General features: G+C 50.3%; 2 protein-coding genes and 1 pseudogene across 2 annotated transcripts; 2 read left to right on the top strand and 1 right to left on the bottom strand.

Moving 5' to 3' along the window:
- The first annotated feature begins 95805 nt into the window (after positions 1-95805).
- On the top strand, positions 95806-95920 carry LOC121485906 (annotated as a pseudogene).
- Positions 95921-105308: 9388 nt separating this feature from the next.
- On the top strand, positions 105309-116615 carry S1PR3 (sphingosine-1-phosphate receptor 3). The gene is made up of 2 exons (XM_041745224.1): positions 105309-105481; positions 113397-116615. Exon 2 carries the CDS (start codon positions 113484-113486, stop codon positions 114687-114689), a length of 1206 nt encoding a protein of 401 aa, XP_041601158.1. The 5' UTR covers positions 105309-105481; positions 113397-113483; the 3' UTR covers positions 114690-116615.
- Positions 116616-117361: 746 nt separating this feature from the next.
- On the bottom strand, positions 117362-228854 carry SHC3 (SHC adaptor protein 3). Its single transcript, XM_041745223.1, has 12 exons — positions 228408-228854; positions 201478-201548; positions 171535-171598; positions 169253-169372; positions 166953-167006; positions 161555-161606; positions 157289-157415; positions 148368-148518; positions 147349-147436; positions 143609-143764; positions 139912-140207; positions 117362-124477 (listed from the first exon to the last, which is right to left on the bottom strand). Exons 1-12 carry the CDS (start codon positions 228825-228827, stop codon positions 124349-124351), a joined length of 1728 nt encoding a protein of 575 aa, XP_041601157.1. The 5' UTR covers positions 228828-228854; the 3' UTR covers positions 117362-124348.
- Between the last annotated feature and the right edge of the window lie 59504 nt (positions 228855-288358).

The following is a 288358-nucleotide window of genomic DNA, read 5'->3' as shown; positions in this document are numbered from 1 at the left end:
GTCCCTAGAATCAGTTCCCTCAGGAATCTGATTTAAGGATTTGATCCCATAAAAGCAAAGCAGAGGAAGGAGGGAAACAAGGAGTCCTGCACATCGCCGGCCCAGGCAAAGCTCCTCGCCCTGATGCCCTGGGCTCCAGCCGCGGAGCGGCTGACCACAGTATGCACCATGGAGCTGTCCTCCTGGGGTCTCATCTCTGTTTTATGTCCCTGCTGGGTGAGCCCGACCCAGGGGAGCCACAGAGGACAGGATATCTCCCTGCCCTTGGCTGTGGGGGACGCAGAGCCCTGTCTCCTCTGGGAAGGCCCGAGGTCGGGGCGGCAGCCCGATGACAATGCCACGACAGGTGGCCTGGCAGGGCTTGGCCCTCTCCGGGTTTGGCTGGTAATTAAGCCTGGGAGGTGGTTACACTGGCCTTGTGTCTGCTCTCTGTGGCTTTGCCTGGACCTACAAGAAAGGGAACAGAACCCTCTGCTTTGTGCTACGGTGTAATTTCTTCGTAGGACAGGGCTTTTCGGCCACTCCCAAACCGGCTACCTGCTAGCAGTGGCCACTCATTTCCTTGCACGCAGAGTAGCAATTACACAGCCACAGGGCATCCACCAACGGGCGTGTTCCCCTCCGTGGGGCGCACTTTGTGAAACGGAGGGGAGGTCCTCTGCCTTGGGGAAGCAACTCTTAAAATAAACATGCCAAACGCTTCCCTCGGTTATCTGCCTAGGAATGGGAAGGAGCCTTGGTCACTGGTCCACATGGGAACAGGGAGGAGGAGGAGAGGGGGAGCTTGTGCCCAGGTGAGGGCACTTGGAGCACACTCCCCACACGCCGGCCAGGACCGGCTGTGCCCCCACCCGCCTTTTTAAGCTTAACCAGAAGTTGTTTCCACCTAAGCAACGTGATGGTAAGACCCCAGCTGCAGGCAGCTCTCCCCCGGACAGAGCCAGAATGTGCACCTTGGTGCCAGGTCCAGACACCGCACTGGTCAAGACAGTGAGGGTCCTTGAGAGTCATTGATACCCAGCCCTTAAGTAGCTGGAGGAAGCTGAAGATCACGAGGTCAGCTGGACCGTCCAATGGCGTGGTCCCCAACCTCCTCACGTCCAGCTCCGTCTCCCCCGAGGCAGGAGGTTTCTGCAGCTCAGCCCTGGAGTCTGTGAGGCCTCAGTACAGGAAGATTCCGAAATCTCAGAGCTGGAAGGGCCTTGGCTCCTCCCTTCCTGGTGGGAAGGTGAACACACAGAGGCAGCCTCATCTGGGTGTCAGCCTGGGCACTGACAGCAGGGGCTGGTTGTGTCTGCTTTGTTGTGTGGGGGTGACCAGTGCAGGGCCCGGTTCCCCTGAAACCATGGGGGATCGCTACTTGTCGAGTGATGGGAGGTATAGTGAGGCTGTGGAGGGGCACCTGGGTGCCTGGAGCCCCATCCTAGCTCTGTCTTCCCCCCACGTGGACCTCCTGCTTTTAAAACTGAGGGGTCATGTGCATTCTCATGTCCCACCCTCCAGCCTGGGCTTCACTCCATCTCTGTGAACCCCCAAATCCTCTACACTCACCAGCATTTCTAAATCGTCCAAGGATTTGCCTTCAAAGTAGTGTCAGTGTTTCCTGAATGAACATGGACACCTGCTCTGTGACGAGATGGCCAATTATTTCTCCGAAGGACAGAGGGGCGCTGAGCCCCTGCCACCTGATATGCACCTCCAGTTCTGTAACTGGTTTTGCAGCCAAGGGATTGTTTTGGCGTGCTTTCCACGCATCGTATCCTCAAAAGTCATTTTGACCAGCTCTTAGGACACCTCTTGATTTTGCTGGGCCTCTGTTTCCCCGCTGGTCTGGCTGACATGCCCGTGGGGTATCGGATGGGGATGCTGGGACCTGACTATGTGGAGGCACAGAGACATCACCCCCCAGGCTCGTGAACACACAGCCTGTAGAACAGCCCAGGGAGAGGTGGAGAGGAGATAGAAAAAGCAAGACCAGGCTTGACTCAGAGGCTCCAGCCAGGGAACGTGCTGATGCCCAAGGCCGCCCTGCCCGGGTCTCCCAGGGGTACCTCTCAGCTGCCGTGTTCGTGCAGTGCAGTCCTCACGTTTACTTCATGGCAGTAGTGCTCTCACCACCTGGACACAGCTCAGGATGGGGGATCATGACTCTGTGATTTCATGGCTTGAAACAAGGCTTGGGGGGATCCCTGGGTGGCTCAGTGGTTTGGCCCCTGCCTTTGGTCCAGGGCGCAATCCTGGAGACCTGGGATCGAGTCCCGCGTCGGGCTCCCTGCATGGAGCCTGCTTCTCCCTCTGCCTGTGTCTCTGCCCCCACCCCTCTGTCTATCATGAATAAATAAATAAAATCTTTAAAAAAAAGTGCTTTGAGTTTTATGGAGATGCAATCAGCGCACAGGACTGTGTGAGCTTGTGTTCTGGACCACGCCTGACTTGGGTGTGCTGTGACATGGTTCCCAGTGTAGGTTTAGCTCCCGTGGGTCAGCAATATTTAAAAAGGAGGGTCAAACAACAAAACTGTGGTTTATGAGAACTCCTGGTTCCTGAGAGAGAGGACAGGTTAACACCCCAAAATGTGGGATGTACGAAGTCTCAGAATGATGGACAAGCTTTATGTAGATAAATCTGTCTTTATGGAAAACTAATACATGGTCCGTTTTTGCCTGGTTTTATTGTGGAGTTTCTGTTAATGAGCATCCCTGGTCCTGTAGGGCATCATCGGTCCAGAGCAAGGGTGTAGATGGGCCTCTACTTCAGAGCTAATGTCTGTGGCCAACTGTGCTGTGGATTCTGAAGCATCATCTAGGCTCACACATTATTAATTAGCAACGTTGGACTGGAGCTTATAGTGATTCTGAAATATGCTCACATTCCCCCTGCATGTGGGCGGCCTTAGTGACTTTTGAACCTCAGCTGGGAGTCTGGCCACAGTCTTGTGAGGACCAAACTCAGGGTGCACGAGGAGGTAGCGTGCAGGTGTTTGGACCCATGGCCCCAGCTGGAGTGGCAGCGGACTGCGAGCATCGCCCACCAGGCACAGGGGTGAGAGCCTGCAGGGGATTCCAGCTGCCCCGGCCAAAAACATGGGAGGCCCAGGTGAGCCACCCTCCCAAGACTTCTTTCTTTCTTTCTTCTTTCTTTCTTTCTTTCTTTCTTTCTTTCTTTCTTTCTTTCTTTCTTTCTTTCTTTCTTTCTTTCTTTCTTTTTTCTTTCTTTCTTTCTTTTTTCTTCTTTCTTTCTTTTTTTTTTTTTAAGATTTTATTTATTTATTCATGATAGAGAGAGGGTGGGGGCGTGCAGAGACACAGACAGAGGGAGAAGCAGGCTCCATGCCGACACAGGACTCGAGCCCGGGACTCCAGGATCACGCCCTGGACCAAAGGCAGGCACCAAACCGCTGAGCCACCTTGGGATCCCCGCAAGCCTTGTTTCAAGCTGGTAGTTTCCAGGGTGGTCTGTGCAGCAGCAGCAGAGAACCCGAACCGTCACACCCGGGGAAGTGGCAATGTCTACTGGTTGCATCCTCAAGCATCTGAAATAAAACACACTTGAAGTTAATATTCTCCCACTAATCTATGCCTGTTTTCCTCTGGAAATTTAAGACCTCAGCGTGCCCGATGTAGGTGGAAGAACAGAGGGCGGGGTGGGGTTGGCTCCTTCCTATAGATCTTGCTCAGCTGGAACGAGCCCTCGGCGGACATCTGGCGGCTTTCCACACAGCCTGGGTGCGCTCTGCAGGAAGGACCAGCCAAGAAGCCAAAGCTCCCACTCTGGGGTCTGGCCCCCACCAACAACCCCCGCTGAAGGGCTCGTCCACAGCGATGACGTCAGCTTCCTACAGGATTTGTGACCCCAGAGCCCAGCCTGGGGTGAAATCCTGAAAATTTCAGAATTGAGGAGACCGGGAGCCCTCTATCCAGCACTCAAGCGTGTGCTCCTTCCAGATATGCCGATGGCCCTTCCCTGGGGTCCGGTGCATATTAGAAATGTCCTGTCCCCAGGGACGCGCACCGCAGCTGTGAAGTGCATGGTACTGGACTTGACAGTCTTGTGTGAGGACAAACCCACTGGGATGGACTGAGATGGAGTCCAGGCTTTGAGGGATCAGAGGCATAGTCAGACAAACCCCGCATTTTAGTGCAGCATGGGGACAACAGGCTGTGGCTGGTCAGCATTCAGGGTTCATGTCCTGCTTGCTTCCTTTCTTTCCCTGGAGAGGAGTGAGCCAGATGGGGGTGGGGCAGGGCCCCAGGACAGTGAGGGCTCTGCTGGGCTCCCGCAGCCTGCACCTCTGCAAGCAGGGGCCATGCAGGGGCAAAAGGGCCAGGAGGCTCCTGAGGGCCCAGAACTGGCTAGTGTAGACAGTCTGCAGGCTGGGAGGAGGTTCTTGCCGGGTCTAGGGGGGCCCCAGCTTCTCCTGCTGTAACCCCTCCCAGCCAGGAGCTTCTAAAGCAAAGGGGGCAGTGACTGGCTGCAAAGGAAAACCCTCAAACCCACAGTGTTTGGCTCTGGAGACAAGATGTGTCCTCCTAGTCTGGCTTTCAGAGCTTTGCGCCCCCTCACAGCCCCATTGGGCCCCCTAGGCCCTACCTTGGCCCTAGGGCCCCTGGCCCACCCCTGTGCCATCCAAGTGTCTATGAGGTGCTGTTGCTGTGGGATCCAACCCCGGGGCCAACGAGCAGCAGGACTGGCTGGCTTTCCCCCTGCACCTGGCCCTCATCACTTCTCGCTGAGGTCTGCATCTCTAACTGCACACCTGTCCCCGTCTCCCTCCCTCCCCTCATCCCCCTCCTTGGCTCAGGCCAAGGCCAGAGGACCCCCAGGTGCATGCACAGCACCTGTACCTGGACTCACCCCCATGCACATGGCACTCTCCTGGCACGTGTCTCCTGTACCCTCATGGCCACACCAGAGCACCTGGTCCACATGGCCTGGTAGCTTCATGCACACAGGCCTTCCAAGAACTGACACATCTGCCAGCAGGAGAGGCAGGGCCACCTCTGTCCCATGTCACTTTGTCACTGTGTCCCTGACACCTTCATAGTGTGGCCTGCGAGCTCCCGGCAGATGCCCACTGAGGGCTGTGTCAGTGGTGGCGGCATAGCAGAGCCTCGTGGTTGGACCTACCCTCTGGGCTCCATGGGGCGGGGGGTGGAGTGGGGGAGCTGGTCTAGACTTCTCAGCCTCCTCCAGAGGGAAATGCCTAACATGGTCAGAACAGCCATGTGCCCTGCACTTCCTTGCGCACCATGGCTTCTGGGCTTCAAGTGAGGGGGGTGGGGGAAGGAGGAAGTTAGAAGGAGGGAGGGAGAGGGAAGGAGAGAAGGAGGAGGAGGGAGGGAGAAGGAGGGGGCAGAGAGAAGGAGGGAGAGGGAGGAGGGGAAGGAAGGAGGGGAGAAGGGGAAGTGGGGAGGGATGGAGAGGGAGGCAGGACAGAAGGAGGGAGGGAAGGGGAAGGGAAGGGGCGGGGTTGGGGGGAGCTTTGGGAACCACACAGCCTCACTTCCTCTGCACCCCCCAGAGGCAGCCACCAAGATGTGTGCAGCTTCCAGGACAATAGGGACCAGGGAGGAGGACTAGACTCCACCTCTCTTTGACAAGTCCTGGTAGAGCACACATGACTTAGAAGGCCCCACCGTAGCCTCTTCTAAGTCCCTGCTCAGGGGCAGAAGCACGTTCCCACTGAGGTGCAAACATCCCAGCACGTCTCCAGACCTCCTGCCCCTCCGGCCTCAACCTCCCTTGGAGCTGGAGCAGGGGGTTCTGGGTGCGCGGGGAAATACCACCATGGCTACTTCGGAGAAACGTAGTCTGCCCCCCAGGACGTGGGCTTCCCACCGCCAACAGGAAGCACACGGGAGGTAGTGCGCTGCTTCCCCCCTGGGGGTCCTGCACTCGAGACGCAGTGGGAGTGTCCCTGTACCTGACATGCCCACCCTGGGGTCACCAGATGCTCAGCGTTTTCGTTTTCACAGAAAAACATGACCTGTGCCCTGGCCTCTGAAGCAGAGCCTCTGGGACATGGAGACTAGGGAGGGAAGGGCCCACCGTGTGAGGTCGGGGTGCCCGCATCACTCATGGACCCTGGGGTCGGGAGCACATGGCTCTTTGCTTTCCTGTGGGATGGTCTCTGCAAGGTCGAAATCTGGGAGAAGCCGTGATCTTAGAACCAGCGGGCTGTGCAGCCCTGAAAATCTGAAGAACAGCGTTAGCTGTTAAGGGGGGTGGTCTCTGTCTGAGCCACACAGGCCTGTGCTCTAGAAGCCACAGACGCCGGAGCTGCACCTGCAAGAGCTGCACGGGCAGTGGAAGGTACCAGGCACCTTTTAAAAATGTATTACTTTGGGGTAACTGGGGGGCTCAGGGGTTGAGTGTCTGCCTTTGGCTCAGGGCATGATCCCAGGGTTCTGGGATTGAGTCCTGCATCGGGCTGCCTGCAGGGAGCCTGCTTCTCTCTCTGCCTGTGTCTCTGCCTCTCTCTCCGTGTCTCTCATGAATAAATAAATAAAATCTTAAAAAAAATAAAATTGTATGACTTTAAAAATCATGTGCCAAAGTTTCTGTGGACTGCGCTGGAAAGAGAAAATATTTACATTCTCGGGCAGCCCGGGTGGCTCAGCGGTTTAGCGCCGCCTTCAGCCCAGGGTGTGATCCTGGAGACCCGGGATTGCATCCCATGTCGGGCTCCCTTGCATGGAGCCTGCTTCTCCCTCTGTCTGTGTCTCTGCCTCTCTGTCTCTCTCTCTCTCTCATGAATAAATAAATAAAATCTTTTAAAAAAAAAGAATTTACCATTCTCTGTACTCAGCCTGAGTCCCTGTGACCCAGCATCCTGTTCTGCATTTATTTTTCTAAAGTGAGACCTCTGCGCGTGTGGGAACTCCAGCAGAGCTGAGCTATCGCAGGCTGTGTGGTGGCTGCTGCACCGGGATGTCAAAGGGGAAGGCACGGGCTTCCCAGGTGAGGGATGGGGCTCAGGGGGGCCTCATCCTGGGACCAGAGCCCCCATCCCTCTGCCCGCCGTGGGTGGTGCAAGGTAACGACACAGGTGCTTGCAGGCCTGGGGGCCAGGCTCAAGATTCTGGGACTCTGCAGAGACCTGGGGCGTCAAGAACATGGGGCGGGTGCTAGGGTGGTCAGGGGCCAGCTCAGTGCTGCAGACCCACTGCCCGCCCTCCTGCCAGTGCACCCGCGGCCCGGGGGAAGCAGGCTCTCTGGGGACCTGCCTGGGTCTGCGAGTCTGGGCAAGGCCCCCTCGCGTTCCCAGCACCCACGCCTCCGGTCTCGAATGGCTGGTAAAAGGTCGATGTTCGAAAGGCCCTCCGGATCCTGAAACATAAACACTGCATAATAAGAATGTTGGAAAAAAATAAAAAGATGGTTTCCATCATTTTCCCAGCTGTCTGAGTTAATGGGCTGCTGCTCTGAGAACTGGGGAGATTAGCCTTAAGAGGAGATGCAGATGGCCAAGTGTGACCCCCGGGGGACCCAGCCCCGGGCCTGTCACACAGCTGTTTCCTGGTCCCCTCCCCCCTTCAGTAAACACTCGGTGAGCTGCCCGCCTGGAAGTAGCACTGGACAGTCCCAAACTGGGTCCCAAACCTTTGATGTCCAGGGAGGATGAGCGAGCCAGGCGCGGACTTCAGTGAACTCAGAAACTGGGCGCAGAACCCATGTGACCCTCGGGGCTCGGGAGGGCAGCCTGGGCTGTGCGGGGCGGGCCACGGGCCGTGCGGGAAGACCCAGTGCAGCCTCCAGCCCACCCTGGCCTCAGCCAGGTCCTGTCTGTCTACAAGAGTAGGTGGCTTACTGGGGCGTTCTCGGTCTCTGTAACCACAGGCCTGGGCTTCTCTGCACATTGTGGAAATGTTCCCCCACAGGGACTAAAACCAGGCACTAGGAGGGGGTTCAGGAGCGCCTGGGAGCAAGGACCCCACAAGGGCACGGAGGGCCTGCGCTCAAGATTATGACCCAGCTGAGTGGGCGCCTGGCTCTGCAGGTGTGATCTGGGACGAAACAGCTCATCTCCAGGCTGTGCTGGGGAGAAGCAGGAGGCCAGGCCGGGACCGGAGGGCTCGCTGCCCGTGAGTCTGAGTGTCGGTGGGCGTCTCTAGCACGTTTGGGGTGATACCCCCTAGGAGAGCTGTCTGGAGGGTTGCAGAGGACACGCGGGGCACCCAGTGGGCAAGTGCCACTCAGTGAGCACCCAGTCAATGAGGCCTCTTCTGGCAGTGTGAGTCTGATGTGACAGCACAAACATGCAGGGGGCTGAACACCGTTTCCGGCTCCCCATCTTGCCTTCTTGCTGCACAGATAATCTCAGCATTTTCTTTTTCCTGAAGCTGCTATAAAAGATCCATAAGCCATCCCAGGTCTGGAGAACATAGCCCCACTGCCGGAGCCCAGAGGAATGGAAGTTTTTTTCTGCTTTCCTGAGTCAGGTCCTGGAGAGCTCCTGTAGCAAGAGGCCTAGCATCCGAGTGAGCGCTGGCAGACGCGGGCACAGCTCCCACCGGCCACGAAGCAGAGCCTTCAGAGGCCTGAGGGCCTTCCGGTGGGAAAGATCCTTCCTACCTGCTGATTCTGTGATTCCAACACCTTTCACTTGGCAGAAAGCAAGGTGGAAAGATTTAATTGGAGCCTTGAAAGACAGTGCTAAGGCCCTTCCTGAATGCTCACACTGCCTCTCACCTGTACCCCCACTGCTCCCTCCAAGCTTGGGAGTCGGCGTGAAGGGCCCTGAAGGCAGCCCCATCTGCCCCATCCTTTGCCATGGTTGAGTGGGCCTGGAAGCCAGGAAGGTGGTCTGGTTTCAAGAAATACGGGGGTTGTATTAGTAGAAGGTGAAGGAGGAGGGGAGGGTATTGCCCCAGACTTCCTTGCACAGTCTGTGGTCTTACCTCGTCGTCCCCTCTACCTGAGTGTGATGCCAATGGGGACCTGGGCATCTCAGCAATGCAGTCCACCTGCCCAGATCGGCCAATGGGAGATGGGACAGTAGGACCCTCTGAGGGGCAGCCCTGTGGTTGGTAGAAAGGATAAACCAGATTCACGTGGGAAACCGTATCTACACCAACCTAACACTGGTTCAACCCTTAATTCTGCCAAAATAACTCCAATGAATGAACAAAGAGGAGACTAGGTGCTCCTAAAGATACAGGCTTCCAGTTATGAAGTGAATAAGTCCCAGGATGAAAGGCATAGCACAGGGGACAGAGGTACTGCAATCAGGCTGTACAGTGACATGGCAGCCACACTTGTGCTGAGCACTGCGTAGTGTGTAGACTTGTTGAATCGTTGTGTTGTATGCCTCAAGCTCGTGTAGAATTGTGTGCCAACTACACCAATAAAAAATGTTAAATAATATTTCACCTAACCCGATATATCCAAAATAGCATTTGAACATATTATAATATAAAAATTATTAATGAGATATTTACCCTATTACTGTTTTAGAAATCTGGTATATAAATAACTTACTTAGAACACATGTCAGTCCCTGTGCCACATTTTCAGTGTTTCAAGGGGAAATGTGGGTCTGCCAAAACAATAAAGTCATACTTAATGGAAAAAAACCCAAACTCCAAACTAGGTGCTACTGCCCTCTACCCCAAGCTTCTTGTCTTTGACTAGTAATCAAACACCAAAAGAAGCCTAATTCAACAATTTATAGTCATTTTTAGAACAGATGCAATTCCATTTCAATGAAACTCATGGGATGTAAGTTTTTTGGAAGACTTCTAATTTTGAAATAATTTTGGCTTCACAGGATGTCATAAAAATGGTAAGGAAATGAATGCCCCATGTACCCTTCACCCTATTCCCCTCAAGGGTTATACCTCATGAAACTATAGTTTGTTATGAAGCCAGAAAGCAGACATTAGCGCAGCGCACATGAGGAGTGCCACGTCATTTTATCACCTGGGTGGACGGATCCCCAAAATCACGGTATGTCCCATCACCGTGGTGTTCTTGCTTTCACACCGTCCCTGCCCTGGCCGCTTGGTATCCTAACACCTGACACCCCTTGTCTGCTCTTCGTCTCCACAGTTTTGCCATTTTGAAGTGTATAAAACACTTCAAAATGGAGTGATCTTTGGCTCAGCATGTTGCCCTGAGATCTGTCCACACCAAGTATTGACAGTTCACTTCTTTTTGCTGCCGAGTCCTACTCTGTGAAATGAACCACCACTGTTAGAACATCACTTCTTGAGGTGGTTTCCAGTTTGGGGTTATCACACAGAAAGCTGCTATGAACATTTGTACAAAGGTTCTTGTGTGCCGATTTCTATTTCCCTGGGATTGATACCCAGAAGTGAGGTTGCGGGTTGTACAGTAAGTGTATGTTTTAGGTTTTGAAGAAACAGCCAGACTTGTTTCCTGGGTGGCTGCACCATGCACACTCACAGCAGCAATGGATGTGAGACCTAGTTTCTCCTCAACCTTACCAGGACTTGGCATCGTAACTGTATCAGCTGTTTGACTATGAGGTAGAGAGATAGATAACACATAATATAATCTGGTATCTAATATATATGTACTTGGAATATTATGTATGTAAACTCATGTGGTTGTTGGCCATCTGTGACTCCCTCCATGAAGTACCTGTTCATGACTTTTGCCCATTTTTCCAATGGATTGGTTTTGTTTTTACTCTTGAGTTTTAAGAGCTGTGTAGATGTTCTGTGTGCAAGTCCTGGACCATCCATCCCCATACGTGGCTTATCTTTCAACCCTCTTCACCTTGGCTTTCTGAGACCAAGTCTTTAGAGTGGCTGAGGTCCCAATAGACTGATTTTATTCTATGATGGGTCCTTGTTTTGGTGCCATCAGGTAGTGTATTCATCATCCTGGGCCCTGAAGATTTTATCCTGAAAGTTTTACAGCTTGTTCTTTTACATTTAAACCTATTACCCATTTTGGGTTAATTTTGTACAAAGTGTGAGATTTAGCCTGACCTTCATTTGCCTTGTGCATGTCCAATTGTGCTCACACTGTTGAAAGACTAAGATATGAGACTAAAGAATTGTTTTAATTTGTCATTTTATTTGTGAATACATAAGTGCAATTACATTTCTTTGAGGTAGGTTTTGACAGTGAAACTCCTCATCAGGAACACTTTGGACCTTAAATACCTACAGAGGACCTCGTGTCTATGCCTCCTCAAGGGCAGGGGTCTTACCATGGAGCCTTAGTTTGGTGGGTGGGTCAGTTTCCTGTGGGAGCAACATGTTCGCAGGATGGCTATGTGCCACTGGTTGATGGCAAAATGAAAGCTTTCCCTGTGCTCAATCCTGCCAGCACTCAACCAGCTTCTCCAGTTAACACAGGACCCACAACCTGCTTTCCTGGCATGTGGAACAGGTGCACACAGGGCCATGTGATGCCACTGGGGGCTCTGGGCCTTGTCCCCAGACAGTAAGAATGTCTTACTTGGGTTTTAGTAAACACATAGATTGGGTGACTAGATGGTGAGTAGTTAAATCTAGTAAAATTTGTCAGTATGAATCTCGTCTTAGCACATGGCTTACGTTTATAAGGCAGCAACTTTCACTGCATTCTTTAGAAGGAGATTTAACTTAAATTCAGTTTTTTTCTTTCACCACCAAAACAGGAATGATTTTCTGTTCCTGTTCTGGGCGTGCACTTGGCATTTGGGCTTGGTCTTGATAGAAAGTAATGAGAGCAAGGGTTTTTGTTCTATTGTCCTGTCAGGCTCTCTGGGCACTTCCCTGTGAAGGTGAGGTTCTGTTCACTTGTCAGCCATGCCAAGGGTACGTGCTGATCTGATTACTCCATCTGGTTAGTCTTCATATTTTTGCTGTTTAGGGGGGTGAGCATCAAGGCACAGCTCCAGTGGCAGCAAGACCATCCCCTTGGCTGTGGTCACCCCCAGATCCAGCGTCCTCACATCTGGCCTCCACTTTAGGCCATAGTGGGACACGCAGGGAGGGAAGATGTGCAGCGCTGGACCTGTCCTGGAGCCCAGGCTGGGATATAAGATCCTCAGGTAGGGTCCTGATAGGATCAGGAGGACATTGGCTGCTTTTCAGCGAATTGCTCAGATCTGCTGTCTGCATGACTCCATCACAGGGACACTGGGACCATGTTCGATAAGTGGTCTGAACCCTCACCATATTCTACCCACCACCGTGGTGCCAGCCACAGCTGTTGAATGACCCATGTGCCTACTATTTGTCTGGATTCTGGAACACAAGGACCCTACAAATGGCCTTTTCCATCTTATCCCTCTACTTATCCCCTACTAGGGCACTAAGAAACCAGAGGAGCTTCCATGGGTAATTCTTGACTTTTTAAATACCAAAATGAGTGGCATAAATGAATATGGCAAGACTTCTGAGATGGGAGACATGGTCTTGGTGTGATCTGGGCAGAAAAACCTTCAAAGATCATGGGCACCTAACTCGGGCCTTGAAGGGAGCATGTGAATTAAGTGGCTAGTCTCCCTTTCCCTTGTCACACTCACTAGCCTCTAGAAGCCCCTTCACAGAACCCTGGACTGATTGAATGTGCAAGCCAGCACTCAAGGGTTAAACAGCAGAATGCCTGCTTGTAGACAATGAGATCCAGATTTAGGCCGAAATTTGAGTTGATGCATCCCAGGCCCCACTCCCTGGGAAAATAAAGAGAAAAAGGTGAATCTCATCTGGTGGTGCTAGAGAAAGTCCCCTCGGAGAGAGACCGTCACACAGGAAAGGGCTGGGAGCTGGGCAAGGAAGTCATTACCATGATATTTCAAGCTCACAGCTCCAAATCCAGAGCAGATGGAGAGTGTTAGGTTGCATTTCTGAGCCGGATTATAAATCAGCTCAAGGTAGCCTTGGCATTTCCTGAAAACCACTGCAGCCTCACTGGGGGACGTTCAACATTCCACTGCAGAGAGCTACAGCAGATCCTGCTGTTTAGGGCAATTATAATTAAAAAGTAAGATTGGCCGAGTGGATTTAAAAAATGGCCCAGCTGTGTGCTGTTTATGAATAATTCTTTTTGGGTTCAAGAGCATACATAGGTAGGTTGAAAATAAAAGGATGGAAAAAGATATCCCATGAGACTATCAATGAAAAAAAAGGCATGAGAGGCCATATTAATTTCAAATGATGTAGATTCCAGACCAAAGAAAATAACTGAAAACAAAGAAGGACAATACATAAAGATAAAAAGATCCACCTACCCAGGAAGACATTGCAATTCTAAATGTGATCATAAAAAACAACAAACCCTTAAAATACGTGACACACAACTGGTAGAGTTGAAGGAGGAATAAATAAATCTACAATATGGTTGGGACCTTTGGCACCCACCTCCCATCACCTGGCGAGAAAATCACATGGACAGAATATGAAAACACAATCTACCACCGGCATCTCATTGGCACACGTGTAACCCTTGACTCCAGAGCAGCAAAACACTTTTTTTTTCAAATGCCCATGAACATTCACAAAGAGAGACCCTATCATAGACCAAAAACAAATACCAAGGAATGTAAAAGGTTTGAAGTCATACAGAGATTATTATGTGAGTATAATGGAATCAAGCTTGTAATCAATAACACAGAGACAAAAAAAAAATCTCTAAACATGTGGAAGGTACACAGCATGTTTCTGAGAAACCCATGAATTAAACAATGTGGAAGTATCACAGGAAATGAAAAAATACAGAACTGAATGATGAGAGAAAATGAAAACACAGCACATAAAAGAATGTGGGATGTGGCTAACACTGTGTAGAGAGGAAAATTCATAGTACTAAAAAATTCTTACGTTAAAAAAGAGAAATCTCAGTTCATAAATCTAAGTCCATACCTCCAGAAACTGAAAAAGAAGAGCAAAACAAATGGAAAGGAACAGAAGGAGGGAAATCGTCAAGATCAGAGCAGAAATCAGTGAAATGGAAAACAGGCAAACGGAGAAAATTAATAAAATGACAAGTTGGTTCTTCAAAGAAAAAAAATCAATAAAATTGGTAAGCCTGCAGCAGAGGGTCTCAGCAGCACCAGGATGGAAACAAGATGTTGTAAGGACATCCCTCAACCATTAAAGGATTACAAGGGAAATGAGGAAATGGGACAAATAATGTTATGCTCATAAATTTGAATATTTAGAAGAAATAGGCCTTTGGAAAAAAAAAAAAACTAATGCTGCTAAAATTCAGCCAGGGTGAAATAATCTGAATAGTTCGAGAATCATGAAATAAATTGGATTAATAATTGAAAGTCTCCTGAAAAAGGAGCCTCCAGGCCCTGGTACTTCCACTGGAGAATTCTACTACATACTTGGGCTTTTGGTTCAAGACATTATTTTTATCATAATGATGCAGAAAGGGAATCCCGACTGTTGCAGAGTGTTCTTAAGTACTATTTCTTCTCCTTTTCTTCTTCCTGGAGACGCTGGGGCAAGACCTGCAGTGCCATGTTTGCTCAGCCCTGTGGGGTCCCTACTTTCCTGTCTCCAAGGGCCAAACTCCACCTTCAAGGCTGATGCCCGCCCTCGCCGCCCACGATGTGACCGTGACTGATCTCTTTCCCAGCAAGCCCCAGGCCCTGGTGGGTTTTCACTCTGCTCCTCCTCTAGTATTTGGGACCAGAGCAGAGTCTGACGTGCAGAAGGGCAGGTCCCTGAACAAAAAGTGTTGAGCTCCCAGAGACAAATCCCAGGAGGCACAATTGGAGCCCATGAGTGGGATCAGGGGCAGCCAAGAGGCCAGCCAGTGAGTTCACCGGATGGACCGTCATTTCCTGTTCTCAAAATTTCCTTTAGGATCTGCAGCCTGGCTGCCATGTGGGGAGGAGCACTGGCCCCAGTCCTGTGGGACTGGCTGGTGCTCCTGGTGGGACCCCAAGACCTCACACAGGAGCCTGTCCTGGCTGGTTCTGATCCTGCACACAGAGAGACACGGCTGGATGTGGGGGTCAGCGGAGGGGTGTGTGTGCGTGTGAGGACACATGTGGGAGAGTGTGTGTGAACATGCATGTGCATCCGTGTTTGAGTGTGTGCAGAAATAGGATGGTGTCTGTGTGAGTGTATATGTAAGTGGGCCAGTAAGTGTATGTATAGAGACATATATATGTATCTAAAATGTAAAGACTATTTTTCTTTTTTCAAAGATTTCATTTATTTATTCATGAGAGACACAGAGAGAGGCAGACACAGGTAGAGGGAGAAGCAGGCCCCCTGTGGGGAGCCCGATGCAGAACTTGATCCCAGGACCCCAGGATCATGCTATGAACAAAAGGCAGATGCTCCAGCACTGAGCCATCCAGGTGCCCCTGTAAAGAGTTTTTGAAAACCATAACCAAAGCCCCATTATCACCTGCAGATCCTAACAGAGATCCTCCGTAGCATCGGCATGCAGAGTTCATTCCTCTGGCTGCCTCACAGACCCTACTTTGGCAGCTGAGTCAGTGTCTGAAAGAGGCGGTTCCTGTGCAGGTGCAAGTGTCCCTCACTGTCCCGTGTGTTATTTGCTGTATCAGCTGCTCCCCTGTCCCCCAGAATCTGCTTTTGTTGGGACTTAGCACCCAGAGGCCGTGGTTCAGCAGGTCCCTCTGCCCACGTGTTTCCTGTGAGCTGGCGCTTGGACCTCAGGTTTCACTGCCTCCGGTTGCAAATGTTTGTTGGGCTCGGAGGGGTGTGTCCTCCTGCAAGAGGCTGCTGTGTCTGCCGTGTTCTCGTTTGCTGAGGTCAGCCCCGGAGGGCTGGGGCTCTCTCTGGGTGGCCCTGTGTTTGTGGGGTGCACGTCCGCCCTGCCCTGGCTCGGGGGCTCACACAATGGGGCCCTGGCACTGTTGCTTTTATGGGAATCGGTACTGGGAGGAGGGTCCCCATCCCTAGCCAGCCCTGGACAGGCTCTAGGCCTCGGGAAGGGGCTCCCATGCACCGCTCGGGACTGGATGATGCCGTGGACCCTGGGCCCGCACAGACTGTCCTGACGGCTAGCAGTCGGGTGGCACCTTTGGGTGACTCCTCTTCAAACAAGCGGGGAGCCCCTTACTTCAGCTCTGCTTTATTCCGACGCTGGGCTACAGAGTGCCTTGCAGGCTCCGGGCAGAATCGGGGAGCTCTCCTGGCTGCTGTGAAACCAGCACACCGTGGGCAGAGCCGGCGGCGCTGCCAGATGAGTCTTGGGGACTCACCTGGAGTGTTTCCTGCAGAAAGAGATGAGAGGAGGGCAGATGGGAACTGCGCGGGCCGGGAGAGAGGACGGCTGGGGGCGCGGATGCTGTGATGCACAAGCCCAAGTGGCCGTGGCCTGTTGTCTTGGGTTAACGCCGCCGCCGATGCCACAGGCACACGTGGGTGTCACATGCAGATCATCTGGCACCGCTCACGGCAGCGCCACCCTCCAGGGTCCCGATGCTGCACCTGTCATCACACGATGCTGTTGACAAGCTGCCGTAAATGGGCCCCAGGAGCTGCAACAGGCCCCGCTGCTCCCCATGCAGAGGACACGGGGACACCATGGCTGGGGGACCGCGTTGGGGACAGGAGGGGAATCCTGTCTGATTCTCTGCTCCTGGCCCTTGTATTGGGAGTGACCTGACACGTGGCACCCGCCACTGGACTGTCTCTCAGTCACATGCACCTCTAGCCTGGGCAGAGGACCCCGCACAGCACAGGGAGCCACCTGGGTGTGTGCTTGGGCACAGAGTGAGCCAGAGGGTGGGGCGCCTCCACTTCCAGTGGGAGTTTGTGTCTGGCTTGTCTGGATGGTTCTGCAGGTGGGCAGGAACTAAAATTGTCCACACAGGCATGAGCAGGGTGCCTACAGGAGGGCCGCAGACCCTCTCCCACGAACAGGGAGGAGGAGGAGCAGGCAGGGGAGGGGGCGGGAATAGAGACCCAGGTTGGCATTCAGAGAGAGCCCCGGGCCTGGTCGCTGGAGCTCGGGCCTGAATGGAAGCAAACAAACCAGGAAACTATCAAGGTTTGGAGGGAATCGCATCACCACAGGGACCACAGAAAGAGATGTCGATTTGGGCAACATGTTGACTGTTGGGACCCTCAGACATCACTTGGTGGCATTGCCACAGCAGCCCCGCCACGGCCGGGGTGACACACCTTCTGAGGGCTCCGTGGGACGTTGGCGCTCAGAGCCTGGTTGCTCTGCCTCAAGGAGGCCCCACATCCTGGAGACGCCTGCCCGGGGGCACCCAGGCTCCTGGCCCTGGATGAACTAACTCCCAGCACCTGCTCGCAGTCGCTATGGACATGGGTCCTTCAGCAGCACCCGAGTCATCACAGCGACACCACTGAGCCCGGCCATCACTGCAGATCTGTTAGCTGAGTAAATGAGTTTTGTTTGTGAGCTGCTAACCTTTGGGGGTGTTTGTCCCACAGCAGTAGATACACAAAACTGCCCCACGAGCAAGAGGCTGGCCTTTCTCTCCACCACCTTCCTGGGACAAGAGCTCCTGGCCTGCCAGCACGGTTCACCTGTGACCCATAAGATGGATGAGGAGGAGCCTCCCAGGTGCTGTGTCATTGAAGCCAATGGATCCAGGAGCCCCGCCCCCCACCCCAGAGAGTTTAATTAAGAGTAATCCCTGCACAGGCAGGCGGCTTCCCAGGGACTGCCCAGTGGAATCCAACACACCCTTGAACCAATACTACCGTGTGTCCCCTGTTCTTCTTCTTCTGAGCAAGAGTTTACAGTAGGCCCCTGCCCGGCTCCACTGCTGCCACGGGGCCTGTGGGGAGGAGGGCCGACTTGACCGTCTAGGTTCCCAGAGAGATTTCCTATCTGGTCCTCATGGAGAAGGATGTACATCACCTCTGCATTCCCAGACTCTTGGCGTTAGGTTGGTCATGTGACGAGTTCTGGCCAGCGGGATGCAGCCAGCCCCTTGCCGGCCTGGCTTCTAGAACATTCCATAGCATCATCCTCATTTGTGCTCTCTGTCCCTGCTGCTGAAGGCAGAAGGTCCTAAGATGCTTGAGTCTCGCAGTAGAAACAGCGCAGATGCACATGAGACATGCGGGGAGCAAAATTAACCTTTTTTTAATGTTAAACCACTATGTTTTGGGGTTATCTATCACAATATTTAGAATTAATCAGCTGAAGATGATAAGCAAAGACTATGACTGGGTATGTTAAAGTGGAAAAGACCCAAATGGCCTATAAAAATGAAAAGATGCTCATCACTGTGAAAAGCCAAACAGCGCTTCAATATCATCCCCCCCTCTCTCCCCCGTCAGATTGGCAAGCAGCTGTCTGCAGACAGTAGGGAGATAGAAGCTCTTCAGCATCGATGCCGGCAGGGTGTGGACTCAGAGGTCACGGCAGGACACAGAAATGGATGTAAGTGCTGTAAGCGGAGAGATTTCCTGCAGATAGTGACCTGAGCAGTCAGGGCAAGGGCTGGGAGGCGGGAGGGAGGGGCTGTGGGCTACGTTCCCGGGAACAGACCCCCACCTGCTGCCCCGGAGCATGCAGAGCGCCACCCCTGCCAAGGGATGTGGGGGCTCAGATATTGCCATTGGAACCACTCGATTCAGGGGCACCGTCCTCCTTGTGTCACCGAGGTGGGAGAGCCAAGTGGTGGCCATGACTGACCACCATGCAGACAGATACCACTCAGTGGGGAGGCAGTGAGGGCTGCAAGAGGGGCTCGTCCTTTGATTGTGCCCCGCCGGCACGACCTCACACAGGACACACACGCCCACAGAGCCTGGTACACACAGGGCAACGTAGCTAACTGGATTTTCACTGTTAAATTTTGGACACATGGACTGTCTCTCAGCATAAGACCAATACATGGTTTTTTTCTGTGGTCGTTAATAAGGGGAAATGGTCTGGTGGCTGAGGGGCAGGGCGGGGGGCAGGGTTGGGGGCTGGCATGTCAGTCACAGGAGGAACAGTCCCTTACAGACCCTCGGAGGGGTTGATCTCCATGGACATGGCACCTCCTACCAGGGACCCGTTGCACCTGCCACCCAATGAGAAACCCTCCCCGCCCTGAAATCTTGCCTTTTCTCCAATAAAATTCCATTAAGACAACCCCTCTCCACTGTCTCCTCTTCCTCCAGAAAATTACCTTCCTCTCCCTTGTTTGCTGGATGTGCATTGCTTCTCCAGGAAGGCTATCCTGTGCCATGTCTGCATAAGCCCATTATTGCTGGTAAAAGGATGGGTGGTTTTATGTTTAAGCTTCACAATCCAATCCATGGAATATTACAGAGCAGTTAAAATAGATGGATCAGATCTACATAAATTAACACAAATTAATATATGTATTATATGTATCCCAGTGTCCTGTGATCGAATCCTGCATCAGGTACCCCACAGGGAGCCTGCTTCTCCTTCTGCCTGTGTCTCTTCCTCTCTCTCTCTATGACTCTCATGAATAAATAAAGAAAATCTTTTTAAAAATATGCATCATTGATATGACACTTCATGTGTCTTTCCATCACGTGCCTGTTCGCTGAATCACAATGTTGTATATGGACTTTATGCAGCCATGGGATTTCCAACCAAACTTCTAATGGTCAAAAGCAGCAGAAACAGATGATTAGTATAGAAAGGGGAATTCAGGAGCTAAATGCTTGTTTACTCATAATCAGGAGAAGAGTGAACTCGCTGGACAAAGCTGGACCAGTCAGAAAATAAAATAACCTAGTTTCTTGTCCGTACGGGAAACTGATGGTTCAGATTCCTAGTTCACACCACCGTGTCCTTCTGTCTTCGTTTGAATTGGCTTTTTATTTATTAAGAGATAAACTTCAGTTATTGGATTTGAGAGCTAAATATAAAATCCCAAATATGCAAATATTGAAGACGGTTTAGGAGAATATAAATGACAAAAAGTAATCTTTTGAACTTTATTGTTACTTCCGTGGGTAAAGAGAAATCACAGTGTGATACACGTCACAAAATGCATCAAAGGAGATAGAAAAGATGACAACCAGGGGTGCCTGGGTGGCTCAGTCAGTTGAGTATCTGACCCTTGATTTCAGCTCAGGTTGTGATCTCAGGGTAGTGGGATCCATCCTTGCATCAGGCTCCGCGCTCACAAGGGAAGTCTGCTTCTCTCTCTCTCTCTACCTGTCCCCTGCACATGCACTCTTGTACTCTCTCTCTCAAATAAATAAATCTTCAAAAAAAAAAGAAAATTTGGAAATGTATTCAGCAGAATCATATACTCATAGAGAAAACTAAAAACAACTCAGATTGTTTGTCCCTGGGTGGGGGGAGGGAAGATGAAGTGTGATTATTATTTTGTTTTCATACAATCTTGGGTTTTCCAGGGACGCATGTGTAATTTTTGTGATCTGTGCCCATACCTACTAGCCGAGGAGGGGCGGAAGCATGCCTGCCACCGACGAGGGAGGTTCTCTGTGTGCAGAAGTATGAGGACTGTGCGCCAGGCCGCTGGGTGATGCGTGGGGCTGACACGGAGGGCATGGTGCCTGGGGATGGTGGCAGGATGGCCTAGGCAGGGATGGGCCCAGTTCTGTAGATGTAGGGCCTTGTCAGGAGGGTCCATGGTCCAACCCCGAGAATAGTTGCTCTCATGTGCAGCTACGTCAGGTGGGTTAGTGGTGCCGACCCACCTTCGACAGCGAGAGAATGTTCTGGAGAAGAGCTGAGCTCTGCTCCCACCCACGAGTAGGACCTCGGAGAAGGTGACCACGTAGGTGTGTCTAGTTTCCTCGTGTGGATGGTGGGGCTGTGCTGGATGATCTCCAAAACCGAGAGGCACAGTTACCCTCCGTCCCGAGGCCTCAACGACTTGACCCCTTTCGATGTGCATGCTGCTGGTTGTTGAAACAGCGATTAGCTTGCAGGAGCTTTTGCTTAGAGTCTCTTTCTGTTTTTCCAAGACAAGATAGTTGAGTGGGAGAGGATGCTAGACTTCTCACTTCCTCTTGCTCAGGGCAGGGCATGGCTGACCACACGGTGCTCACGTGTCCCCTTGAGAGGCACGGAATAGACAGCATTGTCATACGTGGCCTGGAAAGCAGGGCCCGTGGAGCGATGGCCGCAGAGCGCAACCTAGGAATGTCCTGTGGTCTGAAGCTGGATTCCCCGGCCCGCCCCGTGGCCACGCGCGGGTCCCTCCTCCTCGCATGGCTAGCTGTGCCACTCCCTGAAAGTCTCCACTGGGGATGCCAAGCTCTGGGGCGGGGGAGGGCTTTGGGTCACTTTATTTATTTATTTATTTATTTATTTATTTATTTATTTATTTATTGGCGAGACAATATGTTTTCAAAACCACCCCTCACCAGGTGGTTCCAGGCACGTTCCCTAGAGAGCTGGCCCTTTCTCTCCAGCGGCTCTGTTGTGTGAGGAGCGTGGCCCCAGGACGCACAGGTGGTTTTCCTGGGGAGCCAGACTCCTGGCCAGAGTTCCAGGGAGAGGCGGCTTTCCCACACGGGGAGCACAGGTGCGGTGAGGAGGGTTACGCGGGGCAGGACACAGGGGCGCACCCACTCTGTGGTCCCGGCCTGGGCCGTCAGCAGGTGCATCCACTCAGCCTCCACCCAATGCCACCAAGTCCTCCTGGCTGGATTCCATTACATCACTGATCACTGAGGCTCAACTGCTGACATGGAGAAACAGCCCTGACCCTGTACGTATAGGAAGGTGGGCTTGGGAGAAGGACAGTGCGTGTGGCCCCTGCTGCACCCCTGCAGAGGGCCTCCTCTTCCTTCCTGGGTGTTGACCCCCACCCACCCTCCCCTCAAGGATGGCAAAAACCCACCCTGATTGGCTCAGGGGGCATCCCAGCACGTTCAAGGCACTCAAGTGTGAGGCGTTTGGTAGCTAGAGAGGCAGACTCTTGCCCAGGTTGGAAGCTGGCAGCAGGAAGCGAAGCTGCAGGTGTGGAGGTGAGGAGGAGAAAGCCGGCCTCAGGAGAGCACACGGGGAAGGGACTGAGGGAGATGTCTGAGTGCCTGGATCCATTATTGCCTGAAGCCTGCCCTGCATTCAGGTCCTTGTGTTCTGCAGCTGGAAGGTTCCCACCGTGTTTTAAGCTGCAAGCAGGCCTCACTGGTCCTGACCCTGGATGTGGCTCTTTGGACTGGCGCCGCTCTGCTCTTGTGACTGTGAGGGAATCACCACGACGCCCGTTCGTGACTTGGTGTCAGGAAGGCTGAGCTGTGATCTCATGCAATTACGGTCACTGGCTCTCTGAGCCTCCGTGGTCATGCACCAGGGCAGTCCTGCCCTGCCTCTTCCATGTAGGCTGGCTGTGAACGTGGAGAGTCCAGGGCAGGGCAGAGGAGGGGTCACTGTGTGCCTGTCGCAACTGTGGGGCACTGCCCAGGGCAACGCCTTCAGAGCCAGCCGCTGGGAGGCCCCAGGGTGCAGCGCCTCTAGAGGAGCCAGATACCCCCCGTCTGGGGGTATAGGGCCCTGCGCCCCTCGTCCATCCACCCTCAGTGTCTGCCTTTCTGTGTCAGGTCAGAAAGCAGCCCAGGGAGTCTGGGTAGAAGCTCCTCAACCTTGCTGTCCTGAGTGTAATGGGGGGCCGTAAGCAAGGACCCCGGCAGGGGTGGGTGTTGACTCCAGAGGAGGCTCCGGATGCGGATCCCGGGGGTGACTTCCTTCACCAGGAGTGCTGCTCAAGGGTTCTCTCCTGGCCCACACACTGTCTCCAAGACAAGTTATTTCCTCTGATTAAAAAGGAATCAAGAGACCTGAGAAAGTCATCTCCTATCGGAGCCCGCCCGTCCTCCCCACCAGCCCTGGACACGGCCCCACCAGGCAGTGTCCCTGTCCCCGTCTCACTGACCCAGCATGGGCTGCGTCAACTGTCCTCATTGGCTTTCTGGGGCTTCCTGCCACTCCCCGAGTTGGCCCGGGTGCAGGCAGTGTGGACTCTCCTGGGAGCACGCTTTTCAAATACAAACCAGCACACACAGAGCCCACACGGCCACCTGCTCTGGGCCCTCACGGCCTGGGCCACTGTCCCATTGACCGTATCACCCCAGGGCCCAAGGCCGGACAGCAGGGACAGTCTCCGGGCTCATGGATGTCATTCAAACCAGCTGATCCAAAGCCTGCTTCCACAGCCCCATCCGTTCCTTGCCACAGAAGCCACAGCAAGGTTGTGGCCCATGCACCCGCTCAGTCCGTCTGCCACCTTCCGCCCCCCACCTCTCCCACGGTGCCTTCTCTGTCTCTGGAGCCACTGCTCTCGCCCTCTCCCTGGTTTCCTCTTAATCCTCCACACTTCTAAGGCCAGAGCACAGTGACTGTGATTCCCAGCCCAGCCAGCCTTCCCGGGAAGGGCTCAGGGTCCTGCATCTTGTGTTTTAAGCTCCAAACGGCAGGATGTCTCAACCAAATGGGAAGACATTGTTTGTTCTTGCAGCCCGGGAGATACACATCAGCCCAGATCTGGGCCTGGAGCTGTTTATTATTCTTGGCGGAAGAGGGAGAGGGGGGCAGATCTTGCATCAGCATGCTTGTCCCGGGAGAGTCGTTACTGTGATGCTAGCCCCGCGAGGAGGCCAGCTCATGGAAGGGGACAGCTGACCCCAAGCCCCGTGGATGTGTCTACTCCAAAGGGGACGGGAGGCCGGCCCCCATGCCTGGATCAGAACCCGCTGGCATGGATGCTCCTGCCCTGGGGGGCCCAACCCCCGTCCCCTCCTGGACTTGCCCCACTTCTGAACGCCAGGATTTAAAACGATGAAGTTCAGACGTGAGGCAGCTGGGCCCATCCACTTCTTCCTGCCGGTACTGCAAATCCCCAGCGTCATCACCTCATCGGCCAGCGGGCAGCAGGGCCCCCGCGAAGCTCCCTGCCTTGTGTCCAGCACCGTAGTTCTCTTTTTTAGCACAGATGTTGCATTTTGCATTTTTATTACCCAGTCTCTGAACAACACCGAAGGGCAAACACGGCCAACTTCCAAAAGATGTCTGAGAGGCTGTTGAGCGGGGAGCAGCCCCAGAACATGAATCACATGGAGACCAGCTGACCCTTGCAGCATCGCTCACGTACCGACCCCGGGGGGGACAGCGTGGATCTTATGGATCCTGATAGAGCGTCCAGCTGAAGTACCTGGGGCCCACGGGCGAGGCGCACGCAGGACACGGTGGGCTGCGGTCCTGGCTCCCCTGTGAGCCTGCTGCGCGGGAACGGCGGGTCCTCCCCGCCCGTCTACACCTCTCTTGAGGCGCCACTGAGAACCACACTGGTTCACACGGAGCCCTTCCTGCCCTTCCAGCTGCAAGGTGGCACGTGTGATGCCCGCCTGCTCACAGCCCACGCGCCTCTCCCACTGCACCCCCCGCCCCCGCAAAGAGCTGGCAGGGGCTCCTGCGTCCCCCTGGGCTCCCTGACCCACTCCTCCCCACCTCCCACCGTGTGCGCTGCAGTGAATGGCTGGTGGCCTGCCCGGCAGCCCCGCTCCTTCTGCAGGCGGAGTCTGACTTTACTCTGGGAGCCAGCTTCTGCCACGGGACACTTTCCGTCCTGCAGGCAGGTGGGTGGAGGCCCTGGATCCGGGTGGTGAGAGGGACATGAACAGCAGGCAGGGCTTCCAGGAAGGTCTTCAAAAGAACTGGATGTCACGTGTCGTCCCTTCCCTGTCCTCTGTTTTTCCTCCTTCATGAACCTGGAGTGTAGACACAGTGGTTGGAGGGGCAGCAGTCATTAGGAATGATGGGAAAAACTTGACGATGGAAGCATGGCCAAGGATGGGCAGACCCTGAGGGTGGAGGCTGTGGCTGAGGACAGGGAGGCTCTGAGGATGGAGGCCGTGACCAAGGATGGGGAGGCCCTGAAGGTGGAGGCTGTGGCCAAGGATGGGGAGGCCCTGAGGTGGGAGTTCATAATACGGCAGATGATAAAGTCAACAATAGACCAGGACACTAAAATACCATGGATCGCATGCCACACTGGGACTGCTTTCCTAAGAATGTCACACTATTTGGGTGAAATAAGCCACTTATACACAATCGCGAGCCACAGTTGGATGATAACCCGGTGCCTTGGCGACACCTCCCCATCGCCCCCAGACACACTGAGACCCTGGATTTCTGCTTCCGAGTGGAGCCAGAGCTTCAGACCTTTGTTCACTCCATTTCCTCTTCCCTCTGTCAGGAAAAGTGACCCCTTCCCCAGGTGGCAACCTCTCCTAAAGAATGTGTTTTGGATAGAAAAGTCTTAGGTGGCTGGTAAACAAGACGAGCTCTGCACCCAGCCCACATTCCCCTTTGTCCCGTGTCCCCATACCTGTTCCTCCCTACACGTCCTCAAGACTCAGTGCGGTCATACTGTCTAGTGAAAAGCTCCCTGACCTGCCCATGTGGCATCAGGAGCCCCTCTTCTGTGCTTTCCAGGTGTGTCCAGGATACTGGGGTAACTGTCTGCTCTCTGTTTCCCTCTTGGGAGCTGGGAATGATCTGGAACACGTCCTTCCCTCCAGCCTCTGCTCAATTCCTGGTGCTCTGATACATGTTTGTTGAATGAACAAATGAGTGGTTGTAGGATTCACTTTAAATGAAGAGGGTTGGATCTGTTCTGACATTATTGGCCGTTTGATTAGATCCCCCAAGGAAGCCCGAAACCCACCCTGGCCCAATGGCGCTCCTCCTTGGGGAGGATCGTGGAATTGGCACTGTTGCCTGCAGCTGAATGCATGAGTCACCCAGCGTGAGACCAGCAGAAAATCTGTGGTCAGCCCACAGAGTTGTGAGAAATAACACTCCATCCTGGAATGGCTTATGACCCCGAGCAGATATGTGATGCAAGATTCTTTCTCCCTAATTCCCTTTCCCGCCATTTGAGAGGTGAGCTGAGCCCTTCGCTGCCCCCCATGGGAGGACGTGGAGGGGGAGAGCGGGTGGGAGGTTAGTGCTGGCTTGGGAACAGTATCTGCAGTGGCACCAGGTGCGGCTCCATCCCTCCTCTGGAGGTGTGTGGGGACCAGCTTCTCTGGACCCCATGTCCTCTGTCCACGGGCAGCCTGAGTTGGCACAGTGAGTTTTTAAAGGTTAAGTGGGGTCTGCAGCCAGGTGCTGGAGGGGCCAGGCCAAGAATATCCTTGGAACTGGGGGTGTGAGACTCTCTCCACCTGTTAGAGAAGCTACTCTTGCATGGGTTTCATATATCAAGCTTCTGTCTAAAATTTTGAGAGAAGCATTGAGCTGCTTTGAACATGTGAAAATCACTGGACTAGATTATTTTTCAGGGCCTTTGGGGACCTAATCTTGAGTAAGCCGGAAGCCCATGGCTCCAGCAGGAGCATGCGCTCATTTGGTGTCTTGCCGCAAACATCCAGAAAAACCTAGTGTCCAAATACCCTGTGGTTTCACATGTAGCTGGAGGACATGGAAGCGTGTGGTGGGATGGAGCACGGAGACATAGCTGGCCTGCAGGGCTGTATGCGGCCCCACCAGTCAGAACAAGTCCCTCTGACATTGCCAGTGAAGCACTCCTCCGTACCAGACGAGCTGGCCCTGGCTCTCCCCTGTGTGTAGTTGGGGTCCATCCCTGCTCAGTCTTCCCGAAGGTTTGCCCAGCCCCCAGTATGGTAGACACATCTGTCGGCCATCTGCACACCCAGGCCTTGGCAGGACAGAGACCAAAGATCTGTACACCGAAATCACTAAGACATTAATACAAGAAATTAAGGAAAAAACAAAAAAAATGGAAAGATATCCCATGATCATGAGTTAGAAGGATCAATATTGTTAAATGTTCAAATTGCCCCAAGTGATGCAATCCATATGAAAATCCCAGTGGCATCTTTCACAGACATAGAACAAACAGTCCTAAAATTTTTATGGGATCATAAAAAAACCCAAATAGCCAAAGCAATCTTGGGAAAGACTAATGAGGCTGGAGGCATTGTATTTCTTGATTTGCTGGGTGGCTCAGTTGGGTAAGTGTCTGCCTTCAGCTCCGGTCATGATCTCAGGGTCCTGGGATTGAACCTCATGTGCGGCTCACTCCCTGCTCAGTGGAGAACCGGCTTCTCCCTCTTCCTCTGCCCCTCCCTCTGCTTGTGCCCTCTCTCATTCTCTTTCTCTAAATAAATACATAAAAACTTGCTTTCCAACTATAGTATAAAGTTATGTAATCAAAACAGTGTTAGCATAAAAACTGACACATAGATCAATAAAATAGAACAGAAATCCCAAAAACAAACTCTCACCCTAGTCTAGGGTAAGAGTGCAGGAAAATGCCCAAGGTGAAGGACAGTTTCTTCAATTAGTGGTGTGGGAAAACCAGACAGCCACATGCAAAAGAATAAAGTTGGACCCTTACCTTACATCATACACAAAAATCAACTCAAAATGGATGAAAGATTTAAATGTAAGACCTGAAACCAAAAATCTCCTGGAAGAAAACATGGAAAAATCCCCTTGACGTTGGTCTCAGCAATGGTTTTTTTTTTAGCTCTGACACCATAAGCACAGGTGACACAGAGAGAAGCCACGTGAGACTGTAATCAAAGCAAATGCTTCTACAAGCAGAGGACTCCATCAAAAAATGAAAAAGCAACCTCTGGAATGAGAGAATATCTTGCTAAGGGATTCATATTAAAAATATATAGGGATTTCTACAACTCGATGGCACCCGCCCACATAATCCTATTAAAAATGGGCAAAGAATCTGAATAGACATTTCTGCAAAGAAGACATACAGATGGGCGATGAGTAGATTAAAGGTGCTCAACAACACTCATCGTCAGGGATATGCGAATCAAAATCACTGTGAGGTGCTATGTCACACCTGTAAGGATGGCTATGGCAGGGACACGGAGAAGAGGGAGCCCTCGTACACTGTTGGCAGGAATGAAAACTGGTGCAGCTGCTGTGGAAACCAGTATGGAGGCTCCCCAAAAAGTGGTAAATAGAATTACCTCATGATCCAGCAACCCCGTGTCTGAGTATTCATCCAAAGGAATTTAAATTAGGATCTTGAAGAGATATCTGAACTCCCATGTTCATTGCAGCATTACTCACAATGCCAAGATACAAAACAACCAGAATGTCTATCCATGGATGAATAGGTACAGAAAATATGATACACACACACACACAAAGTGTGCACGTTGAGATATTATTTGGCCATAAAATGAAGGCAATTCTTTCAATTGGGACAAATGGATGGACCTGGAGTTCATTATACGTAGTGAAATAAGGCAGACACGTAGACAAATGCTGTGTAATCTCACTGTATGTGGAATTTAGTCAAACTCACAGAAGGAGAGATGGAAGGGTGGTCACCAAGTCTGGAGGGAGTGGAAATGCAGTGTGATGGTCCCACGGGACGGAGTTTCAGTTATGTGACACAAATACAGCCTGGAGACCTGCCCCAGTGCTGTGGCTAACAGTGCTGCACTATATTCCCAACATTTCCTAAGAGGGTAGATCTTATGTTGGACGTTACACATGCACCATAGTCACAAAGGGGCAGGGAGAGCATGGGGAGGTGGTGGGTTTGTTATGGCTCCAAGGACCATCTGGGTTCACAGGTATGGGCTTAGCGCCTAACTCATGGAGTTGTGTCCGTTACCTACTACAACTTTTAACATGTTGGTCACACCTCAATAAAGTGGTTTTAAAGGACAAAGAAATCAGCCCTGCATGTGCCTTTATTTCTGGACTATAGCTCCTTCTAATCCCTGTCACAGTCCTTTTCCTCTCTCCATGTCCCGAGAGGCATTATTTCCATAGAAAGCACTAGACAGATGACACGATAAGATTTATAATTTTCTTTACCAAGCAAAACAGTGGGAGTTTGTGAACCTCTTAAAATATGACCCATTCAAGCCCCACACTGAGCCAAGTGCATCTTCAGGACACTGATCATGGTCAGAGCTCCCATGTTTCTTGGGTGCTTTAACTGTTCTTCTATCTACTTATCTATCTATCCATCCATCCATCCATCCATCCAACCAGCCATCCATCTGCATCCATCCATCCATCCATCCATCCATCCATCCATTTATCTATCCATCCATCCACTCATCCATCTATCTTCATATATTTTTAATTTAATTGTAGTTGACACATAACATAACACCAGTGTCAGGTGTACAACAGCTCCCCACAGGTGTAGCTATGTACAGTCTTTTGAGGTTCCTCAAAAAATTGAAAATAGAAATACCATGTGATTCAATAATTCTACTACTGGGCATTTACCTAAAGAAAACAAAACCATGCATTCGGAAAGACACACGCACCCCTCTACTCACTGCAACTTTATCTACGGTTGCCGAGGAATGGAAGCGACCCCAGTGTCCACCCACAGACGAATGCAAAAGGAAGTTGTTCTAATAGTCTCTGCTCTGGGGAATTTTCTGGTGACCTAGTGACCATATTCTTATAAAGGAGGGGCAGCTTTTGGATTTAGATGAAAAAATCGAGAAAACCCAGGATGTTATGAAAGCATTTGTAAATGGCGGCCCAGAGCCCTCTTCCTGCCAGCTCCAAGGAGGCCTGAATGTACCCTTCTCCCCCCACCCCACCCCCGTTGATACTTCCCGCAAATGTGGTTTTAATCCAGAGCAACGAGTTCTGCAAACTTAGGTCTTGGGCCACTCCTAATAATAGACTGCCCCCTGCCCCCAGGCTGGCGGAGAATGTGGGGTCCCGGGAAGGCTGCATCCTGATGCCATTTGCCTGCCAGGCCCAGGCCGGCGGCAGCTGCAGCTGATTACAGCTCAGCAGAGGGCTGTGTGTGATCGATGACCCGCCTCCTCCCTTTCAGAACCCATCAGCACACACTTGTGGAAGTAAAATTAGAGGCTCCTGCCAAGGTTTGGCCTTGGGAAATGCACTTTCCCCTCCTTCTGTTCAGGACAGCCAGCTGTGTCCAAGGAGGCCAAATGGAGGGACTGGGCGAAGCCCTGCTGAGCACCGCCAGCCCCCTGCTTGCTGCCGTCCATGTGTCCAGGCTCTGGAACAACAGTCTCTTCGACTTGCATGGCTTTTTGGGTTCAATTTGCCTGCCTCCTGCGGCTCGTCACCATGCTCCATCCCCCGTGCCCAGGAGGAATTCCAAGACGGGCACTTACCTTCCAACCATTCCTAGTTGGGCCCTTGGAAGTCTCAGACTGTCGCCACCTACTTCCTGCTACCCTTACCCCCTTTTACCTATCACCACAGCCCATCTTTCTCACTAAAGAACCCCCCTCAGACTCCTGCTGGCCCCTCCCTGCTTATTCCCAGGGCCCGTTGTCCCTCGAGTGAGTGAACCAGAGCTGGCCCAGGGTCCCCCTGCACCAGCCATCACCTGGGCTTCTCCGCGTGACATTTCCACATTAAGATAACACTCTGTCTCCTTGAAATCCATATTTACCTCCAAAGCCTCAGCCCTCAGTTAAAACAAAGAGACTACTTGGTGAAGGACTTTCTGGAAAGATCTTGTCAACTGAGGTGCTCTTCCTCCTTGCCCTATGACAGCTGAGAAAGCCTCTCTCAGGTGAAGCTGTGTCTGGAACACTTAGGGTCAAGAGCTGTGCGCAGGGCCCTCACCCCGGGTTAGAAGGGGAGCCAGGCAGGTCAAGAATGAATTAGAGAACATTAAGAAGTAAGAGCATTCAGGGGCGCCTAGGGGGCTCCCTTGGTGAAGCATCTACCTTCGGCTCAGTTCATGACCTCAGGGTCCTGGGATCGAGTCCTGCTTGGGCTCCCTGCTCCGTGGGGAGTCTGCTTCTCCCTCTCCCTCTGCCCCTTCCACTGCTGGTGATCTCTCTCTTTCTGTCTCTCTTTCAAATAAATAAATAAAATCTTTAAAAAAAAAAAAAGTGGGAGCATCCAGATGCAGAGAGAAAAGGTGCTGCCAGAGATGCTCTGCAGCACCCGTGGGCCCGGGCAGGAGAGAGCTCCCCGTCAGCCGGCTGAATCTAAGACACACTTTCCCTGCAGCGCTCAGTAGGACCCAACATACTCTGAGGGACTGGGCTCTGTGTTCCAGATTAATAAGAGTTTGGGGATGGCAGCAGCAGAGCATTGAGGCGGGTGTGGCGCCCCCAAGGATGCGACCCCAAGCTCTGGCTATGCGACTCTGCTCTTTGTGCTCATTTTTCTCCCAAGAGAACCTCACTCCTGCTTCAGCCCCCAGGAGACGCCAACACCAGGCTGCCTGCGAGGGAGGCACTCGCCTGCCCCCTGAAGGCCTGAGGCCATGGGGGGTAGAGGACAGGGCCCCACCCCCCACCCTCACCTTGCCTGCCTTGCGCTTCACATTGAGTCCGTCTCAGGTAACTTGGCTCCTGGCCCCACGAGCTCGACTTCCCGCCCCGGGACCTGGAAGGAGTCCTGAGCATCCGCGGAGGGTCCCCGTGGCGGGCCCTGGGCGGCCTTCCCCGCGATGGGGTCCTGCGCTGTGTGCACATGGGGACTCCGCGGCTGCCTCTGCCAGGCGGCCCCCCAGGCTCTCAGCAGGCTCGCAGCCCCGGGCGCAATGGGCAACTCCAGGCTCCAGCCACCCTGCCTTTCCTCCTCCTGAATGTGGAGATGGCGGGGTGACCTCCAGGGGCAGCTAGGGCACGGCGGGCGGGGGGCAAACCCACAGGTCCAAGCAGGTGCAGGGGAGTGTGAGGGCCGAGAGGCCAGTCCCCGGGAATGGGGCCCCCCGCAGCTTCCTAGAGGCCAGGAGTGGGGAATCAGAGCAGTGCAGTGAGTGGGGGGGGGCTCAGCACGGCAGCTCCGGGGGTGAGGACCAGCTCTCAGAGGCTCTTCCTTGCTGTGCTCTTTGGAAATAGGGATTTGGGGAGGAAAACCTTGCACCGTGTATATAAGTAGAATTATGTGATGACAGAAGGACCAGCTGTCAGGAGCGAGGGGGAGGCAGGTGGGCAGGGGCTGTGAGCTGAATCAGGCCCCCCCAGCTCATGCTGCTGGCCTCCTAAGGAGCAAGTTCAATGCCAGCCCGAGCTCCGACCCTGACCCCACTGAGCCCCCATTCTGTCTCCACATCCCATTAGGTGATCCGCACAAGGAGCACTGGCGTGTCCCCGGCAGGCTCTGCCATTGGCTTTCTAGGAACATATATATCTGCACGAGAGGGATGGGGAGCTGCACCCAAAGAAGGAAAGACCTGGCCTCCCCCACTGCGAGGTTGGCTGGGGCACAGCCCCTGTGTGTGGGAGAAGGCGCCTGGAGGTCCTGGGGACTCCGCCTTGGAGCCTGTCTGCAGGGAGGAGCCCCCTGAGCTGAAACCTCTCTTTTCTCTGTGCGTGGGGCTTCTGCAGGGAGCACCCCACCCCGGGGCTGGAGACGAAAACAAGTCTGGGGTGTAACTGTGAAGTCACATGGCTGTGTTCACTTGTCCCACAGATGCCAAGCCCCTCATGGTTGCAGGCTCAACGGGCCCTGGGGACAGAGGACAAGGCCAGCCCTAGCTGTGATTAGAGTGTAGAGACAGCACACTAGGGCAGAGCGGCTCTGGGGCCAAGACCCTGAGGCCCAGCAGCTCTCCATCACAACAGATGAATGGATAAAGAAGCTGTGGTCTATGTATACCATGGAATATTACTCAGCCATTAGAAATGACGAATACCCACAATTTGCTTCAATGTGGACGGAACTGGAGGGTATTATGCTGAGTGAAGTAAGTCAATTAGAGAAGGACAAACATTATATGGTCTCATTCATTTGGGGAATATAAAAAAATAGTGAAAGAGAATAAAGGGGAAAGGAGAAAAAATGAGTGGGAAATATCAGGAAGGGAGACAGAACATGAGAGACCCCTAACTCTGGGAAACGAACAAGAGGTGGTAGAAAGGGAGGTGGGCGGGGGTTGGGGATGACTGGGTGATGGGCACTGAGGGGGGCACTTGATGGGATGAGCACTGGGTTTTATTCTATATGTTGGCAAATTGAACACCAATAAAAAATAAATTTAGAAAAAAAGAAAGAAAGAAAGGGACCTGAGGTGCTCAGAGCGAGGAGAAGGAAGAGGGAGCCTGGAGGCCCCCAGGAGACAGCCTCTGTGGAGGATGATGGGCTGGGGCACCACAGGTGTGTGGTCACCAGGCAGGCCTGGACGCTCCCTAATTCCCCATTTCAGCACACGGGTGCCTTACGTTTCCTTCCCAGGCAGGAAATTATCTGAGGACCTGAAGGGGTCGGTGCAGGGGCCCCATGTCATGGGTTGGTGATCCTGGACCGGAGTGAGGAGTCTGCGTGGTCCTGACTTGGGCTCCGGTGGACAGCAGCGCTGGCCTTGGGGGCTGAGACGATGTGCACCCCCCCGGAAGTGCCCCCTGGATGCACCCCAAGTAACTGGAACCCCAGAGCAGCGATGCTCAGTGGGGTGAGGGGGGTGAAGGAGGAAGAGCAGGGAGGCAAGGTGGGAGCAGGGCTTGGGAGCCTGTCCTGATGAGATGCAGGGGGAGCGGAGGGGTGTTGGGGATGAGTAGGGCTTCCAGGATGTGTGTGGTAGCAGGGAGGAGACAGGGGCCATTGTTACTGTGGGTAGGGGGGCCAAGGGAGGCAACAATGTGGATGGTTTTAGAGGAGCAGGAAGGGAGGCGGGAGAGGAGGGGAGATGCAGTGCATGAAGAGTCAGGGCGCCTTTTCCAGAGCCAGGCCAGACTTGACCAGCGTCACCCCAATGTTCTGGCTGAGACGGAGGCAAGCTGGGCGGTCATGTCCAATTGTACAGGTTGTGAAGTGCACAAAGCTGCCTTGCATGGTAGGAAGCAACATTCTTGCGGCAGGGGTGTGGCTTTACATCATTTTATGATGAGGTGCCCCCCCCCGCCCCACCTGCCTGTGGGCCCTGAGTAGGGCAGGGACCTAGGGCATCTGCTGAGCAAGAAGGGAAGGGCCAGGTGGGGGTTCCTGGGGAAAACCAGGAAAGGGATGGAGGAAAGAAAGGCTTTCAGCAAGCCCTGAACATTTCTCCCCCTTCTTCTTGCCCAGGTGACCTCAGGCTCTGCCTATGGCTTAGGACCCTGGACTATGACCCAACACCTTCCCCCAGGGAGAGAGTCACAGAAAACCTGGTGAGTGGACCTCTGCCGTCAGAAAACCTGATGTACCTGCTTAATTTTTTCAAAATCAAAATGAAGTATTTGATTCCCTGGGTATTTCAAAATACTCAGCAAAACCGTTTCCTCCCAGACCTCATGTCTGAGTTTTTTTTTGTTGTTTTTTTTTTGTTGTTGTTGTTGTTTTTTTGTTTTTTTAAGTATTGATGAAATGCAGCTCCTGGCATCTTCTATCTATCTAAGCCCAGAAGTGCTCATCGCCTGCCCTCAGCCACCCTGGCATGCAGGACCCACGGGGCCATCAGGACAAGTCTACACCAGCCGTGTCCCCCTCCTAAAAAGGACCCTGTGTGGCCTGCATCCTCTGCTCAGGAGCTCACAGCACCCGTTTCTGTGAATTCTGGGCTCCTTCAGAGGAAGGACACCCCTTCGGGCATTGCTGGTTTCACTGAAACCCACGGCCCAGAATTAAGGCATCGTGGACTCACGGGCATCGGCTCAAATCAAGGCTTCCTCGGACAGTGTGTGGCCTCCAGCAATCGGTGTAACTTCTCTTTGTTGCGAGTAGAGGGGCAGAGAGAGTCCCTCCAGGAGCTGACGCTTGTTTAAATGAGATTGTGCTTTCCCAGCGCAGAGCACACCCTGGCACAGAAGTCAGTAACTACTAGGGGGTCATCATTACTTATTCTTTAGCATTTTTCTAAATGTGTTAACCCATGTGTTATACCGTTATTATTGAAAAGAAAAAAAAAAAAAACCTGTTTACAACCCAAGAGTTGCTGAGTCACAGCTGGGGGGCTGGGGCATGCTCCTGGGGTTCCAGGCGGACCCCAAAGCTCTGCACCAATAAGAGGGCCTAAGAGCACCTGGTCCCCACCCCTTGGGAGGCCGCACAGAGGATGCATGAGACTGTGAGGACAGAGCCCACATCCTGTATCAGGACACACGTTTCTGCATCATGGGCGTGCTCGAGCCACCAGGACTCAGGATTGTCAGCTTCCGTGCCTCTGGTTCTGCCAGAAGGGCCAGGTAATGAGGCGGCAGGACATGGAGTCATCCTGTGATGATGAGAACCCCACACACACTGCGCAGCGCTGGACAGGCCAGAGCCGCAGGGATGCCGACCGTCCCCTCAGAGCAGAAGCGCTTCCTCTGTGCCGGCACTTGTCTCTGTGAACCGAGATCATTCTGATGAGCTCACTGTGGGAGCTGCTACCAGCAGCCTAGATCACTCTTCCCTCCTGCCCATGACCACGGGGAGGGGCTCTGGGGTCCCTGGCCATCTGTCTGCTCAGTACCCCAATCCCCCAGTCAGCAGACGGTTGGCTCCTCCAGGCTTGTCCTCCGAGCAGGCCTCTCACACGGCCTGGCTGCTCCCTGTCTTCACTCCTGTCTCCAGGCCTTGCCCAAACTTTGTCTGCATCCCCATTCCCTCCAACCTACTGGGCCTGGCCTCTGACCCATCAGGCCGTGCAGATGCCCCTGCTGCTGGCTGTCTGTCTGTCATGGTGCCTGCAGGGACTACCCTGTTGCTGCCTGTGGGTCAGGAGGTCCGGCGTCATCTCTCCCTCTGCTCCTTCATTCCTTCTTCCCACCCTGGGAGCTGTGGGGCGGGTGCCAGGGCCCCGGGATGGGGAGTCAGACCTAGACTGAACCCACTCCCACCACTTGCCATGATGTGACCTGAAAATGGTCTAAACTCTCATTTTAGAGCTCGTGGCATACTGAGCTCCTCCTCGCAAAGTCCAGGAGAGCTTTTGTCTTAGTGTGACTGTGGCTCACGGAGAGTCTTCTCAGGCTTGCAGACCCTGTGATGAGCACAGCGGAGCTCCCACCTAGGCTCGGGGCTGGAGCTGGTGCCCTGACTCCTCTGGACGCCGAGGGTGACGTCTGTCGGACCTCCATATATGAAGTGAGGTGGCTGCCCTGCCTCTCGACCTTGTCCTGGGGAGCAAGTGTGTGTCCCTGCTGGATCGTGGGGTGGATGCAGGTGCTTGCGTGGCCGCTGCAGGGGGCCATGCACCCAGAACCAGACCTGATGCCCGAACAGGTGTGATAAGCATGTATTTGAGGGATACTGTATGCAGGCCCCTCGCACGCAACCTGGCAAAGCATGGACCCTCGGCAGCCGGAGGAGGAGGGGTTTGTCCACACACAAAATCCCGTCACTCACCCTCCACCTTCACTGCCCTCGGTCCAAGACCCCAGAGCCCAGGACGGATCCTGGCTCACACTCGTCGCCTGATAAGGCATCTGTGCCCCTGGGGAAGGTGGTGGCTGCAGAGAGGACAGCAGCACCAGCCCTGCCAGCACAGCGATACCCAGCTAACGTCCATGTGGGGAAGTCGGAAGGTCCATCTGGTGCCTGTGGTGTGGTCGGCAATGGAAGCTCACTTTCCTGTGATTCATTTTCTCCCCAAAACCAAAGTGCCTGGTTCTCTTGCTCTTTCCGTCATACAGATGAAACTGGGGCTTCAGTGTCTAAGCTGCCCACAGCATGACAATGCATCACAAAAGAAGTTTCTGTTGGTTTCTGCACAGCAAACACTGAATAAACATTTGGGTCTTGTTTACTTGGAAAGGTTGTGGCCTCACCCCCTGTCCCTGCTGAGGGGGCAAGGTTACAGGGCACCTCCAGCCCCACTGTAGACCCAAGGCTGTGTCCCCTTGCAGGTCCACTGGTGGGGGGGGGTCTCTCTCCCCAACACCGAGCAGCGCCCCAGGACAGCCTGAAGGGGATCGTGCTTGCTGCATCGAAACAGAGAACAAGGAACATCTGGGGGTCCTTTCTCCTTTCCAAGAACAACATAGGCTGCAATTTATTTTTCTTTTCTTTTAAAAAAATTAATAAGGGAAAAAAATGCCCCCTAAACTCCTAGGGGAAATCCAAAGACAGCTATTCCCACCACATTTTGAGGAAGTCTTGAACCTTTCATTGGCAGACATCAGATTCTCAGAAGGCGACTGACCTTCTGCAGAAGCCATTAGAAAGCATCATCTGAGCAGGGGTTCCAGAATCAAAGACTGTAGTCCCACCAGGCTGCACACAAGCCCTGTCGTTGGAACCTGTGCACGCGGCCTGTGGGGAGTCACCTGCAAGTGTGCCACGCTCGTGGCTCAGAGGCTGCCCTGCGCTGTCCAGAAAGGTCCCAAGTGGGGGACACTGCACGCTTCTACCCCAGCTCACCACATTGAAGCTCAAGGGGTCGTCTCCCTTCCTGAATGGGCTGCTCCTTCCAGGAGAGGGGAGGAGGCCCCCACTGGGACGTGTGCCCAAGGCTGCTTCTAGGATTTCCACAACATGTTCCTTACTAAAGGCACCTGGATGCCTCAGTCAGTTGAGCGTCTGACCGTTGATTTTGGCTCAGGTCATGAGGGTCGTGAGATCCAGCCTGGTGTTGGGCTGTATGCTCAGTGGGGAATCTGCTTGAGATTTTCCCTCTCTCTCCCTCTGTCCTTCCCCGCTGCTCACTCTCTCTCTATCTCAACTAAATAAATACATCCTTAAAATAAATAAATAATGGCACAGGGATGAGCTCACATTTGCAGATGATTGCGAGTGACTGTTCTGGGAAATGACAGTCCAAGCCCACATAACTAATGGGTGGGCCAGAACAATAGCCCAGGTTCTGCTCAGAGCATATCCTGTCTGCGGCTGCGCAGGGTCCCTCTAACATGGCTCCCTGCCCTGTCCCCTGCAGGCCATCACCCACCCAAATAACATCTCAGGGCCGGGAAATGCACCTACACTCTCACTGCTCACCCAGACTCCAGGTGCTCACCGGTTTAGATAACATCTGCGCATTCTTGTGTGGCTCATGACTGCAGAGACCATGGCAGGGGGGAAGAATGGTCCATGCATCACATGTCCAGATATGTTACAGCTCTGGTCCCAACCCAAAGGAGACCATGACCCAGGTGCTCATGCACAAGCATGTGGGCAGGTACACTGGTGCCTCTAATCTCTGGGCTGCCCCTCAGGGCCAGAAGGGCTCATTGCAGGCATGGTCAGCTCTTAGGAAGAGGCCAAGTGGAGGTGGGCTTGGGATGTTTTCACAGGGAATTCTGTGGTTTAGGGTACCCCAAGCATGATCTAGAATGAGTGCAGGCCCAAGGTGGGTGCGTCCTCTTACCCTATGAGTGCCTCTGCTGGAAGGGACCCACAGGACAGGTCCAGCATGGGCATTCCGATGGCCAGGCCTGACCACAGGCTCCTCGTGCTGGGCTGAGGGCCATACCAATGTCTCCTGCTCAGCTGTATCTTCTGCTGTGTGATGCCAGCCTTTTAAGCCACATGCCATCCCAGGGAGTAACATCTGCTTCATGTCCCCGTGAACATGTTTGTCATGGCCCACTTGTCATGGCCTAGGATCCCCTCACTGTAGTCACCTGCTGAACCCCCAACCTCCTCAGCTCCAGTGTGACTCTTACCACACTGTCTCATAGTCATTTTATGGTCTGCCTTCTGGCCAGAGGGGGATTCTATCTACATAGGACACCCAACACAGAGTTGGTGTTTAATCGATATTTTGCCTTGCTTCATCTCCAACCTGGAGAAATGAGAAATGAGAGAGATCGGCTTCTGCCCAGGGTCGCAGATGCCCAGGGAAGGAGGTTAGAGCAATGTGTGCTTGGATTGTCTTCTTCCCAGCAGACCTCAGGCCAGGAGCCCAGCTAAATACCATGCTCCTGGGAGAATCCAGGAGAGATTTAGCATCAGGGTCATCTAGCATCACCCAACAAACAGATGTCAGATACTTCCTATGTGTCAGACCCTGGCTGGACATTGACATACAAAGGAGCAGCCAACTGGCACAACTGGCACAACCATTGGCCAGAGAGGATCTCTCCATACTGCCTTCCAGTGACTGTGTCAAATTACATTCTCACTAATAGTGTGCAAAAACTCCCTCTTTGTTCTACGTTCTCACCAATACTTGTTATTTTTCATCTTTCTAATAATAGCATTTCTGCCAGGTGTGAGGTGACATCTCACTGTGGTTTTGACTTGCATTTCCTTGAGTGTTAGTGATTTTGAAAGTCATTTTATATACTTGTCAGCCATTTGTATGTCGCCTTGAAGCAATTAATAGTCTATTGCTCTTTCTAAAATTAGGTTATTTGGCTTTTTTGTTCTTCGGTTGAAGGAGTTCCTTAAATAGCATGGATATTAACCCCTTATCAGTTAGATAGTTTGCAAATATTTTCACTCTCTTGTTCGTTTCCTTTGCTGTGCAAAAGGTTTGATGTAATCCCATTTGTCTCTTCTTTTTTTTTCTTTCTTTCTTTTTTTTTGGTTTGATGTAATCCCATTTGTCTCTTCTTTTTTTTAAACTTTGTTCCCAGTGCTTTGCATGTCAGATCCAAAAAATTATTGCACAAGAAAAGTTTTCTCTATGTTTTATTTTCTCTAGTTTTATGGTTTCAGGTCTTATGTTTAAGTCTTTAATCTATTTTGAGTTTATTTTTGTGTGTGGTGTGAGATAATGTCATTCTTCGGTATGTGGATGCCCAGTAACACCACTTGGTGAGGAGGTATTCTTTTCCTATTTTGTGTTCTTAGCACCCTTGTTGAATATCAAATATCAACAAAACTACAATGATTTTGGACAGGATAAATAAAATCAACACACACTTAGCTAGACTAAAGAGAAAATACTCAAAATCAGGAGCTATTATAACATCCATTACTGTAAAGTGGGGTGTAGAAATTCCTTGCCATTATCGTACTGCTATCTGGCCCTTCAATTCTGTTACTATTCTTAACATATTTAGGTGCTCTGGTGTTGGGTGCATATATATTTATAATTGTTATATTTTCTTGATGAAATGACCCTTTTGTCATTATATAGACTTTGTCTCATGATAGTTTTTTTTTAAGATTTTATTTATTTATTCAAGAGACACAGAGAGAAGCAGAGACACAGGCAGAGGGAGAAGTAGGCTCCCTGAGGGGAGCCCGATGTGGGACTCAATCCCAGGACCCCGGGGTCATGACCTGAGCTGGAGGCAGCCACTCAACCACTAAGCCACTCAGGTGCCCCCCTTTGACAGTTTTTAACTTAAAGACTATTTTGTATGATATAAGCATATAGAAGCATAACCATTCTGCTTTCTTTTGGTTTCCATTTGTGTAAAATATCTCCTTTCACGTATTTAATTTCAACCTTCTGTGTCTTTAAAGCTAAAGTGAGCCTCTTATAGATAATATATAATTGGATCTTTTTTAAAAAATCTACTCAGCCACTCTGTGTCTTTTATTTGGGGGAATTTGACCCATATATATCTAAAGTAATTACTGATAGTTAAAGACTACCACCAATTTGTTAATGTTTTATGTTTGTTTTGTACCTTTTTTGTTCCTCTTTTTCTCCTACTGTCTTATCTTGGTGTTTTACATACATTCTTTTATGTTCTCCGTCAACATATTAGCTTTTTCTTCAATCTTGTCACTTGGTTTCCACAAGATGACTGCCACAGTTCTGACCACTACAACCTCATACAAATATGTCAAAGGCTGAAAAAAGGAAAAGGAGCTCTTCTCATATTCCTTTCTTTTTTTATCAGGGAGGACAAAATTTTCTAGAAATCTTCTGATAGATCTCTCCTTGGATCCCATTCACATGGCTATCTTTAGCTGTAAAGAAAGCTGGGAAAGTGAATATCTGATATTTTCAGCTTGAATTGTGGGGACTGGCCAAAAAAAGAATAGCAACTAACAGAGTCCGACAGACCAACACGCACTATTTGGCAACATCTATTCTGACAGATTTGGGGCAGGGGATTACAGAATGCCAGGAATTCCCCTAAAGACTTTCCCAAATTTCCTCATTAGTGTAATAAGCAAAACCAAATACTGGTTTCCAAATGACACCTTGAATTTAAGGACCCCAGCCAGAACACAACTACAAACATGACCATAAGTCTAATATTGGAGAGGGGAGGGAGGTAATGCGCTCCCCAATTTTCCAGAAGTAGAAAATGTTAAAACTCAAAATAGGACAAATTCTCAAGAGTATGTGGAATCAAACGCACAAAATGTAAAATATTTCACCATGGGTTTATGCATTAGACAACATGAGTTCAAAAAATCACGTTGGCATATGCAGTTAGTTAAAAAGCCCTGTAATCACTTTGAAACTCAAATCAATATTTTCAACTTGGTGCCTCTAAGCAGCTGGTATTTTCAGCACTTACATTTGTGAGCTCATTTGTTTCTATCAATACTCATTCATAGCTATGCACATTAGTAAACAAATTTAGCATCTCAGTAACTGATTAATTGTGTGTGTAAGATAACGTCCATTCTCAGAAACACCTCCAAAATCACAGATTTAGTCTGCAGAATTGACTTTGATTGCAAACGAGATTTAGATTCTAATGTCAAGTATAGTATGAGGAGCCCTAGCCAGAGAAATCGGAAGAAAAAAAATAAAAGCATCCAAATCAGAAGATAAGAAGTAATATTAATCCCTATTTATAGATCATATAATCTTTTATGGTGAAAACCCTACAGACTCCACAAAAAAAATCTGTTAGAACTAATAACCGATTTCAGTAGAGTCACAGCATACAAAATCAACATTCAAAAATCAGTTGCAACAAAACAAATCAAAACAAAACAAAAAAATCTGTTGCATTTCTGTAAATTAACAATGAACTTATTGGAGAAGGAGGGTAAGAAAATTCCGTTTATGATAGCATCAAAAGGAATAAAATATCTAGGAATGAGGGTCCCCTGGGTGACTCAGTGGTTGAGCCTTTGGCTCAGGTCATGCCATCGGGGTCCTGGGATCCAGTTCTGCATTGGGCTCCTCTCAGGGAGCCTGCTTTCTCCCTCTACCTGTGTCTCTGCTTCTCTCTCTATGCCTCTCATGAATAAATAAATAAAATCTTGAAAGAAAGAAGAAAGAAAGAAAGAAAGAAAGAAAGAAAGAAAGAAAGAAAGAAAGAAGAAAGAAAGAAAGAAAGAAAGAAAGAAAGAAAGAAAGAAAGAAAGAAAGAAAGAAAGAAAGGGAAATTTGCCAGGAGAGGCAAATCTGTGGAGACTGGTCTGCTAACTTTCACATTCAGGCTCCCACACAAGCAACTTCCATTGTCTCATGTTTTCCCTGTGTACGGTACACATTTTCCTGTTTCTTTGCATGTTTTATAATTTTTTTGTTAAAAATCTAAAATGAAGATAACATATATCACCATTCTGGATACTGACCACTCCACCTACCGAGCCTTGTTGTCTCTATTTGTTCATGTCTTTGTTGAATGATCTGGAGTATTTCACTGCAATCCGTTTCCACGGTAGTGTGACAGCCGTGATTTCAGTCCTCCGAGGGCGCTGTCCTGGACAGTCACTCTGGGGGCCAGTGTTTTCGCAGGGCTCTCTCGAGTCTCTCTCGTTTCTCTGTTAGGCTCTTTCTCTCTTGGTATCATACCAGTAATTATGCTTCACTAACTGTTAGCTGATTGCTCTGTTGTTCTCAAGAATATTCTGAAAATAATCTGTTGCTCTACTCTCTGATCCATTAAAACAGGCCAGGGGTAATTTGTGAGGCCAGACTTTAAAGTTTGTTCTAGTTTCTTTCCTGTTATTCTCTGTAACTTAGCCAACCTACAGCGTAGCTCACTGCTGCCAGGAAGACACCAGGCTCGGCTTCATGACTTACTGTCCAAACCTTCGCTGTTTCTGAGAGTTCCCTTAGACTTGCACTCCCCCACACTGTTTCACATAAGTCTATTTCTTTGAGGAGAGTGTTGGGACTCTCTGTTCTTTGGCCTTTCTCGCCTGCCTATGAGCAACGTTTTGGAGCCATTGACCTGGAACAGGCACAGGGACAGGACAGTGATCCTCTTTTCCAGAGTGACATCCCTAGTTTATAGGCAGGCCCTGGCCTGGGGATGGCAGCCTCTGGTCCTTTCCACTTGCTCTTCACTGCATGGAAACTGTGCCCTGTGAGCTAAGCTTATGTGAGAGTGACAAGGCCCTCAATATGCTTAGTCTGCATGTCTCGGTAGAGGTTTTACCCTGTAAGAGAGGCTAGGGGATGAAGCTACTGACCTCTCCTCTGTGTTCACCTGGGCTTTAGTCTCTGACACACATACCCAGGGGGGTGAGCAGAGACAGATGTCCCTGTGTTCTTGACACACCTGTTCAAAGTGAAGCTTCCACATGTTCATCTGGGAGAAAGGAGAGAGCCACAAATTCTTGCTGTCTTACCAAAATTAAGTGCTCTTGAGTAAACATTTATTTATTTTCTGTGTGCCTTTTGGAAAATTTCCAGGATTTAAATGATAGAGTTTTTAAAATATTTTTCACCAGTTGCAGTTTTTGTGCTGGGGAGCTGGTATATAGACCTTCTCAAACTACCATCCTGGAACAGAATGTGCTGATTATTTTAAAAGTACACTCCAAGGGTGCCTGTGTGGCTCAGTTGGTTAAGCATCTGCCTAAGGGTCAGGTCATGATCTTGGAGCCTGGGATTGAGCTGTGAGTCTAGCTCCTTGCTCATTGGGCAGCCTGCTTCTCCTTCTCCCTCTGCCTCTCCTCCTCTTCATGCTCTCTCACTCGCGTGTGCATGCTCTCCCTCTCTCAAATCAATAAATAAAATCTTTTTAAAAAACAAAATAAAAGTTCACTCAAGAATGCTGGAAGACAAAGTAAAGGATTCTCTCAGAAAAGAGAAAAAAGGGAAGTAAGAGAGAAGACAAAAGACTTAGTGGGGAAACCTGGTAGTCAAGCTACTGAGTAACAGGATTTCTAGGTGAAAAAAAAAAACAACACACAACAACAGCAACAACAACAACAACAACAACAAAAAAAAACAGAAAAAGATTAAGGGGGACAAATTATCCCAGAAAATACAAGGAAATTTCTCAGAACTGTAAGACATGTATCTACAGATTGAACATACCTTCTTAAGTCTAGCATTTACAATTTAAAATTTAAAATAGTTAATGATATTATAATAGTGTTGCAGGGTGACAGATGATAGCCACACTGTAATGAGCATATGGAACTTATGGAGATGTAGAATCACTATGCACTGAAACTGATGTGACATTTGTATCAATTATACTCAAAAGAAAAAAAAAACAAAGGTACATAATTATGTAATTTTAGAATGCAACACCATAAACAAGATGGTTAAAAGCCATAAACAGGCTCAATGCAGTGATCATTTTTCAATATCTACAAATACAGAGTTGTTATGGTGTACATGTAAAACTATTATAATATTTTATATCACTTATACCTCAATAATCAATAAATGAAAATTCTAAAATGTTAAGGGAGCTTGGGTGGCTCAGTCGGTGAAACATCTGCCTTCGGCTCAGATCATGATCCCAGGCTCCGGGGATTGAGCCCCACATCAGGCTCTCTGTGGGGAGCCTGCTTCTCCTCTGTCTCTCCTCCCACTCATGCTCTCTTCCTCTGTCTCAAATAAATAAATAAAATATTTAAAATAAATAAAAAATAAATAAAAATTCTAAAATGTTAAAAAAAAAACAGAAGATAGACCACCTTCAAAGGAACACAGTTATGAATGGCATTAGCTTGGATTCTAAAGACAATACAAGAATGCCTTCAAAACTCTGAAGGAGAATAAATTTGATGTATATATTAGATTATTAAATTACATTTATATATAATATAATATGTTATATATTTATATATTAATACTATAAATTATTAATAATTTTAAATTAATATAGAAGTATATACTATATATTAGATTAAATAAATTTGATATATATTCTATTAGAATAATATATATATATTCTATCTATACTAAACATTACATGTAATGACTTAATCAAGACATTTTGGACATGCAAGAACTTAAAATTTATTTCCCACATGACCTTTCTTTGGTAGATATTTTTGGGTATATTCATCTGAAATGAAGCGCTTAATCAAGTCAGAGTATCATGGGAGCTGGGAAGCCATGTCCCCACCTGGAAGAGAGTGTTCGAGGACAGCAGAGGCCCAGCGACCCTGGAAAAAGGCCAGCTTGGGAGAATGGAGGGGTTCCAGCGGGGGACCCGACTCCCAAGGTTTGGGGAGGGAACAGGAAGTGAGGGCCATCAAAGGGAAGGCATCTTTGGATGACAAGGCAGGTGAGAAGCAGCCACCCCAAGAGACCAGATGCAGAGACGGGGAACTGTGGTACATCCCGGTTGCTGGGACATGGTGGTGCACCCCTTCCCTGGAAGCCGTACTGAGGCTGCACTTCCACACAGTCCAGGGGAGGCAGGAGGCAGAGCCACCTTCGTGACTGTCAGGAGCTAAGTGGTTTCTAAGAGTGAACAAATCAAAAACCAGTATAAGCAGTTACATAGTTGTAGAGATAACCACAGTTGGAATGTGGTTGCCGCTGAGAATCATGGTGCATTTCTTTCAACAGGATTTCTTTTGGTTTTGCAGGACTTTTGTGTGACTTAATATTTTAATGATATAGGATTTTTATTTTAAAAAATATTTTTACATTAATTTAAAAATATTTATGATTTTGCTTGGCTCTTTACTATCTGTTTTATTTTTTTTAATTTTTTTTTTTTATTTTGGAGATGAATGCAAGGCCCAGCTAGCCAGGAAAGCATGCAGGAGCCACGAGGCCACACACAGAGTTCTGCGCCTTTGCCTGTATTGTGCCCAATAAAACTTTGGTTTATTTTCCAAATGCAATTCTTTCATCTCTGATTCACTCCTTGTCTGTTCCCATTTTCTCACTGTCCCTTAGTATTAATTGCAAATTTACTTTTTCTCCTTCCTTTTGTGGCCTGTTAGCCAAAGCTGCCAGTCCCCTTACCGCTGTCTGTGCTCTTGGGCTTCTGCACAGCCTGCGGGGCAGCGACCTGACGCTTCTCCCTGTAGGTTAGAGGGCCTGAACTCCGCTCAAGGACGTGGCCTTTTCCTGACGTAATTAGGAAGGAAATTAGGCAAATCAGAACCAGAAGGAAAGCATTCCCTGGGAAAACTAGAAAGTGTCAAACATCAAGAAGCTTTCTAAAGCCTACGCATTCTCTACAACCCCTGTTTGTTTATTCATCCTTTTGGGGTCATCCACGTGGTTGGTGCATCTGCTCCTTAACTTGCATTTTAGTGGCATTGGGGCAACTGATGCAAGAGAGGGAGACAGTGATGTTGTGGGCTCTTTCTCAGCTCCCTCTTCACCCCGGCTGGTGGAGAAGCTTACCTGTGTGTGCTCATGGCAGCCTCTCACCCAGCTCACACCCGCCACCGCTGCACATGCCTGCCCAGCTCATACCCGTGACCAAGGCACACACATGAGAGAGAGGGCATTTGCTCTTAGGCTCTGATCATCCAAATTCCCAGGATGGTTTGCCTCCTACTCAAACTTACAGAATTCACAGGAGAAAGGAGTGAAGAGAACGCCCACTAGCAATATGTTTTTCCTCAATTGTCTGTTTCAGATGAAAGAGGTGGAAATTATCGAAGGCCCAAGTTCCAAGTTCCACACAAGCTGCCGAGCAGCCCGTAGTGAGCGTCGTCAGGAACAAAACCATCACTGTGAGTCTTGAGCCCAGTCCCTGACGTCCAAGTCAGAACCAAAGCTTAAAACCTGTTTTGATTTTTTTTAAATTAAATTGTTATGTATTAAAATGTGACTTATCCAAATATTTAAGTTACTGTTACGACTTCTTTCCTTTTTGAACTAGGATCGAGTTTCCTACTGTGTTGATGCTCCTGGGGTCTTTTCACTGCTGCCTCTGAAAGTGTATAGCCACATAGAGACCCCCACCCTGGCACTCTCCGAATTCCAACACGTACCTGCAGGAAGCAGAACGGCGCATCTTGAGATTCACACCAGCCCCGAAATCTTGGGAAGAATGACCTACAGACAACAACAATCGGGTGTATGATATTTATCATTTGAGCAATTACAACCACATATTATGTGGTGTCTGCAGCATGCATCAGCGAAGACTATGCTCCATGCTGCCTACAGAGGCACACATGGCCCGTGACCAAAGGCCCCGCCGCCTGTTTGAAGGTTACACCACAGTGTCCAGCATACAGGCCATTCCAGAGAAGTGTCTCCATGCCAGCCCAAGAAGCTCTGTAAGGACAAAAATCACATTTTTCTCTTTTGCATTTGAAAAGATTTGTCTTGTCATGGAGCGTGTTGGGACTATGAAAAGCTTGACATAGTTCCAGATCCCTTGTCTCTCACTTATTCATTAAACAAAATAGTTACAGAATACAGGGCACATGCCAGGTGAGAGCTGGAGTACCATGAGTGACCAGGACACAGCCATTGCCTCATCCTGCTGCTCTGTGCAGGGCTCTTTCCAGCCACTCACTTAAGCTTCTTGATCTGCAGGATGTGTGATTACACCACGGAGCCCATGGCAAATACTAACAAAATATTCCAAGCACTGGTCTTTGTGAGTTATATTTAAAATGAGAGACGTTCAAGCGATGGACGTTCAAGCGATATGTACACCAGACCTCCAATCTGTTGTTTCTCCAAAACCTTAAGATCCTTTTCACAAGCCAGCTGTTTCCTAGCAGGTTAGAAGATGAATTTATGTTTCTTCTCTTGTTGGAAAGCTGTAGGGGGAGGGAGAAAAAAAAATCTAGAATTTACCATCTGTTTTGGTTGACTATGAGTAATTTAGGATTATAAATTTATCCTAATTCCTGGGAAACCACACCATAGCACCTTACAGAATGCTCAAGGATATAAATCCTCATCTTGAGGTCAAGGCAAAGTCTTGTAGAGGGAAGTCCAGTGGTGCTCCGCGATGGCCAGCATACAGAGAGTCTCTTGGTGGGAATCTTTGCAAAGACACAGCAGCACCTTACAATAGAATGCTCTTCCTGGGGCCTCACCAAGATGTGTGCACTGTAGGAGGATGAAGTGTCAGGACCTGCTCAGTGGGATAAAAACCAACTTTACATAGACCAACAACCAGTTCCCTCTCTTTTTTCTGCCCTGGGGGAGTTCATCTAAGCTGTCAAAGCCAGAAACAGAAACAGAGCAGAACTTTCTACTCCTTAAGGATGGAAAGTGTGTTTTGGGTAACGTTGCCTCCCCAACACTTGCCACATAGCAAATGTTTGAAAAATTAAAACAAGGCAAGAAACTCGACGCTTTCACAGAGGAAAAAATGAAAATTAATGTGTGTATAGCCTTCTCCTTCTCCACCCTCTGCGAGACAGGGTCTGGTAAAGAAGTGAAATGAGCCAACATGCTGCACTGGGGGAGATGAGCAAGGACGGAGCTCCCAGGAAGAACTGGGTAGGGCCATGTGGGGAGAAGGGGGTGCGGAGGCTGAAGGCAGGGTCTAAAATCCAAAAGGGATAGTCACGGGTCCTGTGGGGCTGGAGGAGGCCTGGCTGGAAGGAAGAGAAAGAGAAATGGGGTCTTGAGATGAGAGAGTCAAGAGAGGACTTCTGGGAGCTTTTCCCTTTGTCCAGGGAAGCTCAGGGTAAAGATTCACATGGACGCCTGGGCTCTGGAGCTGGGGGGCCGGGTGCTGCTGGGGGTGGGTGCTTGGGAGACTGTCGAAGAGCAGGAGCAGCTGGCTTGGCTTTGTGTGGTTGTAATATTTTCAACTCCACTGCGTCACAGTTACCAACCCCAGACCTGTGGCCCAGTCACAGCCAAAGTTCATGTGCTCCCAGCAAATAAGTGGAGTTCACAGAAAACATGCAGAGTCCAGTAATACATAATGTACCCATTTACCTGCATGAGCCCGGGGGGTGGTCAGTGAATGCATGAGTGCCACCCGAGACACTGGAGGCTCATTGGGACCAGTTCACTTTGCACAGAATGTGATCGGATCTGTTCTAAATGCCAGACCACTGCTTTGACAAATACGGCAATCCCAAAACATCTGCCCAGTAACAACACTTAGTCTTTACTCAGGGTCCGAACAAAATCACGTTCCAGCAGATCCAACAGCTCCTGTCCTAAACTCCTCCAGAGACCACAAGGACTGCTTTTCCATCTTATTTTTCTTCACAGTGATAACCGAAGGGAAAACACATCGTGATTTCTAACGACGCGGAGAGTCCTCCTGTCTCCTGCACATCTGGGGGCCCGGGCCGCTCCGCCTGAGTGGTCCTGCAGACCAAGTTGCTGAGGCGCGCAGATCGCAGGAGTTCTCCCCAGAGAAGGCCCAGGCTTTGCCGCCAAGCATCCGCCCGTTACTAATCCGCCACCCATGATCTCAAAGAGACGCCCGCCTGCCTCGGACCACACAGCGGCTGCCGGATGCCCACAGCTTCACAAAGGCATTCCTGTGTCTGTGGTCCCTGAGCAAGCAGCTACAAAGTGCTGCGTCATCCTCTTCCCAGAAACCAATTAGTGTCCTCCGCCTGACCAGGCTGCGCCGGTGGCTTTCTCAGTGTGCACAGGAGCAGCGGGCAACCGCGCTCCTGGTGAAGCCATCAGCAGGTGGTACGCAAACAAGGAATTGCCCTCAGCACGCACAGCACCTTTCTTCAGAGAAATGCACACAGCGTGCATTCAATTTCTTTTCAAAGCTCTACCAAAAAGTAGTGTGTGGTGCACAGTGATGCCCATACTGTATTTCTGTAGGATAAACCCCGGGGAGGCAGAGCTGCTAGCTGAAACGCCATGCATATTTAGAATTTTGAAAATTATTACCAAGTGCCTTTCCAAAGAAGGTGACGCCAATTTATTGTCTCATCGAAAAGGTTACCCATGCTCCATCAGCACTGGATAATGTCAAATTTTTCGCCTGATAGAGATGAGATGGTGTCTCACCATTGTTGAAATTTGCATCTTTTCAGTGAGTTATGAAGTTGACCCTCAACTCCTATAAATTGCCATTGCTGTTCTTTGTGTGTGAACCCCGTGTTAAGTCCTCTGCAGGCCTGATCTAAAGGATCATTCATCTTCTTATTGGTTTGGAGGAGCCTTTTATATATTAAGGAGCTCTGTCTTTCTTATGAGTAATGCAATTAATTTTTTACTTCCTGGTGGCACGGCATTCGTCTGGTCTGTTATTCTGTGTAAAGTTTTTACAGAGGCAGGTGTATCCATCTTCCCTGTGTCATGTCTGGAGTTTATATTTAGAAAGTTTTTTCATAATTTGGGAAGATCTATAAAATCCACCTATTTGGTCTATAGTGCTTCCACAGTTTCATTTTTACATTTAATTTTTTAAAAATTTATCTGTTATTTTGGAATGAAGTAGAGAATGAGCATTTTTGTGATTTTCCAATGAAGAAGCTACCTCTCCCCTCACCCTCGACTCACTCCCTTTATCTGGGACGCCAGGAGTTGTATACAGAATTTCCACCTGCCTTTTTTTTTTTTTAAATAATTAATTTATTTTTTATTGGTGTTCAATTTGCCAACATACAGAATAACATCCAGTGCCTTTGGATCTGCTTCTGGGCTCTCGGGGCAGTGGGGCTGTGCTGGAGCAGAGCAAGCTCTGCCTCGGGGTGGTCTGTTCCTAGGCAGCCCTGCACTGTCCTTTCTCAGTGCTGTGACACTGTCACTCACAGATATGGCGAGGCTCACACTGCTCCACTTTCCCCTATGGTGCTCGGCCAGCCCCGCACACCCCTACCACACTTACTACCACCATCTTTGTTTCATTGTCACTAGTTATGCCGAGCTGTTTGGGAAGACGTGGTTACCATCACGTCATGGAGTCACGTCAATTCGTATCTTTGTTTTATCTTCCCCTTTCCCTGGGGTCTTATTTTCACTCTCATTTAACTGCTTGGCAAAGTATTTAGAAACACACAGGACAATGCAGGTTCAAGTGGGTGTCTTTGTCTTCTCTTGATTTTAAAGGTAATGCTTTAGGTTTTGTTTTTTTTTTTAAGATTTTGTTTACTTATTCATGAGAGACACACAGAAAGGCAGAGACTCAGGCAGAGGGAGAAGCAGGCTCCCCGCAGGGAGCCTAATGGGTGACTCAATCCCAGGACCCCTGGGTCATGCCCTGAGCTGAAGGCAGACGTTCAACCACTGAGCCACCCTGGCATCCCAATACTTTAGGTTTTTACTACTAAATGGCACTTCAGAGTTTAGGTTTGGAAGTTACTTGGATTCAAATGCCAGCTCTATTTTTGACCTGATATGTGACTTGGGACAAACTCCTTAACAGTTTTAAACCTGGAGTTCCCCATCTGTTAGATGGGAATGTTAATATTGCAAAACTCCGTGTTTTCTTTTTTTTCCTATTTTTTTTTTGTCAAGTATTACAATCAGTGTTATGTCCATTTCACTGTATAAATTTGGAAGTTTCCTGTCTTGGTACAGGCTCCAAACAATACAAATATCACCAGAGTCACATTTTTTTGAAAGCAGGGAAGAACAGGAGTTGGACAATGTGCATGACAACACTCAAGAACTTTCACAATTTCTTCTCCTTGTGTTTGTCTCTTTAGATTTTGTTTTTACCTCTTATCAAATCAAATTTTGTCATTTCTATTTTCCTGGAAAATCACCCATTTAATTTTTTTCAGTGGCTCTAAATATAGTGCAGAAAGGACATTTGTTCACAGTCCGAGAGCTGGCATGAGACAGAATGCCTCTTCTTGGAACCTTATTTGGAACCTGCTGGTCAGGACATAGACCTTTCGTGCTCTTCCTAAGTGTTGACTTGAAAGTAACAAATACTTTTTAGCAAGTAGGGGAATTCACAAATGTGGAATGCATGAATTATGAGGACGAATTGGATTTCTGGATTGATTTTCTAAAATGTCACAATTTTTACATCTATAATCATGAGGTATATTGGTCTGTAGTTTTTTTTTTATTAAAAGATTTTGTTTATTTATTCATGAGAGACACAGAATGAGAGGCAGAGACACAGGCAGAGGGAGAAGCAGGCTCCACGCAGGGAGCCCAATGTGGGACTCGATCCTGGAACTCCAGGATCATGCCCTGAGCTGAAGGCAGACACTCAACCCCTGAGCCACCCAGGCATTCTGGTCTGCAGTTTCTTGTGATGCCCTTTAACAGGTTGGATATCAGAAGTGGCAGCCTCACCACGAAGTGAAGAAATATATCTTCTTCCTAATCAATTTTCTAGAAGAATCTCTGCACTATTTGCATTGTTTCTTCTCTAAATGTCTGGTAGAGTGCACCATTGAGGTCATCCTGACCTGGACTTAACTTTGTGGGAGGGATTTATGTGTATATACATACGTGGGGCAGGGGGAGTGCTGTACTATTTATCACCTTCTTTTAAAATAAACATTTTGTTTCTGAGCAGTTTTAAATTGACGGGAATCTTGCAAAGATCGTACCAGGAGTTCCCATAAACCTCACACCCAGTTTCCCCTGTTATAACATCTTATATTAATATGGTTCACTTCACTATAATTCATGAACAAGTACTGATCAATCATTAACAATCGAAGTCTGTGCTTTGTTCATATTTCCTTCATTTTTACCTCCTGTCCTTCTTTTAGTGCTCCAGAACCCCTTCTAAGATGTGAAGGAAGTAGGGGAGGATTTTAATTACTACAAAATAAATGTCTGTAACATGTGCAGAGCTATGGTTTTGTTTTTGGTTTTTTGTTTTTTGTTTTTCTTTAAGAGAGAGAGGATGAATAGGGGCAGAGGGAGAGAGAAAATCCCAAGCAGACTCCACACCAGCACAGAGCCTGATTCAGACTTCTTGGAAGACACAAATCCCTGAGGTCACTCAAGGAGAAAGCAGTGACTTGAATAACTCTGCATCGGGGTGCCTGGGTGGCTCAGTTGATTGAACATCTAACTCTTGATCTTGGCTCAGGTCATGATCTCATTTCCATGAATTAGTCCATTCATCTAAGTTGTTGAATTGATCGGGGTACAGTGGTTCCCAGCATTCCCTCACAAGGTGTTATTACCTTTGGACTGTGTGCTGATAGGACATCTTTCCTTCCTGTTATTGGTGACTTGTGTCATCTTTCTTATCTAATCAGCAAGATTTATCAATGTCGATTTTCTCAAAGAAAGAGCTTTTCATTTTGTTGATTTTCTCTCTTATTTTCCCATTTTCCTTGATTTCTGATCGATTTTTATTATTTCTTTTCTTCTGCTTATGTTTTGTTTCTCGTGCCCTACTTTCTGTTTCTTTTATGGTAGGATCGGAGATAATTCATTTGCAACCTTTCCCCCCCTCAATATATGTATTTGATACTATAAATGTCCTACTAACTACAGTTTTAGCATTGTCCTGCAAATTCCGATATGCTGGGTTTTGTTCTCAGATTAAAATACTGCTTGGCTTTCCTTTTGGTCTCTTCTTTGAATCATAGCTTATTTAAAAGTGTGATATTTACTTTTCAAACATTTGCTGATTTTCAAGATGTCTTTCTTTTGTTGATTTTAATTTAGTTCCTTGGTGGTCTAAGAACATATTTTGCATAAGGCTGAATCAATTTTTCCCTTTAATTTCCTTTTTTTCACATAAATGCTTATGTTCTCTTTATTTTATTTTGCTTTATTATTTTTTTAATTTGAGCATAGCTGACACACAGTGTCACCTTAGCATCAGGTGTATTTGACAGGTTTATGCATTATCCTGTGTTCACCACAAATGTAGCTTCCGTCTGTCTGCTACATTGCTGTTATAATGTCACTGACTATATTCCTTATGCTCTGCTTTTTATTCTCATGGCTTAATCATTAGAGGCTGAAAACCTGTACCTCTCACTCCTCTTTACCCATTTTGCCCGAACCTTGAGCCCCCTTCCCCTCTGGAAACCATCAGTTTGTTCTCTGTACTTATAGCACTAATTCTGTGTTTGGTTTATTCATTATTTTATATTCCATATATCAGTGGAATAATGCGGTATTTGTCTTTCTCAGTCTGACTTATCTCATTTAGCATTGCACTGTCTAGGTCCATCCATGTGATCTCAAATGGCAAGATCTCATCCTTTTTTATGGCTGAGTAATATTCCATTGTGTATTTATACCACCTTTCCTATCATAAGTCTATCAGTGGATACTTGGGTTACTTCCATATCATGGCAATTGTAAATACTGTGTGGTAAACACAGGGATGCATGTACCTTTTCAAGTTAGTGTTTCAGTTTTCCCTGGGTGAATATCCAATAGTGGAATTATTAGATCATATGGTATTTCTATTTCTAACTTTTTTTTTCCTTTTTTTTTTTCTAACTTTTTGAGGTGCCTCCATACAGTTCTCCACAGTCGCTGCAGCAGTCTTCATTCCCACCAACAGTGCACGAGGGCTCCCTCTTCTCCACGTCCTTGTCAACACCTGTTATTTGTGTTGCTCATTTTAGCCATCCTGACTAGTGCAAGGTGATAGTTCATTTTGATTTTGATTTGCATTTCCCTGATGATCAGTGATATTGAGCATCTTTTCATGTGTCTGTTGGCCATCTGGATGTCTTCTTTGGAAAAACATCTATTCATGTCTTCTGCTCATTTTTAATAGGATTATCTAGGGGTGTTTTGGTATTGAGTTGTATCTTTACATAGTTTAGATATTAACCCTTTATTGGTTATGTCATCTGCAAATATCTTCTCCCATTCAGTAGGTTGCCTTTTAGTTTTGATGATTGTCTCCCTTGCTGTACAGAAGCTTTATATTTTGATGTAGTCCCCACAGTTTATTTTTCCTTTTATTTCCCTTGCCTCAGGAGGCATATCTAGAAAATACTGCTATGGCTGATGTCAGAGAAGTTACTGCCTGTGCTCTTTTATAAGATTTTTACAGTTTCAGGTCTCACGTTTAGGTCATTGATCCATTTTTAGTTTAGTTTTGTGTATGGTGTAAGAAAGTGGTCCAGTTTCACTCTTCTGCACATGGCTGTCCAGTTTTCCCAGCACCATTTGTTGAAGACACTTTTTCCCACCGGATATTCTAGCCTGCTTTGTCATAGATTAATTGATTGTCTAACAGGGGTTTATTTCTGGTCTATTATGATGCATTGAGCCATGTGTGTATTTTTGTGCTGGTCTCACATTGTTCTGATGGCCACAGCTTTTCATAGACCTTGAGGTCTGGGAGAATGATATCTCCAGCTTCATTCTTCATTGGCTCTTCTGGGGTGGGAGTTCCCTTTGTTACCATGTCCACTTCTCTCTTGCTATTCTGTGTCTCTGGTTGTTCTATGAGCAGGTATGACTTAACAGGTTCCAGGAAGGAGGTGAGTTCATTTTCCCTACATCACCATCTTGAACTAGACTTCCCTTTCCTTTAATTTCTTTGACAGTTTAGATTTGCAAACATCTGAATATTTTTCTCATGCTCAGAACAATTCTTATCTTGAAATATACTTGTACGTATATTAAAAAACACGTAGCTTTTATTCAGCATGTTAGATTTACTTTTCCCAGCTTGAATATACCTCCAGCTGCAGAATGACTGACAATTGAAATGTATCCTTCTATTCCTTATTTTCACCCCCTCTCTCCTCTCCCTCTCCTTCTGCCCCTTTCTCTCTCTATCTCTCAAGAAAAGTAACAATGATAAATGTGAGGCTAATATTTATGTACAGATCTGACTTTGAACATTCTTTCCTTGAAAAAGAATTGGAAGGAGGGAAATTTCCTTCTGTAATTCTTTTCTTGACTATACTTGCCAGATGCTGGTGAGTAAGTGAGGTCAGATCCAATCTTCACTCTGTCTCCATGGAATATGTTTACGATGCATCTGCTGAGTCACCTGTCCTCAGGGCTGTTTTCCCACCTTCTGCAGGTAGACCAGCAGCCCCAGGGAGGGAAGCACATGCTCAGAGTCCTAGCCTGCCTGTGTGTGTGCATGTATGCATCTTCTAGGACAGCATGGTCCTCACTGCACAGACCAGTGCAGCTGGCCTCAGGATGCTTGCGTCCTTTCTGGAATGGTAAGTCAGCAGGGATAAATTTATCCAAACTGTCTTTTATCCTCTGTCTTATCTAATTTTCTCCTTACACCCTTTTCTTTCCATAGCATCTCTGCCCATCATTCTCCTTGTTGGCTTGTTCCTTGGAGTGTGTAACATAGACAGTTATGGGTGAGTACAAACACCAAAGTACAAATCCCCATACCCTCAACTTTCAACTGCACTTCTTTGTATGGACCACGTACACCCCTGTTTTACACAGTTTTCCCGGATTCTGCACCATCGTCCCAAGTTCCCAGACAGATCTGGATATTCACTTTGAAAAATACAGATATTTCTCTGTTTCATCTTCACATCATGACTTAGGTCATGAAATTTTATTTGTTGTCCTTAGGTTCATAGTGTACTCCAAAGAATCTTCAAGTTGTCAAAAATCTACATGTAAAACAATTGCTTCCATAGGGTCAGAGGTAGAGGACAGAATATTTTAGATTTGAAGTTTATAGATACTTCCTCTTGAACAATTTGTATTGACATCTTATATAGAAAGTTTTTGCTATTTTTATAGGTATAAATGTTATCAGAGGTGGGTTTGCAAAATGACAAACACAATTCTCCTTCAAGGACATGGCCAGTGCCTGCCTAACCCATTAATGGGTTAACCAACAGGATGACAAACGTGACTCAGAAGAGAAGTCAGATCTCGAAGAGACAGTTGGTGGAGGAAAGGCTACTGGAAAGAGGATTCCCAGTCAGATGGAGAAAAGAGGTTGATCCTGGGGTCCTGGGATCAAGTCCCGCATCAGTTTCCCTGCATGGAGCCTGCTTCTCTGTCTGCCTGTGTCTCTGCCTCTCTCTCTCTGTGTCTCTCATGAATAAATAAATAAAACCTTACAAAAAAACCCTAACTTTGAAGAGGTATAATTGACATCAAATACATATTTAGACTGTACTGTTAGGACTCTATTGACATAGCACATATGAAACCATCCCCATAGTCAGGATAACGATCATACACATCATCCTCAGATCCTCCGTCATCTTTTAACAGGAAATCTATTGAGACTGAACACAAGGGAGTTGTTTTCTGGGGTGGTTTCAGGTGTGGGAACAGCCCTAGGCTCTGGGCTTCTGCTCCTGAGAGAGCCGCCTTCCTGGAGGGGTCCTACCTCCTCTGGTGCTGGAGCAGCGGGGGTCAACTCTCCTGTCTGAGCCGAGGCCCCCTCATCCCCTGCCCCGGGGCATCCTCGTGGTGCCCAGCTCCAAGAGGGAGTGCACCCTGGACTCCAAGCAGGTGGGAGCAGAGCCCCTCGGGGGGCCCTCAACTCTTCCCATGTCTAGTTCGAGGCTCACAGTGGCCAAGCTCTTCAGAAACCATGATGTTGTTTCAAGGCACTACTTGCTCTCTTTTTGGGGGAAGGAGCTTTCTTCTTTAGAGCAAACTTGGTGTTGAGAACAGTTCTGGCCACTCAGTGGCTGCGCCCCATGAATGACCTGCCCTCCTGGTTGCCTCATCCAAAACGGGGCCGACTTTCCCTCTGCAGCCCTCTCCAGATGCTCACACAGCAGCAGCTCTGAGACTTCTCCTTCTGCAATCTCACCTAAAAGCAACTTGGTTCAGGAGGAGCCGAGAATGACCTCATGCAGGGAGGGACGATGTGCATATGGCCCCCTGCACCCTTTAAAAGCCTCCAGCCCCGTGAGCTGTGATGGCTGGACACCCTGCTGGCAAGACAGGATGCCTCCTTCATCTCCAAATTACCTCCTGCCTCTGCTGCCCACCCGCCCTCCACCGCTGCCCCAGGCCACCCACTGCTGGTCTGCTTCTCGTCGCCAGAAGTCAGTTCACACATCCAGGAATTTCATGTGAAAAAGCAATACACCATGTGGCCTTTGGGGACCCGCTGGTTTCCCTCGGTGCGGCAGAGACACTCAGCCGTGCTTCCACGTCTGCCAATCCCTCGTCCTTCTGACGTTGAACACGACCCGTCACATGGGCACACCTCGTTTCGGCTTCCACGTACCTGTCGATGGACGTCTAGGTGGCCCCCAGATTTGGGCAGATTGTGAATAAAGTTCTCAAGAGGTCGCGCCATCCCAGCTGGAGTGCGGTTCTGCTGGCACCAGGAACGTAGAGTGTCTCTGCTTTCTCCCCGCTGGCTCGGAGCAGGATCCCTTCCTGGCTCTGAGTTATATTTTCCTGGTGACTAGGGATCCTGAGCAGCTCTTCCTCTGCTCGTTGGCCGCTGTAACTGTGCTTCTGAGAATCGCCTATTCAAGCCTTTTGCCTATTTCTAAAACATAGGTTATTTGTCCTCTAATTCCCCTGGACACCCCAGAGAGTTGTGTTTTGTATTTTATACAAATAATAAGGTTACTTGCAAGACTTTCAGTTTGTTGGATGATGACTCTGCCACATTGAAAGCAGAATTCCCCGCTCTCTGAACCACTCGTGCAGTGATTTAAGTATATTCAAGAGATACATTCTGTCATTATAGGAAAACAAATGAAATTATTTAATTTTCTAAGAAGAGCTTCAGACAGAGCATATTTTTTCCTTCTGGTCAATTAAAGCATCAAGTTGATTTTTTTTTTCCAGAAAATACTGGAACACACTTTTCTCCATGTTCTTTCATTATATTTTGAATTTTATTCATATATTAATCGATTAATCACTGGTAATTTAAATAACAACTCATTGTTTGAATCCAATCACTGACATGAGAACAATGCATATTTAGAACTATCCAAATTGACGAAAACAGATTCCTTCTCACAGGATCTTCTTTAACATGTTTACATAAACTTTGCTTTGTTGGGCAAATGATTTAATTTGTTTAGAGATTATTTTAAGTACTTACTACAGTTTAATTCACAAAAGCTAAACACTGTTTCCACAACCCTGGATACATTAATTTGTGTAATAATAACCCTTTCTTTTTCTGCACTAACAGAGTTTTATTATAAGCAAAATCTAAATTATCATCCAGTTCTGAATTAAAGGAATCCAAATTCAAGAGTCAGGCAGACTGCAGCCTCCAAGCTGGCCGTCTTCGCACACCACCTGTGGTTCAGGTTGGGATAGTGTCCGACCCCGTACTGGTCCAGATAGCGCACATATTCACACCTCACTTCCAAGTATTCCTCTTTCTATATGCTACTTTTTTTAAAGATTTTATTTATTTATTCATGAGAGACACAGAGAGAGAGGCAGAGACACAGGCAGAGGGAGAAACAGGCTCCTGCAGGGAGCCTGATGTGGGACTCGATCCCAGGACTCCAGGGTCATGACCTGAGCCGAGGGCAGACGCTCAACCACTGAGCCACCCAGGTACCCCATCGATATGCTATTTTTAAATAAAAGCCTCAAACAAATTTTAGAAAGTCAAGTGTGCCTGTTTGCTCTTTCCGAAGGTGTGGTGTTGCTCATGGGATGCTAGCTTCTTTGATTCCAGTGCCTGTCCAGAAGCTAAACAGAAGGCACATCTGGAAACACACTCTTAACTGTTGCCCATTCCCTCTGTCGTGCAGGGAGTGAGCAGATCCTGCCCCAGATGCACTTTCCCATCCCCGCAGGACAGAACCTCTTCAAACTGTCTTATTAGAGACCTTGGAGGAACTTTGAGAAGCTAGAGCTTGAGCATTCAGCTTAGAAATATTTACAAATATTTCCCAGGAAACATGACTAAATCTGCAGGAAATGTGACCATCTCTGTGCTTGTTATTGTGAAAGACGGCTCCCATGTCTTGGGGTTTGGAGCGTGAGCGGACGCCACAGCAGATCCAGGCAGCTCAGTGAGCAAAGCCCCACCAAGGAGCTGCTGATGGTTTGCAGCCGCCCTCGGGAAGTGGAGGCCTTGTCCTGTGTTTAGGTTCTGGGCACCTTCCCACGCGGAACACTTTCTCTTCAACATCCTCACTACGTGTGCAGCCTGGGCCCTTGCAGATGGCAAGCCGTAGTGTCTGCGATGCTCCAGCCCAGTATCCGCACAGACGGAAATGTTTGGTGGAGCCGTCATCACACAGGTATCACTGGTGAAGGGGCTGGTGGTGAATGTCCTCTGTGTCAGCAAATAGATGTTCAACATGTGACGGGCTAAGAAGGGCCCTGCACAGCTCATCCGTGTCTCGAGACTGCGGCAAGCCAGGCTTTCCACGGCTGGGTAGGTCTGCACACGGGGAGCTGTGTGTGCCACCCGAGGCCCTCGGAACAGGGGCAGAGCAGCAGCAGCCCCGCAGGGTGGTGGCCGGTGTGGGGACACCGTGACTGTCTCCCCCAGAGTCACGAGGAAACCCCAAGTGCTCGAGTCTTCTGGCTGCCCCGTCGCTGGCACTATCACACTGCGGGTCACAAGGTTCGAAGCCTGTGTTGGCAGGGGACTCACCGTGGTGTCGGGGCACCGCCCTGGGCGCTCCGCTGCCCCTGCAGATGATCACGAACAGTGTCACGAGCCGGGATCGAGGCAGAGCATGAGTCTTGTCACGGTGGGGCTGCTGGACCCGACAGCAGGCTGAGCCCACAGTGTTGTGCTGCCAATCGCCCATGGGGCAGGGGCGCCTCCTCGCCCTGGGGGGCGTCCTGAGGTGCCTCAGCGAGAAGTAGTACACCCCCAGCGAGTCACTTCCACAGGGTGGCCGTGACATCTGCCTTCCACGATCACCAGGAAAAGGAGCGCCAGCTCCACGCTGCGATTCGTTCAACCTGGTGAGTTTCCACTTTCCTCATCTGTAAGCTGCAAATCAGGATTTTCCTGACAGGATTGATGGAGGCATCAAGTGCAGAGCCTGCCACGTGGCCAGAGGGCGGTGTGGACAGATCCAGAAGTCTGCTGTGTTGGAGGCCAGGCGTGGGGCAGTGGTTTGCGCAGGTGTCCCACGACACCCTCCCCGGAGACCTCTGCGGGGAGGAATGCACCCCCATCACCCCAAAGACAGCTCCAGGGTCTGAAAGCAGGCACGCTGCCTCCCCTCTTCCATACACAAGAGCCCACTGTCATCACAGGATGTTCATTTTAGACAATTTCTTCTGGGAATGGGTGCAGGCACAGGGGAGTCCCTCTGCGATCCCCCAGGTCTACAGCCTGCACCCCCGCTGCTCACACTGCTGGGGGCCCCTTGGGGGCCGCAGGAACAGAAGTTTGACAAACCTGTTGGTGGAGAGGTCGTGTACGAGCTCCTGACGATGGGACACGGCTCCCAGGGAGAGCTGCATGGACAATGGAAGATTTCTGAAATGCAGACTTTTCGCTGACCATCCCACCAAATAAATGCAGAACACTACGACTTTCTCATTCTTGACTTTCTGTGTGAGGGATTTTTTGTGTTGAAAATGTTGATTACAGAATGTTTGGAAGGTGCCAAGAGATTCAAGGAAGGATGCTGTGGCGAACTGCATCTCAACACCCACACCTGAGGGGCAGGTGCATGACCCTGGGGAGCCGAGCTTTCTCCCCCAACCCCACACAGTCGTTGGATGGTGGCCCCTCCAGACACCCATCTGCAGGGTGACATGCAAGAAGATTCCACTTTGACTGGGGGGGACTCTGGGCCTCTCTTAGGGGCGGGAAATGGTGGGAGGATGGACCCCTCTTGCAGAGAGCCCCCTGCCTCCGCTTTGCAGCTCTACTTTCCAAGATCAGAGGCCACAGCCCCTTCTCTGGGGTGGGGTGGGGAGGGGTTCTTGTCTGGTCCGGGGGCTGTGGGAACTCATTCTTGAAGACAAACCCAAAACAAGTGGGGAAATGAGGCAATCGGAGTCAAGATCTACCCTCCCTCCGCAGGTGGAGTCCCTCAGTCCCCAGTGAAGGGACAGCCTCCGCAGCCCCGTTTTGACCTCCCAGCTGGGGAGGCAGAAGACATAAGTGTCTTCCACGGACTGTTCCATCCTTTGCTTTATCCAGAGATGCAAAATTGTTACAGCTCTTTTACAAAGTTGTAACCCTTTACATATAATTTTGCAGCCATTCTGTTATTTTGAGGTCACGCTTTTGTTTTTATACTGTTTTTTTTCTGTTTTAAATTTTCTACGATACACATGCATTGCTTTTTTTTCAAAAAAATTTTTTTAAGATTTTATTTATTCACTCATTAGAGACACAGAGAGAGAGAGAGAGAGAGAGAGAGAGAGGCAGAGACATAGGCAGAGGGAGTAGCAGGCTCCATGCAGGGAGCCTGATGCGGGACTCGATCCCAGGTCCCCGGGATCACACCCCAGGCTGCAGGCAGCGCTAAACCGCTGCATCACCAGGGCTGCCCCATGCATTGCTTTTTTAATTCAGAAAAATCCATGCTCTTTGTAAAAAGACAAGGTAGATGAGTAGTGGAGTGTCTGGCTACCATAGCACCCGAGGGAGCAGGTAGGTGGTGGGAGGGGGGCAGGGCAGGAGAGGGGGTGGCAGGTGAGCCCTTGGTTCAGGGACCAGGGGATGGTAGCCCGCCTGCAGGAGAGAGCCTACATTTTCATTGCTTTGAAGGAACAACTTCAGGTTTTACCCTATTTTTTCACTCCCTAACTCCTTCAAGGTGTGGCACTGCAAGTGGCAGCCTGCTGCCAGTACCTGGGATGCTCAACGGCCATCAACCAAGCTGAGCGTGGCCTGAAAGGATGACCAGCCTGGCGTTGACAATCTGCCAGGAACTGACAGTTCCTCCCACACTCTTGAAATACCTGCTCTTTCCAAAAGGACAAGCTGATGCCCCGAGGTCTGTAGGTCACGTCGGCAGCATCAGTAGCCCCGGGTCCCTGCCAGCAGTGATTGCCCTGCGGCGGACTGGAGCCTCCCGGGCCCGTCCAGTGTCCCCATCCCTGTGAGGCCCCACCACGGCCCTGCCCTGTGTCCTGCCAATTCTGCAGCCTCCAGCGGTCTCTCTGGGCTGGCACAGTGGCAGCAAGACACCAGGCCAGACCGAGGGGCTTGTGCCCTTCCTGCCTCAGGCTCCTTCTCCCATCCTATTGAGTCATTCTTCACCCAGCAGCGATTCTTAGGCTTTTTCATTCTATCACCAAGCTCAGATACATCGCGAACACTCTTCCCAAGGGAGACAAGTGCACATTAGTCAAGGGTGGAGATACTCAGTCTCGAGAAGACCTCAGTCCTGCACAAATTGATCTATGGAATCGATGCCATCCCAACAGATCGTTCAGCAGGCTTTGGAATGTTTGATAACGGACTCTACAAGTCCCACAATAGCCAAGATCATTTTTTTAAACATAAGAATTCTTCAGTTACGGGGAGCTAACATTATCTGATTTCCAGATTGTAGAGAGTTCTCAGGCACCGAGGCGATGCACGTTTTTTTGATTGAAAAGATCAGTGGAATGGAAAGGGGTCTAGAGCAACCCCCGCACCATGGGGATGGCCAGTTCTGACCAAAGTTCACAAACAATTTCCTAGAGAGAGAATAGCCTTTCCTCTCACAGGTACTGCCACTGTCAGATTCATATGTTAAACGATGGCATTGTTGTATTTTACAAAGTGAAGTCGTGGAGCGAATGCGGGGGCTGCAAGGGGCCCATTGGCTGCACACCCACTCCGGATCCTGAATCGTCCCCAAAAACTTGCCAGTGCGGTTAGCCCTGACACAAGTAAAGGAGAAGCAGAGAATGATGATGGCAAAACACAGCAAACAAGTCTACGGTTTCAAAATGACTTTTCTCAGGAGTTCACATCAGGTGTCATAAATAGTCAAGGAAATGGAGGGGCTGGTGGCTTATCGAGATTCAGAGAAGCTTCTGGAACGGGAGGCAAGGCAGGGAGGCCGAGCTGGGAGCAGCGTGTTGGCGCACTCCCCGAGCCTGGAAGCTCACTCTCCCTGGAGACATCCAGGGGGCCCTGATGCCCTAACCTGGGGGGACTGTCTCCCACACACACATCCAGCCCCCCTTCTCCTAGCTGAGAAATCGTGCAGCAGGGACAGTCTCAGGCTCCTCCCACCCCCAGCACCCACCATGTTCACCAGCAGACTTCAGAAGGAGGTGCTAGCACCCCCATTTTACTTGGGAAACTAGTCTGCTCAGAAAACACATCTCACGCCTCCCAGGCCAGCCTGCCACCCCTGCCATGAACGCTGGTCCAGCTGTTCCTCTGCCAGAGCCCACGGGCACGGGGTGAGGGTGGTTGGTGTGAGCGGAGCCACAAGGACTTGGCACCTGAGGGGCCAGCAGGGGCGCGAGGGCCCTGGGCTCCTGAAGCAGACCCAGACTCGGCTTCGATCTTGAGGAAAGGTCCCCCTCCTCCTAAAGGTCCATAGAGTTATTAAAATGAGAGAGAAGGAGGCTTCAGAGAGGTCCCAGGAGTGAATACAAACTCTGCCCTCAGGAGTAACCCAAACCTGCCTCTACAGAGGAGGTGGAGGGGCGGGGTGGGACGAGCCGGAGAGCAGAAGGACCGAGAGCGAGCTTTATATGGTGACGGAGACAAATAGGAGGTGGAGGGCGTGAATCATTTTATTGGGAGTAATGAGCTGGGTTTATGGGGTGGCTTCCTTCTGAAGATCTAAAGCCATTGCCATACCCTCTATTTTGTTTCTGTTCACAGCAACTTGAGAAAAACAACTGTGTTGTGAAAGAAACGTAGAACGCAGAGATGCCGCCTGGAGGGAAGACACAGGGGCCCACCGAGGCCGGGCAGCATCTGGGCTGGGGGCGGAAGCGCGGCAGCAGGTGCTCCCCACACCCTCGTGCCCCCTCCTCCCCGGTTTCTGCCCAAGGGGCTCCCTGTTCCCAGGGATCTTTCTCCCCGCCCAAAAAAAATAAAACAGGTTTTAGCCTAGAGCAGTGTTAGGTTAATGCAAAACGTGGGAAGGAACAGGATCTCCCACATGCCCCCTGCCCACCCCAGACAGCCTCCCCGCAACCCCCCCCCCCCCCCCGACCCCGTCAGCATCCCCAGCAGAGGGCGGTGTTCATGACACGGGACGAACCTACATGACATGCCGTCCTCACCCAGGGCCCACAGCTCACATCAGGGTTCACTCGGGGATGTGCCTTCTGTGGGTTTGGACCCATGTACAGGGACCTGTGGCCACCATGTGCAGTCCCAGAGCAGTCCCTCCACTGCCCTGAAGGTCCTCGGGCCCCAGCCCTCACCTCCAGGCAGCCCTGGGCTTTCCACTGTCTCCGCAGTGAAGCCTTTTCCCGAGTGGCCCACAGCCGGGATCGTGCAGCCTTTCCAGGTGAGCGTCTCTCTTAGAGCATGTACTTAGGGCTCCTCCACGGCTTGCCGTGGCCTGAGAGCTCATTTCTTTGCAACGCTAAATAATGTCCCATTGTCTAGAGGGACTGAGGCTGGGTTATCCACTCACCTCCATGGGTGAATCTTCGTGAGTTTGGGCAGTTACGATCTGAGCTGCCTTGAACACAGTGTGGGTTGTTGTGTGGACATCAGGGCTCACCTCTGTGGGGTAGATGCCCAGGACTGTGATCGCTGGACCCTGAGGGAAGAGCAGGTTAGCTTTCACTGCCATTTCCATCTCTAGATTCTTTTTTTTTTTTTTAAATTTTATTGTAGAACCATAACACAACACCACGTTAGTTCCAGATGTTTAATGGTGTTTTGACAGTCTGTACATTATTGGAGCAGCTTGGGTGATAAGAAACCACCTGTTCTCCAGCCACAAAGGGGAGTCCCTGTGGCTTCCCTCGCCCCTCAGCAGGCAGATGCGGCCAGAGCACGGCAGAGACTGGAAAAGCCCGGAGCATGGTCCCCACCTGCATCCGGACCTGTGCATGTGTGCAGGGGTCCGGGAGAAGGTATCTGACGTCCAGAGTCGGCAGTGGGATCCAGCGTTGCTTCCAGGGCCATGGGCACAGGTGACCCGTCCTGTCGTTTTGCTCACTGGTTGGAGCATGCAATATGTGCCAGCTGCTCCCATCCTGCAGCTGAACTGCAGAGGTGAAGCGGGTCGTGGTGCCCTGGACACGAGAGGGGTCACGGTGCGGCTCTTTGCCCTCACCTCCCAGAGGGCATAATACTCATCCCGCTTCCACAGAAATACGGGGCACAGGAGTGCAGAGACTTAAAAGCCTGACCATGTGGGACATTGTCTAGGAAAGCTAGCATGTTTCCTCCAAAGCAGCCAATGAACAAGTAGTAAATAAATAAGATGAGAGATGTTTTGGGAATAAAAGAATTAAGTGACCTAATAGTCTGTGTAATGGGTGGGCCTCGTTTGGTTCCAGACTTTTTTTTTTAAGATTTTATTTATTTATTCCTGAGAGACACAGAGAGACAGGCAGACACAAGCAGAGGGAGAAGCAGGCTTCCTGCAGGACTCGATCCCAGGAGCCCAGGATCACGCCCCGAGCCGGAGGCAGATGCTCAACCGCTGAGCCACCCAGGTGTCCCTGATTCCAGATTTTAAAAGCCAAACATAAAATACAACATAGAGATAATCCAGGGAGTTTGGATATCCGCCAGGCGTTTGTCAGAGGTGGTAACGCCATATCCAAGGTATCAAAGATAGTTGTCCTGTGTTTCTGAGAGGCTCAGGGAAGTACATAGCAGTACAAACATATGGAGCCCATTATTTGCTCTAATAATGAAAACAAACCATCCAACAAACAGGGGGGCTCTCAGGCTTCACAATCCTGGCCGGGCCCCCGGCAGGGCCAGAGTGTGGCCTGGAATTCATGTTTCTCATAAGTCCAAGGTGCTGCCCACACGGGGTCACCATCAGAGAGCTGCGGCACAACAGGAATGACAGGATTGAAAAGTGCAGACAGTCCCCGTGGCCAGTGTGGGGTTGGGCTTGGGGTCACCAGGGTGTCCTTGAGAGACTGTGTCTCCATTTCTGTGCTTGACATAGAAGGTATTCGCACATCTTTCAAACAACCTGTTCTCTGCAGCCTTTGAGCGTTGGGAACATGCTGACAGTTCAGAAATCGGCTCCTTGCCGGTAGTATCCTCTACCCAAGTCTCCCTTGACAGAAATCGAGCAGCAGCCCCAGGAGACACTGGACCAATGGGATTGCCCAGTGTCGGGCTCTCTCTTCCCACATCTGGGCAGAGACTGTGGCCACAGCCCCCCGGACACAAGCCCTGGGAGAGAAGGCCGCAGGTGGCGGGCTGCCGCGTGTAGGTGACTTCGTGTGCAGGTGACTCATGCCCCGGTCCATTGGCTGTGGAAGCGTTTGGTGCTGTGTGACTGTCAGAGGCAGAAGCCACCTTCTGAAACCCCATCCCCTTCCCTCTCCAGGGAATAGAGACACAAAACGGTAGTTTAGACCAGAGAAACACGTGCTGCTCCTTCCTCTGGGGCCTCCTGAGCTGCTGAGGGGCCAGTGCTAATGACACTCACCTTGTGGCCCCACGGGGCAGACACGGTGGGTGGGAGTGCACGAATCGGAAGGCTCCCAGGGCTACGAGCCCCCAGCTGACGTCCTCACTGGGGTCTGTCCCCTACTCCTGCCTGACTGGTGGAGATCTGGGGCCATGTGCCATTGGGACAGGGATAGACAGGTTCAGAACAGAAAGGACCACACTGCCGGTCTCCCCCTGGGGACCCAGCAGAGCCCTGGAACCCAGCCTTTCAAACCTGTCCTGGACGTTCCATCGAGTCTCCTCTAAGGTTGTCCACTGGCCTACCTGGAAGAAAACCAGGACACCAAGTACCGCATCCGTCACCCTTTAGCAGAGCGGGCTTTGAATTTGGGCTTCCCAAGCACAATGAAATGAGAAACCCACGGCCTATCCTGTTTTGGTGACAAACGTCCTCAATGCAGGAAAAGCAAGCAGGAGTTTGCATCCTGGCTCCTCCCAGAACAGGTTAAGTAGGCAGTTTCAGGGTGATCTACTTCCTGCCATTCCACCTACCTAAAAATAGCTTACATTTTAGCATAGAAAATCTCCTCTGGGACCTACAAGCCTCAGGGTTGACAAGGCAGGAGTTGTGAGCCTCCATGTGGGGGGCAAGTCCGAAGTTTCCAGAGGGTCCTTCTGCAGGGGGTGGGGGTGGGGGAAGGGTCCTCCCCACTGGGGGGCAGAATACATCGGGGGGGGGGGGGGGGGGGGGGCGGTCCCTGGTCCCTTCCCTCGGACCCTTTAGTACAGATTTTCTACTTTGTTCTGCAAGCAGAATTTAGTCCTAGGGCCTCAGGGGTCTCTGTTTATTTAAAATGAAATAACAAAATTAATACAGATGCCTGTTGAAAAATTATAAGATGTAGCTAAGAAAAAAAAATCTAGGAGCTCCCGGTGGCTCCTCAGACGAAAGGAGCATCTGCCTTTGGCTCAGGGCGTGACCCTGGGGTTCCGGTATCAAGTCCCGCATCAGTCTCCCCACAGGGAACCTGCTTCTCCCTCTGCCTGTGTCTCTGCCTCTCTCTGTGTGTCTCTCATGAATAAATAAGTAACTCTTAAAAAAGAAAAATATCCGTTATTTTCACCACGAGTGCTGCTAACTGTAAGACGCCGCATGTATCACCAGGTATGCTCTGCTTTTTTGCAAACGTGTGACTGATTTTAAAGTAACAACCTGAAGCGATCATTTCTACAACCTTAAAGAAAGATTGAAAGTCATTGAGGTTCAGGAGACAAAGCCTTGGAAATTCAAACTTGGCCTCCACTGGGCGATTAGGGAAGGCACGCTGTGGAGGGGATCTTAGGAGATGCAGCAGTGCTGCGGAGTGGGCACCCCCCCCCCCACCGGCCAGTGGCCCCAGAGGGTCCATGAGACCTAGGGAGTCTGCCCATGGTGGCCTTGGGTGAGGACCCAGGCTCCACTCCCACAGCCCGTGCTCCTGGAGGTGCCCGTCTCCATCCCGGGAGGAGCCTGGCCCGCCAGGCTCTGCGTGTGGGATCCTGCTCTCTCCCCTCTACACAGACGCTGATGCCTGGAAGTTCAAAGGCTTCCAGGGAAAGCGTGGCAGAGGCAATTCAAGCCCACACCTGCCTGTACCCCAGCCCACGCGTGGCCAGAGCGCAGGGAGGAGGGGCCCTGCCGCAGCAGGTGGCCGCACCGCCCCCTTGGGGAAGCCCAGAGGCCCCCCCACCCTTCTCTCTCTCTCTCACCGCTCCCAGGCTCCTGAGTTTTTCTGGAATCACACCACGTTGCGGAAATGACACCACAGTCATGGGTCAATCAGCAACAGGACTGCTGCTGGGCCAACCTAGAAAACTAGCCCCACGTGCAGCCGTGTCTTAGCAAGGTGGGGCCCGAGTTCCAAACAACACACTTGGTAAATGAGCCGTTGACGCCCCACACACTTGGAGATAGAGGCTGGGACGGCAGGAGCACAAAGGGTGTTGGACAGGCTGTCAGCTCACCCCACTCCTGCCCCAGTGCCCCGCCCCTGCTCAGGGTCCACTCCCTCCAGGGGCAAACATGGGGAGAGATGAGTGTGGGGGCCTGGTGGCTGGCTGGGGGTGCCTGAGACCAGCCCTACCAAGATCGAAGTCCTCGGATGGCCCCGTCCCCTCAGACCTGGGCCCAGACCTGCCATATGCAGCAGAATGTCGCAGAAATGCCAGGTCCCACAATAAACCCCAAGAAGGCCTAGCAGCCAGAGCCTTGTGCTTCTGGGCGGTGTGTCAGCCCCTGGAGGTATGGTCGTCTCCTGGGGACACTCCATGGAGCGGCCTGGAATGGCCCAGGGGGAGATGTCACCAGCCCCCTCTGCCCATGCTCAGGGTGGGGGGCACTGGCCTGTGGGGTCCTGGGATGGACCGGGGGGAGATGTCACCAGCCCCCACTGCCCATGCTCAGGATGGGGGGCACTGGCCTGTGTGGTCCTGGGGTGGCCCGGAGGGAGATGTCATCAGCCCTGACTGCCCATGCTCAGGGTGGGGGAGCACTAGCCTGTCCCATCTTGGGATGGCAGCCCCCAGATCTGAAGCCTGCGCCACCTGCTTCCCACCCAGCTGTGGGTCTCTGCCTTTGCTTCCTCAAGCCAGACCCACCTCATGGGTCAGCTCACCTTTTCTGGCTGTGGTCCTTGGCAGGAGCCCCCTCCGTGCCCCCTGCTGCCCCAGAACAGAGTAGGGATCAGGTGTTTTCTATGGAAACAAGACACGCCTGAAAGACGTGACTAACCCTGGGGCCCAGAACCTCAGTCCCTTAAGGTAAAGTTTTATCATTGAAGTGAATTACAAACAAGGCCAACAGAAGAGCCATTGCATAAATATGTTTTTTTTTAAATAATTATTTTTATTTCTTTTTTTAGAAGTACGGTTGACATACAATGTTACATTAAGTTTCAGGTGTGTGACACGGGGATCTCTCTATGATATGAGATGCTCATCCCAAGCATAGGGGCCACCTGTCAACCCACGACAGCATCATGATTCCACCACTTGGACGCCCCACACTGCACTGTCATCCCCGGGAATCACTCACTCCGTAACTGGGAGCCGGGATCCTCTGCTCCTTCTCCCACTGCGCTCAGCCCCCCACCCCTCCCTCTCAACCACCAGTTTGTTCTCTGTCTTTATGGTTTGTTTCCGGTTTTTGTTTGTTCATTTATTCATTTGCTTTGCTTTTTAGATTCCACAAATGAGTGAAATCATATGGTGTCTTTCTCTGACTGGCTTATTTCATTGAGCCTAATACCCTCTAGGTCCATCCACATTGTCTCAAATGTCAAGATCTCACTGTTTGTACGGCTGCTATTGCACTCTGTGTGTGTGTGTGACATACCACACACCACATCTTCTCTGTCCCTTCATCCATCCACGGACATGGGCTGCTCTCATAGCTTAGCAATTGTATATCACATTGTAATAAACATAGGGGTGTGTATATCTTTTTGAACCAGAGCTTGCATTTTTTGAGTAACTACCGAGTAGTGGAATTCCTGGATGCTAGGGTAGCTCTATTTCTAACTTTTTGAGGACCCTCTGTACTGCTGTCCCCAGTGGCTGCACCAGTGTGCATTCCCACCAACAGTGGGCAAGGGCTCCTTTAAATACTTTTAGTGAGGAAGAGCACTGTCTGTGCTTCTGGTGGCTGAGCTTTCTTTTTTAAAAAAGCTGAGGGAAACCATATTGATCTGCAATCCTGGCTGACAGTCAGAATCACCTGGGAAGGTATTTCCAGAACATTTCAGGGCTTTTAACAACACAGGTCCCAGATGCGAGGTTCCGTGAGCGTCTGAGTTTGAGAGCCCTTGACCTCGGAGGCTGGTCAAGATGCGTCCCTCCGCGGCTCCTGCGATTCCTCGCTGTTACTTGTGTTTTTCTCGCTAACTCGAATGAGCCCCTTAAGCACTGCAAGGCATCAGACATACCTTTTCCAGCAGCCAAAGGAAAATTATGGGAACCCTTATTGTTATCATTCACTCTATGTTTGTAACTTGTTTTCATAAAAAAAATTGTTTTGTTCTGTACAAATGCAAGTATCGGTTTTCAAATAATTCAATCTTAATTGTTAAAACTCTTAATGAGAGTGAGAGCAAGAGCTGTTAGCTAAGGGTTTGAATAGGCGAAAGGAAAGCAATACTCATTTATATTTATTACCAGGTACGATTTAAATTCACTTTCGCAGTAAATACAGCTCGTTTTTATTGAGCTGCGGTTGTGACTCACGGCCTGCCTCTGCGCGGGTGGGAAGCGTTTCCTCTGGCTGATAGCCCTGAGCTCGATCCCGCCACGGCGCCCAGCTCACCCGAGAGGAGGCGGCCTCGGCTACCTGGCAGTCTGGGGGAGAACACGTCCCCCCGGAGGGCACACTCTCCCAGGAGCACCCCGGCCACTGCAGCACGTGTGCCAACAAGCCCAGAGCCCAATAAATGGTCGCAGGGCGGGCACTGTGGCGCCACCAGCACCTTGACGTTACACACGGCCGGACCCGCGCTCCAAGTGCCAACAAGCAGCCCTGTCCCCAGCGCTGTGGCCCCAGATGCCCACTGTGCTGACTGAGGTTTGCCTGGTTTCTGAAAGCTGGAAACTCTGCAGTGCCGGCTGTGCTCGTCTGCGTCTGACTCTTCTGCTCGGCATCACGCGCGGCAGGGGTGCTGTGTCCCCGAAGACCGCTGCTCATGCGGGCCTTCCTCCCTGGGCTGGCAGGGGCAGGTCCTTGCGTCTGGCTCAACCTTGTTACCACGACTTCTCTCCTTCAGCCTCCCTCAGGAGTTAAGCGGCTGGCGGTGCCCAGTCGTCCAGCAGGCATGCGTTCAGCTTTCCTGGGCAGTGACAGTTTTCCAAAGTGGCTGCATCTACTTGTCCTCCCACCAGATCCATACCTTTGTCCATCATCACGTGTTATCATTCCTGCTTATTGATTCAAAGGAGTTCGTTACATACTGCAGATGCGAGCCCTTTGTCCAGTATTTGCATAAATAAGAAATCGCCTTTTTATAATCACGTTGTTTTTTGGTGGATGACGAAGCCCATCCTTGCTGGTCTATCAACTTTATCTGTCTTTTTGCAGAACGAGCTGGCGGCTCTGCAGGTTCTCTCTGTCACCGTGTTTCTGTTTTGCTGACCCCTCATCATGATTCCCCTCTGTCCAGTAGACTTAAACTTGCTATTGTTTGTCTGCCTTCTTGAGAGGTGCGCATGAGTCACCAACTTCAAGCTCTATGCTGCCTCACTAGATCCCTCAGGGCTGTGGCGTCAGCCATCCACGCACCATGAGCAAGTGGCCTCTGAACCACGGGCTTCTGCACGCCATCAGCCTCCGTGGCCCCCGGCTCTGCCTTCTGCGGGGGGTGCTCAGCAGCTGAGAGCATCACTCCAGTCCCAGGATGTCGGTGCAGGGACGTCGGAGTGTCCCCACTGCTCAGGAGAAAACCCAAGCTCCCCATGAGCAAGGCGGCTTGTCCAGAAACAGACCGGGACTGAGTGGCTGGGACCCCGACTCACTCTGTGCATCGTCAGCTCATTAGCCGGGAGCACCCATGGCATCTGGGTCTCTGGAGATGCCCCCCCACCTGCCCTCATGTGACAGACCATGAGTTGTTCATAAGAGACGGTGGATATACAACTCCTGAAACTGAAAGCAGGCCCCTGAAGAGATATTTGTGCACCCATGTTCATGGCAACACCATTCACAGTGGCCAAGGGGTGGAAGCAGCCCCAGTGCCTGCGGATGGACAAATAAATACAACGTGGTCCCTACCCAGTTGGATGTCACTCAGCTGCACAGAGGACAGGCACCCTGCACCTGCCACGTTGTGGGTGGACGCTGAGGACACGATGCTGTGCTGGGTAAGCTGGATATAACAGGACAAAGGTTGTGCAACTGTCTTGTAGGAGGTCCCTGAGGACGCCAGTGCCAGGGGCTGGGGACGGGGAACACGGGCTTGTTTCGTGCCAACGGAGCTCCCGTGTGGGGAGACAAATGTTCTCCAGATGGACGGTGCTGGAGACGGTGGCGCAACAGCATGAATGTGCTTAATGCCAGTGAATGGTGCGCTTGAAACTCATTAGGATCACAATGTTCATGTTGTCTGTGTTTTACCACAGGTTTTTAAACATTTTTAAAGATGCTGGAAGAGCTGGCTGGGTTTTCCAGCCTTGAACCTCACGTGGTTGTTCGCGGCCGCCTCCCTAAAGGACCCAGGGGTCGCCGGTGGCAGGGATGGCCTGATGGGTGGCTGCTCCACGGGACTAGGACCCCAAGCGGGCCTTGGGGTGGTTCTGTCTGTGCCCTCAGGCATGGTCGGAGCTCCCGCTGCTGCTGGTGGCCCCGAATGCCATCCACACATCCAGTGCCTGAAGGAGGTTGAAGCTCAGGGCTGCACAGAGGCCACGCACAGCCAAGTGTGTGCAGGGCTGGCCGCCTCTGGGGGCCGTTAGTCCCTCACAAACGGGCACTTGAACTACATTTGTCCCCACACCTTTGCCTCACTGGCTCCAGTCGCTTTGTTCTCCAGCCACGGAGAAGCCTGTGGAGTCTTGGCTGCCCTAGGCCTGGGGGTTTCCTGGAGCTTGCTTGAATCTCTGGGGACCCCTCGGGCCACCCCAGGATGGATATGCTGGGAAAGGTCGGACGCCCTCATCCTAGTTCTTCTACTGACTGCACCCCCCATGGTAGGTGTGGGGCTGCTACCACAGGCCTGGAAAGCAGAGTGCAAGGGGCTGGGTTCTGCCCACATCCCACATGGAGGGGAGGAAGGCCAGCAAGCATGCTGACCCCTCTCGGGGAGCAAACACGGCTCCAGCCAGAAGATCCCGGAGGCGAAGGGCCACTCCTCCCTCACTGGCAGGGAGAAATCAGAGTTTGGAACAGCCCCGACCCAGCCCAAAGCAGGAGGGGGCGAGGCTGCACCCCCCAGCCCCCACTGGTGGTCCCACGTGCACGCCCCTGCCCGCAGAACCCACAGTCCTGCTGCGGGGACCCCAGTCACCTCCTCTGGGTGGCAAGTCCCATAATGAGACCATGTGGATTCCAAGTTGAATGTCTTCTTCTATGTGGAAGCAATCTCCAGAGATCGCCACGTGGCTGCCTCCGAAGAGACCAAAGACCAACACGGGACACTGGCCAATGATATCTGTAAGAGACAGACCAGGGGGTGATTCCAAAGTGTGTCAAGGATCCAGGCCTCGGATGGCACAGCCCAGCTCCCAACTCCACGGCCACAACAGATGCCCATCCTCCCAAGGGTTCAAATCAACTGTGTGCTCCACATCTATCTTAATCTCTCTGTCATGCACATATGCCACATGTATACACATGTACACACCATGCACACCACACGGACATGTGCACAGAAGATTTAGAAATGCCGTGAGCAGCAAAAGGCGAATCCCAATGGAAACATACAAATTCCCAACAAATTCCAGCCAGCTGTGCCCGGACCCCCACACCAATGGAGGACCCACTCTCCTGCCACCTTTTGCTGTATGAATCAGAACAGGCCGGTAAAGCTGCTGCTGGTGTGTACGAAGCAAACTCTGATAATGGTGTCTTATCGAAAACAAAGCAGCTTCAAGACCCCAGGGGTTCTGTGAAATTCAGTTGCTTCATGGAAGAGTCTTTCTCTTGGCTTCACAGTTGACAGTTGCTTTGGACACTGAGTCCCCGTGTGCGGTAAGGATGCACAGGTGAGCTCCCGGACGGTCTCTGCACCCGGGACGGTCCCGCAGCCCTGCACGTGCACACGGAGCTCCCAGATCCACACACCTGCCTTGAGTAATGAAGGTCGAGGCACAGAATTCCCCGAAGTGACCCTGGGCTGGTGGCCTCACGTCATCCAGGCCCACCCAGATGTCCAGCTGAGACCTGACAGGGTAACAGCAGTCTTCCCAGGAGACCCGAGGGGCCACACATGTGATTCCAAGCGGCCACAGGGAGGGCCTGGGGGGAGGGGTTTCTGTTTACAAATCTCCAAAGGTGATGAGCACACAGCAGAAGGACGGGGATGTGGACGCAGGAAAGCTGAGCACCGGGCTCCAGAATTGGACGCCTGTCCCCAGACACCCAGTCCCAGCGTAGGAGTGTGCGAGGTGCCATAACATAGCACCCCAGGCTGCGTGGAGAGGCTGAGACAACAGAGCTGCACCGTCCACCACTGCTCTGGAGGCAGAAGGTCTTGGTCCCTGTCCCGGTCATGGCGTGGAGAGGGCTGACTCCTGCTGAGGTCGGCAGGCAGAGGGGAGGCTGTGGGCCGGGTGCTCCTCTGGCCTGCAGCTGCTGTTGTCATGTCCACACCGCATCCTGCCCGTGTCCTCATTCTCCTTTCCTGTGATCATACTGGATGAGGACCCACCACGATGACCTCTTTTTAACTCAGTTGCTTCTACACAGACCCTGACTCCAAATAATGGCTCATTCCCAAGTCCTGGAGGGTAAGTCTTCAGCATATGAATTTTGGGGTGGGGACAGACACAGCTCAGCCCATATGCACCTAGCAAGGAGGGTTGGGGCAGCTCAGAGATGGCACATGCATGAGCAGTGGAAACCTCTGCAGAGCTTCCACCCAGACCCCCCGAAACTCCTCTGGTGCCCTGTACGACCAAGGTCCCTTCTTTCCCCAGATCTGTGGCTGATCAAAGGAGCCACACATGCTCACCAGAGCAAGAGGCTGCTCAGGACCTTTTTGCAGCAAAGTCTGGGCCGTGAGACTTGATCCTTGAGGTCTACCTGCAGGGTCACAGGCTGGAAAGTTCACGGGCAAGAGCCCCATAAGTTCCTCACCCCCAAGAATGCAGAGGGGCTCCCTGGCCAGCTACCTCGGCAGGTCCCCTTCAGTGTCACGTGCACTTCACAACCTGTGATCTGGGAACAGGTGACAACAAATGAAAACCCCAATCTTCTGACCCGCTGTCTCACTCAAATCCCACCTATCAAACATAATAGAATAGGTGTTTTCAATTTCATCCTAAGATCGTAGGATGGAAGTGCCCGAGAATCCCGGTGGTATCTGAGAAGACTAAGAACCAATGCTTCCTTTCAAGGAAACATGATGAGACGTGGCTCGTTCTGTCTGTTGTCAGTCCCCGTGATACCTCAGGTCTGGATAATCTCCTAGATGAACCCAGAGGGCTCTTTCCCCATGAACTTCCTGGCCGAACGAAGATGTAGGAAAAAAGCCAGTTTCTCTTTTTCATGTTTAGCTCTGCAGAATCGACCTCTGTGTCTCTAGTGCATTTGGTTGTTGTGGTTATTTCCTCTCTGAGTCTCCCTTCTTCCGCATGGGTCTACTCCCTGTCGTCAACATGGTTCATCCTTGTCTTGAGCATCTTCTCTTTGTGGACACTCGTTCTGACAACCTGCTGGTTATTAGAGTTCCCTGGCCCCCAGACATTTCACTCCTTCCTCTTTTTCTCTCCCTCATTATTTGCAGAGGACAGATTTCTTCATCTTCAGGAATGTCCTCACAACCCTGGATCTCTGAAACAGGACATTTCCCATTCATCACGAACAAAAGGCCAGGCTGGGCTCCCCACGTGTGTTTTCCTTACGTCTCCGTTTGCTGGGCCCGCAGGGTTAACCATGTGTGTGCTGGTTGAGCCCTGGGGGAATGCGGGCCCCAGCTGCAGACTCAGAGCCATGGCATCCCGGCGGCACTCGCCATGCTGGAGTGAAGCTCGTGTCACGGTACGTGTGACGACCATGTAGGGGGCAGCGTGGCAGTGCCCAGGCCCATACATGCATGCTGCCTTCGAAGAGCAGGCTTAGTCTTGCCGGGGCCCAGACGAGGTCAGGCGTCCAATAGACAGTATCCCACCTCTGCAAGGCTTTGGGGACCGGGGCGGGGGGGTGCGCATTACTGTCCGTGTGGCCACTGTTTGCTCTGCAATGTGCTGCACGGAAAGCCAGCCACAGCCAGAGGCCACTTGACGGGTTCACCATGTAAGAACAGTATATACAAGGCCAGGAATGGACATGCCATGTGCCTTTTTCATGGACAGAGCTGCTGGCAGTGGACAGGTCAGGAGTTGCCACAGGGCCAAGGGCACACGGTAGCCTGTGCTCTGGCTGGCACCGACCCCGTCTCCTACAGAGCTCCTGTGCTGGTTTTGCACAAACCCTAGGGGTGTGTCTCATATGGTGACACCTGGAAGCATCACCTAAACTCCTGATATCCATTACTTGGAAGGTGTGCCGGCCTCCCTTCAGTTCAGAGGGAAGACCTAGAAGGAATGGCCACAGTGCTATGGATGAATGGACAGCTGCACCAGGCTCTGGCCACCACAGGCCCCGAAAGCCTAGTGACCCCAAGAGCCCTTCACCATGTCACTGGTCAGACGAGAGGGTCAGATGGCCTGGGTCTCCTGGAGCAACGTGGCTGAGTCACAACCGTGTGGGGCTGCAGGGCTTACAGCTTTGAAGGGCCCACCCAGGTGATGCACATTCCTGCCTTCTGACAAACCACAGCCAGGGGCCCTTGATGACTCCCTCCAGGAGTCGGGCTCTTTCCTCCTCTGGTGAGGGAGGCCTCCAGGAAAGCTTGCAGCTGCTATTGGATGCCCCCAGGAACGATGCTCATGCTTGCAGGCCATAGCACTGGGCAGAGTGGCCCTGCAGGGCCCAAGGGACATCTGGGCACAGGCAGGGTTGACGCTGCTGATGAGTGCTGAAGGAGAGACGCCTCCTAGTTAGCACCGTTCCCCTGCCTCTGACCAGGAAGGGAGCTGAACTGTTGGAGTGCACGGGGAACACGTGACCATTTGGGGGGCATTCTATATATTCCTGAGTGTGAGGCCTCTGAGTATTTGACTTGACAAAGAATGTTCACACAAATCTACTTCACGGGGTAACAGAGACCCCAAAGGTCCATGGTTCTTTCCCCAAAGACGTGGAGCCAGTAAATGCCAGGTGGGCTCCAGGTAGGGCCCCCAGGTTCCCAAGCCCAGCAGCCACTTGGCTGCCCCTCCCCCTGAGAGAGGGGCTCCCTGCTGCTTTTCAGGGTCTCCCCTCTCCCTGACCGCAGCCTTCAAACAAACCACGTTCGGAGCATCAACGACCTAGATTTTAATTTTTATTCCAGGTTTAAGCTAGTTCATGTCAAGATCAAGAGCATATTGGTTAATAAATCCCTTTAAACACTTAAGATAAATAAAACCAAGTTCCCTTCAGCAAAAACACGCTTGGGGATGTTCTCAGTGGGGTTTGCCTGGACAGGTGAGCCATACATCCTGTGGGGACGCTCTGTCCCTGGACAGCCCTGGACCAGGGTGAAGGACGCTGGCTTCGGGGATCAGGTCAGGGGCTCATCCTGAGACTGAGCATCCCCACCTGCTGACCGGCTCCAACTTGTGTGTTTAGGGTGAAGATGAGATTGTTGTTTAGCAAACCCCGTCTTCCATGACCCCCTGTGGGAACACATCTACTCCCCACGCATGCTCCCTGCGCACTCCAACAGTTCAGCTCCCTTCCTGGTCAGAGGCAGGGGAACGGCTCTGGAGACTCCTTCAGCAGACACTCACCAGCAGCGTCAACCCTGCCTGTGCCCAGATGTCCCTCGGGCCCTGCAGGGTCACTCTGCCCAGTGCTACAGCCTGCAAGCACGAGCATCATTCCTGGGGCATTCAACAGCAGCTGCAAGCTTTCCCAGAGGCCTCCCTCACCGAGGAGGAAAGAGCCCTGCTGTGTGTGGACAGTGCAGACATGAGCTGAGTGCAGCGTGGTGAGGAACTGCCCATGCCATGTCCCTGTGTCTGCTGGCCCTGGTTCTGCCTCCTGCCGAGCAGGGGGCACAGGAATAGGGGTGCCAGGGGCATCTCCTTCTGTTCAATTCCTGTCCAGCACTGATCTAACTTGCAGAGATTGATGTGCCATCTGTGGACCGGCTCCGAAGGTGATGAATCACATGAGCTCACGCTCAAAAGAAATGTCAGTTGAGCCATCGATAGGAATAAAAACTGTGGGGTGCCTGGGTGGTTCAGGCAGTGAAATGTCTTCTTCAGGCTCTGGTCATGATCCTGGGGTCCTGGGAGCGGGTTCTGCATCAGGCTCCCTGATCAGTGGGGAGCCTGCTTCTCCCTCTGACCCTCCCCTGCTCCTGATCTCATTCTCTGTCTCTGTCTCTCTTTCTCTCTCCCTCTCTAAGATAAATAAATAAAATCTAAAACAAAAAACAAAAAACAAAAAAAAACTCTGCTGATTCAGAGTGTGGCTGAATCACGAGTATGGTTCAGGAGAAAAAGAGTAGAGAGTGATTATGGGGCCTGCAGAGGACAGGTGTGTGCAGAGGACAGGTGTGTACAGGGGTTGTGCAAAGGACAGGTGTGCAGGGGGTGTGCAGAGGACAGGTGTGTGCAGGGCATGTGCAGAGGACAGGTGTGTGCAGGGAGTGTGCAGAGGACAGGTGTGCAGGGGGTGTGTAGAGGACAGGTGTGCAGGGGGTGTGTAGAGGACAGGTGTGTGTGCAGAGGACAGGCGTGTGCAGGGTGGTGATGGGCTGTGGGGTGGGGCAGAGGGCGACGTGCTATAGCATGTTGTGTGCAGCGTTTGATGTGAGACCGGGCGCAGAATGAAGGCTTTCTACGGCTCTTCCGAAACTCACAGTCATTTCATGTCTCCATAAACATGAAAAGCTTCACATAAAAACTTCCCCTAATTAATTACAAGAACCCTCTAACAGGCAGGGGAGGTTTCACTACAGCGACAATGGGAAATGTTATCCCCACGACTGTGAAGACTGTAAACGCACTGGGCTCAGCTGGCTCTTAGGGACGCTTGTCAGGAGTCTACCTCGTCTGAGGTGATGTTGAAAGGGCGAGCCTGGTGGGGGTGGAGAGGCAGGGGACGGGGGAGCCAGAAAGAGAAAGCAGCCCCCTTAAGGAATTTCTGGCAGGGGCGCCTGGGGGGCTCAGTTGGTGAAGCATCTGCCTTCAGCTCAAGTCATGATCAGGGGGTCCTGGGATCGATTCCAGTGTCGAGCTCCCTGCTTGGTGGGGAGTCTGTTCTCCCTCTCCCTCTCCCTGCTCCTTCTCTCTCTCTGTCTCTCAAATAAATAAATAAATCTTTAAAAACATAATTTAAAAAAAGAAGTATCTGGCAGAAAATTCAGTTTAACACTAAGTTGACCCACCAGGGAGAACAGTATCTCTGTGGAGTGGCACCCGTAGGGGGCATGGGGACATGGGTGAGCAGGGGAATTCGGGGACCTGCAGCCCGGGAGTGTGCTCTGTGCCATCCCATACCTGTGCGTGTGAGCCACCTGGGGCCTGCCGCCCCCCCCCAGCGGAGCCCCGCACAGGGGATGGGCTGTCCCTGCCCTGAGGAGGTCACACAGAGCATCTAAGATCACCTCACGCTGCTGCATGGGAGAGACACGCGTGTGCCCTCGATGAAGAAAACTGCCATCCGTGAACTGCCGGAGATGGGCCCCACAGCAGGAAACCCACCAGGCCCCCACCACGATGAGCCAAATCCCACCAACAGCCACGTGAGCTTGGCAGGGGGTCCCAAGGGGCATGGGAACACACGGCCCCACGGGGTCCTCGCTTGCAGCCCTGAGAGACCCTGAGCTTGGAACTCAGTCAAGCCGAGCCAGGACTCCTGACCCACAGGTCCTGTGAGATAATAGATGGTGAGTTTTTTTTGTTTTAAGAATGACTATATTGTGGCATATTTCACATATATACAACTCATCCATTATACATCAACGCATCTTAGTATAGTCACAGGGTTATGGAATCATCCTAGAATGTTCTAGGACATTTTGATTCCTCCTAGAAGAATCCCCATACCCATTAGCTATCACTCCATACTCCCCTCCACTCCCATCGAGCCCTGAGTAACCATCGATCCAGTTTCAATTTCTATTTGTCTATTTGTACACTTGATATAAGTGGAATCATACAGTATGTGGTCTTTAGTGACTGGATATGTTCGTGTACCCTATATCACTTCAATGTTGTAGCGGTTCTTCATATATCCTAGATACAAGTGCCCAGTCAGATACGAGATTTTAGATAACTTCTCCCATTCTAGGTGTTGTCTTTTTGTCTCTTGGATGTATGTTTAGTAGCACAGAAGTTTTTAATTTTAATGAAGTCTAATTTACCTCTTTTTTTTCTTTTGTCACCTGTGCCTTTGGGGTCATCATTTAATTGCCTATTGCCGAGGCTGACATGATGAAAAGTTGCTCCTTTACTTTCTTCTAAGAGTTTTACAAACTTAGCTCTTACATTTAGGTTGACGATTCATTCTGAGTTCATTTTTGTGTGGTGTGAGGTATGGGATCAACACTAGTCTTAAGCATATAGATGCCCACTTGTCCCAGCACCTGTTGGTTGAAAGACTATTCTCTCCCTGCCTTGAATTGTCTTGGCACCCTTGCCGAAAAGCAATTGCCCATAAGTGTAAGTACTTATTTCTTATCTCTTTTTTATTTCTTGTTTTTAAAAATATTTTATTTATTTATTCATGAGAGAGACAGAGAGATAGGCAGAGACACAGTCAGAGGGAGAGGCAGGCTCCCTGTAGAGAGCCCGATGCAGGACTCGATCTCTGAACTCTCATATCACGACCTGAGCTGAAGGCAGATGCTCAACCACTGAGCCATTCAGGTGCCCCACTTTTTAAATTTCTTATCTCTTAATTCTATCCCATTGATCAATATGTCTATCATCATACCTTGATTATAGCAGCTTTAAGTTTTGAAGTTGGGCTGCATGAGTCCTCCACCTTTGTTCTTCATTTTCCAAGATTGTTTTGGCTATTCTGCATTTCTTCCATTTCTATATAAATTATAAAGTCAGCTTGTCAATGTCTGTTAAAAAAAAAAAAAAAAGGCCCGCTGGGATTTTGATAAGGATCACGTCGAATTTGTAGACAATTTGGGGGGAGGGAGTACAACAATCTTCACAAAATTAACTCTCACATCATTATATGGAATGTCTTTCCATGGATTTAGATCTACTTTAATTACTTTCAACAATGTTTTATGGTTTCTAGTGTAAATGTTTTGTACTTACTTTGTTTCTAAGTATCTTATTTTTTGATACTGTTGAAAATTGAAGCTTCCTTTAATTTCTTTGTCAAGATGTCCATTGTCAGTATATAGAAAGACAATTTCCTTTGGATTTGATCTTATATTCTGATACTTCGCTGAACTCCTTTATTAATTCTATGGTAGATTTTTATCATAGATTCCTTAAGATTTGGTATACACAATGTCATGCTATCTGTGAATATTGGTTTTACCTCTTCTCTAATTTGGATGTATTCTTTTCTTTTGTTTTCTTACTTTCTGTTATCTTGGCAAGGACTTTTAGCTCAAGGTTAAATAGAACTAGCAAGAACAGATATCCTTATCTTGTTCCTGATTTTAGAAGGAAAGCTTTTAGTTTTCAGCATTAAGATTATGTTAGTTGCACTTTTTCATAAGTGTCCTTTGTTAGATTTAGGAAGTTCCCTTCTGCTCCTTGCCTGTTGAGTGGCTTTATTATGAAAGAGTTTTGGACTTTTTTCAAGTAATTTTTTGCAACTATTGATATGATCTTCTTTGGTCTTAATTCCATTATGTATTGCATCACACTAAATTTTGGATGGTTAAATCAACTTTGTATTAGTAAGATACATCCTTTATGAGATTTAGAAGATTTGCTTACAAGAATGTCTCACCACTTGCTGGATGGCTTTAGGACAATTTTCAGAGACTTTTAATGATCATTTGTTATAATTTCATGGGTTGAAATAGCAATTTTGTTGGAGAAAGCATCCATGAAGTTCCTTATCAGCCATTCTGGAAGTCCTCTAAGTTGTTTTAAAAAGCTCCCAAACATGGCAGTTGTCTGTTATGTGGTAACAGAAAACTCATACAAGAGTGACTTGGGTTCTGATTGCCAACCGCTGAGAATGAAGAAGCAGCTGTAGAAAAGTGTAGGAAGAATGCTTCTCCAAAAGACTTCTCCCAAGTGGGCCACCCCCGAGGAGCAGGGCGGCTGAGGGCGTGCACTCTTGAGGTCCACCTTTCCCCCTGGCTAGCTCGTGGGTACTGGGATGGAGGACAGGTGCATCATGGGCCCCGGGGAGTGATGGGGGTCCCTCTGCTCCTGCCCACAGCACAGGAGAGCTGAGAGACACCACAGCCCAATTTATGACCTGAAGCACATCTGCTCAGAGCAACTTACCCCAGTTTATCCCCGAATATCAAAAAAAAAAAAAATATATAAATATATATATATATATATATATATATATATATATTCAGGGTGATGTAACTGCTAACCTGAGACATTAAATGCAGATGTGACTTTCACAGACCCTAGATAATAAAAAATTCTTAGCCAATAATCATCCTGTTAGGGATAATGGGTAAATTGTATCAAAGTACAGCTGGATTCCTGTAACAAGTACATAATCATGATATGGTGGAAAACCACCATTAACAATGCTTTTGATATTTTATGTTATATTTTAGTGGCAGAAAGAAAAAAATCCAAGTTACTCTAAAAAGCAGGAGAGAGGCTTTATGTTACACAATCCTCATTGTCCCATACAATACACGGTGGCTCCCCAGAGACTTCATGTATCTGTACCATGTGAACAAACACACAGAGGGACATGGTGTCTCTCTATATGCTCCCATGGATACTGTATGTAAATACATACATGCACAAATACACACGCACACACCATTTGGTGAGGGCCTGTTATGTGCTGTACCACACACAGTGCCAAGTGATTTAGAAACAACATCTCATTTCTTGCTTGCAATAACTCTGCAAGGGCTCTAGGTCCTCTTGGCACCTGTGAATGTGACCTTATTTGGAACCTTATTTGGGTCTTTGCAGATGCCATTGCAGTCATTCTGAATTAGGGTGGTCCTAAATCCAGTAACTGGTGTCCTTATAAGAAGAGGCAATGTGGGCACAGTCATATGGGGGTGGACAGGCCATGCTGGCAGAGAAAGACACTAGAGTGACGTGCTGTAAGCTGAGGAACGCTCAGGATCGCAGACAACCACCAGAAGCTAGAAGAGGCAAGGAAGGATCCTCTGTAGCTACTTCAGAGGGAGCATGATCCTAACAACACCTCGTTTGGAGGCTTCTGGCCTCCAAAACTGAACAGAATAAATGCCTGTTGCTTTAAGCCACCTGGTTTGTGATACTTGTTATGACAGACCTAGAAAATGAACACAAAGTATATTTATCCCCATTCAATACATCAGGACAATGATCAGGACTAAGGGTTTCATGGGAGCTCCCACACTCGTAGTTGGCCACACAAAAGCATGGGTGGCCTGGGCACCCCGTTTACTGCTAGTGTCAGTGGGGCAGTGTTGCTGGCCTAAGCCCTTAACTGTGGGGTCTGTGCTAACTCTGGGTGAATGGCATCAGGAACAAATTGAATTGAATTGTTGGACACTGAGGTGGTGTCAGAAAATTGGAGGTTGTCACCTCTAAAGTGCAAACTAAGCCCAAAATGTAATACTCATATACCATATTTGATTGGCAAAAAAAAAAAAAAAGAATTCTGGGAATGCCAGCAGTGGGGAAGGCTGTGGGTGGAGACAGGGTTTCAGACACAGTCCTGGGGCATGCAGATGAGAGGACCACTTTGGAAGTGAACTAACCATTGTGTCTCAAAGTTGGATCACCATATACATATGATCCAGCAACTCTGCTCTTCAGCACGTGTCTGTGGGAAACTCCCACGCACATGCCCAGAGCATCTGCACCAAGATGTTCATGCCAGCCAAGACCCTGAGACCATGAGAAAATCCATCGGCGGGAGAATACTCTATGGTCGAGTCCAAATGGCCATTGTGCCGCCATCCTAATGACCAAGTATAAGCAGCCCATGGGAGCATGGACGTCAGTCCCAAAGTTGCCTGCAAGAAGCGAGGCCCAAGAGACACTCTCTCTCTCTCCATAAGATGGTGAACTCTCCTTTTCCAAAGTTCAAAAATAAACAAAATGAAACTATATATAGTCCGACATACAAACAATTTGTTACAAAGCAAGGACTGACCCAGACAAATTTCTTCGAGGTAGTAAATACAGCTCTTGAGAAGTAAGCAAAATTGCTGAGGTCTTCAGTCAGGTACCAGGTTTACCCTTCCACCCCCTCCCAGGGACGTCAGATGTGGTTGCAGTTAGCAAAGTACAATCTTAGGCAATGCTCTGCCCCGAGAGGTTTTTTTCCACCAAGAAGACGTGTCCTTTCAGTTTTTATTTACTTGCTAATGAGAGTGAGAGGGTTTCCTCAGCAAATCCTCGGAGAATAGGCTTTCTTGTCGTGCATACATGTTATGAGATTTTTGTGGAGCAATGACGTGAAAACGTTTTGTTTGTACAAAACAATTAAGATTTTTTACAGGGTCATTTAACAGGGGATTTCTTTTTTCTCTTTTCTTGGGAACCCAGCCAAGGGACTCTGTCATCTGTCTGAGTGCCTATCCTGGTGGTGCGGGATTCTGTACGCAGAACCAGCACAGTCAGAAGTGGCTTCGGGCAATGGCAAGATGGCCCCATGGGGACCAAGTGGGGTAAGTGAGGTCGTCAGAGGACAGCCCATCAGCTTTGAGCGCTGGCTGCCCGCAGACACTGGAGCAGTCCAGACGCCAGTACGAGTATCCTTGGGTAGTGGGAGAATTATGCTGAATGGGGCATTTGTCAAAGTCCAAAGATCTACGAAGAAACAAGATGAAAACCATCAATCTCTTTTTTCTAATTATTTTATTTCTAGGAACTTATACCTTCAAAAATATTAAGATTTAAAGGGCACCTGGATGGCTCAGTAGGTTGAGCTTTTGCCTTTGGTTCAGGGCATGACCCTAGGGTCCTGGGATCGAGCCCCACATTGGGCTTCCTTCAGGGAGCCTGCTTCTCCCTCTGCCTGTGTCTCTGCCTCTCTGTGTGTGTCTGTCATGGATAAATGAATAAAATCTTAAAAAAAAAAAAATGAAAAGAAACATTCACCCTGTACTTCCGGCAGTGGCCACAACGTGAGTGAATGCCCGGCCATGGGTGCCCCCATTGGCTCCACCTGCACACGGCCTCATGCTTGGAAGATGAGGCATCTCCGTCGTTCGTCGGGAGACCAGGGTCCCCGATATCTGCAGTGATGGCAGACAAACAGGACTGGCAGGCTATTTGGAACATAAAGTTATTTTTTAATTGCATTTTTAGAAGTGTATATAAATGGATTCCCAAGAGAAATCAAGGTCAGACTTTGTGCTCACAAACCCACCCAGCCAATGTTCCAGCTCTGTGCATGTCGGGGTGCTCATGCTCGAACGCTTACCAGGAAAAGGTGCGTCTGACGCCCTCCGTCCAAAAAGTTACTGCCTTATGAATACTCTCAAAACTGAAGCCACCTGCCTACAGAGCCTGCGTGGCTTAGGGGAGGCACCTAACCTGCCCTTGCAATGTTTCCAAAAGGAAGTTCAGATCATCCGGATGCGTAGGGTTGCCTGCGAAGCACCTCGTCCACATGGAACCTGTCCAGGCCAGGCCAATAAACACCGGGATCCGACTCAGTAACCAGCTTGCCCATTCTGAAAATGTGCTTCCCACCACTGGCTGAATGCTCCATGGCCAGCATTGTGGCATCGGTCCCTGGGGCAGGTTCCGCACTCCACCAGCAGCCCCTGAGCTCACTTTCGACACCATTCCTCCTGACAGCCCTGAAGTCCACCCGCCAGGTTGGGGGTCCCTGGGATGCTGCTGAGAGCCAGGAGAACAAACATTTGTTCAGACGTGGCTTCTGCATCCGCGTCCTCAAGTTGTCAGTGACACCACCCACCCCGGGGGATCTCAGCAGCCAGTGCTTCTCCCCACCCCCTCTGCCCACCCCGTTACCTCTGACTTTGCTCAAGAGCCGCCCTTCCCCTGCCCCTCCGACTCCCCGAGTCCTGCCGCCTGGGGCTGGGCCAGCTCCCTGCTGCCCTCAGCACTTTCTGCACAACTGCAGCCAACCCGACCCGGGGAGCCTATTTCCACCACTCTGGGATGTGTGCATGTCACAATAACGTGTCTGTGAAACAGTCTTGAACAAACACAACTCAGAGGCAAACAACTACACAACAAGTTTCTAAAATGCCACTCACGTCTACTCAGTGCCACTGCCGGTCTACATTGGCTAACAGCTCCATGAACGTGAAGCTTGGGGAGATGCCTGGTCCCCCATCGCTTGCCTGCGAGGAGACGTGCTTCCCGTTCCAGTCGGGAGGAATGCCGCGGCGTAGCTCTTGGGTCACCATGGCTTCCATCTCCATCATCTCTAAGAACGAGAGAACTATCATGGTAGAGGAGGAGGACGGTGGTAGAGGGGGAGGACTGTGGGTGAAAGGAATCCACAGCCTACTGCAGGTCAAACAGAATTTGAACTCTTGAGGTAGTCATACATCAATCACCCAGAAGTACCCCTCCGGAGGGGAGACCCGGAGAAAACAGATGGGTGGCCCTGATCACCGATAGCCAACGCACCACACATCAGCCCTGGGTATGGAAGGCTCGATGCCCTGTAAACTGAGGGGTACTGTCCCATTAGGAGGCCCAAAGCAGAAACCGGCAACATTCAAACCGGGTTTGAATTCCCTGACCTGGCCTGGCTTCCCAGGGGCCTTCTGTTTGGGCGACACAGGGCAGCTTTTGACCTGCTTTGGTGAAGTCACAGTGTATGTGTAGGAGATGGTGCAAATCAAACCCCCAGCATGATGATCCTTTCAGCTCAGGGTGCACTTGGGTGGTCATGGCTACATGCCGTGATCACATGTGTGTGCGCACGTGCGTGCATGCACGCACGAGGTGTTTCTGCGTAGACACGTGCACCCAACCTCACTGAGCAGCCCCTGCCACTGAGCTCTTCTCCACGTGGCTGAAGTGCACTCCAGATGTCCAGAAGTGTCTCTAAGAAGAGCCAGGCCCTCCAGGTGGTGGATGGAGGTGTGTGCATGTCCCATGGCAGCATCCCGGGGTCTGACATGACCTCCATCCACCAAACGTGAGTGGTCTAGCTGGGCACGGATGGCTTCTCTGTGACAGGCTTGCCTGTCTTCTGCACTGACTTCCAACAGCTCCAGGAAGGCGCACTGTTCCCAGTGTGTTCACACCTCACATCACAGTTTACACAGCAAGCCCTCTCCCCACTATGAACACGAGGACCACTTGGGAGAAGCCTCCTGGACAGGGAGTGTCACCATCTATGCAGACACAGTGTCCCCTGGGTCCCCAGGGAAGCTGGGTCTGGGGTCTGTGTCTGCTTGTGAAGAGGGTAGGAAACCCCCTCAGCGGCTTCCGTTCTGAGCCATCTCTGAGCCATCCTGGGAGGCAGCCCAGACCCCAGTGCAGCCACACAGGCCGGTGCTCCCGGGGAACTCAGCCCAGGCCTCGTGGAGGGCTCTCTGGAGTGGTCTGCACGCTGCCCATGGCCCGTGGCTGGGGGAGGGCCCAGCCTGAGGTTTCTGAAACCAGCCACGTGGGTTGGGGGGGCCGCTCCGGCAGGCTCAGCTGTGCTCCTCTCTCCTGGCCCTTGTAAGTGACCCCCACAAACTTGCAGCCTCATGTCTGTGGGGTCAGCGTGCAGCTAAGGAGCTGGGAAGCATTCCCGGAGAGGGAACGTCACACCAGCACCAGTGTACTGGGCGCGTCCTGGAATTTTGATGTTATTTCGAAACTCCTTCGAAGCTCCACGTCCGTGCTTCTCAACCGGATGGGATGTGGTCTCCCAGGGGGACGTTTGGGAATGTCTGCAGATATTGTGGTTGTCATGGCTGGGAGGGCAGGAGCTACCACATGCCAGGAGCAGTGGGGGCAGAGGCCAGGACACCGCCCCACATCCAGCAATCATAGGATGGATTATCCGACTCCACAGGTCAACGGTGCCAAGGATAAAACACCCTGCTCTACGGGCTTCTTAAGAAACACTGGCTTATGTGTAAGAGATCCAGGAGCGAAGCTCTCCCAAACTCGCCGCACCGTGTTGCGTCTCCAGGGGCTGTGTCTGTTCCACGCGGCTCTCCCACCCTCCCCACCCTGACCACTGGATGGAGCCCCACACCTGGACCCACTCTCCCAAGGAGCTTAGGGTTTGTGTGTTCATTTGGGTCCTTCACGAGGCTGATGCTGAGACAGTTTGGTGGCAGTGGTTTGTGTGTGGGTGATTACAGGAAGCTCTTGGGGAGCGGCGAGGGGGTGATGGAGAGCAGGCCCCTGAGCTCCATCTCACTGGGAACCCACCCCAGCACCACCCCCCCTTGGCCAAACTCCTTCTCCTGATCCAGCCCACTCCAGGGCTGTCCATCTGAAGACACGGCAGGTGCCTATGGAGTGGGCCAGGGTCAAGGGCAGGGTGCTCACGGGGTCCACTCCCGCTGACCTCCCCCAACAAATGTGGGCAGTGAGCACCACTGTTTCCCTATCAGCTCCTGAGACTCGGGGATGACCTCATCCCACTGTGTTCCCAGAGCCCGGCCCTTGAAATCCTTGGTGCATGAGGAAGGAGCGGAATGCCCACATATGTGCGAGGGGCTGACGGCGATGGGTGGCTTGGCTTCCGTGGACCCCGCCTGGCTCACCAGCAGAACTCGAGATGCACCGGGAGGGACAATGGACCAATCCAGTCTGAAATCTGAAATGATCTTGGGAAGTACACTCTGTGCTCAGCATCGATCCAGACGGTCGACAAGAGGAGAGGGCTTGGGCTATGATCCCTGCCGGGGAGGACCCCCACTCCTCATGACCTTGGATGAGAAATCCAGCAGCTGCAGTGGCAAGGCCCCGGGATCTCCAGGTGCACCTGCCTGCTCCGCGGCTGCAGCTCGACAGTGGGGAGAAGGTGAACGTCATGAGAGAATTACAGGGTCTGAGCCACTGTCCCACCTCCCTCTGCCCTTCCCCCCCAGGTATTGCTGTGAAATGTTCCCAGTAAGCAGAGGAGCCAAAAGAACTCTACGGTGATGACAGATATGGGCAGCGCCTCTGGTCACTCCACTGCAGCCACCTGCCACCCCAGCCCCCATCCCACAGCTCCACTGCTGCCATCACAAGCTCTAGCTCCACGCTGGCCGGTGGTGGCTGATGGGATGAGGGTGTCCCTCCATGCGGGGCCCCCAACACTGCCTGCCCCTGGCCATTTGAGGGACAGTACCCAGGAAGCCACCCCACCCCACAAACTTACCTGTGTGCACATCAGCTTCCGAGAATCTATTTGCTTAACATCTTGGAAATCAATTTCTCATTTCTACGGGTATTAAGCATGTATTATCGAACCGAGCAAGATGGATGCGATTACATCACAGTGATGATTTCTGAGACAAATACTCACCATTTGCTTCAACGTGGATGGAACTGGAGGGTATTATGCTGAGTGAAATGAGTCAATTGGAGAAGGACAAACATTATATGTTCTCATTCATTTGGGGAATATAAATAATAGTGAAAGGGAATAGAAGGGAAGGGAGAAGAAATGGGTAGGAAATATCAGAAAGGGAGACAGAACATGAAGACTCCTAACTCTGGGAAATGAACTAGGGGTGGTGGAAGGGGAGGAGGGCGGGGGGTGGGGGTGAATGGGTGACGGGCACTGAGGGGGGCACTTGGCGGGATGAGCACTGGGTGTTATTCTGTATGTTGGCAAATTGAACACCAATAAAAAATAAATTTATTATTAAAAAAAAGAGGCTTGCGGATGTTTAGCAATTGTCCACCTTAATCCAATGTATGCAAGAACAGAATGGTGTGACACATGACAGAGGAAACGTTTAGAAGAAAATAGGGAAGTCCAAATAGACCGCAGGCTATCATGACGTTTGAAGTTAATGCAAATGGAGAAATAAAGAAATGGGTAAAAATTGAGGCAGGAGAATGTAGGTCAAAAGCAAAACTAAACCAAAACGCAAATGAACCACAAAGTGTGGAAAATTCGAAGAGTAGGACAAAGAAAGTACATGTGCCGGGCAGGGCAGGAGCAAAGGGTTTTGGTGTTGTTGATGCAGGGCCGGGGGTGTCACCACACCAAGAGGCCGGCTGACCTCCCCCAGCGGGGGCCCTGGCAGGGAGTGGCAGGAACCCAGAATCACAGCGCCCAGAGGCCTGGTCAGCACCTGCCCCGCAGCTGGGCTCACAGGTGGCAGGAACCCCTGCTTGGGGCCTCCCGGGAGCCCCGCCTGCAACGAGGCTCGAGGACCGCCGTCGGCAAACCCACTGCACATGTCATCAGCTCCCCAAGCCAGCAAGCGGGGGCCACCTCTGGTGCCTGGCCTCCTTGCTAGCAGTCCCTCATCACTCCCCGGGGAGGTTCTCCAATGGTGTGACCGCTTTTGCCGAGGGACACCGAGTATGTGCCGAGTGTGAGCTCCTAGAGATTTCCAGGCTTCGGTGAGGGTGATCCTCCCACGAGGACTTTCTCGTCTCATCTGTGAGCTCCTTAACCAGCAGTGACTTACAAAACCAGTTCGCCGCTATCATGGTCATTGCCTGGCACAGCCTGTCGGGGGGTGGGGGGGAGGTGTCCGTAGGCAGCTAACTGGGATGGGCATCTCTGAAGGCCACTGCTGGACAGGAGCATTAGTTCCCTGCCCTGAATGATTAAATAGTTCAGGGAGGACATGGTGACCTCATGTAAAGCTAGGAGACTTGAGGCTGGTGGCCTCTGCGGTGTCAGGGGAAGCAGACTTGTGCCATGTCTGAAGCATTTGGGGTCCTCAGTAGAAGCCCCCCTGCTGCACTCCCAGCCTGGATGGGTGATGTGAAGAAGCTCGGGGAGCGGTGAGGGGTGAGCAGGCTGGAGGAAGCCACACAGTGTCTTGCACTGCTCTCCATCCTGCCCCCCACTCCGAGCCGGTGCACAAGGTGGGCCCCAGGCAGAGTCACACAGCAATGTGTGGGTGTCCCCAGCGCCTCCCCGCCACCTGCAGGGGGAAGAACCCAGGCTGCTTCCCCAGCCCATAGGGACGGCCCCCTGGGGACAGCCACATTCCCCGAGCCTGAGAGCCCACAGGCAGACAGGCTGCAGAAGCAAGTGAGCTCGTCGGCTGAGTCTGGAGAAGGAAGGGCCCAGTGCACCCAGCGTGATCACAGGGGATGGAGGGCCTTGAAAGGAGAGGAAGGAGGACCAGGAAGGCAGCCTGAGAAAGGCCTGGCCTGACGACCCCAGACTCTGAAGACGGAAGGAGGGGCCACCAGCCAAGGAGTGCAGGCAGATGCCAGGAGCTTGGTCCAGTGGGACCCATGTCAGACTTTGCATCTACACTTATCTGTGTGGTTCGAAGCCACCAGGTCTGGGGTCATCTGTTCCAGCAGCTGTAGGAAACCAATACGATGGCTTACAGGGTCTCCCCCTCCGCCCTCGGCTCCTTTCCCCCCCACTCAGCCAGTCTCAGCATGCTCTGCGCAGACTGACTGTATCACTCTTCCCAGCAGGACACACTAGTTACTACCTCAGGACCCTTGCACTGGCTGCTCCATTTACTTGCCCCACTTGGCCACTGCCCGACCTCCCAGCCGAGCAGCTGCCCGCACAGGCAATCTTCTCCTCCTTGCTGACCTAGTGCTTCCATTCTGACCCGCAGTGATTTGGACCAAAGGCCCCTGACACACTCACCCTGATGTCACATGACGTGGGCACACAGCCTTAAATGTCCTCACTCTGTACCTCACTTCTACTTCCACCTTATTCCCACGGTCACTGCTTTTTATCCTCTGCACTATTTTCCTTTCTGTGTCCTCTGAGGATTTGGCCGCAATCCGCAAGCTCCCCGAACCCAACCCTGGTCAAGACAGATCCTCTGCTCATTGTAATTCGTGGGGTGTCTGGGCCCGCTTCATGTCGGGCAGAGAATGGGATGCCCAGGAGGCGCCTCCTGGAGACCTCACTGGCTAGGGGCAGCAATGGGGCTGCTCAACCCAGCGTGTTGGTGTAGAAACACATGGGTCTTACTTCCCGCAGACAGTCCTGTGCTAACAGCCGTATTTGAAGATAATGCCCCCAAATCCACTTAAAAAAAAAAAAAAAGAATGCTTTGAAGTCACCTAGTTTGCCACACACATGTGGCTGGGGAAGCAGCGGGTCTTCCCTCGCCCATGGGTCCAGGCCTGGGTTGGGGGGTGCCCAGCTCCCCTTGCAAACAAGCAGGGGAGCTCCCCCCCCAACCTCAAACACACACCCTCCAAAGCATCCGACCGCGAGGTCTTCCCTCAAAGGCAGAATCAACCTAATGAAAAAATAAGATGAAATCCAGGGTAAGAATCTAAGACTTTAGTCATAGTGGCAGGTGTTTCACAAACTCACGTTTGGTCACAAATGTCAGTGGACTTTCAGGGCTCTCATGCATCAGGAGAGATGAACCAGAGCTCCAGCAGCGTCTCCAGCCTCCCCTGGGGACAGCTGTGGGCCGAGAAGCAGCCTGTCTGGACTCGGGACTCGTGGGGAACGGTCTCTGGTGGGCTGAACGCAATGGAGTGAGCGTCATGGAACCTGCATGCAGTGTCCACTCAGGCTGGACACACTGGCTGGGCGGCCTCCTCGGGCCTGCTGGCTGCACGCCTCTTGAACATACACCAATTCTGCACCCTGACTCAGGATGCGGTTTCTTCTGCTTGAGCCCGTCAGACGGGCCGCCCATGAGAGCACACGCCACCCTGAGGTGTCGGCCTCAGCAGCTCCCACGCCCTGCACAGGCTGTCCTTGGGCGGGGGTCCCCTCGGAGGCCTCCTGACATACCAGCCCTCCCCGGCTCATGTTTCTGGACCTCTCCTCCTGCTCACCGAGCTCGGACCTGTACCACGTCCTGAGCCAGAGCTGAGTGGCTCCTTCAGGAAGCTTTCTCAGGGCTCAGGAGCCCACCCTGACCGACATCCCCCACCGTCTGGCTCCCCCACAGGGATTCGGGAGAGAGACTCTGAGCCTCCTCAGCATGGCTGGAGCAGACTGCATGTGTGGGCCTCAGAGACGCAGAGAGGGAGCGAGCTAACTTGGGGAAGAAGTCGACAGCAAGCCCACAGGCGATGTTAAACACCATGTTTTTGTGTGACCAACCCCATGCCACGCATGGTGAATGCCCTGGCTTTGAGGGCATCCTTGACAAGTGCCCTGAATGGGAACTGTGCCAGGGGAGCTTCCTCCGCTGCTCATTTCTGCCGATTGCATTGTCCTCATCCATCCCCCCAGCCCCCATGAGCCTGGAAACATTAAAAAGCAACTGTCCTCACTGTAGCAGAAGGTGGGCTTGGGCCGGCTTTGCTGTGATTCTGCACGCTGATGAGGCCCTGTGCGTAGCCGCCCTCTGTGATCCTCCTTCCTGCTTTGAGAGGCATGGCCAGAAAAGTCAACCATTTTCAAATCATCATTAGGAAGAGGGGACTTCCCCAGACTACCAACCCAGGGGCTTACCCACTTCCCTCCAGCCAGCTGGCCTCAGATGTTCCTGCAGAGTCTGCAGGCCACCACATAGGGCTGGTAAAGACCCCAAGGCCAGGGTGTCAGGAGGCTGCCTGGCCCGGACCCCCACCCGCACAGCTCATCCCAGCTGACCACATCCTTCCTGGGCCCAGGCCACCCCGGGAGCCTGTGCTGTTGGGCTCCGGCAGCCTGGGAGGGCAGTCTCCAGCCCTTTGCCTCAAGGAGGGGTGCTGATAGGGCCGGGAGACCCCTGCACCTTCCTGGGAGCCCTCCCCCAGGGTCCCGTCAGCAGCACCCTCACAGCCGCATACCCACCTGTCACTTTCACTCGACCTTAAGATGTTCTTGCTCATAACCCTTGGAGTCAGTTTTCACCCTAATTAGGGCAGCTGAGCCTTAGAACGTCACATTCCAGCCAAAGACCAGGATGATGGCTGGGCCCAGGAGCAAGTGGGGATGCTGGTGTGGGCAGCTTCCGTAGCGTTCCTCCCTCCCAGCAGGAAGGAAGTGGGGCGTTCGGGGGCAGGCCTGGTGGGTTGGTGGCCGTGACGTGGGAACATGTACACAGCCCTTTTGGTTTTTTCTGTTTCCTAATTGGGAGAACAAAGCAGTGAGTGATGACAAAGCTCTGGGCATCCTCATACAGAGGCAAGTTGTCTCTGAGCAAAGCTGAACAGAGGCCCAAGGGCCCCTCAGAGCCACACAGTGGACATGACGAGAACCAGTCAGCGAGAACTCTGGAAGTGTCCCCAGCTGCCTGTGGCTGGGAGGTGGAGTCAGGGCTGGGTGGAGCAGCTCGGGGATTTGCCCAGGACTGCATGGGCAGTTGGCAGAGAGGGCGGGAGTTTTAGAAAGCTCAAGTGAGGGATGGGGACCCAATAGTGGGAATGGACTGCTCCCTTCCCGGGGACAGGCCAGGACACGCAGGAGATGGACCCAGCAACCCTGGGGGACATCCTGACCCAGCACTGGCGGGAGCCAATGGGATAAGCAGAAGAGGGAGCAGAGCCCTCTGAGCATAGGGAGGTGGAGCATAGGGAGGTGGAGCCCTGGGGGTAAGAAAGCTCCAGATCCAAAGGGTGTCAGGGACTAGGGCCGGGCAGGGACCATGTTGGGCAGCTATACCCAGAGATGAGGATGCAGGCTCAGGTGAGCCAGAGATGCAGGTGGGGCAGCTCCTGGGCCCACAGCCACCTGGTCGGCTGCTTCTGCTACCTGCCTGTGGCTGGGCGGGGAGGACAGGGTCCCCCAGGTATTGCTGGTGCCCGGGAGTGCTCGGGGGCCCAGGCACTCGGGGCCCCTTCCCTCCATGTGTGCCCAACAGCCTGCCTGTCTGTTAAAGAGCAGATCCCTAAAGGCTCCACATCTGTGTTTCTGTGGACCAGAAGGGTGCTCACTTCGGCAGCACATATACTAAAATTGGAACGATACAGAGAAGATTAGCATGGCCCCTGCACAAGGATGACATGCAAATCTGTGGACCAGAAGGGAAAGCCAGCCTCTTTGACAGTCCCAGTGATTCTGAAATGCAGGTTCTGGCAGCACCTGGCAACCAGCCCAGAACAGCCCCCGCTCCAGACCTCTGCCTTCCTTCACCTTCGAGGCAGAGCACCTCCCTCCCAAAGAGCAGAACAGCATGGCCAATTCGTGTGCTCACAGGCCCACTGGGTCAGGACACGCTTCTGCTTCGAAGCCTGCAAAAGCCCCAACGCCCTTGCCAGGACAGCTGCAAAGCCTTAGCCTGACCACTGAGAGGTGTGACCCTTCTCGCCACTTTGCCCTCATGCCCTCCAGGCATTTCTAATTGTGCATAATGCCCAGAGGGCACACATCCTCTGGGCTTGGAGCCCACCACCCAGCTCTCCTCAGCTGCAGCCTGTGTGTTGTATCTGTTCTGTAGAACAGTCCAGTGTCTTGGTGTTTTATGGATCCTGCCTTGTTGTCATGTGTAGGAACTCTTCACCAGGTCCCGGGCCCAGAGATGCTCTCTTATGTTATCTTATAAATGTTCAGGCACATTTTTTGCTTATGGATAATCAATCACTTTAACATCACTTGTTGAAAAGATAATCATTCCTTCATTGACTTGCTTTTGCAAATATCTGTCAAATATCAATTGACCATACCTATGTGGGGTTATTTCTGGGTTCTCTGTTCTGTTCTATTGATTTTAATGTCTCTCCTGCCAACACCACAGTCTTGATTAATGTGATTATATAATAAGTCTTGAAATCTGGTCCTGTTTTATTGTTTTCAGAATTGTTTTAGTAATCCTAGGTCCTTTGCTTTTCCATATAAATAGAATCATTTAGAATATTTTGAATAAATTGATCTAAACAATTTTGGTTATTTCTCCAAAAAAAAAAATTACTGGGATTTTTGTTAGAAATTGTGTTAAACATGTTTATTACTTTTGGAGAATTGAGTCTTTTATTATGTTGGGTCTTCTAATCCATGAACATGGTATGTCTTTCCATTCATTGAGATCTTTGATTTCTCTCTTCAGCACTTTGTAGTCTTCAGCATGCAAGTTCTGTGCATGTTTTGTTAGATTTGCATCTAAGAATTTCATTTTTTTTTAGTGACTGTAAGTTGTACTGTATTTTTCATTTCAGTTTCTGTATGTTCATTACTAGTATATAAAAAAACCAATCAATTTTTATAAGTTAATCTTGAATCCTGCAGCCTTGTTTATTAGCTCTAGGAATTTTTTATTTGTGAATTTTCATAGATTCCTTAGGATTTTTTAAAAAGATTTTTAAAAAATTTATTCATGAGAGACACACAGAGAAAGAGGCAGAGACACAGCCAGAGGGAGATGCAGATCAGAGCCTGATGTGGGACTCGATCCCAGGACCCCAGGATCACACCCTGAGCCAAAGGCAGATGCTCAACCACTGAGCCTGCCAGGTGCCCTGATTTCCTTAGGATTTTTTAGAAAGACCATTATGTCATCTGCAAATAGGGACACTTTTATTTTTTCCTTTCTGATCTATATGCCTTTTATTTCCTTTCTTTTCCTTATTGTGCTAGCTAGATTTCTAGGACCCTATTGATTAAGAATGGTGAAGGTGGGCACTTTGTCTTGTTCTTGATCTTAGAGGAAAGCTTTCAATTGTCCATCAGGTGCGATGTCAGCCATAGGTTTTCTATAGACGCTCTTTGTCAAATTGAGGAGGATTGACTCTACTCCTAGTTTTTTGAGAATTTTATTACAAGCGGATGCTAATTTAGGTTTTCTCCATCTTATAATGTTCTTATAAATTAGATACAATCTAATTTGATACAATCAATATGTATGTATGTCAATAATACAATTGATACAATCATGTGTTTTTTCTTCTTTATTTATATCATGGATTGTATTGCTTGATTTTTAAATCTTAAACCTGCATCCCATTCCTGTAATGAATTCAACTTGGTAATCTTTACTTCCATATATTGCTGAATTCTACTTGCTAGAATTAGGAATGTATTACATTCCTACATACATTAGGAATGTATGTCTGTATTCATGAGGAATATTGGCCTGCGGTTTTTTTTTTGTACGATCTTTGCCTGGTTTTAGCATAGGATAATTCTTGCTTTATAAAATGATTTGGAAAGTGCTTTTGTTTTCTGAAAGAGATTGTTAGGGACAGTGTTAATCCTTTTTATATGGTGTAGTAGAATTTTTCAGTGAAACCATCTGAGTTGGAAGATTTCTTTTTTGGGGAACTCAGAAATCATGAATTCCATTTCTCAAATTATTAATTTCATATTTGAAGAATTGTAGAAATGTGTACTTTTCAAGGAATTGGCCTTTTATATATTAGTTGTCAAATATACATGTGTAGAGTTGTGCATACCTTTTCCTTATTATCCTTATGATGCCCTCAGGATGGGTAGTGACAGTCTCAGCTTCATCCCCAATATGCACTTCTGTTTAATCCCTTCTTTTCTTGGTCTTGCAAAAGTTTGTCAATTTACTGATCTTTCAAGGAATCACCTTTTGTTTCATTGATTTGTTTTCTATGTTTTAATTTAATTAATTTCTACTCTTATCTTTCTTTTATCCTTTTTATTGTTGTTTTGGGTTTATTTTGCTCCTCTATCTTGTTTCATGATTTGAGAGTTTAGACTATTGATTTGAGACTTTTTCTCTTTCCTAAACTCAGCTTTTTAAGACATTTTTTTAGGGGTGCCTGGGTGGCTCAGCGGTGGAGCATCTGCCTTTGGCTCAGGTCGTGATCCCAGAGTCCTGGGATTAAGTCCCTCATGGGGTTCCTTGTGTGGAGCCTGCTTCTTCCTCTGCCGGTGTCTCTGCCTCTCTGTGTGTCTCTCATGCATAAATAAATAAAATCTTAAAAAAAACTCAGGGTCATGAATTCAAGCCCCATGTTGGACTCGATGCTGGACAGGGAGCTTACTAAAAATAAATAAGTAAGTAAAACATTTTTTAATCAAGGAGAAATGTTACTGCATGGTTTCAATTAAATTAATATGGAAGGAAAGCTTTTCACACACGTACATCTTATAGAAAGTTGTAGAACTTCTATGATCCATTTAAATACCCAGATAGTTAACATTTCACCCATTGAAGATGGCACAGTTTCCAAATGGAGACTCTGACTCTCAGAAACTCAAGTTTCTTGATTAAGAAATAAGAATGGGCCAGCCCGGGTGGCTCAGCGGTTTAGTGCCGCCTTCAGCCCCAGGTGTAATCCTGGAGACCTGGGATGGAGTCCCATGTCGGGCTCCCTGCTTGGAGCCTGCTTCTCCCTCTGCCTGAGTCTCTGCCTCTCTCTCTCTGTGTGTCTCTCATGAATGAATAAATAAAATCTTAAAAAAAAATAAGAATGATGGTAGAAGCAAGATTCCTCATTCTTCCGCCCACCACAGTGCTCCAGCCTGCACAAGCTGTCTTCACGGGCTGGAACAGGCGCTGTCGGTAAGGGTAGGTTACCATCTTGGCTCCCCAACCCAGCTGCTCATGGTCCTAAACTGAGAGAGCAGTTGTGGGAGCTGGCCAGATGAGGGTCTGTGGATAGTGTCCATCCTCCTGCCCTTCTTGCCTTCCAGCTCCACCTGAGTGGTGGAGGGAGCCGTCCCTGGGCCACTCCACAGGTTGGTTGTTTGTGCACAAAATTCAGGCTAATGCTTTTCAGGAGGGGGGCAACCTCTAAAGAGCCAACTTAGATTAAGGAACTCCAAATGGATGGGACATTCCAACTCTGCCACTACCAGCTGTGCGACTTTGGGTGAATGTAGGATCATCTCTGTGCCTTGATTTGTTCATCTGAAAAATGGGATGATCAACGGTGTTGATGTCACAGCGTCGTTAAGGAGTGGGCCTGTGTGAAGCTTTCAGACAGTGCGGGCAGCAGTGAGCCTCAGGTCAGTGAGCGCTGGTCTCAGCTCTAGTGATCCCCTCCAAGCTCCTCCTGTCCCTCCTGCTCAAAACCCACAGGCCTTTGATGTTGGAGTGAGGAAATTCCTATTGCTTTCCATGGTCACCCTGTCTCCCCACCCCCACCCCCAAGCAAAGCTTCGCTCAGCCAAGAAAAAGCGAAGTTGTTCAGCGATGTTGCAGACACTTGTTCAAAAAGCCAGGAGCACGGGTGGAATATACAGAACCGGTCCAAGCGGAGGGCAGACAGGTTTCCGCACAACCGCCGCATCCCCTGCAAGCTCTGTGAGCGCCTGGATAAACACCACCAGGCGTTCCTGTTGAATTACACTGCAGACGGTATTATAAACAGTCTTCCTAAGCCCAGGGCACTGCTCCGGCCAGCCAGCCCCACCACAGTTTCCCAGGTGGGGAAAGGCCCCTGTGAAAGGCCCTTGTTTTGGACAGAGAGCACCGAGTCCTGTTAGCACCAGGGCTGCTGAAGACAGAGCTCCCGGGCTGTGGGGTTCGGATGCAGGCCTCACTGCCAGCCATCAGACAGCTCTCAGGACGAGGGACCGAATCAAAGGTGCCCCCATCCCCCAGCCTGCCCTTTCCTCTCTGGCTCTCAGACTATGGAAAACACAGACACATCAGCCCCTCCCCACCTCCCCAGGCCAAGCTCAGATTTCCCCATCCGCTCCCGCTGCCCAGCCGACCACAAATTCGGAGGTTCCCACACCCACTTCAGGTTTGGTTGCTTGCTCCAACAACTTCCAGAACTCAGGATCACACTTTACTTATGTCTCTGGTTTATTATAAGGGCCACAATTCAGGAACAGCTACATGGAAGAGATGCACGGGCAGGGTGAGGGGAAGTGGCCCAGAGCCCTATGCCCTCTCTAGGTGCGTCTCCCTCCCAGCTCGTAGACATGTCCACCCACCTGGGATCTCTCCAAACCTCCCCGGAGATTTGGGAACAGGCTGGAAGTGCCAACCCTGCGATCACACCGTCGGTGCCTCTGTCAACTGGCCCCCATCCTGGAGCTGTCTGGGCCCCAAGCCACCAGCCATCCCGTTAACGTTCAAAAATAAACAAATTCAAGGATTTTAGGAGCTCTGGGCCAAAAAAGAAACAAAGACCAAATATTTATTTTATATTTTATTGGAGGGTCCATGTGTTCATGTTCCGTGGAGAGCGGGACCCATTACCTCCTTCATGGTTCAGACCCTCTGCAGCACACACACACATATGTGCACACATATACCCCCACACACATGCACACACATGTCACTCACTTACAGGAACACGTACACACTGGCTAGGTGCCCTTACAAAATGAGAACTGTGAACAGAACAATTCCTGGCATCACTGTTGTCTCCTGGTTGATAGCGCCGTGCAGACGGCCGCAGGAGGCAGGGGGCACAGACACGCAAGGTGGTACTTGGAAGTCACGGTTAAAGCTGTGCGCCTTACCCTTGGCAGGTGTCTGTCAGCGAGTGAATGTGTATTGTGCAGCAGTACAGCCAGTCAGAGGCTTCACTTGGGCCCACTCGGGATTATTGTACAAAAGGCCAACTTCGGTCCTGCAGATCCGTCCCCGCCTTGATGCGTGACCGCCATTTCTCCCGGTGCTGTGTGAATGACTTCCGTGTGGGCAATCTGTGGGACAGAGGCCCCTTTCCTCCTACGGGGCACCCTTTCTTGTGGCTCACTCAGCTGCCCCCTGGCCTCCCCAGGGCTCCATCCCGAGCAGGCCTGAGCAGTGGCCTCCAGTAACCGAGAAAGGTGGTGTGCAACCTTTCCTCAAGCTAAGAGCCAAAGCAGAGCTAAGAGTGGGTATAGTGCCCACTTATTCTGATCCTGGGGACTGGGAAAAGCATCCAGGATAGGGAGGCAGAGGCCGGGAGGGGAGGCAGCAAGGGGGTGCATCTCCGGGCCCAGGTGTCCGACCTTAGCAGCGGCTCAGCTGCGGCAAATCCACTCCTGGGGCATCTTGGCTCTGTGGGGGACGGTATCCCAGAGGGTCAGAGACCTCCAACCTCCCCGCACCTGCTGGCGGGGCTGTAGGCGCCACAGTGCTCAGACAGCAAATGTCTGTACAAATCTTTTTGTAAAATTATAAACAATCATGTATTACTTATGTGTCATAATATGTAACTCATTTGTTCAAATGATAGTCAAGTTTGGGACCAGATGGTTTTTCAGAAGCGTTCACATATAAATCTTGCTATCTTTTCATTTTATTCCTATAGGCCTCGACTTGATTTGACAGCCTGAGAACAGAAGTGGATACATTTTTAAAGTATTCGGTATCTGACATTTTGTTTTTCTCCAACCTCTTATTATGGAAAACTTTCAAACATCCAGAGAAGGGGAGCACATGCACAACTCCTCACCTTGTCCCCGCCTGCCTCCAACCACTGGTTTTGTCCCACCAACTTCCTGTGCTGTATTGTTTTGCTGAGTCATCTAAAAACAAATTTTAGACGTCGAGATATTTTACCCTCAATAGTTCTCCCAGAAATAAGACCGTTCTTCCAGACGAGCATCGTGCTGTTGTCATGCCCAATTCACACTCCCAATGAGCCCATGACATCATTGAACACTCCCTCCATTCTGAGATGTCCTCCTAGTTTGTCAGGTCCATGCTGGTCGTCAGAAAGGCTGCTTCTTTTTGGCTGTTTTTGTACTAGAACCAATCCCACCCTTTTCAGGACGTTGATCTGTTGGAGGGATGTCAACCACCTGGCTCTCTGCACCCATCTGGTCCTCTCTCCCAGTGTGGTGGACCAGCAGCTCTATCCCTTCTCCTTCCCGCACACTGGAAATGAGAGCTACAGGCTTGGCCTTTGGTTCAAGTGAAGTGTTTTTAGTAGGAACACAGCCTCGGTTTCGGTGGTTTCATGGGCTGGATTTTGCATCCCCGGAGGTGGGGCCGGTTCAGCCCAGTGATGCTGAGTTTGAGTCCCCGTGAAGGTGCTGACAGATGTCTCCGGTGGAAGTGGAGAATGTTTTTTCCTTCTCAGGTAGCACTGTGTGATCGACACACTTTCACGCTGCCCCATCCCACACAGTTATTTCATTGCGGGACGAAGAATTCGGAGCTCCTAGTTCCTCCATTCCTTCTACTTTTAAGAGCTGGCATCTACAAAGAGCTTTCCTTGGTTAATCAATCAGGGAGGCAGAGGGGGAGACTTTTATCCAACAGACTCGTCAGGAGGGAGGCCTGGTTTCCTAGAGAGAAGTAGGGAGAGAATATGGTCTTTAGGGGCTCAGAGCCCAGCGTCTGAGCCTGAAAGCCCAGGGAGAGAGGAGAAGGAGGGGTGGGACCCTGCTTCATTGAGAGGGCTGTTGTGGGGAGAGCACTCATGAGGAGAATCTTTGGGGGAAAGAAGTGTTTTTGTAAAAGGATTTTCAAGAATGCCTCTATGTCCGATCCTCGATCCTCATGTCTCCCTTGGGGCACCTGCATAAAAAGCCCTAGTGTGTTTTAGGGTTCCCAGAGTCCTGTTCTGAGGCTGGTTTTGGAGGCATCCCCAGACCTCAGGTTGCCCTGTTCAGTCTGGATTTCAGAACCCCTCCAGTGAATGAAGACAGGGCGCCAATCACAGTGAACTTCAGGCAGTCACCAGTAGTTAATTTTACATTGCACAAAGCAACTAGTTGAAAGAATTATGGATGACCCGACTGACCAGTCAGGTGTAGACATGGAGGCCAGGACGCTGTACTGTCTGTCCCCTGGCTCTGGTGGTGGCCAAAGCAGCAGCTATCTATTTTCCTTCGCTTGGCTTGAAGCTGAAGGGGGCAAGCACCCTCCCACTTGCAATTTGGGATGAAGTGGTTTCCCAGGGCTTGCACAAGCTCGCTGAGTCAGTTTGGAAGGCCTCCCTGCAGACAGGGCTCCCAGCAGGTCAGGCTGACTGGATTAAGTGGCAGCAAGGACAGGGCAGGGTCAGCGGTCCTCTGAGCCCCAAGGGGAGGCCAGAACACTGCATGTGCTTCAGCTCACATAGTCCAGGGCTCATGTTTCTTAGTGGGGAAAACATACAAAAGCCAGCAAAGTGCAAAACATGCCAGGCGCCCATTAGGGCTCAAACCCGCCCCAAATAAGCATTTGCTCCCAGCTGTGGAGGAAGGTGGGACAGGACTCCTTCTCTGGGAGCAGGGAGCCCCCAGATCTGGGGCAGGAACCTGAGGGAGACCCTTCCCCACATCCTCCCCCCTTCCTCCTGGGACCCCTGGCCCCATCCTGTCTGCCCAGGGAGGTGCACCCTTGGCGTAGATAACAAGCCTCAGCTTCCCTCCTCCCTCCACTCCCCCCCCACCCCCGTCCTAAGAGTTTCCAGGGTTGGTTGTTGTTTGTTCACCTGGCCTTCACTTTCCTTCTCCAACAGAAAATTGTGTAGTTTAGTTGTCTCCTCGGGTATTCCGTGGAAGCATTTCGTCTGGACTACTTCATTCATCCAGGCAGGAGGGTGCAATGTCTTTGTGGACAGCAGCCCCTGAGAGCTGGGTGACTGTGTGTGCAGGGGGCCTGGGGTCCACAGCCAGGGCAGGACCGAGGAGGGTGCCACATGCTAGCCCCGGAGCCAGGAGTCCACTCACCAGCCAGTAGCCACTAGCCCAGGGGCCAAGGGTCAGCAACTTCAATGGAAATGATCCAGATCACTGCCATGGTAACGATGATGATCATCATCATCATCACCCACGGAAACCCCTCCTGTGAGCACTGCAGGTGCCTGGCCCCAATGTAGCCTCAGGCCAGTTGGACCCTACATCCCACCCACCTCCCCTGACAGGCCAGGTGCTGAGACCCCCAGGGTCTGCTGCCAAGAATTCACCCACCCCAGGGCCAGAGGCCTGCCTAGGGCAGGGGCTTGGACGGGCTGCACCCTGAGGGCACTGAGGAGGGGACAGGAGGGCACCGGGGCGTGGAGTAGGAATGGTGAGTGGGGGTGAGCGCAGGCCTGGTGGCGGGAGGCGGGGGCGGGGGCGGGGGTGAGGGGCGAAGGGAGGTGGGCTGCGGAGGAGATGGGGACGCAGGCGGGGGATGAGGCCGAGCTGGGGAGGCGGGGGAGGGGGTGAGGGGCGAAGGGAGGTGGGCTGCGGAGGAGATGGGGACGCAGGCGGGGATGAGGCCGAGCTGGGGAGGCGGGGGAGGGGGTGAGGGGCGAAGGGAGGTGGGCTGCGGAGGAGATGGGGACGCAGGCGGGGATGAGGCCGAGCTGGGGAGGCGGGGGCGGGGGAGGGGGGGAGGGGCGAAGGGAGGTGGGCTGCGGAGGAGATGGGGACGCAGGCGGGGATGAGGCCGAGCTGGGGAGGCGGGGGGAGGGGGAGGAGGTGAGGGGCGAAGGGAGGTGGGCTGCGGAGGAGATGGGGACGCAGGCGGGGATGAGGCCGAGCTGGGGAGGCGGGGGCGGGGCAGGGCGCTGGGGACCGGCCGGCGGCGGGCGGGAGGAGCCCCGGGAGGTGGGGGCGCCGCCGGGGCGGGCGGGCCGGGGAGCTGCTGCGGGGAGGAGCGCGGGCCCCGCCCCCAGCGCCGCTGGAAAAGTTTGAGCTCGGGCGTGTGCGCAGAGGCCGGGCCGGCGGGTCCCGGACGCGCGGTGGCGGGTCCCCCCGGCAGAGCCCCCGGCGCCGCCCGCGAGCGGAGGAAGGGCCGCGAGGATGCGGCCGGAGCGAGGACGCCTCCCAGGTGAGCCTGCGGGCCGGGGGCTGGGGGGGGGCCGGGGGGGCTGGGGGGGGCCTGGGGTCGGGGGGGGGGGTCCTGGGGGGGCACCTCTCCCACAGTCCAGCCCGCCCCGGTGACAGCGACCCGGCCGGGAGCCGCCAGCGCCCTGTCACCGCCTGCCCCTGCCCCTGCCCCTGCCCCTGCCCCTGCCCCTGCCCGGGCCACCCACCCCCGCGGCAGCCCAGCCGGGGGCAGACCGGGCGGTTCCCCTTGGCACGCGGGTGCGTGTCACAGCCAGGGGCGCGGGGATGGTTCCTTTTAACCACCTCGCGGGAGTCCAGACTGAGCGTCATCTTCCGTCCTCAGGACCTGAAGGAAAGAGAAGTGGCTCTTTCCAGAGAAGTCCCCTGGGTCCTATCCCTAGAGCGATTGAAAAGTTAGTGTCCTCCGGGGAAGAGGACCTGGGGGCTCTGGGACCGTGTGGCCGTGGTCGTTCTCCTGGGAAAACCTTTCTTTTAAACGATATTCTCCACACCGTCCCGTGCTTTCCCGTCTGTTTCTGGAAGTAGGCAATGAGGGCTGTCAGGATCCGGGCTGGAGGGTGACATCCCCACTTTGCAGTTGTGAGGCTCCCGAGGAAGGTCAGTGCGCTGTCCTCCCAGCTGAGACAAAGCCTGGAGAACGGCCGGGACTTGTCCTTCTTTGGCCTGATGCAGGAGACGGACGCTAGCGTTGCCACTTCCAGCCTCCCCGACTCCAAATGGTCTCTCTCTCTCTCTCTTTTTCTCTCTCTTCTGGGGCTGGCCACTCGGTGGCATGTTTCATTGTGGGTTTTTATATTTAGATGTAAGAGAGGGCCTTCTTGTTGGGGGTTTAAAGGGAACACGTTTTGTTAGGAAGATTAAGAAAAGGGAATGGCATGAACATGGGGTCTCCTGGAAGATTAGTTTCAAAAGCAGAAGGTACCCACCCCCAGCTGGAGCCCTGAGCACTTCCAGAACTTCTTGCTCACGTCTGGACGTCAGAGGTTGCAGAGCCCACTCTGTATACCCACATCTTCATCATTCGTGTTTGCAACATTCTTTTCTTTATTAGTGGCAATCCTGCGGGTGTGGTTAAGACCAGTGATTCCTAGAAGTCCCAAGGCAGGATTAGGTCCTGTGGGGTGTGACGGACAAGGGTGGCCATACCCCTGGCTGGTGGTGGCAGTGGTGATGAGGGTGGTGGTGGTGTGTGTGTTGTCCTTGAGGAGTTGGTGGAAGTGTCTGGACCTGTAGGAGTTTTCTCGGAACTGATGCAGAGCTCTGTTCAGGTTGAATAATTCTGTGGCCCTAGGAGGACCACACACTGGGCTTCCTCGGTCAGCAGAGCTTCACATCCGGCCTGCCTGTCTGGTTGCTCTGTCACCTGACACCAGAGACTACAGGTCAGCCTTTAGGAGCAATTCCCCGCCCCCCCCCCACCCCCCACCCCCCACCCCATAAAGATACGGCTGGGATGGCTTCTCAACAAGTTTCATCTTTGAAAATGCTGCTTTTGTCTTTGTTTCTGAATTTCATAAAATGTCCTAATTTTCTACCACGGGTGCATAGTAGAAAGTTGCATTTCCTGAAGAAGGAGCCTCCCATGTTGGCCTCATAATATTCTCAAAATGTGGGGACTGATTTTTCGTTCTCTGGAACTTGTGACACTGATTTGACTCTGTGGTGTCTTTTTTTTTCCATCCTCCTGAAGACACTTTGATAACTACAGTGGATGTGTGTTTTTTTATGGTGGAAAAAGGAGACTCTGAGCATGCCAACATCTGAATATTTGTGAGTGTCCCTGCAGTGAAGCCCCCTTTTCTTCTGCAGGACATTGTTCTGGGAGCCGGTGCTGACACAGCGGGCAGGGCCTTGGGGCACCCTCGGGCCTTCCTTCCGTGGTGGGAGCCGGAGCCGTGGGCCGTGCTTTCCGGGACCTTTCTTTTCCCTCACACATGGCTTCCTCATTCCTGTCTTATCAGTTTGGAGCCACTTCTTATGATTCCTTTGCACCCATTTTCTGCTGAATTCATTAATTGCCTTATGAGATGTATCATGAGCTCTCAGAGGTAAAAGGGTGTGCTTGGTGGACTCCATCCAGGTGCGAGAGTCCTGTGCTTCAGTTACGGTTATGACAGCGCTGGGCACGGTCAGCGTCTGTTCTGTGTTCTTTCCTCCTATTTTGGAGGAGCTGCAGCTGCGCATCTGTAGGAGGCTCGGCGGCAGGCCAGCTAGGTGAGCCAGGGACGAGACTGCCCAGTGGAGAATGTGGCCTCGCGGGGGGTGGCTCCGGCTTGCCCGTGGCTCCGTGAGCTGGGGCAAGTTCGAGTGGCTCTTTGGCCCTGCAGACACTACTCCATCTCCCTGGTGTCGGTTTTCCATGTAGGTCGGCATTCCAGCATTTGGCTAGCCTGCTGGTGACACTCTTGTCACCTTCAAGTGAAGAACACCGAGAGGGGTGGATGCTCCAGAAGAGCTGACCCCTAACATGGTGCACAGGAATCAGATGACCCACATCTCCAACCCAGCACCGCCTCCTCCAAGCTGTGTCACCAAGGACGGTGACCCCCACACCCCAGCCTCTGCTTCCCTCTATGTACACTCAAAAGGCAAATGCTGCCATGGGGACCAGACATGGTACCCTACAAGGTGCAATGTGTGCTGCGTTTGCTGTGTCGTTGTGGCACGGGGAAAGGGTGGAAGGGACCCCACCATTAGGACTTCTTGGCCAGGTGTCTCCTGTTTGCATAAGCCCTTCCCTGCCTGGAGGAGCTCATTCCCGCACACCTTCATTCATCCCATGGCAGTCTGGGCAGGAGTCCAGCCTGTGCTCTTACTTAGGACGAGTGGAGGAGGGAAAGTCTGAAAAATCCGCTTGAAGAGCAGAGTTTAAGGCCTCTTGTATCCAAACCGGTTGCCTTGTGATGGAGGACAAGCCCAGGCACCTGGGAGAGTGGGCACGGAGGCAGAGCCTGGGGTCTGTGCGGGGGTCCTGCAGCCCACCCCGGGTACGGAGCTCCCAAGGAGTGTATGAACACCCACACCCTACCTGCTGAGAGAGTCACTTGTAGGAAAGCCGCCAGGTGAGTTGGTGGTGGGAAGCCTGCTCCTCACAGTGGTCTCACCAGGGCCCCAGGACTGGGCTCCCAGCAGAGGGCAGGCCTGTGGGGCTGTGCATGCAAGGCCTCTTGCCCGGAGCTACCTCTGACTGCCCAGCGAGGTCACCTCCAAAATCTGGGGGCAAGAGGAAGTACTCATTAGCGAAGGAATTTCCTGGGGCATCGAAATGACCAGCCCGTTATTTCTTTCCTAAATTCTTATAAACAACAACAACAAAATACTGCTTTCCAAGAAATCCGCTGGTTGGCAAATGCTTGGTGTTTTACTTCCGTCTGGAGGATAGTTGATTTCCCTGGGAAAACGTGCCTTCGACCAGCACCGGTCACCCTGCGTCTGACCGGAGAAATCTCATTGTCTTCTCTTGTCTTTCTTGTTCGCCACGATGGGGAGAGAGAGAAAGAGAGAGAGAGGGAGAGACCCCAGGCTTTTCAGAAATATGTCCCTTTACTTTTTTCGTTTCCTTCTTTTTATAGTTTATTTTTAAAATTGACATGTGTCATGTGTAGAGAAAGTGAATCGCTAGTGCAGAGCGCACATCTGGAACCCATGGGGGGCCCAGGCTGCCCCTCCCTGCAGATGCACCCCCATGGAACAGAGGGACAGAAACCCCGCTGGTGTGACACACAGTGAAGCTACCTTCTAGGTGCCTCTCCCAAGCGCCCGTGCCGCACAGCAGCTTCTAGGGCAGGCCTGGCGCTCCGAGATGTTCGGGGTCGAGCCCGCACACCGCCACCTTCCTCGGCATCAGCCTTTATTTCTCAGTTGTTGGGGGGAAATTACGCAGGATCGGAGTCTTAACAATGAAACGTCAGATGGTGGTCACTGCCAGCCGCAGATGCTTAACTTTTAAAATAAAGCAAAACGTGAGCACTCACGCTGTGTAAAACTTGCCCTCGTGGGGACTTGTCCAGGTAGCCCAGTGGCCAGTGGCCAGTCTCTGCAGGGACCAGCTATGTCAGAGCCCGCTGTGTAAAACGTGAGCACTCACGCTGTGTAAAACTTGCCCTCGTGGGGACTTGTCCAGGTAGCCCAGTGGCCAGTCTCTGCAGGGACCAGCTATGTCAGAGCCCGTTCCCGACACCACCACGATGCTCGGAAAGCCAAACGACCCCGTGGGAGCACAGGTACAAGCTCACAAGGATGTCCCCACCCAGGCCCGGCAGTGCTTCCTAGGAAAATGACGTGCAGAAACCACCCTATGTCCATAGGCAAGAGTGGCCGGGGCATCCATCCCTTGACGGGAGCAGGAAGTGCCAGCATCCAAATGCACCTCCCTGTAGGACTCAAGGGAGCATCGTGCCGTTGGCAGAAAGATGCCAGGCACAGTCGGATGCTGTGGGACCCCATCTATGGGAAGGTCAGAAACAGCTACGTACGGCCCTTGAGAGGGTGAGAAGCCCAGCCCATGACCCCTCTGGGGGTCGGTGGTGAGTGGACGGGGCGGGACAGGCTGGCTCCCCAGGACTTGATGCCCCAGTGCCCTGCACTCCGCAGAACAGATGTGCCTGGAGGGCTGGTGCCCCACCTGGTCTTGCGCTCCGAGGTGGAGGGCGAGAGGGCGGAGAGTGTTCTTCCCGCAAATCCAGGTCCTGCCTCACCCCCTGAAAGGTGGGGCCCGAACTCTGATGCTTTTGACCACAAATAACAGCACTCAGATGCATCCAAAATCAATCTGGCCTTTAGCCCAGCACGTAACTCTCAGGATGGAGCCCTCGTTCTAATGTTGATAATCCAAAGAAAATAAGCTTTTAGATTCCAAAGGGAGCCAGATGTCTTCCAGTTATGAAAATGCAGCGAATAGCATTTAGCAAGAGATGCTCTGAAAAAAACAGGCTCTTCGAATGATGAATATTTAATCAAGGAAAATGATAAATTAAGCATTAGTGGGAAAAAACATTCACCCTCAAAATGCATGTTTTTGGTGGCTCTCTGGCACATCTTACACTATTCTCATTGTGGCTCTTGTATTGCTGGGTCTTGGCTTCACTTCTGGCTTGTTTTTCTGCTCTGCTCCGTTTTTTGTTTTGTTTTTTCAAAACCTGGCACGTGGGGAGGAAAAGAAACGGATGGGAGTCTGTGCAGCCCTTCACTTGCGTGTCCTCGCTCTTTACATCCAAGAGGTTCCAGATGCAGTGGGTTTATGGGGACACACGTCCCTTTGGTCAGTGCTCATGGCACGAGCACGGGAGTAGAGTGTGTGCCACGGGGGGAGCATCCGCAACGTGGAGTCACCATGGGGGAAGCAGGCCCAGAAGATGAGGTTCACTTGTACTGTGGTTTCAAAACCTTTCAGATGTCGCTGCTTGGAGCCCTTTCTCACCGTCCTGGGTGTGAATTCACCAACAATTCACTTTCCTCACCCTTTCAGGTCACACTCATGTGTCTGCAGTTCAGACTGTGCAGGTGCTAACTCACTCAGGATTATACCCCGTGTTAACCACACGCCCGCCGTCCTTCCTGAGATGGAAGCCCCTGGCAGGGGAGCAGGTGTTGTGGACACAGTGGCCCGTGGATGTGGGGCATATGGAGGCCTCGGGGCAGCCACGTCGACCCTCCACCAGCTAGGACACAGCCGTTCTCGGGGCACTGCTCCCTTCTGACTGTCGGTGGGGTGGCCGTGTGCTTCTTGCCCCTGCCTCTGTACTGCGCCTCTTCCATGGATAAGGACGCTTGTAGGGCAGGGTCGGTCAGCCCCGTCTGTGTGGGGCTGGCTGTGCTCTGGGCTGTGCTGTGCCCAGGGCCCCGCAAGCAGAGGGAGGTCGTGTCAGCTCCATTCACGGCTCGCGGATAAGGAACCAGCAGACAAGCAGAGCATGTGTTGGGCTCCCATGAGCAGACAGGCGCCGTGAGAGGCGTGGGACACTTTGCCCCTGTGTGACCCTGAAGCAAGCCGCTCCAGGCGCTGGGCTCCAGGATGGTCAGCAGCGTCATTATTCCCGCTCTTTATTTTATTTTTTTATAAAGATTTCATTTATTCATGAGAGACACACAGAGAGAGAGAGAGAGAGGCAGAGACACAGGCAGAGGGAGAAGCAGGCTCCACGCAGGGAGCCCGATGTGGAACTCGATCCCGGGTCTCCAGGATCATGCCCTGGGCTGAAGGCAGCACTAAACCGCTGAGCCACCGGGCTGCCCTATTCCCGCTCTTTAAAGGACAGCCTGCGATCTGCCGTAAGAAGTGGCGAGTAGAGAAGTCTCGAGGAGCCGGGCTGACTCCAGGGCAGAGGGAGCCTGACTTGGGGCAAGAAGGCTTGGCCAGGGTTAGAGGAAGGTGCGTGGGGCTGGGGCGCTGGCGGGACAGCTGCCCACCGAGCTGACCGTGCGCCTCCAGGGCACCTACCAGCACACACCTTGCAGGCATCCTGCACAGGCCACAGCCCACGAGCTTTCCGGAGGAGGCAGGGCCTGGGCCCCCCAGCACGTGGGGAGAAGTCCCTGCAAAGTAGGAGCAGAGCTGCCTTTCCTGATCTCAGAGGACCTGAGCCCCGGTGGAGGGGAGGGTGTCACAGCACCCCTGGCCCTGAGCAGTGCCTGTGGGGCAGCGACCTGAAAGGTGCCTGGAGCCAGGGCCCCACGGACTCTCCTCTCCTCCTCATCCAACAGCAGCCACACACACTGTGCCCCGGGATCCTTCCAGGACCGAGCACCTCCCGGGCTGTACCCAAATCTGGCAGCGAGCTCAGATCCCAACACACCCCAAGTGTGGAGCCCGTGTGTTTCCAAACCCAACATAGGGCTATGACTTAAACGTCATGAAAGAAAAAAAAGTCACCACTGGATACTCTTCAGGCTGTTCTAAGCCGAGCTCATGTGCTCATTAGTAGATGTTTAAACATAGGTTTGTAATTTAAAATCAGTGCATCCACTGGCAGCTGCATCCAGCTGGGACGGTGACATCCCCACAGGTGATGGGTGTGGCCTCAGGTGAGGGTGGGAAGTATCGGAGGGGAGGGGGGCTTAAACCCGGGGCCACCAAGGGCCGGGGCCACCAAGGGCCGGCGCCTGGCTTCGGGCCTTCTCCGTCTGCTTATACCCCCAGCAGGGTCCTTTCTCTCTGCTCACACACATGGCTTCAGTTCTGGGGGCACAGACGGTCTGACTTGGGGCAAGAAGGCTGAGCTCTGGGTTTTCAGCCAAGTCCAGAAGCCAAGTGCTTGTCCCTGCCTCTCCTTCTATCACCCTTGGTAGAAGTATGGGCTCATGGCCCATCTGCCCCTCCCCACACTGCTGCCATCAGGGAACCGTGGGCCGTCGTGCCTCCCACTGCCCTGCCCTTGGTGGCCGCATGGCCCTGTCTCAGGCCTCCCCTGTAGGCCGTTGGGACCCCACTCCGTGTCTGGCCCTGGTCCCAGGGACGCCGTCGGGGTGGTGTTGCTCCCACAGTGTTGCTCCAGGCTCACCAGGGGTGGCTTCCCGGGGGCGGCATTCTGGTTCCCTTCTATTTTGCTGTCCCAAAATGATCCCATTTGTCTTGGGGTAACGGGAATCATGGTTTGGCCGCTCCTGTGCTGTGGCGGAGGATGCACGGTCAGAGCCCCCAAGTGCCTCGGGATTCCCTGACAGACTGACGTGTATTTGGGTCTGTGTGTCATTGTTGTACGAGTGAATGACCGCGGGTCTCACACACCGACCTCCCTCCCAGCAGCTGCAGACACCAAGTGGCTTCCTGCGGCCACCTCAGCCCCTGAGGAGCTGTGGGCCCCCACATAAGCTGCCTTCCCCAGCTGTGCTGCGGCTGCCCCCTGGGTGGTCTTGAGCCCCCATAATCTCTGGGCACCCCACTTTTATCTTCGCAGCCCCCTGCTCTGCACGCCCCGGCTGGGGTCCCGCCACCGCCCGGGCCACCCCGGAAGCCTGAGCCCGCGCCTGTTCTCTGGATATGGATGTGCCCAGGGCGCCCTCTGCTGGGATCCGGAGCTGAGCCTCTGCGCGCCCGAGCGATGGCCACAGTCGTCCCGCCGCGCGCCAGGCCCTCTCCCGGGAACGGGAACGAGACCGAGACCCTGCACGAGCACTACAACTACGTGGGCAAGCTGGAGGGCCGGCTGAGGGAGGCCCCCGAGGGCAGCATGCCTACCACCGTGCTGTTCCTGATCATCTGCAGCTTCATCGTGCTGGAGAACCTCATGGTTCTCATCGCCATCTGGAAAAACAATAAGTTCCACAACCGCATGTACTTCTTCATCGGCAACTTGGCCCTCTGTGACCTGCTGGCCGGCATCGCCTACAAGGTCAACATTCTGATGTCGGGCAAGAGGACGCTGAGCCTGTCTCCCACGCTCTGGTTCCTAAGGGAGGGCAGCATGTTCGTGGCCCTCGGGGCGTCCACCTGTAGCTTGCTGGCCATTGCGATCGAGCGGCACTTGACTATGATCAAAATGAGGCCGTACGATGCCAACAAGAAGCACCGCGTCTTCCTTCTGATTGGCATGTGCTGGCTCATAGCCTTCTCGCTGGGCGCCCTCCCCATCCTGGGCTGGAATTGCCTGCACAACCTCCCCGACTGCTCCACCATCCTGCCCCTCTACTCCAAGAGGTACATCGCCTTCTGCATCAGCATCTTCACAGCCATCCTGGTCACCATCGTGATCCTGTACGCACGCATCTACTTCCTGGTGAAGTCCAGCAGCCGCCGGGTGGCCAGCCCCCACAACTCGGAGCGGTCCATGGCCCTGCTGCGGACCGTGGTGATTGTGGTCAGTGTGTTCATCGCCTGCTGGTCCCCACTCTTCATTCTCTTCCTCGTCGACGTGGCCTGCAGGGTGAAGCAGTGTGCCATCCTGTTCAAGGCCCAGTGGTTCATTGTGCTGGCGGTGATGAACTCGGCCATGAACCCCGTCATCTACACTCTGGCCAGCAAGGAGATGCGGCGGGCCTTCTTCCGGCTGGTGTGCACCTGCCTGGTCCGGCGCTGGGGCGCCCGCTCCTCACCCAGCCAGCCCGCTCTCGACCCCAGCAGAAGCAAGTCCAGCGGCAGCAACAACAGCAGCCCCTCACCAAAGAACAAGGAGGACCCTCCCCAGATAGCTGCCTCGCCGTGCATCATGGATGGGAACAAAACCCTGCAGAATGGGATCCTCTGCAAGTGAGCATGGCCACCTCCAGGAACGGCCATCCCCACATGTCCATGAGACAAGAGGCGCTCAGCTCCCAGCCACGTTCTTATTTATTGCATGCGTCACCCCCGGAGGTTCTGGAGCTGGCACTTGGGAAATCTGTTTGCCCATGCGTGGCCCATGTGGTGTGGACGTCCCAGGAAGAGGGACCCGAGGACTCGCCAGCCTGTTTCACAGTAGACAGCCTGCCTGCCTTGTCTGTATTGGCGTGAGTCTTCCAAACCTCCGATCTGCCACCTTCCCCTGAATCCCACGGGAGGGAAGGTCGTGGGCCACGCAATGCGCAGTGTGCTTCCCTGAATGTCATGGCAATTTCTGGTAACTTCACACTACATGGACCGCGCATACTGTGGATGCTGGCGTGTTCGTCATTTCTGTGTCACGCAGCGCTCGGGTTTCTGACGTCCACCATCGGGATACAACACCTGTTTCTGCTGTAGGCAGCAGGACGTGGCACGGTGTCCTGACTGAACCTCCAGGAGCGAGGCTGAGGCTGGCAATTAGCCGGACATGCCCATCCCCGTCTCCTCACACTGACACCGAGTCTCGTGTTCAGTGGGCTTTGAAAAAGGCTGCTCCTGGGTGGGTCTCAGGTGCGTGGATCTGACCCTGACAGTGTCCAAAAGACCCTGGGAGAGTGAGAGTGCTCTGAGAGCTGCATCCCCGCCTCTCCCCAGGGTTGTGTCCCTGCAGAGATTGAACACATCCCCCAACCCCGTTACCCACATTATGTGACTGGTGACCCTCTAGATCTCAGAAAAGCCCACCAGGGGCTTCCCAGAGGCCATCCCTGGGCCAAGCAGAAGAGCTCAGAAGGCAGAAGCAGAGGACAGACACCCTGGCCAGAGGAAGCTACGGTATGTTTGATGTGAGGAAAAATTTGTACAGAATTGGGAGAGGCTGACAGGCTGCACTTGGATCCTATTGGAGCCTGGTCCCCTCTAGCCAGAGAAGCACCAGGTCAGTAGGACCGAGTTGTGTGCTCTTCCGGGAAATGCAGTGATGTTGTAGGTAACGATATGGGGTCAGCCAACCCTGCATCCCCATCCCCGCATGTAGGGGGTTCCTCAGGAGGTGTTTGTGCATGAGGAACTTCCCTCAGGGATCCCACCTGCAGGACACACCAATGAGGATGTGCACACGTGTGTGGAGATCTCACACCTACAGAGTTCACGTGTCAGGCTCTTGGCCAAACACAAAACAGGCAGCCTTCAAAAGGACTCTCACATCAGAGCCCCTAAGGCTTTCTGGTTTGCCGGGCATTTTGGCTGAGTCAAGACTCCAGAGACACCTTGACACGTTAACCGTCTGGAGGAGACACTGCTGGCTCCTTCGTGTTTTCAGATGCCCATGCTCCCAACTGAGGCACATTCCTGTGGGTCCTGGGGGGTCTCCATGTCCTGACCAAAGACTTCCCTCGTTTCTGTGACTGATGAGAGAAGGGGATGCTCATTGGTGGCACTTTTGTTGGCTTCTTTACGTCACTGGAGAGGAGTGTATTCTCGGGTCAGACAGCATGTCTAGAAAAGTCAGGCATCAAGAAGACACAGCAGGGAGCACTGCGTGTTCACCTAGGGAATGAAGTGACCACAGAGCTCAGGGTCCCTGGAGGTTCCTGGGTCTCCAGTGCTCATATTGGTGACACTTGCTCCTTGATCCCGACTTCCCATTGCGAGAACACAAAACTTGCAAACAGTCTGAGTGGAAAAACCCAACGGAGTAATCGTGTGCATTCAATACATGCAGAAAATGATCGACTTTAATAGCAGCATGTACAGCCTGTGCCAAAAGCTGTGGGTCATCGAGGGGTTGAGTTTCAAAGCCACGTAGAACATATGCATTAGATCTCTTTACTGTGTCCCATGTGTGTTTGTTAAAAAAATAAAAATAAAACCAAAAGCCTACTTGTAAACCTGTCACTGGAGGTTAGCATGGGGGGTTTGTCTGCACCAGGGGTGCAGGGTGGCGGCCTGGCCTCCCCCATGGTGCCGGCGTTCCCCCAGGACTGAAGCCACCCTGGGAACCTGGGGACTGTGCCTCCTGCACTTTCCTCCGACCCCGGCATAGCTGGTGCCCAGGGAAGGGGAAGCTTCGGGGTGTCAGGTTCTGTAGGCCCGAGTGTTTACAGGAGGATGAGCTCTTGGATGGGGGGATTACGAGTCCTGGCCGAAAGCGACGAGATGGTTGGTTCTGCTCCATTTGCAGCAGGAGGGAGTCGGTCAGAAGCGGCCCATTGCCCAGCGCCCTAGGTGACAGAGGGAGACTTCTAGCCTGTGAGTGCATGTGTCTGTGTGCGTGTCCATGTGCATGTGCGTGTGCATATGCATGTCCATCCCAGAGTGAGGCCTGCATTCGCCATAACTGGTCTGGTCTGATGTTCATGGAGAAATCTCACAGCCCTGGCGAGGTCCATAGCCTGCCACCACCCGTGCCCCAGGCCACCAGGCAGCCGTGACCCCCACCCCGCCAGCTCTGCTGCTGCCAGGCCCTCCCGCCCCCCGCCCCTGGCACCATGGGCCGAAGGGTGAAGCTTGGCAGGTGACCAGCGTGTCTGGGGATGGCAGGGTACTCGCTCCCTATGGGAAGGTCCCTACCTGCCCTCCCCACCCTCGTGAGGCAACACAAGGTCCACCACCCACGCAGGAGACTTTTTACACAATCCTTTATTGCTCACAGTTACACCGACAATCATTGAAACAGTGAACCAGAGATCTCGGCTGCTTCTCTGCACCCCTGACCCGGGGGAGGGGGGCGCGGGTTCTGCGCCGGTAAGGAGCCTTTCACAGACACGAAACAGGGCGCGTGGGATAAAAAACGTCTCAAGAGTCACCAAGTCCATGCTTCAAAATTGTCTCCACTAGGACGAAACCTCAACACCCAAATGTTTCTTCGTATCGAAGTCAAAACATCAAAGGGTTTGCTACAGAGTCAGAAATGCACACACCGTGATCCCCAAAATGAAGGCACATTTTCTGCTAACTAGTGAGAAGGACAAGGGTGGCATGGCCCACACGAGCCCTGGGCGACAGAGGGGACCCTGGGGGACTCCACGCAGCCGCCCCCAGGCGCATGGGGGCCCTGACTGAAGCCGCATCACTTCCTGAAGGAGTGAAGTGGGTTTGCCGAGGGAAGGAAGCCCTGGAAGCCGCCGACCTCCCCGCTGAGCTGTGGAGCCTCTGCTCTGTCCCCCAGACACAGTTTGGGTGTCCCCAGCTTGCACGGAACGGCACATGGAAAGCTCGAGATCGGTTTGGTAATTCCGCTCCCTGGAATCCAAATGCCATCCCAGCATCCACGCGGAATAAAGTGATGAATCAGCAACATCCCCAGACGGACAGACACCTTCCCGGCAATCCTTATTTGTTCCACAGAAGTTGATGGAAGACAGAACACAAAATTCTCAAATAATATTTATCAGCAGATATAACTTTGCCATCCAAATACTCGTCAAAGAGTAAGAAACATCGTGACACGTGAAATTCTACACGGAGTTCCCTCCTAATCCTTGGATTTTTAACATCAGATGTTTAATTCTGAATGCACAGAAACATCCACATACTTCATTTTTAACAATATTTATTCTGGAACGAGTTTTATTCAAAAGGCAAATGAGCAGAGAACATTCCACTTGCCACCGACACACGGTCATTACAGAAAAAGCTAATTCAGTGTTCAGGGATGGATATGCCCACAGATGTTTCTGCTGTGTTGATGGCTGCTTAGGTAGAAAATCTGCTTGTGGGAGAAATGTCCCGTGTGAGCGCGAGCTGTCGGCTGTGGCACACAGGACCACTTGCGGATTTCTCCCCACTACGTTGCATGGGGAAGCAACCACACAGGAAGTGATCTAGTGGAAGCCTCAGGTGTGGTGCTTCCCTGAATGACAATGGTCCTCCCAGCCCTCCAGAAGGTGAGGAGCCAGAGGGAGTCCTTTGTTCCCCGCCCCCCACCCCCCACACTCCCTGCCCTGCCTTCCTCCCACCTGCTTCCCAGCTCAAAAAACCTGCAGACTCCCCAGGCCCACCTGGGAGCCCCGGCCTCCGTGGCCCTGTTGCACTTGACCACGCCAGCCATCAGGCTTCTCGCATTGTCACGCCCTGTGCATGTCCGCTTCCCACCAGGAGCCCAGCACTGTGCCTGCCACACAGGAACCAACGCACAGACAAGGCCAAGAGGGGGCTGGCCGGAAATGCCTACAAGCCAGGCAGCGCACATGGCTGTGCCCAGGCAGACGCTCACGCCCAGCGCACCTGCTGGGGACAGCTTCTCCACGCTGGCCCCTCTTGTCATTCCTCTCTGTCCTCTGACCCGCGCTGCATGCTGCCAGGTGGAAGCAGGACGTGAGGCTGGACTTGCTTGTCCCCAGACCCTCCTTCTTGTCTCCCTCCTCCTGCACTGTTGCCCTCTTGGCCTCGTCTTCCCCTGCTGCCCCTGTGTCACCTCCACAGTGGCCCCCCACCCCCGTGGCCCTCCTGTCTGCTCCTGCTCCCTTTGCAGGTGGGTCCCACATCCTACAGCATCCAGGAGCCTGCCCACCCACCCCCCATGTCTGCAGAGGCCAGGACCCACAGTCCCCAAATGCTTCACATCTGTTTAACTTTCTGCATGTCCTTCTTGGTGAGAAATACCGAAGCGCGGGGAGGAGTGTTGAGGCGCAAGCCTCATGGCCAGGCTGCATGTGCGCACACACAGGTGCACACCCGTCACAATCAGCATAGGTATGTGTGCATGTGCGCGATTGACATTCAAAGTCCTGGTATAAAATTGCAGTTTTCCTGGCTGCTATAAAATGTGCCAGTTTTAAAACTGTGCATTTGTTGCTTGCAAACTTATAAATATGTATAAACCCCATTATAAATAAATTGTGGCTGGCAGATGGCATTTTATCTGCCAGCAGTGATTGCATGGAGTTTTAAATGCTTATTAATCCTCCACTTTTAAAACTCAGAGCACAGACTCTGGGCTCCATGACATGAGGTGGTGGGAAAACACAGCCATAGTTTGGCGGGGGGGCGGTGGGGGAAGCCCTCGGCAAGCCATAGTTTGGCGGGGGACCGCACCTGGTGGTGGTCCTCAAAGCCCACACTTGTCACCAGCATTGCCCAGTTTACTAGGAATGCAAATTCCCAGGCCCTGCGCAGACTCCTTGGGTGGGGCCTGTGGGCCTCTTGCAGACCCGCTTAGCCTGCAGGCCTGTCCTTCTGCCCAGGATCCCCGGCTCAGGTGTGCACAGGGCCTGTTCCCCACCCGCGATGAGCCAGTGGCTAGACGTTGCTGGGTGAGCACTGACATGTGCCCGGGCCTGTCTCCTGCTGTCCCTCAGAGCCTTGGTGACCTTAGTCTTCTACATGGTGGTGACTTGCCCTCTTGGAGTCTGTCTCTGAAGAGCCCCCAAACACTTCCTTGTCCATGTAGGACTCCCGTCTTTATATATTTTGCAAAAAGAATGAGCATAAATGCGAACCCAACAAGGAGGGAAGAGCTATGTGTCGTTCTCTACCAGGGGCTGAGCTTTATACGCGAACTGTAAAGGACCCTAATAAGTTCTGTGCTCCTAATTGTCACCACACTCCAGTGGGTCACCTGGCCTCAGGTGCCCCACTGAAAGGGGCTTCTGCAGCTTCACAATCCTCTAACACTCCCTTGCTGGTCATCTTCTGGGGCCCCCCGGCACACCCAGGCTCACAATACCTTCCTGTAAAGTGGTTTTTCCAATTCATCATTCTCAGGACCCATTTTTAAAGTTTCACTACAGAGCCAGATATTATCCTAAAACTCATGACCAAAATTTGTCTGTGACATACCGTGACCCAAGTGCAGTATTTCCACAATCTCCGTCCCCTTTCCAATCAGCCTATCACACTGCCCACAGAAGGGCTCAAATGGACCCCAGGTGTGCTACGTATGTGGGCGGTGAGAGAACCATCATGCCTGTGCATGCAGCATCCTGGGAAGCACCTGTCCTTCCGGTTTCTGTCCTTTCGCTGGCACCTCCCGCTCCATCTCACAGCAGCGGGGTGCAGGTGGCCGGCCACCGCCCAGAGACACCGAGCGACAAGCGGGTGGCCACATGGCTCTGACAGAAGCCTGTGATCTCGCAGGAAATGCCTCCACCTAGGGACCCATTCAGGCAAAGAAGGACCAGGACATCAGTTTGTACGTGTCACTTATGTGAAGGAGCCACCAGGCATTGGGCAGCACCTGAAGGGAGCGCTCCATCTAAGGAGCCCAGATGGCCGGAGCCAGGAGGCAGTGGCGAGCATCAGAGCGCAGGCCCTCGGGGGCCACCCTGATGGCTGCCCTGCCCACTCCTCCCAAGCCAGGCCTTGCCCTTGGCACAGGCTTTGTCTCTCCTGCCTTCATGGGGCATCACCCGTGCTGCCTTCCCCCTCATGACCCCTTGGGACACCAAATGTCCTGCACCAGGGCTCCTGTCCACCCAGCCTCCCAAGCTCCCGAGACAGCGCTAAACAGATGGTTGTTCAAATGAAACCCAGGTCACAGCAAAGCGGCCCCTGGGTCCTGTGGCCTCTCAAATATGAAAAGCCCAAGAGTGGCGGCGGGGGGACAGAGTTGGGATCGGCCGCAATGGGGAGATGTTAGGATGTGTCGGCCATCAGACATGAGTGCCTCGGGGCCTTGAGCATCAGAGCTCGCTGGCACCACTGGGAGCAGCCCCACAGGGGACACCTAGGCTCTCGTGGGGCAAGAACGGCCCTTGAAAATGCCACTAATGCACACACGATGGTGAGGGGGGTGGCAGTGGGGGGTAGGGGTCTCCAGGGCCCATGTTGACCTGCCGTACACTCCCAGCACACCCAGAGGCCTGGGCGGAGACGCAGGGGCCCCTGGGGAGCAGCGGGCCCAAGGCCACCAAGGCCACAGTGAGCAGTGTACGTAGCCAGGGACTCAGAGGTCCCGGAACACGCAGCCCTGCCCTGGCAGAGATGCAGTCTGACTAGGCAGGGGGGCCCCAGGCTGCGCAGGGTGAGACCCATCTTGGCCCGGGAATCCTAGCTGCAGGCACGCGGTGGTGCCCGGACATGTGCAGGGGGCACAACAGCTCTGCTCGCCCACTGTGCCTCAGTTTCTCCACCAGCAAGTGAGGCTCCCCATAGTGCCCATCACACAGCACTGCGGGGGAGCTGAGGTGACCCCTAGAGCTCCACCATACATCACACGGCAGGGGACACAGGCGAGAGAGTGGCAGCCGTCCGCCAGGTCTGCAGGCCGCCCCGGTGGCTACGAAGGAGCACAGTTTCCCAATAGCAATGCTGTTATTATAAGCAATCCTGGAATCTGAACTCAAAAGTACACATTTTGAATTAAAATTGAAACAAAATTTGATCTCCCCCCAATATTTCTAATTTTCTAAATGGATTCTCATGCAAAGAAACGTGATCTATACTGCTTACCACCACTGCGCTAACCAGTGACTTCACAGCAAGAGCTCCCACACCTGCAGACCACTCACTTCTGGCCTCCCCGAGAGGGCAGAGGAGGCAGGTCAATGTCCGGGGGCTCAGGGTCCCTCACCAGCCTTTCCTACTTCACCCTTAAACATTAGCATTTGGGGCGTGTGCTTAAGATCCCCTTGCTGGGCCTCGCAGGCCCTTGAGAGGGAAGTCGTTCTACGCATTTTTATATGTGTGGACACTTGCACACATGGGAGGGATGTGTGTGTGTGTGTGTGTGTGTGTGTGTGTGTGTACAGGGCTGCGGGGCTGCAGGGGACGGGACGCATAGCTCCCCCCCCCCCCCGTGTATATCACCACAGGGCAGGAGCCCCACCAGCTGCTGCCCCAGCCCTGTTCGGCTCCCACTACTTCTGGGTAACATGGGGCATGGTGTCTGTGCCATGGCTGAAACCAGAACTGCTCTAGGAAGAGCTAGGTGGTCCTAGGTTAGTTCAAATGCACAGTGGAACATTCTAGAAGCCTAAGCCACTGTCGTCTTAGATTCCTGGACCCTCGAAGGACAAAAAGTCCTAAGAGGGCTCCACACAAAACCTGTGGACCTGCCCAACCCATCCCTGCCCATGAGCTTCACCCCATCTTCCATCCTGGACACACACACACACACACACACACACACACACCCTGGGAACAGAAATCAGGTTCATTTAGTCTAACTTTGCAGAATTCTTACTCCTCAGAGTTTGTAAAATCTACCCTTAACGCCTCATTCTTGAAGCACAGAATTTATTACTGGCCTGCTGTTAAGTGTGCAGAAAGTCCCGTTGCACTGACCCAGGCTGCCACTTGCTGAGGGACTGCACGGGACGGGAGCCTAGGCTGTGGTGCCCACAACTGGGCACCAACCAACGAAGGAAGCTTCTGGCTTTTAAAAGGTAGCATGTGTCAAGTCACCAGGTAAGCTCATCCCAGGTGTTTTTTTGTTTGTTTGTTTGTTTTTTTAAGTCAGAAACCTTGTCGACACCGAATGATCAGGTAAGAAATCAGAGTGTTTTAGCTCAAAGGAAGGAACCCAGACAAAGGGATGCCAGGGGTATGGGCCCTTTCCACAGAGCACTTGGGAAATCTGTTGTAGAGACAGCAGCTCCTTTACCCACCAACCACTCGAGAGACAAAACCTCAACTAGTTCCCCACACTCCTGAGTCACCAGCCCAAGACAAACGTAGAGCAAGAAGAGTCCCGGATCAAGCGCTCGTGTTAGCATCTGCCTTTGACGCGGCTCATACACATGCATCTCTCTCTATTGGATGCCAGGGATGGGGGCACATTCCTAGCAGCTACCCCAGCAACCTGCCATCATCATATTGGCTAGAAGGACCCAGGAAGCATGGCTTTGCCCCAAGCAGCCCTCCACACACGGATGAAAACAAGGGAAATATTGGCCAGGTCAGATCTCGGTCGTGGAGGCTCATCTTGTGCCACATGTGTCAGTCAAACAGATCCTGATGAACCCCTGAACAACTGTGGTCAAGGAGGCCAGCATTCCTGTGCTCGGAACCACCTGGAACAGCACGGGAACCACCTGCTCCGCGAGCACACAGGTGTGACAGGGGACGGTCTGGGGATGGAGGGTGGAGGCAACATCACGGAGGAGTGGGAGCGCCAGCAACTTGGAGCAGCGACCACCTGGACCAGCAGTTCATGGAGCTCTACGTGCAGAGCTAAACTCCCTTGAGTGGCATCCCGCCTTCTTCTGCTATGGCTCTGCACTGAGGACCAGTCCTCCTGCTCCTTGTCCCCGTGTTGTGCTTATCAGGTAAAACTGCAGGTGACACCTTCCTAGTGGAATTTCTCAGTAGAATGGGTCAGTTGAATTAAATTTTAACCCGGACAACTATAGTCAAACTTTTTTTCCCCATTAAAAACATACAGCACAGAACATTAGTCTTACATCTTTCTTAGTCTTAAAAAATATAAATATAGAGGGATAATTTGTACAGGATGTATAGGTATGTACACCTTTAATATGCACAGGAGAAAATCGGAACAAGTTTATGAAACTTGCACTTTCCAGACACCTTCCTCCTGGAGCATTTGGATGAGGCTCTGAGCCTGTGGGCAGTGGCCCGAGTCTCCGGAACCCCCCATACCCATTTCCCGGGAAGAACCAGGTCTCCTGACCACCGGTGCAAGGTCAGGACAGGGTGGCTGGCCGGTCACAGGGTCTTCTCCACTGGCTGCTGGAGGCAGAGCTCGCTTCCGGCAGAGACAATGGGCAGGCTGTTCTCCAGGTGGTGGTTGATGAGGTGGCTGATGCTGTCAAAGACCCTGTCTTTCGTCCGGATCTGGAGGGACACAGAGGTCAGGAAAGCATGACACACAGGTGGATGACAGAGGACACATGTGCTCAGAGCCAGCCAGGCCTTGGGACCTGGAGCGGCACCTCCCCGGGGGTCCCCACTCTTTCAGAGACATGTCTGTAAAGTCCCCCGTCATCGTCAGCGGCCACTCAGTCCAGCGGGTCACCTGCTACCCACCTTCCCCAACCATCTCCCTCCCCCCCGCCGCCACCTGCCAGTGTTTTCTCTCCTGCTCCACAGCCCCTCCCACCAGAGGGTGAGCCTGTCGGGGATGCAGGGGCAGCACCACACACTGCCGGCCGTGCAGCTCTGGAACCTGAACCATGACTGCCCACCAGCTTCTCCTGAGCAAGTGAACACCTAGGGGTGAGGAAGGAGGCCCACCACTTCCTTCTGTTCACTGGGCCTGTGCCCTGGTCCCTGAGCTGTTACAGGCCCTGTGTAGACTCCACTTGAAGAAGACAGATGAAGCCTGACCAGGAGCAGTCTCCCAGTCTGGTCTGGACAGGATCCCCCTGAGGCCTGTTCCTTGGAGGAGGGTGGGAGATGGGGCAGGAAACCCGTGCCTGGCTACACCGGCTACCCTCCAGGCCCTTAGCCCTCCCAATGGCTCTGGGATGCCCTGCGTGCCTGACCTCTTTCTCCAGCCTTATTGCTGGGAGCCATCCCTCCCCTGGGGTAAGTAGCCCTCCCCCACTTTTCCCTCAGGGACTCTGAGGGCACATCTATGCTCCTCCTCCCTTACCTGTGCCAGTATCCTCACCCCTACCCCTAATGTGACCCTCTTGTCTCTCCTGCTCCACTGGCCCACCAATGGGATGTTGATCTCTGAGCCTTCTGCCCTGATCTCATTCCTGCTCCAAGTCTATACCCCAGGTGGGCCCATCAAAGCCCCTGGGCCATATGCTCTGGGCTCTACCAACAAAGGCAACAGCAGAGGCTTTGAAATGAGGATGTTTCCCTCTCCTGGGGTCCCACTCTGAGGCAGGATGTATTTGCCTGCCCATCTCTGTAAGCACCAGAGGGGCAAGGACCCACCGGGCCACAGCTCCCAACTCCTGGGCATTGAGCCTCACCAAGGAGACAACCTAATGGGCACATTCACAAAGAAATCTTTTTGGGCATCTTTTCATTGAGGTTCTTTAATCCTCCTGAGTTCTTTAGAATTCTCACTCCAGAAAGATCCTGGGGTGGCATGGACAGGTCCCTTTCTTGGAGGTGAGGGGCACAAATAACTCAGCTTGAGACTACCATTGGGGTGTTGCCTGTATGTTGACTTCTTTTTCCTACTTCTTATGATTAACACTCATTCAAACTCTGGGGCAACAGGGGTGCTTGAGGATTTATGGCAGGGAAGTGTCTGGGACATGAGGGTCAACTTGGGCTCACATCCAAACCACCTGAGTGCATTCAGGAAGCCCCATGCCCAGGCCAGCATCCCCAGGAGTTCAGGAAGGGGCTTGCCCCCCAGTGTGTTTCATGAAACCCCCATGATTCCAACATGCCGCCCAAGCTGAGAGCCCAGTGGTCAGCATCTCTGGAGGACGTAGGCTGGCTACTATAAACACACACATGCAAACAAAGGCACGCAGAAGAGGCAAGTCATATAAATTTACTGCCTAAGGAAGTAGGCCAGTTCACTCCATTTCCATAAATACTTGCTGAAACTCCAGTCTGGCTCCTGCCCAGAGAACCTGCAGCCCACAGAGGTGTCTGTATGGACCCCCTTGCTATGTGGGTCAGAAAAGAATGATCTGAAATCAATCATCTAAGCTTTTACCTTAGGAAACTAGAAAAAGAAGAGCAAATTAAACCCATGGTAAGGAGAAGGAAAGAAAGAATAAAAAATTGGAGCAGACACAGAGCCCCAACAACATTGGAAACAGGAAATCAATAGAGAAATCAATGATCCCAAAGCTGGTCCTTCAAAAAGGTAAATAAAAATTCATAAGTCTCTAGCTAGGCTCAGAAAAGGTGAGAGAGGACACAAATTACTAATGTCAGAAATGAAAGAAGGGTTATCACCACAGATCTTGTGGGCATTAAAAGAATAATAAAAGAATACTAGAACCAACTATAGGCTCACAAATTTTATAACCTAGATAAAAATGGACCCATTTCTTGAAAGATACAACCTCCCAAAACTCTTTCAAGATGAAATAGATGGTTTGAATAAGCCTCTGTTTATTTAAAAAATTGAATCAATCATTAATAATCTGCCAACACAGAAAGCACTTGGCCCAGATGGGTTCACTGGTGACTTCTTCCAAACACTTAAAGAAGAAATTGTACCAAGTCCCTACAATCTTATTCGGAAGACAGAAGCAGAAGGAATACTACTTAATTCACTCTATGAGGCCAGTATTATTCTAATATCAAAAGCAGACAAAGATACTACAGGAAGAGAAAACTATAGACCAACATCTCTTGTGAACACAGATGCAAAAATCCTCAACAGAACATTAGCAAATTGAATCCAATGATGTATAGAAAGGATTACATACCATGGCCAAGTGAGATGTATCCTGGGTATGCAAGGCTGCTTCTACACTCAGAAATCAATTAACATAATCCATCACATCATTAGGCTAAAGACAAAAAAAGCTGCATGATCATATCAATAGATACAGAAAAGGCATTTAACAAATTCAACCAATTCATGATAAGAACTCTCAGTAAGCCAGGAATATAGGGGGAACTTCCTCCACTTGATAAAGACACCTATAAAAAATCTTACCACTAACATCCTCCTGAACAAGGCCAGGATGTCTTGTCTCACACTCCTTTTCAACACCATAGTGGAAGTCCTAGTTATAAGCCAAAAAAGGAAATAAAAGACAAAGATAGCATTTTCAATAAATGGTGCTGGAACAACTGGGTGTCCACATTAAAAAAAAAAAAAAAAGCCTAGACCAGACCTTACACTCTTCATAAAAACTAACTCAAATGGATTACAGACCTTAATGTAAAATGCAAAACCACAGAACTCCTACAAGATAACACAGGGGAAAGTCTAGATGACTGTGGTTAGGGTGGTGACTTTTTAGATATGCCATCAAAGGCCTGATTCAAGAATGAAAGAAATAGCAAGATGAACCTCATTAAAATTAAAAAATTATGCTCTACAAGTAACAGTCAAGAGAGTGAGAGGACGAGCCAGAATCTGGGAGAAGATATTTGCAAAAGACACATCTCATAATGAATTAGTGTCCAAAATATACAAAGAACTCTTAACACTAACAACACAAAAACAATCAGATCTTACCAAAGAAGACGTGCAGATGGCAAACAAGCACATGGAGAGATGCTCTGCATCACATGTCATCACAGAAATGCAAATTAAAGCAACAAGACACCACTACACACCTACCAGAATGGCTGAAATCCAGAAACCGACAGCCCCACGTACTGGAGGGGATGTGCAACAGTGAGAACTCTCCTCACTGCTGGTGGGACTGTAAGCCACTTTGGAAGATGGTTTGGTGGTTCCTTATAAAACTAAACATGCATGAGGGGCACCTGGGTGGCTCAGTCAGTTAAGCACCTGCCTTCAGCCCAGATCATGATCTCAGGGTCCTGGGATTGAGTCCTGGGCTGGGCTCCCTGCTCAGTGGGGAGTCTGCTTCTCCCTCTCCCTCTGCCTGCCATTCCCCTACTCCTGCATGCTCTCTCACTCTCTATCTCAAGTAAATAAGCAAAACCTCAAAAAAATAAACTACACATGCATGAGGAGGAAGGTGCTCGTGGCTAAAGCTTGAAGGTGGGGCAAGGCATGGGAAGGAATCCACAGGGAGTGGGCAAGGGAGTGGGGCCCATACCTTCTGCTTCAGGCATGGTGGGCTCGACCTGCCTGCGGAACATTTAAATCAGGGGCCCGGGACTTAGAAATACCATTTAGAGATTGTATATCAACAAGCACACTCCACCAACAACAGAATAATTACATCCGTTCTCTTCCAAAAGGTCACACTAGCTTGCGCAAAGCCATCAGACAGTGATGTTTGCTGATTAAACTCTGGTTCCATTGCAACAAGTTGCACACTCAGACCTGTTGCCCTTTGTCTAATATCTCAGCCTGGGTTGGACCCACCAGTAGACCCTCCACCCCCAGGGGCCCCAGCCCAAATACAACTAACCCAAGTGGGATATAGACTCACCCAGCCACATTGCCTGGCCTCCCCCACTGATTTTAAATAAAAGTGAAGTTTGGGTCCTTTCTAGACCGAGTGGACACAGTTCCAGGTTCACATCAGACCCTGGGGGCTGCAATGCCAAGAGTCAGTCCTGTAACCCTGTATGCCAACTATTTACATCCTTCCCATCAACACCTTGACCCACATGAGCACTTGTTTTCCCCAACAGCAGGTGGAAAATTTAGAAACTCACAAATAACCTAACCTCTCACCTTCAGACACTAAAAAAAGGAAGCTTATTAGCCCTCAAGCAAGCAGGAAAAAGGACAGCCCAAAGATTAAAGCAGAGATAAACAGAAAATAGTAATACAGGAAATCAATGAAGCCAAAAGCTGGTTCTTTGAAAGGACCAATAAATTTGACAAAGTTGAAGGCTCACACTTCCTGATTCCAAAACTAATTACAAAGCTACAGTCATAAAAACAGTGTGGTACTGATATAAAGACAGGTATATAAGTCAGTGGAAAAGAAGAAAAGGCCTAGAAATGAAGAAATGAATTCTTGCATATACAGCCAAGGGATCTTTGACTTGGGAGCCATAACCATTCAATAGGAAAGGAACAATCTTTTTGACAAATGGTGCTGGGAAGACTGGATGTCCACATATGAAAGAATGAAGTACCCATAGCTAATGTCATAGGTAAAAATTAACTCAAAATGGATCAAAGACCTAAATATCAGACCAAAAAATCTTAGAAGAAAACATACTGCAAAAGCTTCAAGACAATGAATTTGCAGTGGTTTCCTAGATATGGTACCAAACACATAGGCAGCAAAAGAAAAACCAGAGACATTGGGCCTCATGAAAATTGTCATGTCTTGTGCATTAAAAGGCACTATCGACAGAGTAAAAAGGCAACCCACCGAATGGGGGGATCAACTTGTAAATTGTGCATCTCCTCTAACAAGGGATTAACATCCAGAATATATAAAATTATAAAACTCAGCAATAAAAAACAAACCACCTGATTTAAAAATGGGCAAAGAACTTGAACTGACATTTCTTCAAAGAAGATCCACAAATGAACAATAAGTGCATGTTCAACATCACTCATCATCAGCGAAATGCAAATACAATAAGATCTCACCTCACCCTTGTCAGGATGGCTAACTACCCAAAAAAGCAGAAAACAAGTGTTGGCAAGAATGAGGAGAAACTGGAAGCACTGTGTATGCTCAGTGAGAATATAAAATGGTGTGGCCGCTGTAAACTGATGGTTTGTAAAAAAAAAAAAAAAATGTTAATGAATTATATGACTCAGCAATTCTGCTTCTATGTGGATACCTGAAAAATTGATAGCAGAGTCTCGAAGAGATATCTGTATATTGTGTTAGTAGCAGCATTTTGGGGACATCTGGGTGGCTCAGTGGTTGAGCTTCTGCCTTTGGCTCAGGTCATGATCCTGGGGTCCTAGGATCAAGTCCCACATCAGGCTCCCTGCAGGAAGCCTGCTTCTTCCTCTGCCTATGTCTCTGCCTCTCTCTGTGTGTCTCTCATGAATGAATGAAGAAAGAAGAAAGAAAGAAAGAAAGAAAGAAAGAAAGAAAGAAAGAAAGAAAGAAAGAAAGAAAGAAAGAAAGAAAAGAAAGAAAGAAAGAAAATCTTTTTAAAAAATAGCAGCACTTTCCACAATAGTTAAAATGTGGAAGCAACATAAGTGTCCATCAACTAATGAATGGGGAAGCAAAATGTGGTCCACCCATACAATGCAACTATATGCATTCTTGAAAAGGAAGGAGATCTGACACCTGCTACAGTGAGGATGAACCCTAAGGACACTATGCTGAGTGATACAAGCCAGTCACACAAGGACAAATACTATGTGATTCCACTAACGTGAGGTCTTTCCAGGAGTCACATTCATAGAGATGGAGAGTAGAATGGTGGCTGCCAGGGGCTGGGGGTGGAGGGGACAGAGAGTTATTTAATGAGTTTTGCTAGAAGAGAAGCGTTCTGGAGATGCATGGTGGGGACAGCCATATAATTTTGTGCACACACTGGACTATGCAGTTAAAACTGGTTTTGGTGGTCAACTTTATGTTATACGTATTTTACCACAATAAAGAAAATTTTTGAAAAGAAGGAAGAAAAAAAAATTGACAAAGGATTTGAATAGACATTTCTCCAAAGAAGATACATAAAAAGCCAATAAGCACAGGAAAAGAAGCTTGACATTATTAGTCATCAGGGAAACACAGGTCAAAATCACAATGGCGTACGGCTTCACACCCACGAGGGTGGCTAGAATCAAAACGCTGGATAATGACAAGGGTAGGAGCAGGTGTAGAGAAATGAGAGCCTTCACACACTGAAAGTCAGAATATCAAAAGGAGCAGCTGCTTTGAAAAACCGCGTGATGGTTCCTCAAGTGACAGATTACAGAGTCACCACATGACCCAACAAATCCACTCTGAGGCAAACGGATACATACGTTCTGAGAGAAATGGACACATACGTCCATGCAGAAATCGGACATCATGTTTGCAGCACCATTGTTCATAATACAAATGCCCATCAGCAGACCTGCCACAAGACAGACCGTGGCACTGTCTGTAAGTGGAGCATGAGTTGGCTATGAAGGAAGGAAGGATGTGCTATGCTACAACGTGGATGAAAACACTGCACTCAGTAAAAGAGGTCAGTCACAAAAATCTATGTATTTATGTGATTCTGTGCAGAGGGAGAACCCAGGGGTCTGTGGGATTAGGGCATGGGAGGCTGGCGAGGTGATGGGTGAACGCTACGGCATTCATCTTGGAGATGATGAGCATGTTCCAAGTTGACTGTGGTAATGGATGCTCCCACCTGCGAATGTTCTAGAGCACTCTGAGTGCTCCACGTGAAATGAGTATGAATATACAGTATAGCCCAATAAGGCTGTTTTTAAAGATTCTGTGTCCAACAGTTTATAGAAAATCCAGGGTGAGGGGGTCAGAGAAGAAGTGAAATGAAGCCCCAGGGACACAGCAACCCAAATCATAATGTGGGATAATTCTACAAATAAGTATCTCATCGCTCAAACAGGGGAAATAGTACAAGATGTACCACGTGGACCCTGTTTGAATTCTGATTCCAACACACGTACTATACAAAGACCATCTTTGGGATAATCAGAGAAATCTGAATACGTTAAGTAACTAAATTTAGTTTTGTCGGCTATAACAATGCTGTTGTATGACTGCGGCTTAAACGTCCTGATTGGTGGAGATCACGCTGAAGTATTCACAGGAGGATCGGCTCGGTGCCTGGAGATGCTATCATGTGCTTCCGAAAGCTCCTCCCTCCCTATGCTCCCCATTCCCGCTCTTTCCTGAATGAACAATCAGTCCAAAGGCTGAGGGAGACAGGCTGGGGGCAGCCCCACTGGTCCCCCCATGGGAGACCTGAGTCCAGGATGAGTCAGGAGGGCACCACAGGGCAGGTGTGGGGTGCCAGGTGGGGGTGGGCACCTGCGTGGGCATCAGGGCTGGGGCAGGGTGGTCTGAGCACGCTCCGGGGGACAGGGAGCCCAGGAAGAACCCTGGGCTGAGAAGCTGGCGCTTCCACAGGGTCAGGGTGATGTCCACCAGGGGAGAGACAGAGGCTGTGGCGAGGTGTATTAACTCACATAGGTGAGTTAACCAAAGAGGTGAAAATACGGAGGCTAAGAGGTCAGGCTTCTCATTGCTGGAGAAGAGTCACAAATGTAGAAAAAGAGGGGTGTGGGTGGCTCAGCGGTGGAGCGCCGCCTTCAGCCCAGGGCGTGATCCTGGAGTCCCGGGATCCAGTCCCACGTCGGGCTCCCTGCATGGAGCCTGCTTCTCTCTCTGCCTGTGTCTCTGCCTCTCTCTCTCTCTCTCTCTCTCTCTCTCTCTCTATGTCTCTCATGAATAAATAAATAAAATCTTTAAAAAAAATCTTTAACAAATGTACAAAAAGAAAAAAGTGGGACGAACTCTGGTATCAGACTAGAATTGAAAGAATTATTGTGAACATAGGATTTCTAACACACGCAGACACAGAAATGGCCACGGATGAGCACGCGCCCCACCTGTGCCTCCCTTCTGTTGCCTCTCGCCCTTAAAGTTGCACTTCTAAGCCGCTGCTGTGAAAGGCATCCCAGATCCCTCTTCTCTGGCTGCTGGGGGTCCTGGGGACTGTGATGACCCCCAGCCACACAGAGCCAATCCCTCGCTCAGCCTGGGAGTGAGCCTTTGCAGCAGAACAGGCCTGGCTCCCTCTGGTTGCCAGGTCTAGCCTGTACCCCATGGTAGGCCACACTTGCTGGCACCAGCCACCTCCTTTGTAAGAGGGTTTGGGCAGCTTTTAACAAAGGTGGTGTGGGAGGTGCCTGAATGGCTCCGTTGGTTGAGCGGCTGACTCTTGGTTTCAGCTCAGGTCATGATCTCAGGGTCTTGGGATAGAGCCCTCCTCCTCACTGCCCCATCCAGCTCCTTGCTCAGTGGGCGAGTCTGGTTGAGCTTCTCTCTCTCCCTCTGCTCCTCCCCCACTCACACATGTGTGCACATTTGCACGCTCTCTCTTAAATAAATAAATCTTAAGAAAGAAAAAAAAATTATTTGCGTCTACAGCAATATGTCCATCTCGAGGTGCAGGAGCAAACACACCCCACGTGCACATCTTGGTCCCCCCGGGAAAAAGAACTAGGCCACGGTTCCTTCTGAGAAGTGGCCGATCATGGGATGGCAGCGGGGGACCACGATCACATCATCCTGTCATGTGCTTGGAGGAAAAAGGTGCAAAAGAATGAGGACACATCAGAAACCAAAACCCGCTCACAGGAGCACGGACGCAAATGAAGCAGCCAGTGATAACCCAGTGAGCGGCACTGGTGAAGACAAATTCATGAACAGGTTGAAAGTTTGGCTGGGAAGGGGGGATTTACGTAGTTTCGAGGTGCCTTCCCTCAAATATTTAATAATGACAGGGGAAGGGGAGAGTGTGCAGGGGAGAAGCCAGCCCCTCACCCCCATCCCCCCATCCAGCACCCGAGGGAGCACTTGCCAGCACCACTTCCAGCGAGTGGGGCCAGTGACACACATGCTGCAGTGCCTCTGTGACCCTGACGCCCCAACATACAACCTGACCCCAGCTGCAGGGAAGCATCAGAAAATAGAACTGAGGAGGGGGCCAGGGTGAGGGACCTGAAGACACGGGACAGCCCCGAGCAGGGCGGGATTCTGAACGGATCCTCCTGGTCAAGGCGTTCCTGGCGCAGCCACTGGGCAGGAAGGGGGCCTGCGGGAGCAGGTGGCCGGGGCGCATTTGAGGGGCAGAGGAGGAAGACCCGGTCCCGGTGGCTGCACAGGACACTCGAGGGCACGACACTCACACTCTAGTGCCCAGAGTGATGGAGCCTTTGAGCAAGGCATTCTCGAGTCACGCCGAAGAAGGTTGTACTTTCCCTTCAGAAGATATCCCCCCTTGGAAGACAAACCACAAGAGACTCCCGACTCTGAGAAACAAAGGGCTGCAGGGGAGGTGGGTGCGGGGATGCGGTGACTGGGTGATGGGCATTCAGGAGGAGGGCACGTGATGAGATGAGCACTAGTTGTTATATGATATGTTGGCAAATTGAAGTTAAATAAAAGAAAATAAAATAATAAAAGAAAATATCCCCCCTCAAAAGGGATGGGGTGAAGTGAGATCAGAACAATACTGGTAAGTTTTGCAGCAAATGGTAGGTACATGGAAATGCATGACTCTACTGCGTCTGCTTCTGTGCATTCCAGCAATGCTGACAGCACGGGGAGCGGGGGCAGGTGAGAGCGAAGGGACCCATGCTGCCGGAGCAGCACGGGCCTGCGATCTTTACAGGTGCAGACATGACCTGGCAAAATGGGAACACTTGTCAAAAACTGAAAAACGGGCTAACCGTTAGTCTTCAGAGGAAACATAAGAAATGACCCTGTAATATATGAAGCCAGTCAAAAAGCAGTTTGAGCACCAGAACAGCACCCCAGAACAGAGCCCAGCAATGCCTGCCCCTCAGCGTTGGGACTGGGTAAGGGGCTCCGGGGCTGTCCCTTCACAAAGCCTCCCGAACACCTGGCAGCACAATTACACTTTGCAGGTGTTATGTTGATAAAAAGTTAAGACAAGGTGGCCCCAGGCCCCAGCCACCCTTGCAGTCAGGTCCCCGTGAGCCCAGGCGTCCCCGACGAGGCCACTGGTAGCCCTGCTCTCTCCATCCCTGTCCTCTCCTTGGAACCCCCAGGCTGGCAAGGCAGGCCGGGGACACAGAGGTCCCACTGAGGACCCGAGGCCCCCAACCAAGGACCCAAGGGGCAGGAGAGCCTCCCAACACACAGCCGCGTGGGTGAGTGGGGGCTGCAGCCCCCTTGGCTCAAACCAGTGAGACTTTCCATTTCATTTGCTGGTTCAGCACAGCCTAGCCTGCCTGAGACAAAGGGAATTTTAAAATAACAAGGCTTTTTAAAGTGGAGAGATGGGGGTGGCATTTGTTTTCTTAATTACTGTCAGCATAAAATAAAATCCTAATAAATGTAGGGTATTGGACAGTTGCCCGAATGCAAAGCTCAGCTTGCGCTTTCACGTGTGCCACGCCCCGGGACCACGTTGGGGAAGCCCACGGAACACCAGCCCTGGGGCAGGTGTGCCAGCTGCCCACCCAAACCCAAGCAGGTGCCCGCCCCCCACTCTGCTGACCCTTCTGGCCAAAGGGATGAATCCAGGACAGGAGCCTCGGAGAGGACTTTAGACTCCAGAGGGTTGAGTAAGTGATGGAGAAGATGTTGCAGAGAAAACTCCAGCCTCCATCTCTGGAGCTGCTCCTGCAGAGCCTGGCGCCAGCATCAGCCTAGCAGCTGCCACACCCCTGCCTGGGAACTCAGGAGCCCCGCCACAGCCCTCCCCATCCCCCAAGACCCCAGCGACCCCAGGAGCCCCCGTCCTGCTCCATCCGTGTGCAGTGGGAAGGCGCACAGGTTGGTACACTCTGCAGTAAATTTAGACTCAGAACTGTTCTGCATCCTTATTTCTCTGAGTAATCTGCTCTGCCAAGTTTCCCCCTTTATAGTCAGGGACCAACCAATTACCATGAAAATCAGATGAATAAATATTGAAGAGAATGTGTTCATCGTCTATTTTGGTGTCCTAACAGCAAGGAAGCGACATTACATTTGTGATTAAGTCTTTCTCGGCTGAAGCTCCCCTTCACTGGATCAATTAAACAAGATCCGTGGACCCAGAAGAAAGCCTCCCCAAAGGACTGTTATTAGTAGGTGTGACTTACAGATTTTCTCAGCGGCCCCACAAATTTCTCCTCTGAAATTAAAGCCGCGTCGACAACACAGCCTGGGGTTGCGGTATAAACACCTGGTGCAAGCACACAAGCACCACCTGGCTCCCCCCACCCCATCCTCTGCACTATCCTGCCTCCCGTGTGTCAGTGGATATTAATAGTCATACTTGTCTTTCCTTAATCATCCTTTGGTCCATAAAGACTGAGTAAATAAACTATTAGCTGTCTTCACTCTATGAGATGGTATAAGTTAGGTAAATTGTGAATTTCTCATGTTAAAAAAAATACGTAAAGGCACCTGGATGGCTCAGTCAGTGAAGCATCTGCCTTCAGCTCAGGTCATGATTCTGGGGTCCTGGGATCGAGCTCCATGTCAGGCTCCCTGCTCAGCTGGCGGGGAGTCTGCTTCTCCTTCTGCCCCTCCCCCTGCTAGTGCTTTCTCTCTTTCTCAAATAAAATCTTTAAAAAAAAATACCTGAAAGTTTCAACTAAAATCTTTATATTCTCACAGAATTGCTTGGGTATCTTCTTTCAGAGAACAGAGATGAATTAGTAGCAGCCCTTGCCCATGGAAACCGCTCTGCACAGGTTCTGTTCAGGAAAGCTTATCTGTGATGACACACCTGCCAGTAGCACCTGCTTAGCACCATGTGGCCTTTGGGCGCTCAGCTCCGAGAAAGCCCGACGTCCACCTGTGCCTTCACCTGCTCCGTGCATGTCGAACACCCACCACATGCCTGGCACTGTTCTAGGTGCAGGCATGACACAATGATAGTCTAGTGGGGGAATCAACTGATAAGCAGGTTAACAAATAAATGAGTGCTTGTTTGTGATAAGGGCTTTCAGGTCAAGATAAATCACAGTGCAGGAATAGGGGCTCTCTGGAGGATCCTATGTGAGATACCACGGGACGGAATCCTTCTCTGTAAGACATGGACATAACCCTATACTGTTGACACCCCAACCAGATGAGTAACACAAGCAAAAGGCAGCAAAGACGATGACACTCGACCTCACTTAGGACCAAGAAGGGCTTGGTCAGGACCAAGAAGGGCTAATGCCAGGATGGAGCATCTGAAAGACCTGCCTGTGCAAATCCCCACGTCCACAGACCTGGGGTAAGACCACGTTATTATTACATTATTTCAGACGATGCCAAAGAAGCATTTGACAAATGTCCATGACAGGAGTAATTTGTTGATTAATACGTACAAATTCCACACCAGCACACATCGTGTCTTGTAACTGGTTCATGGACGTCGCCCTGGTGTCGGAACCAGTGCCTGGATTTGGTAGCTATGATGTGTACAGTTGTTGAGTGAGTGAATGAGTGAGGGAGTGACATCCTTTGGGCTGATGAAGACAATCTACCAAAAGCTTATATCATCCTTCATGGAACAAAGCCTCCAACAAGCCCCTCCCAGGCCGGGAACACGACCAAGGCGCCCTCTCCAGGTCAATGCCCAGGGGCACCTGGTGAGCATGGTTGGGGAGAGAGCATCCTGCAGGCTGGGGCCCTGGAAGGCAGGGCACACAGCTATTGGTGTTTGCCACAGCCTGGCCGCTGTTCCAGAAAAACTGCTGCAGTCAGCGAGATTTCTGGGCACCAAGATCACACCATATTCCTCTCCCGGAAGGATTCACTCTTGAGAAAACGTAGCCTAAATGACAACACACCACTTAAAACAAGAATTAAAACCAGACTCCTCTAGGAAGTAACCAAACAAAAGAAGCACAACTTTCTGGAGAAAATGTTTAAATACTAACAAGGGACATCTTAACATTAAATAAGTAGAAACTTGGGCCACGTTCATGGATGTGATGATTTGATGCTGAAGAACAGTCAGCGCTCCCTGAAATTCAGCTGTAAGTGCAATGCCAGTCCCACCAAAATCATGCATTTTCGGAGCCTGGATAAACTGACTCTAAAACCAGAATGAAGAGGAATAAAGGCCTGAGAACAGCTGAGATAGAGAATGCAAAAAGGAGTTTCAAGAAGGACTCACACCACCAGATGTTAAGACTATGCCAAAGCCATAATGACTGAACAGTCGGTAATCATACCAAGATGGAACAGTCGCCTGAACAGAACAGGGGGGACGCTCGAGACACTGCGGGACATCAGAGGGCCGAGTGAGCCGTACAAGCCAACACTGGCTCACTGCCTACAGATTTAAAGGATGCTGGCTTCCTGTCTTATGTGACCGCCACAGGACCTCTAGTCAGAATCAAAATGTAAATGTGAAAAATAAAGCTCTCAAAGCCAAGCTGAGAAAATATAGAAATATAGAAGAGATCCTCTAAGAGATCCTCTAAGACAAGACCGTAAACTTTGCAAACGGTAACCTTGTGTTTAGTGGAGAACACCATGCACCAAACGACAAGCTACTTGAAAGTCACGGGCTACAGGAGAGTTCATACAGAAATTTTACAGCTGAGAAACTCAACACTCGAGCCCAGAGTGAGGATCAGCAGAGAAAAGTGGGGGAAAGGCAGGAATATGATGTTCAGAGGAGGAACCCGTGGGTGCCGGGGAAGGATGGCACAGTGTGAGCCCCGAGACATGCTTTCCTTCTCACCTGCACCCTCCACCCAAGATTTGCCACGTTGGGAGGACGACAGTGAGGAGGAGGAGGAGGAAGGAGCCCTGGCGCCCAGCTGCCTCGCCTCCAGTAGTCCAGCCATTCTGGAAGCAGATGCAAGCCCTTGGTGACACTAGATGTAGGCATCTCCTGTGACCAAGAACCCCAGGCCTGGGATAAGCCCCAGAGAGATCATCGTGGGGAAACATGCAGGAGGCTATGCCTTCACCTCTTCATCAGAGACTTCCATGGGGATCATGTGGCCGCAGACGGGGGACATGCGGCAGCCCCCAACCCAAGTGATGCTTCTGGGTACAGAAGACACCACAGACAGATCTCAGAAATATGTGCAGAGGGAAAAATGAAAGAAACGAAATGGGATTTGAGGGGCAGTATCATGTTTGCAAATTTCTAAAAGTCACAAACACACAGTATGTATTTTCCCCCATGTACATATGTGGGAATAATCCACATGACCAAAGAAGGTGGGTTAGAAGGATCTACATGACGTTCCCAGGGACTGTTGGTCCAGGTGGAGGGGAGAGGAGGCACAGAGCCCAGGTGCAGACACCTGAAACAATAAATCATGTCAGGTCCCCCCCTCGTCCCCCACTCCTACCCCAACCACCAAGTCCAACCGAAGACAGAGGCTTCATCCCTACGCATCTATCAGGACAGGCAACACTCTTAGCTACTATTCGATAACTCTAACTGGGTCTTTGTTTTCACTGGATAAGGTTTTAAACAACAATCTTGGAATTTATTTAACGGTTCGGTTAATATCATTATATCTGTTGAACTTAGCTATTCTTGGACAGTGCCAAGATCAAGCCGAATCTATTTATTGACTGGAAGGTGGGAAATCAGGCAAACCCACAGAGCTCTTCAGACCTGACTGCGCTGCCAGAAAAAGCCAAACCCACTGTCACAAAGTGTGATTGTCCAGAGCCAGAAAGCAAGAGGCTAATTAACGGGGACTTCATGTCCTGCTTCATCACAGCTTACACCCTAGGAGCATAAACTCCATGACTCAGCTTTTAGAGATGCTTGAGGTACATACTGAAAGCCCAGGAGCCCTGCCCTTGTGTGTCCACTGTGAATCTATGGGCCCGGAAAACTTTCTCAGTGCTGGTATTTATTTATTGTAAAGGACATCGGCATCAAAGCTTTCACCCCAGGCCCCTTGTGATTTTGCAGCACGAGCCTGGTGCTGGCCTGATGGCACGGGCCCTCTGTGCCAGGGCTCCTGGGTCCCAGATGAGTGGCCACCAGGACCTCAGCAGGCACGTGTGAGTAGTGGAGGGAAAGCGTGGTCACCCAGCACACAGACCAGGGGGGACCATTCCGAGGAGGCAGGTCCCGTCCTGCCCCGTGCTCACCGTGCCTTCCGGGTCCACCAGCAGCAGGTGCTTGGCCTGGCCGTTGTGCATGCCCGTGAGGACGAAGGAGCCCGGGTTGGTGGCGCTCTTCCTGACCAGGAAGTCCCCATCGTTCTTCAGCAGCCCCTCAGCCTCCTTCCGGCTCATCTCCCCTTGGTACCAAGGCTCCCCTTCCAGCTCTTCCAGCATTTTGGCATCTGGGGCTCTGGGAGTGACGGGGCTGATGCACTCCACGGAGGCTGCTTTGCTCAGCACAGGCCCCAAGGACTGGTTCCTGAGAGCATCTTCAAAAGGTTCTGTCAACAACAATTGCCAAAAACAAGTGAACCCCCAAGAAGAGCAAATGACAAAATGCACAATGGGATTGATGGAAATGCCAAGGCAACTTCCACCAGAGACAAACCTACAGAAAAACGACTGGCTGGTAATACTAACTGCAGCCCAAACCTTGGCATGACTTTCTGACGAGTCTGCTTTCCCAAGACAGCTGGGCGCTGTGCGTCGTGCCAAGGATTTGAGCACACCCTTTGTCTAGCCAGTTAGAATGACCTCACTTTGGCATGCTGTGCGAGGCCGGGCATATTACACACCATCTACTTTTTCTGGAACATCAACTAGCCTTTTAATAAATCTGTTTTCTTCTGAATGAAAATTTGCCAATGCCAACAGAAATACACAAAGAAAAAAGATAATCTACAAAGTTAGATTTAGTGCAAAACCTATACCCAACCCAGCAGATGTTTGTTTCAAAACTCTTGCATCAGACAAATTTTTAAAGGAGAAGAAAACTGACATTTATGGGGTGCCCTCTGTGTGACTTGCCCTGGATTAGGAGCACTACCTCCCCTTGTCTTCTCTTGTGTCTCTGTGGAAAAAGCTCCCGTGTGACTCTCTGTGGTGGAGCATGACAGCACAGCCTTCAGGACACACTTCCCAGCGCGGGTGCAGCCCACAGCAAGTCTGCTGCTCTAACAGCAAAAGTCTGCAGCAGCACAGGAAGTCCCTGGGGACATCTGATTAAACCTCAGCTGTCCATTTTCAAATGAGGCAATATGTACAAAGGCACTCGAAAAGCACACGGTGCCACACAGCGTAAGGTGTGATGATGACTACATGGGACCCTGCTGCCAAAGCAGCACAATGCAAGCACCACGAGAACAGGAACAGTTCTCTCCTGGGCACAGCTATGTCCCCAGAGTCCAACACTGTTCCTGGGACATGTCCATCCCTACAAATATTCAACAAATGCTATAGAATCAGACCAATTATTAGAGGATGGGCAGGAGTGAGGTGAAAAAATGAAACCCAAATCACGGATTTTGGTATTTGTTCAATTGTTCACAGATCTGGGAATAAAAGCAGGTTAAAATTATTGCCTAAAATGGGTTTTTTTTTGTCCTATTTTTTCCTGGTTACCTGGAGTAATTGAAAAGTTGTATACCATTTCTACACCATCACCAGCACCATCACTATCAAGACCATTACTATTGTCACCATCATCGTCACCATCACCACCATCATAACCACCACCATCACCACCATCATGACCACCACGACCACCATCACCATCACCTCTCCGCCATCATCAGCATCACCACCACCATTACCACCATCATCACCATCACCACCATAATCATCATCACATCACCATCATCACCACCATCACCCTCATCATCACTATCATCACCACCACCACCATCGTCATCATGACCATCATCACCATCACCACCATAATCATCATCACCATCACCCTCATCATTATCATCACCCCCATCATCACTACCACCATTACCACCATCACCACCATCACCAACATCACCATCACTACCATAATCATCATCACATCACCATCACCATCATCCTCATCAACCCTATCATCACCCTCATCATCCCTACCACCATCACCACCATCATCACTCTCATGGTCCAAAATAAACAGCATAGAGTGGCTTAATTTTTTTGCCAGACTTTTCAAAAGAAACTAGCATCTCCAGGGCCCTCACTTCCTCTTGTCTCCCCTTCTCTGGTTTGGGAGAAGGTATAGAACTTGATGGATGACAAAGAGTGGTTCTGCTTCTCATTTTTCCCATCTGAAACCCTCATCTTACTTACCTTTCCTCAGGCTCTGGGTCCAGGAGCCACTGGTAAATTGACTAAATCAAACAGTGAAAACTGACCATAAATACAAGTACTAAGCTGCAGTTGGGAGCCACTACTCTGTCTGAGTCTTGGGAAAGTTGCTTCATACTTCTGAGGCCGTACCCACATTTTTTCAGAAACCAAATTTGATGAGATGACGTTAAGGTGCCTCCAAGCCCTGAGAGTCCCCAGTTCTTCTGATTTTTGCAAGTCCAAATGGAAGTCTACTGTGTGGGAAACCCAAGTGGCAGAGGAGGAAGACTTTGGTAGTCAGAAGGCCACCCGATCAAAGCAGCACTCAAGTCCATCATTCACACACAACACCAGGGAGAGCGCATGTCATGACAACAAAGCTGCGGTGACCAGGGCCAAAGTGATGCAGCATCTAGGACCTGTGTGTTCTCCTCTGTAACACAGTGACAAAAATGGTAGCTACCTGCAGGACTGCTGCAAAAATTAAATGAAATAATGAATGCCTGGCACATGATAGAACCTTGTTAAATCCGGGATCCCTGGGTGGCTCAGCAGTTTAACTCCTCCCTTCAGCCCAGGGTGTGATCCTGGAGTCCCAGGATCAAGTCCCACATCAGGCTCCCTGCATGGAGCTGGCTTCTCCCTCTGTGTCTCTCTCTGCCTCTCTCTCTCTCTCTCTCTCTCTCTCTTTGTGTGTGTGTGTGTGTCTCTCATGAATAAATAAATAAAATCTTAAAAAAAAAAAAAAGAACCTTGTTAAATCCTAAGGAATTTCTTCAGCCTGTAAAATGCTCGAGGAACTGATGTGAAATATGGGGATGTACAGCTCAGGAAGCACTTTCAATATCCCATAGCAACAATTCCCACTCTCATCAGCCAGTTCCTGGATGGTTTACTTGTCCCAGCCTACACAACCCTCAGCAGGTACATGGCACACCTCATGATGCTGCTGAGGGGCTTCCCAGCACACTTCTTACCCTGTTTGGTTTTTTGCCAGGGCACCTGTTGCCAACTGCTAACATACACTGGTTATTTGAGCTCCAGGAGACTATCTTGCTTTCCTGCAGACCCCAGTAAGCAGAATAGTATCTGACCCACACTAGGTACTCCAGGGACAGGAATATGTGAGAGCGAGCACGTGTGTGCCCGCCAGAGGGTGTATCGCCCTTTCTTGCTCATGTGTTGTCTTGCTCAACAGACTTGAGGGCTCTGTGAAGCATGCCTTTCACCGTGGCAGCCTTAGCAACTGATCCAGTATTTGGTACCTATCAGCCCACTAAGATTTAAGTGAATACACAAACCAGTGTTGTTTTGTGTGTATCATCATTTGTCCTGACACATGAGCAGATCTCCAGGAGGACAGTCATTCCAGAGAGAGGAGAAATGGCTCTGCTTCTAGACCTGAGAGGGGGTGCCATCCCAAAGCAGAGGGCAGCCAAGCTCAGAGCCTTGGAAAGCCCAATCACAACCCAGAAAAGTGCACAAAGGCATCCCTGTTCACCAAAACCCCGTTAGCAGAAAGCGTGCTAACTGCACAGATGTCAAGCGAAAGCAGGGCAGAGAGCTCAGAGGAATGGCAACCCACTCATGTCGAAGAGGTCCTTCAGCGGGCTGCTCTCGGCGCTGCTGCCCGAGGCTGGCGTGGCCTGCACGGGGATGTGCTGGGCGTTCACGTAGGTGGGGGCTTCTCCGGGAGCCGCGGGCGCTCTCGCTTCCGGCGTGCTGTAGATGTCCAAGGACCCTGCAACAAGAAGGCGAGCCCTCTTTCCTCTTACAATGGAAACTGGTCATTTGGGCACTATAGGTGAGCTGCCCCACACCTCACAGAGACGTTCCTATGGGCCATCCATCAGGTAAGCCTCCAGCGGGTCCCCATCACCTACATGCCCCTCTTCGGACACTGTCACCACTGCTCTGTGCTGGCTGGGACAGTCTCCCAGCCTTCATGCCCCCGGCTCTGCGCAGGAGGCCCAGGTGGGCGTGTGATTGAGGACCCCTACCCCCAGGCAGTGCCTCCAGGGGACCTCTCAGCTGGGTCAAGAGCAAGCCGAGGCCAGCCCGGGGGTGAGGGCCCTGCCGTTGTCACCCAAGGGGTGAGGGTATTGGGTGATCACACCTGTTCAGGGCACAACGGGAGCCCTGTACCTGACACACTGACACAGATTTACCCTCAAGATCACCCTTCTGCGGGGCCATCTCTGGAGAGAAGTGCCTTTCACACCCTATGCGCAGCCCAGTCCTGTGGGCAAGAAGGCTTTCTAGGCTCCCCAGAGCCCATAGTGGGGCTTTCGGCAGCAAAACATGCATGAGAACGCAGGTGTCCTGGGAAAAGTCCTTAGTGAGGACCAGCAAAGTCAAGAATGGTCTCCACTCCTACTCCTGGACACCACTTCACGTGTCCTGAGTTACCTGTCCTGGCTCAGCCGTGGCCATTTGCAGCTCGTGTGTGTAGGTGCTGCAAACAAATCAGCCTGTAGGAAGGATTTTACAGACTAATTTTTTAAAAGGAGAAGATGAAAATCGCAGTGAACAGCTTTCCTGACAATGGCCCTTTCCCTCTCAGACCAGGGCAGGTGCGGAACTAGGGCAAGGGGCACACAGGCCACGAGGGTGCCGGGAGTTAGTTTTCAGTTAGCGATGATGGCTGCCGGCAAGTTAACAAAGGACATTCTTATTCAACAGAAGAAGATATTTATTGCTTTCAAATGAGAAGCAGAAGCTTGTTGAGGCATAGGAGCCCCAAGTTTCAGGCACGTGTCCGCCCTGGCGAGTCTTTATGTTGTCTGGTCTTGATCCGGCCAGGGTGGCTGGAACATACAACAAAAGACCTCATTTTTAAGTGAACCTGACATTTTTCCAAAAAAGTCAATATCTAATGTAAATAACGTGTCTGTTAGGCCTTCGCAGTATTATGTGGCTAGGTACACATCTGTTATATGAATACATTTTAAGTGTTTGTAGAACAAAGATGGAAACATAGGAAAAACGTGCCCCCGGCAAAGTGATGACTCAGGTTTGCTGAGTCTGTCCTATTTTAGATGGAGCCGCGCGGTGGCCCCGGCCAGGCCCAACCCTGTGACAGCCCAGCACATCCGGGTCCCCCTGCAGCTGGGCAGGCAACACCTGAGATGGTCTCACCAGGGGGAAGTTCTAAAACCGTACTGTCATTTACTCCCCGGCACAAACGGCCATCAGGAAGGGGAAAGTCTCAACATCAAACCAAGAGATGGTTATATGTATATACATGGACACGTAAGTCGGACATTAGGTCTTAATTCACTTGTCGCTCCTTCTCCATCAGACGCTGTGTAGTTAGTCACCAGGTCTCTGAGTTATTGAAAGAGCAAGAAGATGTTTGAGGGAGCAACACACTTAAAATTAGAAATGCAACTAATGGAGCACCTTGGTAGCTCAGGTCGTGATCCCGGGGTCCTGGGATGGAGTCCTACATGGGGCTCCCCACAGGGAACCTGCTTCTCCCTCTGCCTGTGTCTCTGCCTCTGTGTGTGTGTGTCTCTCATGAGTAAATAAATAAAAATCTTTTTTTTTCTAAAGAAAAGAAATGCAACTGACTTCTGTGCATTGATTTTTGTATCCTGCCACAAATTTGCTGTATGAGTTGCTGATTTGCCATGTGAGTTCTAGCAATCTTGGGGTGGAGTCTTTGGGGTTTTCCATATACCATATATCATGTCATCTGTGAAGAGGGAGAGTTTGACTTCTTCTTTGCTAATTTGAATGCCTTTTATTTCTTTTAATTGTCTGATTGCTGAGGCTAGAACTTCTAGTACTATGTTGAATAGCAGTGGTGAGAGTGGATGTCCCTGTCGTGTTCCTGATCTTAGGGGAAAGGCTCTCAGTTTTTCCCTATTGAGAATGATATTTGCTGTGGGCTTTTCGTAGATGGCTTTTATGATGTTGAGGTATGTTTTCTCCATCCCTACACTTTGAAGAGTTTTGATCAGGAAAGGATGCTGTATTTTGTCAAGTGCTTTCTCTGCATCAATTGAGAGGATGATATGTTTCTTATCTTTTCTTTTATTAATGTGATCTATCACATTGATGCATTTGCAAACAGCCAAACTGTGGAAGGAGCCAAGATGTCCATTGACAGATGAATGGATAAAGCAGACGTGGTCTATATACACAATGGACTATCACTCAGTCATCAGAAAGGATGAATATGTACCATTTACATTGATGTGGATGGAACTGAAGGGTATTATGCTGAGAGAAGTAAGTCAATAGAAGAAGGACAATCATCATATGGTCTCACTCATATGGGGAATATAAGAAATAGTGAAAAGGATTATAATGGAAAGGAGGGAAACTGAGTGGGGAAAAATTAGAGAGGGAGACAAACCATGAGAGACTTAACTCTACAGAACAAACTGAGGATTGTTGGAGGGAAGGTGCGTGGTGGGATGGGTAACTGGGTGACGGGCACTATGGAGGGCACATAATGTCATGAGTACTGGCTGTTACATGTTGGCAAACTGAGTTTTAAAATCAATCAATCAATCAATCAATAAGACATTTAAAAATTGAATTAAAGTAAAAAAAACCTTTAGGAATTCCTAGGTGGCTCAGTGGTTGAGCATCTGCCTTTGGTGTGATCCCCAGGTCCTGGGATCAAGTCCCTCATTGGGCTCCCCACAGGAAGCCTGCTTCTCCCTCTGCCTGTGTCTCTGCCTCTCTCTGTGTGTCTCTCATGAATAAATAAATAAATAAATAAAATATTTAAAAAATAAATAAAAAAATTAAAAGAAACTTTTAAAGCACACACACCCCCGTGTGTGTGGGGAACTATCTGGGGAAGAAGACTTGGGTTAGCAGCTAGCTCCTAGCCCCGTGGGAACTGTTTCCAGGGTGGGCTGTGGGTCCGTGCTGGCCTCCCTGACAAGATGGACACGTGTCCTCTGAGAGCACCCAGGGCCCAGGGGGGTGGGGCCTCACAACCCCGGGGCTATCTCCAGAGCAGGTGGGCTCCGTCCCTCCTGAGGGTGACCCTGGATGGGGGTGCGACCAGGAAGGGAAAGCTACTGCCTGTTAGGAGCCCCGGGGCTCAGCTCCATTGCAGAGGTAGGGACAATCGAAAACACACTTCAGGGGCCCCCAGCCAGCACCTGTCTGAAGTAGGTGCAGTGCCTGTGGGGAGGTCAGCCCCTTGGCCCCCTGGCAGGCAGTCTCTCCTGCAGGAAGGATGTCCCCAGGGTGCATGCGAACAGGAAGTGCTGGGATCTAACACCTGCGTGTGGGTGAACTCCCCGCGGGGAGCACGCTGCTGCCGTGATTGGTTGTCTCCCACCTCACCTCGACACTCACCTTGCCGGACAGGTGTCTGCTGCCAGTCCTCGCCAAACGGGTCTCCTAAGTGTCTCCCCTGGTAGTAAGTTTGCTCTTTTCCTGCAAACTGTGGACACAGGTAAATACACAAAGAGAAGAAGCATCATCCTCCCTTTCCCCATCTCTAAAAGCCACGATGCAAGAGAAGGAACCCCTGTGGACTGCTGGTTCCTTTCCCAGTTACACCCATTTTTCCTTCATGCCTCACAGCTGGCATTAGGATTTGGGAAATAGGTTTGCATAGGTGCAAGGAATAAGATGCATCTCATCAAAACTATATATGCCCACTTTGTTTTCATTTTCTGCCACCAACCCTCCCTAAATTTGGGCGAAATTGAGCTCTCTTAATGCAGCCTCATCACTTGCAAAGGAAATTTCAGCTGGGGTGGTTCTCTGGGTCAGAACATACCTCCCACAACCATTCACACCTGGGCAAGTCCACCCCGTCCATCTCCATGTCAGAACTACTGACACTTGACTTCATTATTATTTTGCCACTTTTATTAATATCACTGTCAGTCACATAAAGTAGGTCACCTCAAAAAACTCTCTGTAACAAAATCCAGATACTGTAACTCTAAAAAGCAGCTGCCATACTGGCATGTTGAGTTGAAGGAAAAATCAGAAAAATGAGTAAAAAAGAAGGCTCATAAATTTCTCATCATTTTAAAGGCGCACATCCACTCTCTTTTCAGGGAATGCAAAGAGCCCCAGGCCTTTCAAAAGTCTTGAACTGGTTCTTCTCCTCATTAGGAGAAATTTAAATAGGATTTGTCCCAGGATGGAGAGGAGACCCCAGGACTCGTACCTTTGGAATCATAATATAGTTCCAAGACATTTGGTTAATGATGTTAAAACGAAAGCCTCCTGTACTTGTCTGTTTTGTGTCATCCAAGGGGAGAAAACAGGTGAGTTATTCTGTCAAAGGACTAGACACCAGCCTGCAAATGAAGTGGAAGAAAGTGGAAGGAATTAAAGCTCAGGAGACCACGACTTACCTGGGCTGTGTCAGGGGCATGGGGTCTGGCGTGCAGCCGCACATCCACGAAGCCCCCTGGAGGAGGTGTCTTGCTTGGGATGCTGTTGTAGTATGGGTGGTCTGATCCGTCCCCCTCCTCTTCTGTCCAAGGCTCGTCCAGACTCTGCATCCTGTTAGAAGAGGATTTTTCCAGAGCTTAAGCCAATAGTTGAGCTTGTCGTCAAAACCAACAAATCTGACGCTAGGACCTGCTACCCCAGAAAAGAGAGTCAGTCACTATCTCCTCACTATCTAGAGCCCAACACTGAAAAGTAGATGTATGGTTTGGCCAGATATTTCTACTTTATTAGCAGTTTCACCTTCTGGAAAATGTCCGTTAGATCTGAAACAGAAAACAACCCCTTTTACAAAAGTACATTTAATTAAGAAAGAAAGGATTTATATCTAAAGATAATGCGCATTCATTTTAATATGTCAAGACATTACCAACTAAAAAGCAGAGATTTTAATGACATCGAAGAAAATGACAGAGTAAAAACCTCTGTAAATTCTCTCTTCCATAACACAAACAAGAAAACTGGCAAAAAAATTTTTTTTTCAGAATCAACTTTTTCAAAACCCTGGAAATTAAGCAGAAGCTTGCAGAAAGTAGTATTTGTGTGTGTCTCTGTGTATGTTTTTTAAAGCAAACAGCTATAAGAACAGTGGCTTGTGGCATTTTAGCTTGCCCTATTCCTGTCTCCATGTAGCCTTGAAAACCAACAGCCCACAATCACAGTGTAAACCAGCAGCCTGACAGCCAAAGGAAGGGACAAAACAGCACTGAGGCTCTTTCAAAGCCCCATTCCAGAGAACGATCATAATCTTTTTTTTTAAGATTCTTATTTATTTATTTCATGAGAAACAGAGAGAGAGAGAGAGAGGCAGAAACATAGACAGAGGGAGAAGCAGGCTCCCTGCAGGGAACCTGATGCGGACTCCATCCCAGGACTCCAGGATCATGACCTGAGCCAAAGGCAGACGCTCAACCACTGAGCTACCTGGGTGCCCAAGATCCATCATAATGTGATCTGACTGGTCATTCCCTAAAAGATGTCATTTCAAGGCTGTCTTTATTTGACCTGATTCAGAGCTTGCTCAGGGGAAAAAGTTCCTCCCCAGTGGCATTTGTCAAAAACAACTGGAGGCTATTGTTCAACATCATGGCTCCTTGAGGCGGTAGATAGCATTTGGTGTTCTAACAAACCAGTAGGTAACAAAGAGGAGGCTATCAAAAAGCCTAAAAGGAAAATCTGGGCAATGAGATGTCCATAGGGACCTTGATCAGCTTCAATACATTTCTGGAAGTCTAGAAGGCCACATGTTTGTGTAGCACTGTGTTCATACTCTGGATTGTGTGTGTGCCTGCTTAGGAAAAATGTGAAAAGGTTTTAGTTCTCACCTCTGGTTGACTTTGAAACCTACATAAGCAGGAAGTAAAGGGTAAAGCAGAGTTGTCAACACCTTGGCTGAGTGTTGAAGTGCCCTAATACTACAAACAGCTCCTCAGCAAACAGGAGGAGATTTAATGGCACCAAGCATTGAAGGAAATCTCTCTCTAATCATTAGCTGACTAATATGGGAACCAAGCAGAGTTATCAGTGTCATATATGCCAAAGAATACAGATTTTTACACCATTAGTTTAGAAAATCACTAAAACAAACAACCACAACAAACAGTAGCAACAAAAAACCCTGAGGAGGGGAGCTTCTCAAGATTTGCCACTATAGTAGTTAAAATTTCCAGTTTCAATGAAAAACTATGAAATATGCAAAGAAATAAATCATGGCTCATGAGCAAGAAAAAAGGCAATCAACAGAAACTTTTTCTAAGGAAACCAGATTCGGGACTGATGAAACATTTTAAATTAGCTACTTTAGACATAAGAATATAGGAAATCATCAACAAAAAATAAACATGAGACTGTGGTCTCACCAAATAGGGAATATCAAAATAGAGGTAGAAGTAATTTTTGATATAACCAAATAGAGGGATGCCTGGGTGGCTCAGTGGTTGAGCATTTGCCTTCAGCTCAGGGTGTGATCCCACAGTCCCGGGATCAAGTCCCACATCAGGCTCCCTGCATGGAGTCTGCTACTCCTCCCTCTTCCTATGTCTCTGTCTCTGTCTCTGTCTCTCTCTCTGTGTGTCTCTCATGAGCAAATAAATAAAATCTTTTTAAAAAATAAAATAAAATAACCAAATGGAAAAGGCTAGAGTTTAAAATGTTAATAACTAGAATAAAAAATTCATGGAGGAGATCAAAACAGATGTAAACGACAGAAAAAAAGAATGACAGAATTTAAAGATAGCTCACTTAGGACTCTCGAATCAGTGAAATAGAAAGAATAAAGAACTAAGGAAAATGAACAGAGCCTCAGAGACTTATGGGACCCCATTAACCAAACCAACATATACATGAGGGAGTCCCAGAGGAAGAAAGGGAAGGAAAGGGGCAGAAAGAACACAAGAAGACATCATGGCCAGAAACTTGTCAAATTTGATGAAGATCATTGATTTACACATCCAAGAAGCTAAAAAAAGAAAAACCACTCCAAATAGGGTAAATGAAAAAAGCTTCACACCTCAACATGTCATAATCAGACTGTTTAAACCCAAAAAGAAAGACAGACTCTTGAAGGCAGCAAGAGAGAAGCCACTCATCATGTGCAAGGGATCTTCACTAGTATTTAAAGCTAATTTCTCATCAGAAATAACAGGCCAGAAGACCATGGGATGGCATAGTCCATGTACAGAAAGAAGTACTGTGTACCAAGAACTCTATATCCAGTAAAACTACCTTTCCAAAATGAAGCAAATATTAAGACATTCCCAGATGAACAAAGAAAATTCATCGTAGCAGATCTTCACTATAAGAGATACTAAAGGGGGTACTTCAGGCTGAAATCAAGCGCTAAAGAGAAACACATATCTACACAAAGAAATGAAGAATTCTGGCAAAGTTAGCTACACAGGTAAGCATAAAAGACAAGATGCGAGAAAATACAAGTAACTGTACACCAGCTAGACAATCTAGATGAAATGAAAAAATGCCTACCAAGACTCAGACTACCAAAACTTACTCAAGAAGAAATAGAAAATCTTAATAGACCTGGAAAGAAACTGAATTAGTAACAATTAAAACAACCTACACTGCAAGAAAAGCTCAGAATCATGGCTTCCTGGTAAATTCTATCAAACATCTAAAGGAGAAATAATAGCAATTCTTTACAACTCTTCTGAAAAATACAAAAGGGAGGAATATTTCCAAACTCAACCTATGAGGCCAGTATTATCCTGATACCAAAACCAAACAAACATATTACAAGAAAAGAAAGCAGCAGACCAATAACTCTGATGAAAATGAATGAAAGAAAAAATCCTGAACAAAATACTCACAAACCAAATCCAGTGACATATAAAACGAACTATACACCATGACTAAGTGGGATTTATCCCAGCGATGCAAGGTTGGTTCAACATTTAAAGTCAACTGATGAAATGTATCATATCAACAGAGTAAAAACAAATACCAAATACCTCAATAGACACAGAAAAAAATATTTGACAAAATCCAACATCTTTGCTTGACAAAGACACTCAACAAACCTTGATTAGAAGGACATTTTCACAATAAAGGGCATCTGTGAAAAGTCTACAGCTAACCACAAGGTTAAGGTGACAAACTGGGTGTGGTACTTTCTCCCTAAGGTCACAAACATAAGAATGTCTCCTCTTTCTATTTCTAGTCACCCTGGTACTGGATCGAGATTCTAGCCAGGGAAATTATAGAATAAGAAGAAATAAAAAGCACTGAGGTAAAACTTAGAAGAAAACATAGGGGGAAGCCCAGGTGGCTCAGGGGTTTAGCGCCGCCTTCTGCCCAGATTTGGGCATCGAGTCCCACGTTAGGCTCCCTGCATGGAGTCTGCTTCCCCCTCTGCTTCTGTCTCTGCCTCTCTCTCTCTTTCTCTCTCTCTCTCTCTGTCTCTCATGAATAAATAAATAAAATCTTAAAAAAAAAAAGAAAACATAGGTAGAAATCTTTGTGACCTGGCATGAGGCAATGGTTTCTCATTTTTTTCCCAATTAACTCCATTTTTTAAATTTAAATTTCTTTTTTTTAAGAGTTTATTTATTCATGAGAGAGAGGCAGAGACACAGGCAGAGGGAGAAGCAGACTCTCTGCAGGAAGCCCGATGCGGACCTCAATCCCAGGACCCCAGGATCACACCCTGAGTAAAAGGCAGATGCTCAGGAGCCCCTAAATTTAAACTTCTTATTTTTTGATGGACACCGAGGCTCCTTCCACAGTTTGGCTATTGTGGACATTGCTGCTAGAAACATCGGGGTGCAGGTGTCTCGGCGTTTCATTGCATCTGAATCTTTGTGGTAAAAAGATGGATGAATGGATAAAGAAGATGTGGTTTACGTATACAATGGAATATTACTCAGCCATTAGAAACGACAAATACCCACCATTTGCTTCGATGTGGATGGAACTGGAGGGTATTATGCTGAGTGAAGTAAGTCAATCGGAGAAGGACAAACATTATATGGTCTCACTCATTTGGGGAATATAAATAATAGTCAAAGGGAATATAAAGGAAGGGAAAAGAAATGTGTGGGAAATATCAGGGAGACAGAACATAAAGACTCCTAACTCTGGGAAACGAACTAGGGGTGGTGGAAGGGGAGGAGGGCGGGGGGTGGGGGGGAATGGGTGACGGGCACTGAGGCGGACACTTGACGGGATGAGCACTGGGTGTTTTTCTGTATATTGGTAAATTGAACACCAATAAAAATTAATTTATATAAAAAAATAAAAAATAAATAAACTTCTTATTTAAATGCAATTAATTAACATATATGTTAATATATATAGTGTATTATTAGTTTCAGGGGTAGAATTTAGTGATTCATCAGTTGCATATAATACCCAGTGCTCATCACACCACATGCCCTCCTTCATGCCCATCACCCAGTTACCCCATTTCCCCAACTACCCCCCTCAGCGACCCTCAGTTTGTTTCCTCTGATGAAAGTCTCTTAATGGTTTGTCTTCCTCTCTGATTTTATCTTATTTTATTTTTCCCTCCCTTCCCCTATGTTCCTCTGTTTTATTTCTTAAATTCTCCATATGAGTGAGATCATATGATATTTGTTTTTTCTCTATTTCGCTTAACATTGATGGAATAATAAGTTCCACCCATGTCATTGCAAATGTCAAGATTTCATTCTTTTTTTAAAGATTTCATTCTTTTGATGGCTGAGTAATATTCCAGTGTGTGTGTATCTTCTTTATCTGTCATCTGTCAATGTATATCTAGGTTCTTTTCATATTTTGGCTATTGTGGACTATGCAATGGTTTCTTACCCATGACACCAAAAGCAAAAGTAACCAAAAAAATAATAAGCAAACTGGACTTCATAAAAATTAAAAACCATTGTACTTTAAAGGACACTATCAAGAAGGCAAAAGACAACACACGTAACGAGAGAAAATATTTGTTAATCATGTATCTGGAAAGAGACTAGTATCCAGAATTTAAGAACTCCTACATCAATAAATGGGCTAAAAATTTGGGCAGGCATTTCTCCAAAGAAGATATAGAAATAGACAATAAGCACATGAAAATATGCTTAATCATTAGTCATCGGGGGAATGCTAGTGAAAATCACACTCAGTGTGGGGTAAGGTAGCTGTAATCAATGATGGGCAATAATACACGTCGGCGAGGATGCAGAGAAATTGGAACCCTCACACATCACTGGTAGAAATATAAAATGCTACAACCACTTTGGCAGTTTCTCAAAAAGGTTAGCATAAAGGTTACCACATGGTCCAGCAATTGCACACCCGAGTATTTACCCAAGAGTGCTGAAGCCTGTGTCCACACAAGGACTGTACACATCTTCAAAGCAGCATTATGCATCCAAGCTAAAGGGTGGGGACACCACAATGTTAATAAAATGATGAATGGATATACAAAAGGTGGTATCGCTGTATGACGGAATGTTAGTGAGCCCTAAAAAGGATGCTGCACTAGTATATGTGACGACTTGGATAAATCTGGAAAACATTCTCCTTAGTGAAAGAAACCACTCACAGACTAGGATTCCATTTATACAAAATGCCCCAAACTGGCAAATCCACGAAGACATAAAGTAGATGAATGGTTGCCTAGGGAGAAGGGGGAGAAAATGAGTGGTAACTAGTGATGGGAATGAAGTGATGAACATGTGCTGGACCGAGGCAGTGGCGACCCTTGTATAATCTCTGAACATACTAAGTATCACTGAATTATATGCTTTACAAGAATAAATTTGATCTTAAATGAATTACATATTAATTTAAAAAAATAGAATATTGAGCATTAGCTACTTTTGAATTGTCATTGTCTTCCCTGGTTTTGCGTTGAAAATGACCTTAAATTTCCATAAGAAAAATTCACAGAAAAAAAATCTTCCAAGGAAAAGCAGACCACACCAAAAAAGAATCCCCATTCATCCAAGAGTACTATTTTTTATTTCCAGTTGGAAATGGGTGATGAATCCAAATCAGAGTCTCTCCCCCAACAATGAATACAATGAACAAGAAATAATTCACAAGAAAAGCTGCCCCCTCACCAGGGACAAGAGAAGGAAAGAGGAATCGTGGGCTGCAGACATGGCACTGCCGTCTGCGGGGTCCTAACACCTCCACACTCCCTCCACGCCCAGCTGTCCACATCTCCACTCCAAGCCATGGGGACTAAGGAGCTGGATGCACCAAATTCTCATACCTCTGGCTATTAGTTACCAAGGTGGAGAGACATGGCCTGAGGGAGTGTGTAGAAAACCCAAGGAGAACTCCCCACAAATAGAAGCTCCTGTGTTGCTGGTGTCTGGATCTCGGCATTTCAGGAGGAAAACCAGCCAGCACCCCCAGAGTCAGGGTCCTGGAACAGGGCAGGGAGGCTTGGAGGATCCTCTCATGGGCCTGGCTGTCCCCAGTTAGAACATAGTGTCCCCACCTGCTCCCATGCTCTCAGACCTGCTCAGTGGATGTGACAAGTAGCTTCTCACACAAGACGACAGGGACATCAGGCGAGTCCCCTCATTCCTGCTCTGCTTTAGAAATGTTATGTCCATTGGGCACCTGGGGGGCTCAGTCGGTGAAGCACCCGCCTTCATCTCAGGTCATGATCTCAGGGTCTTGGGATAGAGTCCTGCATAGGGCTCCCTGCTCAGTGGGGAGTCTGCTTCTCCCTCTGCCCCTCTCTCTGCTCGTGCTCTCTCTCTCTCTGGTCTCAAATAAAGAAAATATTTTTTAAAAAATAGAAATTTTATGCCCATACTTGCATTTGGAGTTGAAGTCTTTCTTGACAGATAAGATCCTGTCTACTTCATTTTCTTTCCCCAAAACTTTTTCAAACTTAATGATAGAAAAAATTATATAGAAAATTCCTACCTTAAGTACATTCCCAGGGAAGTATGGCAGTTTGCGTAACTCCCCCACTCATTTTTGTACATATTTTTAAATATATTTATTTGACTATTATGTAACATTTCAAAAGTACAGAAAAGTATAGTAATTAATATAAAAGATATGCCTCCACCACGGAGATTAAACAAGTGTGAACATTTTCCTCTGCTTGTGTCTTTTTTTCTTTTTTTAGAAACAAAATTTGTCAGACTTACATTGGATGGATAGATATGTCAAGTTAACAGTAAAATGTTAATGGTGGAATCTAGAAGGTGTATATACAGGTGTTCACTGGAAAATTCTTTCTGTACAATGGAATATTTTCTTTCTCTTTTTTAAAGAATTTATTTATTCATGAGAGACACACACACACAGAGGCAGAGACACAGGCAAAGGGAGAAGCAGGTGTCCTGCGGGGAGCCCAATGTGGGACTTGATCCCAGGACCCAGAATCATGCCCTGAGCCAGAGGCTGATGCTCAACTGCTGAGCCACCAAGGTGCTCCATTGGAATATTTTCATTATGAGATGCCAGGGAGGAGACACACCTGACAAATACAGTTAAATCTCACCCATCACCACCCAGTCCTCAGGTCCTGTACAGTAGGGATGCAATATTCTTACATTTTTATAGTCTTCATATACACACACATTTATCCATAAACACAACGTTTATTTGGTTTTAAAACTTCCATAAATGTTTCCTATCCTGCTTCACTCCAATTAAGATTTTTGAGACTTATTCTGGTAATACACCTATACCAATTACTCTTTTTAATGACTATGTCCCATTCTATATAAAACTTAAAAGTGGCAGGAGAATAAGTGAACAAACTTTAGAACTTATTATTACAGTGTATACAATGTTACATATGATTCATATAGTTATATACAGTATATGCAGTTTATGGATAAATGGGTGTGTATAAAGAGTATGAAAACACGTCTTGTGGGGCATGCGTACCCAGGCCACAGGAGGCCCTGAGTCCCTAGGCCACGCACCTCAGGATATCATGGAGAGGCCCCAAGTCATGACTGTGCTACCCATGATGGCAAAGACAAGGGACATGCTGCACCTGCCCCATGCAGACCCAAGGAGGAGACACATGGGAGCTTCACCTGGTTGCAGAGAAACAGCACCAAACATTTTACAACACATTTGTGTAACCTTGGCTACCGTCCCTATAGTTTCTGGAAAATGTTTTCCTAAACATTCAGAGCATCGCCCATATGTCGGCCTCCATCTGTGGGTCTCTTGGGCCTCAGCCCAGCCTCACCAGGTGCCTCCAAGCCGGGAGCCCTGTGATGACCATGTCTGTCCAGACCCACACCCCATGGAGGCCATGTCGTGGTTTTCTCCTCTCGAGCGATTTTGAGAGGAAAGGCTGTAAAACACAGAAAGGCCATGCAAATGGTGTCACAGTGCAACTCACCGGTCGTGGAACGCGGGGACCTTGGAAGGACACTGCAAATACTGCTTAAACCGGAGTTCGAAGGCCTGTCCGATGGAGCCGATGACGTCCTGAGCCAGCCCGTCGCAGCACTCCAGAATGTGGCAAGCTGTGAGCACAAGCAGCACAGGCCCCATTAGAGACCGGGGGGCCAGCAGGCTCCTCCGTGGGAGCCCTTCCACACGGTGAGGTCACAGTGGGGAGGAGCAGGGGGCAGGGGGTGGAGGGGTGCGTGTCCCTCACTGGCTGTCCCAGCAGTGCCACAGATGCAAAGTGTTGCCATGGGGATGCACCTCTCAACGGCTGTCTAAAACTAACAGTTGTATTTGTAAATGCATTTTAACATTTTTAATTTAAAATTGATTGCTCTTAACAATTTCTTAACAGTCTATAAAATACCAGCTCAGAGCCCAGCAGAGAGAAGCAGGGTTTGGAAGGAAACGTTGATGGGAACATTGGCGACATCTGAACCGGATCATAGCAAGAAATGAGCACCCCCAACGCCCCGGGGGCCTGGAGAACCCAACTAACCCAGCTCGGGTGGAGTGAGGCCTAAGCTACCCCGTGGATGCAGAGGGGGTTGTTTGCTTACTTCCCAGTGGGAGTCAAGTGTCTTCACTGAGTGTCGCAACTCAAAGACACCAAAGATGAATTTAAAGGGGTTATTAATTCACCGGGGGCTCCCACCACATGCCACCTGCACCTGCTCCTATGTGACATAGGCTACTCGCGCAGGTTCTCAGAAAAGCAGCTTGTGTTAAAGAGCAGATCAAAGCTGGGGGGGGGGGGGTCAGTGGCCCAATGAGGGCCCCTCGGGGGCCTGGAGCAACTCTTAGCCACTCTGTGACAGGCCCCCGCCGGCCCTGGAGGGCACCCTGGCCGGCAGCATGGCTGAGGCAGAATTGGTGTGAACCGCCAGAAAAAAGAAGGAGCAGAGGCAGAGAGCGGGTCCCCACTCCAGGAGAGAGTAGGATGTCTCCTCCCAGACACTCGTCCTCAGGGGGCCACTGGAGTCCCAGCCCACCCTGTGTGACCTGCATGGCATGGTCTTGTCGTAACGGGGTAAAGGTATTGTCCCCCAAGAGGGGGCCAGTGCAGGTGTCACCCTCCATGTGGCTCCCAACAATGGCTAGGATGTCACTGTATTTCGGGGGGGGGGCCCTAGGGGTGCGGCGGGGGTGGGCAGGCGGCAGGAGGAGGCACTTCCACAAGGGGAGCTGTCCCCACCCCATGACACCACCAAACCATCCTCTGGCTGCACAACGCCAGCCAGGCCATGCAGCTCACCTGGACGGCTGCTGCCAGACCCGGGGGTCCTCAGCTTCCTGTCCCCACCCCCCCAGGCTGGAGGAGAGCGCACGGAGGACACAGGGAAAAGCATGTCCTGGGAAGAGCCACGTGGCTGTATTTCAGCTCCCGATCGCAGTGCACACCCTTGGGAACACTAAGGATGGCCGAGAGGTGTGTCCCAAGAAGACCAATGCCCAGCTGCATTTTTATTATTGATTATTTCTATAATTTTATTGTTGGGATTGGTTTTTATTTTATTTTTTTAAAGATTTTTTATTTATTTATTCATGAGACAGACAGAGAGAGAGGCAGAGACACAGGCAGAGAGAGAAGCAGGCTCCATGGAGGGAGCCCGATGTGGGACTCGATCCCGGGATTCCAGGATCACGCCCTGGGCCGAAGGCAGGCACTTAACCGCTGAGCCACCCAGGGATCCCGGGATTGGTTTTTATTAAACATCAACCCTGTAGGCACAGAGCAAGCCCATATTACACAGCTGCTGGAGGTGTGGGGCTGCGCAGGGAGCAGTAGGAGGGGACGTGTCTCTCCAGCCGGTAAGGAGGCAGGAGTCTAAGAAGAGGGAGGCAGACACGGTGGTTCCCACCTGACCGCTTCCAGCCACACGCGCCCCCTGCACTCCCTGGTTGGCCCCAGCCAAGGATGCTGCCCGGTGGCACTTTGGAGAAGAGTAGAGTGGGGAAGGGTCAAAACCGAGGAGCTTCCCTTTGTTCTGAAAAGCAGCCGTGGTGAGGGAAGGACAGAGGGTGCCTCCCGACCCATCTGTGGGGCCCCGCTAGTCCAAACAGCAGGGACCCAGACACCTGGAACCAGCCCTCTAAGGCAGTTCCTGGCACACCTGGAAGGGGCAGGGCTGCGGGTGCACGCTGCCCGGTGGGCTGATGGGCAGATAGGGGAGGGCAGCAGAGCCTGCAGATGCCGCAGCCACATCTCCACACTCCGGCACCTCGTGGGCTCCTTGGAATAAGCAGCGACACTGGTGAACTCTCACCAGAGAGGCGCAGGCCCCCAACCTCAACAGTTTCCAGCCAATGGCAGCCTGTCCTCTGGGGCGTCTGCAAGCCCCGCATTGCTCGGACTTTTACATCAGAGACTGGCAAGAGCTCCGGGCTCCAGCTCCCCTGTACAGACCAGGCAGGTGCCGCTTCCTGGCCCCAGAGGCGGACTGGCTAAACTCTTAGAAAGTAACTTCACACCCATCAGATTGGCAGGGACTTAACCACCAGGGAGATGAGGTCAGGCTGGGAGGTGGGGGGCCCTAACCCAGTATCACAGGTGCCCCAGTGCAGACAGGCACCCGCTCGAGGCAGAAGGCCCTGTGAAGACAGACCCTGGAGCCAAGTGGCCACAAACCGGGATACCAGGAGCTGAAGAGGCAGGAAGGGTGCCCTCTACAGGAGGGGCTCACAGCCTGCGGCCTTGTACGCAGGAGCCCTAGCAAACCTACGCCTCCCACGGGGAGAACAGGCTAGTGGGGAGCCTCTCATCTGCCGCTCTCACCCAGGCCAAGCTGCTTTCTCTGCAGCTTCTACAGGAAAGTTGCTGCAAGGTGGGGAGATGCTGGGCTCCGGATGTCAGCAAGGGCTGTTGGGGATGGTCCTTGGCTCATCAGGACCATCCGTGCCCCCCTCCCGTCTAGGCTCAAAGCTTCCCGATCGCCCGACCTCTGGTTCAGGAGTAAGGATGTGGCCAGGATAATCCAGGACATTCACCTCACCTAAGGGGACCCCTCGCCCCCCAGATACCCGTGCACCTGGGGGCAAATAAGGCTGACACAGAAAGCTCTTGTCTTCTCTGATGGCGTGGAAGGCAGGCAGCCCCACCACAGCCCCGAGTACCAACTTGGGGCAGGAGGATGCTGGGTGGAAAATCATCCTCACGCACTAACACGGGAATGCAAATTTTTATAGCAAGACAGGGTGGTGATCTGCAAGGTTCACTGACCTCTGAACCATCTAACCTCTCTGCAAATGCCCCCCGAGAGGGGCCGCACAGCAAGGCAGGGACATCTGTGCACAGACCGACCCCCGGGGCTCAGTTCACCTGGCGGATGAAGCTCACCTCACCACACCACATCACCGACAGTAACCTGTTCCCTGCCGCCTGTCTTGGAAACACATCCAAGAGATGGTAAAGGGGAGGGGGCCAAAACAGAATGCTAAGATCTCATTTGCATTGGAATTTTAACAAAAGAGAACATATGTATATGTATGTAGATAAAAAGTTCTGTAAAGCAAACTAGAAGATGTTAACAGTTGGTACCTGGGATGGAGGGTGGGAGGAGGCATAAGTGCAGCTCTCAATTGCTATACACCCCCCAAGGCGATGGCAACTCCGTCCACGAGTTCTAAGTTGGGACTGTGGGTTGCGCACCTGTGGTCAGTGTGCGCACCCAGGCCATTGGCACTTACAGAATGGGGTGGGGGGGCATGGAGGTAGGATCGAGTAGGAAAGGGTCCACGGGGATGGAAAGTCCTTGAAGGCCTCAGAGGCCCCATCCAGCCTGCGTCTGAGGCCCTGGCAGCATTGTAGGGCATGAGGGGGTTGGCAGGTGAGCTGAGCTGCAGGGCTGTGCCGGGCAGTGGAGTTGGCAGTGAAGCTGGAGCTGGGCAGGGGGACAGGTGGGCTATGTGCAGGGTTCCAGGTGGGACCCAGGCCACCCTCAGGGCCCGAGTGGGCGCTGTGACTGTGGACCAGGTGTGCCAAGCTACGGCCAGCTGCGCACAGGTGTGTGTTTGAAGCTCACAGTCGTCCAGCGTCTCCTAACCCGGCGGAGTCTGCTGCCACACTTGACTGCCTGCAAACCTCAATTACCATTAACAACACGACAGGACACGTGCTCCAGTCAGCGAAGGGGGCCGAGATGATGAGCAACATCTGGTGTCCAGCATTAAGCCTGTCTGCCTGCGAGTGAGAGAGTGTAAGTCAAGCATTGCTTACCTCTGCGATTAACAGGGTCCTTCGCTACATATGCCACATAGTCTGTTGTGTCCTGTCAAAGAGAAATGAGACATCCACGTCACTAATGACAGGTGAGTCGGCACAGCCAGACGCACAGCACACACACCAGCTCAGGAGTCAAACGCTCCGAGACAGGCGGCCTTCCTCCAACCACCATGGGCAGTAGTCACCCAAATGGAAGATTCAGACTCAGCCAGGCCTGGGGTTCTGCCTCCGCAGCCAGCTTACACTGGCGCTGACACTGCTGTCTGTGCCTGCAGCCCGGGCAGCAGGGATGTGAGGTGCACCCCATTCTCTGCATGTTGGACCCCCCTGAGGGGCGCTAACAACACGGAGGTCGGAAGCCCAACTCCCAGACAATCTGACCTAAGTAGACTGCATATGAGGAAGATGGTCCTGAGAGTGGAGGCTGCAACCACTGCCCTCCGCTCTGCCTAACAGCGGCCCTCCACCTGAGCTGGTGCCGGCATCCCTCGCGGGGCCTGTGGAAACAGATGGCAGGGCCCCACCTCCGGGTTTCTGATTCTGTGGGTCCAACGTGAGGCCCCCAAATGAGCATTTCTGACAAGCTTCCCAGTGATGCGGTGCTGCTGGTGCAGAGGCCATGAGGAAACCAGAAGTGAATGTTCAAAGGTTGGTTGCAAATGCCTTCCTGGGTGGATGAGACATCACAGTTCTTTTCTTCTCAGACGTAAGCAGTCATTTTAATCCTTTTAAGACGTTTTAAACATGTGGGCTCCATGTAGTAGTCTGGCAGTTACAGGTGACACACTAGTCCACTTGGCCGCCTACTCATCTAATCAGTGCATGGAGGAAACTCTGCCCCTCAGAAGTGGGTGGGGCCGCCACATGGATTTTAGTTTCTAAATCAGCAGAGGAACCAATAATTATCTTCATTCTTGAAAGCAGGGAAGACCTCCCCGCAAAGTTGACATTTTCAATATTCAAAGAAATCTCAGGGAGGCAGGGAGGCAACTGGTGAAGGCTCACCCCATTCTTGCAGCTACTTCCCAAATGTCACTGCTTGGAAGGCTCGAGGGTTATTGACGAGCTCCTGGTGTGTTCAGCATCTGAAAGATGCTGTGTCATGTGTTCCTCTACTACTTCTCTCCATGCCCAAGACACCTCCCCCCACTTCTCTCTCTCTCTCTCTCTCTCTCTCTGCAGTGCTCCAGGAAAACCCCCCAACAGGAGTGGGGAGGACAACAAGCGTGGGGGTGTGCACTGGTTATGAGCACCTACGGCTGGTGGTGCCAGTTGCAGGGTACTTGTCCATATGCCAATTCCCAGAGCCCACAACCAGGGCTCTCCAGAGGCTTCTGACATGATGGGCTGCTACCCGGGGCCCCTCCTGCATGTACCCGCCTATGCTATTCCATCCTCCTATTCAGGCCACTGTCCACTAGTCTTTTCAGACTGAGCTGGGAAGGGTGTAGAGCACAGGCCATCAACCCAGCCACCGGTCATTTCCATCAAGGAAGATCTGGTCAGGATCTGAAGCCAACTGCCGCTTGTAGTCACAAATGCTCTCCATGGATTCAGGAGATGACAGCGTTGGAAGCGTCCTATGATAGCACTCATGTCTCTCAGTTTGTGATCCACGAACCCTGGGGCCGGGCAGATATGTTTGAGATGTCACCAGAATTTTTTTTAAATCTGTTTTCTTTGCCATGATAATCTTAAAAATTAATGCAAGAATATCCAGAACCATCTGAACAACCACTGTGGTGTCAGTTCTGCATGTGATGTCAGCGTCAAGGTTGTCTATTGGGTCTCCAATTTTAAGGGTGCCAGGTTTTTAAAGAATTAGAGAAAAAAAGAACACTCAGACTAGATGCTTTTGCCCCAACTCAAGCAATTAATGTCACATTTGTACATAATGATGTATCACTGAAGTGCTGGCTTGAATAGAATAAATTAGTGGAAGTACTGAGTCATCCAGGCACCCGGGGTAGTGGAGAGATGCTGACCTTGAAGGATCCTGCACTGTGGTGGCTGCTTCTAGAGTCATGCCGAGAGTGGAAATCCAGCATCGGCAAAACCATCCATCACAGGAAATTAACGTTACTTTGAATGTTACTGGCTTTACTGTGTTTATCAGTAGTAAATGTTTGAATTTGACTGGGGTTTAGTGTTCAACAAGAAGCATAAACCTAAGGAGTCTATACTTGACTGATTTTTGTGCCTATTTGGGTAACAAAATCATTTTGCATCAGCTCATAGGCAAGGCAGTTCTTCTTTTTTACTTTCTTATTGCAGTCTGAGAAATGCTGCTCTGGGGAAGGAAGGCCAGGCAAGGGATGTGACTTGTGTCCCACGTGTCCTGTCCCTTGGATGCTTAATGGCTGAGCCAAGGCAGAGCTCTTCTCATGTCAATACTGATCGTTTTCTGGCTCACTGGGGGAGTGTATTGCTATTCAAAACACTGTTCTAGACATCACACAGCCACACATGGAACACTCCGAGCTCCAGACACGGGGCTGCTGGTGCCTGTCCTGTGACTGTTCCATCGCTGTTCCCACTGCCCTAGAGCTTCTGAGCCTGGCCAGCACTCTGGCACTTCCCTGGGAGAACTTGGAACACTGTTAATGACAGTAGATTAAAATAACAGTGCACCTCTTGGGGGGAGTGGCTGGATTAACAGTGTTTTCCAGTCTATCTTCTTTGATATTTCAAAATGCCATTTTCTTACTGAGTAAACCAAGGCACAAAACAGTAAGTGGATACACACTTAGTGGCAGAATAAGGCATACAGCCTGGAATTGTTAGTGTTATTTAAACATCTACTAATTATCCTGGTCACAAATCAGTATGGAATGGGAACTTATGCAAATGCGAATATGCATTTGGACTGATTAAAATGGAAAGTAACAGAGTTCCCTGCCCACCCTGGTATCCTGACATTTTCTGTGTCAGAAAAAAGCTCAGAAGAAAATATTAAAAAGTCATGACTTTCTTTAAGGGTCACTGAATGCTTCCTTTTTTTTTTTTTTATGACAAGTTGTTGAGGACATTTGAAAGCAGCTCACAGACCTGTGTGCATCCTGGAGAATAAAATAATTTTAACACAAGTCAACATATTTGGTTTCCAGAGTTTTTCTTTGCTGTATACCCACTCATCCTATCAGCATTAGCTGAGGTTTGAGACAAGTTCTTGGAAGAATCTGTTGCTACAGGTGTGTTCTATTCCTGTGTTTATCAGTAGTAAATGTTTGAATTTGACTGGGGTTACTTTTTGACTGGGGTTATTTTTCAAGCTGGGTCACCTCCCATATTTCAGAAACTATGGTGCCAAGCATCATATTGAGCCAGTCATTAGGGCCCCGAAAGTCGATTAGGGCCGATGCAAACACAGGGGATGGCGTGAGGACATATACGTGTGCAGGTGCGGTGCTGGTGGAGAACGGGCACACCTGTCCCTCCACATCCTCAGAAACGCACCACAGATGGCTTTGAGTGTGGCAGACTCCCACTTTCTAAATGTGTGTCTCAATGAGCTCTTTCACTTTACAATAAAACCTAAAAAATGAAGGGGTTGGAGAGAAAGTAAAGGGAGCAGAGAGGAAGGGAAAGAGGAAAAACCATGGTGGAGATTTGAGGATGAGCCCCTAACTACGAGAGACAGTGTGAGTCAGGTGGGTCCTGAGGGGTGCACAGATGGTGCTCCGTCATCCTCTGTCAATCAGGCGGGGGTTTGAGGGCAAAGAACCGCATGCAAGGCAGCCAAATTCCTCTCCTGCCAGTGCCCTGGGCCCAAGGGTCTTGCCTGTATGACATCTCCCCGGGAGCTGCAGCCGCTGGGGTGGGGGTGGCAGGCTCAGGGTGTCTGCAGCCGAGAAGCCTGGCCATGACTGTACTGTCCTTTGGAAATGTGGAGATGAGAGCCAGCAGTGGGAACTGCCCCCTCCATCTGGCTCTGCATGAGCCAGCAGCCGTTCCCCAGGTGGGGGAGCAGGGGAGGAAAGGTGTATGTGGGCAGAGGTGGGATAAACACAGGGCATGGGAAATACTCCCTCCCCAGCCAGACCCAGACAAGGTCTCAGGCACTGATCACCTGGGCTGCCCTGGACCCGTCAACTCCTACGTAATAAAACACCACTTCTAAACCTCCATGCTCTCATTATAGGAGACTATTTAGCAGCAAAGGGGCATCTTGTCAGGACAATTTTGCTTTTTGAGTAAATTTAGCTCCAAGAAAATACTCATTTTGTTGTCAGAATTTTTAAATACTCCCCTAGATCGGTGAAAACCTGGGGCCAATGAGACATGGTATGATAAGTCTCCAGAGGTGGTACTTTCATCCCCTTTGCTTTGGGAAGGGCTGACTGGCTCCTCTTCCCTCAAGACAATTTCTTGCCTGGGTTGCTTCAGAGGACTGGCCAGGGACAGTAAGCAGCAGTTACAGTGTGTAGGTGTGTGTGTGTGTGTGTGTGTGTGCCTGACTCTGGGGGAGGAGGAGGACGGAGAGGAGGAAGGAGGAGAAGAAGGAGGGAGAGAGACAGGAAGGGGAAGAAGAAGATGGGGAGGGGGAGGAGAGAGGCAGGGAGGGGGAGGAGGGAGAGGGGGATGGGAGAAAGGAGAAAGGAGGAGGAGGGGAAGGGGAGGAGAGAGAAGGGGAGGAGGGAAAGAGGGAAGAAGGGGGAAGGGAGAAGGGAAGGGGAGGAAGGAGAGGATGGAGATGAGGCAGGTGGGAGACAGGGAGGGGGAGGAGGGAGGTGAGAGAGGAGGGAAATGGGGAAGGGAGGAGGGAGATGAGGAAGGAGGAAGATAGGGAGGGGGAGGAGGGAGTGAGGGAGGAGGGAGAGGGCAGCTTTCTGATGACATGGACACTGTCTGTGGTGCTGCTGACCAAGCGTAGGGAGCAGATTTCCTTGTGACCCCACCTTCTTAATGAAAGAAGCAACGCAAAAATAGAACATTCTCTTCTGTTCTCCCTCCCTCTCTGTCTCTCTCTCTCTCCTTCTCTGCTGGCAAAGCAAACCAGTAAGACTACAGCATTGAATTTGGGGAGAAAGATTCTAATTCCAAATATCTATGAATAAACCAGATCCAGTAAACCCGCGGCCCTCCAGTAGACCCCAGGGACGAAATCAGAGGCCCAGCAGCCGGAAGGAAAAGCGCAGGGCCCCGTGGCCGGCCAGGGAGCTGAAGCTGGGGAGCCGCCGCACGAGCACCTCACAAAGCCCACACTCCAGGGACTTTTGTCAGTTTGGGGCTAAGGAACTGAACCTGAAGGGCGGTCCAGAGGGGCCTGTGGGCTGGGGCTTGGGATCCCAGTACCTCCCGCCCGCGGCATAGAGGCGCCCCGCACCCCCCACCCCCGGCCCTTCTCGGGAAGCCCCGGGCAGCGCGAGGAGAGCCAGCCGCGGGCACTTACCGGGTCTCCCCCGGAGGCGAAGGAGATGGACTGCATGTGGTGGTTCGCGATGATCTGCGGGCCCAGAACGAGAGAGACCCCGTCACGACCCGCCCCGCGGCTCCCAGCACCAGCTGTCGGCGCGCAGCACAGGGGCCAGGCCCCGGGATGGGTAAGGTGGGCCCGATGGACACGACCTTGAGGTGGGTCATGGCAGCGGTCCCCTCTGGGGTCCCTTCCCGATGCCCCAGCCGCACGCCAGGACCATGGCACCTGGGTCTGATCACACCAGGGAGGGAGGAGCTCTGGGCACCCGCTCGTCAGACGGGGACCCCAAGACCCCGGCACTATAGCGGGCAGTGCCGTGGCCACCGTCGCAGCTCTGACAAGGAGTGTGTCTCCCCACACAACACACGTCTGCTCCCAAAGACACACGCGGTCTTCAGCAGAGACAGACCCACAGCCAGTGCAGAGGAAGTGTGTTCCCCACGTGAATCCAGGGTGCGTGCTAATCAGAAAGCCCGCCAGAGATGGGGGCCACCCCGGGCGCTCTCGTAATCAATTTTATCAATTCAAAGGCCAGCGAGGACCTTCTGAGTTAATTTTGAACTGGGAAATTTCCATGAGCCTTATCAACTGCAGGCTGCAGCGGGATTCAGCAGACACTGAGTGAATTAGGAGCTGCCCTAAATTTAAAAAGCTACGTAAGGTTTCCGTGCTATTTTTACCATTTTGAAGAGAATGTAATGACAGTGAAGTAAATTCTGGGGCTGGAAACAGTGGTCCTGCCCGCACCCCAAGGCCACCAGGTTCAGCTCTGCGGGGCACCTCAGGCCCTTGGTGCAGGCAGTGGGGAGTTAGGGAGGCGACACCCCACCATCCCAGGGCCTTCCCGCTCAAAGCAAGACTAGGATTGAGCCGTAGGAGAAAACGAGACAGTTTAAACTGCCTGCTTTGGTTGTTGGCATTTGCAAGAAGCACTTGGGATCTAGAAAGACCTGAGCGTGTAGATGGATAGACACAAGGAGGTCGCCCTGGATCCGACTGCCCACTGCCCCACGTGGAGCCTTCCAACATCCTCCCGCCTCCAGTCCCCGGGGCAGGGGGCCACCAGGAGGGCAGCGAGCACCATCAATCCCCGAAGGAGGATCAACTTCTAAAAGGTGTGGATTTGTGCTTGTAAGGCAGCTCTAATACTACGGTTTGGAAATTGAAGCGGGTGTTGTGACTTAGAGGAAAACAACTGGGGGATCCCTGGGTGGCGCAGCAGTTTGGCGCCTGCCTTTGGCCCAGGGCGTGATCCTGGAGACCCGGGATCGAATCCCACGTCAGGCTCCCGGTGCATGGAGCCTGCTTCTCCCTCTGCCTGTATCTCTGCCTCTCTCTCTCTCTCTCTCTGTGACTATCATAAATAAATTTAAAAAAAAATAAAATTAAAAAAAATAAAAATAAAAATAGAGGAAAACAACTGGAAATCATATTTGGTCACCACAATGCGTGACCGTCAGTCTGCGGTGGTTGTGGCCCCTCAGGTAAGATGGGAACTAAATGGGGAGCAGGCAGGGTCAAGTAGGTGCAAGCAGGTGTTTCCATCTGAGGGAGGGGTTCAGGGGGCTCCTCCTCTCTCAGTGGGGCTGCTCCAAATCTGCAACAGCTGGGCGTGCGCTCCACCACAGAAGAGCCACAGGATGTGGCTGGGACATGTGCCCCTGGCGTCCTGGAAGGCGCCCTCCTGCCCCTGAGCCCAGCCCCACACCCATCCTCTGCAACAGTGAGGACCCGACACAGCCGACCAGCCCCCCAATCCCAGGATGGCTGTGCCCCTTCTGCTCTTCCTGAGTCTTTTTTAGAAGAGGAATGAGGGAGAAGGGGGGACTAGGAGATATTCCCACAGAACTGAGGGCCACGGTCTGAGGATCCCTAGAAACATGGGAGCAGCCATACATCATGTGATAAGGGACAGAGGCACATGGTTCGGGGCAAGGGGACCTGCCTCCCTCGGCCGTCCTGCAGCATGAGGGCCTTGGCAGCTCGGGCTCGGCCTAGGAAAGGGGGCGTGAAAAGACAAGAACGAGGAGCCCGTGCCAAACACAGGCACCTGCCCTAACACTGCACGTAGATCGGACACTTCAGGTGTTATCCTCAAGGAAAAGGCAATTTATAGCAGAATTTAAGAAAACCAATTCCGTCTACCACTCCATGGGCGACCCTTCAAAGGGGCCGAAGTTTGCAGGCAAGCAGAGATTTGAGACGAATGTGCTCCTCCCGGGCCCAGCACACCGTCGTGGCGGAGCTCTGGGCGGGGCGGGGCGCCTACGCACCTGCTTGGAGTCGGGCGTCCGCAGGTTCAGGCTGGCGGTGGATATGGTCAGGGAGATGCTCATCCCCGCAAACTGGAGGTTGCTCTTGCCCAAGATGCTGGAGAGCATTTTGCTGGGAGGCTGTGGAATCAAGCAGAAGCCATGTTAGCTTTTGGTTCACATCATCGCCGCCTCTCCTCTCCAGTGCTCCCCTGGTCATCTGCCACACCCCCAAACCTCCACCTCCCTGCCCTCACTAGGCATGTGGCAGAGATGATGCGACGGAGGAGCTGGGAGGCGGGATCCGACACTAACACACACGCTCTGAAACACGAGAGGCAGCTGTGCACACAGCGGGATGAGGACACTCGCAGGAGGTCTGTGTCCAGGTGGCTCCCATGGGGCCACGTCCCATGTCCCCCATAAGCCTGGGAAAGTGCCACAGACCGGAGCCCGCAGCTGCCAGGCTCAGAAACCGGCTTCATCCCACCGGGAGTTAAACTCTTTAGGGCCAGAGCAGAGGGGTCCAGCATCCTCTGGAGTCTGGAGGCCACTTACCCCCACTCACTTGTGGGGTGGGACACAAGGCCTGTGGCTGGAACATCCTCCAGCCAGTGCTCACAGATGGTCATTAGCCCCTGCTGGGCCCAGAGCCAGCTCAGGATGTGCCACCTGGCCCAGATTAACTCAAGGTCCTTTGCACGGCCCCATGGACTGTGCTTTCCTACTGAGCACCTTCCCGCAGGTGCCTTAGGCACCTGCTTCCTAGTCCAGGGTCCAGGCCCCACTCACTGACCATCCTTCCCTTTCAGATTAGAATGTGCCCTGCTTGATATGCTAATTAATGCTAGGTCTTTTTTAATCTCCTGACAAAGCATTTTAATCACCCTCCAAAATTCTAAGTTATAAGGGGGGGACCCAGAAATCTATTTTACTTGGTCTTACTTTCCCTACCTTCACTGACTCTGAAAGAGACAGTCCCCTAGCTCTATCCTCAGACTCCCTCCCTGTTAACATATGTGAGATTCAAGATCCAAAGTTCTCTGCCAGGAACCCAGTAGCCGCAGTAGCCCCGTGGCTCCCCCGATGTCCCCAAGCTATGATGACAAAACCCACCCATAGCTCTGTGAGTAGCAGGGACAAGCATGCAACCTGCCTGCAAACCTCAGTGTCAGGACAGACTTGGAGACCTCAGAGATGCCCCCAGGATGGAGTCTGGGCCTAGATGGTCCTGAGGGTGGGTATTAGTTATGTACCTGCTAGACTTTTTTAACCGGAGAGTTTTCCTGAGCTTTCTCTTAATCCATATTTCTCCCTGCCAGGTGAAAAGGTTGAGTGACCTGGTCTTGAGCTCAGCTCACCACCTATGCACACTGTGGCTTCTATCTCTGTGCCTCAGCTTACACCATCTGTAAAACAGGGATGCCCATGGCATTCTGGAATGGGCTGTACCAGCTAATGAGAGACAATTATTAAGTTTGTAGGAATTTTATGAGCTGGGCTTTAAAAGTGGCTGCTATGAAAAACTACTTAAACATACAGTTAAATAAATTACAATTAAAAAACAATAAATACTCAAAGCTTGTCACTTTCTAGCTGTTTCTGCTACATTAATGCTCATCTGCATTGTTCTGGCCTCTTGTGTCCCCTGCACTTGCCAGGTGGGGACACTGTGCAATGACCTGCCACCGCATGTCTTCAGGGATGTCACGTCACAGCTTGAAATCAGCCAGGAGGGGGACACACGCCACAGATCCGGTGCTTCTTACTCTGACCCCGAGAGCCGCTGGTTAAATCTGCCAGCACAGGGGCACCTGGGTGACTCTGATTGAGTGTCTGCCTTTGGCTCAGGTTGTGTGATCCCAGGGTCCCGGGATCAAGTCCCACATTGGAATCCCTGCATGGAGCCTACTTCTCCCCCTGCCTGTGTCTCTGCCTCTCTCTGTGTGTCTCTCATGAATAAATAAATAAGATCTTTAAAAAATTTTTTTAATCTACCAGCACAGCATCAGGGCATCTGTCACAGCAGCTATTCTACTGAAGTGAATTAATGCCCGTAAAGGCTGAGAAGGGCTCCTGCCCTGTCGATTGTGTCTGTTCCCATCACTGTCTGCAGGTTTAGTTACTGGGGGTGCAACCAGGGAGCTGACTTGGGTCGGCCAGTGACAATTGTCCTGCCTATCACATGGCAGGAGGACCCTACACTCTTATTGTTTTAAAAGCGCAGAGAGTCAGGCAGGGGATTCTGCCTGGGTGGGGGGTGACGAAAGGTGCCACGCGGGGAGGAGACACAGGAACAGTACCTTTCTCTTCCTGAAGGCTCCCTTGGTGCCAGGGACGGCTTCACAGACACGGCTGATGGCTTCCCTGAAGGGGGCAGGAAGAGAGATCCTTTTGTCACATTATTCAGGATTCTATAACCCACAGAGCACATGTGCATGTCCCCAGGGAAAACATCTGCTGTGCGGTTGAGTGTAGACAGTAGGCCCCCCCACAGCAGGGGTCACCTAGTTCCCTTCTAACGAGCAAAACTGTGCAAAACACGAACAGGTCATCTTGAACCTCTGATGGGCAGTGCCCTCCTGGTGGATGCATCCTAACAGTGTGATAGGTATGATAGGTATCGATGACACACTCCTCTGCTGTATATTTGGTGAGGATTCCATTCGATAAAGCAGGACCTTGACATGTGTTGGTGTTCCCTTCAAGGCCATGGTCCTGGCACAGGCCCAGACCTGGCCAAGCATGGCCACGGGTCAGCATCCTTCTTCCAAAGCAGGTCAGAATGTTATCAAAAGAAATTTGGTCTTCTGAGTGTTATTCTTAGCTTCTACAGTTAGTATCATAAAACCAAAAAGGTTCTGAGGGAGGAGAGGCTATCCCACGGTACACAAATGAGCCAGACCATGAGGTCTGTGCAAGGCAGCTCCCTGGAGCACGCATTTGCTGAGCAGCTACTATGTACAGGGTGTGCCCTGAGGAGAGGAGGCAAAGAGAGTCCTAGGTACAAGGGATGTGACGGGAGGCCGGGCTGCAGAGGGTCCTCCTGGGCGGGAGCCCTCGAGAGGTGGGGAGCAAGTGGAATGGACCACATGGAGGCTGCTGTGGTCCAGATAGTGGAGGCAGGGGTGCCTACAGTGGAGGGGGCATGGCTGACGGCAGGTGCTTGAAAGCAAAAGTGGGAAGTGGCCTCAGTGGGAAGTGACAGAGACAGGCCAGAGGTGGCTCCAAAGTCAGGAGCTCAGAAAGGAGCTGGGTGAATGTGAACATCTCCCCTCCCTCGTGGGGAAGGACGAGACAGTAAGAGAACACAGGAAGAAAGAAACAGGGATCGGGACACGCCAGGTGACAAACAAGACAATGGGTCCTCAGAAATATTCTGCAAGCTTTAATACTTCTTGAAATTATTGTTATCATCTGGAAAAATAATTACCACCACACGACAATGCTCTTACGAGAAACCTGTCCTTGTCAAATTAGATAAGAGACTGTTCAGGTAAGCTTCACCTTTGCTGCTGAATTCACAGCAGAGGGTAGAGAAAGACCATTCTAGCAGTTCAGATGCCACAAAGACTGCAGGACTGAATCGCCGTGACTCACAAAAAGTTCATTTAAAAGGAACGCGTGTTTTTGATGTTTATGCTTAGTCACACATTTTATAATAACGTTCTAACTGTGGTTTTATCGAAATGATCACCCAAGGACCTTCTAAAAGTAAATTCCTATTGAAGAAGGTCAAGCTGTCTCTTTATAGAGCTGAATAAACCCCAGCATTTATATTTTATCTGTTTAATTAAAAAAAAAAGTTCAGCACATCTCTGCACTGTGCTTGTTATATCAAGTGACAGACTCGGCCGAGCAAAGCAGCCAAATCTCTGATGGTCCCAGCAGGCCAGAAACATATCATCCGGCAGGAAGTATCCTGTAGGTCTCTCCTTAAATATCCATTATAAGCGTCAGATTTCTTTCCCGATCTACCACCATGGACAATGAGAGAAAGAAATCAGCCTTGGGTGACAGTTTCCCAAGAGGATAACTGTCAAGTGTCTAACCTGTATGACACTTGAGTCTGAGCAGGTGGGCCATGAAGCTTGGGCCACAGGCCTCCCCCCGCTGCCTGCGTGCAGCTTCTGTGAGGGAGGTGGGACCCACCCGTGGACATTTGAATGGGTTGTGGGAGGCAGTGCAAATAATAAACCCATCTGTCAAGCAAGTCCTCCCACAGAGAGTCAGGCAGCAGCCCAGGGCACATTTGGAGACTGTCTTTTGCAAATGTCAGAAATTTCTCAGAGCTCCAGCACCAGGTAAAGTCCAAAGGATCCCCTTGTGAGCTCTAGAATTCCCCAACACAGCTGCAAATCAAGCTGCTCTTGAGAAAAATGTCCTCTCTCCATCACCCGCACGTGCTAACCTGCACGCGTGTGAATTATCTCACACCCAGGCCAATGGTGTCCATTTCCATTTGAAACAGGGATGTGATGTAACACAGTAACTGCCACTCTTCCGTGCCTGGTCACTCTGCGGTCTAACCACAGAGGTCACGATTCTCCTCGTCCCTCATCACTCTCTAGTACAGCACATTTGCATGAGTGCTCCCACCCCAATTTGTTCATTTAGCAATAATAATTTGGCTTTGTGCAATTGCAGTGAATCCTGGTGTGAGTCTCAGGTGGCAGTAACAGGTGCTCCCTTGTCATTAGTAACAGAGAGTGACCTCGACCCACCTGTTCAGCATGATCCCACCTAGGTGAGCCATGCTGTGACCTCTGGCACCTGTGCAGTCACCCAAAAGTAATTGGCACCTCTCTTTGTTGTGGTCCCACCACTTCCCCCCATTCAGCATAAGGTTCTCTTGAACTTCCACCTCTCACATTTCATAACTGCTGCAGAGTGTAGCAGGATTTGAGAACTGGGTCCTTTGAACTCATGGAGCACCACTGTTGTCCCCATTCATCCATCTCATGCTGCCCACTCCCCCTCCCCAAACACACCATTTTACAAACTAAAATCATAAAAAAGATATGTGTTCCAAATGGTGATTTTTGTTATCATGTTATATTCTAGTGGGTGAAGGAGCAACAAATAAACACGTATGATGGCAAAGTCTCATCCGTTGCACAAAGAAACAAAAAGGAAAGATAAACATGGTGAAAGGGAGTAGAACACAGCACCCCACAAAGGCCACCCTGGCAGCAGGTGAAAAAAATAGCTCTGCTCTTCCCTTATTTGCCTAGAAATAGGACATAAATTTGTAGAGACAGCCCCACTGCCCTGTCTACAGGGAAGGATGGAGGTGAATCACCAAGATAGCCCTGGGACCCCTGCAGCACCAAGAACCAGCACAGGAATTGACTCGCTGCAACTAGCTCTGTCTATCCATGGATTTCCACGTGTACTTGCCTCCTCATTTTGCCACCCCTAGAAACCGAAAATTCTTTTCCTAGGCTTTGTCACTTCTGTCTGGATTGCTTATGCTTTGTTAAGATGTGATATAAGCCCAAGTTCTAACCACTTCTTTGAGTTACTCATCACCAAGTTTCCCTGTGTATGTGTATTATGTGTATCAATCACCTGCTTCTCTCCTGTTAGTCTGCCTGTTGTCTGCAGGGCCCTAGTCAGAGAACACAGGAGGGCAGAGCAAAAAGTGTTTTATCCTTCAGAGTGAAAAATACAGCAATCCACACCCAAGGGGGACAGAGTTATCAGTAAGTGGTGTTTCAGTGTCTGGGTAGCTATACAGGAAAAGAAAATCAAACTGGGTTTCTGTCTTGCGCCTTATATACAAATAAATCCTAAACGGATTGCAAACTTAATTTCATCGTAATGAAACCATAAGTTCTTTTTAAAAAGAAAAACAAAATACACTCTTAAGAGAATAAAAATAAAACTTTATGCAGAAGAAAAATGGTAACATTTCAGTCAGAAAGATAATTAATATAACCCAATAAGGAAAATATCAAAAGCCCAATGTACAAATGATAAAGAATTCACAGAAAAAGAAATACAAGCAACTCCTGGACACATGAAAAGATTCTCAGCTTTACTCAAAATAAGATGACAAATTAAAGCTTGTGCTAAGGGGCACCTGGGTGGTTCAGCTGTTGAGGGTCTGCCTTTGACTCAGGTCATGATCCCGGGGTCCTAGGATCAAGTCCCACATCAGGTTCCCTGCAGGGAGCCTGCTTCTCCCTCTTCCTGTGTCTCTGCCCCTCTCTCTGTGTCTCTCAAGAATAAATAAATAAACACTTTTAAAAAAATAAAAACTGTGCTAAAATGCCACCTCACAGCCAAAGGTCAGACAGAGATTGATGAGACATCATAAAAAACCCCTCCATGTGGCAAGAAGCAGAGTGGCACAGCCTCTGTGGGGCAGACTGATGGCATCAAGCAGGATGGGACATGCTCACACCCTTTGGTCCAACAGATCCTCTTCCAGGTGCACACTCTCTAGCCTGCTGGGAGATGGGCCACGGACATGTGTACACCACCACTCACTGCAACCAGGTTTTTAATAGGGTGGGAAACAGCGGTTATCATAAGAGCCAGCTCAATAAGTGATGGCAACTCCTCAAGGTGGACGGCCAACATGGTGCTGGTGCTGGTGCCGCCTGTGCCCTCACTCCATTTCCTCCAAGCTCTTACTCCTACGAGCTGCCCCTGCAGATTCTCCCATACCCGCCATGGCCCCAAATGTGGTGGGCAACCTGCTTACATGCATCTGCCCTCAGCAGACCCCTCTCTCCCTTGCCACACTCCCTTTCCTCAACTCTTGACCCCACACTGCTCTGATGTTCTCTTCACCCTGGTACTCTTTGCCAGTTTCTTGCCTTCTCTGTGACTTGGCCACAGGGCTCCATCCTGCCTACCTCCTCTCTGTCCTCTGTGCTACTTGGATGAGTGGATGAGCTGGGGACAATCCAAGAACCAGCTCACTGCCCCCAACTCCTGTCTCAGTGCACATAGGGGTCCCAGTACTCCCTGGCCCTGGATGAAGCCCCAGACACACTCTGTATCTAATCCACCCACTTTCACACAAGAAAGTGTCCCCAGGCACTTGCAAGTCACTCCATTTTCCTATTTCCAGTAATAAAGATGTGCATCTCAGGTAACAGTAAACACCCTGAACACCACGAAAAAGTAGAGCCGTCCTTCCCTATTTAGAGCTGCCTGGGGTGGAGACTCCAGGAAGCCAAGGACGGCAGGTGCCTTAGGCTGCAGCTTCTGACACCTTGGCCTGTTGGGACATGGAGACGTGGAGACACAGTAGAGAGGAAGTTGGGCTCACACAGCAATCCTATCAGCCCTGGAGCTGGGGCCCCTGCCAGGGCCAAGGGTTGCATCTAACTCCTCCTTTGGACTATCTGGGTGCGTGTGCTGTAAAGGTGTTGGTCCTTCATCTGCCCACACATCTGTCCCCTCTGGCATTCACACCCGTGGGCCAGCTGTAGCCCTCTTGCTGCTGTGGATCCAGTGGGCTCAGAGCCCACATGGGGTGCCCCCTGCCCCCAGGCCTTCAGCCTGGTCATTAGCAGGAAGCTGTCAGCAACACCCACTCCTGGTGTAGAGACCATCAGTGCACTGGACATGCCAAAGGCTGCATCACCTCCATGAAGCCCTTCACTCTGAAGCAAGAAGGAACCACTGGCCCCTCCCCAGTGTGGATAGCAGAGAGATCACAGGGCTCTCACCACAGAAACAGGTTCCATAATCCTGCCCTCATCCTGAGATTCCCCCAAGCTTGGTGCTGGGCAAATAGCAGCAAGATACACCCCATCCCCCTCTTGTCTTCCCAAGCCCTGTTGGGTGGCCATCCCCCATTGAGACTGCTGGAGCTGAGGCCCTGAGGCCTCTGTGGTGTGTTCCCTCCACCCACTCCCATCCTCAGGGTCCTACGTCTCTGCTCCAAATGCTTCACTAGTCTTTATCTCAAGCCCCCACATCTGCTCCAGGGATAGGATTTTGGAGACAATTCCCACACCCAACTGATAGCTCCATCTCATTGTCTTGAAGGCTTCTCAGACATCATGCTTCAAACTAAGTCTTGACTGTCTCCACCGCAGGCTCTCTGACCTTGCTCTTCCCGTGGGGGAAACGGAATCAGGGTCCACAGGGGAGCGTGGCACATGGTGGGCAAGTGAGGTGCGGCCACAGGGAGGAGGCCTGCCAAGAGGCCACAGGTGGGCAGATTTGCAGAACCATGGGTGGAGGGTTCAGACCCAGGGGTGGCTGAGGAGTGACAGACCCAGAGGCCCTTCACACAGGCTGGTGAGATAGTCACAGAGCTGAATGGACATAAGCTGCCGTGTGTGAGACAAGGAGGTGGAGAGACATGGTGGACAGGGAGGCCAGCCAGACGTCTGTGGCAGAAGTAGCCAAACAGACCACTGGGGAGGAGGCCTTCAGGCCTGCCTAGCCATGGAGAGTGACACTCAAGGTGCTCTTGTCATGGGACAACCTCTCTCCCTTCTCAAGGACACATGAAAGCTGGTCAGTATGTCCACCCTGAAGCCAAGAGACACAGGTGGGTGATGTCACAGAGCTAGACACCCGGCCACCCGGCGAGGGCAGAACCAGGAAGCTGCCAGCCTGGGTCAAGGGGCACGTGGAGCAACTGGCTTCCCCTCAGTGCCACCCACACCCAAAGCAATTCCCATTCCTGGGTGCCTGTTGCCCAAAGCATCCAAATATAACTGAACCGTCACGCACACGCAGAGTTACACAGTGATCTTGGGCATCAAAAATACTTCAGACTTAATTTCTAAAAAGTAGTTTCCCTGGAACGAGTTGAAACCACTTAAATCTTCCAACGATAAGTATATCTCAAGCATAAGCGGTGCCATGCATTTGGAGATCTGTGCAGCTCTTGAGAAATCAGTGGGGTGCCAAAGCAACCTCGCTGGTGGCTCACGACTTTGCAGAATCACCCCTGTCATCGTAATCCTAACATCCTCAGCACCTGTGGTCTGCCCCCGGCACACTCACTCAGTAGGTGCAAATAAGTACCGGCTGATGATTACCAGACACAAGCAAACACAACAGATCCTATAAGTTCCCATAAAAATCCCAGAGGAAACCAGGAACGAGGATCCTTACCCAGGCTGACAGGTATCTCACGAAATGAAAGAGGAACCCTTGGGAAGAATAGGAAGGTATGGATCCAAGAGTAAAACCCACCCATGGCAATGTGGAAGCTAATATTCCTTTTGGTAAAAGAACTAAGGTTAAAGTTCACTCGAGGCTACAGGGAGTATCGCAGGCGTCTTCGACAGATGGGGGGCTTGCGTTAGTCTTACGAACGCTTTCCCTGAATCTTCTTTTCCCCCTTAAAATTCTCACCGTTGGGTTAGAAAAAGTCTTCTGCTTCCAACCCAACTGCTTTGCAGTGCTGATGAGCCAAATAAAAGGGAAAGAAGTGCGCCGTGGGTGCTCTTTTAGGCAGGTGCAACCTTATAAAGGGGTCACATCCTCAGGTCGGTGGGATGGGTCTGTGGCTGCTGCCCTGCAGGCCACAGGGCACCACTGCCTTCAGGGCGCCACCAGGTGTGACGGCAGCCCAACCAGAGAGGAATCCACAGACCTGTGCAAACCCGGCCCCCACCGCCAGATTTTAGAGCCACGTATCCGTTTGGAGAGATGTATTTTCTGAGATCGAGTCTCTCTCACAAGCGTATGGAACCCAATTCCACAGAAATCTGCTTCCTGCTGGCAAGGCAGGAGTATGGGAGGTACAAGGAAACCTGACCCCAATGTCTGTGGCCCTTTGGATACACACACCAGTAACCACAGGGCCCCTGCCAGGCCCTGTTCCACACGCCTTCAACATACGGGCCCATTCAACCCCCACACACCTGAAAGGTAGGGCCATTCATGCTGGTGTTACAGTTGTAGAAGTGGAGGCAGGTGAGCCAAGCCATATGCCCTTGATTGGACAACTAGCAAGTGCCTGCCCCTCGGAGCCCAGGGAGTGGGACACCAAGACCACGAATCCACAGCTACAAAGCCCGCCCACGTGGGAGGTGCAGAGAGATGGTGCTTCTTCTGAGCTCCAGTCCGTGGCCCTCCAGTGGCCCTTCCACGTGCTTCCCAGAAGGCCACAGACAACAGGACTCAGAATCACGTGGTCGTTGCAGAATCACGAGACCTTGGACACCCTAGGTGCTGTTATAGTCCACCGGAAACTTGAGGGGTGGGGCCCCGAAACCAAGGGCTGTAGCGTCTAAGTATCTGCCTTGGGGGATAAAGAAACCACGTGAACCTGTGCTCCAGGCAAAAGGAGCGGGCTATGGATACACCCAACGACACCCACGAATCCTAGTGTAATTGTGCACGTGAGAGGGCAGACGTGAGCAGGTGCTGCATGCTCCTGTTTGTGCATGAACGCCAGGAAATGCAGGTGCCCTCAGTGACATAGCCTCGGGGGATGGGGGGTGCTGCTGCAGGGCCCCCAGGGAGCATATGGCCCCCCTTGAAGCTCGGGCTGGGCCCCCATCCCAGTGCCCCGTGCTGCCACCTGCACCAAACACCGGCCTCCTTTCAGTGTCTGATGTTACCATGTCTTTGTAAAACGGTGGCTCCATCGTCACCCAGCAGTGCCTGTCCTGTCCTGCTTGCTAGAGCAATGGAGACTGAGGGCCACCCCCATGAAATCCTCCCCTTGAGCTCTTGCAGGTGGAAGGGTGCAGGCCTGAGGGCAGCTAAAACCAGGTGCAGACATGGGAGCATCTCAGATGCAGCCCTTCAGCAGTCGTCACTCAGACACAGCCTCTGGGACCGTTTCCCACATATGGTGACGAGTTGACACCTTGACCCTCCTGGCTGGGGAGAGAGGTCCCTGCTGGGCTGGCCAATTCTCGGCAGAGGGCCCACACAGAGCACACTTCGATGTACAAACCAGCCGACCCTGAGCCAGACCTCCTCTGTGTGGCCCGTGCACTCAGAACACGACATTCCTGTCTGAATTGTCCTAGGGCCAGGGGACAGGCGACAAGGGACACTCCACAGCTCACGCAGCACCCCTCTGCCGGTCACCCTGCCCCACCCTGCCCATGGAAACTCCATGAGGGCTCTGGCCTCGGCTACCCTCCCATCCTGTCCATCCTGGCCCCTCTCCAGTGGCCCCCTATGACTGCTGTCCCTTCCTGTGTCTGGGACACAGATGGATAATCGACTGTGTTCTCCTGAGCTTCTCCTGGGTCAGCTCTGGTGACCATTAGACCATCACATAAAAACAAAGAACATGAAGCCTAGTGGGTTTTCACCAAGTTTTAGGGAACAACAACAACAAAGTATGATCTTCCCATGATAACTACGTGGGGAACATGCCCTGAAATACCTCCATTCAAAGTCTTAAGGGAAAAAAAAAGTATCTGTCGCTGTCCCCAGGCTGCAGACTCTGGGTTTGCTGGAAAACGGAGGCTCTATCTCCCATGAGCTGGGACTGAGGGGGGTATGATGGGGGTTCGTTTTCCCTTGTCCACTGACAATGAGGGCCGTGTCTGAGGGCCCCACGTCCCAGCCAGGAACGATGGTGTCCCCGGGACAGGCAGAGCGCAGCAGGAAGGTGCTCCTCTCTCTCCACCACATCACTCGTGTCTGCTCCTCTAAACAGACGAGATCAGAGAAGGTAAACCACAGGCTATGCCCCCAAAGTGGGGACAAAAGGGATTCTGACCACACCTCACCTGACTGAGCATGATGAAGGTGACTTGGGGGTGTTTTGCATGGCTCCCGTATTACTTTTCTGTGCACTCAGATGGTGCCCCAGGGGGTACCTGGGGGGCTCAGTCGGTGAAGTGTCTGCCTTCACCTCAAGTCATGATCCTGGGGTCCTGGGATCGAGTCCTGCATCAGGCTCCCTGCTCAGCTGGGGGGAGTCTGCTTGTCCCTCTCCTCCCGCTTGTGCTCTCTGTCACATCTCTGTCTTTCTCTCAAATAAATTAATAAGAATTTTTTAAAGAATAGTGCCCCAGCCTTTAGGCTTTGGTTCTCACAGACCCAAGCTGAAAACTATAAATCCAGAACTCAGGTGACTGTATGCCTTCTGAGCAAGTACATCTGGGGCATCAGACATCAGTGCCTTTGCAGGAAATGCAGCCCAAGTTCAGGATTGGGAGGTGTGGCCAGTGCTGGAAAATCCCATCATACCGGCTCCTCATCAGGGCCTGTATTTTCTTCCCACATCTGAACCTAAGAGGTTCTTGGCCATGGCTCCCACCGTCAGACTCGCGGGAGAAGGCATGAGAGGCCACCAGGCACCCAGTGGGAGTGGAGGGGGCTGGGGCAGGGGGGCAGTGGGCGGGCAGCGGGTCTTGCTCTGCTCTCATCCTGCCCATGCTGGCCCCTCCCCGATGGCCCCGTGTGACTGCTGTCCCTTCCTGTCTCTGGGACACAGATGGATAATCGACTGTGTTCTCCTGAGCTTCTCCTGGGTCAGCTCTGGTGACCATCAGACCATCACATAAAAACAAAGAACATGGGGCCTAGTGGGTTTTCACCGAGTTTTAGGGAACAACAACAACAACAAAAAAGTATGATCTTCCCATGATTAACTATGTGGGGAACATTCCCTGAAATATCTCCATTCAAAGTCTTAAGGGAAAAAAAAGTATCTGTCGCTGTCCCCAGGCTGGGTTTTCCCAGGGACATCAGCCCACATGAGGTGATGCTGGACCCACCTCCCAAAGACACACACTCACTTTGCAAAACAGGGACGTGTAGCTCCACCAGCCCTCAAGGTGGAGGCATTCAGTAGAAATGCCTCGGCGTCCCCACCCCGTCCACCCTGGCCAGGAACAGACATGTCATGTGTTCCTTCGCCAACAGGACCCTGGAGATTCCCTGGCGGAGCTGAGGACACATGCGTGGATTTGGTCCCCACCACCCCCACCACACGAGGTACCACGTCCTGGGCTCTGAGGGCCCACAGATCACCCGAGAGCCCACTGAGCATCTTTGCAGGCACGGCGTTGGGCATGGGCCACAGCTAAGTGACCGTCCATGTGTCCACCCCTGGCATTCACATCAAAGTGACAAGGATGCATCTTCCTTCAGAACTGGGAGACAAGCTTGTGCCAGCTAGAGGCACCCGAACTGATCCCATAACTGATTATACGACTGACCCTGGACCACAGAGGCGGGAGCAGTGCGAGTCCACCTGCACGTGGATTCCCCTAAATAAATGTGGTGCAGTCCCGTCTATGTGTCTTCTCTGCCTTACGATCTCCCCGGTGACATTTTCTTTTCTCCAGCTTACTTTATTCTAGGAATATGGTATATGATATATATATATATAACATGTAAAATATGTGCTAATTGACTGTTTGTGTTTTTGGTAAGGCTTCCCATCAACAGGCTATTCGCAGTTATGTTTCTGAGAAACCAAAAGTTGTGTGTGCATTTTGGACTGTGCAGGGCGGGGCGGTCAGCGCCCCTAACCCCACATGTGTTCAAGGTCAACGATATACAGCAATTACATACATGTGCATATAGACACGTAGACACGGAGCGTGTCAGAGACGGAGAGGAGACGACTGTAAAGTCGCGGCAGCCAATTCTAGCTCAAACGCGACGCACACGCACACTGACCGTAATCTGATTCATTTGCAGACATATGGTCCCTGGAAACATATGGTCTCTAGGAAACTATAGGAAAATAAGTGGAGCCGTGTGTAAGCATGAGCTCCTGAGAGGTCCACTCTGGGATCTGTGTTCACAGTCCTCTCCATCGTCTCATGTGCGGAGACTCCGCGGATGGCAGCTGGGGGCATTGGTTCTCTCCAGCACCAGGGGGTCGGTCCACTGCGCAGGTGCACACTGCACCATGCTCATAGGCACACGTGCTCGTGTCCATGGCCCCAGACCTTCTTGGACACACATAATAGTGATGAGGCTGTCAGCACAGCAAACTCCAGAGGCTCTTTCCCCAAAGGAAGGAAGTCGTGTTTCCTGCGTCTGAGGGAAGAGACCTCCTCACCTCAGCATGAGGAAAGGCTCACTTCCCCTGAGCCACAGGAAGGAACATGTAGGAGGGCAGCCCAGAGCATGACACAGTCACAGATGACGATGAGGGAGAGGGGAAGGGCGGGCCCTGTTCATGAGCACCTCCAGGAGGGCCCAGGAGGGTGCATGCAGGTTATGTTCTGGGGTCAGGGACCTACTGAGTCCTGGGCTGGCCAATGGTTGTGCCGTGCGTGCACATGCCAGCGAGCTGCACACCTGAGATCCGTGCACTCTGCCGGAGGTCCAAGCGTCAACACAAAAACAAGCATAAAATGCAGAAGAGAACCAGCCAGTGGGATTGGAGTCTGATCTGCTGTCACGAGGAGTCACAGAAGCTTCTGGAGCTGCAGGAAAGCACGTGGGAAGTGATTCAGGAGCAGAAACGCCAGAGAATTAGAGGAGGGAGGGCTTGTGGGGCAAATCCTGAGGGGTCTGATGGGAAAGTAAGCCCCTGTGGTGGAGAGTCCTGGGAAGGCCCAGGGCATCAGAGAAGGTCAGGGCCCCAGAAGGCATTTCCAAGCAAGGCATCCAGCATTTAAGGCGATGCGAGCAGATGATGTCCTTGCCACAGGAGAACCGTAGAAGCCGCAATTAAGCCACAACCAGTGCTCACCGGGCATCCACCAAGTGGCCCTGCTCTACCACCATGAGGGTGTCAATCTTCCAACACAGTAGAAGTTGGGGTGACCTCCACTTGGCAGGTGAGAGCCAAAGGCCACGGCTCACGGCTGGGGGAGGCATGGGCCTCTGTGCAGCACGAGCCCTGCGTGCTGTGGACCGCTGCGGAACGCACACCGGGACTCCCGGCTCAAGGGTCACCTGCACACAGTGACCCATGACAACAGCAGGTGAACTCAGGTGCAGGGGGGCTTTGGGTAAAACAGTCAAGCACTATCCAAGTACAAACAATCGCTCTGTTACAACCACAATGAAATAGCACGTCACATCCATTAGGACAACAATCCTAAAACAAGACAAAACACAAAGTGCTAGGTGCCGGCTGGGGTGTGGGGAAACGGACACCCTGCACCCTGTGGGTGGGAATGTGGAGCGGTTCATCCGCTGGGAGATACAGAACAGGACGGGGTGGGGGCCTCCTCCGAAAATTCAACACAGGTGACCATGGGATCCGAGGATTCGTGTCTGGGTACACACACCCAAGAGTGAGCAGTACAGGTATCTGCACATTCACACTCATGCTCACAGCAGCCAAACCATGGAAGGAGCCCAAGTGCCCCCTGAGCATATGCATGGATAAGCAAAACATGGTGCATCCACACAGGGAAACACCACTCACCCTTAGGAAGGAAGGCAATCCTGTCCTTGGCTCCTCTGTGGACGAACCTTGATGCTATTATGCTACATGAAATAAGCCAGCCACAAAAAGACGAATGCACTTGACCCTCACACCACACTGGGGTGAGGACACCAGCCCCCACGCAGCTGAAAATCCCTGTGTGACCACTGACTCCTTGAAGACTTGACTACTAATGGCCCACTGTGGACTGGGAGCCTCACCAGCAACGTAGCAGCAGATGAACACGTGTCATGTATATGTTGTATGTCCTCCTGTCTGCTTCTTACCATAAAGTAAGCTAAAGAAAATAAATGTCCTTAAAATCCTGTAGGACTCAGGACGCCTGGGTGGCTTAGTGGTTGAGGATCTGCCTTCGGCTCAGGGTGTGATCCCGGGTCCAGGGATCGAAGTCCCACACCGGGCTCCCTGCTGGGAGTCTGCTTCTCCCTCTGCCTGTGTCTCTGCCTCTGTGTGTGTGTGTCTTTCATGAATAAATAAAATATTAAAAAAAAAATCCTGCAGGACTGAACAGTATTCCTTGCAAAAAAACATCCACACCAAAGCAAACCCATGCAAATGTTCAAGGCTCCACTGCACCATGTAATCCCACCGACCCGAGGTCCCTGGAGTCACCAAATTTCCAGGCACAGACCGTGGGTGGTGGGCACTGCTGGCTGGGGTAGGGAGCTGGTTTGTAATGGGGACAGGGTTTTACATAACAATGCAAACACACTGAATAGCTTTAAACTATACACTTAAAAATGGTCAAAATGGTAAAATTTTAAAAAGTAGCCACTAAGTATAGAAGCCAGAACAGCCTCATGGGGGGCCAAGCCCGACGCCTCACGCTAGGCACACGAGCCAGGCAGGAAGCCTCCCGACCGCAGGCCCGACCACAGGGCCCAGACGGCCAACCAAGATCCCAACACATTTTCATCTCTTCCTCCATTCTGGGCATAATTAAATCTGCAGCTCTTCCTGTCAAATGCATCGTCATGTTTCGGTGCACTTTTATGCCCGTCATGATAGCATTCCTGCCTGACGTTCTAAATAATTGAGCTAAGGCCCTTTCAAACTTACATGATCATGTGCTTCTATGGGACATCCTTCAGCACATCCTGTGCTCCGCTGCTATGAAAATGCACTGTGGGCGTCTGGCCACATGTCAGAAAGGGCTGCCTCAGATGTAAACAAACCCCAACTAAGAAATAATAACATGTATTTAGGCACATAAATATTGCAGAGGACCAGGCTCTACTCCACCACACACACTAATGTCCTACATGGGCGACAGTCACATTCAGACGAAAACAAGAGTTTCATCCAACGTACAAAATGGTACCCGCTAATAAGTGCACAGAGGATGACCACTGACTTCCTGAGAACCCCAACATCATTATTTGCTTGTGTCCTGGATTTGGGGAGTTGGGTAGAGACCGTGAGGCCAGCCCCACCCCACCCACTGCTAAGCGAGGTCTGCACTGGACTCGGCCTCCACCCCCAGATGTGGTGGCCTGACTTCATCCCCACGACGACCAAGTGAACCCACAGGATGCGGCAACCTGGAGATCCCACATGCACACAGCATAAAATTCAATTCCAACGGGAGCCTGATCACTTACTAGGACCCGCAAGAACAAAAGGAAAGGCACAAAACTTTGCATGAAGTGCACTCGCAAAATGTGAAAGAAAACCTCCCCTTCTCTCTCTCTCTCTCTCTCTTTTGTTTTATTTGTACTTCTGTTTTCTAAAATTTCTCTCGTGGCTTCGCACATGTGATGGTTATAGTGGAACAGGAGGGAGTTTGGGGGCAGGCGGGTTAGTGGTTTTAACCTGGGGACACTGGGCAAAGTCTGAAGACCCTTGGCTGTCACAATGTGGGGAGCACATCTCGTGGGTGGAGTTCAGCGGGGTGCTGCTGGACATCCTAAAATGCACGGAAGAGCCCTCGCAACAGAGCATGACCCAGCCCCGAATGTCAGTGATGTCATTTTTGCTCTCTGGTCCAGGCCCCTGACTCCCAGGCCCAGCTCCCAGGCCAGCAGCACCAGCAAGAACAGCCAGTGGGTGAGCCATTCACACGAGAGGTGTCCCTGGAAGGTAGGCTACAGGGCAGTACCGCCTCCCCTGTCACCATCACTGGGATGTCCTGTGGGTCCCAGGGGTCCACAGGGATGTGGGTGACGGCAGCCTGGCCTCTAGTGATCATAGGCAGCAGAGAGGGTCTGTGGCTACTGCCTGAAATCCAGATCCTGGGAGTTACATGCCTGCTGCCCTCCCCTGGGCTCCAAACTGAGTGCTGGCGGGACAAGTCTGGTGGTCACCTGTGCAGGGCTGGTCCTCCTGGACCTGAGGCCAGAGGAGGGGGAGAGGCTTTGCCCAAACAGAAACTGCATGGGGCTATGGGGAGCAGGGCAACCTCCTGGCACAGGTGCCCCCACCAATTGGACAGGTGCAGGCACAAGCTCCACCAGAGGGGGCGCTGCAGGACCTTGAGGCCTGGGGAGGACACCTACCCACCCCTCCGGGTACCAACAGGCGACTGGCAGAGAAGGTTCCCTGCCATCAAAGATCACCAGCCCCAAACTGCAACCTCCAAAGGCAGGGTCAGGCCCACTGCTCAGCTACATGTCTCTCTCATCACATATTTTACTGCATTTAAGTAAATTAGAGCAACTTGCACATTGGCAAATGGAATTTACTCTCTGGCACTTAAAGGCTATACTTCAAAAGGAGTTAAAAATCACTAATCCTGAAATGATCCACGTCTTCATTCCAAGTTGTAAAGCAGTAAATAAGAACTTAAAGAGAAAGGACATTATGCCACCATGTCATCCTCAAAGAAAGCTGTGTTTTGTACAATAAATGACTTTCATGCTGCTCATCGCATGCAGCCATGCTCATTTTCATAAAAAAGGCCCTGGAGGCAGAAAGGAAGGAGAAATGATTTAATAACACCTTTTCCACATGGAGTTGGTCTCACTAATCACATCCTCTGGGCACCACTATTAACAATCTGCTCTTTTCCGATGCTTCATTTTTAGCCATTTCCCCAGACTCCTGAAGGTTTAAGATTTCAGCAAACATTGATTGACCGCCTATGATGTGCTGGGCCGTGAGCTTCTAGAGGGTCCTTCTGTGAGTCCCGTTGCTTCAGTGGGTTCTGACGATACCTCACCCGGAACTCAGCAAGGAAACTCAAACCTTGTGTTTATTTTTATTTAATTTTTAAAGATTTATTTATTTATTTGAGAGAGAGAGAGAGAGAGAGAGAGAGAGTACGCCTGTGAGCGAGAGCCCAGTGGAAAGAGGCAGAAGGTGATGGAGAGAGCAATTCAAGTAGACTCTGTGCTGAGCATGGAGCCTGATGTGGGGCTCGACCTCTGAACCCTGAGATCATGACCTGAGCTGATACCAAAGGTCAGATGCTTAACCAACTACGCCACCCAGGTGCTCCTTTTTAAAAAAGAAAATTTTCATTTTCATTTATTCGTTTGAGAAAGAAGGAGAGAGAGAGAGAGAGAGAGAGAGAGACCATGAGTAGGGAGAGAGATAGAGGGACAAGCAGACATCTTACTGAGTGGGGAGCCCGACATGGGGCTCCATCCCGGGACCCCAGGATTGTGACCTGCACTGAAGGGAGACACTTCACTTACTGAAACACCCAGGCACCTGAATCCTATGTCTAGAAGGCAACACAGTTCAATCCTCCCTCCCCACTGCGTTCAGATGCTTTAGAAACTTTGTTTTTTCTCAATAATGACCAATCAATATGAATGGATGTTGATGATGAGAAAACCCTTATGATCCTAAGAGATGATCTGTGAATATAACCTTTTCTATACAGTCCGAACATTTTTATATTTAGAATGCATATGAAAAATATACTTTAGCTACATCACCAAAAGTGACATCATCGCTACTAAGACAAGGTGATAATAAGCGCTGAGAAGGACACAATTTCTATGCTGCCAGAAATACATAATGACTTAAAGACAACAGGCAAATTAACATTGAGGGAAACTCTACAAAATACCTAGCATGTACTTTTTATAAATGTCAAGAAAGACAAAGAAAGGCTGAGCATCTGTACCGGTGGAAGGGAGCCCAGAGCCGTGACAGCTAAATGCAATGCAAGATTCCAGCTTGAGCGTTACCTTGATACCAAAACCAGACAGGGACGCCACCAGAAAATTACAGGCCAATGTCCCTGGTAAACACAGATGCAGAAATCCTCAATGAAACCTCAGCAAACCAAACTCAGCAGCACATTAAAGGATCATGACCAAAGGATTAAAAGGATCCCATGATCAAATGGGATTTATTCCAGGGATGCAAGGCCGGGTGACAAATCAAGCAACGTGATACACCACGATTTACAAAATGAAGGATAAAAACCATATAATCATCTCAATAAATTCAGAAGAATCATTTGATAGAATTCAACACACATTCCCGGTAAGAAACGCTCAACCAACTGGGTATACAGGGAACGTACCTTAGCATGATTAAGGACCTACGGGACAAGCCCATTATTACACTCAATAGTGAAAACCTGAAAGCTTTCTCTCTAACGTCATGAACAAGAGGAGGATGTCCACTCTCGCCACTTTTATTCAACATACTATTGCTTTTTCAAAATTGTGTTTGGCTCTGCTAGGTCCTTGACTGTCCTATACACATTGAAGAGTGAGCTTAGTGATTTCTACAAAAAACTTAGTAGGACTTGAATTAGAATGGTATTAAATGTATGGATCAATTTTTAAAGATTTTACATTTTGAGGTGCCTGAGTGGCTCAGTGGTTGAGCATCTGCCTTCAGCTTAGGTGGTGATCCCAGGGTCCTGGGATCAAGTCTTGCATCGGGGTCCCTGCAGGGAGCCTGGTTCTCCCTCTGCCTGTATCTCTGCCTCTCTCCCTGTGTCTCTCATGAATAAATAAATAAAATCCTTTTTTAAAAAATTATTTTACCCTTTAACAATGCTGAGTTTTGTAACCAGTGAACACAGTATATACATCTCTAGTGATTTAGATCTTTCTCTCATCAATGTTTAGTGGTTTGTTACATGCAAATCTCACGTTTTGTTAAAATTAACGCTAATTCATGTTATTATTTTATTGTATATGGTCCTTTTAAAATTTCATTTTGCGGGGATCCCTGGGTGGCTCAGTGGTTTGGTGCCTGCCTTCAGCCCAGGACGTGATCCTGGAGTCCGGGATGGAGTCTCACGTCAGGTTCCCTGCATGGAGCCTGCTGCTCCCTCTGCCTGTGTCCCTGCCTCTGTGTGTGTGTGTGTGTGTGTGTGTGTGTGTGTGTGTCTCATGAATAAATGAATAAAATCTTTTAAAAAATAAATAAATAAAATTTCATTTTGCAGTTGATTTCTGCAATCTTGCTAAACTCACTGCTTAGTTCTACAAGCTTTTATGTAGATTCTTCAGAATTTCCTGTATAGATGGCCATGTCCTATACAAATAGAGACCATTTTTTTCTGTCCAATTTGTATGGCTTTACATTTTTCTTGTCTTATCACACTAAGATCTCTAGTTAAATAGAGCTGCTAACCATGATGCTGGCTGTCGGGTTTTTGTGGATGTCCTGTTATCAGATTAAGGGACCGTCCTTCTATTCCTGGTCTGTTGACAGTTTTTATCATAAACGTATGTTGAATTTTCTCAAACCTTTTCTTCATATATTAAGATTTTTATGTGTTTTTCTTTTTCGGTCTGCTGATATGGAGAACGATATTCATTAAACTATTAATGTTGAGCCAATCTTACAATCCTTGGATAACCCCCCTCCAGTATGTGAGGTATTATTATTTTGATAAGTTACTGGATCCAACTTACTACCATATTGTTAGGGTTCTGTGTCTACATTCACAAGGTTTTGTTTTGTTTTGTTTTTTCTTTTAATGCCTCTATCTGGTTTTGGTATCAGGATAACGCTGGCCTCATAGGGAAGTTTCTCTCCTATTTTCAGGAAGAGACTGTGAAGAACAAGTGTTATTTCTTTCTAAATGTCCGGTGGATTATACCAGTGTAACCATGTGACTCTGGAGCTTTCTCCATGGGAAGCTTTGCTTGTTTGTTTTTATGATGAATTTAATTTCTTTAATAGATACAGGCCTATTCAGATGACTTTTTTCCTTAAGCCACTCTGGTAGTTCTAACTTTCAAAGAATTTGTCCATTTCATCTAAGTTATTCAATTTATTGGCATAATGTTGTTCATAATATTTACTTAGTATCCTTCAGTATCTGTAGTATCTGTGGTAATGTCTACTCTTTCATTCCTGTTGTTGGTGATATAAATTTTCTCCCTTTCCATGACTGAGCTAATAGTTTATCAATGTTAGTGTTTTTTTTTTAAACCATCTTTTGGTTTTGAAAATTTTCTCTATTCTTTTTCTGATTCCAATTTCATTGATTTCCAAAGCTCTTGAAGTGGAGCAATAAAATTTAGAGAAAACAAAGCAATGATTCTGAGTCAAGAAATATTTCTTGACTCTTTTCCAATTCACATTCTTTACTATATTCAGAATGTGATAGAAAAGAGTTTTAGGGAGACCTTTTTCATATTGCTTATGTTTTTCTTTTAACAGATTACAAGAGTTCTAATGATATAACTCTGTGCCTTCAAAAATCCAAAATAAAAAAAAAAAAAATCCAAAATAGTTACATATATATATATATATATATTTACACACATATATGTATATATATATTCTAAGTGATATGAAAGCCTTGTGTCATATTTCTCTTTTTTTTAAGATTTTGTTTATTTATTCATGAGAGACACACACAGAGAGAGAAAGAGAGAGAGAGGGGCAGAGACACAGGCAGAGGGAGAAGCAGGCTCCATGCAGGGAGCCAACACGGAACTTGATCCCGGGTCTCCAGGATCGTGCCCTGGGCTGAAGGCGGCGCTAAACCGCTGAGCTACCCAGGCTGCCCATGTGTCATATTTCAATAGATTGTGCATTTCCTTTAGTGGTTATAAAATAATGAGGGTTTTTTTTTTTATAGGAAATGGTATTTTAGAGTAGATGAAATATGGTCTGTGTCTTCAGAAGTCTAATACAAAAAAAAAAAAAAAAAAGAAGTCTAATACAATGCCCAATGAGGTAAGAGCAATTCAAACAATGTGGTCTTATAGCTCAGGGCAAAAGTGGATAATTCTGTTGCTGAATGTTTGGCCTTGAGGCATGCGGCATGGACCAGGAGAATGAGGAGGTATACAGGTCAGTGAGGTTGTGCAAATTGGGGCATCATGAGAAAGATATTTGGAAAGGTAGCTGGGGCAGGTCAAACAGAACACTGGCTGCTAAATAAAGAATTTATCATTGTGTCCTGCAAGTAATGGATAAACAATGAAAGTTAATGGGGAGTAGTATATCTCAGGCACTGACCCATGCGCAGGTGCCCAGGGAATTGGAGAAGAGAGCAGAAGGAAGCAAAGTACTAGGGAGGCTGCCCAAGGAGAACCCACAAGCATGAGTGTTTGAACAAGGGAGAAAGATAAGGTAGGACAGTCCTTGTTTCTCCTCTGGGAGAAGGTGTGGGCTATAGTTACAACTCCCAGCACTCTGGCAGACATGAGCTGGGCCCAACAGTGTCCTGGAGGTGAGGTGCTGGGATATGAGAATAGGAGGCAAAGATACGACGCTCAGGACCTGGCAACTGACTGAGTAGCTGTGTCCAGGAAGACACAGGTCTATTTGGCCACTATCAGTCCAGGACTCAGAATATTCAGGGGTGCAGACACAGATTCGTGGCTTATGCACCTGGAAGTATTACTTAAAGCAATGAGATGGTCAACCTGGACAGAATACCATGAACATGAAAATATCAATATCCGCGAGCACGTCTTGAGCTCTTCTGCGTACTAGACAGTATGTTAACTACTTTTCAGATATTAACTCAACAACTTCTCAACCCTATGAAGGAGATACCAGAATGACCCCATTTTAAAGATGGAGAAGCAGACATGCATGGTCACGCAGCTGGAAAATGGTCCAGCACACAGAGAAGCCCAGATCCTCTGACTCCAGAACCTGTAACAGTAGACTGTTCTCTGAAAGGGCAAGGAGATCTTCATGGAAGGATATATTTGGGGGGCAAGTGAACTCAGAGAAAGAGACAGAAAAGGAGCAATCAGCGAGGTACATCCTGACACAAATGTGCTTCTGGCATGAGGATTATAAATATACACCATGCCAGATGGTCCTTAAGGAGAGTATGGAGTGAATGCCATATACTCATCTCATGGATTCTATTTAAACCATGCTAAGCCACCAAGTCAACTATGCTCTCCATTTTTAAAATTTCTGGATGAGTGGGATCACTTGAAAAAAAGTAAATGGACTCATTTTCAAAGCTGTGGTTTCATAGATGGGAGTTGCAAATGGTTCAGAAGTTAAAGATAGAACTCTGAAGTATTGCTTCTTCAAGGGTGGTACCTGGGCCGGGAGCAGCAGCATCCCCTGACGACTTGTTGCGAATGCAAATTCTCGGCCCCCATTCCAGACCCACTGAATCGGAAACTCTGAGGGCGGGGCCCGGCCATCTGCTATAACAAGCTATCCACGTGATTTCAATGTATGCCCGAGTTTGAGAACCAATGCTCTAGAAAATAACATGATCCGTGCGTGTGCATCTCATCTCTGGAGCCCTCGCCCCCGGGGGAGACCATCTCCGCAGCCCCTCTGCCCAGCCTGCCGGGTTCTGAAAGGAATCCAGACTCCAGGGAAGCCCAGGTTGGGTGGGGGGGTCCTCTCCTTTTGGTGCAACATGGTAGAGAAAACACAAAAGTCCTCTATGCCTGCTGCCTTCATCCAGAGATCTTAGTAAGGTCACGTGCCCCCGAGTCTTACCCCGACCCACCACAGGAGAATCCCACAGGAGGGTATCCTGGCAATTAAAGTTCCCGAGTCCTCAGCATGTGAAGTGCGACACATCCACCAGGAGAAAGTTCCTTCAGGAGCCAGCTAATAGGCAGCCAAAGAAGTAAACTAACAGACAAATCCCGAGGCTTGAACAGGGAGGCTCTGCAAAGTCCTCAATCTGCTTTGCTAAAACTCATAGACACCGTGGTGGTGTCTAACCCTTTCTCTGCATTGCAGGGACACCTGAGCTCACCCTGGCCACCTGCCCTTCCTGGCCACACATCCTGCGAGTGCGGCCCTATGGCAGCCCAGCTGACCCCGACACTGCCGGCCAGGAGCCGGGACCCTGGCTGGACGTTCTCACACCCGCGGGCGGTGACAGCCCTCAGTGGCAGAGACAGCTGCATGACGTGTCCCCGTGCTCTGCGGCCCGCTGACCAGACCTATAATGGCAAGGCCCGTCCTGACCCGCTGTTAACCAGCCCATGAGAGGAAAGGGGACACATGGAAGTAGACGTATGTCTGGACTGTCCAGGGCGGGGTGAAAACAAGAACCAGACTGGCTTGCTCAGGTGCTCAGGGGAGGAAGATACCTGGCCTGGGACCTCTAGGACACAGGGATGGCGTGGCTCTCGTCCACCCCACCCGGCTCGCCCCAGCCCACCCACCCATCCGCCCGTCCTCACCTCCTCCGTCCCTGCACCCCATCCCACCTTTCCCACGTCATGGCGCCCCACTCCCCTCGAGCTAGCTGAGGAGGTGAGGGTCTCGCTTTCTCTAAACCATACACATAGAATTTTTTGTTAAGAACACTTTTACCACATTTCCTCCTATTATTTGGAGACATTTAATGGGGCAGCTGAAGCACAGGATGAGCAGCCCCAGGATGAGCTGAGGAAGAACAGTCCACGGGTTAGAAGGGTCAGTCCCAAACTGACCCCTGTGCTCGCAGGACTGTGAGGGCCTCACGAGGACCCTGCGCTCCGGCTCCAGACCCCTGGGCCTGCTCGGGCCATCGTCCCATGGCAGCAAGGAAGGGCGATCACAACTGGCGGCACCTCAGGGGCTTGCCCTGTGCGTGCTTCCTGTAGACACACCATCCCTGTCCCTCGTCCCTCGATGGGGCCACAGACCTGCTGAGGGCACGATGTCTGGTGCCAGCCACGCAACCTTTCCCATCCCTCCTCCTCGTGTGTGGGAGGCACACAGCCCACCCCGGGGCTCCTGGGAAAAGCCCTGCAAGCAGACGCCACTCTCTGAGATCACCCGCAGACGTCTGACCGCGGTCACCTTCTTTATCGACAAAAACGGCAAAATCGTATGGTTTGCCTCAAGTTGTGCTCTCGTGCGTGTGTTTATTCTCCAACCCACCTCCCCGCCGCCCCACAAGAGGAAGCGAGCTCTCCTCCCGTGCCTGATTCTCAATATCCCAACAGCACCCGGACGTGGCATGTGATCCACACATTTGTTGAACGAATGAATGACACGCTCAGTACAAGGCCCGGGATGCAGAAAGTATTCAGTATTCAGCCATGATCAGTATTATCATCACTTATTATTAGCAACCAGCAAAGGAGGGACACAGAGTGAAATACTAGACAATATTGCCTCGCGTGAAAATGAAGCCACATTACTAAATATTTTACCCTTTTCGGTAACTTACGATCTTTCTTCTCAGCTAGAAAAAAATACCCTGGATTGAGCCGGTATTGAGGATTAGTAATATCAACCAGCAAATCATATTACAGATGAATCATTATATCAATTATAATTACAATGATTATATTATCAGTGTTAATATCACACAGGAAATTGGAGAGCGTGAACAGCAAAACTAAACGCATGGCCCGGACCTATTGGGGGGTGTTGGACATGGCCTGTGTGCCAAACGGTCCCAACCCCTCCCACAGGTGAGGACCCTGGGCCCAGAGAGATAGCAAGTACATGGGAAGTGGTGCTCAGCTGGTGCCCAGGGGACCCCTGATGCGCCCACTGGGTCAGGAGCCTCATCCCATGTATGTGGGATTCTGCGAGGAAGGGTCAGGAGCCCACTATGGGGCACAGGGTGGTGCCTGGGACCCCATCCTGCTGCCTCCAAGGCCCAAGTCTCACACAGACTGCTGTGATCGGGGCTCCTGTGGCATCATCAGCCCAGCCTGGGTGCCCCCAAGCCATGGACCTCTGTCCTCAGCCCAGGACAACAGTCCATTTAAAGTAACTTAGCACGAGGTAGTCAGTGGGCATATGTGCCAGTAGCGTCCCCCTCCCTCCGTGGGAGAATGAAGCCAGCCAGCGATGGGCTCTGGCAGGGACCCCCTCCCAGCTCCTACCCGGTCTCCCTATGACACCCCCCTAATGATGCCTCACAGTGAGTCTCAGGGTCCACTCAAGACACAGAAGAAGGCATGCGCGTGAACAGGGCTGGTCAAGGGAACAGTCTTCGGCAGCTTGACTGTGCATGGCCTATACCAGATGTTCCCAGAAATAGTGTCTCATTTAACACTCATCAAGTGAGTGAATCACTTAGTGTTAGGGACGCAGAGACTGAACACACGAATGAGGCCTGTAGGAAAGCTAACCCCACATCCCTTTGGCCCAGGGCCCTCCTGGCATCCTCGGGCAGCTCCAGGCAGGACCTCAGATGGGTGCAGATGGCCACGTGCTCCCTCTCCACGTGTGCATCACACGCTGGAATCACTGCAGAGGCACACGGACAGAACCTCCCGTGGGGCTGGCTGAAGGGTTTTCAGGGCTCACCGCCCACATCCCAGACACTCCACGGTCTGGCTGCAGAGCCCAGCCCTGTGAAGGCAGCGGCCTCAATCCTATGCTTCCCTTGGATCTGCCATGTAGTTAGGGGAAGAATCTACAGGCTTAAATGCTCCCTTCTCCAGGAAGCCTCCCCGGACTTGCTCAGGCCCTGGGGACACTCCCCCGAGTTTCTGTGGTACTCGTGCCTGTTTGCCCTAAATATCCATCCACCCGTGACCCTGGGCCTCTCCCAGGGTGTGGCCCACTAGGCACCTGCGCCCAGTATGTTCTCGCACACAGATGCCGATGGTGGAGACACGGGCACATGGTTATCCCAGGGCGGGCGGGGTGACGCAGAACTCAGCTTTACTCCAGGGCCCGGTGTGCCTCCCTCCTTGCCGGGCCTTGCCCCTCGGGGACAGGGCTGCCCAAGGCGCGGCTGTGACGCGTGTGGGGAACAAGGGAATTTAGAATGAAGTAGTGAGGCGAGTCAGCCGGGAGCCGCTCCGCGTTCCCTGAGTGCGCGGGGACGGGTGGGCAGACTGTTCACACCCGCCGTCGCCTTTCTATTTCTGACAGTCAACCTGCCCCGGGGAAGATCCCTGCAGATCTGCTCCTCTCTGGCACGCTGAACTCGAGGCAACACTTGGGCCGTGTCTCCTGCAGGGAGACAGGAGCCCGGGAGAATCCAGCACTCTGACTGGGAGGATCCCACAGCCCCGGGGCACCCGAGGAAAGCCACGTGCAAAATCACACCTCTTCACACCATGGATCTGGTGGGTTTTCAAACATGAGACCTTCTGAATTACACCACTGTCCTCAGGCCCACGCAGATGCCCAGACCCCACAGCCCTGGGGCCTCAGGCATCCTACCGGGTGGGGAGGTGCCATAAGAGCCTCACCTCATTTCCTGGGCCACAGGCAGCTCCCCCAGTGGCCAGACGCCCAGTACCTTTCTCTGATTCCATCTCCAGCCCTGGCATCTGCTCAGGGCTTGACATCTTGTTAGCAGGGGCAGCCTTGTTCCACAGTGTACAGTATGCTTGCTCCAACCTGAACAAGCTTCTGAAGACATGGCCAAGCCACACAGCCCTATGGGAAGAGTGATGGGATGCACTCAGGGATGAGAGGCATGAGTGGAGAGGCCCCTTGCTTGCAGGAGTCTGACCAGGGTGCAATAGTCTCAGGAAGGCCCTCATGTACACCAGAGGAAATGCACACAGATGACGGGCCACACGGGGGAGTTTTTACCTTGGACTTGTCGTCTGAGGGCATGCAGAGAATGCCAGAGACAGAAGGGCCTGGAGAAGCCAGCATTGCCTGGCCTCCTGGGTCAACTCAGAGAAAGGGGGTGGACAGAGTCTCGAGGCCACACTGTGGGCATCTGGCTTCCCTTCTGGGCTGTCGATGGGCATCCTCCACCCCAGCATAGGGTAGGCATCCTCCACTCTCATGAGCCCCCATGATCAGAGTGCCCATTCCCGGGGCACGGGCATGCTCGCCACTCTGTCATAACTCAAACCACCAACTGACTTACCAGCATGTTCAGACCAAATCCACATGGTCATACCTTCTGACCACAGTCCAGGTCTGAGACATAGAGCAGAAAAGATGGCAATGTTGCAACATTCCTGCTGCAGGCCAACCACCCTCTGCCGGAGCTTAGGATGTGAGGGGGATGCGGCCAGGCAGCAAGGGACCCTAACTCTAACCCTACCCCCAACCTTGACAGACTGCATCCCCTAGGAACATCTCCCGAGCCCCCATGGCTGTGCCTTGGGCAGAAAGCTAAGGAGCGGCTCACGTCCATGCGGCAGTGCCGGAAAAGATCTGGGCCTAACCAGGGTTTTGGGGCCTACTGAAGCTACAACAGCTTCTAAAATAAAAGAAACAAAAACAAAACTAGATTCTGTCATTGAGTCTCTACAATTTGGAAGAATGAGTTTATTTTAGGACCTGGACAATGTGTTGAGCATCCACCACAGCTCGGATGCACAGCTGAGTCTGCATGTGTTCGTGACCATCATCTGGTGCGTCCAGGCAGTGCAGGAGGTCAGCTGGAGCCACTGAGAGCCAACAACACATGTCAGATGTTTGCACTTGTGGCTGGAGAAGGGCCACCTCACTGAGGACTCTGGGCTTAACTGTGTATATATTTATAGCCTTTTATGTCCTAAAAATGGCTTAAGATGGCTTCCAATAATAGATTATATTTAACACAATAAATAACACAAAAATGAGCAGATGAGGTCATCAGAGGGAAGAAGGAAAGACAGTGCTAGTCCAGGAAACAAAGGCACACACAGAGCTGCCCATCAGTGCGCAGGGCAGGCCTGATGGGCAGAGAGCACATTCTCTCCCATGGCCTCCTCCCTGATGTGGCTCGTCCCTCCATAACATGGATCAGCCCCCCAGCCCCACCCCTTGTAACAGAGGAGAGCTGTCTGGAGAGAGGCGCACGGTGTGATCCACTTGGGCAGTCGTCTGACACCCAGGCTCAGGCCAGGCAGGCCACTCTTGGGAGCAGTGGGAACAGCACTGTGGGCCACTGTAACCTCATCTGGAAACTCAGCAGCCTAGTGCAGATGAAAGCAGAGGTCTCTGATGGATGCCCGGCTGGAGAGCTGGGTCCTCCCTGTTTGGGATGCTCCCTCCAACCTCCTACCCATCTCCCCAAGCAATGCCAACTAGAGACCCTCCCTGATGCCCCTCAAGGGCTGTGATGCACGCTTTGCAGGTGCTGCCCTGTGAGCATCAGATTTCCCACAACAACCACTGAGGTGAGCATTATTTTTGCATCCTGTTAATAAGTGTGCAAGCTGAGGCCAAGCTTTCACAGGTGGGAAAAGACAGAGCAGGACCCCATATCCAGGGATGTCCCTGTCTCTGTTAGGACAGAATAGCAAGCACGCCCGAGGCCCCGGGAATGGGAGCTCTGATCATGGGGGCCTGTGAGAGTGGAAGATGCCCGCCCTGTGCTGGGGTGGGGGGCGCGGCCCCCAAGCTGCTCTGCCCGAAGTGTTAGGGGTACAGGTGGTTAACTGCCATCACCACAACTGAGTATATAGTCACCGGCAGCTTCCGGGTAGTTGTAGAATTTATCCACTAGGAAGAGATCGGTAACCCATAGGTGGTTCTACGGAAGGCATGACAATCAGCCCAAGCTCAAACCCAGAACAGGATGACACTAAATTGACCCCAGTAAGAAGACACATGGTTGGGCTGCAGAGCCTCCTAAAGATACTTACATCCAAAACTTGAAACAGCCTAACGGATGAGTAGGGGCTGGTCATTTGCTTATGGAAATATGTATATTTTTATGAAAGGTATGGTTGGGGAGCCTTTGGAAACACGTCTTTCCAGAGCCTGTTTAATATAACCCAATCACAACATCACATTTCCCGGCGACCTTCAGTACAAAGAATAAGCCATAGTGGGAAAGTACTGCCCAGGCCTGGTCAGCACTCAGAGACCACAAGGGCTTCAGCAGCTCCAGCGGGCGCCCCACCCACAGGACCTTACTGGGCTCTCTTCCTCTGGGAGCAAAGGCTTCTTTCTGACATCAATTTGTCCAATTGTTTCCTATGAGTGGTCTCCAGCTATAATGGAAAATAAGGACTGTGCCATGTGATATAAAAACAAGGCAAGAGAAAGAAAGCATATGGCAGAGACAAGCACACAGAATTTTCAAAAAGCCTAATATAGCCGGAACTCAACACCAAAATTCGCGAGTCCAAGAACGGCGCTTGAGTCCATGACGCAATGGACACAGGGACCTGCAAATCCACCAGCGTCTGACCCACAGCTTCCTTCTATGATGCTATCACCACATCTGCCCCCAAGAGTGCCAGGAGCCTGATCAAGGGAGCATCGGGATTGTTGGCAGGCCCCTCCCACCAGTGCTCCCCAGGCGTGTGCCCCCCATGTACTCTTCTGTCATTTGTGTATGTATCTATGTCCCCACAACCGGGACCCGGCCAAGCAGGACAGCCCACAAGGGCCAGCACGTAGCATGTACACATCTGTCCTTAAATGTTCAATAAATACATCAGGAGAATTGAAGTGAAACCATCTTGGAAGTATCAGATCTACTAAGGGAACTGAGCAGAAACGACGGACAATTCTCTCTAATGAAACCACCACTACACAGGAGAAGGAGCACAGTCACATGATGCCTGTATCCCCAGACACGGGGCACAGCGCTCCGCCACCCTGCACCTGCCACTTGATGCGTAGGACCATCCGGCTACATAAACCTTCCCACTTTTCTTTGGAATGCTCTTGGTTCAGAATACCATTCCCTTGCCTTGGAAACTTCTGTTAACCATTTTGCTCAAACTGATTTAGACGGATTCTCCCCTTAGTGCAGATTATAAAGCTGATGCGTTCCCACCATGTGTGCCTGGAGTGGCTTCAGAGGGAAGAGAAAGATCGTTTCTTTTGAACACAGATTTCTTCAGTGAGGAAGACATATCAGTGCAGTGTTTACCACAATTAAAGTGTGTACACTTAGCAGCTAATTACTACAAATAATTGCTCTCTAAAGTTCGATCATTAGACTTTGGCTTGCTAACCCAAAGACATACGTAGACTGATTTGAATGCCATAAGCATGAGGCATTTTCTGAGGTCACCATTTAGACCAAATAAGTCTACAAATGCCAAAGCAGGCTATGCTCATGGCTCACAGAATTGAGCTATTTCATGACCCCCCCCTCCTGGCTTTCCAGTCCTCTTCTTCCAAGTGACCTGAAAATGGCATTTTTCTAAAGTTATAAGCTCTAAAAGGCTATAATTTTATTTAAAAACAATGCTTAACTACAGAACTGGCCCTCAAGGAGTTTGGAATCTAGCTGATGATGGAGGATAAATTCACACCTGCTCAAAATCACTGACCTCTTAAAGAATTTATTGCTTCCTAGATTACTACCACCACGAATATTTCTGCCTGCAATCACTTATGATTGCAATCATGTATTTTATTCTCTGTGTATACAGTTGCAAATTCTCTCCTGACACCTTCATTTTCTCTTTAAAAAGAAATAACACAGTTTAGTGCATTTGAAAATATCAATCTGGTATTAGAGCTTCACATATAAAGAAACAATCATAAGCACTGCACGTGTCTGTAGCTTCATTATAAAGAGAGCTCGGAAGCAAGGAGCATCTCCAAGGTTCTTGTGTCAGAGACGCACGTCACAGACGTGGATGAACAGGTGGAAATTCTGAATACACTGGAAATTTCCAGGCTACTAACCCTGAAATCATTTCTTTCCAAAGTAAAGTCACAGGAGTCCATGTTCAGGAGGGCTTACCTGGTAATCTGTGTTCTTGTACTGAAGTCAAGAGACCTCATTGAGCGGAGAACTTCAATGCACCCCAAGTACTGCAAGGGGAAAAAAACGCAAATCATGAGCCCGGGGGACCGAAATGAAGAGACAATTCCTAACTGCATCAAGGATGAACCTGGAAGCCACACATGTTTCTCAAATCACATTTTAACTTCACATACATCATGAAGCTTCATTTTCTTTCTATAAAGCAATAACTCACACCTGTGAGAAAGTATTCCCCAGTGTCTATGCTGGCACTAGACTTGACTGAGATCCATGAGTATTTGCATTTTATTTAATAGTACATTTTCAAAGACTTTTGTTGAGGTATAACATATCCCACAAAAGGCAGAAATCTTAAGGGCATAATTCAAGTATTACTTAAACACATACCTGTGTGTAACCACCACACAGACCCCAACATCATATTTCTAGTCCTTTACAAGGGTCTAGAAGTTTATAATTTCTAAAGAAAGAATTAAAACACTATAATACCAACATTTTGAACAATATTAAACTTCATTACTTAATAAATATATTTTGGATTCTGTCAACAAACTCTATATACATTACCCTCATAGTTGCTTTATTTTGGTTTACCAGAAAGCCCTCTTCTGCATTATGTAACACAAACTTTCAGAAGTTTCAATTTACACATCTAAATTTGTAGCTAAATTTTTAATCAGTTTCACACATGTAAGTGTGTGTGCGTATGTAAATATATGGACATAACGAAAGCTGTAGATAAACAACTAAAATAGTAGAGATACAATATTTGTGTTCCAAAGCCCTTAGGAGTTTGAAGGACAGATGTTTTATACAAATGCCTTTAAATTTAGACTTTGCAGGAAGAGACCTCATGCTGTAGTACAGAAAAGACTGCATTTGAATTATTCACAAAACCTGAATTGGAGCCTGACTCTGTCATATCTTGTTATGTAACTTTAAGCAAAACTTTAAAATTCTCTGAACCTAAGCCTCTATACCCATAAAATGTGACTATTGCTCCAACTAATGTGCAGTTATGTGATACCAACACCACCGCCACATCTCACAGTTCTTGGAATACCACCACCACCCCAGTCATAGAGTTACGATGAACAACATCACAGAGGTACACAAATCAGATGACCCCCAACACTGCAGAGTCTCATGATTACAATGACCAACGTCATAGACTTATGTGTATATCAGGATGAGCACCGCAGGACTCCTAGCACCACCAAAGTTACAGAGTTACACGAATACCACATCCACCATCCCAGAGCTCTGTGAGTACCACAATGATGCCACAAGTTATATGAGAAGTAAGAACAACAGTGCAGAGTGTGGGAGCACCACCACTGCTATTACAGTTGTGTGGATGCCATCACCACCATGGCAGGGGTATATGAATACAACAACCACTGTCACTCAGATATGTGAGGACCACAACCCACTTAGCAGACTTATGGTATTGCCACATCCATTACTGTCACAGCATGGGGACAACACAACAATGTCCTGAGCTATGTGAGTACCACCCCCAGCAATGTTACAGAGTGGAATAATTAGTATGACCCAAGTGGCAGAATGGTGTCAACACCAACACCACTACCTTTCAAAGGTATGTGAATACATCACCCCTGCCACTGCATTGATGCAATTTCACATCCGCAACTGCAGACTTATGGGAGTACCCCATGACCACCATCACAGACATGTGACTATGACGAGAACCGCTACAGACACCTGAATATTAATGCCCCCCGCCATCAGAGAGCTATTGAATACCACAACCAAAGTTATATTATGTGAATACAACCATCACCATCACAGAGAAATGGGAATACCATGAACATTGTCACCGTTATGTGAACACCATCTGCAACACTGCAGCGATATTTAAGCACCATGATGACAACTATCGCAGAATTATCTGGATGCCGCATCCAGTCTCACAGTTGAGTGCTATCATGACTAAAGTTGCAGAACTATGTGAATACCAAATCCACCAACATTGCAGAGTTACATAAATGCCATGACGGTCATCACAGAGTTTTATGGATAACACGCATGGCTGTACATAAATATATGTATCCCCACACCACCACTGCAGTTATATAATATAGGTACCATGACCATTGTAGAATTATGTGACTACCACCAACACCATAAATATACCCACAAGCATCACTGCACTTATTTGAACACACCAGCAATAACATCTCAGATTTATGGTAAGATGATCAAAGTAATTGAAGAAGTCTGTGTATACTGTCACTGACATCAGAATTATGTGACTACAACCAATAGGCTCACAGTTATGTGGGTACCATGACCACCAACACAAGGTTATGTGGAGGCCACACCAGCCCTGAAAATTTGTACGAATACCATGACCACCATTTCTGGGTTATGGGAAGACTATTCACTACTGCTGTGCGGAGTTATCTGAATACCACAACCACCATGGCAGATCTAGGAGAATACCACCACCATGGCCATCACAGAGACACACGAACACCACAACCATCACCACAGAGCTATGCAAATACTGTCACCACCACTGCCACAGAGCCTTGTGAATATCATGACCATGAACCAGGAGAGTTACGTGACTCTCCTGACCAAAGTCACAGATTTACATGAATCCCACCACCTTGCAATGATGCATTAATTCCAACACCACCATCATCATAGAGTTGTGTAGACACCATGACCAGATCACAGAGTTGTCCGAATTATACCATCACCACTGTCACAAGATACATGACTAGCACCATCAATTTCCCTCTGTTATTCCACTGCAGTGACAAACAAATATTGCAGGGTGGTAGGAACACCAGGTTGAGCTTCACAGACCATGTGAACACAACCTCCACCAACATTGCAGGGTCATGTGAATACAAGACCACTGTCACATAGTTATTTGACTACCACCTCCACCATCATCATGGTGGTATGTAAATACCATGACCAACCTCAAAGAGTCACGGGAACAACACCAGCAATAATGTCACTGAAGTACAACTACCACAGCTATAGATTATGTGCACACAAGCACCAGCACCATCACAGGGCTCTGTGGATACCATGACCATGGAGTATATGAATAGACAGCCAACGATGCATTATGGGAACACTACCACCAACACGACCACAGAGTTGTGTGACTACCGTGACCAACACCCCAGTGACATTTGAATTTCATCATCACCACACCATTGCAGGTATGGAATATCATGACCACCACAGCAGGCTTATACAACTACCATAACAAACTTCACAGTGATGTGGATAGCACCACCACAGTAGGAGAATTATGTGAACACCACCGTCGCCAGGGTTGTGGGGTTATGTGGAATACTGCCGCTGCACTACATGATTATGTCAACACCACGGCAAATGGGCATATCTCCACCACCACCACAGTTGTGTGGAAACCACAATGTTATAGAAGTATATGAACACCACCAACATCACACACAGCTACATACGCACCACAACCAACACTACGGAATTCTGTGAGCACCGTGACCAGCACACTTACATAACTACCCCCACCACCTCTGCAGTTGTGTGTAAATAACTTCTCAGAGTTCTGTAGGTACCACCACGAGCAGCAGCTGTGTCATTACCCCCACCGCTCTCAGAGTTATGGGATTACAGCCACCACTGCTGCCCCAGAGTTACATGAAGACCACAATGAACTCCAAGGAGTTGTACAATTACCACCACTGCCACATGTAAGTGCAAGGTGAGTGTGATGTCACAGACTTGATCATGCCCCCAAGGTCTGCAGCAATTTGCCCTCTTACTATCAACGTGTAAGCAAGCTTATGTCTATCCTTTAACACTGTATAGCATTGATCTCTGAATCTTTGACTGTCATGGGCAAAAGTACTTCATTTTCTTTTTAATTTGCATTTCCCTGATATCTATAAGGATATGTGATTTATCTCGCATGGGTGTTGGCCATTTTCACTCTTTTTTCTTTTAGCTAACTGCTGTTATCTTTGGCCTAATTTCTTATTATATTCCTTATCTTCTTATTGTAGATTAATGGGATGATAATCTCCTGTTCAATCATGTTTCTTTTGATGGTTTCTACATTTTACCTGACACAGTTGTTACTGTAGGAATATAGTAGTAATTCCTGTAATCACATGTCTGCCACATGTTCTGTGTGGCTCTGGAGGGTCCTGGGTTGCTCAAGGTCATGATACTCTCTCTCCTAAATTGTATTTAACAATATTTATTTATTACTTACCTATGCATTCACTTCTTTATGTTTTTAAATTTTATTTACTTGAGAGAGAGAGAGACAGGGCACGTGTGCATGTGAGTGGGGGAAGGGGCAGATGGAGAGAAAGAATCCTCTAATAGACTCCCACTGGGTGCAGAGCCCAGCGCTGGGCTCTATCTCATGGCCCAGAGATCATGACCTGAGCCAAAACCAAGATTTGGACACTTAACTGACTGAGCCTCCCAGGCATCCCACTTCTTGACGTGTTTTTTTTTTTTTAAAGATTTTATTTATTTATTCATGAGAGACAGAGGGAGAAAGAGAGAAAGGCAGAGACACAGGCAGAGGGAGAAGCAGGCTCCATGCAGGGAGCCCGACATGGGACTCGATCCCAGGTTTCCAGGATCACGCCCTGGGCTGAAGTCAGGCACTGAACCGCTGAGCCACCCAGGGATCCCGACATGTTTTATTTAATGTTTTTCAATTGGCTTTTTAGCGTATTTGGAGTTCATCTGTCTGTACAGAACATGGTATGAGTTAATAAAGTCAGCCTCCAGACTGACTATTATTTATGTCAGTACCACCGATCTAATAATGATTTATCCACATCTTCCTGCAGAGATGCGCCAACTTCTCGGTATATTAAATTCTATTTTCTGTGTGGACCTTTACCTGACCTCAATCCTGTTACACTCCCTATGTCAATTCCACATCTCTTGTGTGTATTTTTCCTTAAGAACTTTAAAATCATGTTGTGAAGTTCTTCCACCCCTCAAAAACCAGATTATAATGGAAAGTTCATACTACCTTAAGAAGAACTTATATTTGCTCTTAAGTTTTTTTTTCCCTAATCATAGCATTGTCTCCATTTTAGATATTTATTGCCTTTTGTAGGACCCTGTGGTCTTTATGACATATATCCTGTGCTTTTCTTCTCCAGTGTATTCCAAGGCATTTTTTAAAAATTTTGGTTACCATTGGGGGTGACATTTTGATTTTTCCATTGCACGTCTATCTGGCTTTCACCATCAGAGAGAAAGTCTATTGATTTAGGATGTAAATAGAAAATTCAATCAATAGGCCCCAGAGATGTACAAAGAACTATGGAAACTGGACAATGGGACCCAGAAAACCTCCCAGTGGGGTTGGAAGACATACAAAAGAAACTGTAAAGTCTTGGAGTTTGGATCCAAAGCTTCTTGCATCTGCCTCATATGAATTCCAGGAAAACGAAAGAAAGAAACAGAGGAGAAGAAATATTCAAGAACACAGAAAATAAAGTGTTCAGTATTAGAAACAGGAGTATCTATATTTTCAAGGCTCCCAAAAGAAATATGAAAAGACCCACTTGTGGACATGGCAGCTCAGTTTCAGGACAAAAAGAAGACCCAGAAAGAAGCATCCTGCAAGCGTTCTGTGAGGGGAAGAGACACGGGTTACTTACAGAGCAACTTCTCTTGCACACTCGATACAAGAAGACAAACACCACCATCGGAAGTCTGAGGAAGAGCATTATCGAGCCAAGAATCTTATATCCACCCAAACTGGCATTCAAGTGGGAGGACAAAGCGAGGACTCAGAAAGTTAACCACCCACAGATACTCCCTGAAAGAATTATTTCAGAAGAACAATGAATACAAAAAACAGGAGGATGTGGGCTAGGAGGAAAATAATAGGGAAAGAATCAACAAAAATCACAGGTACGCCTGATGCTTAATAATTACTGACACATAAGGTAAATTTTTTTTTTACAGTGACAGGGAGCTAAATCTCGGAAGACCCCAACTCAGCTGGTTGGGGCAGACATAAAACAGAGGTTAGAGCTGGGGAAGCATGCTGAGCACTCATAACTGCAGCAGCAAAAACAATGTACATTTATGTAACATGTAAAAAAAAACCTGTAAAATCCATAAAAAAAAACAAAATAGGATACCTGACTGCCAAACTGCGAGAGAACAGGAGGAGGAAGCAAATAAAAGCAGTCCAGCGGAAAGCCAGAAGTGCACAAATGAAAGACAGGAAAAATAGGAACAGGTCCAAAATCTCAGTAGTCATAAGAATCGTGAATCGATCAAACTCACCAATTAAAAGGCAGAGCTTTCACACCAGTTAAAGACAATGTGCATTAAATGGAGTGACAAAGACTAGGCTGATAAGACAGCAGATTCTTGACCAGGCAAAGGCCAGTGAAAGAAACCAGGGCTCCAAGGGGGTGATTGTCTCATTTACGATTGTTGGAAACACAACATGAATTAAGCTTAAAAAACATGCAAGATCAAACTAAAGAAAACCTTTAATGGAGGATGAATAAATAAAAGAAAACCTCCATCTGCAGGAAGATGTATCATGATTTCTGGACTGCAAGATATCATAGTAAACACATGCCAATTCTCTCCCAAATCAATCTATGATTTTTACTGTGATGCCACCCAAAGTCCCAACAGGATTTTTTCCCAGAACTTGAAAAATTAATTCCAAGGTTGAATCATACAGGAAGATTCTAAAGAACACAAGTAAGTTTCTGAGGAAGAAGAGAACAACAAAGAACCAGTGCTACTGACTTGTGAATAATCATGCAGTGAGAAGGGTGATGCCACACATCGGGGCTGGGGACCCAGAGGGGCTCCCGCAGGACCAGCCAAGAGGCCCTGGGGCTGCGGGAAGGTTAGAAGTCAAACTCGAGCAGGCAGGAGGTGGGAACAGAATATGGTGAACTTATAGAAAGAGAGATATAGACAGAGCATCCAGGAGACGTGGAAAAGAGAGGAGGGAGTCTCGTCTTTGTGGTCCTGGAGATTGTTACTAAGGATGGTCGGTCTGGTACACGCATCCCCACAGACATCCAGGAACAGTTAAAACAAAGACGAAGGCCCAAGTGTTATTCCTTGGAGCCAGGGGGCCCTGGCGTCCAAGGTGTCTAGCCCTGATTCTCAGGAACACACATGTGATGGCTTCCAATCATTCTCCCCTAGCTCTTCCTTAGATGTGAGATGTTCTAGAGAAATCTCTGACACCTTGTCCCTTACAAGGAGGACAGACACCATCTGTGATGCAAGGTATGTGTAGACTGGGGTGGGGGTGCAGTTCCCAGCAAGATAGAAGCTGGAAAAGAAGCAAAAGGAAAAAAATTAAAAACAGGTTTTCTCTCATGGAGTCCCTTCGGTTTCCTCATCTCAGTGGGGCTGAGAAGACAAATGCAGCCACATCTGTGGGAATCAGGGAAGAAAAGAGGCAGAGCCGATAAAGTGAATACCTGACGGGCCCCACACCCAGACGGCCTTCCCACGCAGCTGAGTAAGGCTGGGTAAGGCGTAGGAATGGCACACCCTCTACAACACGCTCACCTTACCCCATCCCCAAAAATATATCCTGAAAGGATTAAAGAGCTAAAGCTAAGGAACAAACGCACAAAAGCATTATAAGAAACCACAGAATACTATTTCTGTAACAAGATCTAAAACTCAAAGGCCATGATGTAACTTGTTACATCAATAAAAAATACAACAATAAAAATTGTTAATTTTTTTTTAAATTGTTAATTTTTGTAAGAAAAGACAAGCAATATAAATATGAAAAGGCAAGTGAAAGATTAAGAAAAATGCAATCAATTTTTTAAAATGCAATCAATTTAACAGGGGAAAAAAATTAATGACCAGGCTACTCTAAGAGTTTCTATGGGTCATTAAGTAAGCCCATCAACTCAAGAGAAAACAGTAGTCAAGAACACACACAGGAAATCCACAAAGGAAGACAGCTGGCCAGCACGCCTCTGCAAAGACCAGTGATCAGAGCAATTAAAATAAACCCAAACAGAGAGTTCACTTCAAACAGAGAGATCATTTTTCACCCTGCTGAGTGGTCAAACTGGGTGAGGAAGCAGGAGAGAGGGTCCTCCCTCATGTTCCGGTAATTTGGTGAAAACTTTTTGGAAGACTCTCTGGAAGTATCTATGGAAATGGAAAACATACTTCCCTTTGACCCAGCAGCATCATTTGTAGAACTTGATTCATGTGTGAGTGCGTGAAATTGTCCTACAAAGCATCCATTGCTTCACTGCCTGCACAGACTGACAATGTGAACTCCCTTCTCGAATGTTTGTCCATTCGTGCACGGCCAGATACTCAGGCCCACCCAAGCTATGATTCTGAATGCAGCCATTTTAAAATGATTTAAGCTCAGAGTCTCCAGGAGACGCTGTCACTTCACCCACATTGTACTGGTTAAAGCACGTCACAGAGTCAGCCCAGATTCAAGAGGAAGGACTTGCTTCACTGGGTCCACCCCTGGAGACATGAGAACAGATGAACAGGGAGCAGTTGCTCCACAAGGAGCCTCGGGAAGGAGGCCTTACTTCTGAGGCTTCTTCATTGTTTAAACTTTTTATAACGAGAACTTATCCATCTATTACTCATACAATTACATTTAAACACCTTCCACCAAAAAAAAAAAAAGATCATGCTTATAAACATGGACCTCTATGCTATGATGCAGACTTGGTTGCAAAGTGGCCACAGACATCTGGAGACTCTAACTCCAAGGGATCTGAGACCTCCCTCTTCGGCCCTCTGGGGCGTCACCTTGCTCAGTGAAATCAGCCACACCTCTCAGATGGGCATCTTTGAATTCCATCCCCTGGCCTCGCTAAGGTTGGGGATGGGGATGGGGATGGGACCCCAGCCAGGCCAGCGAGTCACAGTCCCGGGGCTCTGGCAGGAGCGCTTTGGACCATCTACCATCTAGGAGTGGCAAGGTCCCACGCAGCTTCTGGGAGCTGACAATTAACCGGAACTGCTCCTGAGCTGCCAAACTTTCCCAGCTGGAGAATGTTGGGAGACTTTATGAATCATTAACCCCAATGATTCCTACCCTCAGCGACTATTAAAAGCATCTTTATTTTTTTTAATTTTTTAAAAATATTTTATTTATTTATGACAGCCACAGAGAGAGAGGCAGAGGCAAAGGCAGAAGGAGAGGCAGGCTCCGTGCAGGGAGCCCGACATGGGACTCGATCCTGGGTCTCCAGGATCATACCCTGGGCTGAAGGTGGCGCTAAACCGCTGGGCCACAGAGGCTGCCCAAGAGGTGACTTTAAAAAGACAATAGAGTCCTAGCTTCCAAATTCTGAGGGAGAATAATTTTCTGAACTTGGCTTCAAGGCCCAGGTAACTCTACTGGAGGAGTAAGGGAAAAGTGGAGAATGCTCTCAGATACATGCAGACTCAGTTTACCACACAGGGACTCTCTCTAAAGGAATTAGTTGAGGTTGTACTCAAGCAGGAATTGAAATAAAGCCAAGACAAGGAAATGGGATGCAATCGCCAATGAAATGGTTACGTCTACGTAGGTCTTTGGCTGTGTACTCATAGGACAGTCATCTCAAGCTAAAGCCCCGTGTCATTCTGGAAAGTGGACCAAGCATGGCGGAGGGAGGGTGGCAATGGTGGGGAATGGAAGGACATCTCATCTCCTTTGGGGGAGAACACCGATTAACTGCAGGCATCAGAGCGTGTGTTAGAGAAATACTAGTAGTTCACGTTGTATGTTACATTTTAAGGTAATTTCAAGTGGCAGATACTCAGAGGAAAGGCGACTCCTGTCTTCAGTTGCAGGGTGAATGCTGGCCAGAGCTAAGATGGAGGCAAAATCCTGGGGAACAGGGCCGCGTTTTCTCCAGAAGCGGAACACATGCCTTCCCTGTGACCCAGCACCTCCACTCCAAGAGGGACAAATCCATCTGCCCACCAAAGAAATGCACATACTCATGGTAGCAGTGTTCACGAAACCCCAAAACTGGAAGGACAATCAGGTATCTGTGATGGATAAACAAATTGCCACGTAGCCACTTGAGGTGGTGGTGGCACAGCAACCAAGAGAGGAGGGCGGCAACTGCACACCACCGCTGTCCCGCAGCTGGCGGACCCAGCCCCCACCCGTGCCTGATGCGGACACGGTGAGAGAGCTTGCGCGCTGACTGAGGATGCATCCTCGTTGGGATCGCAGGCGAATAAACATGAGTAAACGGTCGGCCTGTGGTTCCCCTGCTGTGTGGGCTTCACACGCCACCTCCCCACCTACGCTCCGACCGCACCAAGCATTTCGTACATCCCACGGCCTGTGTCCACATAAGTGATTTCCCCTGCTTGCAAACTTGCACCCCCTCCTCTCTTCCTTGCATACGCTCCTCTCTTCCCCCTTCTCCAGCCTCGCCAATCAGTCCCTAATGGTCCCCATCAAAGATAAGACACCGAGGAAGAGCCATCCCCGCCTCAGGCAGCAGCGTTCCTTAGCCCACGAGCATACTTTCTGTGTTCTGCGTCCACGGAGCCCGCACCGCTGTGCGCGGAGCCTCATTCTGTTGGACAATGTCTCAGTGCTTGGTCCGGACAACGTAAGGAAGTCTCGTTGCCAAGACTCAAAACCAAGAACATTTAAACCTTTACAGACTCTGCCATTGTCCTCCCTTCCTCCTTGTCAATTCCCTAAGACCTGGCTCGCCTCCAAAATGTCCAGTGAGTGTCCTGGGCCATTGTCCCCAAATCTAATTGCTGGCTCCAGCACCCACTTACATATTGTCATCCAGAGGACTCTGCAGGGCCATGTCTTTATCCCTGTCCACTTTCCTAATGCCTCCATGTAATGGATACAAAATGAATGTTTGTTGAATGCATTCACCAAGGGCCAACCAATGTAGAGATGCTTCCCATACGCCCCCCGCCCCCAGGGCTCAGAAGTGGATGGCTGGTAACACTTCATTTGATCATGCAGGAATCTCTTGAGCCATAATTTTCTACTAACTTTTTATTTCATTTATTAGTACCAATTTGTGCTGCTTCGTGATATGTAATGTATTTGAACGTTCTCTGTGTTTCCCTGAAGTTATTCTGGAATTCAGACACCTGACTGTTCTGGAGGCCTCTCTGCCTAGCTGAATCAGTTTGAGTGACTGACCAGGGTGTGCATTTGCAGGTTTGGAGCAGTGAGAGAGAAAGGGAGGATGCTGATCCCAGTGAAGGAAGAAAGGAGCAAAAAAAGATACTATATTTACAACAAATAGGTCTGTAATCACCTCCAAAAAAAGTTTAAAAAATTTTTTTTCAAGGAAAAACATGTAGACTATAACACCTCTGCTATAAAATTCAATATCTCCTCTCAGTTTAACAGGGGTGCATATCTTTCCCCACCTAGGGCGGCATCCTGGACATCACTGCAGGTAATTCAGTTGGGGCTACGGGTGCATCCCCAAAAAGATCAACAGTTGATTCAATTTTCTTGATTGAATCACCTGCTTAGAGTTTCCCAATGATTTTTTATAATTTTAAGATAAACATAAATTCTGTGAGTTCACCACCTAGTCTCTAAATCTGAATGTTAACTGGCATGTGCCCTCTGAAGCCAAGTATACCATCATTACACAATTCAACACTCAGTGCTTTCACGTGCCCAGCACTGGACACAAAAGTGAACAAGAAAAACCCCTGGCCTCCAACTTCACTCCTCTGTCTCCTGTTCCGTGAAAAGCACGAGACAACAGTTGCTGTTCTGGCACATGACCAAGCCCTGAAAAACGTGCACTTATTTGTGTATTTTGCGTGGCAGTCAGGCATGAGTGGACTCTGGACGCGTACAGCCCTAGGTTACACACCCACTTCACGGTGACCACTGTGCGAGCCTCCAGGTATTTCTGAGTCCCTATTTCTTCGTCTGTAGAATGGGTTGACTTGACTGAGAAATACACAAGACGGCGTGGGTTTAAGCCAGCAGCGTTACGCTACAGATCATCGGCTCTGGTGATAGACCCCAGACTCCCAACATCCACTATTCATCCACAGCACGTTCCAGCAATAAGCATTTGCAACTGGCTTTTCGTAAAACTTGCACCAACAGACACACCTGCTCAAAGAAAGGAGCATCTTTCTCCTGCCTCTTTGCCAACTCTGCAGGATGCCATGATAGGTGATTTATTTTTCATTTTGTTATTTATCTGAATATCATAATTTTTACAATGAACGTTACCACTTCGGAAATTTTATTAACAGAGATTTTATTTTATTGACCATTCAATACCCCATCTCTTTCATCTCATCCAGGGCAATGTGGAAGGGTGCAGTCAGAACAGGTGCTGCCCCTTCGCCCTCCTGAGAACCTACTCACTGCACCCCTGTATCCAGAGCACCTTCATTCATCCTCATCTAGACGAACGCCATCTACATTAGGACCTCAGATCTTCCAAGAAGTCACTTAGACTCATTTTATTTAGCATGACTGCATTTTTTTGTGTGATTACGTTTTATTGAATATAATTCACATGCCATCAGAATTCACCCTTTTGAAGTATTGAATCCCTGTCATTTTCAGGATATTCATAACAGTCGTGGTCCAACCACCACGACTGTTTAATTCCAGAACATTGTCATAAGAAGCCCGGATGGGGACTCATCAGCAGTCACTCCCCACCCCTAGCTCCTGGCAACCCCTAATCCGCGTCCCGTCTCTGCAGAGGTGACGGTTCTGGACTTTCCCTATAAGTGGAATCACGCAGTATGTGTCTGGCTTCCTCACCAGCCACAATGTTTTCACGGCCCATCAATGCTGTAGCAGGTGTCATCATTTCACGTCTTTTTATAGCTGAATACTAATCCATTGTATGGACCCACCACATTCTGCTTCTCCGTTCACAGCTGGTGGACACCTGAGTTGTTTCCACATCCAGGGATGACGAAGACTTCTGCTGTGAACACCCACAGAGGAGCCTTTGTGTGAACATAGGTTCTCAGTGCTCATGGGCATAGCCCTGCGGGTGGAATCGTGGGTCACGTGGTAACTCTGTTTATACTTTGCAGGAACCGCAGGTTTTCCAAAGCAGCTGCAGTGCTCTACATCCCTGTCACCCATGTAGGAGTTCCAATTCCTGACACCCTTGTTATCACCCGTCTTCTTAATTTTAGCTGACCTAGTGGGCGTGAGGGGGGATCTCATGGTGGTTTCGATTTGCAATTCCCTGATGACGCAGAGCATCTTTTCACATGTTTATGGGCCATCTGTATGTCTTTTTCAGAGAGATGTCTATTCAATTACTTTGCTTATTTTTGAATTGGGTTATTTTTATTGTTATTATTGAAGTGAAATAGTTCTTTATATATTCTGGATGCCAGTCCCTCATCGGACACACGACTTGCAAATATTTTCTCCCATTCTGTGGTTGTCTTTCTTTCTTCGTGATGAAGCACAAAAGTTTTTCATCTTGATAACATTCAATTTATCTATTTTTCTTGCTGTTGCCTGTGCTTTTGGGGTCATATTTAAGGAACCATAGCCTAATCTAAGGTCATGAATATTTACCCTTGTGTGTTTTCTATGGGTTTTATGGTTTTAGCTCTTACATTTACGCCTTTGATCCATTTGGAGTTCATTTTTGTAAAATGATGTGAGAAAGGCTCCAACCTCATTCTTTCCCATGTGGACACCCAGGTGTCCCACACCATCTACTGAAAAGACAATGCTCTGTTGAATGGCCTTGGCACAAAAATCAACATAAATGTAAAGGTTTACTTCTGGTCTCCTAATTCCATTCCATTGATCTAAGTGTTGATACTTAGGCCAGTAATATATTCCTTTAGATCAGAAAATGTGAGTCCTCTAACTTTGTTCTTCTTCATCAAGATGGGTTTGGCTATTTGGGGCCAAAAATAGTATTTTTGATGTATTTTTTAAAATTATTTGATTCATGATTTAATTAAGCCTGTATTTGATTTGCTTGTTTATATGGTTAGTCTCTGACATCTTCCCCAGAATGCAGGTGCCAGGACAGCAAAGACCACATCTCTTTTTTTTATTCCCAATTATGTTGTCAGCACCTATACGGGGACTGACACATAATATAAGCTTGGTGCAATTTGTTGAATAAATGAATGAATGACCAAATATTCAATTTTGATCATGATAAATAGAAACAGCCTATATATTCAAAAATGGGACAATGTTGAAGTAAGGTAAAATACATTAATGGGGTAGGGTATTATGCAACTATTAAAAACCATGCCTTCCAATAATATTTAATGATCTGGAGAAATCACTGAGCCTGATTCTCAATTTTGCATAAATGAAAATAAAGGATGAAAAAAGTCATGGAAATTTGAATAGAGGACATCATGAAGACTGTGATTACAGTGATTTTTTTTAATATTTTATTTTTATTTATTCATGAGAGACATAGAGGCAGAGACACAGGCAGAGGGAGAAGCAGGCTCCCTGCAGGAAGCCCAATGTGGGACTTGATCCCAGGACCCCAGGATCATGACCTGAGCTGAAGGCAGATGCTAAACCGCTGAGCCACCCAGGCGTCCCTACAGTTGATTTTAATTTTTTCTTTCACTTTTCTTTATTTTCGATTTTTTTCTGCAATTAGTATTGCTCCCATAAAAGGAAACTAAGCCTTGTTAACTAAAAGTATCCACAGGCATCCTGTTGTGCATGGACGCCTGGATTTACAGTGAAAGTCAGTGACATCCACACTGGGATTTTGTTGTTCGTGAAGCTGTCCTCTAGTGATTTGAATGGTTTCAGAGTCTATCGGGGAGGGGGCCACATGTGGGGAATTGTTCTCTGAGAAATCAGCGCAGAAGCTGGGGTTGTAAAAATCAGTATAAACAAGCCCCTGCCCCAGTCTCATCTATGACATCACCCAGCAACCTGTGAGGACCCAAGCCCGGTGCAGGTTGTGAACTTCATCTTTTCCAAATCTCCAGTGGGGACCAGGGCACCTAAGCAGGTGCTACTACCCACCCCATCAGAGCTCAAATGTCATCAACCTACAGAATGTGGCAAGTTTAGGTTCAAGCCAAATTCAGCCTAGTATTGCTCTGGAATAATTAGAGGTTCCAAAGTGACTTGGTCTAGGACGCTTACTTGCTATTACTGTTTATATATATATTTGAGAAAAGGCTAACTCTAGATTGCATTAATTGTCCTAATCTACTTTATATAGGATCATAGATCATTAAAGGTATATACTTATAAAATGTCCATAAAAAAGCCTTAATTTTTTTAAAAAAAAATTACTATTCACGCTAAAGGATCGGCCTAACACCTAACACCTAACACACCTAACACCACCAATTTGGCCAATATTGTTAAGTATTTTTTCATTCAACATAATCAGTGGTGGCAGAAGTCAAAATACTGGAGACCCGCTGATGGCTGGGGCATGAGGGAGCCCAGTAGGGCCTGGGAATATGTTTTAGATCTTGGTCAGGTGCCTATGTGAGCATCATCTTCGCATACATGTGCTCACCGAGCTGAACATTTAAGGTTGCATGGTTTACTACAAACTGAATAAAAACATTTTTTTTAAAAAGATCACTGAGGGGCACCTGGGTGACTTCAAGGTGGAGCACCTGCCTTTGGCTCAGGGGGTGATCCCGAAGTCCTGGGATCGAGTCCCACATCAGGCTCCCAGCACGGAGCCTGCTTCTCCCTCTGCCTGTGTCTCTGCCTCTCTGTGTGTCTCTCAGGAATAAATAAATAAAATATTTTTTTAAAAACAAAGGATCATTGCTATTAAGAGAGCCCCTGAAATTATTTTATCATTAATGCTCACCTTCTTCTGATACATCACATGGGTTCATTGTACAAAACTTTGGAAAATACTAACAGCATCGAAAAATTAAAATCGTTCATAATCCACCTGCCAGAACAACTCGGCATCATGATAAATGCTGCCTGAAGCCCTGTGACAATGTGGCTCTGTTCACTGGCTTATAGGGCAGCTGGCAAGCTCTTAACCAACGCCGGTCACCTTGGACCTGACGCCACCAGCTGCGGCCGCACAGACCCACCCGCCCTGACCACGTCTGCGGCCCCCACGCAGGCTGCTTCCTCCCAAAGGCTTCCCACCAGCGGCAGGTTGTGCCGAGTCATTCAGTTCCCTCCAAGACAGGCTGGCGCCAGTGGTCACCTACAGCTGGGAGCCCGAGGCGGGGGCCAGGAAGGCCGCTGGTCCCTCAGCCGTTCCCCACCTTGCTGTGTCTGCACCCCTGCCCCGTGGGCAGGTCACCTGTCAGGAGGCGGGCTGAGCAGGGCTGCGGCCAGTCTGCTCAGAGGACCCACCTCTCCCACACGGGAGGCCACGGCCGGCCCTCACTCCCCAGCGCAGCTCTGCGGGGCTCAAGGACCAGAGCCACGGGCGGCCCCAGCCACCAACAGCCACGGGCCCCCGCCAGGCCCGCTCCCAGCTGACCCCACGTCTGACGAGTGACCTGAGGCTCAGAGGCGCCTCAGGGAAGCAGAAGGTGAAGAGCAAAGTGAAGCTGTCCTGGCCTGCGGCCCCGGGCACCTGCTGGAGCTGTGGCGCCCCACAGGGGCTGGTGTGGGGACCCGGGGGCCGCGTGGGCGGGCACCGCAGGACAGCCTGGGGGGGGGGTAGGGGGGACAAGTGGGTCAGCCGCTGAAACAGATGACGACCTGCTTTTGGGCTTTTCCGTCTCCTTTGTAGGGTCTCTTCCCGCTCCTGGCCAGGGAGGAAGCCGGTCCTGCAGGCTCAGCAAACCCTGCGTCCCAGCTTCCTCCTCTCTCCATCTTTCATCTCGCAGAGAAAATAATATTAACACAAGTGCCATCTAGGCTTTCATCAAAGGAGCCAAGAAGCCTTTGTGAGTGCTGGCTGGTGGCATGTGTCATCCGCCTCACGGACGGCGAGGACGCTGAGTCACAGGGAGGAAGTATGACCAGGGATCAGTTAAAAGGAAGCCACTGTGCTCTGTTTCATCTGAAAATCACAGCAGTGCAATAGGCCGCATCTGCTCTTCAAAGTCAGAGGAGGAGAGGCGAGAAATACTCCAGAAACACACGCCGTTGTCGCCGCTAAAGCCACGTCACAGCTGATGTGGGAAGGACGCAAAGCGCACTGGCTCTTTCTATTCACGCGTGTCCCCATTTACCACCAGTGGTCCCTACTCTGACCCGGAACTAGCTGCTTGGTCTTAGAAAATGCCATCTCTCCCCTTGAGCATTGGTTTTCTTCATCCATCCTTCCCCCCAAACTAAGCTGATCTGGGCCCTGCTCTCAGCCTCGGGCTTCTGCTGTGCTGGAGCACACCCTGCACCACAGGCCCTTTGCATGGAGCCGGCCCGCTCTCCTCGCCCTGAGGAAGCATTCCGTGGGCTGCGCCTGGGCTGGAGAGGCTGAGCTCGGGGCCGGGAGCCTTGGGGGACCTGCGGGACAAGCCCTCATCCCACTCCTGCCGGCGCCGATCTCTGTCTTCTCCCTTTTCATCCCTGTCCGTCTTGCTGCATTTATCCATGTCATTGATTTTTTTTCCTATTGATTTTCTGTTTTTCATTTCATTGATTTCTGCCTTTACCTTTGCGATCTCCTTCCCGCTGCCTTCTTTCTGTGTATTTTGTTCTCGTTTTGTCGCGTCTTGAGAGACACACTTAGGTTCTTGGTGGGAGAAACGTCCTCTTTTCCACTGCAGGCATCTGGTGCCGTAAGCGCCCCCACCCCCCGCTCTGCTCTAGCGCGTCCCACATACTTTGATACGTGGTGCCTTCATTTTCATTCAGTTCTGTGTATTTTTAAATTTCCTCTGAAATGTCTCCTTTGTCCTTTGTTATTTATAGGCATGCTGCCTAATTTCCAAGTGTTTGGAGACTCTCCTGTTGCCTTTCTTCATGAATTTCTGATTTGAATCCATTCTGGATTTCGATCATTTCAGGTTTGCTTGGATGCCTTCCACAGCCCCAGATACGGTCTATCTCATTGACTGTTCCACAGGCACTTCATCTAGTCGCTTATTCTGCTGTGGCTTCGAGGAGCACTTTGTGCGCAACCTGGGCTCCTGCTGGTGGGTGCTGCTGGGTCCCTGTGCCCTTGCTGATCTTTGGCATGGAGCCTGTCAGTGGCTTGGGCCCTGGTGCCTGCAGGTACATCTGCGCTGGTCTCCGTCACAAGAATGGGCATCTAGGACACCCAGCGCTCCATCCCGCCCTCTCCTCGACTGACTGTACCTCATGAACATCTCTTTCTGTCCATCTCAGCAGGACTCTTCTTCTCTGCTTTAAGTGGCCGCATGTTGCCGCGCGGGTTGGGGTGGGGGGACGCACCAGAACTCACACCCACTCCACCCCATCCCCCGTCTGTTACAGGACATTCGCTTTGCCCGACAGGGGCATAATCCCCAGGGCCGATTCCACTAGCTTCTCACTTGCAGTTCTGAGCCCTGGTGGTGGAGGCCGAGGCTGGAGGCCCACAGGAGTCCAGTGGCCTGTAGCAGGTGGTGGGGTGGAGCGTGGGTGGCAGAGGCCAGTCTGCATGGAGCCTTTTAAAAACAACAGAAGTGTAATTCTAAAAATCATTCATAGTGCAGCCTGAAGATCACCAGGAACCAGCCGCAGGGACACCCTACCCCACTTCCCTGTATTTCAGGCAAACATGAGCTCACCCTGGGTCATGTGGGCTTATGAACTAAGGCCCAGATCACCCTCAGGATGGGACAAAACTCTAAAAATAGGATATACGCCAACCCAAGGCCACACTGCAATTGCACCGAGTTCCTCCTGTGGGAAGAAGAGGGAGTGGAGTCTCCAGACTGGGGTGTGAGCAGATCAGAGAAGCCGAGAAATATTGAGGTCAGGCGACTCTATCTCAGAGCTCAGAGAAAAGGAGGAGAGGACTCATACCCTAGCTGACCTCGCCTGGTAGGGAAGGAGATCCGCCTGCAAAGTCCACCAGGAGACAGCACCCCACACCGGCCCCTCCAGTACGTGGGGAGCATCCCAACAAGGAAGGGCTGCAGCCTGAGCCACCGACACATGGCAGCTGACATCTCACATCCCTCTGACCTGGGCTGGTCCAGGTAGCCCATTGTCCTCACCCCCAGGAAGACGCCCAGCCCACTCCCACCTCCAGTGGGTTTCCTGTCTTGACCCTCCTGCCTGGAGAATCGTCAGCCACCTCCTGCCCACAGGGATGGGGACAGCCTCCCAGGACCTGGACACCCCCCCGGCCTCTGTGAGGCCTCGCCGCATGCTCCAGGCCCACTTCACCCTCCCAACACCGCCAGAACCTTTCTGAACATCAAACTGTGTATTTGCTTCAAATGGAGCAACTTCTGCTCAATAGAATCGTGCACTCCTTTTGGGAAAACAGGACCTCCTGTTTTGAACCTCCTTCGCAACTTATGATCCCCTCCATGGGGGACTGAGGGAGCCCTCAAAACGCTTCCTGAATCCACTATCCCCCCCTCACTCTCTCTTTTTCATAAATCTGATGCTTTACTTGGAGCCAGGGGCAAGGGGAAATGTTCATGAGTTCAGCTTTCCGTGTGGAAGTGTCCTGGTGAAATCTGGCTACACAATATTTAACTTCATAATGACCACTTACGGCTCTCATTAAAGCCAATTCTCTTGCCGAAACCCTCCCGTAATTAGCTTTAAAGAGAACTCGTGGGTCTGCTAATCATGCTTCCCATCTACGGAACAGCCTGTGAGGACTCTGGGTGGGCCAGGCACACACGCCTGTTCACAGAAAGAATAATTATCTGGCAATTTTTTTTTAATAGAAGAGAGTCCAAAATGTGCCTCTCTGGAATTACATTCTTAACAGCCGAGTACATGTAAGGGGGCCCCAGGTCACCCCCTTGACCAGTCCCTTTAGCTCTGTCATGTACCCCGGTGCCCTTCAGCCGCCTCGCCCCCCACCCCACCCTCCGCCCCTGAGGCTGTGCCCCCAGGGGGGTCTTGGGAAGCATAGGGCAACCACTTCCCCACAGCTCCAGGCCTTAGTGCACACAGAAACCCCCACCAAGGGGTGGCTGACTTCCTAGGGAGCAGGGCCATCTGATTTGTCTTGGGTTCTGGGGGTGGGGGCAGCAGGAGGCACCTGCTAGGGATGGAAGTGATGAACACCAAGGCAAACAAAAGCATAGAGCCTGGGGCGCAGGTGGGGAGAATGCGTGCCAAGGCCAGAGATGCGGCTGTTTGGGGGGGGAGGGGAACAAGGTGTTTCCTGTGGCTTTAGGTCTGGTACCTTGGGGTGGGGGGCGACAAGAGAAGGGGCCAGACCCATGGGCATCTGTGTCTCCTGACGAGGAGCCAGACAGGCTGCCATCCGCAAAGGCCAGCAGCAGGGAGCGTCCACGCAAGAAGACAAGACACGTGTGTTACAATGATAAATGATTCCTCGCATTAACAGAAAAAGGTGAAAAATACCTATTTCTCTCACTAGATGCTGAAAAAGCCCTTGAAAAAATTCAACAACCATTTCAGACCCTTTTTTAAAAAAAAACTAGGGTTATAAGAAATACTTCTTCGCGTGGGCTGTATCAGTCCTTGGGCTGGGAGGCACAGCCAGCACATCCAAACACCGCTGTCCCAGCCCCAGGGTGGTGGAGGGTGGCAGGTGAAACCACTAGGCACAGAATGCTCTGTGGGGCTCTGACCCCCACTCAGCATCGGTACCTGTGCATTTATGGGACCCGAGCTACATGTGAGGCCTGTTGAGCATTTACGCCCACCATGGGCAGCACGCCATCCATGCGGAGGGCCATCCTCATGCTCGGTGCCCCCACCTTAAAGACATTTCTTATCCACCGCAGACGCTAAATTACTTTATGCTAAAATTCAAATTTTCACTTCTGTTCTTTACTCAGGAAATGTGCACGACCGGCCATTTCTTTCCGGGTCATCTGAAACCATCTCAGTTCTGAATTCAATAATTCTATTTGACTACATTGGTCCTTGACGATTTTCATTTAAAATGCTAGGCCAGGATCCCTGGGTGGCACAGCGGTTTAGTGCCTGTCTTTGGCCCAGGGCGCGATCCTGGAGACCCGGGATCGAATCCCACATCGGGCTCCCGGTGCATGGAGCCTGCTTCTCCCTCTGCCTGTGTCTCTGCCTCTCTCTCTGTGTGTGTGTGACTATCATAAATAAAATAAAAATTAAATTAAATTAAATGCTGGGCCCTCACCATACTTCCTCTGAACCCACCAAACACCCTGGCCGCAACCAGCCTGCAGACACCTGACCCAGAGCAGCATGGCCCGCACTCCGCGGAGATATGAGGGCAGGAGCAGCTACTGCCACCTGTCAGGCCTCCACAGGGCACAACACACCCTCTGCTTCCCACACAGGCATGGGAAGGTCCAGAGAGGCTGACCCCTGGAGCCCTGCACTCCAAGGGGACTGAGGATGGTTGGCGTCTGGTGTTTGGGACCCAGCCAGGCCACCTTGCTGGGCCGCATCTCTGCACCAAGTCACCACATCCAAGCACACCCTTCGAGATGAGCCTATTGGCTGGAAAGCGAGCCTCTTACGTGGGTTTGCACGTTCACTGTCCGCCCACATTCTCTATTATGGGACTTTGTTTAAATAACATTTTTTATGCATTCCTCATCAATAAGACATAAACTCAATGATAAAACACAGTGGGGAAGTAGAGAAGAAAGAAGTCTGTGCTTTATAGGATTAAAGTGTGATCAATTGCTTATCTTTCCCAGAATTATTTTCTCTCAAACACAAATATGAAAAAAATGAATGAGATAATCAGGTATTTCTGGAAATATGACATCTAGTATTTTCTAACAAGAAAGAAAAGTCATCTCTGCGCAAAGTCATCACACATCTACCTGTGCAATGTGTGCATATGTGTGTGCATGTGCACATGTATCGCTATGTGTGCTGTGTATGCACGTGTGTGCATGTGTGAGTCGTGAGTGTGCTATCTGGTATACACACATTTAACACATTTGCTATTCTGTGTCACATAAAAAGAGAGATGATACATTTCCCAGATTAAACTAATAATTTTACCCATTAATCTCAAAAGAATTTCTTAAACTGTTTTCCAAACCATTTGGATAAGATTTACATGTAAGCCACCCCTATGATGAGATTTTTCAATGATTTTTTTTGAAAAACCAACTTTCAAAGTTCTACTTCACATCAAAGCAGAATTTTGTTCATCTAGAACTAAAACAAAATTCAACCAATCCCACCATGATGGGACGTCTGGGTGGCTCAGCAGTTGAGCATCTGCCTTTAGCTCAGGGCATGATCTGGGGGGTCCTGGGATCAAGTCCCACATCGGGCTCCCCACAGGGAGCCTGCTTCTCCCACTGCCTGTGTCTCTGCCTCTCTCTGTGTCCCTCATGAACAAATAAATAAAATCTTTAAAAAAGAAAATCCCACCATGATAATGTATCCTGGCTATACTTGAGATAAGTTTGCGATGACCTTTGCTCACAGTATCACAGGAGCACAGCGCTAAGATACAGAAGATTTAGGGTATGTTTACAGACACTGAGGCAAGTGGAAAAAAATACCAATTTTGAATAAGTGTTACAGTAAGTGCAGTGTATAAAGACCATCTATCAGGAACAGTAGAATATTTATAAATAAAGCGAATAATTTATACCACTCTAAATATCACCAGATTCACAAATGGGAGGAACAAAATAGTCTTAAAAAGAATTCTTGTAAACACAAGGCCTCGTTCCAAAAGAAGAACAGTAGGCATCTGAGGTGAAAAGTCTGTAGCTCTCCGACAGTTAGAGCCCCCAGCCTGTGGGCAAGAGCGGCCGGCAATCTGTGCGCAGAGGGTGAGCAGTGAGCATCTGAGGGCACTGCTCCCGGCTCGGCTCCTTGTTCTTGCCATGGGCCCTGGGGGCAGATCCTAAATGTGGTCACCTCTTTGCCGGTGTCACATGCTATACGGAAAAGCCCTTCTTCTGGGGACCCGGGGGGCCAGCGGCGCCCAGTATCTCCACCTATGGCGTGGCCTGGGGGGGGTGATCAGGGCTGAAATTTCAAGGGCCTGCCGGTCTGCAGACGGCTCTCCTACCTCGGCCAGCGGCTCTCCTATGAACAGACCCCCGACCCGTCCATGCCTCTCTCCTTCCCAAGCCACCCCCTCTGCAGGCCTGTGCATGGAGCACCCCAACATCGCGCTCAGGCCCCACTGAGGACTGGTGGCGGCCTCCACAGGCACTCGGGTGCAGCCGGCTTGGACTTTCAGGAAGAGAATTTCAAGGTGGGCAGCTGCATAATCAATACAATTTCGATGGGCCTTCCATGTCCAAATGTGGTTTTGAGATGGAATCATCATGAGAATATTCATCATTCTCTGCGGTCAGGCAGGCCCCATGAGTAAGGGGCAGGCGGGGCTGGGTAGGGGGCTCGGGACCGGGCTCTGAGAGATCCCCGATGTGGAGAAATGCAGAGTTGCGTGCAAAACCAGAGCCGAGGGAACATAAGGAGACCCCCTCCTTTGTCCTAAACGTCATAGACGAGTTATTCTCATGAAAACTACAAACTGACCACTGCACCTACCCAAACTCCAAAGGAGAAGTAATCAGTAGTGACCTCAAGAAGATTTAAGTTCCTTGGTCAGTGTTCTATAAAAGACTGTCCCTAAGAGCCCTCTGGGGCCACCCATTTGGGACGCCGGTCACTTTCGCTCCTTTCTGTTCTCACCTGCACTTAATAAACGTTCACTTCACCCTTTGGTGTCTGCGGGATTCACTCTTCGACTCAGCGAGACAAGAACCCTGCGGCCCTTGGAGGGTCTGGACATGCAGACCATTGCAGACCTGGAAGCCGCGTGGGGGGAGCCCAAAGCCCTGGTGCTGTGGCAGCAGCAGCCTCGCTGACAGCACCCAGGACAAATTAGACACACTGAGCTCTGAATTCTCCTGTTGCTCAGGAGCCTTCTCCGTCTTTAAATTTCATATCCTTCATTAATTAGGATTACAACCTGCTGTTCACAGAGTCTGAGGTCTCCTAGGTGAGCAAACCTCACCAGACTCCTGCACTTCACAGTTTCCACTCCCATGTAAGCAGATGGCATTGAAATATTTTTGAATAACAAATCTTGTATAGTGCCCTAGCAGGTACTGCTACGAGGGGGATAACCTATAATCATAGAGCATATGAAGTTTCCAGGAAATAGGAAAACATTGGGGTGGGAGGTGGGGTTCCTCAACTTAGAAATAAATTTAAATCCAAGAGAATAATGAGTTCTTCCCCCAACCCTGAGCCTGTAGATTGACAATTGATGTACAGTCATGTAATCAACATATCCTCTCTCTCTCTCTTTCTCTGTACCAGAGATCTTTTAAAACCAAGATACTGATAAAACTATTCACAGATCAGTGCAAGAGGGTTTGTTTTTTGGTTTTGTTTTGTTTTTCCTTGTTTTTGTTTTAGATGCGATTTTTCAAGAAAATGAGCCCATGATGTTCGACTCCACACGGGCCACGCGGAAACGTGCACCAACAGAGGGCCACGTGATGACGTGAATGGAGCGTGGGCACAAGACACGGTCTATAGCATCTGATCTCCCCTGGTTGTTGCTTCCAAACTTCTCCGGGGACACCTGAGCTTGTGTTCACATGACCACCCTCCACAGCCAAGTGTGAACCAGGCCACGGCACCCAGCGCTAGCAGGGCTCGCTATGTGCCCCTAACGTGCTGCCACCATTCATCTGAGACCCAGTTAAGTGGCCCCCAAACCAGAGGCTCGGGGACCCCCAGCTTCTGCCCAGCTTCCGCCCGGGTGAGCTCTGCTGCTTCTGCGGTTCAGAACCTCACGTCGGAGGGATAGCCCACAGCGCTGGCCTGCTTGGCTATGCTCGTCCGAATTCAATCACAACTGACCTTTCGAACTGCATGTCTGCCTTCTTCAGAAAGCAAGAGCAAAGCCCTAAGCCAAGGGAATGATTTTTTTTTTTAAGAAAAACTTTAAAGGCATAAGTTTGAGAATTCTCCCTCCATTTGAAAACTACCTCCTATGCTCAACATGACAGGCATAGAGAGCTTTGCCAAAGTCTATTTTAAACGTAGGCTCTTTTTCTGGTGTTTTTTTTTTTTTTTTTGAGATAGCAATTATATTAGCACACTATAAGTAATACACTCCAGTGTCACAGTTTCACCTCAAAGTTGTCAAGGTTTTTTTGGTTTGGTTTGGTTTGGTGGTTTGTTTTTTGTTTTTGTTTTTTTTTTAATTCTTTCTGGTTTGGCTCCTGGTTATATAATGTAAAGACAGACTACAGGAAGAATATTCACTTTCTTCTATAATAAACTCAGGCAGACGTGCATATTTTATGCTGAGCTGCATCCCTTCTGTAAAATAAATTAATCCATTTTCAGAAGGTGAGATGAAGAACCCATGAGAAAACAGCCTCCGAAGGATGGGAGGCCCCATTTTTAACACGAAGGATCACATCCCTTTGTCAGGAGTGTTTAGACAGTTCAAGATAATCCACAGTTAAGTGCTTCCTTGAATATTTTGGTGCCCAAACTGCCAAGATACAACATTTTACCTGGGGATGTGTCTGCTGAATTTCTAACCTGAGTCTGTAGCCGATATGTGGAGGCTAGATGTCCTGCAGGCTTCTCGGAGTGCTTGAGCAACATCGTGGAGATAGTGTGTGTGTGTGTGTGTGTGTCTCATTTCTTTTTAAACAAATAGCCATGCCTTGGAGAGACCTGACAAATCATGCAGCTTCCACCCCTTCCCCCTGTCAGGCGGACATATGCCTGGCCGCAAGGCGCAGCGACAGCCCACCTCTGTCCAACAGGCAGGACAGGAGCATGTGGAAGGCCGGTGGATAGGTGCTGGGTCCTGGCTCTTGAAACACCACAAAATATTTGTATAAGGGAGGAATCGTATGGACCCTATTGGGCACGATTGTATAATTCTTTGTGTTGGAGGAAAAAAAATCTGCTTTGCAGCCGGCAGCTCCGGGCCCATATTCAGCCCCTTTTAGCCTATTTAAATGGAAGGCTACAGCCTCAGGGAAAACAGTCCCCAATTCTGCTGTGATGCCCTGAACCCAAAGCCTTAGGTCTGGAAGGAAAGGCAGGCGCCCAAGGAAACCTTGCTGGGTAAGAAAGTGCCCCCCCACTTACATAAAGCAAGCCAGCATTTGGCCTGCACCTGCTGGGAGCTGCGGGAACCGAAGCCGCCCACCCTGCCTCTTGGGGCAGACACAGCAGAAGTAGTGACACTGCCTGCATTCGTCGGGGCAGGGCTGTCCGGCTCTCCCGAGCGTGTTCCCGGCATCGGCCTGATGCCCCCTTCCCGGCGACAGGGGCCCGTGCCCAGGGCCCCCCCCGCCCCTCGGCCCCGCGAGCGGCCGGAGCGGTGCAGCCCAGGAGAAGGCAGGCCCGGCCGGAGCGCGGCCCCAGGGCGCCAGCCTCCCCGCGCCCTGCGCCCCCGGCCTCCCCGCGCCCTGCGCCCCCGGCCTCCCCGCGCCCTGCGCCCCCCGCCTCCCCGGCCTCCCCGCGCCCTGCGCCCCCCGCCTCCCCGCGCCCTGCGCCCCCCGCCTCCCCGCGCCGTGCGCCCTGCGCCCCCCGGCCTCCCCGCGCCCTGCGCCCCCCGCCTCCCCGCGCCCTGCGCCCCCGGCCTCCCCGCGCCCTGCGCCCCCGCCTCCCCGCGCCCTGCGCCCCCGGCCTCCCCGCGCCCTGCGCCCCCCGCCTCCCCGCGCCCTGCGCCCCCGGCCTCCCCGCGCCCTGCGCTCCCGGCCTCCCCGCGCCCTGCGCCCCCGGCCTCCCCGCGCCCTGCGCCCCCCGCCTCCCCGCGCCCTGCGCCCCCCGCCTCCCCGCGCCCTGCGCCCCCCGCCTCCCCGCGCCCTGCGCCCCCGGCCTCCGCGGCGCCCCTCCCGGCCCGCGCCGCGCCCGCACCCACCTTGACGACGTAGGTGACTCCGGCCCCCAGCACCTGGTCGCTGGCGTGCGGGGCGCGCGGCGGCGGCGGGTCGCCGGGCCGGCCCTTCCTGGCGGCGCGCATGGCCGGGGCGCCGGGGCCGTCCGGGGCGGCCAGGCTGGGCGCGCTGCAGCTGCCCGAGAGCCGCGCGCCCGCCCGCGCCCTGGCCGCCGAGCGCCCGCGGAGGCCCGAGCTGGAGAGTTTCAGGTGGGACACCTTGTGGAGCAGGTGGCCCAGGCTGCCCGGCCCATCGTCCCCGGACACCAGGTAGGGGGCCGCCGCCGGGGCCGCGCGCGCCGCCGAGACCTTGCCGCCGCCGCTCACCGACAGGTTGTGCAGAAGGTCGTCGACCGAGGTCACCGAGTCATTCCTGAAGCGGTTGTACTTGGTGCGTGGAAGCATGCCCCTCCGTGGGCCGGCCGCATCCGCGCGGGCGCTGCAGGGGCGAGCGCGGCCCGGGGGCGGGGGCGGGGGCGGGGGCGGGGGCGGGGGCCGCGGCGGGGCGGGGGCGGGGGCGGGGGCGGGGGCGGGCCGGCGGGGGCCGCGGCGGGCACCGCGGGACCCGGGCTCCGCCGCGCCGCCTGCCCGCTAGCGGCCCGCGCAGCCCCGGCCGCGCAGCCCCGGCCCCGCGCTCCGCCGAGGGGGGCAGGCCCGCGCCGCTCCGGGCATCGCCTCCGAGGGGGAGCGCCCGGCCCGGGCTGCGCGCCGCGCGAGCGTGCCTCTCCGAGGAGACCCTTCTCAACAAAGGCCCGGGGAGCACTGCAGAGCACTTCCTGCAGCGCACACGCTCGCACACTCACACACGCACGGAGGAAAGAAAGAAAGAAAGAAAAAGAAAGAGGGGAAAAATACCGACACCCACGGACAGCACACTAGAGCCAATCAATTCTCAAACTGCCTTTTCTACCTTCCCAGAGACTTCCTTCCGACCTCTGGCTCCGCGCTCCCCATCCCCCCGACTCGGCACGGTGACACAGGTGAGTCCAGGCCCTTGGGTCGGTCGGATGAACTTTCTGCAACCCCCTCTCCTGCGCTAGGGCTTCCCGTGCCCCCGTTCAGCCCTCCCGGGAGCCCCTAGGTGTCTGACAGCCGTGCCTTAAAATGTGACGAAGGCATTTTAAGAATAAGACCTTCCGCGGATCCTCATGAATCCAGATTTGGAAAGCAGCAGAAATTGGTAAATAGCCAAAAATTAAAAATTAAGAACAACAACAACAAAAAAAAAACCCCACAAAGAAAAACAAAACCAGCAAAGAAAAGAATATTTACTCCCAGGTGAACATAAAATACCAGTTTCCTAGGTTTTTCTTTTCTCTTTTCAAGTCAACAGAGCAGCCATGACAAGTGTCTTTGTGGCAATGCAGTTCCTCCGGAAAAAAAAAAAAAAAAAAAGGAAGGAAGGAAGGAAGAAAAAGGAAAAAGAAAGACAGAAAGATCTGCACAGAGCCAGTGAGGATGTGTTCCCTGCTAAGGACAACAGCCTTTCTCAGTTGGGGTTAGGTTGAAAAACCTACTTCCAAAAAAGAAGAGGACTTCTCTGAGGAATGGCAGCCGGCTCCAGAAATCCATTCCAAAAAGGGGGCTGGGCTTGAGGCTTTATCCCAAATGAATGTGCTCAAGGTCTGGAAAGATGCCTACCAAACGCTACAAATACATTTCAATGTCCCTTCTGTTGCTGCTTTGCTGCCCTGCATTAAGGAAGAAAAAAAAAATGCAGCTGCTCTGGTTACACAGCAAATCCGTTTCAGGAGTCACACTCGGCTGCAAGGGACAGGCGCAGGCCTCCTTCCTCTCAGTCAGGAGAACGGGGCGTTGGCGGCCCCCAGAAGGTCCACAGAGACTCGAGCCCCCTAAGCCCTGACGCCCCAGGCTCCGCGGGTCTCGCCCCGCGTGGAGATATCCCACCTGACACAGACAAGCCTCCCTGTGCGAATTGCCAGGCAACTCTGTGCAAGCAGATGAATTTACCTCTAGCACCCTGCCTTCCCACACCCACGGCTAGGCATGTGCCACACGAGGCACCCAGCCCCTCGGAGCTCTATGGACCAGGTGAAGGGAGGGCGGCTCCCGGCAGGCAGGTAAGGCCCGCCCGCCGGGATGCAGGGGCGCAGGGCCGCAGCCGCTCCCCTCCCTGGGCTCAGGCCTGGCGGAGCAGCCGCAGGCTCTCATTCCTGCCTTTCCCCTTGCTCGCTTAGCAACAGCAAATGCACACCCCATCGACGATGGTGATGGTTAGTTAGCAGAGCCCCCCCCAAATCTGAAGCCAAAAAAATGCCCTATCATTCCCAAACCCCGCTCTTCATTAGAAGCAGACAAAAACAGCAAAATGTGAATGAGAGGCTGTTTGTGTGAATGGAAGGGCTAGCAGCGAGCCAGCGATTCTGTGAATGAAGCCGGGCCCTGCAGCCGGTGCCAGGCAATCCCCTGGCTCTGGCGGCCTCAGCCAATGAGCAGCCGCCCCGATGACTCATTGAAGAAGGCTTGCTCAATAGTGGAAGATTCCATTTCAATCAAAGGCGGGATCTTTATTCCAACGGCAGTGTGGGAAAAAAAAAAAAAAAAAAAGCCAGCCTGATTACAAAATGCATGGAGGAAGGCACCATTGTCATGGAGAGCGGAAAAACTAGTTTCTCAAGAAAATTCAAGAACCGTTGGTCAGCTCCCAGGGTGACCAGGACAGCCTCTGTCGGAGGTGAGCTGTGCCCCCAAAACTTTCATTCAGCAGTTCATTTACAAGCAAGAAGCAACCATGAATGTGCCATTCGGTTCAGCATTTATCATGAATGTACAGCAAACGCACATTCAAACCTTAGGCATCTCGCCCTTGATTCTTTTTGTGAAAGGATCATCGAACATGCGTGCACGTTCTGAGTCTCCAAGGAGGAGGAAAAAAAAATCCAAAGCTACCCAGTTAACCCTTTAGCCAACAGGAGATTCTTATTCATTTTATTATGATGAGCCAAGTGGAGGAAAATTGGCTATTTTAAAATAATCATAGTAATAGAAATTTACTGCACGTGAGAAGATCTGCCATCAAAGAGGATAGTTAATATTCCAGGGACACAATAGAAGGCTAAGCCCTCATTTTGTGGGAAGATGACAGCAAGGGGCAACAAGAAAGAAGCTGCAAACCCAGCCGGAAACCCAAGCCCTGCTGTGTCCAGGGCCCTCACCCGGCCGGTCCTGCATGTTTTAGGCACTGTCAGGCTGAAAGCGTGGGGAGACGGAGGACACACAAAGTGTTCACAGTCCGGTGGCACAGAAGGAAAGAGGGAAGGAAGCCACTATACAATCAGCCTTCAGGATGCCTGGGGTCGTAGTCGATAGTAGCCTTTGCAGAATATTGTGGTTTCTCTTTTTAAACCTATTAATTTAAAAGTGTATTGGTTTAAAAAAAAAAAAAAAGTGTATTGGTTTTCCATTGATGTCATCATCACCAGATCAGTGGTTTAAAATGCCCCAGCTGTATTACCCGCCAGTGCTGCAGGCAGAAGTCTGACGTAGATCGCCAGGGATGGAGTCAAGGGCTGGTGGCAGTGCGTTCCTTCTGGAGTTTCTAGGGGACAACATCTCTCCCTATCTCTTCCTGCTTCCAGAGGCTGCTCTGGGTCATGAGCTGAGCCCTGGGGATGGTGGGAAGGTTTCATTCTACCCCCAGAGGCAGATAATCTGACATTCACATCAAAGCCCAGTATGCTATGCAACAATTTAAATATGAGTAGGACATAAAACCCCTGCAGAAGGGAGCCTGCTGAGCTTGGCAGTGGGATGTCAGGGGTGACCTCAGTGAGGGTGACTGGGAAGCTGAGTTCTGAGGGGTTTCTGGGATCTTCCAGGTACATGGAGGTGAACAGACACTTCAGCAAGAGAGGCTGTGTGGGGAGCAGCCCAAGGCCTGCACGACTTAGCGTTTCCAGAACCCCGTGTAGGTGGCTGGGTTGGGGCAATGTTGGAAGGCCAGGCTGCTAAGATGGCCGGACCTGGAGGGTGTAGGAATAACCCATGTCTCCCTCTCAATGCCCGGGGAATGAGACTGCGCAGTGCGGTCAGGTTTGTATTTTATGTGGAGTCCTCGAACAGTAATGTGGGGTGCTCTGGGGAGTTGAGAGGATAGCAGATATCAGTACAAGCAAAACATGATGGGATCTTGAAGGAAGGCAGCGGTGGTAGGCTGGACAGGAGGGGACGGGCTCCAGATACAGTGAGAAGGTTAAACAATCTGCATGTCGAGGTTGGGTGAGGGCAGGTGAGCAGCTTGGCTTGTCTGGAGGCAGGGCTGACATAGAATTTGGATGCCAGCTTTTCCGTGGTAAGCAGGGAAGGCCACAGGATGGAGCAGAGGGAGAGGTGGCCCTGCAGAGCTCCCTCCTGGCTCCCTCCATCCTCACTCATCCTCACTCATCCTCTTTCATCCTCACTCAGCATCCTCAGCCAAGCACCCCTGTAGCTGAGCTCCTGAAGGGGTGAGCCGTAGAGACCACCCGCCCCCAGAGGCAGGGAGGAAGATGCTCTGGAGGAGTCCACACAGGGAACAAGATGCAGAGCAAAGGCCATGCTTCTGACTGGGACAGTGAGGCTGATCAAGTCTCATCCATAGGGATGCAGAGCACAGGTGGAGGAAGGAAGGTGAGTGCTGGGTTCTGGATGCATCCACAGAGAGCTGCCCCGCGCTTAGGAGTGGAAGTTGAAGATTATTGGCATGCAGGGGACATTGCACTCTGATGATGGGTGAACATTCAGGGAAGAAGAGGGACAAGGAAGGATCCCAAGGACATGCCAGGCTTCCAGGATGGGAGCTGAGAAAAAATGACCAGGAGTTGGAGGCACCTGGGGAAGCCTGGTTGGATGGACACCCAGTGTCTTAGTTTGGCTGCTATCACAAAATGTATAGACCGGGCAACTTTAACAATAAACATTTATTCTTCCCAGTTCTGGAGGATGGGAGTCCAATATAAGGGTACTAATCCCATACCTGGGCAGGCCCTCAGGACCTACTCACCTCCCAAAGGTCTCGCTTCCTCACACCATCACGTTGGGGCCTAGGTTTCAACATATGAACAAGAGCACTAGCAGCAATTGTAATTCCGTAGAGCATCCCATGCCAAGCCGTGTAACCTGTTACGCCCGTCAGCTTCTGTGGCCTGTGAGGTAGCATTTACATCCCATTCTGCACACAGAGAAACCGGGAATCAGAGGGTTTATGATGTGCACCAGGGCCACACAGGGTTAGGAACCCGCCGGTCTGCCTGACTTCTAATCCACGTTTATGGCCACAACCTCACCCAATTCAGAGAGCTTGAGTCAGGTATGTACTGAGAACCATGACACTTCAACAAGGAGAGCAGAGAGGAAACTGCTTAGGTCACAGAATGGTGCCAACCACATAAAAGATGAGGAAATGGATAAAAATAAAATGCTTTCCAGAAGGTGGAGTGAAATGCAAGGGAAGATCTGAGGCCATGGCTGGAGGCAGAGCAGCGAATGTAGAGTGGGTGACAGAAGAAAGAGGGGTGCATTTGGGGGGAGAGCAGGATGGGAGAGGTGGAGACCCAGGGAAGGGGGAGGGCAGGAGGGAGGGCAGAACTGTCACCCTGGAGCAGGTGGAGACAGAGGAACTGGAGAGCTGATCATCAATCATCAGTGTTGAGTAGGAGACAGGTATCCTAAGGACGAGATCTGGGTAGACAGACCTTTCCAGAGACGGGGTTGAGGGAGTCCCAAGGACGGTGGCACATCATGGATTCCTGACTTCTACCTTACTATCTCACTAAGAGTTCTTACCGAAGCCATTCCCACCTTTGAGGCTGATGGAGGACAATCCAGTCTCTGGAGCCAGTGCAATTCCAGCTGGAATTTTGGAGGAGGGGCCGCCAGGGAGAGCCGATGGAAAGGCAGAACCAGTGATGGGAGGGAGCGGGGAAGAAATGCCCTGTCCCTGTCTCCTGCTCTCCCATCTCCTGTAGGTGCCCTCTATTGGCCAAACCCATGGGAAGCCAGAGGTGCAGGAGCCTGGCAGTGATGAGTGATGGAGGGTGAGCTGGGCAGGGCAAGAGGAGCTGGGCCAGAGTTATGCTTGATTTGGATGTTACACCTGATTTTTCTCTGCAACATGAAAGCGAAGTTTGTACTTAAAAAGTGAGAAGGGTCTGTTTCAATAAGGAATTTGAGTTGAGGAGGAATGGTTAATGCCTGCCGAGGGGAACAGGGGACGCTGTCAACCACGAGGAACAGGAAGGTTGCTGCAGGCATATGTGCCCCCTGCCCCATGACTCTGTGGCATCCCTCAGGGCAAAGGGCTGCTTTTCTCTCTGCCCATCTGCTGCATATGATGAGCTGGGAAGAAAGTGAATCATTAGATGGAGACTCATCAAAGGTGCAGGTGGGGGAGGGAGGGCAAGAGGAAGGCAGGCTAACAGAGGCAGGCAGTAGGCTGGAGCAAGGAAGGACAGAGATGGAAATGGCCACTGAAGGAGGACCACATGCAGGCCCAGTGGTCTTGAGGACCTGGGGAGGTGGCAGCCTGGATTCTTGGGGATGCACATCCCAGGGAAGTGGATAGGAGCAGGAGGTCCATGGAGATGCCCCTTAGGCATAGGTGGGGAAAGGGAGCAACCACACCAGAGGGCGGGGAAAGGGTGAGTTCAACTTCACGAAAGCCAGAGGTTGGGGCCATCCTGTGAGGAGGCTGGGAACAGAAGTTTATTGCTGACAACAGCGTGGGAAGGGGTGGATAGCTGGACACCCAGGAGAGACAGAATGAGAGAGGGGACATTCAAATGGGAAAAAACACGAGCCACACGTAGAACTAGTAGAAGGGTTGGGCGCCAGGCCTGAGGGGCGGGGGAGCCTGAGGTGGCAGATGTGCTCTCTGCAGGGATCCCAAGGTGTGCACCCTCAAATTCTGAGTGTAGGAAGGTTAGTGGGATGAGATGACTCTGTAACAGGTCCCCTGACAGTGGAAACCTGGTGCCGAAACAGTTGAACCCAACAGTTCAGCACTACGGACAGTTCCCCAAGTCCTATCCCAGGGGCAGGCCTGCACGGGACTGGCTCCCCGAAAGCTCTCCACAAGAGGTGTCAGCACCTCTCCACAAGTGCTGTTTTTTTACTTCTAAGGCCCAGATGTTGTCCCTCCATCCAGGCCCCTCCAGCCACCCACAACCATCTGAGCAATGGGGTGAGAGCCACTCAACTGCATCCTCAGTAATCCCACTGCCCCGCTCCTTGCCATGCAGGCCGTAGGCCCGTCCAATCTCGATGGCCCCATCCTGTAGGTCGTACCCATTGGACAGGTGAGGAGGACACTGAAGCCAGGGGAGGTTGAGTGACTTTACAAGGTGACCCGGCTAGTGGGTGGCTAAGCAGGAATTCACACACAGCCAGCCTGACCCCAGCACCCTATAAGCACAACCACACAAGGAGACAGGGGAATCCTTATTCCAGTCCCGCCTCTGCTCAGTTCCCCTCTGTGGAAGGAGAACGAAACACAACTACCACCTTCTTGTACCGTTGCCATGGTGACTGGGCAGCAAACCACAAGTGCCAGGCAGGGCTAGCATGAGGGGTTTTTATTATTGCAGAGGTAAGAGGGGCCAGTATCTACTGTGCACACAGAGAGGGGAAGAAGTAAACTGTGGGAAAGCTGTGGATGTGCTGGCCCGGGTGGGGAAGATGGAGCAGGAAGGGGAAGGATTTTTGTGCACTCTGAGAGCAGACCCTGCAGGAAGCAAACCAGTTTTTGCTTCAAAGAGAGGAGTCCAGGGGGGCGAGGCTGGGGGCTGGGGAGAAAGAGGGAGAGAGCTGCCAGGCCAGGACCAGCACTCGAAGGAATGTCTGGGAGGCCACGGCGGGCCAGGGACAGTTGCTGGATTAAAATATGTGAGAGCCTTACTTCATTTGTAGAATAAATTGTAGCTTTTCCTGAAGGATTAATTCATTCAGAAAAATTTTAATGGATTCTGTATTCCCATCAATTCCTTGACCAAATGCAAGTCAAGGTTTACATGGAAACCAATTTGTGCTCACTCTTCCTCAAAAGGATATTTTTAGAGACATCTCATTTTATCATATGATCTTCACAAATGCATTTCATGGCTGAATAATGTTCTGTGGAGTTCGAGAAAATGTCATTTCCTCAGGCTCCCCTATCCATGGACACTTTGATTGTTTCTAGTATACGAATGTTGTAAACAGTGCCATGATGGAAGCCTTTGGACATCCACCTTCTTTTGTTTCACTGAATGGTTTCCCAGTAGAAACCACAAGGAAATACAGACTTCTGAGCTCTTGTCTGCCAAGTGGCTTCCTTGAGGTTCCCTCTGGGGTTTCACTGCCGGCAGTGATTAGTAGGAGCACACCAGGTTCATGGCAGCCACGCCAGCTTTGGGTTTTACTGTTTTGCAAATGGCTCCTCGAGGCTTTGGGTCTAGGTTGGTGGAGAGGGTGCCAGACTTTTGCCTTCAATTGACTGATTGGCTCTGAACCTAAGTGGTGAGATATGCCCAGACCTTGATGGAGGTGGTCAGCTTGTGTACCTGAGCCTCAGCAGAGCTTGCTCATGCCTTTCCCTCAGAGGCTCCGCTTGGAACCTCAGACTCATCTTTTGGGCTCACATGATTGTTTTGGCTATTTTTTTAAGGATTTTATTTCTTTATTTAAGAGCGAGAGCACAAGTGGGATGAGCAGAGCAATCCCTCTGCTGACCAGGAAGCCCCATGTGGGACTCAATCCCAGGACTCTGGGATTATGACCTGAGCCTAAGGCAGATACTTCATTGAGCCACCCAGTTTGGGCTATTTTTAATTTAGATTTTTTTCTGCCAAGCTCTGCATGGGTTTTACTATATTACAAATGTTTACCCTCTTAATCATTTTCAAAAATATTTTAGCATATATAAATTATGTATGATATTAGTTACATTATGTTACATCATTATTTACATATTATCTACTACATTGCTCATTATGATTTACACATAATTATATATGTGTAAACATCTATATTAATATATATGACCCATATTGGTATAATATTGATTATGCTAATTATAGATACTGTTCCCTTCATGCAGATATGCATTATGATTTACAAATAAATATATAGCCTATATTTGTATATTTATATATTAATTATATGTATTATTGCTCTTTCACATGGATGCATTATGTCTTATGTTTTGTACAAATTAGATTTGTATCCAATTACATAATTAGATATACTGACAACTCATACAGCCTATGTTGGTTCAATATTTATGCATATGAATTCTATGTATTACTTCTTCATGTGAAGACTCAGTGATGATACAGGGACATTGATATGAAGACAGCTAGAACCCAAGATGGCCTCTATGGTCTCAAGGCTGAGAATCAAAGCCACCAGCGGCCACACTACATCCATCCAGGGGTCTCAGACTCGAGAATCCTCTGATAGATTTGTTCACCCCACAGAGGGCTGGTGTCACCACCCAGAGTTTCTGAAGCTCCAGTGAGTGAGGAGCAGCTCCTGGGTGACCTCAGTGCTGCCCTGTCAGGATGGAGCTGTGTTACAGGAAGGGAGAGATGAGGGACAACAGGTTCGAGGGGACGTCTAGTTGGGTTCTGGCACAACAGATGCTCCATGGAGATACCGTGGAGGCAGCTGGGTGGGTGTGAGTCTGGGCTGTATGGAAAGGATGAATGATCATACAAGTTAGGACGGTTTGATGTTAAAACCACCACACCGATGAGATTAGAAAGGCGATGAGATGCTAAGGAAGGAAAGTGGTTCCATGACTAAATCCTGGGTGAAAACTGATGCTGGAAGGATTGGGAGAAAAACAGAAACCAGCATAGGAGACATAGAAGGAAAGGCCAGTGGGGCCAGAGGAGTACACACAACAACAACAACAACAGAAACACACAACTATAAACACAGCAGAGTGTGTCGCTCTGTAATTGAAGTGATGGACATATCTCAAAGACAGATGGGCAGACTGTGTCAAATGGAACCAATGCTGGAAAGATGGAGGGATCTTTCCATGGCAGCAGAATTGTCCCAAGATGAGATTGTGACTGAGACACAATTCTGTACAAAGAAAAGAATCAAAGAATGTGTACTAAGGATGTGGATGGATGACATAAGTTATACCTCAAGTACTCAGTTTCAAAATAAAAGAGAATTTAGCATATTTCCACCACTACTTCTACCCCCAGATATTCTTCACCTGGGGCAAATGAAAAAAAATTAATTTATTTAAAAAAAAGACATGAGCATAAGTATTGACAATATCTTCATTCATATAGAATACTTGAATGAACCCAAATGTTCATTATTAAGAGAATGGATATCTTGTGATATATTCTTACAAGGAAAAATTACTCAGCCTTAAAAAACAAGATGAACTGCTCTTTTGAATAAAAACATGTGGATCTCAAAAACATTACTCTGAGCAAGAAATAGCTATCAAAGTGCATATTGTGATTTGCCTCACCAGGATGTTCAGCCAATGCAAACTAGAGGTATTTCATCGACATTAAAACAGGCTGCCAGTCAATGTCCTCAATAACCAAATCATGGAAAGAGCCCAGGTGTCCATCAACAGATGGATGGATAAAGAAGATGTGGTGTATACCTAGAGTGGAACATCACTCAGCCATCAAAAAGGATGAAATCTTGCCTTTTGCAATGATGTTGGATAGAAGTAGAGAGTATAATGCTAAGTGAAATAAGTCGGTCAGAGAAAGACAATTGTATGATTTCACTCGAGTTTAAGAGACAAAACAGACAAACATAGGGGAAAGGAAAGAAAAATAAAACAAAATGAACTGAGAGGGAGGCAAATCATAAGAGACTCTTAACTCTAGGAAACGAACAGGGTCGCTGGAGGGGAGGTGGGTGGGGATGGAGTAACAGGGTGATGGGCAGTAAGGAGAGCATGTGATGTGATGAGCATTGGATGTTATATACAACTGATGAGTCACTGAACTCTACCTCTAACACTAAAAACAAAAACAAAAACAAACAAAGAACAGGCTGCCTGTGCCCAGGCTGGTCGCACTCCAATTGAAATGTTAGCGGGCTCCGTTCTGTGTTGACGAGTATAGTTTGTACATTGAAAGAGTTTTTGGAAAATGTAGGGGGTGATACATTTCAAAAATTTGTCAAGTCATACACTTAAGTTTGGCATCTTCACTATATTTTAATTTTAAATTGATACAAAAACATAGACAAGGAGGTGACGAAGAACGGCCATCCCAGAGTAACGGGAGGGGCACATTTTATTTGTAGATCGCCACCCACCACCCACCAGGTGACTGACCTATGAGCGAGCCCGTTGCCGGCTGGGTTCCGGGCGGAATGTTGAGGGTTCCGTGGGCTGTGTGGTGGCAGTGGGCCCCACGGTGACCGGGCGGACCCTGTGTGGGGCAGTGCCATGGAGGGGCCGCCGTCCTCCGCGGAGCGTGGCGTGGGGCTGCTCCTCGGGCAGCTGGGCCAGGTGGTGGTGAAGCTGCTGCCCAGGGCCCTGTGTCGACGCTCCCCTTCCACAGCCTCTGGCAGGAGACCGAGGCGTGTCTGCCCATCGTCGGCGTCTTGACGGGTCTCTTCTTGACGCTCCGGCTCATCCGGGCCCTTAGAAGTCGGCTTTACAGAAGACGTGAGAGGTGGCTCGCGGAAACTCTGGCTGAACAGATCGAGGAGAAATGCCAACTCGTTGACAAGCTTTACGCGGCCAAGAAGGAGTGTGCGCTGGTCAGGAAGTCTCTGGAGAACGCGAGGCGGGAGGAAGGGCCGGTGAAGGTTCCCGGCCCTGCGGCCGCTCACAGCAAGGTGCGGCCCGACTCCACGGTGAAGGAGCTGACTCCTGTGGCTCGAGACCTGAACGAAGCGAGAGCCGGGCCCCCACGGCCAGACGGAGACAGCAAGGGTGCCAGAAGTGGTGAGGTCCCTGCAAGAGGTCACAGGAGCCACCACACCCCCCCCGGGAGCTTCTCCTAACCTGCTTGGAGACCAAGAGCCGAGCCCCAGTGGTCCCTCCCCAGGAGTGGGCCTAGGCCTCAGCACCACTGAACCCCCTTCTCCAGGCCTGGGCCTGGACCTGGGCCTCAGAGCACCGCTGAACCCCCCTCTCCAGGCCTGGGCCTGGGTCTCAAAGCACACTGAACCCCCTCCTCCAGGCCTGGGCCTGGGCCTGGGCCTCAGAGCACCGCAGAACACCCCCTCTCCAGGCCTGGGCCTGGGCCTCAGAGCATAGCTGAACTCCGCTCTCCAGGTGGGCCTGGGCCTGGGCCTCAGAGCACTGCTGAACTCCGCTCTCCAGGTGGGCCTGGGCCTGGGCTTCAGAGCACCGCTGAACTCTGCTCTCCAGGAGGGCCTGGGCCTGGGCCTGGGCCTGAGCCCGGGCCTGGGCCTCAGAGCTCCGTTGAACCCCCCTCTCCAGGTGGGCCTGGGCCTGGGCCTCACAGCACTGCTGAACTCCGCTCTCCAGGTGGGCCTGGGCCTGGGCCTCACAGCACTGCTGAACTCCGCTCTCCAGGTGGGCCTGGGCCTGGGCCTCAGAGCACCACTGAACCCCCCCTCTCTGGGCCTGGGCCTGGGCCTCAGAGCACCGCTGAACCCCCCTCTCCAGGCCTGGGCCTGGGTCTCAAAGCACACTGAACCCCCTCCTCCAGGCCTGGTCCTGGACCTGGGCCTCAGAGCACCGCAGAACGCCCCTTCTCCAGGCCTGGGCCTGGGCCTCAGAGCATAGCTGAACCCCCATCTCCAGGTGGGCCTGGGCCTGGGCCTCAGAGCACTGCTGAACTCCGCTCTCCAGGTGGGCCTGGGCCTGGGCTTCAGAGCACCGCTGAACTCTGCTCTCCAGGAGGGCCTGGGCCTGGGCCTGGGCCTGAGCCCGGGCCTGGGCCTCAGAGCTCCGTTGAACCCCCCTCTCCAGGTGGGCCTGGGCCTGGGCCTCACAGCACCGCTGAACTCCGCTCTCCAGGTGGGCCTGGGCCTGGGCCTCAGAGCACCACTGAACCCCCCTCTCTGGGCCTGGGCCTGGGCCTCAGAGCACCGCTGAACCCCCCTCTCCAGGCCTGGGCCTGGGCCTCAGAGCACTGCTGAACCCCCCTCTCCAGGCATGGGTCTGGGCCTCAGAGCACTGCTGAACCCCCCTCTCCAGGCCTGGGCCTGGGCCTCAGAGCACCGCTGAACTCTGCTCTCCAGGAGGGCCTGGGCCTGGGCCTCAGAGCACCGTTGAACCCCATCTCCAGGTGGGCCTGGGCCTGGGCTTCAAAGCACCGCTGAACTCTGCTCTCCAGGAGGGCCTGGGCCTGGGCCTGGGCCTGGGCCTCAGAGCACCGTTGAACCCCCCTCTCCAGGTGGGCCTGGGCCTGGGCCTCACAGCACTGCTGAACTCCGCTCTCCAGGCCTGGGCCTGGGCCTCAGAGCACCGCTGAACTCCGCTCTCAGGTGGGCCTGGGCCTGGGCCTCAGAGCACCGTTGAACCCCCCTCTCCAGGTGGGCCTGGGCCTGGGCCTCACAGCACTGCAGAACCCCCTCTCCAGGCCTGGGCCTGGGCCTCAGAGCACTGCAGAACCCCCCTCTCCAGGCCTGGGCCTGGGCCTCAGAGCACTGCTGAACCCCCCTCTCCAGGCCTGGGCCTGGGCCTCAGAGCACTGCTGAACTCTGCTCTCCAGGTGGGCCTGGGCCTGGGCCTCAGAGCACCGTTGAACCCCCTCTCCAGGTGGGCCTGGGCCTGGGCTTCAAAGCACCGCTGAACTCTGCTCTCTAGGAGGGCCTGGGCCTGGGCCTGGGCCTCAGAGCACCGTTGAACCCCCCTCTCCAGGTGGGCCTGGGCCTGGGCCTCACAGCACTGCTGAACCCCCCTCTCCAGGCCTGGGCCTGGACCTCAGAGCACCGCTGAACTGCGCACTCCAGGTGGGCCTGGGCCTGGGCCTCAGAGCACCACTGAACCCCCGTCTCCAGGCCTGGGCCTGGGCCTGGGCCTAGGCCTAGAGCACCGCTGAACCCCCTCTCCAGGCCTGGGCCTGGGCCTCAGAGCACCGCTGAACCCTCCTCTCCGGGTGGGCCTGGACCTGGGCCTCAGAGCACCGCTGAACCCCCCTCTCCAGGTGGGCTTCCCAGGTGCCAGGCGGCCCTGCCCACCCCCACCCCCACCGGACCATCAGGGAAGCCACTGGGTGCAGGGAGCCCCTCCCTGCACTGGGGTTCCTCGAGCTTTATGTGCCAGGCTCAGCCATGAGCTCCTTCATGGACCACTTCTCCAGATCTAAGTAAAGAATATTAGACTCCCCGGGACACACCAAGAAATGTGGGACTTTCTTTCTATTCACAGAATGTTTGGATTCTCTCCTATTAGTGTGAAAGAAATGTTCTTAAGAGACTAATCTTTTACTGAATTTGAGTCATTAAACCACATTTCTCAAAGCAGTTTTGGTAAATATTATTTATATATTAATCTTACAAGTGAACGATTTACATTTTAGTCTCTGTATAAATATCGCACTATAATTTCAAAATATATGCAGTTTATCGATAAAGACGTTCAGCTGGCAATAGAGGGTATTTTCTTCTAGAGTGGAATTCCCAGCAGTCATGAGCTACTAGTCAAAGCAACTTGTTGCCTGAGTGGGTATCATTGAAAAAGAAAATATAATTGATCTCTTTTGAGATGGAGTTAAGTAGCACTCTCAGAAATTTTTATCATTTAATATTTGTACTCTAATACAACAATAGCTAATTTTTTAAAAACAAATTTGATACATCACAGAGCTGGTTTGTTTTGCCTGCTAGTTCCCTAACTGAGAAGAAACCCAGGTGGACAATTTTGGGGACCCTGGCTACATCCCCCTCTCCCTCACCAGCTAATATTCCCCTGGAAACCCTTCTTGCATAATTCAGCCTAAGCCCGACAATTACTATCATCATTATCACCGTGATCATAGGGTAAGGATCTGAGCCACGCTAGAGTCTAAGAAGCCCTAACAGCTCTTCCTTGTGCACGATTGTCCAGGAATCTGGGTGCTCAGTGGCCCTGGGGCTGGGGGTCGGGGGTAGAGCCTAGAAGCCAGACATACACCAGGCGGAGATGTGGGGGCAGGGACTGAAGCGTGTGCCTGCTACTGGTCACAGATCAGGGACCAGAGGCCACTTCCCTTCCAGGCTCAAGAGCTCAAGGTGGGAGCCCATGACAGGGCCCAAGGGGTGGGATCAGCAGGGTGGGTGCAGTCAGAGGTCTCAACTCTGCAACCTCCACAGCAAGAGCAGGGTGTGGTTGTTAACGGGAAATGGGATTGAAACAAATGGGAGAAACAACATAGAGGCTCCAGCTCTGCCGTGAAAAATATCCTCAAAGGCATAAGGTTTGCATGTGTGAAATAAGACAAGATACCAAGAAAGGGAGGGAGGAAGCAGGTGGAAGGGCCCCCTCGTTGCTGGGCCACGTGGGAAGCAGGCAGAGGGAAGGGGAGCTGCCATTCTCCTAACATGCCTTCCAGAGCTCCATGCCCACCTCACTTAGCCCGCAGGCTTGTGGATTGAGTGCCGTAATCAGAAACCCCACCAGGAAAAAAAAGCGTGCTCCCTAAAACCTCTGATTTGGAGTTTTGTGGCGTCATGGTCCTGCCAAGGGGACCTGGCTGCAAAATAGGTCTCCAGGGATGGAAGCTAATGGCCTATGGGATGAAATTTCCGATGACCGTCCTTCTGCACGGTGAGCGCCCGCCACAGCAGGTGGCTGGTTTCGGGGCCCTCGGTCCGGGTAGTTCAGCCAGTCACCTGCCCGGCTCCTCTTTGGGCCACTCCCGGGGCCTCCCATGCCCGTCCATCCTCAGGGCGGGGCACCACTGCTCGCTGAGGCGGAGGGCATGCAGGCAGACAGAAAATTAATCAGGCAAGAGCACTCGCTGGTGCAGCCGAAGCCGGCTGGTTTCTCCCAAGGTTACTCACAGCTTCCGCGCCCACCAGCAAGCCCACTCCTCAGAATCTGCCCCAGAGAAATGAAGCTGTACGTTCACAGATGTTCACAGCATCGTTATTCATAACAGCCAAACAGTGGGTATCCAGCAAAGGAAAGGATCTGCAATTTTAGCAAAAGAGAGAATTACTGCCAGTTTTTAAAAGGGGGCTTACTGGGGGCATCTGGGGGGCTCAGTAGGTTAAGCATCTGCCTTTGGCTCAAGTCATGATCTCAGGGTCCTGGGGTTGAACACATGGGGCTCCCTGTTCAGTGAGGATCCTGCTTCTCCCTCTCCCTCTGCTCCTCCCCCTGCTCCTGCACTCTCTCTCTCTGTCAAATAGATAAACAAAATCTTTCAAAATAAAATAAAATATTTTCTAAAAAATAAATGAAACAAAATGGGGCGTACTGGGGCACCTGCCTTCAGCTCAGGTCATGAGCCTAGATTCCTGGGATCCAGCCTCATGTCAGTCTCCCTGCTCAACGGGGAGCCTGCTTCTCCCTCTCCCTCTGCCCCTACCCCCTGCATGTGCTCCTCTCTTTCTTTCTCAAATAAATAAATTTAAAAAAAATAAAAAGCTGAATCATTTTGGTGTAAACATCTCAGAATTACCAACGGATTCTGTTTGGCTTTCCTCATGGGTTTCATGAAATCAGTAAAGCACACAGTGTTTAGAAAATGTGGGGAGGCCTCACCTGAGGAGCCAAGGGTGGGACCAGAGGTGATGTGCACCCTCAGAGTAGCGTCTATCAGCCCCTCGCACTCCCTCTCCTGCAGGGCGCACAGTCCCCAGCAGAAGTGACTGGTGGTCCCAGGAGTGAAGCCACCCTGCTGATTGGTTCTCTGCTCCGATTACCCAGTAGAGTAATTCACACCCGTTAGGACAGCCGTTATCAACAACAACAAAAAATATTTTAAAAGGGAGATTACAAGCTTGGTGAGGATGGAGAAGTGGGAACTCTCCTGCATGTCTGGGGAGATGTCAGTAGGTGGTTCCCCTGCAAATTAAGCAGGATTTCCTATTGTGACCCTACACTTCCACTGCTGGGTGTATACCCCCAAAGAATTGAAAGCATGGACTGTAGCAGATGTTTGCATGACCATGTTCATAGCAGCATTACTCGCGACAGCCAGAGGATAGGAGCACCCACATGTGCCTCAGTGGAGGAGCAGATAAAGAAAATGTGGCACATCTGTATAATGAAATATTATTCAGCCTGAGAAGAGGAAGGACATTCTGGCACCTGCTCCAACATAGATGAACCCTGAGGACATTAGGCTCAGTGATGTAAGCCGGTCACAAAACGATAAATATTCTACAACTCCACCTACATGTGGTCTCTAGAGGACTCACCTTCAGAGAGTAGAATATGAGTGAGGGGGCTGGGGCAAGAGGGAGTGGGACTTAGTTGTAATGGGTTGGAGGTTATGTGTGGGATGATAAAAATGTCCTGAAAACAGACAGTTGGTGACGATGAACACACGATATTGTGGATATACTTACTGCCACTTAATTGTACACTTAAAAATGGTTAACATGACAGATTTTGTGTCATATATAGTGTACCATAATAAAAAAAATACATATATTAATTCCTCCCTTGTCTTGTCGCTGGTAAGCACAGGGCAAGAACAGGTGGCCTGAAGCACTTTGTTTGCAGCAGGTTGTGCTGTGTAAATAATTTTTTCTATAAAACGTCCATAGCAATGCAATCCGTTTCCAAAGTGTCTTCAAAGAAAAAGGAACTCAGGATCTTATTAATCCAGTGAAAGTTTGTCACTATCTGATTTGTGGGTCTCTCTCCTAAGCCTTGGTTTCTAGATTGGGGGTCTCCTTATTTTGTGTTCTGTGGCTTGTATTCTGATGACAGAGCCCATTGAAACTCCCAGAAGCCAGTGGACATGGCACCCTTGACGTCTGGTGCTCCGGATCCGCCACCAGTTAGCTGTGCTGTGTTTAATGTAATGAACAAAAAACCCACACCCAGGATCCCTAGATGGTGGAGCATTTCGATCCAATTGTATTTTCTGCACAGAGTGTAAATGGCACTATTATTACCTTGCTACATGCTTTACTCACTACTGTCTTAATGTATAGTTAAGTCTTAATATATAATTAATATAATTTATAGTATCTTAACATACAATGTATTGGTTCTAAGATCCTCTGCCTTAGAAATCTGGACTTTTTTACATCAGAATAGTTGAAGACTACAAGTCAAGAAATGACTATGGAGATGCACCAGGGCTCCTGGTTCAGTGTCAACCCAGGCAGAGCGGGGAACCCACCCCAGCCAGCCTGAGCACAGCTCAGCCTGCACCCACCTCCCCAGGCGCAAGGTCCCTGGAAAATCGCCTTCCGAAGTTAACATGACAGCCAGCATCGATTTTAAAATAGTGTTTCCATAGTGAACACTCTAATTAATTTCTTCATGGAGTACCATCTTCCTCCAGTTAAGAATTAACCTCTCTATATGTCAAATAACCTGCATGGTTTGTGCTTTGGATTTTCTTCTCGGCTGAAGAGCCTAGCTTTTTTTTTTTTTTTTTTTTTTTTGCTTCATAGGTTGAATGCATGTCTCCTAAATACTGTTCTGACCACAATCACTAAACTGAAAAACAACCCGAACGCCTAAAAATAAAGACTTCAAGGAAGGATGCCAAACCTTGAGCATGAGTCTCTCTCAGAGGCGAGATTTCTGGGGAATCTTTCTGTTTGTCTCTGTGCTTTTCTATAATTTTTTTTCCTATGATTTCTAACAGTTCTATCAGGAACGCCTATCTATTTTTCACCAGAATAAGGGACTGCTTTTTAAAATAAAAGGCAGGCCCTTGATACCAAGAATCAGAATCGTTAAGAACAATTTACTAGTTCTGATTCAGAAAAGCACATAATGTGTTCTAAATAGAAGCAAAATCTCTCATAGCAGCCCTAGAATTTTCCCAAAAGATCACACATTCGGGAAGGCTCAGTACTAGCTACACTGTAGCTACGATCCAACCCAAATAGATGATAATGCATTATAAATAATATTGAACAAAAAGCATGAATGGCACATAATCATTCAATTAACACAAAACCAGGTCAAATCTGTAATGACCCTGTCATTCAAACGGGTTGTGCCCACACGCTTTCTGCCTCTTGGGTATACAAGTGGCTCTTCCCTGGCATTTTCATGTCTGGACAAATATTTAAATGCATATGAAATTCTGTATCCTAGAACAAATAATTGACCACCAAGTGCCTCCCAAATAGGGCTTTAAAAAAATACAACATTATTAAGGTTTAAAATAGTAAGCTTTTGAGCTGAATGCTTTGGAAGCAAGACTTGTCACAAACATGCTTTGAAAAGGAAAATGGAAAAAAAAAAGTCATGGTGCATTCATTTCTTAAACACACTGAGAACTACTGTAATTATTTCAATGAGAAATTCCTGCAAACTCCTGCAGCTCTTGCTTGCTCCCTCTCAGCGAGTTACACTGTGTTTCCATGGCAACCCAGTTGCTAAGGGGGACCCGTGAGCATCAGCGAGTTATCTGCACTTTGAGATGCTGTTAGCCTGAGCGGTGGGGCTGGCTGGAATATTGAGATTTAATTTAGGCCCATTTCTCTCCTGTCCTCACAAAGAATTTAGCAGAAACTGTTAGAGGCCATCTCCGTGGGAGGGGGGAGGGTGGACAATTCCTAGGGTCGCCTCTGTGCTTCTCTGCCCTCCGGATCACACTGGACTTCCTTTTCACCATCCCCTGTGACTTAAAGCCCAGAATTCTAAGGAAAAACAATAATAGCAATTACCAACATTACCAAATGCCACATGAAACCGGTTTTGTTGAATGTTTATAAATGCCAAATATAAACCAAACATAAGTTGTAGGAAATAAATATCATTTTGAATCAATAATCTGAAAGATTTTAAACATTAAATATTTAGAAAGCCCCAAATGAAGCAAATCAAAATATTTTTGAAGTTTCCTTTTCAATGTCTGCGAAATCATATTCTGGCAGATTGTAACATTTCATCAGAATCCTGATCGGAATCCAGAATCTTCCATCAAGCCAATTTTGATTGAATGTTTGTGGGGGGATCAGTTTTATCCTTGTAAGTGATGCTTCTTTAAAGTGGTCTGAGTTTCTCAATTCCCTTTTCTTTAGGTCATGGGCTCTGCATGTGGATGGAGGACATTTCCAATAGCACCAAGGTGGCTGTCGTGGGCTGAAACAGGGATTGAGAACGTAATGCAGCACGTAGCCCTGTGCAGCTAGAAGAGTCCAGGAGGTGGTCCTGGCTGTCTGGCACCCACCTCCCCGAATGGCCTTGCTGCATCTCAGCCCCGAAACTCCCTGCTGCTTGCTCGGTGTGGCAGCCAGCTGTTCTAACCTTGCTCCAACTGCAACACTCAACACCCAGCAAATCACACCCTCACTGGGCTGGCGAAGCCCAGGACACAAGGCCATGCTGGTTGGGGTAAGCCCAGGGGGTGGGGACTGAGCACTGGGTCTCCTGAGGTCCCATAGGAACCCCTCCTTCCCAACCACTTGAGGACCTGTCAGCATGGACACGGGCATTCATCGCTCATATTTGTGGAGGCCAGTATGGGGTGGGGGGACGCTGTGAGATCTCACCCCACTTTCAGACAGGGCCCCTAGCTGTGTGTCCTCATGTGGTGGAGAGGGGAGAGCAGGCTCTGGTGTCTCTTTTCCTAAGGGCATGAATCTCATCGTGGCCGCAGCCACATGACCTCGTCTTACCCTAATCACCCCGCAAAGGTCCCCTCCAGATGCCCATCCCACTACAGGTGAGTTTGGGGACACAGGATTCAGCCCCCACCAGGCCCACACCCTCAACACACGGCAGGGTAGCAAGGTTTGGAGCAGTGAGGCCTTGGCCCTTGGGGTGACCACCATCCCCATGTGCCTGAGGGCTGCTCACCTGGGACCCTCCGTTCCTCCTGGGCACTGGCAACGTGTGCCTGGTGGAGCTGATGACCTGAGGCAGGCCTCTTCCCTTGCCAGCCCGCTCTGGGTTCCCCCCGGGCCCTGGGTCCTTTGTTCCACTCAGACGTCATCTCAGGACCCACATCCGACCTCGAAAACTCAACTTCAGGAAACATGAGCCAGGTGCACAGGACACTGACCTTCTAAGTCACAGCCCTTCCACAGGTGAAAGGAAAAGATTTCTAGTTCCCCATTTTACAGCCGAGGACACCCAACTCCACGAGGTCAGGGACCGGTCGACATGCGGAGCAGCCGTGTGTGGAGTGGGCGCGTGGCCTTGGCGACCGAGAGGCAAGTAGCGTTGGCATCCGTTAGAAGGTCCGGACACTTTGGTCATCCTACAGTCTCTCGTTCATCATTCCATTTCCAAACTTCTTTTTACTTTATTTAAACATATTCATCATAGTTACTCTGTATCCTGTGCCTCAGGTTCCAGACTGGAAGACTTCAGGGATCTGTCCGCACCTGCTCTTGCTGCTGCCGGATCCCACTCAGGACCACTTATTTCTCTCGCTAAGCAAATTCTAACCGATAACTCTTCCCCTTCTCTCCCTAACTTCAAGGATGCGAGTGTTCGCATGTCCAGGATAGAGTTTAGATTTCCCCAGAGAGATTGTGAGTCTTTTCCCCCACTTGTTGCCTGAGAGCACGGTTGTGTGGAGACTCTGTCAAAAATAAATTCCAGGCATTTGGGGCCATCCAAGTGTGGCTCCAGGCTGAAGAATGCTGGCCTGTGGTTAGAACGGTGGGGGAAGTTTCTTCCCTCATCCTGAGTGAATGCAGGCAATTCTCTTTGTATTCGCCAAGTGCTGGTGAAGGTTCATTCCTATGCCGCCTCTCCATCCTCAGAGCAGACTTTTAGGATCCTAGCTCTGTGTGGGAGGCTCTCTTATTAGACCTTACACCTGGTCCAGCAAACGCCCTCAAGAAGAGAGTTGGTGCAGTCCTCATTTCAACTGTCTCTTGTCCTGACCATTCCTGACATTGTGTAATCAGATTTCCTCAGAAGAACAGAACCAAGAGGTCTGCATGTCCGATACACACACAAATAAACAGTATACCTAGATAGGTAGACACACGGAAGCATGCCGTGAGGAATTGGCTCGTCTGGTCACAAGGGCTGGTGAGTCTGAAGTCTATGGGAAGGCTGCAAACTCACAGAGGAGTTGACGCTGCAGTCTTGAGGCAGAATTCTTCTTTTGCGGGAAATGGGTTTCTACTCTTAAGGCCATCAACTGGTTGGAGGAGGCCCACCCATGTTTCCAAGGTGATGTCCATTACTCATGCTGAACCAACTGTAAATGTTATTCATATCTACCAAATACCTTCACGGTAGCATCTAGGGTAGTGGCTGACCAGATATCTGCATACCATAGCCTTGCTGGGTTGACAGAAAATGAGCCATCATGCTTTGTTTCCAGATTGTTGACTGATTTAGGATTATGTCTTATCATGAATCATTACTTTGAGCTGTTTTCACCAACTGGAATCAGGAAGGCTTTCTGGTCTACCACACTGTCGGATAGAGTGGTCCAATCTATTCTTTACACCAGGACTTGACCAGCTCCAGCTCTCTCAGGCCAAAATCAGCTCGCCATCTGTTTTCATATACCCATAAGCTAAAAATGCCATTATAGTTCTTTATTTTTAAAAATATTTTATTCATTTTTTCATGAGAGGCATAGACAGGCAGAGACACATGCAGAGGGAGAAGCAGACTCCCTGCAGGGAGCCCAACATGGGTCCCTGGGATCATGACTGAGTTGATTTTTGTATAGGGTGTTAGCTAAGGGTCCAACTTCATTCTTTGCATATGGATGTCCAGTCGTCCCTGCACCATTTGTTTAAAAGCCTACTCTTTCCCCGCTGGATTGTCTTGGCTCCCTTATTGAAAACCTATTGCCCGTGATCACAAGGATTTATTTCTGATTTCCCAATTCTATCAATCTGTGTCTTCCTTCCTCAAGCATGATACCATCTTGACCACTGCAGGTTTGTAGTAAGTTTGAAACTGTGAAGCACAAGTCCTTTAACGTTGCTCTTCTTTTCCAAGTTGCTTTCAGCTATTTTGGGACCCTTGAATTTTTTTTAAGATTTTATTTATTTATTCATGAGAGACTCAGAGAAAGACAGAGACATGCAGAGGAAGAAGCAGCCTCCTCCCTGCAGGGAGCCCCATGTGGGACTTGATCCCAGGACCCCAGGATTACGTCCTGAGCCAAAGGCAGACACTCAACCTCTGAGCCACCCAGGCATCCCATTGTTGTTTTTTAATAAACGTTGTATTTTAAAACAGTTTTTAATTTACAAAAGAAATTGCAAAGGCAAAATGAAACCCCCTCTCCTGTTATTAATATCCCACATTGGCATAGCTCGTGCTAATTTCTCACAATTAATGAACCTATATTGATATTTTACTGGTCACAATTAACAAGCCTATGTTGATATATTTTTTACGTTGATATTTTATTATTAACCAAAGTCCACCCTTCATTCAGATTTCCTCAGGTTTTCCCTAATGTCCTTTTTCTGTCCGGAGATTCCACCCAGGCTGCCCTATTCTGTTTAGAAATCATGTCTCCTTGGGCTCCTCTTGATGTCACAGAATGGTGTTCACATCTTTAAATGATTAGGGGGGAAAAATCAAAAAAAGAATACTATTTAACAACACATAAAAATTAAATTAAATCCAAATTCCCTTGTCCATTAATAAAGTTTGTTTGGAGCACAGCCATGCCCACTTGCTGAGGCGCTGCCTAGGGTGGGCACAGCGGGCAGCTACAACAGTCTGTGTGGTCGGGGACCCCTAGATACTGGCTATCTGGTTCCTTCCCAGAGAAGGCTTGCGAGCATCCACTCTGGGCCAGGCAAAGGAGGTGGACAGTTTATATACCACTAATAAGGACACATCTTCTTGGAGCAATCCAAGGGAAGTGGCATCAATGGGTCCCATACCCTCAGTGGCCACAGCACACTGTGGACACAGGTGCTGTGGGCCAGCGTCTGCAGGTGGACAGGTGGGGCTTCCGAGAGGCAGAGCCAGAGGCAGGAATAGCCCCACACCCACTGCTGCACATCTCCGGTACGGGATCATGGCTCATGGAAAGATACCATGATCTCTGCTGCAGGGTTTGGGTTCCCTCTGCGTGGGGCAGCCCCAGGCTCTGCCCCTCTCTCCCCAAGAACCAGCACAGGAGACACACCAATAAAAGGGGGAGCAGTCTGGGGGAGGGGCAAGGAGAGGGTCAGGGGGAGTGGCCAGGGGGAGGGGCAGGAAAGATATGGGGCGCAGGGGCAGAGGCTGAGGACTGAGGCTCACAGCTGTGCGCCATGTCCCACTTCCTCGGAGGAGAGCCCCCTTCACGGGCCGGGCCGGCGCTGACCATCCCCCATGGAACATCTCGCCAACGGTGAGTGGAAGAGGCCAGTTCCCACCAGTGGGAGCCCACTGTGTCCCCTGCAGGCCTGAGTACAGCCGCTCCCCGAATGACCACAGATGGGGGGCTCAGCACTCTGCCCCGGTTCTGGGGGCTCGGGTCTCAGAAGGAGCCCCCAGTGAGAGCCCTCCCACGGCCACAAGGGAGGGAGAGGCCAGCTCCCCAGTCTCCTATCACTAGGCCACAGATCCCTGTGGGCATCCACACTCATGACCTCTCAGGCCTGGAGGTGCCACCTCCTGACTCCATCTCGCAGAGGGTTAGCGCTTCAACAAGGGGGACACGATTAGGAGCACAGCGGCCCCTTTTCTGTCAGCCAGCCATCAGGGGTGTCATGATGCTCACCAGGCAGCCACACTGCTATATCCGGCCTCCGTGAAAGGTTGTGTGTTTAATAGAATCATGGTAAGAGAAACCAACGGAGAAGCTCTCGCCCTGTGGCCCTGGGGGTTGAGTTTTACCCTACAGGTACTCCTCAGGAGGGGCTCAGTTATAAGTGACAGAAACCCAACTCGAATAAACTTTAAAAAAAAAAAATTAGAAAAATGCGTTGGCTCGTATGACTGAGAAGACCTGAGCAGGTGGGGTGTTTCCAGCATCAGGTGAGGCTGGATCCAGGTGTTTCAAATGGTATCACTAGTGGTTCTCTCTCTCTCTCTCTCTCTCTCTCTCTCAATCTGTTGTTCTTGGCCTTATCCTGGGACAGACTCTCTCCATGTGGAAGCAAGACGTCCCCCCTTTGGCTCCTAACTCAAGGGGCCTTTCAACCATCTCCCTCCAGAAAGAGTGAGGGGTTTTCCCAGTTCACCTTCCAGAGATGCTGATTGCTCTGATATGAGTGATGGCCAGGCTCTAAGCCAATCACTGTGGCCAGAGGGCGGGTACCCTGCCCAGGTGGAGCCAGTGCCACACAAAATGCAGGGATGGAGCAGGACGGTTATAGGATGGCAACAGGGGACCCCCAGAAACCTGATGCTGGGGCTCTGCTCTTCCAACATCCTCTAGGCCGTCACCTCCGCAAAGGCAGCTTCCCGTTCTCACACTGACTGCACATTCTCAGCAGGTTCCTGGGAAGCTGCGGCTGTAGATGCTCATGTCACCAGGAAGTGGACCTTTTATCCTACTTATCCAGCAAAGGCTATAGAATGGGGGCAACGTTTCAGGTGTAAGGTGTGGGTTCACCTACTTTGCCTTTCATTTTCGAGGATGCAAATCTTTCTAAATATATAATTTTATATATTTATTAATATATATAATATTAAATATATTAATAAATATTTAATAAAATATAATATATTATATTATTATATATTATATTAATAAATATATAATAAATATATATTAAATATATATATAAACCGTCTCATGGAGCTCACAGTGACGACTTCTGATATCTCCCGCTGCTGCCCCTCCTCCATCTCATCCCTGTGGCCTGGGACCCTCTCCATTGCCAGGTGGGACTTCACTGCAAGATGCATCCACAGACCCCAAGAGGAGACCCAAGGGCGCCCCACAGCATAGACATAGGAGATCTTAAGGGCACAACTTGTCTCTTCTCCGAGTCACCTCAGTTGGGGAGGGCAGGCCCCAGGGCTAGGGGGCCTTGGTCCCGCTGCTGGCGGCTGGGCAGTTGTGTACAGGGGACCTCCCCAGGCTGACCCACATCCTTGATGAGGCCGCGGTCCCGGCCTGCGGTGGTGGGGGGTGGCTTGGTGGCTTGAGGGGACATGAACACAGAACCAGTGGACAGACTCCCAGCAGGTCTCCACCTGTGCAAGAAGCATAAGAGGAGTGAGCTAGCAGGCTTCTAGAACTCCCAGTGCCCCACCTGCATCCACACCCCCCAGTCCTCCACCTGCACCTACATGCCCAACACCAGAAGAGGTGACCCATGTGCACCAGGGTGACCCCTACATCCTTTCCTATCTCCCCAGGTCTCCCTCCATCATCCCCTTCTCTGAGGGGCTTAGAACCAGACACACTCTCCTCCCGTTATCATATAAGTCATCCACTTGAGTTTATCAAATCCTAAAATTTTTAGTATGGGGGGGGTCTGTTGCCAGGGAGATTTCTAGATGCCTGCTCATCCCAGCCCAGGGGTCGGCTCTGGCCTGCCTCATCCCCAGGGTCTGAAAGCTGACCTTCCCTCCTCCTCACCTGCCATTCGCCTCTGCTTCTCTCTGAAGCCCACTGACCTGTGGGGCCTTTTTCTGGGTCTGCAAGGTGACCATGTCTGAATTAACTTTTGGACTCTCTTCTCCTTCATCCACCCAGCAAATCCCCTCCTGATATATTCCCCCTAGCTGGACAGGCCCACAATCTCTCACAGGGTATGAGTCCAATTAAGTTAGTTCCCTGCCTTTGTAACTGATGGAAGTTACTGAAATCTGACCTCTCATCACACAGGCTGTTACTGTAAAAGTCAAAAACTGCTAATAATAGAAGGAAAGGTTAAAAATAAAGCAGCTCCAAGTGTGTATATGCACTTGTCGCCTCTTTTTCCTGAAAGGAGAAAAAGCCTTTCCAGTACATGTCATCAGAGTGTCAGAAAGCAGGGGAGCGCCAGCTTTCAGAACCAGAGCCCTCCGCCGGCCAGGAGGGACTTGTGGGGGCGCCAGGTGCCAGGCCTGCCCTCTGGCCTACCCTGGGCCTGGGGTCAGCTGGAGAAGCCATTCAGAGAAATCTACTCTTTTAAAGTTTGCTTTTCCTGGAGGAAAAAAAAAATCCCACCTCATTAAATGGAAATATGTGGTAGTCGTATAATTAAAATTTTTATTTATTTTATTTTTTAAAGATTTTATTTATGTATTCGTGAGAAAGAGAGAGGGAAAGAGAGAGAGAGGCAGAGACACAGGAAGAGGGAGAAGCAGGCTCCCTGCAGGGAGCCCCATGTGAGACTCGATCCCAGGACCCCAGCTAGGATCATGACCTGAGCCAAAAGCAGACACTCAACCACTGAGCCACCCAGGCGTCCCTAGCAAAATTTTTAATCTAAGTTTTTAAAATATCCATATCTGACTTCTGGTTTGGGAACAAGATGACACAGGTGCACTTTTCCCTGCTCTTCCCTTCTAAAAGTGCAATCAAGATTCTGGAAACGGTTTAATGGCTAATGATGGAAGGATTGACAGCAGGGGTGAAGGAGTTGCTGAGTGTGACCCCAGGCGGTGAGCACCGGGAGCACCAGGATCTGCTTTTCCTGCCCATGTATGTCAGGCAGGGCACAGGCTGTGAGCTGGCCCAGAACAAACACAAGGACTGCCTGCTCCGTGGCCAGAGGACCGGGAAGGGAGCAGCCCAACAGGGACCCAGTGGGGACCCCACCAGGCTCCTGTGCCAGGATGACACACAGATCCCTGAAATGTTTGTATCAACAACGACGACGACGAAACAACAAGAGAGGTCTCCAGACAGAAGGAATGGGGCAATCAGGGTAGGCTGGGGCCTTCAGAAATGGAAAGAAGAGCAACAGAACAGCTAAAAAGCTAAAAATAGAGGCGTGCATAATCCACCTCAGTTCACCTCACGGGTTTCTGTGCTTATGTTTTGTGCGGCAGCAAAGCAGCAACTGATGTGGTGCTTGGTGCCCTTGGGGGAGCTGCCAACACGAGGGTCCTGAGAGCCGGAGTCGGAGGTGAGCAACACCTGTCACGCCTCCGCCATAGCCCACCAGCCTCGGTCCCCATGGACCCTTCCATTCTCATCCTGAACCTTCCCGCCCCAGCTTCCTTCCCAAGTGCAGGTGGGGATGCACCGCGGTGAAGAAGATTCAGGCAACGGGACAGGAGGCCCTACAGGGAGCTCCATCGGACTCACAATTAAGGAGGGAGGCGTTAGGACCTGGGCCAGGGCCCTTCCCAAAAGCGGGCGCTCTGGGGGGCCAGGGCATGGCACACAAAGCCGTCCCTGCCTCTCCTTCATCCACATACCCTTGTGCAGTGAACCACCTACCCGATAGTACGCGGTGGCTCCGGCCCGAGGAAGTTCCAGGCTCCAGCGCACATCATCACTTTAGGTCCAGAGGAACCTCGGCTAAAGATTGCGTCCTGAGGCAAGGACCGCCCAGCTGCCCGCCTGCTCACCTGTCTTCTCCGCAACACAGACTTTCAGGCCTTGTGTACTTCGGCCCGCCACCTCCATTTCCTGGGCTTCAAGCCCCTCAGTGACTACATCGGCACCTGCTACACTCTCTGGAACTTCAAGGTAAAAAAAGCCCCTTGCAGGTGGAAGGATGGAATCTACGTTCTCTCCATCAAATCTGCAGCTACATATCCAATGCCTGGTTGCACTCCTGAGATCACTACGCACTTGAAATGTGTGGGTTTGCATCTATCACATGAATATTCTTCTAAATCGGCCGAATCTTAGTTTTCCATGTTGCTGAAACCCACAGGGTGCACCTATCCCCTGAGGGAAATGTTGCTGGAACCAGGATGATACGGCAAAGGAGAGGCTGGCACCTCCAGCAACGCACAGACTACGTTCTTACCTGTCATCACTTGTATTGTGCCTGGTAATCTTTAAAGTACTTCCCCTGACCTGCCTTACATCTCACTTATGCCTCTTCTTGGGGAGCAGAGACAAGTCACCCCCTCCTAGATGGGTTCCGCCCCGTGCAGATGCCAGGACCCCTGAACCACGGCTCCTACAGGACTTGAAACGTCTCTACGTCTCCATGATGTAGTGCAAGTTTCTAAAAGTACTCTAATTAAAATATAAACCGGGGTGGCTGGGGGCTCAGTGGTTGAGCGTCTGCCTTTGGCTCAGAGTGTGACCCCGGGGTCCTGGGATCGAGTCCCACATCGGGCTCCCTGCAGGGAACCTGCTTCTCCCTCTTCCTGTGTCTCTGCCTCTCTGATTGTCTCTCACGAATAAATAAATAAAATCTTAAAAAATAATAATAATAAAATTTAAACCAATCCCAGAAAGGCGGTTGTTGGATTTCGAGAATTCGTACTTAGTTTTTCATAAATAATTTTGTGAGATCTGGGCTTTGTCTCTGTTTTTAACAATGTCCCAATTTGTAAGAAAAGGTCTCTGCACGCACAAAGGTGGCTTGCAAAGAAAACGGGCATTTTGAGGGATCACAGGGCTGGAGCAGTAGTGGGAGATTAGAGCAGCTACGATGTCACGTTTTCCCATATCCTATTTAAAGACATTCAAAATGTTTCTCTCCAAACTTTAGAAAAAGATTTTTGCCTTATTTAAGAGATTTTTGTGATATGAAGAATGTTTAAATCGTCTCACCCTGTGAATAGGCAGCGGGGGACATGGTCACAAAAATTGAGAGAATGGAAATCTGCATCCCTTAGAGACAAATCCTAAACATAGATTAAGGGACCAAGCAATGGAAGTCACGTGGTCTTTACAGTCTACCTACGCAGGCTGAATTTTATGTGGATTATGCTTATTTTTAATATATCACTTATTTTCTTCCAAACCACATACAAACCTCAGGCTTAATGTAAAAACTTTTTTTTTTTTTGCAAAATTACAGATTATTCAGAAAGCTATTTGTTGCAATGTATTCTAACAGTGTTACATGGCACATGTTTTTAAATACATCGACAGAACAATTTGTCTTATATTTTTAAAGCATTGTTGAAAACGGTTTTACAAATGTTCTCAGTGTGTGTGGGGGGGAACCCCTGAGCCTGCAAAGGGTCCAATTACTGGCAAGAAATTTGGACTGTTTCACCCTCATTGCACGGGTGTACAAATGCATGTTGATTTTAGGACGCTAATTACATTTCGGTAGAAGCAGCGGGCGGGGGCGGGAAGGGGGGGATCTGGTTCTTACGTCTGTGCTGCTTTTTCTAAGGCCTGTCAATACACACCACCTGCCCGCAGCCAATTAGGGCCAGGTTTTGCCGAGATTTGACTGCTTTTCTTCTTTTCATTAGTGCACCTTTGTCTTCGTGAAACGTCACCACTCCTGTCACCGAGCAAAGCGGGCTGGGAGTCGTGTGGCAGGCGCACCCTTCTGAAGGTGCAAGGGCTTGCATCCCTCCGTGTTCCTCCTGGGAAGCGGGCGGAACCCTCCACACTGTTTTCCACTCCACGCACCTTTTTTTTTTAACAGCTCTGACATAGCGTGGCTCATTCACTCTAACACAACAGGGATTGCGCATCTGAAAGAAAATAAATGCCCCCCCCCCAGGTCACCTTGGTGGAAGGGCCTCCTGAGCGGGTCACATGGGCTGTCCAGTGGTGCTGGTGCCCAAGGCAGGGGCTGCTCTGTAGCCACCTCCTGGGGGAGTCCACCTCCTGTCTGTCTCTGTGCTGGGCTTGCTCCCAGCCTACTGCCCACCAGGCAGGAAAATAAAATGCAGTTCTCCCCACTGGAGTCTTGCTTCCACAGGCACACAAGGTTTGCATGCTCACTGCTCGGGGATGTCATTCAAGACTTTGGGGTGCTGTTACTCAATCATGGAAGCCTTCCTGGCGGCCACACGCTGCACGACACCACGTCACGGGCAGGATAGTGGCATTCCCCATGCAGATCCTCCAGGCTTGTCCTTCCCAAGGCCGGACACCCACTCAGGTTCCCTAGCCTCCCCCATGTGCTAGAAGCGGAGCTGCCACGGCGGAGGCTACACAGGGGCTGACAGACTGCTGCCCACAGGCCACAGTCCCCCTTCTGCTCCGTGTGAATAACGGTCTGTGGGAGCACTGGCCTGTCCTCATGCGTGTGCTCCCTATTTGGAGCTGTGACAGGAGGTTGAACAGTTGGGACACAGACCCAGCGGATTCCCTATCGGGGCTTTTACAGGACAAGATTGCCAACCTCACGTCTTGCAGAGGAGAGCTTGGACTCTGGTGTGAGACCAGCTCAGATTGCAGGTCTGTCCCCCACCAGCTGATGGATCCTGACGGGTCCCCCAGTTCCCACCCAGTCCCCCAGTTCCTACCTGGTCCCCTAGCTCCTGTCTGGTCCCCCAGCTACTACCTGATCCCCCAGTTCCTACCTGGTCCCCAGCTCCTACCTAGTCCCCCAGCTCCTGCTTAGTTCCCCAGCTCCTACCTGGTCCTCAGCTCCTGCCTGGTCCCCCAGCTCCTGCCTGGTCCCCCAGCTCCTGCCTGATCCCTCAGCTCCTACCCAGTCCCCCAGCTCCTGCCAGTCCCCCAGCTCCTGCCCGCCTCAGCTTCTCATGTTCTGAGTTAGTGGGAGTCAGTCATACAAAGCACTCAGGATGCCACCTGTCGCACGGTAAACCCTCCACATGTGTCCACGAGAAGGAACTGGGTAGAGGGCATGTGAGATATCATTCCATTATTTCTCCCAACTGTATGCAAATCTACAATTATCTTGAAACAAAAAGTTGGGTAATACTTCCATGTCTGTAGCCGCCTTGTTCCCAGTCACCAAAAGGACTATGCACAGTGTCCATCGGTGGATGGAGGGATAAACTACACATAGTAATATAGGACACGCATGCAATGGACTATAACGCAGCCTTTAAGGGTGCAGAAGGGAGGGAATTCTGACACCTGCTACTGCAGGGAGGAATCCTGAGGACATGATGCTCCGTGAAATAAGCCAGACATGAAAGGACAAGCACTACACATCCACTTGTAGGAGGTCCCTAGAGTCCAGACCTGCTTGTTCTTCTGGGTTGAAGCTGATTTCACTCATGTATGGGTGTACCCACATTCCAGAAAGCAAGACAGAGACACGACCAAAGACAGTAAGGCATGAGGGTCGCTGCCTCATGAGGAAGTCTCCAAAGTGGCGAGGGGAGCCCGAGCCATGGGACCAGCTGTAGCTGCAAGAGATGCTGGGAAACATGATTCTCAGGGGGAGCCACCAGCCCCCTTCTCACCCCTCCTGCCAGAAGGGACCACCGGCCGTGACAAACCCTGACCTCACACCCACACCTTGTAAGATCCCGGTGTTTCAGATGCCCTGCAGATGTCACGTGATTTCAATTCTGCTGATGATTTAGACGGCCTCCATTGGTTCGTTTCAACATTTCCCAAACATCCCCACGGTTGATGATCACCCACGATGGATTCTAATTCTGCATCTTGTCTACCTCTGTCCAACGTTCTCCGTTCTCTGAGTTTAAAAATATTGCCGATAAAATTTAAAAAAAAACTCATAAACTAAACGTTGGTACTGAATTTGCTGATCCTCGTGGTACGTATATCCATCAAGAATGTTGAACACAACAGTTAATGTACCACCATGCTATTGGCAGTCGTTCACGGTCATCCTAAATGGCAGGCATTTTTGAAATGTGTTTATTTTAGCCTGAATGCTGCTCCAAATTTCTGCACCAGGAAGACACTTCCCTCTCAGTAGCCCCATCTGCTAATTGAAATTTTGTTTTAAGAAACCATGGTAACCCATGCTTTGCCATAACACAGTGGAGGAATGAATTCCAGGTTCTCTGGGCAAAATCCAGCTTCCTGTAAAACACGAATGAAATCGCATTAGGAGGAGAGAGGTCTCTTGGGACCCTGACTCAGGTAGGTGTGCGGGGTGGACCACACAAGCTAGCAGACCTTGACAAAACACATTTCTCCCCTGTAAATGAGTTGAGGTAATCACACGCTTTCACTTATGGAATATGATTAACATTGGCCTGTCTTCTCCTGCTGTCCCAGTCTGGCCCCTTGCTCTCCGTTCCCCTGTCCCTACTGCAGTGGTGCCCATCAGACCCCCATGAGAACGTCCTGTTGACTGGTGCATTGTGTGTGTTGGAGGTTCCATAAATGGTTCTGTAGATTCTCTCTCGGGGTTTCCCCTTCAACACCATGAGTTTTTTCAGTGCTCCCCATGTACTCCTGAATAGGCCCTAACCCCATTTTAATTATCCATCTTCCCCAAGATCCCCACCAGTGGCCCCAACTCCCTGACACCTGTCCACCATGAGCACCATGGTATGCATCCTCTTGTCAGCCTGCACACGGATTCCCAGGGAAACAAGGCCAACATATCCCTTCAGTGGCATGTGAGGGAGTCCCAGCAGGAAGCAGATGACAATGCATCAACTAGGACAATTGCAGGGGGACTTAATGAAGGAGGTATGTGAAATATGGCATGGAAGTGCAGGGCTATGACAGAGAAGCTGTGTCCACCCCATCCCTCGTCCCCACGGGGACCTTTGGGGCTGAGATGGAGAACTTGGATCCACCCCATCCTTATGCCTCCAGGGGGCAGGGTTCTGTGGAAAGGGCCACCTTGATGGGAGCAGAGCCACCAGCAGAGGGACAGGGACACAGACACTCTGGTCCCTCACCTGTGTCCTTCTGTTCAGAGCATCCCCTTGGGGAGCCCATCAGAGGACAGAGGACAGGACCCCCATGTAGTCACCACACAGAGTTGGGGACCCACCAGGGAGCCAATGTAAGATCATGCCCGGTCATGTTCTAACTTGTAGCACATCCCATCGTTATGAATTCAAGTCACCAAAAGGCACATGCAGTCAAGCAGCCACTGATGTTGGCTCTTTCCAGGTGGTAGCCTTGCTGTGTCACATGTCCAGTTCCATGGAAGGTATACGACTTCCCTGTCAATTGGATTCTGAAAACCATCTGTAAGCGATGTGGGATGTCACTCGTCCTCTGGGTCTGATGGAGCGACTGCCACAAATCTGTGTTCATGGCCTTCAGGATACTTTTATGTCTTGTGTGTGTTTAGACTAAAAACAGAAAGAGGACATTCTCAGACCAGTGGGGTGAGCATCTCTAGGGCTCAGGCCTGGCATGGGTGGAGGGTGCATGGTGTGTGTGCACACGTGCGTGCGTGTGTGCACATGTGTGTGCGTGTGTGCACATATGTGTGCGTACACGCTCCTGTGTGTGCCTGTTTTTAAATCTCAAAGAAAAAAATCTGTAACTCCTGGAGGTGTTTGGTGGCAGCAAGTTGCTATCAGAGGCCACCTGGAGCAGGATGAGGTCAGAAGGAAGGGCAACCATGGCCTGTCTCTGCAGCCCATCTACACCAAATTGGGGCAGATGACAGCGACCACTCAATCCTTAATTGAGATTCTTCTCTACAAGCGGCTCCCACCTCACCAGACTAACTCAGACCAGGCCACCCTGGAGTTTCTAGCCCTCGGGGCGTGTTGTTCTACACAGTTCTGAGAAGCATCTGAGACCTGCATGCCCTGCACCAGGCCTGGGCCAGACACCTTCTCAGACTCGGCCCTTTTAACTCCCATGATGTCTCTGGGATGCCACCCCTGTTGTCATCTTACAACTAAGGAAAGGGAGATGAGCGCATTCATTGCCTGGGCCTCAGGCCCTGTCTCTTGCCAGGGCCGGACCCGAATCTGGAGCATCCCAGGCCGGACTATGTACCTCCCCACACCCCAGTCCCTAGACCCATGCCTGTTACCTTACCAGGCAGGTGTGATTATGGGCCCAGACCCGGACATGGGGTGACCCAGCTGGGACCAGTCTAGCTACAGGAGTCCCTAAGAGAGAAGAGCACTCCCAACAGAGAGATGGATGAGGATGGAGGAGGGTGGTACCCCAGGAGGACCTCCCCTCCTGGCTTTGGAGATGGGGGCAGGAGGGCAGAGCCAGAGGACACAGGCCAGGTGGCCTGAAGAAGCTGAGAGAGGCAGGGAACTGGATCCACTCTAGTGCTCTCAGGAAGGCACGCAGCCTGGAGCACCTGCCTTTAGCCCACAGACCCAGATGCATCTCCAATCTAGTGATTCCTTTTGCCCTCTTCCTGGGACCCCAGAAACCCAGCACTCATCCTCAACCCTGAGAAGGGGGCTCCCTCTCCTGCATGGATAGATCCCATGGGGACCACAGGCTCCCCAGCAGGGCAGTGAGTGCTGGTTTCTGTCTTACACTGCTTGACCCTCTTGGCACTTGTATGGTCCGAGTGCGGCCTGCTGGTTGTTCTGGAATGCTCTCTGCACGCAGCAGGCAAAGGTGGTGGAGGTGGAAAGGCTTGGTTGGAGCTGTGAGCTGGATACCAGAGAGGTCTCCCAGGGAGGAGGCAGGTGTGGGTTTGGGCCCCACAGTCATCTGGGACTTCCAGCCAAGCTAGATGTTGGGCTAACTAGCTGGTGGGATATGGGAAGAGCCCCGGATGGTGGTGGATTCTTCTAGCAGAGCTGAGCATCCTTAAGGACCAAGACTCGGGGTTCTCCACATTGCTCTCGAGGATGAGAAGTGCAGGGCTGTGTCTTCCTCCAGATTCACTGGGACATGGAGTGTGTTATCACAGATGCTGAGGGAGGCTCTGAGCACGTGGGAAGCAGTGAATCCTCCAGGCAGATGCCCTTGCTGTGAGGAAATGCTTTGTAAGGTCAAGAGATGTGAACACATAAGGTTGGTTCTCAGGGTTGGCTACAACCTTATTTTAAAAACAGTATATTCACGGGACACCTGGGTAACTCAGTGGTTGAGCATCTGCCTTCGGCTCAGGGAGTGATCCCGGGGTCCTGGGATTGAGTCCTGCATCGGGCTTCCCACAGGGAGCCTGCTTCTCCCTCTTCCTGTGTCTCTGCTTCTCCCTCTGTGTGTCTCATGAATACATAAATAAAATCTATTTAAAAAACAGTATTTAGAACATCTTATTATAAGACATAGGAAATAAAGGTAAGCAAAAACAGAAAATACATATTACGTATATTTAAATGTTGGTTTATATCTGTCCACCCTTCTGTCTACACCCCTGCCCCCCCACCCCACACATACACCACACACTTAAAAATAAAATATAATTACATCAAGCCAACCATTTTATAATCTGCCTGTTTCCACTTAATGGCTCCTCAGGATGTTAAATATTCTTTTGTAGCACCATATTTAATGGCCCCCTCGGATTTCAGTATGTGAATGAGCCATAGTTTATTTGCCCACCCCACAGCCATCACCACAGAGCCAATCCTGTGAGTGTACCCAGTCACTCGGCCCAGCCAGTACCATATAGAGCAGAGGTGGCCAAGTCCTGCCCAATTCTTTATTTGGGAGCAAAACAAATGCTTAACATTGTTTGTTTATTTATTTTTAATATTTTTTTAATATATATTTTTAAAGATGTTATTTATTTATTCATGGGAGACACACAGAGAGAGGTAGAGACACAGGCAGAGGAAGAAGCAGGCTCCCTGTGGGGAGCCCAATGTAGGACTAGATCCCAGGACCCTGGGATCACGCCCTGAGCCGAAGGCAGATGCTCAACCGCTGGGCCACCCAGGAGTCCCTAGCCTTATGTATTATTACTGAAGTAGAGTTGACAATGATTCTTATTTTTGAAGGATAAATGAAACACCCCCCCCCCATAATTTTAGGACATTGATTCTCATGTTTATTTCATAGACAAGGAAACCAAGACTCAGAAAAATGAGTAACTCATCTAAGTCCATCTGTGGTGGTGGAACCAGAATCCCCTCCCAGATCTGAAAGCACAGCCCACCGTCCCAGGCCTCACACTAAATGTATGAGGACACCGCATCCCCTGACATGTGACCAGCCCTCCATCACACACTGTGCTCGTAGGAGCACTGTCTCGTCAGGAAGCGCAGTGTCCCCTGGGGCACCCTGGAGCATCCCAGAGATCCTTTGAGGCTGTGTCGGACAAATGTGTGCCCACTGCCCTGGGCAAACACTGGGCGCCCCACACATACCCCCGTCCCCAAGCCCCCAGTCCTCTCCCTGCACGAGTGGCTCATGCTCCCAGGCAGTAACGATCACCTACTCCATGCCTTTCTGGGCCCAAGAAGTCCCCAGAGTCCTGCCCAAATGCTCTTGTCTTTGACTTCTCTCCAGCCAAGGTTGGCTTCTCTCAAAATTAATTGTTCCTATGGCACCTGAGTATTTCAAGTATCCTTTATTAAAATTTTTTTTATTCTGGCTTATAAAAGCTGTTTTCACTGAGAAGAGTGTTTATGTAACTACTGTTTAAAAAAGATTTTAGGGCAGCCCGGGTGGCTCAGCGGTTTAGCGCCTCCTTCAGCCCAGGGCCTGATCCTGGAGACCCGGGATCGAGTCCCATGTCGGGCTCCCTGCATGGAGCCTGCTTCTCCCTCTGCCTGTGTCTCTGCCTCTCTCTCAAAATATTTGATTTATTTATTCATTAGAGACACAGAGAGAGAGAGGCAGAGACACAGGCAGAGGATTCCATCCCAGGACCCTGGATCATGACCTGAATCAAAGGCAGATGCTGAACCACTGAGCCACCCAGGTGCCCCTGTGTAAGTTTTTATTATTAAAATATAACCTGAATTAATTTATCTGTCAAATGAATGCTCTTTTAAAAAATTATCATGAGAATATGACAGTTTCTATTAAAGGTTCTTGGCACGTATATTTGTGACATGTTGTTTAGTACAGAGGGTTGTGTACATGGGGTCTTGGAAGCTACCCTCTCTTCTTCATTCCTGTGACTATTAGAGTGAACATCCCCAAGGGCAGGAACTTCACTTTTCTCACTGCTGCACCTCTGTGCCTAGAACGGTACGAGCTATCTGGAATGTGCTTCAGAAATATTCATTGAATGAATGCTTGCAGCAGTGAGTCCCCATTCATCAAGCGATCCCAGCCTTCTGGTGACTAAGGCAGCATGCAGTTCATTAAGGCATCATCACTTGGAATGGAACAATAAGCAATGGTGGCTTCTGTCCATTGTCTACACACTTAATACCCTCAGAAGCCCTGTTTCTGTCAGGTGGACCCATGATGCAGAGGAAGCTGATCTTCAAAGAAGAGTCAAAGGGAAAGGACAGTCTTTGCAACAAATGGTATTGAAATCGACAGAAGGCTTAAATGTAAGACCTCCCACAAGTCACTAACAACAAAACTTAACAACTCAGTTGAAAAATGAACAAAAGACTCAAACAGATATCTCCAAAGGAGATAAACAAATGGCCAACAAGCACATGAGAAGATGCTTAACATCACTCATCATTAGGGAAATGCAAATCAAAACCACAATGAGATACCATGTCACACCTATTAGGATGGCTACTCTCAAAACAACAACAACAAAAACCCCTCAAATATCAAAAAACAGAAAATAACAAATGAAGTGTTGGCAAAAATGTGGAAAAAGAAGAATTCTAGTGCACTGTTGGTGGGAATATAAAATGGTACAGGTGCTGCAGAAAACAGGCCAGTGATTCCTCAAAAAAGTAAACATGGAATTACCCTGGGATCCAGCAATCCCACTTGTGGGTATATTCCCCCAAAAAATTGAAAGCAAAAAAAAAAAAAAATTGAAAGCAGGGACTTAAAGAGATGTTGGCGAACCCATGTTCGTAGAAGCACTATTCTCAACAGCCAAAACGTGGAAGCAACCCAAGTGTCTGTCTGCTTGGATGAATGGATAAACATCATGTGGTCCATCCATTCAGTGGAGTGTTACTCATCCTTGAAAAGGAAGGACATTGTGACACCTACTACGACATGGATGAACCTTGAGGACCCTGCGCTAAGTGAGATAAGCCAATCACATGAGGACAATTGTGACGGAGGAGGTGGTGCCATTTCACTGTCAAAACAAGACGATTATCGATGAAAAACAAATGATATAATATGCAGGCGAGAGGACAGGACAGAAGGACAGCCATTCTTGCGGGTTCTCTGCGCTGGCCACGTGTGTCTGTCCCGCTGCGGCTGACACGCTGCCCTTGTGCACGGGGAGATGGGGCGGGCGAACCAAGGGTGTGCAGTGAGAGATAACTAGCTCCCCACATAAAGAATGGGGTATTTCCCTTTAAAAAAAAAAAAAAAAACAAGCTCCCTACATGAATCGGGGCTAGAAAAAAACGCTTTCCCTGAAAACTGGTTATTGCGATGCTGTGGTAAGCGAGAGACCAAGCCAGGAAACACATAGCACATCTGCAGGTTGGCGCTACCTGGACCCTTTTCAGTAACCATGGTAACTCCTGATACGTGGGCAATAATGAAACAAAAAGGCATTAACTTTTAATGCCTGTGTAGTGAGTTTAATCAGTCTTTGCCTGAGCACCAGCCATTTTTACCAAAAAAAAAAAAAAAAAAAGGAAGGAAGGAAGGACTACTGAATCACAGAATTTTAGTGGGGACATTATGAATTATCCCCAAAATTAGAAGCTATGGGTAATTAAAACTGATATGTTCTAGCCTCAAAGCTCACCAGTCATGTGGACTGTGAAGTTTACAAAGATGAAATATTTTTAAGGACCTGACTCATCTAGAACATGGTGGAGGATGGCTCTGTACCTGAGAACAGACATTGGAAGTTACGCATCGCACTGCAGCTATGGTTCGTCCTGGAAACGGTCTGTCCTCCTGATACTACGGACTCTAGAGCCACTGAAACAGAAGTGATGTAAAACTCCATCAGCGCCTCAGGGCCCCGCAGCCTGTGTCTTGGCAAACAGGTGCATTGGGAGGGCCGAGGGCCAGAAATGGTCTAGCTCCCAGCTGGTGGTGGGTTTCGCCGTCCTCCTTTTAACGTTACACATGCATGAAATACGGTCTTGTGCATCAAAGAGTTATTTCATAATGAGGTTTTACGTTAAGATGAAGCACGGTTAGGAGAAGCCCACCCAGGGCCTGGGTCTCAGGCCAGTCCACGGTAGGGGGAACACAAGGGGCCGGGGTGGGGAATATAGTCCTTGTGGAAACACACGAGCCCTGGAGCTTCTCATCTGAGGGGCCCGGGGGTCCTGAGCACTTGTACTTCTAGCGGGTTCCCAGGGGCTGCCACCACTGCCCTGGGCCACCCGAGGGGACCCGTGCTGGCTTCTGCTTTCCAAGTCAGTGTGTTTCTGCAAGTGCACGAAATTCACTCCGTTTTCCTTTTGCTCCAACTTCTTGCCTTTGTTTTCATGTTTGTTCTTGTTTTAAGATTTACGTCAGACCTGGTAAACAGGCTCCAATCCCTGGGAAAATCCAGGAATTGAGCATTTTCCCTTATACCTGGAGTACTGGAGACGACAATGCAAAATATACATGACTTACCCAAACTGGGCAGGCACCCCAGCCTCTGAACCTCCTCTGTGGGTTCAGCTGTGTATTGGACCCATAGCAGAAAGTCTGGCACGAGCCTCATTACGAGAGGTTAAAACAGCACCGTATTTCCAGAGCAGTCGATGGATATTCCATGCCACGACCCTGGTGTTCCGTGTCCTGTATTCCTAGGAAGCACGCATGGTTTCCTAGGAAGTATCTTTACTCTCGGCTTCAAGAAAGGTGTTCTCCTGTTTTCTGCTTTCCTGCTGCCTGTTATTTATTCCTTTTCTCTCTTACTTGCTAGTGTAATGAGAGTACTGGAGGATAAGCCTTTCCCACTGTGGGTCCCGACACTTGGCTCTGCCCCCCTGCCCCTTGAGTGGCCGTCCTCCCCCGCACCCCCTGCCCCCTGTGTCCCTGCAGCCAAGCGGTGCCTGCGCTGCTCGGGCTCCTGCCTTCCCCACCACGGTCGCTGCTGCCTGGAAGCGGGAGACACGCCTGCCAGCCAGCCGGGAGCCGCCTGGTGGCTGTCACCAGGATCGCAGAGGAGCCAGCGTGGGGAGCGAGGTTCCAGCCCCAACACAGTGCAGATGCTTTAGAAGGATGAGTGGTGGGGGTGGCTCAGCTCGAGGTCTCCCACCTCCCAGCTGGCTGGCCTCACCCCGCCCAGAACATCTCTTTCTCAGCAGTGGACAGAGCTTCTTCTGAAGGTGGGCTTGCCTCGCCTCAGGAGGAAGGACTACCTGGCATCCCGACTTCCTTAAGGACCCGCATTTTCTGTGGGTGGGTGCAGGCATGTGGGCTGGGCGGTGTCCCCCCACTTCTCTGTGTGCCTTAGCAGTCCCCTGAGCCCATGTGAGGAGCATGCGCCAGGCCTCGCTGCCCTGTCTGGCCACCCCCTCCCAGTCTCCCACTGTATCTACAATAAAACCCAAACTCCTCACCAAGCCCCATGTCTCTGGGGACCTAGGTCCTACTGTTCCCTGCTCTGCTCTGCTCTGCCCTCCTCTGCCCCACTGTCCCCCTTCTCTTGTGCAGTGGTCAGCTCTATGGCCCCTCCCCATTGGGGCCTTATCTGGGGACCTACCAGTGCCTACCCACACACCCGTCCATCAGTCACGTCACCAGCCTGGTTTTTTGCCAACACTTACCCCTGCCTGGAATCCTCCTCACTGTTTCTTTCTTTTTTAAGATTTTATTTATTTACTCATGAGAGATACAGAAAGAGAGCCCGATGTGGGACTTGATCCCAGGACCCCAGGATCACGCCTTGAGCCAACCACTGAGCCACCCAGGGGGCCCCCCCGCCACTGTTTCTGTCCTTGCCCTCTGACCACCCCCATGGCAGGCCCCTGACATGGGTCACTAGGAAGGCTATGGATGTTCACAGATGAGAGGGCTCAGCACCCACAAGCCTCCTGGAGGGTGTAGGATGACCAGCCGTCCAGCTGGCCCAGGGCAGTCCCTGTCCTAAGCACCTAATGCCACCATCCTGGGAGACCTGTCAACTTGGTTATCTAGTCCTTTGGAGTGATTGGGAAAACAAATGACATCCAAATACTTTTTATAGATATAAAATCTTCCTCTGGGTAACAATTACATGTGCAGGTTACCCTTAACGCTCTGAAGAGAAAAGGCAGTTGAATTAGCAGAATTAACCTACCTCAGCCTCTCCATTTGTTTTTGTCTTCCCACTTAAAATACATACGCAACATATTGTTAAAAAAACAGGATCGCGTTGCGTTTCACAGGTAGTGTTTTTAATTTTAAATGTCATTGCAGAAATAAAGTGTTACAAACACTGCCTGCGTGACTCATTGCTGGCAGGGCTTGAAACTTCCCACTTGAAGTCATTTCGATTCCTAAAATAAGTTTATTCATGTGCTTCTTTTATATTACATTTTCCTGGGATGAGAACTCAAAATATTGAGTTTTTCATGTTTTATTTTCAAAAGACATGTTCCCCAGCATTTCTGTTCCTCCTTGACATCGGAGGGGAGACTCCTGTCAAGGGAAGTCGTTACATTGATGACACTGACCCGGCTACTGGCGTCGTCTAAGCGGGGAAGGGACTCGTAGGCCTGTTTACATTTATCAGGATGAGTCACCAAAGGCACTGAACATTTCAAAAGATCAACCTCACATCTCTATTTGGTGAATTAAGATGCAGCCACGTGCACTCTGCAACCACCCACGCTGTACCAAAGAGCTTGTGACTTCCCTCAAGTTGCTGAAAGCGTGTTAGAAGCCAGCTAAGTTCTCTGACTGTCGTTAGGATTGTCCCGTTGGCACTGTGGGTGGGCCCCAGGACCGTGCCCCCATGCCCTGGGGGAGCCTCTGAGTGACTAATTTCCCCAGAGGACATGTGTCCCGGCAACCTGCCATTCTCGTTGTCCTGGTGCCAGGAGGAGGCCCTTTCCGACCTTCTTCTCCATAGAAAAATAATCCACGGGTCCTGAGGATGTAGAATTAAGTGCACACTGAATGCTGCCCTGACCTCATCTCCTGAAAAGCAGAGAGCAACCGTCTGCCCGGAAACATCACGGGTGAAATCGGCCCGCCAGTCCTCTCCGCAGGACCTGGGCTCCTGGTGCCTGTGCAGAGGCCAGACCTCAGATAGCCTTTACTTGGGCCCCGTGTGCTCTGACGGACAGATGATGGGCCACTTGGCAGGTACACTCTGTCTCTCTTGCACGGGGTCTCCCCATGCCAACCACTGGGGCCCTGGCCCACACTCCCCACTTTGGTGGCATCCTGGTAGGTGTTTCTGGAAGCAAGGCTTCACTGGACCTGAAAGCATGAGTTGGCAAGGACTAATTCATGTGCATAATGACAGTACGGAAGAAGGCCACATGCGATGGAATGTTCTAGAGCAGTGAATGTTAAAACCCAAACATGGATAGAGATAAAAGAACTGCTTGAGTGCAAATGAATTTTGAAATATCTGTAATTTGGAGTACTTTATAACAATTGCAGGTTGCAATTAAGGTACAATCTTTATTGATAGTTTCTGCTTTGTCTTCTTCCTGGCCACCAGAGTCATTTTGGACTATCTCTAAATGCTACAGTTGCCTGAAGAGCACAATCAGCGTTAACCATACAGCAATGAATATTACCTGGGGTGGAATCGGCCCTCGGCTGAAGCCACCTGCCCCCATGCCCCTTGGACAGCTAATCGCTCATAGCTGCTACCTGGGAAACAGGTGAAGATCTTCGGGGGTTGCTCCGGGGACATGGCCATCCTCTTCATGCACACCCCTTGCCCCCCCCCCAGGCTGCTCCCTACAGCACTGTCAAGGAGCACCCCCCTCCCCCGCAATACTCCACCCTTCTGGAAGGTTCTGGAACTGCAAATCCCAACTAGCCAGCACGCTGGTAGAAACTGAGTCAAGGGGATGCCTGGGTGGCTCAGTGGTTGAGCATCTGCCTTCAGCTCAGGTGCGATCTCAGGGTCCTGGGATCGAGTCCTGCATCAGGCTCCCCATAGGGAGCCTGCTTCTCCCTTTGCCTGTGTCTCTGCCTCTCTCTCTGTGTCTCTAATGAATAAATAAATAAAATCTTAAAAAAAAAAAAAAGAAACTGAGTAAAGGAATCTGGATAGTGAGGATAAATAGCACAAAACTGTTGCAGTGAACCTCTTATGAGCTTCTCAGACCTTTTTCAGAGCACACTGACTCTGCAGCCTCTCCTGGTCACAAGCACAGATGAGGACAGAATGGTCACTTGAGTAACAGACAAATGACTCTGCCCACGGTCAGGCAAAGCAGAAACAGGAGCACCCAGCACCCACCACGAACCAGGCCACAAGCTGGCCCTGGGGAGACAGGCATGGGTGAGACCCTGACCTGGCTTCACATGGCACACCATCCATGTGTTAAGACGGACACATAAATGATTAACTTTAACATACTGAAAACCAAGTGTCCGTTAGAGTAGTTTGGTACACATGTCAAAGTCCACCAACTTCTGCGAAAGTGGCATTTGCTGGGTTGGCACTGGGGGACTCACAAAATTATTGGCTGACCTGGGCAGTCGGGCCTCAAACGGGACACAAACCACAGCAACCCAAAGATGTCCTTGACAGGATCCTCATGTGTCACCTAACGTAGCTGTTATGCCCACTGCCTACCGTCTCTGGGCATCTCTGTTCCGGGTTCACTTTCCTGCCGGAAAAGATGTTTATGTTCTAACGCGGGTTATCACACCCTGTGCTTGAGGATGAAGTCCCAGGGGCTGCAGCTCGGGAGCTGTCAGAGGGAGGGCTGAGGCGGGACGTGCCTGCCTTCTGCCCCCGCGCACAGAACCGCCCTTCCAATGACATGTCCAAGGGGCCCCTGCCTAGCATCCTGCAAATCCCACAAATGCACCGCCCCGCTCCCCCAGGTAACACAGCCTGGGGTGACATCTGACCTCTGCATCCAGAGCAGGACACGGCCCCTCACCAAGGCCGCACATGGGATTTGTGGCTGGCAGACCGGACATGGGGTCATGGCCACATGAGCTGAATGGATAGAAGTCCATGTTTTGGGGCACAAACGTTCTGGGTTCTGGGGCCCTTCCAGCAAGTGACTTGGTGTCAGGTCCCTGCTCGCATCTCACTGCCTTCACGACTCCATGTTCTGTCCCTCCGAGTCCCTGACTGCTGGCCAGATTCGTGTGAAGGATGCCAGCCGGGTGGAGGCGCCCCACTCCACACTGGCATCCATCTGCCTTTGTACCTGCCTGTCCCCCATAGGCCTCCCGCCTGCAGCCCTCAGAACACAGCTAGCAAACGCACTAAGGGGTACAGGGTTGCCCGTGATCCTAGCATGAGCCGAGCAACAGTGACTACCTCCAGCTCTGGTTGCCGTAGAAACAGCTGCCTTCACCCCCGCAGCACAAGGATGTGTGGCCCTCTCACCCAGCCCTGCACAAACACCAACCCTTCTGGTGGGGGGGACACGGGGTGCCCAGCAGCTGAGTGGGACACTGATCTCCACCTTCTGGCTTAGTTTCTTCTCACCAGGACCGCGCATAGCTCTGGAGCTGGGGCCACAGTGCTCTGCAGGCTAGGAGGACATTTGGCCTTCTACTTCCAACCACTTCTCCTCAGATGACATGTGTCCCTGTCTACAGTCCCCTAGAGCCACCTGAGACAGGGCAGCCACAGCCCTACGCCAGGTTCTCCTGCTGTCCCTCTGCACGTCCAGGTCAGCTCATCCCAGGGCTCTCGTCGTACGGCTCTGCGGGAGGCTGGAGAGGCAGAGGGAGGGGGCCAGGTGGATGCCCCGACATCCCAGGACTCACAACTCCTTCCTGGGGTTCTCAGGGGCTTCCCAGGCCCAGCTCCGTAGTGACCACAGCCAAACAACATGGGCAGAGCCACAGGACGTTTCTCAAATTCAGAAAATTTAACATTGACGTTTCATATAATCTACCGCCCCCTCAGTGTCTCAGAAGTGTCCTTTATAAATGTTGTTTTGCAGGCACAGGCTCGCATACTACATCTGGCCCTGTCCCCATGGCCCCTGCCATCGGGAGCTGTCCCTCAGCCTTCCTCTTTCCTATTCACAGGCCACACTTCTGTTCTGTTCAAGGTTTCCTTCCTGTTAGATTGACATACACATTTTTGGTGTAGGTGGTGGTGTGGGCTTCTCAGGGTAGCCTCTGAAAGCACACAGGGTGTCTGCCCTGCATGGGCAGAAGTAGGAGAGACGTTAGGGTTCAAAGCCGTCTGCCAAGAAGGAATCCTTGAGGTGTCTTTGGTGCCAAAAGGTGGTTTTATTAAAGCAGGGGACAGGACCTGTGGACAGAGAGAGCTGCCCTGGGGTCACGAATAGTGGCTCCCCCATTATAAGCTCTCAAGTTGGAAGAGGGTTAGGGGGAGTGTAAGCCTCCCAGGAATTTTGGAAGCAAGGTCTCCAGGACCCTGAGGGGACCGGCTATTATTGGGAAAGTTCATTTATTATCGTCTAATAAAACCCAAGTCAGGAGACCCTTCAGATGTACATCGGTGGGCCATGTGCTTGGGGGACGATCGCCAACACATATCTTGGAGGGTTTAGAGATAAAGGAAATTTCTAAAGGAATTTTTATGTTAGAGCAGACTCACAGGATCCTGGGGGTCAGGCTAAGGTTGCCTTTGCCTCAGCAGAGTGTCCGCATCAAAGCAGCTGAGTCCCTGGAGAAGGGTCCCCCTGCTTGCATCTAGTATGGTCAGTAGACGGTAGTGAGGAAGGGAATCTAATAATCCCTCCCTTGCCTTTGCTTCCTACGTCATGGGTGATGTGCATTTTGATCACCTGGTTAAAGGTGTTACCTGGTTTCCCTCTTTATTATTATTATGATTCTTCCCTTTTTTTAAAAAAAATAGATTTTATTAATTCATGAGAGACAGAGAGAGCGAGAGTGAGAGCAAGAGAGAGAGAGGGAGAGAGAGAGAAAGAGAGGAAGGCAGAGACACAGGCAGAGGGAGAAGGAGGCTCCCTGCTGGGAGCCCAATGTGGGACTCAATCCTGGGTCTCCAGGATCACACTCTGGGCCGAAGGTGGCGCTAAACCGCTGAGTCACTCTGGCTGCCCTGATCCTTCCTTTTGCGATTAATTAAATTTTTGCGTGGGAAACCTTCACACATCCTACCAAAACATTGAACAAGGTGAAGACGCTTCTTGCATGTGCTCTGGGGCACAGAAATTACTTCCCTAAATATTGAGCAGGATTGAACTTCCCTAAATGTTGAGAAGTGACGACACCACGCACTCCATGGGCACCTGCCCGAGGTCTGCCGCTCACGGCCCCACGTGTTTCTGACCCAGACTTTCCTTCCCATTTGACAGATTTCCTTCCTTCCCCCGAGAAGCTCCTGGAACACAGTCACTTCCTCCTTGGACCTGTCTCTGGACACACCTTCCTCTCCTCCGGTGAAATTAAGTCCCTCCTGCCTCCCGCCGAAAAATCCAAACCCCTGCCCACAGTGCCCTGTGTTCTAGTGGTGAGCTCATAGTGACATGGTTTGGAGTAGAGGGTCCATGTGATGAGGGAGCAGAAGCCAGCTGAGGACGAAGCACAAGCTAACACCCTGCAACCCGCCCCCTCCACTCCCGGATGGGATACGGGTGGGTGACGTTCCTCCAGGAAGCTCCCAACTGTCTTAAAGTTACTGGTGGGAAACAGGCCTAGCTGAGAACAAAGCACATTGATGTGTCCTTGAAACAGGCAGGGGGACCCTCCTCCAGGGACTCAGCTGCCTTGATGCAGACACTCTGCAGAGGGCAAAGGCAACCTTAGCCCAACCCCCAGGACCCTGAGAGTCTGCTCTAACATAAAAATTCCTTCAGAAATTCCCTTTATCTCGGGATCCCTGGGTGGCGCAGCGGTTTGGCGCCTGCCTTTGGCCCAGGGCGCGATCCTGGAGACCCGGGATCGAATCCCACGTCGGGCTCCCGGTGCATGGAGCCTGCTTCTCCCTCTGTCTGTGTCTCTGCCCCCCTCCTCTCTCTCTCTCTGTGACTATCATAAATAAATTAAAAAAAAATTAAAAAAAAAAAAAGAAATTCCCTTTATCTCTAAACCCCTCAAAATACATGTTGGCGATCATCCCCCAAGCACAGGACCCACCTATGTACACCTAAGGGTCTCCTGACTCGGGTTTTATTAGACGGTAACAAATGACTTTTCCCAACAATAGCTGGTCCTCTCAGGGTCCTGGAGACCTTGCTTCCAAATTCCTTAGAGACTTACCCTCCCCTTCACCCCCTCCCAACTCCCAGGTATATAACCAGCACCCCCACAGGCCTGGGGCAGCCGCTCTTCCTGCCCACGGGTCCTGTCCCTTTGGTTTAATAAAACCACCATTTTGCACCAAAGACGTCTCAAGAATTCTTTCCTGGTCGTCGGCTCCAAACCTCACCCCACCAAACCTCACCTACATTCCAAAACTACACCGTGTGGGCCAACGGCAGGGGGTTACTGTGAGCAGTAACTGATTAAATAGATTTTCTGGCCTCTGGAGGGTAGGAGGGTGGTGTTAGGGCTCCAGGAAATGGAGTCTACAGGTTTCTGGAGATTGGTTTTTTCTCCTAAGTCGTTAAGACAGTTGCAAACTGTTGGAGACTCAATCTTGCACGACTGTGATCTCTGCCAGTTACCCATTTGCTTTTCCTCTTTCCTTTGTTTTAGGGCGGCCAGGAGCGCCTGAGGAATGTCACACGTATTCCCAGCTCGGGGGTGGGGGTGGGCTGTGGGGTGTCCGCTTGGGCTTTGTCCTCAGCTCGCCTTCCGCTCCCTCACCAGTAGTAAGAAAATTAGTCAGCTCTTCGACCCTCCAGTGTTTGTGTTCTTCTAAAAACTTTACTTTTCACCAGATGAATCTCTGATTGTGAGGACTCTGGGTGAAATGTGTCCCCTTTGAGGGAAGGTTTGTGTGGTGCGCAGCGGAGGCAGCTGTGCCTGCTTACGGCCTGGCATCTGCACCCCTCCAGGAGGCACTCCCCACCCCCCACCGGAACATGCTCCCGGCTACCGGGGGCTGCACCCCACAGTCTGGTGAGTTTCAAACTGAGAAGCCTACAGATCACTTGTAAAGGGAAATAAATTTCCCAGATCCTCAGTGTTCACTTCACATACATCATGCCGGGGGTGGGGCTGGGGGTGTGGAAATCCCCAGGTTTTCCTCATAATGTTACTTAAATGCTGAAAAAACAGAATAAGGTTTATGTCTCTTAAACCATTAAAGGCAAAAGGATTAATCAGATAAAACTATACTAGCTTCAGTTTAAATACAAACTAAACCAGGGACGGCTGGGTGGCTCAGCAGTTGGACGTCTGCCTTTGACTCAGGGAATGATCCCGGAATCCTAGGATCGAGTCCCACATCAGGCTTCCTGCGTGGAGTCTGCTTCTCCCTCTGCCTGTGTCTCTGCGTCTCTCATGAATAAATAAATAAAATCTTTGAAAGAAAAAATAAATACAAACTAAACCGACTTCAACTTAATGCGATGGGTAATGTTGTTTTGCTGAAACCAGTCATGGCTGTTGACACAAATATGGTGGAGGATGTTAAGGATGGGCTCTTTGGAGGCTGGCATGGCTCACCAGCACCTTTGGGCTTTTCAATACTTGAAATTGTGATATTGTGACTTACACTAAAAAGTACCTGTTTAGTCTCCCTACCCCGTCCTGGCACAGAGCTCCTAAAATTCTTCGAACTTACAAAGTGTCTTTTGTTTTGTTAATGAGACACTTTAGGAATGCCCCTAGGTGACCCAAGACCAATCAGTGGATTACAAGGTTGGAATTTCCACCTCCTCACCCTCTGACCTCTAGGGAGGGGAGAGCGATTGGAGGCCTAATCGCCAGGGTCGATGATTTAATCAATCGCACTCTTGTAGCAGAACCTCCGCAAAAACCTGGGAGAACAGGGTCTGAGAGCTTCCAGGTTGGTGAACTGGGGGAGATTTGGGGAGAGTGATGTGTGCGCAGAGAGGACAGGGAAGCTCTGCGCCCTTCCCCATGGCTGGCCCTGTGCGTCTGTGCTCCCGGGTTGTGTCCTCCTCCGATTAAACTGGTGACCTAGTAAGTAACACGTTTCCCTGAGTTCTGTGAGCCTCTGGAGCAGATGAATGGAACCCAGGGAGGGGGTTGTGGGAAGCTGTGATCTTGTGGCCTGTGGGCCAGGAGCAAGGGTAACAAGGGGTTGTGATTTTCATGCAGAGTTGGAGGATGCTGTTGGAACCTCCAACCTGGGGCCAGTAGGTCAGAAGCAGAAGCAAAGGTAACCACCTGGATTTGTGACTGCATGGGAAATGGGGGGCAGGAGGTGACGCGGGATGGGACGCTGCACTGTCTCCAGGTAGGTGGTGTCGGAACCCAGCTGAATCGTAGGACGCCCGGCTGGTACTCCACCCTGCTCACCTGCACGCTGGAATCCAGTGATCAGGAGCACAGACAAATCTCTTCCTACTTTTTCTGACAACTGCAAGCCTGATCGTGCTTCCCCTGCTCTGTTCAGGTGACGCAGTCAATCTAACTGTTGGGTTCTCACTGGCCACAACAATTAATAGGAACAAAACACAAGCTGCAATGGAGGAGGCTTACAGATGACACAGAATTCATTTGTCCATGGGCCCACCCGAAGGTAAGCAGTCTGGCAGAGAACACCAGTGATGGAACAGAGGACTAGATGAGGACAAAGCACATTGACACATCCTTAAAACAAGCAGAGGGACATTCCTCTACAGACTCAACTGTCTCGGTGTTAATACTCTGCTGAGGGCAAAAGGCAATCCTAGCCCCACCCCTGGGATCCTGTAAGTCTGCTCTAACATATAAAAATTCCTTTAGAAATTTCCTTAATCTCTACCCTCCAAGATACGTGTTTGCAATCATCTCCCAAGCACATGGCCCAAGCACATGATAAACATCTGAAGGGTCTCATGACTCAGATTTTATTAGATGGTAATAAGTGATATTTTCCCAATAATAGCTGGTCCCCTCAGGGTCCTGGAGACCCTGCTTCCAAAATTCCTTAGAGAGTGCGCTATCCTCAAACCCCTCCCAACTCCCAGGTATATAACCAGCCACCCCTCACAGGCCTGGGGCAGCCACTCTTCCTCCCATGGGGGTCCTGTCCCTGGGCTTTAATAAAACCACCATTTTGCACCAAAGATGTCTCAAGAATTCTTTCTTGGTCATCGGCTCCAGACCTCACCCCACCAAACCTCACCTACATTCCAAAACTTCATCACAAGGACCCCCCACCCCCACCCCTCCCCAGAATGATGGAATCTGATTTAAGAAACATTACTCTTTCATAGCTGCCTCTGTTCACATCTTTTTTTATTTTTTTTTAAAGATGTCTCATGAGAGACACAGAGAGAGGGACATAGGCAGAGGGAGAAGCAGGCTCCCCACAGGATCCCAGGACCCCAGGATCAAGACCTGAGCTGAAGGCAGTTGCTCAACCGCTGAGCCACCCAGGCGTCCCTCTGTTCTATTTTTTAAAAACTATTTTGCTTAACGCTTTCTAGATCTAATTCTGTTGGCATGTAGACAGACGGGTGGATATGGAGATAGGTAGCTGTAGAAGCCTGAACCTTATGAATCCGGGCAGGCTGTGTTCTGGGATGACATCGGGAATACACATCCTTAATTTCACTGAATACTGCCAGACTGCTTCCAGAAGGGTTGTATCACCTTATGTTCCACTCATAGACCATGAGTGTCGGTCCCATGCCCTAACGTCCTTGAGAACACTTCCTAATGTTGGACTTGATGATTTTTGCCAATATCATTGGTATAGGGAAGCTACTATGGTTGCTATAATTTGTATTTCTCTGATTACAAATGAGTTTGGTCACATCTTCATACACTGTTAGCTTTCCAGATGTTTCCCGTCTGCGAATTGCCTATTTATATTTTTAGCCAACTTTCTGTTGGGTTTCTGTTTTTTCCTTACTGTTTTGTGTAGATCTTCCATTTGTATAGATCTTTTTCTGTTGTCTCCATAAAGATCTTGTGCATTCATTGTTAGATTAAGGCTTAGATACCTGGGGCATTGCTCACAGCTTTTTCACATTGTGGTACTCTTTGGAAATGGTCCTCAGGTGGTGATAGAAGGTGTCTTTTGTATTATTTCCAATGTTAAGGAGGATGTTTCTAAAGTTTCTCCATTAAGTATGTGTTTGCTGTAGGATTTTGTATGTAGCTTCTAAAAATTAGAAAGTTGTCCTCTGTGTTGGTAATTCTCATTATAGATCAGGGTTCAACTGTATCAGATTATTTTTCTGCATGTATTAACATGGCATTTCCTTTTCCTTTTGTCCGTTGTGTGTGAATTACATTGTTAGATTGGCTAACTGCCATTACACTCATTGTTGTTTTGTTTTTGAGACAAATTCCCCTTGATGCAGTTTTTAAAATAATGTGAGGTTCACTCAGCTAAATTCACAACCACATTTAAAAGGGAATGACTTATCTTGCTTTTGTTGTTCTCCGGTTACCCTTCTCTGATTCTGGTTAAAGGTTAGGGGAGCCTTGTACAATGAGTTAGACTGTTTTCTCCTTGTCTAGTGTCTGGGCCAACTTGCTCAAAGATCCATCCCACCCAGGTTTTCAAGTTAGTGTATGGTTCAGAACTGTGTCTTGTTAATGAGAGAGCTCAGCATTCTTCCAGTGCGAGGGAGGCTGGAAGACTAAAAGCATTTCATGGAGTTCATTGCAGCTGTGATGCTGTACATAGCTTAGTTTTTCCTGATTAGATTTGCTGATGTGAGACTTGAATCTAGAACATGACTATCATTGTATAGGAAACTATCCCCACCCTCAAATTAGTGACTGGGAACAGTGATTTATTTTTTCTCATGATTCTGAGGGTTGGTTGGGCAATTCCCTTCCTCATTTTCATTCATCTCACTCAGATTCTGCATTCAGCGCCTCTGGCACATGTTTGGCAGTTGGATGGGGCTGGCTGGCTGGTTGAATGGTTGGAGGGATAGTTGGGTGGATAGCTGGATTGATGGTTGGATGCTGATTGGCTGGGTGGATAGCTGAATGGCTGGGTGGATGGCTGGATGGTTGGGTGGATGGCTGAATGTTTAGATGGCTGGATGGATGGTTGTGTGGATAGCTGGATGGATGGTGGAATGATTGGCTGGGTGGATGGTTGGATGGTTGGACGGATGGCTAGGTGGATGGCTGGGCCACCTAGTTGTCTCCCTGGCCTGTTGATACTAGGATCCAGGGCAGCATTACAAGAGGGAGAAAGCAAAAACAGCAATGCCTCTTAAGAACTAGGCTGAGAAGTCCTGTAATGTCCCTTCCACTATATTTTGCTTGTGAAAGCAAGTCACCAGATCAGACCAAAGGTGGAGAAGAGGACTCCAACCTGTCGACAGGAATGTAGAGTCACTCTGTGAACGAAGGGGCATGTGTGCTGAGATGGGAGGTGTTTCTGTCTATAAGCTTTATGATGTGGTGTTAAAACATTTAATTTTGCTACTGCAGATGGTAGCAGGACCAAGTGATTGTAGCAGACTGCTCTGGTGATGGGTTCTTAATCTCCTTCAATCTCTTAAATTTACCAATAGCTGCAAGGATAAGTACCTTGGCGTGTACTCACTTTCCTCTGGTCCTGCCTATCCCAGTTGTGTTGGCTGCTGAATTGTTAATAAGTGTTGTTATAAATCCTCAATCAATGTATTAAGTTACTTGTTTTGCTATATTTCCAGTATATCGTGAATTTCATCCAGGATTTATTTCTAGTCCTTCATCCAACACTCTGTGCGCAGCAACCCGTTTTCTCCCTGAATTCAGTGCCGGCCATGGTCCATGCATCATTTCTTTGCAGGTGCCATCTGGCTTCTCCCTGGAAGCTCCCGGAACTTTACTCTGTCTTTGGTGTTTGTGAATTGCGCTAGACCCAATGTGGTTATATTTTCTTATCTCCATTACTCAGCTCTCTACAAGCCCTTCCAAACTGAAGTCTTTCTTTCTTAAAACTGGGCAGATACCCAGACATTATTTGTAGTAGCATTTCTTCCTCTCCTCTGTTTATTGTTTCTCTCCCTTTGGGACTCCTTGCTCATCACAACAGTTGTCATTCCTTCTAGCCTTCATGCCTCTTTCCTTCCTGTCTTCCCTCTCTTTGTCCCTTCCTGGTGTTTCCCGGGACTCACTGATCTGTTCCTCATCCACAGTATTTCCATTTATCGAATTTTTGGTTTGACTTATCCTGACAACTGCAGCTGCCAATACCTTTTCATCTCTTTTATGGCATTTACAACTTACATTCAGAATTCAAAAAAAGACTGAACGTATGTACAAAATAAAAAAAGTTTAAAGCCTTTGATGAAATACAGTATTTATAATAAACATTTAGCAAGTCAGGAGGGAAGGGGTGCGCCTCACAACGGCAAAGGGCGTCTAGGACAGCAGAGCTGCAGCCAGCGCTGTGCTGGGCCTGCTGCCACTTCCCGAAGGCAGCTTGCCTGTTTCCTGCCACCTTATCTTAATTTCTACAAGCCCCTGCCACAGTCTTAATTATCACAGTTCCTTCATAAATCATGGTCCCCGAGTAGATGACACAAAAACTTTCTAAGGGCCTGATATATAGGAGGAGCCATTTGAGGTTTCTAAGTCAGCAGGACTGTACCTAAACTTTGTTTAAACCCAAAGCATGATTTATGGCTCGTCAAGCGTGCGTTGTCCATCTGCTTTGCCCATGAGGAGCCTGAAGGAAAACATCTTGTCCTTAAGAAATTGATCCAGGCTCCTACTCCCTACTTTCCATGACATTAAAACCCGTGGTTCCCGCCTCCGTGATCACCAATAGTCTTCTTGAACTTTTACAGGAATGTACTTCTGACATGTTGATTTATGGCTCTTTTATGTAAAAAAAAAAAAAAAAAAAAAAAAAAAAAGATATAGCCCTTTAAAAACCCATCATTCTCCGGAGCACTTTGGTCCCTGTGAAGATCGTATTTCCCAGACAGCTGCCCTAATCTGGCCTCAAATAAAACTGTTTTCTTCTTTTATTAGAGGGATTTCTGGTCGGTCTGCATTGACAGAGTCCGGGGAAGTATCTGTGCTATTTTTGGCTCTTTTCTCATCAAAGGTACTTATTCCTCAAATGTGGCATTTTTATTGGAATGAGACTACGTTATGATCAGTTTGGAGGGAAATTTTTTTTTTTTAAGATTTTATTTATTTATTCATGAGAGACAGAGAGAGAGAGAGAGAGAGAGAGACAGAGAGAGAGGCAGAGGGAGAGTCAGGCTCCATGCAGGGAGCCTGATGACTCAATCCTGGGACTCCAGGATCACACCCTGGGCTGAAGGCAGGCGCTAAACGGCTGAGCCAACCAGGTGTCTTTTTTTTTTTTTTTTTATTTAGTTTGGAGGGAGTTTGTATCTTAACCACGTCAAGTCCAAGCATGAACACAGTATATCTCTCCATTCATACGAGTCTTTATGTCTCTCAAAAGTTTACATTTTTGCTTATCAGGGCTTTGGGTATTTTTTTTCTTAGGCTTATCTCCAGTCTGTGACATTTGGTGCTGATCTAATCATATTTCTTTTTTTGCTTACGTTTTCTAGTTTTTTGTTCCTGGTTTGTTGGATTGCAATTGACTTGTACGTTGATCTTATGTCTGGATATAAATATAATTCTATCAGTTGCAAAAGCCGTTTTACTTCTTCCTTTCCAATTATTATGCCTTCAATTTCTTCTTTAAGGTGATGGCTCTGAATTCCAGCACATTGTTCAATATAATTAGAGATAATAGAAAATTTTAAAGAGAATACTTCTGATGTTTCTCCAAAAGAATTACATTAAATGTTTTTTTATAGCTGTTTCAATGAAGTTAACAAAGCTTCCTTCCACTTCTATCATGAAGAGTGCTATCACCAGTGAATGGTGGGTTTACTGAGTTTGTATTTTAAAAGAATGGTGAATTTATCAATTTTTTTTCCTGCATGATGGAGAGGATCATTTTTCCTCCTTTATGCTGTTAATGTGCTGTATTACATTAACAGATTTTCTAATATTACACCATCTTTGCATTTGTAGGATGACGTGTCCTCTTTTTTAAGAACACAATTGGATGCAGCTGGCCAGCACTTTATTTAGGTTGTTTAAGTGTTATCTGTGTCCGTGAAGGGGGCATTCATTTCCCTTCTCATATTGTCCATGTTTGGATCAATGTGATTTTTGAATCAATGTGATTCTTGCCTAATAGAATGAACTCTTCTGCTCTTGGTAGACATCTTCTGCAAAGCCTTTTGGGTCTAGTGTTTTCTTTAGGAGACTTTAATTAGCCTTCGATTTAATACGTATAGGAACCTTCAGGCTTTTTTTTTTTTTTTTTTGGCTTCCTGAGCCCATACAGGAAGACCGTAAAGGGGAAGCAGAAGAAACAACAGAGACCAGGCAGGTAACATAATAAAACAACAGACTCAAAGCCAAGCATCAACAGTTACATGTAAAAGGCCTTAAGTACTAATTAAAAGATAAAGACGGGAAAATAGATAAAAATAGTTTCTTGTGTTGAGCTGGCTGAGAGATAGGGGCACCCAAAATGGCGGACATCTCAAATTGGGTCAAAATGGCTGGTCAAAGCAGCCAGGACCACCACATCATCTCCAGCAAATCCAAGCCTAGACGGGAAACTGAAACTTTCCATCCAGGACTTTCCAGCCAGGGACCACCCCCATCGTCTGTACTATCCCCACCCCCAGCCATCACCTAGGGACTGGTGTTCCCTTGCCTAATTTGGCAAGGGACCCACCCAGACCCGGACCCTGAACCAATAAGGCTTAAAAACCCCCACACTCCCCAACCCTGGTGTGACTTCTCCGACTCAGGCCACCTCTCTGAGTCTTGGAACCTCGCCCAGGAGCACTCCTCATTAAAAGCACTCTCGAACATACTGCCTGGCTCTGCTGTTTTTTTTTTTTTTTTTTTTTCCTCCTCTGCCGTTCATTTTGGAAAAAACCTAACATCTTGTAGATGGTATCTAGGAGAAATTCATGTCAAATATAAAGATTGAGGTGAATTAAAGGCAGAAGGGTGGAAAAAGCTGTAGGATATAAACCCTGATGAAAAGAAAGCTGAAGTGGCTATGTTTGCATCAGACATTGCAGACTTCAGAGCAAGGACGAGAATTAACCAAGATGAGGAGAGACATTACATAACAAAATGGTCCACTTGCCAAGAAGACAGCCTTCCTAAGTGTACCAAATTAACAGAGCTGCAAAATCCGTGAAGCAAAAAATTGGCAGAACCACGAGGAGACTATCAGTCTGAGGACTGAGCCCTATGGAGTTCCCACGTGGACAAGAACCAACAGGCACCAGGAGGGGCCAGTACAGGTGGAAGGACACAGTCTCACACATCCTTTCAGCAAAACTCTGATGGCCTCAACAAGATCCCCGAAATGATCCTTCTTGTTAATGGGGTCCCAGGAAGAGAGTGAAAAAAAAAAAGCAAGCTGTAGAATATTTTATAAAATAAGGATGTACACATGAACCTCTAGCTCTGGAAGGGACACGTCTGTACTAAGCATGCAGAAAAGTCCATGTGGGTGATGCACCATGGCCATTAAATCTGTATGGGATTGTTGAGAAAGGAGTGAGCAGGCATTTTATTTCTTTTGATAAGTATGTGTTTATTTCTGCAATTTTCAGACATGAGTTGAATAAAACACTAAGAAGAGTGATAGGAGTTTGGTGGGAATTAAACTTTTCAATCAAGAATTACATACAGAAGTATGTGAACACTGACCAGCTTGGGTGCGGTCATTGAAAATGGCCTATACCACCTGAATCTTCCTCATGCACGATTAGTGGAACATCAAGAGGATGGTGGGAAGTTCAAACTTGAGCTTTGTGGTGTGTTCGTTGTGAATTAGTTCCTAAGCTTGTACCCATATCAGAACAGAAAGAGACTTGTATTTTTTTTAAGATTTTTTATTCACGAGAGACAGAGGGAGGCAGAGACACAGGCAGAGGGAGAAGCAGGCTCCTTGTGGGGAGCCCGATGTGGGACTCAATCCAGGACCCCGGGATCATGACCGGAGCCAAATGCAGACGCTCAACTGCTGAGACACCCGGGTGTCCCGAGTCTTGTATTTTAAATCACACACTTTGTCGTACTTCTTACACATGGAATGGCGGTCTAAAGTCTCTTCCATTGACACAGTGAATAGATGCTTTTCATACAATACGCACATTCAGAATTTCAACTTGTTTGGAGCAGGAACTGTTGGTCAAGGAGGGCTTTGCAGCTAAACTGCTTTTATCCACCTTGCCTTTTTCATGCGATAATGTGGAGGCTCAGAAGGGACAATGAAGAAATGCTTATGCCACATTGTAGTGCCTCCCAGGCAGACACTGTCATCACTGGAGCAGCAGAATCAGTGCTGTCCCCAGGGAGGAAGCCTCTCCAAGCCCACTGCTGGGCTCCGTGACTGGATGTGGACCACACGGGGCTACTTTTACCATTAGCCTGTCAGCGGGCTGCTGCCAGGATAGGGCGCCTGCTCTCATCCTATCAAGTGCCATGTCTTTCTCCCAGATCCCCTCTGCCACATCTCACCTGAACAGCCCCACACTCATCAAAATGACCACATTTAATAGGAAGAAGTCTGGAATCCCTTCCTAGTCTGGCCCGATTTACCACTAGTTTCCAGCTGCTGGGTTGTGTTTGCTTTTTACACATCACAACAGACTTAGTGCCTTAAAACAACACAAATTTATTATCTGACAGTTCTAGAGGTCAGAAGTAACTTTGTCACATCTGCCAAGTCCATTTTACCAAGTTAAGGCAACATATCTCCAGGTTCCAGGGATCAGGACATGGACATCTCTGGGGGCTGTTTCGAGGTCTGTGACATCCATCCTCCCAGATTCATTTCCCACAACTTTCCTTCCCGTGATGTGTGCACTCTGTCCCCAGCATATGCCATATTGTTAAGATAAGCGACAGCACACAGTAGCAGTTAAGTGGCCTAACTGCGGACTCACTGTTGGGGCTCAAGTCGGCAGTCTGCCACTTGCTAAATGGATTTGGACAAATAGCTGTTGCTGTGGTTTTAACCTAGATTACAAGGAAAAGTAAATTAGACCACAAGGAACCAGTATTCCACAGAGGCCAACGGCCCGGTTTTTTGGATGAATCCCTATGATAAAGGGTGGTGTGTGTGTGGGTGGGGAGGGCTTTGTTTAAAAGAGTAAAAGAGACAATAACCAAATTGGACACGTAGGCCCACGTTTGGATGTGGATTTACCAACCGTCAAAAGGCATCTGTGAGACATAGTCTGAATCCAAGCGCGTGCAGAGGGCCACGAGGGGTTGCCGTGTAAGCGCGGCGCGGTGCTGAGTACTTTAAAGTGTTTCTGGAGACGTACTCCATGAACAGACGTATGCAGCAGCACCCTTTCAAAGCAAAAGGACACCATATTCGGGGTCTCTTCAAACGTGGGGTGTGGAGGAGAGGAGACGAGATGGCCAAAACTAGAACTGCGGAAGCTCAGCCACCGGTCCTGGGAGGCGACGCTGCTCTACTTTTTCACCTGAAAATCTCAATACATCTCTGTAAAAACAAATCTAGGAAGCTTTTCTTTCCCGGGCTCTGCCTCAAAGTCAGTGGTGCCCCTCCCCACCTCCCACATCAATCGGCCACGTCTTCGCCCTCGCGGCACGTAATGCCCTGGACCGGGCAGGTGCGGGGGCGGCAGGCACGGAGCCCCGGCGGTGCGGGGGGCCGGTCCCGCCTACCGGCAGCAGGTATGTGCCCGCCCCGGCGCACCTGTGCCGGCGGGACCCCTCCCCTCCCCTCCCCCCCCCCGCCCCGCCCTAAAGGCCCCCGGTTCCTGCACGTGGCTCCCGCCCGCCGCCTGCGGGGCGCCTCTGACCCGCACCGACAGGCCGCCCGCTCAGGGCTCGGCGCGCTCCTCCCTCCGGCCGCCCAGTCTGCTCCACTTGGCTCCCGACCGCGCCGCCCAAGTCTTCCTTTCCACGCCCGCCCACCTGCCGCGGGCGCCGCGACCTCCCGGACCCCGAGGCCAGGCCCCGCGGCGGAAGGCAGGCCCCTCCCCTCCCCTCCCGCCCTCTTGACACCGAGACTGCGCCTGCGCGGAGACGGCCGCACGTCGTGCAGCCCCGCCCGCACCTCGC

Source organism: Vulpes lagopus, chromosome 2, assembly GCF_018345385.1.
Source record: "Vulpes lagopus strain Blue_001 chromosome 2, ASM1834538v1, whole genome shotgun sequence".
Lineage (NCBI taxonomy): Eukaryota > Metazoa > Chordata > Mammalia > Carnivora > Canidae > Vulpes > Vulpes lagopus.
This window is presented reverse-complemented; position numbering and strand designations above follow the sequence as displayed.

Bases quoted from the DNA above. Each gene is read 5' to 3' on its own strand.
- SHC3 (XM_041745223.1), bottom strand. From the start codon at position 228,827: ATGCTTCCACGCACCAAGTACAACCGCTTCAGGAATGACTCGGTGACC. The intron at 169,373-171,534 runs GTACTGTTCCTG...TTGATTCCACAG, and splicing joins GAGCCTTCAGGAAGAGAAAG to CCTCCCAGCAAAATGCTCTC. The intron at 148,519-157,288 runs GTGAGTTGCACT...CTCTTCTAACAG, and splicing joins GTCCCCGCGTTCCACGACCG to GATGCAGAGTCTGGACGAGC.
- S1PR3 (XM_041745224.1), top strand. From the start codon at position 113,484: ATGTGCCCAGGGCGCCCTCTGCTGGGATCCGGAGCTGAGCCTCTGCGC.